The 215,750-nt window shown below is 46.3% G+C and overlaps 45 protein-coding genes and 1 pseudogene across 55 annotated transcripts; 25 read left to right on the top strand and 21 right to left on the bottom strand.

Annotated features, from left to right (window-relative positions):
* The first annotated feature begins 525 nt into the window (after window positions 1–525).
* Window positions 526–1,546, top strand: LOC9652438. The gene is made up of 4 exons (XM_002993067.2): window positions 526–651; window positions 714–835; window positions 889–1,093; window positions 1,147–1,546. Exons 1-4 carry the CDS (start codon window positions 591–593, stop codon window positions 1,359–1,361), a joined length of 603 nt encoding a protein of 200 aa, XP_002993113.2. The 5' UTR covers window positions 526–590; the 3' UTR covers window positions 1,362–1,546.
* Window positions 1,547–1,596: 50 nt separating this feature from the next.
* LOC9652456 lies at window positions 1,597–2,644 on the bottom strand. Its single transcript, XM_002993047.2, has 4 exons — window positions 2,494–2,644; window positions 2,297–2,424; window positions 2,018–2,222; window positions 1,597–1,953 (listed from the first exon to the last, which is right to left on the bottom strand). Exons 1-4 carry the CDS (start codon window positions 2,564–2,566, stop codon window positions 1,769–1,771), a joined length of 591 nt encoding a protein of 196 aa, XP_002993093.1. The 5' UTR covers window positions 2,567–2,644; the 3' UTR covers window positions 1,597–1,768.
* A 701-nt stretch (window positions 2,645–3,345) lies between these two features.
* LOC9652455 (methylesterase 17) lies at window positions 3,346–3,864 on the top strand. 2 transcript variants are annotated; one of them, XM_024666785.1, is made up of 3 exons: window positions 3,346–3,471; window positions 3,526–3,608; window positions 3,677–3,864. In XM_024666785.1, exons 1-3 carry the CDS (start codon window positions 3,352–3,354, stop codon window positions 3,702–3,704), a joined length of 231 nt encoding a protein of 76 aa, XP_024522553.1. In that variant the 5' UTR covers window positions 3,346–3,351; the 3' UTR covers window positions 3,705–3,864. The 2 variants fall into 2 exon arrangements, with proteins under 2 accessions (XP_024522553.1, XP_002993112.1); XM_002993066.2 differs by having other exon boundaries at window positions 3,526–3,864.
* Window positions 3,865–4,259: 395 nt separating this feature from the next.
* On the top strand, window positions 4,260–5,552 carry LOC9652437 (putative methylesterase 14, chloroplastic). Its single transcript, XM_024666784.1, has 4 exons — window positions 4,260–4,819; window positions 4,868–5,008; window positions 5,072–5,197; window positions 5,250–5,552. Exons 1-4 carry the CDS (start codon window positions 4,607–4,609, stop codon window positions 5,523–5,525), a joined length of 756 nt encoding a protein of 251 aa, XP_024522552.1. The 5' UTR covers window positions 4,260–4,606; the 3' UTR covers window positions 5,526–5,552.
* Window positions 5,553–17,648: 12,096 nt separating this feature from the next.
* Window positions 17,649–37,192, bottom strand: LOC9652453 (alpha-L-fucosidase 1). 2 transcript variants are annotated; one of them, XM_002993045.2, is made up of 4 exons: window positions 36,557–37,192; window positions 36,132–36,368; window positions 35,336–36,061; window positions 17,649–17,888 (listed from the first exon to the last, which is right to left on the bottom strand). In XM_002993045.2, the coding sequence occupies exons 1-3, from the start codon at window positions 37,081–37,083 to the stop codon at window positions 35,374–35,376; spliced, it is 1,452 nt and encodes a 483-aa protein (XP_002993091.1). In that variant the 5' UTR covers window positions 37,084–37,192; the 3' UTR covers window positions 17,649–17,888; window positions 35,336–35,373. The 2 variants fall into 2 exon arrangements, with proteins under 2 accessions (XP_002993091.1, XP_024522529.1); XM_024666761.1 differs by lacking the exon at window positions 17,649–17,888 and adding an exon at window positions 35,038–35,261.
* LOC112343403 (putative pentatricopeptide repeat-containing protein At3g49142) lies at window positions 20,406–22,772 on the bottom strand. The gene is made up of 2 exons (XM_024666781.1): window positions 22,379–22,772; window positions 20,406–21,664 (listed from the first exon to the last, which is right to left on the bottom strand). The coding sequence occupies exons 1-2, from the start codon at window positions 22,742–22,744 to the stop codon at window positions 20,435–20,437; spliced, it is 1,596 nt and encodes a 531-aa protein (XP_024522549.1). The 5' UTR covers window positions 22,745–22,772; the 3' UTR covers window positions 20,406–20,434.
* LOC112343402 (pentatricopeptide repeat-containing protein At2g35030, mitochondrial-like) lies at window positions 31,935–32,543 on the top strand. Its single transcript, XM_024666780.1, has one exon. The coding sequence runs from the start codon at window positions 31,935–31,937 to the stop codon at window positions 32,541–32,543; it is 609 nt and encodes a 202-aa protein (XP_024522548.1).
* LOC112343401 (pentatricopeptide repeat-containing protein At4g02750-like) lies at window positions 32,559–33,317 on the top strand. Its single transcript, XM_024666779.1, has one exon. It carries the CDS (start codon window positions 32,559–32,561, stop codon window positions 33,315–33,317), a length of 759 nt encoding a protein of 252 aa, XP_024522547.1.
* A 32-nt stretch (window positions 37,193–37,224) lies between the features above and the next one.
* On the top strand, window positions 37,225–38,775 carry LOC112343392 (pentatricopeptide repeat-containing protein At4g02750-like). Its single transcript, XM_024666762.1, has 3 exons — window positions 37,225–38,035; window positions 38,090–38,638; window positions 38,687–38,775. The coding sequence occupies exons 1-2, from the start codon at window positions 37,355–37,357 to the stop codon at window positions 38,282–38,284; spliced, it is 876 nt and encodes a 291-aa protein (XP_024522530.1). The 5' UTR covers window positions 37,225–37,354; the 3' UTR covers window positions 38,285–38,638; window positions 38,687–38,775.
* Window positions 38,776–52,372: 13,597 nt separating this feature from the next.
* On the top strand, window positions 52,373–55,297 carry LOC112343406 (pentatricopeptide repeat-containing protein At4g02750-like). Its single transcript, XM_024666789.1, has 2 exons — window positions 52,373–52,469; window positions 52,556–55,297. The coding sequence occupies exons 1-2, from the start codon at window positions 52,446–52,448 to the stop codon at window positions 53,300–53,302; spliced, it is 771 nt and encodes a 256-aa protein (XP_024522557.1). The 5' UTR covers window positions 52,373–52,445; the 3' UTR covers window positions 53,303–55,297.
* Window positions 54,530–55,598, bottom strand: LOC112343400 (pentatricopeptide repeat-containing protein At2g35030, mitochondrial-like). Its single transcript, XM_024666778.1, has 3 exons — window positions 55,540–55,598; window positions 55,341–55,418; window positions 54,530–55,148 (listed from the first exon to the last, which is right to left on the bottom strand). The coding sequence occupies exons 1-3, from the start codon at window positions 55,596–55,598 to the stop codon at window positions 54,530–54,532; spliced, it is 756 nt and encodes a 251-aa protein (XP_024522546.1).
* Window positions 55,599–76,887: 21,289 nt separating this feature from the next.
* LOC112343399 (pentatricopeptide repeat-containing protein At4g02750-like) lies at window positions 76,888–79,436 on the bottom strand. Its single transcript, XM_024666777.1, has 2 exons — window positions 77,205–79,436; window positions 76,888–77,034 (listed from the first exon to the last, which is right to left on the bottom strand). Exons 1-2 carry the CDS (start codon window positions 79,434–79,436, stop codon window positions 76,888–76,890), a joined length of 2,379 nt encoding a protein of 792 aa, XP_024522545.1.
* A 79-nt stretch (window positions 79,437–79,515) lies between these two features.
* LOC112343398 lies at window positions 79,516–80,355 on the top strand (annotated as a pseudogene).
* Window positions 80,356–85,453: 5,098 nt separating this feature from the next.
* Window positions 85,454–86,900, bottom strand: LOC9652434 (arabinosyltransferase RRA3). The gene is made up of 2 exons (XM_024666788.1): window positions 86,695–86,900; window positions 85,454–86,635 (listed from the first exon to the last, which is right to left on the bottom strand). The coding sequence occupies exons 1-2, from the start codon at window positions 86,845–86,847 to the stop codon at window positions 85,541–85,543; spliced, it is 1,248 nt and encodes a 415-aa protein (XP_024522556.1). The 5' UTR covers window positions 86,848–86,900; the 3' UTR covers window positions 85,454–85,540.
* A 753-nt stretch (window positions 86,901–87,653) lies between these two features.
* LOC9652433 (psbP domain-containing protein 7, chloroplastic) lies at window positions 87,654–88,676 on the bottom strand. Its single transcript, XM_002993043.2, has 3 exons — window positions 88,328–88,676; window positions 88,033–88,249; window positions 87,654–87,981 (listed from the first exon to the last, which is right to left on the bottom strand). The coding sequence occupies exons 1-3, from the start codon at window positions 88,674–88,676 to the stop codon at window positions 87,681–87,683; spliced, it is 867 nt and encodes a 288-aa protein (XP_002993089.2). The 3' UTR covers window positions 87,654–87,680.
* LOC9652432 (protein MET1, chloroplastic) lies at window positions 88,661–89,938 on the bottom strand. Its single transcript, XM_002993042.2, has 7 exons — window positions 89,793–89,938; window positions 89,621–89,728; window positions 89,468–89,569; window positions 89,234–89,394; window positions 89,090–89,171; window positions 88,970–89,038; window positions 88,661–88,920 (listed from the first exon to the last, which is right to left on the bottom strand). The coding sequence occupies exons 1-7, from the start codon at window positions 89,913–89,915 to the stop codon at window positions 88,750–88,752; spliced, it is 816 nt and encodes a 271-aa protein (XP_002993088.2). The 5' UTR covers window positions 89,916–89,938; the 3' UTR covers window positions 88,661–88,749.
* A 59-nt stretch (window positions 89,939–89,997) lies between these two features.
* Window positions 89,998–91,605, bottom strand: LOC9652452 (fructose-1,6-bisphosphatase, chloroplastic). Its single transcript, XM_002993041.2, has 4 exons — window positions 91,091–91,605; window positions 90,785–91,012; window positions 90,217–90,723; window positions 89,998–90,144 (listed from the first exon to the last, which is right to left on the bottom strand). The coding sequence occupies exons 1-4, from the start codon at window positions 91,529–91,531 to the stop codon at window positions 90,067–90,069; spliced, it is 1,254 nt and encodes a 417-aa protein (XP_002993087.1). The 5' UTR covers window positions 91,532–91,605; the 3' UTR covers window positions 89,998–90,066.
* A 75-nt stretch (window positions 91,606–91,680) lies between these two features.
* On the top strand, window positions 91,681–94,132 carry LOC9652451. The gene is made up of 2 exons (XM_002993062.2): window positions 91,681–91,812; window positions 91,874–94,132. Exon 2 carries the CDS (start codon window positions 92,402–92,404, stop codon window positions 93,953–93,955), a length of 1,554 nt encoding a protein of 517 aa, XP_002993108.1. The 5' UTR covers window positions 91,681–91,812; window positions 91,874–92,401; the 3' UTR covers window positions 93,956–94,132.
* Window positions 94,133–94,211: 79 nt separating this feature from the next.
* On the top strand, window positions 94,212–95,525 carry LOC9652431 (protein CHAPERONE-LIKE PROTEIN OF POR1, chloroplastic). 2 transcript variants are annotated; one of them, XM_024666760.1, is made up of 5 exons: window positions 94,212–94,318; window positions 94,375–94,475; window positions 94,773–95,155; window positions 95,217–95,293; window positions 95,354–95,525. In XM_024666760.1, the coding sequence occupies exons 1-5, from the start codon at window positions 94,212–94,214 to the stop codon at window positions 95,502–95,504; spliced, it is 819 nt and encodes a 272-aa protein (XP_024522528.1). In that variant the 3' UTR covers window positions 95,505–95,525. The 2 variants fall into 2 exon arrangements, with proteins under 2 accessions (XP_024522528.1, XP_002993107.2); XM_002993061.2 differs by having other exon boundaries at window positions 94,372–94,475.
* LOC9652450 (tubulin-folding cofactor A) lies at window positions 95,507–96,089 on the bottom strand. Its single transcript, XM_002993040.2, has 3 exons — window positions 95,898–96,089; window positions 95,739–95,825; window positions 95,507–95,680 (listed from the first exon to the last, which is right to left on the bottom strand). The coding sequence occupies exons 1-3, from the start codon at window positions 96,057–96,059 to the stop codon at window positions 95,588–95,590; spliced, it is 342 nt and encodes a 113-aa protein (XP_002993086.2). The 5' UTR covers window positions 96,060–96,089; the 3' UTR covers window positions 95,507–95,587.
* A 111-nt stretch (window positions 96,090–96,200) lies between these two features.
* On the top strand, window positions 96,201–97,621 carry LOC112343397 (pentatricopeptide repeat-containing protein At4g02750-like). Its single transcript, XM_024666776.1, has 2 exons — window positions 96,201–97,516; window positions 97,561–97,621. The coding sequence occupies exons 1-2, from the start codon at window positions 96,201–96,203 to the stop codon at window positions 97,619–97,621; spliced, it is 1,377 nt and encodes a 458-aa protein (XP_024522544.1).
* LOC112343396 (pentatricopeptide repeat-containing protein At4g02750-like) lies at window positions 96,961–101,018 on the bottom strand. The gene is made up of 3 exons (XM_024666775.1): window positions 100,951–101,018; window positions 99,513–99,711; window positions 96,961–99,424 (listed from the first exon to the last, which is right to left on the bottom strand). The coding sequence occupies exons 1-3, from the start codon at window positions 101,016–101,018 to the stop codon at window positions 97,658–97,660; spliced, it is 2,034 nt and encodes a 677-aa protein (XP_024522543.1). The 3' UTR covers window positions 96,961–97,657.
* Window positions 101,019–109,530: 8,512 nt separating this feature from the next.
* Window positions 109,531–112,978, top strand: LOC9652449 (protein ENHANCED DISEASE RESISTANCE 2). Its single transcript, XM_024666790.1, has 21 exons — window positions 109,531–109,694; window positions 109,762–109,836; window positions 109,904–109,957; window positions 110,014–110,079; window positions 110,131–110,186; window positions 110,238–110,305; window positions 110,362–110,487; window positions 110,542–110,576; window positions 110,638–110,738; window positions 110,815–110,910; window positions 110,962–111,041; window positions 111,095–111,166; window positions 111,221–111,412; window positions 111,463–111,668; window positions 111,721–111,778; window positions 111,834–112,006; window positions 112,058–112,207; window positions 112,257–112,400; window positions 112,479–112,574; window positions 112,631–112,732; window positions 112,795–112,978. The coding sequence occupies exons 1-21, from the start codon at window positions 109,548–109,550 to the stop codon at window positions 112,888–112,890; spliced, it is 2,193 nt and encodes a 730-aa protein (XP_024522558.1). The 5' UTR covers window positions 109,531–109,547; the 3' UTR covers window positions 112,891–112,978.
* Window positions 112,979–113,047: 69 nt separating this feature from the next.
* Window positions 113,048–114,970, top strand: LOC9652430 (ESX-1 secretion-associated protein EspK). Its single transcript, XM_024666774.1, has 4 exons — window positions 113,048–113,289; window positions 113,596–113,943; window positions 114,007–114,235; window positions 114,298–114,970. Exons 1-4 carry the CDS (start codon window positions 113,048–113,050, stop codon window positions 114,580–114,582), a joined length of 1,104 nt encoding a protein of 367 aa, XP_024522542.1. The 3' UTR covers window positions 114,583–114,970.
* LOC9652448 (DNA cross-link repair protein SNM1) lies at window positions 114,820–119,086 on the bottom strand. Of its 2 annotated transcripts, XM_024666783.1 has the most exons (19): window positions 118,838–119,086; window positions 118,567–118,777; window positions 118,404–118,513; window positions 118,287–118,348; window positions 117,801–118,232; window positions 117,674–117,727; window positions 117,567–117,608; window positions 117,390–117,512; window positions 116,992–117,336; window positions 116,881–116,944; window positions 116,611–116,828; window positions 116,439–116,552; window positions 116,285–116,390; window positions 116,019–116,230; window positions 115,859–115,965; window positions 115,373–115,787; window positions 115,206–115,309; window positions 115,081–115,123; window positions 114,820–115,020 (listed from the first exon to the last, which is right to left on the bottom strand). In XM_024666783.1, the coding sequence occupies exons 5-16, from the start codon at window positions 118,065–118,067 to the stop codon at window positions 115,643–115,645; spliced, it is 1,797 nt and encodes a 598-aa protein (XP_024522551.1). In that variant the 5' UTR covers window positions 118,068–118,232; window positions 118,287–118,348; window positions 118,404–118,513; window positions 118,567–118,777; window positions 118,838–119,086; the 3' UTR covers window positions 114,820–115,020; window positions 115,081–115,123; window positions 115,206–115,309; window positions 115,373–115,642. The 2 variants fall into 2 exon arrangements, with proteins under 2 accessions (XP_024522551.1, XP_024522550.1); XM_024666782.1 differs by having other exon boundaries at window positions 118,404–118,777.
* Window positions 119,087–119,261: 175 nt separating this feature from the next.
* LOC9652429 (probable choline kinase 2) lies at window positions 119,262–120,788 on the top strand. The gene is made up of 6 exons (XM_024666763.1): window positions 119,262–119,647; window positions 119,711–119,832; window positions 119,886–120,081; window positions 120,169–120,286; window positions 120,373–120,521; window positions 120,621–120,788. Exons 1-6 carry the CDS (start codon window positions 119,288–119,290, stop codon window positions 120,765–120,767), a joined length of 1,092 nt encoding a protein of 363 aa, XP_024522531.1. The 5' UTR covers window positions 119,262–119,287; the 3' UTR covers window positions 120,768–120,788.
* Window positions 120,702–121,877, bottom strand: LOC9652428 (rhodanese-like domain-containing protein 9, chloroplastic). Its single transcript, XM_002993038.2, has 6 exons — window positions 121,755–121,877; window positions 121,468–121,700; window positions 121,241–121,391; window positions 121,083–121,168; window positions 120,920–121,024; window positions 120,702–120,855 (listed from the first exon to the last, which is right to left on the bottom strand). Exons 1-6 carry the CDS (start codon window positions 121,826–121,828, stop codon window positions 120,794–120,796), a joined length of 711 nt encoding a protein of 236 aa, XP_002993084.2. The 5' UTR covers window positions 121,829–121,877; the 3' UTR covers window positions 120,702–120,793.
* A 311-nt stretch (window positions 121,878–122,188) lies between these two features.
* On the bottom strand, window positions 122,189–123,922 carry LOC9652447 (ras-related protein RABE1c). Its single transcript, XM_002993037.2, has 8 exons — window positions 123,635–123,922; window positions 123,456–123,528; window positions 123,289–123,389; window positions 123,154–123,219; window positions 122,994–123,091; window positions 122,872–122,934; window positions 122,718–122,810; window positions 122,189–122,643 (listed from the first exon to the last, which is right to left on the bottom strand). Exons 1-8 carry the CDS (start codon window positions 123,705–123,707, stop codon window positions 122,572–122,574), a joined length of 639 nt encoding a protein of 212 aa, XP_002993083.1. The 5' UTR covers window positions 123,708–123,922; the 3' UTR covers window positions 122,189–122,571.
* A 246-nt stretch (window positions 123,923–124,168) lies between these two features.
* LOC9652427 (zinc finger A20 and AN1 domain-containing stress-associated protein 9) lies at window positions 124,169–125,642 on the top strand. Its single transcript, XM_024666757.1, has one exon. It carries the CDS (start codon window positions 124,453–124,455, stop codon window positions 125,158–125,160), a length of 708 nt encoding a protein of 235 aa, XP_024522525.1. The 5' UTR covers window positions 124,169–124,452; the 3' UTR covers window positions 125,161–125,642.
* On the bottom strand, window positions 125,635–127,571 carry LOC9652446 (CCR4-NOT transcription complex subunit 9). 2 transcript variants are annotated; one of them, XM_002993036.2, is made up of 9 exons: window positions 127,376–127,570; window positions 127,241–127,312; window positions 127,082–127,171; window positions 126,968–127,010; window positions 126,794–126,900; window positions 126,633–126,728; window positions 126,374–126,564; window positions 126,248–126,317; window positions 125,635–126,191 (listed from the first exon to the last, which is right to left on the bottom strand). In XM_002993036.2, exons 1-9 carry the CDS (start codon window positions 127,523–127,525, stop codon window positions 126,057–126,059), a joined length of 954 nt encoding a protein of 317 aa, XP_002993082.2. In that variant the 5' UTR covers window positions 127,526–127,570; the 3' UTR covers window positions 125,635–126,056. The 2 variants fall into 2 exon arrangements, with proteins under 2 accessions (XP_002993082.2, XP_024522523.1); XM_024666755.1 differs by having other exon boundaries at window positions 127,082–127,312; window positions 127,376–127,571.
* On the top strand, window positions 127,526–129,098 carry LOC9652445 (rhomboid-like protein 19). The gene is made up of 8 exons (XM_002993056.2): window positions 127,526–127,644; window positions 127,720–127,844; window positions 127,905–127,965; window positions 128,040–128,206; window positions 128,263–128,368; window positions 128,430–128,635; window positions 128,694–128,837; window positions 128,891–129,098. The coding sequence occupies exons 1-8, from the start codon at window positions 127,624–127,626 to the stop codon at window positions 128,976–128,978; spliced, it is 918 nt and encodes a 305-aa protein (XP_002993102.2). The 5' UTR covers window positions 127,526–127,623; the 3' UTR covers window positions 128,979–129,098.
* A 32-nt stretch (window positions 129,099–129,130) lies between these two features.
* Window positions 129,131–131,146, top strand: LOC9652444 (pentatricopeptide repeat-containing protein At3g09040, mitochondrial). The gene has a single exon (XM_024666773.1). The coding sequence runs from the start codon at window positions 129,131–129,133 to the stop codon at window positions 131,144–131,146; it is 2,016 nt and encodes a 671-aa protein (XP_024522541.1).
* LOC9652426 (reticulon-like protein B23) lies at window positions 131,129–132,391 on the top strand. Of its 2 annotated transcripts, XM_024666758.1 has the most exons (4): window positions 131,139–131,463; window positions 131,581–131,722; window positions 131,836–131,905; window positions 131,956–132,391. In XM_024666758.1, the coding sequence occupies exons 1-4, from the start codon at window positions 131,207–131,209 to the stop codon at window positions 132,030–132,032; spliced, it is 546 nt and encodes a 181-aa protein (XP_024522526.1). In that variant the 5' UTR covers window positions 131,139–131,206; the 3' UTR covers window positions 132,033–132,391. The 2 variants fall into 2 exon arrangements, with proteins under 2 accessions (XP_002993100.2, XP_024522526.1); XM_002993054.2 differs by having other exon boundaries at window positions 131,129–131,463; window positions 131,836–132,200.
* On the bottom strand, window positions 132,108–137,582 carry LOC9652443. The gene is made up of 11 exons (XM_002993035.2): window positions 136,382–137,582; window positions 135,397–135,733; window positions 134,925–135,216; window positions 134,559–134,774; window positions 133,560–134,337; window positions 133,182–133,376; window positions 132,795–133,130; window positions 132,657–132,731; window positions 132,515–132,593; window positions 132,393–132,457; window positions 132,108–132,341 (listed from the first exon to the last, which is right to left on the bottom strand). Exons 1-11 carry the CDS (start codon window positions 137,351–137,353, stop codon window positions 132,186–132,188), a joined length of 3,501 nt encoding a protein of 1,166 aa, XP_002993081.2. The 5' UTR covers window positions 137,354–137,582; the 3' UTR covers window positions 132,108–132,185.
* Window positions 134,403–136,224, top strand: LOC9652425 (amino acid transporter AVT1E). Its single transcript, XM_002993053.2, has 3 exons — window positions 134,403–134,486; window positions 134,646–135,253; window positions 135,332–136,224. The coding sequence occupies exons 2-3, from the start codon at window positions 134,654–134,656 to the stop codon at window positions 135,875–135,877; spliced, it is 1,146 nt and encodes a 381-aa protein (XP_002993099.1). The 5' UTR covers window positions 134,403–134,486; window positions 134,646–134,653; the 3' UTR covers window positions 135,878–136,224.
* Window positions 137,583–137,933: 351 nt separating the features above from the next.
* LOC9652423 lies at window positions 137,934–139,520 on the bottom strand. The gene is made up of 2 exons (XM_002993033.2): window positions 139,392–139,520; window positions 137,934–139,339 (listed from the first exon to the last, which is right to left on the bottom strand). The coding sequence occupies exon 2, from the start codon at window positions 139,217–139,219 to the stop codon at window positions 138,050–138,052; it is 1,170 nt and encodes a 389-aa protein (XP_002993079.2). The 5' UTR covers window positions 139,220–139,339; window positions 139,392–139,520; the 3' UTR covers window positions 137,934–138,049.
* A 128-nt stretch (window positions 139,521–139,648) lies between these two features.
* Window positions 139,649–141,214, bottom strand: LOC9652422 (prostaglandin E synthase 2). Its single transcript, XM_002993032.2, has 6 exons — window positions 140,796–141,214; window positions 140,575–140,709; window positions 140,418–140,508; window positions 140,266–140,360; window positions 140,038–140,205; window positions 139,649–139,978 (listed from the first exon to the last, which is right to left on the bottom strand). Exons 1-6 carry the CDS (start codon window positions 141,124–141,126, stop codon window positions 139,779–139,781), a joined length of 1,020 nt encoding a protein of 339 aa, XP_002993078.2. The 5' UTR covers window positions 141,127–141,214; the 3' UTR covers window positions 139,649–139,778.
* A 54-nt stretch (window positions 141,215–141,268) lies between these two features.
* LOC112343393 (pentatricopeptide repeat-containing protein At2g33680-like) lies at window positions 141,269–143,776 on the top strand. Its single transcript, XM_024666766.1, has 2 exons — window positions 141,269–141,299; window positions 141,347–143,776. Exon 2 carries the CDS (start codon window positions 141,441–141,443, stop codon window positions 143,673–143,675), a length of 2,235 nt encoding a protein of 744 aa, XP_024522534.1. The 5' UTR covers window positions 141,269–141,299; window positions 141,347–141,440; the 3' UTR covers window positions 143,676–143,776.
* Window positions 143,777–166,005: 22,229 nt separating this feature from the next.
* LOC9652442 (nudix hydrolase 14, chloroplastic) lies at window positions 166,006–167,532 on the bottom strand. Of its 3 annotated transcripts, none has more exons than XM_002993031.2 (9): window positions 167,464–167,532; window positions 167,210–167,417; window positions 167,037–167,157; window positions 166,900–166,977; window positions 166,754–166,846; window positions 166,606–166,698; window positions 166,461–166,559; window positions 166,349–166,405; window positions 166,006–166,301 (listed from the first exon to the last, which is right to left on the bottom strand). In XM_002993031.2, exons 2-9 carry the CDS (start codon window positions 167,317–167,319, stop codon window positions 166,119–166,121), a joined length of 834 nt encoding a protein of 277 aa, XP_002993077.2. In that variant the 5' UTR covers window positions 167,320–167,417; window positions 167,464–167,532; the 3' UTR covers window positions 166,006–166,118. The 3 variants fall into 3 exon arrangements, with proteins under 3 accessions (XP_002993077.2, XP_024522532.1, XP_024522533.1); XM_024666764.1 differs by having other exon boundaries at window positions 167,210–167,412; window positions 167,464–167,510; XM_024666765.1 differs by having other exon boundaries at window positions 167,210–167,412; window positions 167,467–167,510.
* A 77-nt stretch (window positions 167,533–167,609) lies between these two features.
* On the top strand, window positions 167,610–170,189 carry LOC9652441. 2 transcript variants are annotated; one of them, XM_002993052.2, is made up of 7 exons: window positions 167,610–167,769; window positions 167,827–168,859; window positions 168,918–168,973; window positions 169,034–169,267; window positions 169,328–169,619; window positions 169,668–169,864; window positions 169,920–170,189. In XM_002993052.2, exons 2-7 carry the CDS (start codon window positions 167,876–167,878, stop codon window positions 170,071–170,073), a joined length of 1,917 nt encoding a protein of 638 aa, XP_002993098.2. In that variant the 5' UTR covers window positions 167,610–167,769; window positions 167,827–167,875; the 3' UTR covers window positions 170,074–170,189. The 2 variants fall into 2 exon arrangements, with proteins under 2 accessions (XP_002993098.2, XP_024522535.1); XM_024666767.1 differs by having other exon boundaries at window positions 167,816–168,859.
* A 55-nt stretch (window positions 170,190–170,244) lies between these two features.
* Window positions 170,245–171,525, top strand: LOC9652421 (HVA22-like protein k). Its single transcript, XM_002993051.2, has 8 exons — window positions 170,245–170,325; window positions 170,454–170,512; window positions 170,565–170,662; window positions 170,749–170,800; window positions 170,849–170,912; window positions 170,981–171,076; window positions 171,192–171,264; window positions 171,320–171,525. Exons 1-8 carry the CDS (start codon window positions 170,299–170,301, stop codon window positions 171,412–171,414), a joined length of 564 nt encoding a protein of 187 aa, XP_002993097.1. The 5' UTR covers window positions 170,245–170,298; the 3' UTR covers window positions 171,415–171,525.
* Window positions 171,526–173,169: 1,644 nt separating this feature from the next.
* On the bottom strand, window positions 173,170–176,190 carry LOC9652420 (pentatricopeptide repeat-containing protein At4g02750). Its single transcript, XM_002993030.2, has one exon. It carries the CDS (start codon window positions 176,188–176,190, stop codon window positions 173,170–173,172), a length of 3,021 nt encoding a protein of 1,006 aa, XP_002993076.2.
* A 74-nt stretch (window positions 176,191–176,264) lies between these two features.
* On the top strand, window positions 176,265–179,102 carry LOC9652440 (pentatricopeptide repeat-containing protein DOT4, chloroplastic). Of its 2 annotated transcripts, XM_024666769.1 has the most exons (2): window positions 176,735–176,957; window positions 177,047–179,102. In XM_024666769.1, the coding sequence occupies exons 1-2, from the start codon at window positions 176,848–176,850 to the stop codon at window positions 178,887–178,889; spliced, it is 1,953 nt and encodes a 650-aa protein (XP_024522537.1). In that variant the 5' UTR covers window positions 176,735–176,847; the 3' UTR covers window positions 178,890–179,102. The 2 variants fall into 2 exon arrangements, with proteins under 2 accessions (XP_024522536.1, XP_024522537.1); XM_024666768.1 differs by having other exon boundaries at window positions 176,265–179,102.
* On the top strand, window positions 178,793–180,471 carry LOC9652439 (chaperone protein dnaJ 6). Its single transcript, XM_002993049.2, has 8 exons — window positions 178,793–179,066; window positions 179,117–179,215; window positions 179,265–179,366; window positions 179,426–179,482; window positions 179,538–179,647; window positions 179,705–179,787; window positions 179,850–179,928; window positions 179,979–180,471. The coding sequence occupies exons 1-8, from the start codon at window positions 178,908–178,910 to the stop codon at window positions 180,178–180,180; spliced, it is 891 nt and encodes a 296-aa protein (XP_002993095.2). The 5' UTR covers window positions 178,793–178,907; the 3' UTR covers window positions 180,181–180,471.
* Window positions 180,472–196,612: 16,141 nt separating this feature from the next.
* Window positions 196,613–197,293, top strand: LOC9652419 (oxalate oxidase 1). The gene has a single exon (XM_024666772.1). The coding sequence runs from the start codon at window positions 196,613–196,615 to the stop codon at window positions 197,291–197,293; it is 681 nt and encodes a 226-aa protein (XP_024522540.1).
* A 53-nt stretch (window positions 197,294–197,346) lies between these two features.
* LOC112343395 (pentatricopeptide repeat-containing protein At4g02750-like) lies at window positions 197,347–199,275 on the bottom strand. Its single transcript, XM_024666771.1, has one exon. It carries the CDS (start codon window positions 199,273–199,275, stop codon window positions 197,347–197,349), a length of 1,929 nt encoding a protein of 642 aa, XP_024522539.1.
* Between the last annotated feature and the right edge of the window lie 16,475 nt (window positions 199,276–215,750).

Here is a 215,750-nt window from a genome sequence, read left to right as displayed (position 1 = left end):
ATATAACACTCAGCAGTCAATTTGTCTACCGCCGACGCCTATACAGTCCCAAATATAATATTTATATATATATATATAAAATAAATAAATATTTAAATTTTTGGTTTGTTTGGGAATAGTGAATATATTTAGAATATGCTTAGATATTTTAGAATATTCTACCATCTAATGGTTATTATTTATTTATTAATCATGTATTTATTATTTATAAATATGTTTATAATCCAATTGATCAATATAATTAATAAATAATAACAACAAATTTTCCTGTATTCGTGCTTTGGCCGGAATTGACCTTCAAAGTCATGGTTATTAATTATACAAAAAATGGAAAAACATTGAAATTTCAAAATCCAGTTTATACGCTGCTACAACGTATAATGCAAACCTTGATCTAATAAAGGAAATGGATGCACGTTTTCTTGTGAATGGGACCCAAGCCCACTACTGAACGAGGAATCCGTTAGCGGCCACGAAGGAAGGAGATACCCTCTTCTGCCTGCTATGGCACTATAAAACCCACAAGCTTGGGCAGGGGCTCTAGAGATTGAAGTTCTTTTCCACAAGAATCCAGAGCTAGAAGTTTTATCATGGTTAGCACATTGAATTTGTTTGTCATCTGCGTCACTCTCTTCTCGATTTCCATCCAAGGTGAACGTTTTTCACGATCCAGCCGTCTGGTTTCTAAAATCCTCTCTCTCGAATTGTATCAGCCGCGCTGGAATGCGAGGAGCTAGCGGTCGAGGACTGCGCGTTCGCGGTGTCGGGCTTGGGATCTCGATGCGTTCTGGAGAAGCGCGTCCTGGAGAGCAAGATCGTTGTTTACCAGTGCCAGGTTTGATCGATCAAAATCATGGATCGTTACTCCCCTGTTTTTCCGCGTAACAGACGTCCCCTGTCTTGGCGGAGAGATCCGAGGCATGGATCGAAACCGACGAGTGCCTGGCGGCGTGTGGCCTGGAGAGGATGTCGGTCGGGATCTCCACCGATGGAATCATCCGCAAGGAGTTCCTCAGCCGCTGGTGTTCTTCTCAGTGCCAGGCCAACTGTCCCAACGTTGTCGATCTCTTCACCAAGCTCGCCTCCGGAGAAGGTAATCCGATCGCTTTCCAATTCTATCATCGTTCCAGTGTCTTTCCTTCACAGACATCCATCTTCCACACATTTGCAACTCCATCCGACCCAGCTCTCGTAAGCTGATCGGTGAATCCTTGAGCGCTATGTCAAAGGGCACGAAACAGGCCATCGATTCGCTCCACAATGCCGAGGCCCCCGAGGCTCTTCACGGTGCCGAGGCCCCGGAATCTCTCACCTTCCTGGACTCGTCCGATGCCATGGCGCCATCTCCGGACGTCATGTGATTCGTTTCTTTAGATCCATCACAAAGATACTCAAAAAATCTCATATAATATTCACCAGCTAGTCGAAATTCTAGAAACCGTTAAGTTGTAGTTCGTGGCATGATCATAAGAAAGTTGGTAGTCGTGAGCGCATGTTATTTTGCCCCCAAATTCAATCACTAGCTCAACAACACCGAATTGACTCACTCGCTTTCCCTCGCTTTCGAATTGACACATTGACTCACTTTCTTCACTCGCTTTTGACCGAATGTGTTTATTGACTAGAATTTATGAAAAGAATCAATGTCGGTTTGGAGAGTTTCTACCACAATCTCAGCGCACGGGATCGTATGGAAGCTTCTCCAAACAAAAAATCAATCTCTCTACCGCAGACGAACTATAAACATGATCTATCGAGAATGTGTCCTCTAGTTGGTGCTTGGAGCTGGAGCTGGTGCCAAGGTGATCGATTCTGCGGAAATAGCAGCTTGCGGAGCAGCCGCGCCAGCCAAAGATTGGAGAACAAACTGGGTGTTCTTGAAGAGGAGAGAATCGGCAAGGATCCTGTGAGCACTGGGTCTCACGTAGTTGCAAACCTCGGCAAGATTGACACCTATCATCAAAAGATTTTCGGTTAAAGACCTGTTTGATCGAGAACTCTAGATGAATGATCTCACCTTCTCCGGCAGCGAGGCTTTCAAAAAGGTTGACAATGTTGGGGCAATTGTTCTGGCACACTGGCGAGCAGAGCCTGTTGACGAAGTTGCGGTTGGCGAGGCCATCGCTGGAGAATCCCACCCACATCCTCTCCACTCCACACTCTTTGACGCACTTATCGGATTCGATCCAGGCCTCTTGCTTCTCGGCCATGACATTGGATGTCTGAAGAGAGCAATCGATCGATTGTAAGTTTCAATCCAGAAACCAAAAGAAGAAGAGCATCGAATTGCTCTCACCTGGCACTCGTAGATGGCGCTGCTGTCCTGAGCTATGAATTTTTCTAGAACGCATCGGTTTCCCATTGTGGACACGGCAAACGCGCAGTCCTGAGGAGGAAGATCCTCGCACTCGAGCCTGCTTCCAGCTGAAACGAAAGCAGCAAAGATAATAAGACCTCCGTTTCAAATCAACAGCAAATAGCCGAAGAACCTACCAATCGCTCCGCTGATGCAGAGAAGAATCACAAACGAAGATACAAAGGCAAGAGATCTGGAAGAGCGCGCCATGCTGCGGAATCGACCGGAAGTGATGAACGAAACTTTAGGATCTTTGTGTGGTGCGTAGTAGCAAAGCGAAGCGTGTTCTGGAGATCGTGTTAAAGGAACACGGTCCCTTGGGTTTATATACCGCGAAGCTGCGCGTGGGAAAGAGCGTCAGCCGATGAGCAGCAGCAGAGAAGCTGGATCCTCTCTAATAACGCGCTCGAAAAAAACTCGTGGTTTTACCGTGTCAACCTTCGCTACGAACTCTCTCCTCGATCACTCAGTCAGCCCGCCCTAATTAAAGATTAAATTTTTGAACGAGAGTCCATTCGCGATTGGAATATTCTCGGCTATGGCGAAGTTTGTGTTTGCACGGCGCCGGGCATGGCGCGTGGTGCTGGTACAAAGTTTTGCCTCGTCTCCGCCAAGCTGGCCACGCGGCCCTGGCCGTGGATCTCACCAGCGCCGGGATCAGCACCGTTGATCCCAACCAGGTGAGAACCTTGGCTCATTACTCGCAGCCTCTCATCGATCTCATCGAGTCCCTTCCTCAAGGAGACAAGGTATAATATCCATTGTTTTTTTCTAATAAAGTCTAGTTTTAGATCGTGCTCGTGGGTCACAGCCTTGGAGGAATTGTCGTCACTTATGCCATGGAGAAGTATCCCTCGAAGATTGGAGCGGCTATCTTCGTGGTGGCACAAATGCTCCCTTCGGGTCCCAAAGCTATGGAGATCTGACAGAAGGTGAAACTTTGCCAGTTCCTTCCGTCGCTCAAATCTCATGAAGTTTTCTTTTGGCAGGCGGCAATGCCTGGTTTTCTGGAAATTATAGATAGCTTCTGCACCAAGGACTCGGAAGTTGCAACCTCATCAAGCTTCAAACCGGAGCATCGCCAGTCTGTGCTTTACCATCTTTGTTCGCCCGAGGTGAAATCACGGCCAAAACTTTTAGATCCGCTACTGAAACTCGACTTCAAACAGGACGTGGAGCTAGGGAATCTTCTAGTCAAACCAAATCCTCTCTTGCCACCCTCTGAAATCGCCGTGGAGTACACGAAAGAGAAGTATGGAAGTATTCCTCGTTATTACATCAAAGGGATTCATGACGTGTTGATGCCCGTGGCAATGCAAGATTATCTTCTGGAAAACAATCCCCCTGACGGTGTTCTAGAGCTTCCATCTGATCACAGCCCCTTCTTTTCCACTCCAGATGCGCTTGTGGAGGCACTCTCAAGCATTGCAACATCGTTAAAATGAAAGCTTATGGCAAATGCAAGGAACCGTCCTATCACTATATAATGAAAATAATCTTGGACAATGCAATGGCAATCTTGCAAGAGCTTGGTTTTGGCTGAGGGTATTCATGCCAATCAACAGTGATGATGGCTTCTTGCAATTTACACAGGACACCTAAAATTTATCCCGTGCTAGGCTTCTAGAGAAAGCAGAATACGCCTTTACTTGCAACTGCATGATTGACGCGTACGTGCAGCATGGCATTCTTGAAATGGCTAAATTTCTGTTTGATAGACTATCAAACAAGCATTAGCTCTATGCTCCTTGCATATGCCCAAAGAGGGCACCTTGAGAATATTACGAGCTCTGGACCCAGAAGACATCCACTTCTTTGCAACCATGCTAGATGAGGCTGCAAGCCGCATTTATCTCGTCACAAGCTTAAAAGCAAATCATGCTCCAAGCATAACTTTGTTGGCCGAGGATCCTCAAAGCCATGCTAGTGGACAAACAGTGGCTAGAGTTTAGCAAAGACTCGATGCGTTCTCATATCAGCACAAATTGAATCGCACCAGGGATCCAAGCACTTTTATTCTTTCGTCTCCAAGATTTGAGATTGATTGGAAGCTAGCCATGGAGCTGGAAACCCGAGGATTGTGAGCAAGGGGCATAGAAAAGTGGGCGTAGCACCCTTTTTTCGAAGTTCCCACACAGGTTGAGAATTGACCATTCCTGACATCCAGAAGCTTTTGATATCACTCGAATCCAAGCCTTGCAGCTCGAGAGTCGAGACAATAAAACGCGTGCGACTGGAATATTCTCGCCAATGGCGAAATTCGTGTTTGTGCACGGCGCAGGGCATGGCGCATGGTGTTGGTACAAGGTCTTGCCTCGTCTCCGTCAAGCGGGCCACGCGGCCCTGGCCGTGGATCTCTCCAGCGCCGGGATCAGCACCGTTGATCCCAACGAGGTGAGAACCTTGGCTCGTTACTCGCAGCCTCTCGTCGAGCTCATCGAGTTCCTTCCTCAAGGAGACAAGGTATACTATAAGAGCATGTCGTGTTTTTTTGGCATTTTTTTCTTCTAGATCGTGCTCGTGGGTCACAGCCTTGGGGGGATTGTCGTCACTTATGTCATGGAGAAGTATCCCACGAAGTGTGCAGCGGCAATCTTCGTGGTGGCATCGATGCTCCCTTCGGGTCCCAAAGCTATAGAGGTCCGAGACAAGGTGAAACTTTGCCAGTTCCTCCCGTCGCTTGGATCTCATGAAGTTTTCATGTAAATCTGGCAGGCGGTGATGTCTGGTTTCTCAGAAATTGTAGATAGGTTCTACACCAAGGGCTCGGAAGTTCCAACCTCGTCAAGACTCAAACCGGAGCATCACCAGCCTGTGCTTTACCATCTTTGTTCTTCCGAGGTGAAATTCTGCAAAACGTTTAGACCCGCTACTAAAACTGGACTTCAAACAGGACGTGGAGCTAGCAAATCTTCTTCTCAAACCAAATCCTTTGTTGCCACCCTCTGAAATCGCGGTGGAGTACACCAAAGAGAAGTATGGAAGTGTTCCTCGTTATTACATCAAAGGGATGCATGACAGAGTGATACCTGCGGCAATGCAAGATTATCTCCTGGAAAACAATCCCCCCAACGGTGTTCTAGAGCTTGCATCTGATCACAGCCCCTTCTTTTCCACTCCAGATGAGCTTGTAAAGGCACTTGTAAGCATCATAACATCGTTAAAATGAAAACATTCTAGAGAATTGCAAATGCAAGGAATTGCCATACAATGAAAACCCTTGGAAGACTATGGACAGAGTCCAGTGCCTAGAACTCATCCAATCTTGCAAGAGCTTGGCTTTGGCTGAGGATCTGCATGCCAGTAACAGTGCCAAAACTGATGATGTTTTCCTGTGCAACAAGCTCATCGCAATGTACACGAGGTGTGGAAGCTCATTGCACGCCAAACGAGTTTTTGATAGCATGGTTTCCAGGGATGTCTACTCTTGGGATTTCATGATGAATGCTTACTCGAAGTATGGCAGCCTTGAGAATGCAAAGGGATTCTTTGATTCGATGCCTCAGAGAACTACTGTTTCTTGGGTTGCAATGTTAAGCTCATATGCCCGTTCTGGGCATCTAGAGGAAGCCGAAAATACCTTTGCAAGGATGCCAGATGCAACTACGGTGGCTTGAAACTTTATGATTGACGTGTACGTTCATCATGGATTTCTTGAAAAGGCGAACATTTTGTTCGATAGAATGCCAAGGCAAACATTAGTTGCTTGGACCACTATGCTTGTGCATATGCCCAAAGAGGGCACCTTGTTCTTGCCAAGAGAATGTTTCACACGATGCCACTACGAGATCTAATCTCTTGGACGGCCATGTTCAACGCGTATGTGCAGAACGGGACTGTTGAAATTGCGAGAATTTTTGTTGATCTCATGCCGGAATGGGATCTCGTATCGTGGACAGCAGTGCTCACTGCGTATGTGAAGAGAGGAAACTTTTCCGAAGCCAAGCAAACTTTTGATCAGATGCCGTTTAGAAACTTGGTGTCATGGACGTGCTTGCTGGACGCATTTTTACAAGTCAAAGACGTACAAGCTGTTAAAGAAACGTAGAATGTAATGCTCTCTGCATGTGCCCATCTCAGAGATCTGCAAAACGCGGTGATCATCTTTGAAGCTATGCCCGAACGAACAATGGCTTAAGCCGAAACGCGATTTGGTTTCATGGACAATTGGAAAATTGGCATCTGGATGAAGCAAAGAATATCTTTGAAATGATGCCACAAAAGACAATAGAGGCGGCAAATACAATGCTTTCAGCTCTTGCACAAAATAAGTGCCTGTCGGAATTTAGAGAACTGTTTGTAAAGATGCCACAGCATAGTACAATGTCGTGGAATGCTCTTTTGTCAGCAAATGCACAAAACGGGCACTTGGAGGAAACAAGAAGGGTTTTCCTGAAATACAATACTCTCAATAGAGGCCCAAAAAGGGATGATAAGTAGAGCCAAGGAAATCTTCCAGTACGAAATGCTAGAGTGGGATGTTGTGTCTAGCACTGTAATGATCTCGACTTTCTCCAAAAGCGACAAGTTTGAAGAGGCTAAGCAGGTTTTCGACACAATGCCATTTCAAGATTCAGTCTCTTCAACAGCCATGGTTCCCAACTTTGGCCAAAATGGACAAGTTGAAGATGCTAAGGGCTTGTTTGAAAGAATCTGTCCGTAAAACAGAGATGTTGTGTGTTGGAATGTGATGTTTGTAACTTATGCTCAAAATAGACATCTACTGAAAGCAAGAGAAGTGTTCAATGACATGCTATGTATGGAAGGACACAGCCTCCTGGACTGCAATGTTGTCTCTCTATGCTCAAACTAGCCACCTCTGGTATTGTAGAAAGCTCTTTCTTGAGATGCTTGAGAGGTGCTTGGTCACTTGGAGTTCATTGCCTTAGGTGGAATGGTGTTTCATTTAAGTATTATAAAATTCATTAATCCTCACCCCTTCTTCAGAGCATAGGCCTTTCTTTTGACCACATGGTCAATGTAAGTCAAAGGGAAGCTCAATATTAAGATATGTTAGGGTAAAGAATTTAACTTACCCTAGGGCTCTCAGTGGAGGGGTGTGGTGGAGTTTTCAAGGTAGCTCAAAGGTGGTTGGGTGGTGAAAAACTTTAAAAGGAGGCATAACATAATCTAGGGAGACTAGATTTTATCTTTTTGCATTGGATCATAACATTAATATTAAAGGAGTTAGTTGTGATGGCTGACAAAGGTGAACGCTAGAATCCTATTGTCAATGGTGATGCCAATGATGGTGCCAATGGAGCTATGAAGGTTTAGACCATTCAAAATATTGTTCATGAGTTGTGAGCTTTTAATCAAAATCAATAAAAGGTGCAAGATGGCATGATGGATACCATATATAAACATGTCTCTAAATACCAAATGTAGCCAATGTGGTTTTCACTTTTATCCTATGGTGATCTATAAGATAACACAAAAACGGAATCTAAATCCCTTCATATACCACATGTCTAAGGACAGTAGAGCAAACCCAAAGTTTCAGGGCCTTAGGCCACTAAATAAAAGAATAGAGCCAAACTTCTAAGTATAGAGCCAATAAGCAAAGGTATTGAAATACAAAGTGACTCCCAATTATACAGCCCAAGGAGTGAAGGAACAAAACTATGGAGCAATTTGGAAAAGTTTTAAAGCATTTAGCATCCTAATGTCATAACTAACATGAAAAAATAGAGCTAAACAAAGTTTGATGTTATTTCAACATATTGGTGGCCTAACGCAAAGATATGGGTACTCCAACAGCTACTATGGCAAGCTGAATATAGAACAAAATAGGTACACAAGCGAGAGCTAGATTATGCCTTAGATTGGTTAGTCATTTTTGACTTAATCCCTACTACATTTAGAACCCCCAATATGCCTTCCCCTTGAGAAATGCACGCTTTGGGCTTTCATTTAGTTATCCTTAGTACTAGGAGTTAGTCTCTAGGACAAATTTAAAACTTACTAATTATGGAATGTCACTAGATTGTGAAGTTGGACACGGGACCAACACTATAATTTCTACATTTCATAGATATGCTAAATTAGCAAATTTAGACACTTTCCATAAATAGCAATTGAGACTAAATAGAACTAACATAAAGGGCATGATAGTGAGGGTGTAGACACGGTAAATTATTATCTAGCAAATATTGAGGGACCAATCTTAATATTGTGGGGGTTCTTGTCAAGCCAGTGCAGGACAGAACAAACGAGAACTAACAAACCGAAGACACTTAAGAATTTCTTCCTTATGCTCATTTAGCCAAGTACAAATGCTAAGTTAAATTTACTAACACTTGAACAAAAGGGACTGATAAAGGGTTTAGTAATGCTAACCTCTTGTTGTCATGGTAGTAAGGAAAAAATATTTGAAAGGACTAACTAATAGGTAACTTTCAATACCTACAATCACATTTATGATAATGTTGAGGCACTCGAGGCTAAATGTGATAGTGCTCCAAGTAAAACTTCCTTGGTAGATCAATTTAGGATTCCAACCTTTTCCAATAATGGTGGTGTGGACTAGTGTCTAGTTTGGCTAGCTAATGTAAAGAAGTTCTTGGCTGTTAAAGAAATTCCAAATGCGAAGGCTTTAATGGTTATTTTAATGGTTTTGCATGATGCGGGTCTTCAGTGGTGGAATTGGCTTGAAGAGTCTTGGATAAGAAACCATCAATATCTACTATAGATGAGTTTGAGGCTACTTTCTGCTTACATTTTGTCCCTCACTATGATATAGAGATTGTTTGTACAGAACTTTGACATTTCCAGCAAGGGAAAATGATGCCCAGGAACTATATTGGAAAGCTTACTCACTTGATTAGTTGTGTTCTAACAAAGGATTCAGATCAAAACAAGACCTACTTTATTGATAGTTTTTATAGTGAGAGCATGCAGTAACATTTGCATCATTCTCAACCTACAAAGAGTTTAGAGAAGCTTTTTGATGCAGCAAGTCTCATAAGCATTCAAGGAGTCTTTTTGTCAAGAATTATCATGATGGTCACCATGGACACAACGATGGGAACAAGCATCACAGGTTGAAGTTTATGGTGGCTACTTCGGATGCAAAGGGGTCTAAGAAACAGTTCTTTATGAAGAATTATGGAAAGGGTTGTCATTGTTGCAGCGAGTTTAAACACTACAAGGATGATTATCTACCATCGAGGGACAAATAGTAGGGCAAAACGAATGGCCGATCTTCTACTGATAGTAAGTTAGATATTAAAAATATGTAAATTTTGCAGTGTGAGGATGATGGGGATGACCATTTCAATTGAAGGAAGAGGCTTTTAATCATTGCTCATCAATTTAACTGTGTGTAGAATAAGATGGAGCTCGAAGACACTCGTGCATCAACTTTAATGCTAAAGGGTGTGTTCTGTGGCAGTCCAGTATGGATTTTACTGGATAGTGGGAGCGATAACAATTTTGTTTCGGCAAAGTTTATTGAGAAGCATGGTCTAGTGACATGAGTTCTTCTATACATAATAGAAGGTGTAGTTACCTTTGCTCAACATTTTGATGCTTATGTAGAGGGGTTGGAAGTGTTAGTTGGCAAAACCATATATGTGGAGACTTTTTATCTCGTGAATATCCATCATGTGGATCTCATTCTTGGGATGCCATGATTAGTGAAAGTGAATCTAAAATAAAATAGAGTATTAAACATGTCTCGTTAGAGTATGGTAACATTTAAGTTGTGTAGTTTAGAAAGGGAATTCAGCTTTTAGTTATTATGCTCTCTACTACATCTTTGAAGTGGGCTTATCATAATAGACAAACATTTTTGAGTTGTTGTTGATTTGTGACTTGGAGGACCAAGACATATGTGGGGGAGAGATAGCAATATGGGCTATACTTGTAGAGTTTTCTAATGTTTTTCCATTTGAACTTCTTTATGGATTGCCTCTATTATGAGGTGTGGAGTATGGGATTACATTGGAACTAAGGACATGACCAATTTATTAGTGTCCATTTTAGTTGAGTTATGCGGAAGAGCAATAAGTTTAGCAACAAGCTAAGGAGTTATCAAGTAAATCTCCGTTTAGTGCTCTGATCTTGCTCATGAAAAAGAAGGATGGTTCAATGCAGATGTGTATTGACTACCATGCCTTGAATAAGAAGATAGTGGAAAATAAAATGTTGATGCCATGTGTAGATGATATCTTAGATGAGTTTGGTAAATCATGAGTGTTTACCAAGATTGTGGATATTATCAGATTGTAATGGATGATACATCTATCTCCAAGACAACATTCAACACAAGCTTTAGGGATTTTGAGTTTACAATTATGCTATTTGGTTTGATGAATGCCCCAACCACATTGATTTGGTTGATGACAAAGGTATTTGAGCATTATCTTCATGAGTATGTGGAGATTTTCTTGATATTCTTGTTTTCTATAAGAATATAGGAGTATAAAGTGTATTTGCACAAAGTTCTTTTGTTAGTATGTGATAGTAAATTTTATGTAAAGAAGAGTAAATATGAGTTTAGAAAGTTGGAAGTGGAGTATCTAGGCTATATTATGATATCTGAGGGTGTCAAGACAGATCCAAGGAAGGTAACTATGGTGGAGAACTAGCGTATACCGATTTTAGTAGCAGAGTTACATAGTTTCCTTGGTATAAATAGTTACTATTAATGTTTCCAGCATAAGTTTGCAAAGGTGGTTATTCCTTTGATAGGGTTGTTGCGCAAGAACTTACCATTCGAATGGAAGAAGCCACATGAGGATAGTTTTGTGGCATTGAAACAGTTGTTGAGCAAGGCTTTAGTGTTTCACATTATTGATCTATCAAAACCTTACAAGGTAATGTGTGATGCAAGTGGTTATACATTGGGAGGAATTCTCATGCAAAAGGGACAGCCTATTGCCTATGAGAGTTAAACTTTAAACAACATTATTTTATATATAAGAAAGAGTTACTCTTCATTATTCATGCTTTACAAACGTGGTAACACTATCTTTATGGTGCAATGTTTATAGTGTTAACAGATCATAAACCTTTTATGTATTTTTTCACACAAAAGGAGTTGAGCACTAATTAAATGGTTAAACTCATAGAGTTTGGGGAGTTTCCTATTGAGCATTATTTAGGGAAATCAAATGTGGTGGTAGATGCTTTACCTTATGTTCATTATGTGACGGCATTACAAACATGATTTTGTCATCATTTGAGTAATATGGTTAGTGAGTTTAAACAGTTGGTTGAGCGTGCTTAGGCTCAGAATGCTAAAGTAGTCTTTTTGCGAGTTCAGATGGAAACCCCTTTCTTATTGGTGGATGGGATTCTTTATGTAAGCCACAAATTTTTCTTTTCCAATTTGCTAGCTTACCTCGTCTATCCGATCAACACTGCCTTGATTTTTGCTAAGTTCCCTCGCCAAGGTTCCCGCCTATTGTACGAACTTTTATTTGGTCCTACTTGGTTTTAGCTACTCACTGCACGAGCAACAAAGCGTTAGCCATCCATCCACGGATTCCTAAATCTCTCCCAATCCCCCTCCCCGGGTTAGACTGGACTTAAGATTTGGCTACACTCCCTGCAGGCACAAGTAGCTAAGCACACCAAACCTCCAGGTTCCTAGCATCCCTTGGTACAACAAGACTTGATCATGGGACCCTTTAAATCCCAAGCCTTGGGTGCAACACTTGCTTTGGGACACTAGGGCAAAACACCGTGGCCTAACGGCCCAGTATGGGTACCTCTACCCCTCCCACTTCTATCCCGAAGGGAAGGCCCAAGCCCCTTGGAAGGGTGAGGACCAATGAGCCACAAAGTACTCAAGTGGGGCACCATTCCACATGAGCCGGGAGCACCGCAGTTAGTTTCCCTTTCAGGAGTGGAAGCTACTCTTGAGCACTTCCTTGGGTGGCCCCTCCGGCACCACCTGAGTCCATGCTCACTCCCATCTAAGGCCCTTTAGCCCTAGTCTCAACCTCAAGTCAGTTTGGAAGCACCACTAGAGAGTTCCTTCAAGACTGGTTCCAAGACCTCACTATCCTTACTATACTTTTGGAACCCCCTATAGCCCCCCCCCCCGGGAGACGCATGCTTTGGGCTTTCACCCCTTGACCTGTATTAGTACTCGGACTCGATCTCGGACCTGACTTCGGACTTGATCTCGGACCCGATCTCGTACTCGACTTCGGACTTGACCTCGAACTCGGTCTCGGACCCAATCTCGGATTTCAGACTCTATGAAATAATAATGCCACTTCCACTAACACAAGTGCTAGCAATGTTATTGCCTCAATTACACACCTTCTCCATCCAACAATCTACTCCAAGTGCTAACGGATCAACAAACAAGCCATAGCAAGTGAATGTTATAACCCTTTTCCAACACTTTAATGGGCAAACTCAAGGAAATAAGATACCAACTCAAGCTTAGCATAATGGACCACTATCGAGAATCCAGTCAAAGTCTCGAACTCAGTCTCGAATTTGGTCTCGAACTCAGTCTCCGAGTCGGCCTCGGACTCAATCCCGAACTCTATCTCGAACTCGGTCTCAGAGTCGGTCTTGGACTCGATCTCAAACTCAGTCCCATCTGATGAACTCTTTGTCATTTCGGTCATGCTTTCGGGGATCCTTTAGCCTACAACACTTTGGGGAGTTGGTTCCTTACAACTCCACCACCCATAGAAGAAGTTCAATGCCCACATCGAATGTCTCTTTTTATCCTACGACTTGTTAACCATATCTTCGAGGGCATCCCCCCACTTAGCGGTGTGCCTAAGTTAGCCTTCCTGGCCAAGAGCATGACAATGAAATATAGGTGTTCCTATACCCCTCACCCCACCACGCCCTAGAATGGGGTTGGGACTTGAACCCAGCCTTGCTTTACTAGGGGGTTGGGACTCGAACCCAACCTCCGTAGAATATATCTATGGATTCGACATCCCTGTGGGGAGTCGGGCATACTTCTCTACTCTTGGTTGACCTAGCTAACCCATGCTAATTAGCTTACCTTCGGCGCGCCTTTGGGTCCCAATATATGCCATTGCTCAACTTCACAAATTGATACTTTAATTGAACTTTGCATAAGTATATAGAGTTCTACCTTGCAGAAATTCCTCCACTAGATCTCGCGCGTTCGCTAGGTTCTCCTTCGGTTCCCATGTTGCTTCGCAGTGTGGAAATCCTTTCCACTTCACATGGAACTCTCTCACCTCGCGTCCTTGTCGCTTGCTCTTGTGCGCATTGAGGATGGCCTCGACTTCATATTCCTCTTCCCCTTGGATAACCTCAAGTAAAGGTCTTACTTGGTTCTTCCGAAGCGGATCCTCAAAGTATGGCTTGAGTAAGTTCACGTGGAACACTGGGTGCATCTTCCCTATCTCTCAAGGAAGTCGGAGACGGTAAGCCACTTTACCAATTTGTGCCTCAATATCATAAGGCCCCGCGAACCTGCTTAAGGAACTCAAAATCAATTCATTTATAGAAATACATGCATTTTAACCTTTGGGTCAACTTTCGGCTGATCCCACTTGGTAGCCTGAGGTTCTTGGTGTTCAGCCACACCTTCTCCCCAGCTTGGAACTCTACATCCTGGCACTTCTAGTTCGCGTACTTGGTTTGCCTTTGTTGAGCCCATTCCAAGGAATCCCTCACTAGATTCCAAATGTTGAGTCTTTCCGTTGTGAATACCTCCACTGTGGGTAACTCTCCATGATACTCGGCCACGCCGAGTTCCACAGGACCTTCAATAGCTCACCCATTGATGACTTCCCATGGACTCACCCTGATACTCGAATGTGGTGAGTTGTTATAACACATTTCCGCAAATCCCAAATGACTTACCCAATCGCTCTGGTCTCCCGAGACATAGCATCGCAAATAATCCTCCAGCTGCTTATTCACCCTTTCCGTTTGTCCGTCTGTCAAGAAGTGTTAGTGCCATCAAACTTGACTTAATACCCATTACCTGTCTATGAGTGATAGGTTGTGCTGAATTTCAACTTGGTGCGATACTGTTTCTGGAGTGTTCTCCAGAACCTACTGGTGAAGATCTTATCTCGATCTGAGATAATCTCTTTTGGCCTTCCCCGCACTCGAACCACTTGTTCGAAGAATAGCTTCGCCACACCTTCTGCATCCACTTCCGTTGTGGTGGGTATGAAATGTGCCATCTTCGAAAATCAGTCCACCACCACGAATATCGCATCGAACCCCTCGCTTAGAAGGAGTCCCGTGATGAAATCCATCGTAAAACATTTCCACGGATGATCTGGAATTGGGATGCTTTGTAACAAGCCCCCACTAGCTTTAGTCACAGCTTTGACCTGCTGACATGTTGGACATGTCTTTACATAGTCTTGGACATTCTTAGCCATATCTTGCCAGTGGTACTTCCTCTTGAGTAAACCCATTGTCTTGGGCACTCCGCCGTGTCCCGCAAGAGGTCCGTCATGACACTCTTCTAAGGCTACCTTCCTTAGTTCCCCTTCTAGAACATACACCCTCGTTTGCTTGTAATAAATGAGTCCATTGCGTTCCGCATAGCTTGTTTTATCTTCCGTTGGCAGCTCACCTCTCTGGTGAGCTTCCCGTGCCTCTAAATTCCTCAGCAACACTTCTTGTGCTAGACCATCATTCTCATATGATGTCCACACATCATCCCACAAGGTTGCTGTCATACTAGATATCGCTAACTTCAAGCTTGCTTTTCGACTTAGCGCATCCGCCACGATATTGCTCTTCCTAGGCTTGTACAGAATCTTGCAATCAAACTTGGCCAAAGCATTGGCCCACCAACCTTGTTTCCCTCTCAGGTCGGGCTGTGATAAGAAGTGTTTCATTGCCACATTGTCCGTGTAAACCTTGAAGTGTCTCCCAAGGTAGTGTCGCCACTCCTTGAGCGCCTTGACCACCGCAAACAATTCCTTCTCGTGGGCAGGCCATTTCCTTTGAACTTTGTCCAACTTTTTCGAGAAGAACGCTACTAGATGGTTGTCTTGCTTCAAAACTACGCCCAACACAAAGTCCAAAGCATCTGTTTCTACCTCAAAGTCCTTACCAAAGTCTGGTAACGCCAACACGTTCCTCAACTTCCCTTTGAGGTGGACAAATGCTGCCTCGCATTCTACTATCCATACCATTTTCCCTTTTCCTGTTTGGTCCGTTAAGGGCAGGGCTACTCTCGAATAGTGTATGATAAACTTTCGTCGGTAGTAGTTGCATAGCCCCAAGAATGCCCTTACCTCGTGTACATTCGATGGTCACTCCCAATCTTGGATAACTTGGACCTTCTCAGGGTCCACTTTGAGCCCGTCCTTGCCCACCATATGCCCGAGAAGCTTTACCTCTTGTTGAGCAAAGTCACATTTGCTCTCTTTAGCATACAGCTAGTGTTCCCTTAGTTTCTCAAACACCTTCATCAAATGTTTGACATGCTCCTCTAATGTTTTGCTATAGATCAAAATGTCATCAATATAGACAACCATAAAGTGATTCAGATAGGGTACAAAGATGTGGTTCATCAACGCCAAAAACGTTGTCGGCCCATTGCATAGCCCAAAGGGCATCACCAGAAACTCAAAGCTTCCATACCTTGTTTGACAAGTTGTCTTCTCGACATCTTCCTCTGCTACCGTGATCTGGTAGTATCCTGACCTTAGGTCAATCCTCGAGAAGTGTTTTGCCTTTCCCAACCTATCGAAGAAGTCCTCAATCTTTGGCAAAGGGTACTTGTTCTTCTTTGTATACTTGTTAAGTAACCGGTAGTTTATGCACATGCGCATAAATCCATCTTTCTTTTTCACAAATAACATCGGTGCCCCATATGGCGACTTGCTCAACGTAACATACCCTTTGTCCACCAACTCCTCAAGTTCCTTTTCGTTCAAACAATAAGGGGAACGAACTACCGCCTCAGCACCCTCGACCAGCTCAATCTTATGTTCCATCGGTCGTGCGAGGGGCAACCCCGCCGATAGCTCCTCTGGCATGGTATCCTAGAATTGATCCAACACCCACTGAATCACTAAAGGTACTTCTTCCATTCCCGTCTTTTTGTCATTCTTCATCGAGAGTAAGCACAAAAATGCTACTTTGGTTCCTTTAGTGAGTTGTCCTTTCATGGACACCAGGTTTAGGTAGAAATCTTTGGCCTTGCATTGCTCTACCTTTAGATCCTGGGCCTCCACCCTAGATTTTCTTCCTTGGGCATTCACTACCACAAGGTTTCTACTTTGTCCATGTAGGGCTATCATGAACCGATTGAACCAATCCATCCCGAAGATTACATTAAATCCTGCCATGTCCAACATGGTGAAATCCATGTCTACTTTCCATGTCCCTACTTCGACTCTCGCTTGTCGAAATACCTCATCAGTGCTTTCGCTGCCTTGAACAAACTCTATAGTCCTTAGTTTGCCCAGCCATTGCACTATTAGTCCGGCTTGACGGACTATATCTACAGCCACAAAATTATCCAAAGCACCCATGTCAATAAGGATTTTAACAAAGCTACCTCCAAGCTTCCCTCGGAGGGCTAGTAGATGTCGCAAACGAGTTTTTACCAAAATTGCTTGTGTAATGAGTAACTTTGAGTTAAGGACTGGATCACGTACCTCAGTTTGGATTTCACCCGACTTAATGGTTATATTGGCTCTGGCCTTCTTCGGGTAGGGACATTCGCTCAAGAAGTGTCCCACTTCACCGCAGTTGTAGCATACGTTATTTCCCATGCTACTAACCGACTTGCCCTTCTTATATGTGGGTTTGTCTCTTTGCTTGACTCCCCCATGTACTCGCTCGCTGGCCACCGGATCTACCTTTCCGGAACCCCAAGGACTCATTTTTAGAGAAACTCCTCTTGAATTTCCCTTTGCTATATGTTCCCTTTGGTTTGACCCCTTTGTTAAATGTGGACCCCGACTCCATCATGTTCTTCTTTCGCAGGTTATCGTTGAAATGCACCTTGATAGCCGTATCCAACACTTCTTTGTAATTGGTCGGGTTCCAACACATCACCTCGCCGCGAGCCCAGGTTTGCAAGCCTGATATGAAGGCATGGAACACATCCATATCACCTATATCCGTGGGTTATGATGCCGTATACTAATATTAGCGTAGTGGGATTTTGGTAGCCGTCGGATTGGCTTCAATCTGGACCACTCGTTCCTATACATAAGTTAGGGTTTTTGGGCTAATTAATATGCACATTTCTGTATTCCCTTTCCATATTCCACAATTGTTGATATTTATTTAGAATAATTTTGTGTTTATAAATTAAAAACATTTTAATAATGGTCATCATGTTGACTACATGGCAAAAAGATGTTCTAATGTATTTTCAAAGCTTTTAAATCTGAGAACTACTAGTTCAATGTTTGGACAAACTTCTCAAGTTTAACCAGCTGCCACCTCCATGCAAGGGTACTTTCCACGAGCTCAAAGCTAGCTCTTGATTTTTTTTTGGTTGTTCTCTAGGCTCCAATCTGTTAGGAGTGATGCAAAGAGACTGTTATTGATCAGGCCAGGGATTTCCAACCCAAAGCTATGTTTCTCATACCTGAAAAGTGTATCCATGAAATATACATATCCTCTTGTAGGTTCTCTTCTAAATAGAAGACAAGTGCCTGAGGTTGTACATATCAAAGTACAAACCAAAGAAGCAGATCAATGGATCTCCCCGCGACGCATCAATCAGCAGTCGAACGAGGTGAGCAGTGCATACTTGATCCTCTTCCAGTCGGTCCACTTTCCTGTAACCAATGGTGCTACCGTTGCTCACCAGGTACCAGCCCAGCTCGCTGTCCCATGCCTCGACGTGATATTCCATGACCCTTTGTCCCATGTTTACTGGCTCTCGGATCTCCAGTGCGTTGAACTTTGAGACCTTGCCAAGACCAAGCTCGATCCAGCCAGTCGACTCCCCTTGCATTGGAGCCCAGAAAGTTTCCATACACTCGTCAAGGATTTGCTTCGGCCCGAACGAAGAGCTGCGAACGCTGCTTGCTGTCACGGACAAGGGATCGCTGCTAAGTTGACGCTGAAGATGGAATCTATGGCGGAGCTAAACCGCTCCAGCGTCTGGAAGTCGGATTCGTCGATCAGTCCCGACGAGTTTGGAGGGACGTTGAGCAGGAGCAAGCAGTTCCTGGCGGATGATTTGTAGAAAACGTCGAGCAGCTGCTCCAGGGATTTTGGAGCCTCGTTCCTGTGCCAAAACCAACCGGGCCTGATGGAGATATCGCACTCCGGAAGGAGCCAGTCGGTTCCAGCACTCGCTCCAGACATCAAGTACCTGTTGATGTTTTGCGAATTGGATCGACTCCTCCGGACGTGGCTTGGGCTCCTCCGGGCGCGGCTTGGACTCCTCCCGCTGTGGCTTCGGCTCCTCCCACCGAGGCTTGGCCTCCTCCTGGCGATGATCCATGGCCTCCTCCTCCCGGAGAAGAACCGCGGCGTCCTCCTCCTAGAGTAGAACCATGGCCTCCTCCTCCCGGGGCACCCCCTCCTCGAGCGGCCTCAGAACCATGGCCTAATCCTCCCGGGGCCAGATTCAGAGATCCGCGGCCAACCCCGGCCACCCCGCGCCCTCCTCCCACTCCATGGCCACCTCTCCCTCCATGGGCACCTCTTCCTCCTCCTGTTGGTGAAGATAGAGCACGAGCAGGCCCAGATCCAGCTCGATCGGCCCCATTTCCCAGAGCTCTGTTTCCTCTTCCAACCCTAAAATCGGATTACCTGCTTCCTCCACCTCCTCATAAATCTCCGCGGCTGCTGCCATGTTTTAATTGCCGCGAGATCAGAACTTCTTCGCAGGCACGCCAAACCCTAACTTAAGAATCTTCTCGAATATTTCCGGAATAATTTTTAACAACTTCCCTTAAAATAAAATGACCCCCCCAACACTTTAGATTTGGTCGGGGTTTTTGAAAATTACTTAAGAATCCTCCCTTTTGTTTTCGTGCGAATCCAAAATACTAATAATTTTCCCATAAAAAATAAGGGTAAGTACATTACTTTAGCTTAAGTTATTGTGCAAATAGGGAAAACGTAAATTTTGAACTTTAATTTTCGGGTAACTCTTGGTCCAGAGCTAAACTCTTATAAACATCTCTAAACATGCTCATTTAATTAACCACCAATGAACGGCAAAGATATCTTTACCAGCACTCACTAATTTTCTTTTGAAAATAAAAAACTAAAAGCAAAGAAGATATTATCAAACACAACTCAATCACACAATATTTGGAGCTGGAAGAATTGAATCCAACTTAATTTCAGCAAACTGATGAGGATGGACAATTTTTATTTTCATTTCTTTTGCACTTCTTAATTTACATTTCTTAATTTGTTTCTACTCTTCTTATACACACTTCTTCGGTGTATTTGGCCCATTATATTTAGCTGAAACACATGTACATGTACACTAGTACACTACGTACTAAGCCTATGATACACACTTGTTGCTAATTTTCAACGATTTGTGCATCTGCTGGTTGATACACACACACACACTGTGTAGGGCTAGCTCCATCCACAAGAGAGCCTGGGCACCAGAGGCTGGAAGAAGTCGTCACAGGAGAGAGCAAGCAGGTCACCACTCACGACAAGCTCAAAAAATCTGGAAGGAAGACGTCACCAAGGAGTTGGTGAGTACATTGCAAGAAACAAATGCCATCGTCACCAGCTTCCACACGTCTTCAACGTGCTCTAGGAGCACAAACCCAAAGTTGGTCATGCCGCAAGCCGCCATCACCTTGCTCCCGGAACATGAGGCGGTACTTGCTATCAGCAAAGAGTTTGGGTACTGGCAAGTCTTCATACTAAGGTTTATTATCTGAATCTGGGTGCTCTGTTTTGGGGCACCTGTTGGCAGGTTTAGTCAGCATTCCCTGATTCTGCTACCAAAAAGAAATTTAAATTTAAGACAACGTGTTATCCTCCTTTTGCATAGTTTTAACTTTTAAATGTTAATTTTTTCTCCTTGAAGTTCAGGTTGGCGGCAGTACTTTGACGAGGCATGCTCACTCAGCGGCCCATGTTTCTGCTTGACTCACGGAGGGTTTAAAACCAGGGATAACTGCAAGAAAGAGCACTGACATGTTTTCAAAAGTAGTTGTCACAGGAACATCTGCCATCCTGGAACACATGAACCCGACTGGCATCTTTGCAGATGATTAGCCTTTTTTCCAGCTTAGAGATGAGAGCAGTGGCCGCATGGCAACCGTCACAAACTTGGAGATTTTTCACAATTCTGATGGTCTCCTTCTGGTGCGAGTTCACCAGAGCACACCCCAGCGCAAGCTTCTCACTGTGGCCGCACAGGTGATCCTCTTTCTCTTCCTCGGGTATGTCTTTTAGAACGTTGATCACATCGCTTGCGTACCCCTCCTCTTTCATTCTCAGCAACAATTGCTTGAGCTTGGCCACAATCTCGTCGCTCTGTGAGTGACTCCTATCCCTGACAGAAAAAGAATGCACTTTTCCTGAGCTAACATCCGTCCACCAGCTTCTCCCGGGCTCCCTGAAGCTGCCTTCACCTCTCATTCTCTCCACAACAGCGGCCCTTTCACTGAGCATCCCCAGGTTTCCAAATATATTGGCCATCAATGCGTAGGGCGTGCCGCTCTTGGGATCCATCTCCACAAGACGCTCAAACGCGAGTTTGCCGATCGTGTAATTCTTCCACTTCCGGCAGGCTCCGAGCAGGGACGTCCAAACCACTGCATCCGGTTCAAAAGGCATGGCTCTGAGAACTCTCACAGCTTCGTCGAGGAGGTTAGCTCGCCCGAGCATATCGATCAAGCACACATAATGCTCCAGACGTGGCTTGACTCCATACTGCTTGGGCATTTCATCCAGAAGCTGCCTTCCTTTCCCGACCAGACCACCATGGCTGCAAGCGTTCAACACCGAAACAAAACTCACATCGTCAGCTTTACAGCCCTCCTCCTGAGTCATGGAATAGAAACGCTCCAAGGCCTCGATCGATCGGCCCTGGAGAGTGTAAGCCTGTATGAGAGAGTTCCAGAGACCCGTGTCGTCCCGAGCTCGGCACTCGTCAAACGCTTCCTGAGCAGAATCAACATCACCGCATTTGCCGTAGAAGCTCACCAGGCTGGAGCCCAGAACTGGATTGTTTTTCAGCAGCCCTTTATGCTTCGCCAGCTGGTGAATCTCCCTCCCGAGCTTGATCGCCATCACACTCCCGCAAGCAACAAGGACGCAGGTGTAGGTCCAAGCATCAGCTTGAATGGTGTTATCAGCTCTCAGGGCAGAGTAGTACTCCAGAGCAAGTTCAGCTCGCCCGTTCGTGTTGCAGCCCTGGATGATCGCGGTGTAGGACACAACACTCCGAGTTCCCATGGAGTGGAAAATCTTGCGAGCCTCCTCAAGCTCGCCACACTTGCAGTACATGTCTACCAGGCAATTCGCCACGAACAGACCTAGATGTTTCTTCTCCTTGCTCAGTACTGAATGGACTTGCATCCCGATGCGTAGAGCTCTCTCCCTCTTCTCGCTGGATTCGGTAGCAAGTGTGGAGCAGGCGTTGATCACCGCGACATGAGTCCGATCGTTGGGTTGAATGGTGGTACAAGCTCTCAGGGCAGAGTAGTACTCCAGAGCAAGTTCAGCTCGCCCGTTCGTGTTGCAGCCGTGGATGATCGCATTGTAGGAGACAACACTCCGAGTTCTCATGGAGTGGAAAATCTTGCGAGCCTCCTCAAGCTCGCCACACTTGCAGTACATGTCTACCAGGCAAGTCGCCACGAACAGATCTACCTGTTTCTTCTCCTTGCTCAGAATTGAATGGATCTCCATCCCGATGCGTAGAGCTCTCTCCCTCTTCTCGCTGGATTCGGTAGCAAGTCTGGAGCAGGCGCTGATCACCGCGACATGAGTCCGATCATCGGGTTGAATGGTGTTATCAACTCTCAGGGCAGAGTAGTACTCCAGAGCAAGTTCAGCTCGCCCGTTCGTGTTGCAGCCCTGGATGATCGCGGTGTAGGACACAACACTCCGAGTTCCCATGGAGTGGAAAACCTTGCGAGCCTCCTCAAGCTCGCCACACTTGCAGTACATGTCTACCAGGCAATTCGCCACGAACAGACCTAGATGTTTCTTCTCCTTGCTCAGTACTGAATGGACTTGCATCCCGATGTGTAGAGCTCTCTCCCTCTTCTCGCTGGATTCGGTAGCAAGTGTGGAGCAGGCGCTGATCACCGCGACATGTGTCCCATCGTCGGGTTGAATGGTGTTATCAGCTCTCAGGGCAGAGTAGTACTCCAGAGCAAGTTCAGCTTGCCCGTTCGAGCCGCAGCCGTGGATGATCGCATTGTAGGAGACAACACTCCGAGTTCCCATGGAGTGGAAAATCTTGCGAGCCTCCTCAAGCTCGCCACACTTGCAGTACATGTCTACCAGGCAAGTCGCCACGAACAGATCTACCTGCTTCTTCTCCTTGCTCAGCATTGAATGGATCTCCATCCCGATGCGTAGAGCTCTCTCCCTCTTCTCGCTGGATTCGGTAGCAAGTCTGGAGCAGGCGCTGATCACCGCGACATGAGTCCGATCGTCGGGTTGAATGGTGTTATCAGCTCTCAGGGCAGAGTAGTACTCCAGAGCAAGTTCAGCTTGCCCGTTCGAGCCACAGCCCCGGATGATCGCGTTGTAGGACACAACACTCCGGGTTCCCATGGAGTCCAAAATCTTGCGAGCCTCCTCAAGCTCGCCACACTTGCAGTACATGTCGATCAATCCCGTCAACAAGTAGATGTTGCTTTTGTGCTCATCACTCTTGAGCACAGCTTCATGGGCTTGTTTTCCCAAAGAAAGGGATCTGCTCTCAGCTGAGTCTCTCACGCGGTGTATCAGCCTCCCTAAACTCACCGGTTCATCACCAGCTACAGGTGGGGTATGTGGAGATTTGTAGCGGGCCGTGGTGGCCTTACCTACAGCTGGGTCAGCGAGCGACTCGAGTTTTGCAGAGACCCAGGTTGGTGTTTTCCTGTTGGCGATCCACAGGCTCTCTCCGGTAGAAACATGTTTGAAATCCGGGTAGGACTCTGAGAAGAACTTGTTTTTCTTCTTGAACCTGTTGTCCCACCAGAAAGTGGGATCCCTGAAAAACGTTTTCCACTCCATGAGATTGTTGAGAAATGACACACACCACACAAACCCTAGCGCCGAACGCATACCCTAGAAATCCCGATTTGTTAGTACTTAACTGTGTTTTCTGTTTTTTCTTTTTCTAATTCTTTTCCTTTTTAAACTTTACAATGTCACAGCTTAACTGCAGCAGCTTAGATGTTTATTGTCTCTTTGATATATATAGAAAGTGAGCCAGCAGCAATCAGTTGGAATCAGTACATGCATAATTTTCAGACAATCTTCTAACTGGCTGAACATCAGGTTTTTATGATTATTATTATTATTACTAACAACACGCACGAACTTCCTAGAAATCCCGATTTGTTATTCTCTGCATTCATTTTTTATATAATCTGTTGCTGCATGCACTTAACTGTAGTTCTTCAATATAATCTGCTAACTAAAAGATATTGATACACTCAAATATGCAAAAATAAACCACACTCTACACAAATAAAATAAAAAATCCTCTTCATGGGGCGACACGGCCAGAAGCCTCAGGGCACCAGTTTCATGCAGAACACTTTCGCAAATGACTCTCGCCCACGGCCCATGCACAGCAGTCCTCGGGCGGTGGTAAAACCTCACAAGGCCTCACGTACTTATATTCACCCTTGGCTTCTGGCTGCTCCGCAACATACCTTACCACACCAAACTCTTCGCACATGAAGCCACGCACGGAGGAAAAAACCGCGCAAGGCCTCACATGCTTACATTTGGTCCTTATATGTGTTCTTGGCCTCGCTCAGTTCATCTCCTTTGTTGTCCACCTGCGCTTCTTTACTTCATGTTTTTGCTTGCATGCTTCGATTGACATCTTCAGATTTTCAAGCGAACAATTGTGGCATACCGTGGCTACGTTTTTCGGCAGAGCTTGGAGGTGCTGAAAGCGGCATTAAGTTCATGGAAGATTGATCTTGATTTGGATTGTATGGATCTCTATAAATTTTGAAACTTGAGTTTATTTTTCTTCTTTTTCTTCTGTGTTGCCAAAATAACTGGTGTCAAACTTGCTTTTGCAGACTATCTCTAGTACTTCTGGATGTGATCAAGGCCTGCTGCTCATTGCTTCAAAGGAGGAGATGATAATTGATCCCCAAAGAGCGAGCTCGATGGTTTTGTTGCTTTCATTAAATTATCATTCCACTGCGATCTGAAACACCACATCGTCCACTGTACTTTCACAGGTTTCGAGACAGGTACCCAGGAAAGGTGTATTCCATTGTTGTTCCTCAGGACCTGGACTTGTTTTGCCGCCTCAAGTGTGAGCTGATCAAGATGAGGGAGAAGCTTGCGATGGCGGAGGCTTGGGCTCGAGCAAGGTTGCAGATGCAGTATGAGGATGATTTCTTCTACAACTATGATGAGTGGGACAGCTTTGTGGATCTTTCCACATTGAGATCGTCGAGCGGAGAGTGTTGTAGCATAAGTTATCTCCTGGAGAAATGGTCCTGGCTCAAGGAGCAGTTTGCACGCATCCGCACGTCAAGATTGTTGGAGAGCTCAACTGGAAGATGGAAAAAGGCCAAGGTGACTCATGGGGTTTCAAAACCTGCACTCGGCTTGGTAAGGTTTGGTGAGTTAAATAAGTATGATGAGTTTGAAGAGACAATCGCAAAAAAAAAAGGGGGGGGACGTGAAGCGTGCTAGCTCTCCTGAATGGCTTCAAAGAGGTGAGGTGTCTTAAAGAGGAGATGATAGAGCTGAGCATGGAGATGAACTTGGCTTGTGCTCCTTCTTGTAAGAGCTAACTAGCTAGCAAAAACAGAGGAGATGGTGAAGAGGATGCCTCTTGAAATCCAAGAGAACAACAGACCTTTTTTCTTAAGGGGGGGAGAAGCTGCTAGCAGCTCAGAAGTAGGAGCAGTGGAGCAAGAGGTTAGGGCTGATGTCATCCCTGTGCGCCAAGACTGCTGGGTGGTTCGGGGCTTGGTTAAAGTAGGCAACCGGGTGGAGGCAGGGGGTTGGGAGCAATCCGAGGCTTGAGGTATGACTTGTCTTTTCTACCTGGTGGAACTCCATCCGAGCATTCCTACTTCCCTCTTTTAAGCTGCTACATCACGTTTTTACTCTTAGCTCGTCACATTTATACTCTAATTTCACAATAACTCGCATTTTCACTCTAATTAATTCTTTTTTTCCCTTCCTCTCCCCCCCTCAGGATCATATGGAGCATATAAAAAATGTGATTAACACCTCTCACTCTTGATCTTGTGGGATTCATAATATGATAACACCTCACTCCTACTCTTGTGGGCTCCATAAATACACATTAAAAATTGTTAATTTATTATTATTAAAAAGTTAGTGTATTCCAATCTTAGAATATATAGTATCCGTTCACAAGCTAACCGCTTCACATGGATCTTCTCTTGACGTTGTGCATTGAGTGTTACCACATAGATTTGTGGACCAACTTGTTGGACGATGTGATAAGGACCTATGCAGCAAAACCTTGGATCCGCAACACCCGATTACTCACCAACACTTGATCACCAACAACATATGTAGAAAATTTAGAGACTCCAGCGGGTGCAAAGTCCGGGCAAAAGTAGAGTGGAATTCAGTTATTCGGAATGTGCCACACCCAGGAATTCAATCCAAAGCTCTTCTCTTCAAAGTTCTTGTGTCAGGTTTATATCCACAAAACCAGAGCTGGCACCTCCTCTTCAGAGCTCAGCTGTAGAAGATCTTGCCTAGACAGGGTGGTAACTATAAACAAGGAATCGATTGGCATTGCTCCTCTCAACACAAAGAAAGTCCAGGATGGAATAGAAAAAGAGATGTTGAAGATATGGAAGTCACTCCTACCCAGGTTAAGTCAGAAAGAACCAGACCATCTGACAGAGGCATTAGCTGATCGCTTGTTCTTCAACGTAGCACATAAGAACAGTAATCAACAGTATATAGGTGACTGTTCAGCTCCAGGCTTGGGTAGAGGTCTTTGGCCTAGGTGGCATAGGAATGTGGGAGCTTCGATTAAAGACTTATTGGATCTACAAAGAGCTAGCAAGCCATCACGTACAGCAAAGTTCTTGTTGGGATCTTGTTTTTCTTCCTCAGCAGTGGAAAAGGTATGATACAATGAAAAAGGTAAAGTCAGGTATTTGTTTAACGTCCGCTTGGAGCAAACCCTGCTCATCGGATGGCCTCATGACAACCCATTACAACCCAGGATGAAAACTCCACATCAAAGCTTAAGGCAGCATCACTTGTGATCGCCTTCATCTTGCTTTACAAACTGAAGTTATCGAGGTTCGTGATTGGATAATGCTTGATGGTGCTGAGACTCAAATCATCTTTGTTATGGAAACAACCCCATCACCTCAAGGTATTGTTTTTTATCCCCATAACAGTGGTGCACTGTTTCCATGTATAGTTCCCAAGGAGGTCCCAGTTCCCAGGATGGCCTTCAGTAAAAGGATCAGGACGATACATCAAAGAGGGAAATACACTGAACTGGATCCTAAGGTTCAACTGGGAGAATGCTCTGCAATACACTAGTTTGAGGAGTACCTATATCTGATCTTATATAGGATCCGGCTCAGTTATCCTGGGAAGGTAATGAGTTCAGTGTGTCTTTTTATATGTACAGGTCTAAGCATGGCAGAGAGCTTTTGATGGATAAAATTGACACCAAGCTTATGCAGAAGTTGAAGAATCGGAAGTACATTGTAAACATGTGGAAGACACTGGTGGAAGCTAAGGTAAGCTGGCTTCTTGTGCAGGACAGCATCCCTGTTGGTGATTGGCTCACAGTTCCCAAAACTCTGTGTATTCTATGCAATGAAAACCCCGTGGAGATGCTTGAACACCTCTTCACATGCAAATTTGCAGTTGGTATTTGGCTCTTTGATCAGAGACCTAGGTCCAGAATCAGCTGGTTCATCACGAAATACGGTGACATTTTTCCCTCTGCTCCAACTATGATGAACAGTAGGTGAGGAGAGAGAAGCTAGCAAAGCATCCCACTAACAAAACTGCTAACTGTCTCACGTGACACAACACCTCCAGCCATCAACAGGGTCAGAAAAGAAAGAAAGGATAGGAGCAAGTGACTACTTCTCCTCTTGCTCTGGAATGTCATACTCTGGAAAGTCATATTCAAAATTAGGAAACATCTTCCTCACATCATCCTCAGCTTCCCATGTAGCATCATATGGAGAATAACCATTCCACTGAACAAGTAACTCTGTCCAAGTCTTACGACGTGTGCACGCTAGCCGTTGCTATAACACACAAGTAGGGCCAACCTTCAAACATCTATCTCTGGAATCTTGATTGCAGACTGGTCCAAGATATTACCAGAATGCAAACACGCCTTCAACTTTCCTACATAGAAGACAAGATGAATCTTCATACCACTAGGCAAGTCTAGTTGATAGGCAAGGTCTCCAACTCGTTTGAGAATAATCCAAGGCCCACAGTACTGTGGTGACAACTTAGAACTACCTCCACCTTGAAGAGCTCACTGAGCTTCAGACAACTGAAGGAAAACCTTGTCTCCAACCTGAAACTGCTTGTGCTGACGATGCTCATCAGCCAACTCCTTTGCCTGGTGCACCTTAAGAGAAGTCAAGTTCATACCAACAGGGGACTGAGGTTGAAAGCCATACATTGCCATAAACGGAGCCATCTCTATAGCCAAATGGAAGGCACAGTTATGGGCAAACTCTAACAAAGGCAGGTACTTCTCCCAAATACCTTGCCTCTTCAGATGACCAACAAACGATCTCAGCATGTTTTCCAGCACCTAATTAACTCGTTTTGTTTGTCCATCTGACTGTGGATGCTCATGCTCAACTTTGTCTCAAGCTTCTAGAACACCGTCTACCAAAACTCCAAAGTGAATGTGGGATCCCGATCACTTACAACATCCTTAAGCAACCCATAGAGAAATACAGTTGAGCAAAGTCAAAAGCCTTAGCATTTGTCTTCACAAGGAAGAAGTGAGCCAACATCATCACACAATCCACAACAACCCAAATAGCATTATTGTTTTGAAGTGCCTACTATGAAACTCATAGAAAATGCTATCTCACTTCTGCTGAGGTTAACTATGGTAGAGACCTTCATGCTTCTAACAATCCATTATGACTGCCTGGCTGGTCTAGCAACTGTGTACATATTTATCAACACTTGATTTCATTCCAGGCCAAAATAAATGTGTCTCTACCAGAACACATGTCCTCAGATGTCCTACATTTGGTGCAACAGACACTCTTACAGAATCCACTGTAAAAGAACATCATCTCTAGGAACCATAGCCCAATTCCTCTTGACTAGGAAATTGTTAGGTGCCAACTTTGACCACATAGTCAACGTCAGTCAAAGGGAGGCTCAAGGGTATATTAAAGCATGTCAGGGTAAGGGACTTAATCTACCCTATAACTCACAATAGAGCGGCAGTGTAGTGGAGCTTTTGAGGTAGCTTGAGGGTGGTTGGGTGGTGAGGAACCTCAAGAGGTGGCGTAATATAGTCTAGGGTGACTAGATCTTTATCCTTTTGCGTCGGATCATAACATTAGTATCAAAGGGAGGTTGGTTGAGATGGCCAATCAAACTGAACACTAGAATCCTATTGTCAATGGTGGTGCTAATGATGGTGCCGACGGAGCTGTGGAGATTTGGAACATTTAGGATGTGGTTCATGAGCTACGAGCCCTTAATCGAAATTAGCAAAAGATGCAAGACGAGATGTATGGCATGATGGATACCATGTATGGGCAAGCTTGGACACTACAAGGCTGATTGTCCATAGCTGAAGAACAAGCAACAAAGCAAAAAGAATGGCCAATTTTTTATTGACGGTAAGTTAGATACTAAAAATTTGCACACTTTGTAGTATGAGGATGATGGGGATGACCATTTCGGTTGAAGGAAGAGGCTTTCAATTGTTGCTCGTCAACTCAACTGTGTGTGGAACAAGATGGAGCTTAAGGATACTTGTGAATCAACTTTAATGCTGGAGGGTATGTTCTGTGGCGGTCCAATACGGATTTTACTGGAAAGTGGGAGCGATGACAACTTTATTTCAGCAATATTTGTTGTGGAGCATGGCCTGATCACACACAGAGTTCCTCTATATACAGTGGAATGTGCAGCTACTTCTACTCAACATTTCAATGCTTGTGTAGAGGGGCTGGAAGTGTTGGTTGGCAAAACCACACTTCTGAAAACTTTTTATCTCGCAGATATCTATCATGTGGATCTCATTCTTGGGATGCTATGGTTGATGAAGGTGGATCCGAAGATAAAGTGTAGTATTAAGAATGTTTTGTTGGAGTACAATGGCGTTAAATATGTGTGGTTTGGAGAGGGAGTTCAACCTCCAGTTGTTATGCTCTCTGCTATATCTTTGAAGGGGGCTTGTCATAATGGAAAGGCACTTTTGAGTTACTTGTTGCTTGTTCATAACTTGGGAGACCAAGGCATGTGTGGGGGAGAAGCAGCAATACAGGATATACTTGATAAGTTTGCTGATGTTTTTCCACTTGAACTTCTTCATGGGTTGCCTCCATTACAAAGTGTGGAGCATGAGATTATGTTGGAGCCGGGGATACGGCCAATTTACCGGCATCCATTTCAGTTAAGTTATGCGGAGGAGCAAGAATTCAATGACAAGTCAAGGAGTTACTTGAGTTTGGATTTATTCAGCTAAGTAAATCTTTATTTGGTGCTCCAGTTTTGCTTGTGAAGAAGAAGGACAGTTCAATGTGGATGTGTATTGACTACTGTGCCTTGAACAAAAAGACGGTGAAAGATAAAATGCCGATGCCGATGTGGATGATATCTTAGACAAGCTTGGTGAAGCAGAAGTGTTTACCAAGATTGATATGAGGAGTGGATATCATGAAATTGCAATGGATGATACATCTATCTCCAAGACGGCATTTAACACAAGTTTCAAGCATTTTGAGTTTATAGTTATGCTGTTTAGTTTAACAAATGCACCAGCCATATTTACTCGGTTGATGATGAAGATATTTGGGCGTTATCTTCATGAGTTTGTGGAGATTTTCTTGGACGATAATCTTGTTTTCAACAAGAATATGGAGGAGCATAAGGTGCATTTGCGCAAGGTTCTTTCGTTACTTCGTGATAGCAAACTTTATGTGAAGAAGAGCAAATGTGAGTTTGCAAAGTCAGAAGTGGAATATCTAGGCCATATTGTGACATTTAAGGGTGTCAAGATGAATCCAAGGAAGGTGGCTGTGGTGGAGAATTGGCTTACACCAACTACAATGGCTAAGTTATGTAGTTTCTTTGGAATTGCTAGTTACTACTGACGTTTCCAGCATAAGTTTGTGGAGGTGGCTATTCCTTTAACACGGTTGTAAGAATGTGCCATTCGAGTGGAAGAAGCCACAAGAAGAGAGTTTTGTGGCGTTGAAACAATTGTTGAGCAAGGCTCCAGTGCTTCTCATTGCTGATCCATCAAAACCTTACAAGGTGACATATGATGCGAGTAGTTATGCACTAAGAGGAGTTTTCATGCAAGAGGGACAACGTATTGCATATGAGAGTCAAACTTTGAATCCTACAGAGCAATGCTATTCCACATATAAAAAAGAGTTACTATCTATTGTTTATGCTTTATGGATGTGGTGGCACTATCTTTATGGTGCAGTATTCATAGTGTTGACGGATCGCAAACCACTTGTGTATCTTTTCACACAAAAGGAGTTGAACACTAGGCAACCTTGTTGGATAGTCAAACTCATGGAGTTTGGGGAGTTTAGTGACAGACCCAATGCCTCCTTACTGTATATGACTGATTAAGAGCTTGAGCAAGGTTCCCTAGAAAGGGTGATCACTAGTACAACTTGTTTTTGGTAGAAGGACTTTGTTGGGGGGAAGAATTGTTAGGTGCCAGCTTTGACCATGTGGTTAATGTTAGTCAAAGGCAGGCTCAAGGGTATATTAAGGCATGTTAGGGTAAAGAATTTAATCTACCTTAAGGTTCACTGTGGAGCGGTGGTGTAGAAGAGCTTTTGAGGTAGCTCAGGGGTGGTTGGGTGGTGAGGAATTTCAAAAGGAGGCATAATCTAGTTTAGGAAGATTAGATCATTGACTTTTTGTGCTGTGTCATAACGCAATTATTGTTCATGATATGGATGGGGACATAACATTGGAACTTTTGCCAAATGTCAATAATATGCTAAAAAATATTCTTATGCTCTTTTGACATTTATGGATAATAAGAGTTCTATCACCAACAAATAACAAAAGTCCTCCTATTCTCTCTCCTCCACTCTCTTTCATAACATGCAATAAAGAATTAATGGAGGATGTTTGTTTTTGCTGGAGTCATAAATAGTATAAATGTGATGATCTTGGTGGACTTTGGCTTAGCAATTTCCTCTATTCAGTGTTTAACTGTTTAAAGTTTCATTATAGCAAGTCTCTTGTACTTCTGTTTACTAATCATAAGTCATCAGCATAGATATTATGTATGGAAACACTGGTTGTCTACACGCAGTGTGGGCATTTGGAGGAATCAAGAAGGATCTTTGATGCATTGCCAGCCAAGAACATTGCGTCGTGGACGGCACTCGCGAGTGCGTATGCCGAGAGAGGGCATCCGGGCGAGGCCAAGGCAGCGTTCAATCGAATGGCGGTGCGGGATGTAGTTTCCTCCACTGCGATGGTCAAGGCGCTGGGCGATTGCGGGCGGATTGGATCGAGCAAGGCGGTGTTTGATGCGATGCCCGAGAGGAACTGCAAGACGTGGGCGACGCTGCTGCGGGGATTTGCTCGCGGCGGAGAGATTGGGCGAGCGAGAGAGGTGCTGGATTGGATGCCCGAGACGAATGTGGTAGCGTGGACGATCCTCGTGCAGGGTTTCGCGCAGCGCGGGCGAGTGGGCGATGCGACAGCCGCGTTTGATTCCATGCCCGAGAAGAACAGCATCACTCACGCGGTGATGCTCGTCATGTTTGCAGAGAATGGATTCGTGGAGGAGGCGAAGGATGTCTTCCAGGAGATTGTCCACCGAAACGCAATCCTCTGGGGGGCGATGCACTGCTGCTATGCCCAAAATGGGGATTTGATTCAAGCCTAGAGTTTGTTTAATAGGATGCCTCTGCACAGCATGCTTTCGTGGACGATTATGATCAAGTCATACGCGCAAAAAGGTGACGCTGATCAAGGAAAACAATTGTTTGAAGAAATGCCACACAGAGATCTTGTTTCATGGAACGCGATAATCGCTGTTTATGCCCAGAGAGGTCGTTTCAAAGACGCTATACGAGCGTTTTCTTTGTGTTGCTGCTGGGATTCCTATTCATGGAACACAATTCTCGTGGTATACGCTTTAGATGCAAATAATTGTGAGGCAAAGAAGACGTTTGATAGAATACCAACTTGGAATTTGGTCTCCTGGAACACGATGCTAGCAGCATATGCCCAGACCGGCCATGCGTATTCTGCGATCCAGCTCTTTTGGGCGATGTTTCTTCACGGCTTTGATCCCGACAAGGCAGCGTTTGCCCTCGTTTTGACGGCGTGTAGCCATCTGGGGCTCGTCAAGGAAGCAGTAAGCTACTTCACGGCAATGAGCTTTGACAATGGATTGGGCCCTTCGCAAGACCACTACACCTGCATTGTTGATGCTCTAGGACGGCTAGGGCAATTGGAAGAGGCCGAGGATGTCCTGGAGAATATGCCTTTGCCAGCTGATGGAGTTGCATGGGCAACGTTTCTTACCGCGTGTAAAAACCACGGGGAGATGAATCGAGGGATGCATGCTGCGGAATTTACGTGCCAGTCCAGCCTTGTGAGTGATGCATTGCCTTATGTGATGCTGGAGAACATCTTCAGAGCAGTTCAGACTTGATGTGTTGACCCAAACATCGATCGTTGATATCCAGCCATTCCGTGAGCCACCCCATCCCCCATGGATGGAGAGCGGGACGCACAGAGGATTGAGCATAGGAGAGTCTTCATGAGGAGCATAGTCCTCCGCCTCTCGCGTATGAGTCCGTGGTGTCCCATGCATCTGGAATGTTAAGTGCAGTGGGTTTGCTATAGTCAGCAATGTAAAATCCAATGCTGCTGTTGTGAATTTCAGCAGCAGCACTGCGCTCCTTCTGCTCCACATCAGTGCCATGCTAGGCGTGGTAATCCAGATTCTCAAGACCATGCCGGTGAGAGTGAGCTGTGGAAGTCTCTCATGAGCTCTTGTTGAAAGTGGGAAGTAGTGGTGTGGAAAGCTTGCGTTTGAGGCGCAGGTGGAGATGGGCTCATTGCAGTAAGGTGATAGCTCGTTCCCATTGCGTATCCTATCTCCCTGGTTGCCTCCCGACATGCTTCATATGTTCTCCTCTCTGTGTTCCATATGGTATCCTCTCCACTTGCGAAGCATTGCACAGCATGTTGCTGGAGCTGGGCCTCAGCCCATTCGTTGATGGCTAGCATTTACAAAGGCTTCATTGGATGTTGATACAGAGAATTAAGTTTAAAGACAATTGGCCCACTTTTATGATGGGCTTAATCTATGTTGACTGGATTGTTCTTTGCAAAGCATGTATGCAAGGCGATTTTACAAGGAAATTTATCAAATCTTCCGCAAAGTCAATGCCATAATCTGTCAAGAACCAAATCCTTGGAGAGCTTTAGGAATTAATATATGCATAATGAAGGATAGTTAAGTAATTTGATGATGAGAAGTTTGACATATGTTATCAAACATATTATCTAGCATAGCAATCAGGGATGCTGAACATCCCAAACAATTCTCCCCATTGGAAATAAGAAATATCACAAGTGCCATTTCCTACTTATCCATTCCCTTTGAAAACTTTCTTTCTATTCTGCAGGGTGGAGTTTTATATATAATGTTGTTGTATAGAGCAATATTGCTTCTTCAATGGCAACTAGCACTTGTTCAATGTTTCGTGACCAATCTATTCCCTTCTCTTCCAATATCATGGAATATAAGTATATGAAAATTTTCAAAACTAACATATTGGAGTACAATCTTAATCATTCTTAAACTCTTAGGAATACTAGACTCAACTAAAGATATACTTCAGTTCCCTTTAATCTTCCAGTCTAGCATCATTGCAAATCCAGGATTGGTATTCAGATTAGAATATTGCTAGCTTTTTGAGGCAAGTATAATAGTTGTTTTGAATCGTTAGGATCATCCTTTAGTGATTTTAATCTACATTGAGTTATAATTTAAATAGATTGCTACTTTGTCCTCTATGGCATGCTAGATGGAGAAAAAGTGTTATATATTTATTTTAATAGCTTTTTTTCTGCAGGCTATTTGCAAAAGAACACCCACAAGGTGTATGACCTGTTTAGTATTTGCAATACCTATCTTTTATGGCTTCAGTTAAGTTATAGTCATTTACACCTTTGAGTATTTCTTCAATTTAGGCACTATATTTTTTGTTTGCTTAAGCAAACTAACATAGGATATACCTGGGTATTCTTGAATATTCTATAATTTAATTGTTGATATTTATTTAGAATAATTTTGTGTTTATAAATTAAAATCATTTTAATAATGGTCATCACGTTGACTACATGGCAAAAAGATGTTCTAATGTATTTTCAAAGCTTTTAAATCTGAGAAGTACTAGTTCAATGTTTGGACATGTGTTTGCAGGTGTGATTTTGTGGCAAGGAAGCAGGAGCAACAGGAGGTCCTCCAGACAAGCTAACTTCTCAAGTTTAACCAGCTGCCACCTCCATGCAAGGGTACTTTCCACGAGCTCAAAGGGTAGAGGGCTAGCTCTTGATTTTCTTTGGTTGTTCTCTAGGCTCCAATCTGTTAGGAGTGATGCAAAGAGACTGTTATTGATCAGGCCAGGGATTTCCAACCCAAAGCTATGTTTCTCATACCTGAAAAGAAATATACATATCCTCTTGTAGTTTCTCTTCTAAATAGAAGACAAGTGCCTGAGGTTGTACATATCGAAGTACAAACCAAAGAAGCAGATCAATGGATCTCCCCGCGACGCGTCAATCAGCAGTCGAACGAGCCGAGCAGCACATTCTTGATCCTCTTCCAGTCGATCCACTTTCCTGTAACCAATGGTGCTACCGTTGCTCACCAGGTACCAGCCCAGCTCGCTGTCCCATGCCTCGACATGATATTCCTTTACCCTTTGTCCCATGTTTACTGGCTCTCGGATCTCCAGTGCGTTGAACTTTGAGACCTTGCCAAGATCAAGCTCGATCCAGCCAGTCGACTCCCCTTGCATTGGAGCCCAGAAAGTTTCCATACGCTCGTCAAGGATTTGCTTCGGCCCGAACGAAGAGCTGCGAACGCTGCTTGCTGTCACGGACAAGGGATTCGCTGCTAAGTTGACGCTGAAGATGGAATCTATGGCGGAGCTAAACCGCTCCAGCGTCTGGAAGTCGGATTCGTCGATCAGTCCCGACGAGTTTGGAGGGACGTTGAGCAGGAGCAAGCAGTTCCTGGCGGATGATTTGTAGAAAACGTCGAGCAGCTGCTCCAGGGATTTTGGAGCCTCGTTCCTGTGCCAAAACCAACCGGGCCTGATGGACATATCGCACTCCGGAGGGAGCCAGTCGGTTCCAGCACTCTCTCCAGACATCAAGTACCTGTTGATGTTGCGAATTGGATCGAGTTTCACGAGAACAAAAGTTTCATGCAAGGATGGAATTTACGTACTGGCCATCGCTCCTGCCTATCGTAATGGAAGATCTGTTCGCCATCGCCCAGCATGGTTGTCCGGCCTCGCCATACTCGTTCCCAACCCATCGGATGTCAGGGCCAGCGTCGGAAAAGATGTTGGCACCGGGTTGCAGCTGATGAATCGTGTCAAACCAGAGCTCAAAATCGTAGCTCATGTTCACTGCAGTGGGTGATTTCGCACCATCCAGCCACACCTCGGAGATCGGCCCATATCTGCAGGCCAAAACAAAATGCCGCGTCAAGGCATCTGCTGCTAGAGATGAAAACTACAAAAGCCCACAAGCTCGCGAGTTCCTAATGCTAAAACCGTTTGATGGGCTGGAGCAAATGCAAACATATCACACAGTGATCATGCCACCAAGAAAAATGCGTGAAGAAGAAGCAAAGAATGTCTCACTCACCCAGTAAGAAGCTCTCGGAGCTGAGCCAAGTAGAACTCGTTGTAGAGAAGAGTGTCGCCATAGCAGCTCTCGTGCAAATCCCATGGCGAGAGATAAAAGCCCACGTCCAATCCACGCTCCCTGGCGGCGGCCACGAACTCGGCCACCACATCCCCCTTCCCTCCTCGCCAAGAGCTGCTAGCCACGGAGAAATTGGTGTAGGCCGAGGGCCACAGGCAGAACCCGTCGTGGTGCTTGACCGTGAGGATCACGAGCTGCGCGCCCGCGGATTGGGCCGCTTCCATCCACTGCGACGCATTCAATCGCTCCGGGTTGAAGATGGAGGGCGATTCGTGGCCGGATCCACGCTCCGAGTCCGTGAATGTGTTGACGCCGAAGTGGAAGAACATCGAGAGGCGGCGCGAGTGGAACTGGAGCTTGCGCCATGAGGGAATTGGGCGGAGAGTGAGCGGTGGGGGCGAATTTAGGGCGACAGCTCTCAAGAACACTAGTATCTCGAGGAGCAAGAAAGAGAGATGGAAATTCATTGCTATAGAGAATGGAGGAGAGAGCCAATCTTATAAGCCCAGTGGAGTAGTGGAGTAGAGGAATTCTCACCAGAGAGTAAAATCTTTGCTTCTTCCAGGGTGTCCTTGTTCTTGCAAGGCAAGATGGATTATCTTCTTCTTCTTAGCTGTGATCTCCAGATTGGAATGTTCTTTCTCCGTCCAGGATTCTCAAGAGCTGTGGAGGTCGCGCCCGGATTCTCGCAAAGAATACCTCGCGAATCGCGAATGCGTGTGAGATCCAGCAAAGTTTATGGCATTGCTCTTCCCCAATTTCGTGATTTCCACAGACACCTCAGAGGATTGCTTGCTCTCCTGGGGAGCACTGCTCAAGAACTGCCGGGATCTGTCACAGGGGACGCAAATCCACGCCCGCATTGCGCAGAGCGAGCACCGCCGCAACAAATACCTCGCGAATCTGCTCGTCCAGATGTATGGCAAATGCGGCAGCGTCGATGACGCCCGTGCAATCTTCGAATCCATAGAGAATCCTAAGCTCTTCTCCTCCAACATCACGATCCGGGCCTACGCACAGGCGAAAGATCTAAATCGAGCGCGCAGAACGTTCGATGGGATGCTCCGGCGAGATGCCTCGACGTGGAACTCGATCGTCACGGCATATGCCGACAACGGGCATCTTGATAAAGCGCGAGAGGTTTTCGAATTGGCTCCAGAGAAGAACGAGATCTCTTGGAATGTGATGATCACGCTTTGCATCCGCAGTGGAAAGATAGCTTCTGTCAAGGATTTGTTTGATCGGATGCCCGTGAAGACGATCGTTGCGCAGACTGTCCTCGTCACAGCATTTGCCAGGAAAGGGCATTTGAATGAAGCCGAGGCTTTGTTTGAGAACATAAAGGAGGAGCGCGATGTAGAGTCATGGGCTTTTGGCTCTCGCTGTCTACAGACAACTCCAACCGAACAGCAAATGCAGGTTGGGCAGTCTTTTTCTCTTGAGTTGATACAAACGAAGACTTTCTGGCGACAGGCAACTGCATTTGAGGTGAAAAGGCTACTGATTGCCGGAAAGCAGAAAGAGGCTTTACGGGCTGCTCAAGACGGGCAACTTTGGGGATGTGCTCTTCTTATGGCCCGGCAGCTGGGAGAGAAGGTACCTTGTCTTGTAGCTTTGATGTATAGACTGTTAGTGATGGTCTTGTGGTTTTTAATAGTTCTACACTGACACTATAGCGGAGATGGCTCAATGTCAGTTTCAACCAGGGTTTCCCCTCTGGACTCTAACTCTTCTTTATGCTGGTCAACATGCCGGAGTGTTTGTAGGGAACACTAATTTGTCGAATGTAACAGCGCTTCAACCTCAACCGGTTCCAGCGTCTGCTGTAGATGGTGCAACACAGGTGAAATACTTTTATCAAGCTACTCTCTTGCTTAAGGAGTGCATGTTGACTTGCAGGACGCAGAAGGAATGCTCGAAGAATGGCAGGAAAACCTGGCTATAATGGCAGCTAACCAAACTAATGGGGACGAGAGAGTGATTATGCATCTTGGTGATTGTCTCTGGAGACATCGAGATGAGGTATATACATGGTCACATGTTGATGTTTCTCATAGTTTTAACTTGCAGATATGTGGAGCTCAATTCACTTGGTTATTCCATGTGATTTTTCATAGTCAACTTTGTGTATGAGTGCATAGGTGGTAGACATCATAGAGTTAACTGAACAAAAGGACTACGCACTTTTTGGGCATATAAACCAGATGCTTGGAGTTATTTTCTAGAGGGTTTAAGTTCATTTTCTTGCAATGAGATTTTGAAGTTTAAGCTGAAAACATACTTGGAGTGTAAGGAGGCAGTGCAGTAAGTTGCCTTTAGTCACTCGCTCATGGAACAATATCAGCAACCGTATGCTGGTAACTCGGATAAGAATAAGAATTCTGGGAATAAACAAGGTGATCGGAAACAGAGGGTGGAAGGCAGGTTCCACTTTGGGGGCTCACAAACAATGGTTAACAAAGGTGGTGGTGGTGGTTGGAGACCACCAACAGTTTCTTTTGGTCCTAGGCCCTATGTTCCTCCTCCTGGTGGGTATAAGTAGCAGCAACCTACAAAACCTGCTCCTAGTGGAACGGGTAGTGTGGGTCATTGCTTCTATTGTGGAGAGTCAGGACATAGGTCCTTGGAATGTCCCAACAAGCATAAGACAAAGTCTCGTGTTAATATTATGAGGGAAGACGGTGGTGATGAAGTTAAAGGGGTTGACGAGTTGGTCAATGTAGACTATGAGGAAGAGGAGGTGAGTAACTTTCATTGCTTTCCTCAAGTTTTTCTTGCAGTCAATGCAAACACTGATTTGTTAATGTATCTGGTAGGCTTTGTCCGTGGACACCGAATCCGAGTGATGGTTGACACGGGAGCTACGCACAGCGTGATATCCGAAGACCTAGTTAAGTTGCTAGGATTGAATACTGAGCAAATGTCGCCTATGCACTTTCGGTTTGCGGAAGGTGGGCAAGTAGCCAGAAAGTTTGTGAGTGATGTTCTAATAAAGATATCCAAGTGGAAAGAAAGAATGGACTTGGTTGTGTTGAAGATACTAAATTTTCAGATGGTGTTTGGTATGGACTTCTTTAACAAATATATAAAAGGGATTTATGGTGCTAAACAAAATCGTATCACGTTGAAGTCCGAAGGACATCCCGATGTGTCCTTCCAGTTGCAAAAGCGTTCCTCAAAGGATTGGGATGCAAAGTTTCTGACTGCGAGGGCCGCTCAAAAAGCAGCTAAAAGGGGATGTCAGACCTTTTGGGTTCAAGTGATAGAAGCTAAGGGTGTTGGTGACTCAATTCGAATTGGTGATAGGGTTGATCCTGTACCAAAAAAGATATTAGAGTTGTTGGTGAGGAATCAGGATATCTTCCCAAAGGATTTGCCGCCAGGGTTACCTCCTAGCCGTGAGGTTGATCATCAGATTGAGGTTATTCCGGGTTCTAAACCACCTACAAAGGCTCCATATCGATTGAACATTAAGGAGATGGCTGAACTCAAGAAGCAACTCACAAAGCTTCTTGACAAAGGTCATATCTGACCAAGCAAGTCACCTTATGGAGTATCAGTCCTTTTTGTTATGAAAAAGGATGGAACCATGAGGATGTGCATTGACTATCAGGCACTTAACAAGATCACGGTTAAAAACAGTTATCCTTTGCCTCACATTGATGGCTTGTTTGACCAACTCTTAAAGGCTAAGTATTTTATGCGACTTGATTTGCAATTCGGGTATCATCAGATACAGGTGGTAGATCAAGATGTGGAGAAAACAGCCTTTAAGACTCGGTACGAATCTTATGAGTTCCTTGTGATGCTATTCGGGTTATGCAATGCTCCGGCAATGTTCAGCACTATGATGGATAGAATATTCAGAGATTATTTTGATGCATTTGTTGTCCTGTATATTGACGATGTTCTAGTCTTTAGTGAAACGTTGGAGGATCATTTGAAACACTTGGAGCTGGTGTTTCAGAAGTTGCGCGAACACAAACTGTATGCTAAAGAAAGTAAATGCGCTTTTAGTCAATTGCACATAAACTTTCTCAGACATATAGTTGGTGGTGGCGTGATTGAAGTTGATCCAAAGAAGGTGGAAGCAGTGAAGTCCTAGGATGTCCCGACCACTGTATCAAATGTTCGTTCCTTTCTTGGTTTGGCAGGATACTATTGCAAGTTTGTCCGCAATTTTGCAAGAATTGCTCTTTCGTTGACTGAGTTGACGAAGAGTAACATTCCATTTCATTGGACACCAACTTGTTAGCGTGCTTTTGTACGGTTGAAGGAGATCTTGACTATCGTTCATGTTCTCAAGATCCCAGATCTTGATAAACCCTTTGAAGTGCATTGTGATGCATCTGGCTTTGCTATTAGTGCCGTGTTGCAGAAAGATTGTGACAAAGCGGTTGGTGCTACGCTAAGGCGACATGGTTGTCCCGTTGCATTCTATTCCAAGAAATTGGATGAGACCCAATGAAGATGGCCAACGCATGAGAAAGAGATGTTTGCTATAGTGTCGGCCTTGGAATATTGGAACACTACTTGGGTGGACACACCAAGGTTTATACGGATAGTAACACACTAAGCTACTTTGCTACGCAGCCTAAACTTATGCCAAAGTAGGCTCGTTCGCAAAAGAAGCTTACTAGATATGATATTGAAATCATATATAAACCTGGTAAAGCTAATATTGTTCCGGATGCATTGAGTCGTCAGGCTCAATTCCGGGCAATATCAGCAATCAGTTCGGACTGGTTGGAGGACGTTTGGGCTTCGTATGGAAGTGATCCGTTGGCGAAGGCAATCTTATACCATGTGGAGTTGTCGAAGAAGAACTCTAGTAGCGAGGCAGTGAAAGTTGCTAACCGCACTAATGCAAAGCTTCACTTCTCAGTTCGGGATGGGCTTATATTCTATAAGCAAGAAAGATTGTATCTTCCCTCTAAGGATTTGCAGCAGTTGTTTCTATAGGAACATCATGATGTTTCGGCAGCAGGGCATGGTGGAAAGCAAAAGACTCTAGCTTCATTGAAAAAGGGATTTTTCTGGTCTGGTATAGAAGGTGATGTAGCGGACTATGTCTGTTTCTGCCCTATATGTCAGCAATGTAAATGTAGAGCTAAGAAGCAGGCTGGAAAGTTGTAGTGCATTCCAACACCGGCATGGCTGTTTCAGAGTGTGACATTTGATTTCGTCACATGCTTGTTGAAGTCTAAGGGTTATGATACTTTGATGGTGGTTGTGGATCGGTTGTCGAAGATTGCACACTTCATTCCAACTGTGGGAACAATGAATGCGAAACAAGCAGCAAAACTCTTTTTCCATGAAGTAGTGTGACTTTGTGGTCTTCCCGAAGAGATGATCTCGAATAGAGATTCAAGGTTTATGGGGAAGTTTTGGGGCACACTGTTCCAGTTGTTTTGTACCAAGCTGAAATTCAATACGGCTTATCATCCTCAAACTGATGGGCAGACCAAACGCGTGAATGCTCAAGTTGAGGATTATCTGTGGTACTATGTCGCGGCGGACCAACACGATTGGGTTGAGTATTTGAATACAGCAAAAATTTGTTAAAACAACACATTTCATAGCACTATTGGCTGTTCCCCGTGGGAGATACTGCAAGGAAATGCTCGTGGAGTGCCTCAATAGATTGTTATACCGAAATCAATGTTCGAAGTGTTGGTCCCAGCCGTTGAGACTTATGCGGAGCAGCTATGCCAAGGTTGGTCTAGAGTTACTGAGGCAATGGGCAAAGCTCAGGATAGGTATCAACGTGATAAGGATCAGCATCGTCGAGATGTATCCTATCAAGTGGGAGATCAGGTGTGGCTATCTTTCCAGAACTTGAACATTAAGGGATCTTTATCTCGGAAGCTGTTATTGAGATATGTTGGACTTTATCGGGTGTTGAGGCGCATTGGTAATGTATCCTATTGTTGGATCTTCTTGCGGAGATGTCTAATATTCATAATGTATTTCATGCCAATCTCTTGGCTCCATACACTATGGATGATGCACGTCAAGTGGAGATTCGTCCACCACCAAAAGTTGTGGATGGTGAACCTAAATATGAATTGGAAGCTATTTTGGGTACACACTGGCTTAAGCATGCCAAATATCGAGAGTATCTAATTAAGTGGAAAGGTTACCCATCTTGTGAATCAATTTGGGAGCCTCTTAGTAATCTTACACATGCTCGTGAGCTTGTCACAGAGTATGAGAATTGTAATAAAGATTAGCTTTTGTAAACCTTGTAATAAATCTTGCAAATTAATAAAGTAATATATTTTTATACATCAAAGTGTCGTTTCTTTCATTCATTAGTACTTGGGTCAGTTTTAACAGGTTGACTTCGGCACTTCAGTGCATGGGTTCAATCCATAACCATGGGGATAACTATTATAGACTGATCACAAGTCCCTGTCTCTCTCTCGATGACTCATTTTAAAAAAGGGGCATGGTCGTGTAAACAACTTAATCTGCCAGTTTATAGTAGTTGTCTAAATCTTCCTGACGGGGTTGATTTCTTGCTCAGGGGAAGTTGGGCCTCTGGCTTTCTCCCTATGTCCCTGCGAGCAGGGATGTATCATTCCTTTGTAAGTCGAGTGGTACTCGGATGTAGCACATGTGATCATGGGATGAGATTTAGATATACTGTCACCGTGGATCCTTGGAACCTTGGGGGATAAATGGGGATAAAATAGCACTAAGGGCTCTCTCATCAAACAATTGCCTCTTTTTTAGTTGGCTTAAAGGGAGAGAGATAAGGTGTGCTATATCGGAGCAGCAAAGGTGGCTAACTCCGTTAGTTATTTCTTTGTCGGTGATGGCTAGAGGGTGTCTGAGTCTTAACGTCTTTGGACGTAGAGGAGAGGTCATTCTATAACTCATTTAAGTCGGTGCGTTTCCCACATAGTGTGCTTTCCGTTAACTTTCAGAATTGTTTCCTTGACAATTTGCTAGACTCGGGTATGTATCGACGAGGATGTTGATCTTCCCCAAGGGGGGGAGAGTGTCATGAATGTGACTTCAGGTATTGAAAGATATTTGTCGGCTAGTCCTTACGGGCACTCTTTCCTTATTACCACGACGGCAGGAGGTTGGTACTGCTGGTTTCCTTTATTAGCCCCTCTTGTCCAAGTGTTAATAAATTGGACCTAGCATTTGTACTTGGCCGGATGAGCATAAGGAAGGAATTCATAAATGTCTATTTAGCCAAGCATACTTGGCCCGGCTTGTTAATTCTCTTTTGCTCTGTTTTGCACTGGCTTGGCAAGAACCCTCGCGTATTGAGACTAGTCCCTCAATATCGCCGGATGAGAGCATACTGTGTTTTCCAAACACCCTCGCTATCACGCCCTTTGTGTTAGTCTCATTTCGGTCCCAAATGTTATTTATGGAAAGTGTCTAGATTCGCTCATATGTATATCTACAGAATATAGAGGTTGGCCTGAACACAATGGTGTTCGTCCCGTGTCCAAATTCGCAATCTAGCGCCATTCTATATTTAGTAAGTTTCGAGCTTGTCCCAGAGACTAACTCCTAGTACTAAGGGAGGCTTGGGGTGAAAGCCCAAAGCGTGTCTTCCTCAAGGAGGTGGGGGGGTTCCAAATGTATAGTAGGGATAGTGGTTAGAATGTATGTCCGACCACCTGAGACATTAGTTTAGCTCCTGTTGGGCTGTGTCACTCCTTGTTCTACGTCCGGCTTGGGTTTAAGCCTAAGCTTTACACTCCTTTAGTCTGTGGGGTACCATCCTCCTTGCGTTAGGCCACCGGTATGCTAAAATTGTGCCAGACTCCGTCTGACACCATTTTGCATGCAGGTGCTGGATACAAGGAGCTGGTGCTCATGGGATTGTACCAGACCCTTGTTTTGTAGCGCAACGGGCTTGGAGTTTGGCTCCAAATTCATGTGCGTTACATTTGGTATCAGAGGAATTGTCTCAGCGATTCCTATTCTGAATACTAATACAAGTCATGGGCAAAAGCCTAAAGCATGTGTCTCTCGGGGGGGGAGAAGGGTTGCAAGGGGTTCCAAAAGTATAGTAGAGATAATGAGGTCCAAAAACCAATCTTGAAGGAACTCTTTAATGATGCTTCTAAACTGACTTGAGGTTGAGGCTAGAGCTTAGGGGCCTTGGGTGGGAGTGAGCATGGACTTAGGTGGTGCTGGAGGGACCACCCAAGGAAGTGCTCAAAAGTAGCTCCCACTCCCAAAAGGGAAATCGATTGTAGTGCTTCCGGCTCAAGTGGAGTGGTGCCCCACTTGAGTACCTTGCGGCTCATTAGTCCTCACCCTTCCTAAGGGCTTAGGCCTTTCCTTCGGGATGAAAATAGGGGAGTAGGGGTACCCATATTGGGCCGTTAAGCCATAGTGTTTCCACCCAGTGTCTCAAAGCAAGTGTTGCACTTATGGCTTGGGATTTAGAGGGTCTCATGATTAAATTTTGTTATACCAATGAATGTTAGAAACTTGGAAGCTTAATATGCTTAATTTCTTGTGTTTATGGGGAGTGTAGCCAAACCTTAAATTTAGTTTAATTTGGGGAAGGGGATTGGGAGAGAATTTAGGAATTTGTGGTTGAATGGCTAGCGCTCCATTGCTTGTGTAGTGAGTTGTTAAAACTGTAAGCTCCTGAGTTTGGACTTCCCGGGAGGTCACCCAGCCCAGTACTATTCACACCGAAGGACACTTAATCCCAAATATCCCAAGACCCTTAACCGATTGGAAAAGGGGGTGCACTCTTGTTTGAGTGATGCCCTTATGGCTATCTAATGCACCAATGATGTTCTCGATGTTGATAAAATACATCTTTGTACCTTATTTGGATCATTTTGTGGTCGTCAATGCAAAAATACATCTTTGTACCTTATTTGGATCATTTTATGGTCGTCAATGTAGAAATACATCTTTGTACCTTATTTGGATCATTTTGTGGTCATTTACATTAACGATATCTTAATCTATAGTGAGACATTAAAGAAATATGCTAAACACCTGATGAACATGTTTGAGAAACTAAGGGAACACAAGTTATATGCTATAGAGAGCAAATGTAACTTCAACCAACAAAAGGTAAAATCTTTTGAGCATATGGTAAGCAAGGACAGGCTTAAAGTGGATCCTAAGAAGGTTTAAATGATACAATGACTATTGAACATATACGAGTTAAGGGCATTTTTAGGGCTATACAACTACTATTGAAAGTTCATTAAATAACAACATTCTCGGCATTAATGTATCAAATCTTTGTACCCTATTTAAATCACTTTATTGTTGTCTAAATTGATGATATCCTAATCTATAATGAGATGCTAGAGGAGTATTCCAAGCACTTGATGAATGTGTTTAAAAAACTAAGAAACATAATTTGTATAGTAAGGAAAGCAAATATGATTTTACTTAACAAGAGGTAAATATTAAATAAAATTTACTACTTTATATACAGCTAGGTTGGATAGCCTATTATAAAAACATCATTTTTTTTATCAAATTAAAATTGAAAGACTATACGTAGAAGGGTATAATAAAAACTATGTAAGTTTGAAGTATGTACACTCATTGATATAAGGAAATAACTTAAGTTGAAAATAATGTGATTTTCTTTATGCCAAAATCATAGGAAAAAGAGGATTTCATAGTCTATGAATAGAATTGGATTTGTATGATTTTATGTAAATTTCACAATCAATCATTGGTTTCATAGATCATAAATAGGTAATGAACAATGAACATGATATTTGGATGATATTCATTATAGTTTGTGTCATCCACACATGAGCCATATGAATTCCCTATTTTTTTATCAAAAAATCTAGATTGTTCAATTCAAAGTAAAAATTCAATCAAACCATCAATTTTAACAAACAAAGATCTATTGCTGGATGTTCACACCCTAATCACTGAGTCTGGCATAGTCCTCTAAGGCTTGATTAGTCTAGTGAGTAGCAAGCACTAGAATAGCAAGCAAAGCCATCTCCAAGAAAAGAAACATTAAAGAAAATAATATTTGCATCAAAATCAACAAAATTTTATTATTTGATTGTTAGAATTCTTTGTAGTAGGGAAAATGAATTATCTGCAACTAAAATCTTGCTACACTCACTGAATAGCAAGTAGAGTTAAACTGTTGGAGTCATGGTTAGAATTGTGAAAGGAATCACATTCATTGACACTGCAAATGGAGGAGAGATTGTAATCTGCAGCACTTGGATGTTGTCTCTAAAGTCTTATCCATCCTTTTGCAAATTTCCCTAGGGCTGGATTAATAATGGAGCACTATGGCCAGCACTCTAGAGTAATGGAGTGCCATAAGTAGTGCTATCTAGCAACTAAGTGTCTTGGGAAATTGATTGATCTAATTTGTGATTGGCACTTAGTTTGAACCATGTGGATTTGTGGGCTGTTGTGAATGTGATTTTTGGTATCAAAAAATATTTTTTGGTTAATCCTTATCAATATTCTCTCCTTATTACTATAGTGGCAATATAAATAATCAAAGAAAACAACTTGAGAAACTATCTATAAGGGTTCAAATATAAAAGGAAAGGGCACATGAACAAAGTGTACCCCCTTTTTAAATTGATTAATAGTTTTGGGACATTTATTGTTAACCATCTTTAAGTTTGAATAGTATTGAGTTGAATGACCTCTCAAGAAGTTTAAATTCAGAAGCTTACAAGCAAGAGATTAGTATTGTTGATTCCTTTTGTAAACTAATTGAGAAATTAGTTATCACATGTGCACTTGACCAAATAAGCATAAAGATGAAATTCCTAAATGCTATTAGTCAAACACATTTGACCTGATTAAAGAAACTCATTTGTTAACTATAGTATTGTTCTCACATCTTGATTCACAATCTAGTTTTATTTTATATTTAATAAGTTTTCAAGCTTGTCTTTGAAACTAACTTTTAGAACTAGGGCATTGTGGGGAGTTTTAAATGTAATAAAGATAGTGGTTAGAAGTATGGTAGAGCATTTAACACATTAATTTGTCTTCCACTGGGTTGTGTCATTCCTTATTCTAAGTCTAATTTGGGTTTAACCCTAAACTCCATGGTACTATAGTCAATAGTACCCCTCATGTTAAGCCATTAGTATGCCAAAATTGTACTAGATATCATTTGACATTGCTTTACATACAAGAGCTAGATATAAAGAGTTAATGTTTATAAAAGGATATTGAGTGTGTATTAGACCCTCGTATTATAGCACAATAAGTTTAGAGTTTAGCTTCAAATTCAAGTATGCTATATAGATGTAGATCTAGGAGATTAGATGCTAGGGCAGAGAATTGTTGAGGCACAACCATGGATTGCAAGTGACAAAAAATGTTGCCTACTATAGGTCTATAGCCCTCTTGCATACTTATCAATTTTTGTTTTCTCTTGGAAAACTCCTCATATAAGGGATTGTGTAAGCACAAGAACAAGAGCTCTTGGGGTTCCTATAGGACATGGCTACCAAGTCTACTAGTGATTGTGCAGTAGATGTTGCTCAGGTTGCAAAACCATTGGGTCAAGAATATTGTTTCCTAGCTTGGATACTATGATTAAAATTCATTTTAACTTAAACTTAACTCAATTAGTAAATATAATTAAGATAGCCTGTTATACATTTTTCTTCTTTATGTATATGATTGATAGATACCTCACTAATTGATAAGGAAATTCCTTGTTTGTACTGTTGTATTGATTGGGAAATCACAACAATTCTATATGGATTGCCTCTCTCTAGGCATGAGACTTACATTTTAACATGAGGTTAATGCTCAAGGTTTAGCTTAGTCTTTATAACCTTTATAAATCTTTTGAATAACTACAAACATAGTTTATTAGTACTATGGAATATAATTTATAACAATTATTTTTTATATTTTTGTCTTAGTTTTACCTAGGTCTGGGTAGTAATATTAGTGTTCTTACAATTTTATTGTTCTATATTCTAAGTAAAGCATATGGCATAGTAATTCTTTGCTAATATCTATATTAATTAAATATTAAGTAAATTTATTTATATTCTCTTTCTAGGTGCTTGAGTTCAAGAGTATATACAATTGTTTTATTTCTAGGTTCACTTTTTTGGGTCTGAGTAATATATTAATGTTCTTAGAATTTTAGTTATATTTTTATTCATATTCTAAGTAAACAAATAAAAATTAAATAATGATTCCCAAATTAATGATAATTAATCCTATTAATTTTTATTTACTGTTTTTTTAGTCTAGGTAGTAATATATTAGTTTTCTTAACATTTTAGGATTCTTATATCCCAAGAAAACATACTTTACATGTAACATCTAATTAGTAAAATTCTGTTTTAGTAATTATTCTTTTATATTTTTGGTCTGGAGTGTACTAAATATATTCATATTCTAATAGCTATAAAAAATTAATATTAGAAATTTTTATTTTACTTTCTTTTTGGTTGGTTATTAAGAATTTTAAAATCTTAGTGTTCTAAATATATTCACATTCCCAGGTATTACTTTTATTAATATATTTATCAATAATATTTATATAGTCACTTTAGGAATATATTAATATTCTAAATATATGGTCTATGCTATATAGTGTGTCTAGAGAGAGAGAGAAAGATCAAAAGTGTATAAAATTATTAATTTTTGTACTTATTCAGAATTTACTAGGCAATACTACTCTATTATAAACAAATCACAAACAAAAGCCATACCATAATATCAATTGAGTGTTAGTTTTTAATTTTCTCATTTCATTAAATAAAGTACACAATAGAATTTTTTCTCTATTGTTACAGGCTATGGCATTGGGCTTGTAACCCTTAGCAATCCTTCTGTCTACTTATTGATAGCTAACATTTTCAAAGGCTCCACAAGTTAACATGTTGATACAAACTGATGAAAAATGGCCCACTTCTACATAAAGCAATTCTCCAAGGAATAGTTCAAACATTTTGAAAAGTGATACAAATTAAGGTATTTTTCGTCCACTACCAATCTCTTTTGGCTGGGAAAAAAATTAGATCTACACAAGCTATGTAGAACCAACCAACATATATTTTTTCATTATATTGAGCTTTGATAAAAAAGGTGAGCTCTCCTATTGATTAATTTTGTGATTAATTGGTTTCCACATTTTCATAATAAAGTTGTTAATAATGAGGAGTCTGGTGTATGCTTTAACTATCATTATATTAATAGGATTTTTCTTGCATATCTCTAGCATGACAATCCTGGATGCTTGACATCCTGGGCAATTTTCCCAATTGGAAACAAGGAAAGTCACAAGTGCTATTTCTTCTTTTATCAATTCTCTTCAAAAATTTGCTTTTTACTCTGCGGGGTGAAGCTTTAGATATAATATTGCAATCACAGATAATTATTATGTTACTATACATCTTTGGTTCTTCAGTATTGCTCCTTCAATGATAGCCATCACTTGTTCAGTGTCTCCTGACGAGTCTATTGCACTATCTTCTAATATTATGAGATATGAATATATGCAAATTCTTAAAATCATCATCCCCCAAGCACGGGTGAATGGTTATGGAACAATGTTAGTTATATCTAAACTCTTAGGAATTGATTATGTTTCATGGCCTATTGACAAAAGTGAACATAATGAATTAAACACTTATAATAACTATTGGAATATTTCAAGTCCCTTTCCTCCTTATACTCCTTCAATCCAGCCCTAAATTACTCATAACAAGAGTTATTATCAAATCCAAGATTGGTATTCAGATTTAGAAGATTGTAGGCCTTTTGAAACAATCATAATTAGTGGTTTTAAATCCTTGGGATCATTTGTTAGTGATCCATATATCTTTCAATCCAAGAATGCTAGGTATCGATTTATCATACAGGTAGATTGCAATTTTGTCCTATACGATATGCTAGATGGAGAAAGAGTGTTATATGAATCTGGCATTTATACACATTCTCCATGCCCAATCAATATTCTTTACAACTCAGATGTATATATTGGGGACAAGATTTTTGTTAAGGCTTCAAATATTGTAAAATAAAACCTGATTGTATAAAAACAGTTGGGCTTGTAGTAGAAAATGATGGTTATATTATATTATGGTCGACAGACTTACAAGCAGCTTTATGGAAAGCTCCTCATTAAGTATTAAAAGACTCTCAAAGCACATTACTATAGGTTTTTATGGTAGAGAGAATATAGATGACACGATGAAAAGAAGTGAGTCAAGATAATTGTGCAATAAAATCTTGCAAGGGTGGTAGAAGAATTTTCCATAAGCGATAATGGCAATTATGATTCATGAAGTAGTAAGATTTAAAAAGTGATTTTGAGATAAATGATCTACATGCATTCCAAGTTGTACCAAAGATTGCAAACAAATAAAGCCACAAGTTCGAGCTTAGAAAACTAAAGGAGACCACTCTTCAAGTCATAAATATTAATAACCATGTCATTAGCACCAAGATGAAGGCTTGATTTGAGAAGATGCTTAAACAGGAGCAAAGCTTTCAAAGAATAAATACATAATGATGCTAGAAGGGTTTTCAAAGCCTTTTGTAAGTTCCTATGAAGAGCTACAGCAAATAAATTGTGGTGGAAAATGAGATTCCAATCAAACAAGAAGCAAAGTTGGTGACTTGAAAGTCATACATCTAAAATTTTCTCAAATTTGAGTAGGTCTTGATGTAGAATACATAAGAACATGTGGGTCCTCAGTAGATTACACCAGCTTCACTGTAGTATATGTAGACACTCAATCTATTTTTCCATATGCTCCTTTGTTAAAGTAATGTTAAATCACATACAGATGGTTTATATTGAGTGTGTGAGCGTGGAAGAAACTTGAAAGTGTTCCTCATCAAGATATAGTGTTAGGCGGTGGCAAAAAGAAGCTAGTCAAGCTTAAACTTTGCAATACAAGATGCTTATTCTCACTCCATCCATCCAAGGTCATCCAGTTACATTTGAGTCTTTCTTAAGAGCATAGATTAGATAATATAGATAGTTGGACTAAATAAAAAGTGAAAGAACATAAACACAAAACAACCAAAGCATTTTAAATCCTAATGCCATAGTTTCACAATTTCAGTATGCCAGTAATATGTATTCCACCAACAAGCATGGCATGACTTCAAGTTGGATTTCTGGCCTTTAACTTTCTTGAAAACTTGGCATCCCACCCACTGATCCTACTCCTTAACATTGAAGTAAGGAAAAAAAAAAGAAAAGAAGGTTTGAATTGCCCATCATTCAATGTTACAGTGATGGCCTTGTCCAACCCATACTTTCCTTAGGATTTCCTCAAGATTTAAATTACTTTAAGAGTTAAAGTGACAATATATTCAATAAACTGATAATTAGGGAAACAATTTCATTTCTAATATTGTTCAGACTGTCATACTATCTTATCTTTAAAAATTATATTGGAAAAAATGGCCATTTCCAAACTCCTGTGGTCACAGTGAATTAAATGCTTCTGGGAATCTCTTTTCTCATGATTCTCAAATTATCTATAATAGAAATGGTGTTCAGATTTTGGAAGATTGTTGGCCTTTTTGGAGCAAACAAAGAACAAAGTTGATGATCCTGGGAAAGGCGCCAGTGCTCTTTTCTTAACATCTCAAGCATGCTAATTGTGCTTCTATCAGCCTGCAATCGTCGAGAAGAAAGCTTTGATCTTGTTCTAGGGCTCTTGATGGAGAATGCGAGGAGGGAGAGCGATCCTTCCTCGCAGTTCTTGGCGCTTCTTCGATCGTGCAGGGAATTGGAGCAGGCGGGGCGGCTCCACGCTCGGATCTTGGCCAGCGCTGAGTGCCGCCACGACAAGCTCCTCGCCAATTTCTGCGTGGAGATGTATGGCAAATGCGGGGGCGTGCGCGATGCCAGGTATGGTTTCGATGCTATCCAGGAGCCGAGGCTACTCCTGGAACATCTTGCTCCAGGCTTACGCTCACAACGGCCGCTTGGATCAGGCCCGGGAAACGTTCCACCGGATGCCCCGGGCCTGGAACGCAATGATCACGGCGAGTTCTCGCGGCGGCAGCGTGGATGAGGCGAAGCCTCTGTTTGATTCCATGCCCCAGCACGACGTCGTCTCGTGGACTGTCATGATCCAGGCGCTTGGTCGGAACGGGCATTTGGAGGACGCAGGTAAGCTCTTCTCTTTGATGCCTGAGAGGAATGCGATCACTGAGACTACAATGATCCAAGCCTATGGCGAAAACTCCCGCGTCCATGTAGCAGTTGGGATCTTCAACAAAATCCCAGAGAGCAACCTCTTGCCATGGACTTCCATGCTCGCTGCATGTGCCCAGAACGGGCAGCTTGAAGAAGCTCGCGCGGTGTTTCGCAACATGCCGGAGCACGATCTCGTCGCGTTCACCTCAATGCTCACAGTGCACATCCAGTCGGGGGATCTCGAGCAAGCCAAGGCCATCTTCGCCCGAATGCCCGACCAGGACATCATCTCCCAGACAGCGATGATCCAGGCCCTCTCGCAAAACGGCCAGCTCCGAGAGGTCGGCTCATCTTCGAGGAGATGCCCGTCCAGAACATCGTCTTGTGCACAGCTCTTCTCTCCTCGTATGCTCAGAGCGGCGATCTGGACCGAGCAAAACAGATGTTTGACAAGATGCCGCAGCGGGACGCCATTGCTGGACGTCTCTCGTCGCCGCCTACGCTCAGAGCAATCACTTGGAGGAGCCCAGGAGCTTGCTTGACCGCATGCCAGTCCACAACTTGGTGCTCACCACGGCCAATACTGTAAGCTCGGGAGAATCGACGAGGCCGAGGCGGTGTTCGACAAAGTGGTGGTGAAAGACATCCTGGCCTGGAACACGATGTTGGCGGCTCACTCGCAGCATGGCTGAACTACGGAACACTTTCGACGCTATGCCGGAGAGGGATATCGTCTCGTGGAACATCGCAGTGGCGACTGCACGGGCACGTCGACGAAGCTCGAAAGCTCTTCTCCAGCATGCCACAGTAAGACTGCGTTTCCTGGACGATCATGATCGCGGGCTATGCCTGGAACGGGTATATGAGACACTTTCGACGCCATGCCACCGGTGTCTTCCGAGGTCGTCTTCTCCAGCGCGATGTTCACGGCTTACACTCTGGCCGAGAGCTTCTCCGACGCCATGCAGTTTTTCTACGCCATGAACGCCGAAGGATCACTCCAGTCACCTTCACGAGCGTGCTCGGCAGATGCAGCCACGCGGGATTGTTTTCTTCGACGTGGATCCTGTCCGCGAGCACTACAGCTGCGTGGTTGATATCCTCGGCCGGTCCGGACAGCTCGAAGAGGCCGAGGTGCTTCTGGGTTCTATCCCGTTTGAACTGGATGCTGCGAGCTGGGGGGCTCTTCTCGGTGGCTGTGGGATTCACCGCGACGTCCAGCGTGGAGAGCGAGCGGCAGAGAATGCACTCAAGCTGGATCCGAGCGAGGACGGCGCTCGGATGCTCTTGGCCAACATCTATAAAGCTGTTGGTAGGACGCAGGACATGATCAGGCTCAAAAACACCGTTCGGATGCTGAGAAGCCGGAAGCTCCAACTAGAACGAGAGCGTTTTCACAAGACAATGGAAAGCTTCCCTTACCAGCGTAAAGGCTCGACTGCGGGATCAACAGCCTCGTCGTGACTTTGCAACAAGTTTTTCTGCTCAAAACTTTCCGGGACAACCTCTCCATCGATCATCGAGCACTGTTGCTGCTGCTGCTGCGCTGCTGCTTTCTCGGTGTACGTGCTGGAGAGAAGCTGATACATCGACTTGTTCTCGGGGTCCAGCTCCATGAGATGCTGCGCAGCTCAAGTAGCTCGTCCAAGCAACAGGTCCTGGGAAGAATGGCATTTCGTCGGCATGATCCAGCTGCTTTGCTCGGCCCAGGACCTCCACCATGCAGCCGTAGTGATCGAGCTCTGGCCGCAGTCCATACTGGGTGATCATCAACACGAAGTGCTCGTGAGCTCTCCGCAGTTGCACAGTAGAGCCACGAAAGTGCTCTCCGTAGGCTTGAGTCCCTCGAGGTTGAGCTCCCGGAAGAGCTCCACGGCGGTTTTGTACGAGCCATTCTCGGCATAGCCAGCGATGAGCGTGTTCCAGGAGGTGATAATGGTGTTCCACGACGCGAGCTCCAGCTGTGGCATCATCTCGAAAGTCCTGCTGGCCTCCGCGAAGCGCCTTCTTTGGGCAACTGCTGCGAGTAAAGCGTTCCACGACACAACGTTCCGGCAAGGCACAGATTCGAAGAAATGTGGCGCGTCCTCTGGGCTGGAGTTCACAGTGAATGCCTGGAGCATCAAATTCCATGAGAGATCGTTCTTGACCGGCATGGTGTCGAAGATAGTGAACGCTTCGCGCAAATGCCAGTGATGGGCATGTGCTGTGACCATGGCGTTCCCGGCGATTGTGTCGTGGAGCATTCTCTGGAAGATCGCCTCTGCCTCAGCGATGTGCCCGGAGTGGGAGTAGTCCGCGACGATCGCAGTCCAAGAGATGACGTTCCTTGGTGATCGAACAAGAGCTTGGCCGATTCCAGATCCCCAGACTGGGCATGCGCCTTGGCTATGAGATTACAGGAAACGGCATCGTGATCCAGCATCCCATCAAAGAGCTCCCGATTCAGCTGCCGCTCCTGCGTGTATGCTGACACAACTGCGTTCCAGGAGAAGGTATTGGGGAAGTCGAGGCCATCAAACACTGCCCTTGCCTCCTCCAACCTCCCACAACAGGCATACATTGTGATGAGGAGATTGCCTAGGAATGTGTTGCCGCTGTGCTGGCTGTGGAGGATCCGTGAGTGGCAATCCCGCGCTCGCACCAGGCTCCCAATTGCTGCACACTGCCGGATTAACGTGGCAAAGGTAGAAACATAAGTATTCAAGAGCTAGCTTTAGCCCTTCTGGGAGATCAAATGGATGATACTCTTAATTCAAATGGGTTTAGATGGTATTACCTTCTTGGGTCTGACTCTGTTGGTTGGCTTAAGGAATCCAACCACATGGTGATTGACATCCGGGCTGGTCTTTAAGGGTAGGAAAGTTTAATGGGGAACCCTTTGGCCTAAACCCTTGGCAAAATTTTTTTAAAAAAATACCAACATTAGGATGGAATCTTCAGTTTTGGCAAGCTGTTCGGTTCTTTCTATTAAAGATAAATAGCTTGCTACCTCTATTTTTGTTTCTCTTATTATTAGAGGGAGTGTGTATGTATACCGCACTACTCTGTGGGCGCGCCCCTGTGTGAAAGAACGAACTCTCTCTCTCATTTGTTCACGAATGTGTGAGTGCGCGCGTGAGTGAATAAAAGAGTGATTGAGTGTGTGTGAGTGTGTGTGTGAGTGCGAGAGTATCTGTGTGTGTGAGTGTGAGTGTGTGTGTATATATATGTACAAATCCATATATATATATAGATAGAGGGGGAAAAACACAAAGTGATTGTCTGTGGAGATGGATAAAACAAGCAGTAAGTACATTAAGATAGAGATAGAGAGTACGTGAGTGAGTGAGTGTGTGTATGTATGATTAGGAATCTCTATATATATATAAATATATAGAGGTGTGTATATATAGATATATATATATATATATATATATATATATATATATATATATATATATATATATATATATATATATATATATATATATATATATATATATATATATATATATATATATATATATATAAACAAAACCATCCCCTTATACCTCTATCCTTACCACTTTACTATTCTACAACCACTTTTTTTCTATGACCTGATATTTGAAATCAAAGTAAAAAACAAAACAAACTAAATTCTTTCAAAACTACTTTCTCCTTTTTATATCTTGTATTTTTCTTATTACCCATCCATCTTACTGTATCACAAACTTTATCTTCCACAACCTTTATAAAATGATTTTTTATATAACTCTTACATTTAAGTATACCCTCCACCTTGTAAAGATTTTTGCCACCATTTAAAAATATTTTCTTGTGTAACCTATGCATTCAAGAATAATTGGAAAGTCTGCCCACAGCCGTGGCAAGGCTGACACTAATAGTTTATAATATCAATAATAAAATATAAAACATAATCCAAGGACTATATAAGAAAGAGCCCCTCACAACACAGAGTATTTAGAGCATGGAGTGTGGAGTGATTCTAGCCTAAGTTTTCTCTTTTAGTTTTTCAATATTCTTTCTTTAAGTCCTACTTAAAAATTATAAAAATTAGGAGTTAGGGGAATCCCTCTCCTCTCTCTTTCTCTCAAGGCACAAAGCATGCAGAGATGGTGTGCTATTAGCAGTAAATGTTTAACCTCTTTAAAATAAGTAATTATTTCTGCTTATAGTTAGATCATACTTTGGCTCAGAAAACTAACATAAGTTTCATATTGTTTATGAGTATATCAGCATTGCATCCAAAGGCAATCTCTTAGTTCCAGATGTGGTGGTCCTCTAACATGGAATAAACAAGTGAGAGATAAGGAAACTTTTAAGGTCCATCTATTTATATGGGTCCACAAATGGCTGCCCTCTATCTCCAGGGTTAGGTCTCCATCAAGTTTATCATCATCTCCAAATATCTTCTTTCATCACCTCCACCAATGTTCATGAAAGCTCTTACAATTGTTAGTAAAGTTGTATGGGTCTAGATAAGAGCCCATAGAGATGAAACTGTTTGATATGGAAGACTACCAATTTACAAAGTGGCAACAAATGCTTAAGTTGTGTGGCTACTCTCTTTTACAAAATTTTATTCCACTAAGATCATAAGGTTCTCCTTTGGAATTTGTTTGAGATTGTGCAACTTGTGGAGAAGGGCTGTAAATTGTCCTTTTTTATGTTGATAGCCTTCACCATGACTTAGTTTAGAAGGTTTAGAGAAGCAACTAAAGACTATAGGGGTTGTAACAGATTGAAGTAAGACAAGAAGTGTATGTTGGAAGTTAGTGTTGGATCCAACCATCTTGCTTAAAGCCTAATCTAGTTGAGTCTTGCCTCTAGATGATAGTTGCCATCAGAAAAACAGTTGTACAACAAGATGGTGCAACCATACAACATCAATGAAGTTAAGAGCTACAAATATAAGCTTGGACATGTGGTTGCACCATGCTAGAGTTGGTAGGGTTAATGGTATCAACCCCAAAATGGTTGGTCCAAGGCAGAATAAGTCAAACTTGACTGCATCTGCTTTTTGGGTCTAGTAAGGGGTGCTAAGTAGCAGTGTGGTTAGTTATGGGCTTGGATCAGCCAAATGATGAAAATGCATCTATTGTTGGATGAAATTGGCATATGAATTTATGTTCCAAAAAGATTTGATACAAGGAAATGCAAAAAAAGCATACAAACATAGAATCCTAAAAGAGGCATAGCTAATTATCTTCCTTGTGTGAAAAGACTCTTTATGACGAACTCCTAATGGAATTACTAAATTTCTTAAACTCTTTTACCCCTTGTCTTAACTACAATTCACATGGAAGAAACCTCACCATCTCATTATAGAGAGAGACTATTTTTCTAGAACTTAACCAATAGATGGGATAGATCTAGCACTAGATGTAAAAATACTCATCGAAATCTAATTTGCACTTATAAAGATATAGGATGATTAAGTGTTCTTAGCTCCCTAAGTTTTGCAAAAGTGTTAGATAAGCCTTTATTCAATAGATCATATTAATTTTACCCACATAAAGCCATAGAACAACCACTAAAATGCAACCTAATGTAAATGATTAAATTTGTCATTCTACTTTAGTCACTTAATCAAACCCTTGACTCCTTTGAGGAGTTTCACTTACAACCTTCATAGGTCCTCATCTATCATGGGGTATTTGTTATCCCTCAGATGTGATTTCTAAACCATACCAATTTTGCACATAATCCAAGTGCTTTACATGTCTAATCCCACTTCAGACATACAAAGGTGCCATTGACAATAAACCTATGTCCATTCATATTATCTGATTAGTAATCTAAGACCACTTGTACCACAGTCCTGCCTTCCCAAGATTGGGCCATCTGTCCATGTATAGTCATCCCATGACCACAACTTAGCATCCCTAAAACACCATCTAATATCTCTCCTTTAGTCTTTTCTTCAGTCCCACCAAGTCTCTCTTCATCCACGACAGTGCTTGTTAACACCACCATTGGGTTAGGCCCAAAGGCCTAAACACTAACCACTAAGTTTTATTAACTTTTGGGACTTCCTTAACATAACTATACTTTTGGTCACTAAGTAAAAGGATAATTCTTCTATAATCTAGTACTTTAGAATGATATTTTGAAATATTGAAGCCTAATACAAGCCTCATAGATACTCCTCCCACCTTTTGCCATTAGAGTGCCCCAACCATGTGGCTAGAATGAGATTCTAATAAGCCATACAAGGTCATCAAGTCACCCCACTTATCCATCTATATTCATTTTAGCCTTGGACTCTTTAGTGGTTAAATGTTTCACTTTACTAAGTTTGGATTGATAAGTAACTTTAAAGAGGGATATAAGAAGGACCAACACATAGCAAGTGTTATGATATATAAAAGTGTTAGGACCGAGTTTAAGATTGAATCCGAGATTGAGTCCGAGACCTAGTTCAAGACCAATTCTGAGACTAAGTCCGAGATCGGATCTGAGATGGAGGCAGAAGCTGAGTTTGAGATGGAGTTCAAGATTTGGTTTGAAATGGAATTCGAGCCTGAGACCAAGACTGAAACCGAGACTAAGGCCAAGATCAAGACCAAGGCTGAGAGCAAGACCAAGTCCAAGCCCGAGTCCAAGTCCAAGATTAAGACTGAGTTCAAGTCCAAGACTAAGATTAAGTTCGAGTTCGAGACTGAGACTAAGTCCATGTCTGAGTCTGAGTTCAAGTCCAAAGGTGAAACCCCAAAGCAATTGTCTCCTAGACTATAAAGGGTTTGGTAAGTCCATAATAAGAGGAGGACTTCAGTGGAATTAGTTTGGCCAAAAAAGGTTAGTATGATTTAAGAAGGCTACACCCACATGGTGGGTTGGTTGCATTCTTAATTACATTGATGGATCAAATCATATGAAATTTCATACTTGTTCCTAAAGCACTTCTTTGGGAGTTCCACTCCCACTTTCAACTTTCCCAATTAGAGTTTTTGATTTAAACATATCATGCTCATTGAACTTTTATTTTAGCCACTATCATTTGGCCCAATTTCAGCTCCACTTTAGGGTTTAGGGATTTGTGTTTTACATCCAAAAAAGAATTTACATTCTATTCACACTTAATGTTGGGGTTATTTATTTTCCTTAATTGGTAGCATAAGCATCTAGAATTTGTCAAGATTTGAAAATTGTAGCGCACATGGTTTTGACCCTTTATCCTATGGTGATTTACCATAGGATAACACCACGAAGCAGAACCTAAACCCTCTTTATGCCACATGACAGATGCCACGTGTCCAAAGGAATGTGGTGTGGACCCGAGGTTCAAGGCCTTGGGCCACTGAACAAAGGAACGGTGCCAAACTCCCAAGCATGGAGCCAAGGAGTGACGGAACCAGACCACGGAGCAACTCCCGAGCATACAGCCCAAGGAGCGAAGGGATAGGAGCCCGGAGCGACTTGGAACAATCCTAAAGCAATCAGCATCCCAATGCTAGGACCAGCACGCAAAACGAAGCCAAACGGAGTCTAGTGCTATTTCGGCATACCCTAACGCAAGTGTAAGCGACTAAATTTTCCATTCTACTTTAGTCACTTAACCACACCTCTGACCACTTGAAGGAGTCTCATTCACAACCTCCATAAGTCCAATCCAGGACTTGGGACTTGCTAGCCCCGAGAATGGCATCCATGCCACTCAACATTTGCACTTGGTCCAAGTGCTCCACGTGTCCGATCCCATGACCGACACTCAAAGGTACCACCGACATAGCAGCCCGTTACGCTAAGGCCATGCCCAATCACCTTTGCCACACTGGTAGTCCAATACCACTTGCATCACCGTCTTGGCTCTCCAAGACTTAGGCAAACCATCCGTGAGTGGTCATCTCAGATCCACTCCTTAGCATCCTTAGGATGCCCACCGACAAGGGGAATAGCCTTCCCCAATATCCCTCTGTCAGTCCCCACTAAGTCCCTTTCTGCCCCTGGCGGTGTTTGCCAACACTGCCACTGGATCGAGACCCACAGGCCCGACCACTAAGTCCCACGGTCCTCTGGGACTTCCTCACCACACGACTGTGTCCTTGGTCACTACCCCAGAGGACTGCTCCTCTTCCTTTCCACAGTCTGGGCCTTTGGGACAACATTTCGGAACACCGTGGCCTTACGCGAGCCACCTGGGTACTCTCCTCGCCTTCTGCCCTTGGGTGCTCTAGCCATGGGCTTAGAGCGGGTTCCGTTGAGCCACACCAGGTATCCAAGTAGGTAGTGCCACCCACACTTGGACTGGGAGCATCGGCCAATCGATCTCCCGGGGGAACTAGAGCCGGCTCTTGAACACTTCACCAAGCTACCCCGCTTGTCGGTCTGTGTTCACTCTAGTCTTGGACTTCCCAGTGGGCAGCTCATCACCCAACACTGGGTCCGGCCTTCCTGGGCCAAACTGGCCTTTCCTGGCCAAACTGGCTCCACTGCAGTCCTCCCCCTACTATACTTTTGGAGCTCACCAAACCCCCCAGGGTCTGGGAGACGAACGCTTTGGGCTTTCACCCTCTCAGACTCGAACTCGGACTCGGACTCGGACTCGGACTCGGACTCGGACTCGGGCTCGGGCTCGGTCTCGGCCTCGGCCTCGGTCTCGGCCTCGGCCTCGGTCTCATTCTCGGTCCCGATCTCGATCTCGGTCTCGGTCTCGGTCTCGGTCCCGGTCTCGGTCTCGACTTCGGACTCCATCTCGGACTCCATCTCGGACTCCATCTCGGGTCCATCTCAGACTCCACTTCGGACTCCAACTCGGGTCCATCTCGGACTCCACTTCGGACTCCAACTCGGGTCCATCTCGGACTCCACTTCGGACTCCAACTCGGGTCCAGCTCGGACTCCACTTCGGACTCCAACTCGGGTCCATCTCGGACTCCACTTCGGACTCCAACTCGGGTCCATCTCGGACTCCACTTCGGACTCCAACTCGGGTCCATCTCGGACTCCACTTCGGACTCCAACTCGGGTCCATCTCGGACTCCACTTCGGACTCCAACTCAAGTCCATCTCGGACTCCACTTCGGACTCCAACGCGAGTCCATCTCGGACTCCACTTCGGACTCCAACTCGAGTCCATCTCGGACACTTCCACGTGTCATGTGTTGGTCCTTTTGGGTCCCTTTTTGGAGCCTTGCTTTTTGCTCGCTTCGTGCTCGTTCCTCGAGCACTTCGTTGGGAGTTCCACTCCCGCTCTTGACTTTTCAAGTCGGAGCTTTTGGTCCAAACGTGTTACGCTCGTTTGGCTCTCGCTTCGGCCACTACCATGTGGCGCCCTTCCGGCTCCACTTTGGGGCCTAGGGATTTTGTGTCTCACAACTCCACCACCCATAGACGAAGTTCGATGTCCTCATCGAACGGTGAACCATTTTATAAAGTAACACCCGCATGTGTTACCATTTCCATCCTTGGCGCGTAGCCAATATTTGTCAATGGTGTGACATTGAAGGCTCACCATGCATTTTGCATATCCTCTAAGGAGGGTAGTCTCTCCAACTTAAAGACTGATTGGACCACATATAGTGGTTCTCTCCTTTTATTGGTTTAGTTCTCGCTAAACCTCTTAGAGACCCTTCTCTAAGTCAATCCCACTACTCCTTCTCGAGTAGTCTCACTTTCCATCGATATAACCTTTGCACTTTGGAACTTTGAATTTTGACTTCTTGGAGTCAATTTCCTAGGTGTCTTCGACACCTTGCCTTGCACCTTTTGTGCAACTCCACTTCCCATCCTAGGAAGTTCTCTACTCGAGGGCACCATCATCCTCTCTTCTATTTCGTGCTGAAGTTCCGGTTATCATACTTTGTGCTAGGGCTGTTCATGGCCCTATCATTTGGCTACCTTACCGCTCCCTCCCTTGGAGCTTCCACTTTCGCCAAATCGGAACATTTCGGAATCCTTCCTTGGAAACACACTTCCTTTCCCGCAACTTGTTAGCGTCCAACACATTAGTGTTCCTCACCTAACTTTGTCACTTGGATTCCTTCCAAGGGATTCCACGGCCCTATCTTGGCCACTCATCTTTTGTTCCTATCCGTTGATTGTTGCACCAAGCAACATCGAATCTCTACCTCCCTTCTTGAGGTATTATTTCGGTTCCATAGCAAAGACTCTTCTTTGCCAAGTCCGGAGGATGTTCACCCCTAGTACGTCTCTTTAGCATCTTCTGCTATGGGCTCTATCCACGGCCCAACTTCGTGACCCTCCCATGGGTCTTTTATAGAGACTACTTTCCTCGGACTCACTATGCCATCGCACGGACATAGTTTATTTCCCTTAGGTGCTCTTCCCACTTGGTCATCACGACCAAGCCACACCACCTTAAACAGTTCAATTTCAACATTTTGAACCAGGAACTTCATTCCTTAGCCAACCAAGGACCTTGTCCTTATCTGGCCATAAGATCACCTAGTGATCTCACCTTGGCACCTTAACAGAGTTGCCAAGAGGTACTTGGTCTTCTAGACCTCCAAGTTGTTGACTATAACCCCGGGGGCATCCCCCACACTTGGCGGTGCACCCAAGCCAGCCCTTACGGCCAAGGGTTCATAGCAACTGAGATTAGGTGTCCCCATCTCACTCACCACGACCTTGGTGCCACTTGCACCAAAGCGTTCAAGTTAGATATGCTAAGCTTTCACACTAAGCAATCTAACCGTGCATCACGACTCCGAGGCATCCCTCGCTTGGCGGTGTGCCCAAACCAGTCTCCACACTGAGAGTCCATGACCACCGAAATATGAGTGTCCTCATATTCCAAACCATCACCACGCCCTAGTGATTTGGGACTCGAACCCAAGCACTAGAGGGTCGGGACTCGAACCCAACCTCCGTATATGCATCTACGGACGGCATCACACAAGATGCCTGGCGTGACTCCCCACGCCGGTGCACCAACTTATTTTTAAAGCGCGCTACAGATCACAGTTTAAGAACCTAGTTCCTCCACACTGCCAAGTCCTCTCACTTGACATGTCTGTGATCATGCATGGACTCCTCCATGCTCGGCCCCATGGCCCACCCTTTTTGAAGTTATCACCTTCAACTAGGGTATTTGTTCCCCCGACGTGCCAATCTCGCTTGGCAAGTCCTTCGACCATTGTAACATGGTTCCTGCATAAGCGTGAAAGTCCTTGATCATCGACTTTCGTTCAAAGCCCTCTCTTTGAACACTCGGGAACTACTTCCCTAACCTTGATAGCCTTGCCTCATGGCAAGCTTCAAGACCACGCTTCTGCTGCGCCACTCCGATTTCACGCGTTCCATGAACCATTTACACTTGGCCTTTCTAGGTACTAAACTACCTAGAATCATCTTTGGGAACCTTGAAGGAACTCTGTCCCTCAGCTTGCTAAGGCCTCCCTTTTTGCAAGCCTTCCAAATGCCACATAGTCTAACATGGACAATTCCATATTTTAGACTCTCCATGGCATCACGGTTGCTAGCAGCAACACCCTCGAGCCCCCACTTGATTCTCCACTCCCAGCTGGCATAACCAACCTTGGTTATGCCCTTTGATTCCTACGGTTCGGTTCTATCCCCTTACTTCTTGCTTTTTGGCTTCACACCTTTCCTTTGGTCATTCTCCTCCAGACCAGGAGGATAGCTTTGCACTTTCTATCATGCCTTAGCAAGGATTCCTAAGGACGAACCAACCCAATAGCCCAGGGAGTGGTTCCTCAATCCGGGTATGCTCACCTTGTAACCCCACACACTGGGATTACATTGTTGCTTATGGGCCTTTACATGCCCATCACTAGCCTTGCCAAAGTTCTATTTTTGGCTTTGTCCAACTCGGGCAGATAGTCTTCTCCTGTCTCCGCAACCTTGGACATTTGGATAGCACCTTCTATCCATCATTCGCTAGGGACTTAGTCCCTTGGGCCTTATCCATTGCCCTCGCGACATCAAACACCACCTTCTGGTGTTCTAGAGTGTTCGGGTGTCCCAATGATGGCTTTCTTGACAATGAGTATTTCCTTTTATGACATTGACTTACTATATCGCAACACAAGCAACTTATCCCCCGTAAGGGTGTATTCGACTTCCCTATGCTATTAAGAAGTCTTGGGTAGCTACCTTCTACCCGTTCAACCAGTTATTTTGCACCTCTTGCTTAGTTGCCTCATAATTGTCAAGTCCTACAACTCATTGTTTGGTGCTTTCACACCTCCATCATTATCTAGGTCACCACACTCCAACTGCATGCTCTGCAGCTTAGGCTATGCCATTCCCATTTCCATTGGGATTCCTTTTGCAAGGGGTTCTCATGAACCCACCAACATAGCCTTAAGGTATCACACCTTGGCACATTTGGTGTCTCCACACCATCGGCTCCACGAGCCTACCTCTATGACATTTCCCCTTCGTGTTTATGTCTTTGCCAAGACCAACACCACTCTTTCTCATGCCAACCATCCGTTAGCACTGCACCATAGAAGTCACACACAACTTTATGTCAAAGTTGTTTTCTTCTGGGAACACCTTTCCCATAACTTTAGCATGGCACATTTTGCCATCGATGAGATACCCTCTGTTCTCATCCTTGGATCCTATGATCCCCCCCCCCCCCATCCTTTGTGGGGTACAACACACCTCAGTCCAAATGCTTCCATCAGTCCTTTTAGGACCATTCGTTGACTCTACTTGAGTCATCCAGCAGTTTTGGACTTGGTTAATCCACAGACCCGTAAGGTCCTACTTGTGAGGCACTAGCTCACTGGAATACACTTCTTGCATTCCTGTCCTACTCAAAAGGACTATTTTCACAAGTGTTACTCTGACACTTGATTTTGTTCTCTGGGGGCAACCTTTGCCCCTTAGGACTACTTGTCCATGTGATGAGAACACCAACTCATCCACTTAATACACCCCCAACTCCTTGGGTTGTTCCAGCATTTATTAGAGGTAGCCCCGGCTACCTTTTCAAGGACTTGAGTCCTCTTCCGTATTTGACCTCTCACGGTCATCCATTCCGGTCTCACCTTCATGAGCACCAGCCTCAACCAGGTGAGGATAAACTTGTGACTCCTTTATTGTTTTTGGAGTCTCTATCTTTCCCGTGATCCCAACTGTAGTTGTTTACCACAACTACATTAGCCTGTTTGCTAAGTCAAACGCTCATCTGGATCACATCCTCAACTCTTTGAGGAAAACCATATACTGTCCCCAAGATCCCAAAGTCGTTCCATTATTGGCCCTTTTCTATCCACCACCTTGTCTACAAGTTCACACATGAACTGTAATGGAGAGCCATATCTTCCCGACCTGCTACTCCTCAAGGATAGGCCCTCTTCTCGGACCTTCCTTGCTAACACCAGTGGTGATATACTTGAGCACCAATAAAAGTCGGACTAAGGAACGGCTCCGATACCAAATTGTAAGCGACTAAATTTTCCATTCTACTTTAGTCACTTAACCACACCTCTGACCACTTGGAGGAGTCTCATTCACAACCTCCATAAGTCCAATCCAGGACTTGGGACTTGCTAGCCCCGAGAATGGCATCCATGCCACTCAACATTTGCACTTGGTCCAAGTGCTCCACGTGTCCGATCCCATGACCGACACTCAAAGGTACCACCGACATAGCAGCCCGTTACGCTAAGGCCATGCCCAATCACCTTTGCCACACTGGTAGTCCAATACCACTTGCATCACCGTCTTGGCTCTCCAAGACTAGGAAAACCATCCGTGAATGGTCATCTCAGATCCACTCCTTAGCATCCTTAGGATGCCCACCGACAAGGGGAATAGCCTTCCCCAATATCCCTCTGTCAGTCCCCACTAAGTCCCTTTCTGCCCCTGGCCGTGTTTGCCAACACTGCCACTGGATCGAGACCCACAGGCCCGACCACTAAGTCCCACGGTCCTCTGGGACTTCCTCACCACACGACTGTGTCCTTGGTCACTACCCCAGAGGACTGCTCCTCTTCCTTTCCACAGTCTGGGCCTTTGGGACAACATTTCGGAACACCGTGGCCTTACGCGAGCCACCTGGGTACTCTCCTCGCCTTCTGCCCTTGGGTGCTCTAGCCATGGGCTTAGAGCGGGTTCCGTTGAGCCACACCAGGTATCCAAGTAGGTAGTGCCACCCACACTTGGACTGGGAGCATCGGCCAGTCGATCTCCCGGGGGAACTAGAGCCGGCTCTTGAACACTTCACCAAGCTACCCCGCTTGTCGGTCTGTGTTCACTCTAGTCTTGGACTTCCCAGTGGGCAGCTCATCACCCAACACTGGGTCCGGCCTTCCTGGGCCAAACTGGCCTTTCCTGGCCAAACTGGCTCCACTGCAGTCCTCCCCCTACTATACTTTTGGAGCTCACCAAACCCCCCAGGGTCTGGGAGACGAACGCTTTGGGCTTTCACCCTCTCAGACTCGAACTCGGACTCGGACTCGGACTCGGACTCGGACTCGGACTTGGACTCGGACTCGGGCTCGGGCTCGGTCTCGGCCTCGGCCTCGGTCTCATTCTCGGTCCCGATCTCGATCTCGGTCTCGGTCTCGGTCTCGGTCCCGGTCTCGGTCTCGACTTCGGACTCCATCTCGGACTCCATCTCGGACTCCATCTCGGGTCCATCTCGGACTCCACTTCGGACTCCAACTCGGGTCCATCTCGGACTCCACTTCGGACTCCAACTCGGGTCCATCTCGGACTCCACTTCGGACTCCAACTCGGGTCCAGCTCGGACTCCACTTCGGACTCCAACTCGGGTCCATCTCGGACTCCACTTCGGACTCCAACTCGGGTCCATCTCGGACTCCACTTCGGACTCCAACTCGGGTCCATCTCGGACTCCACTTCGGACTCCAACTCGGGTCCATCTCGGACTCCACTTCGGACTCCAACTCAAGTCCATCTCGGACTCCACTTCGGACTCCAACGCGAGTCCATCTCGGACTCCACTTCGGACTCCAACTCGAGTCCATCTCGGACACTTCCACGTGTCATGTGTTGGTCCTTTTGGGTCCCTTTTTGGAGCCTTGCTTTTTGCTCGCTTCGTGCTCGTTCCTCGAGCACTTCGTTGGGAGTTCCACTCCCGCTCTTGACTTTTCAAGTCGGAGCTTTTGGTCCAAACGTGTTACGCTCGTTTGGCTCTCGCTTCGGCCACTACCATGTGGCGCCCTTCCGGCTCCACTTTGGGGCCTAGGGATTTTGTGTCTCACAGCAAGGACATGGGTACTCCACCAGCTATTATGGTGTGGAGTTTGGGTTTAGCCCCAACCCAAACCCAGAAAAAAGACAGGCCCCCAAGGGGGAGTTAGCCCATCCCTCAGGTTGGTGGGCCATGCCCGACTTACCCATTATCCTTATTATACATTGGGAACCCCCCAAAACCCCACCCCAAACCCCCCCCCCCCCCCCCCCCCCGAGGAACACACGCTTTGGGCTTTCACCTTAAGCCTCCTTTAGTATCTCTATCTAAACCTTACTGATGGGTTTGGTTTCTTTGCTCAGGAGGGTTAGGGCCTTTAGCTTCTTTCTTTATGTTCCTACAGGCAAGGGCGTATCACACTTTTGTAAGCTGGGTGACACCCAGAGCAACAAAGGTGGTTGACTCCATTGGTCATTTCCATGTTGGCGAGGGCCGGAAGGTGTCTGAGCTGGTAGCGCATCCGTGTTAGACAAAGAGGTTGCCTCCTAACTCATTTAAGTTGGTGCATTTCTCACATTGTGTGAATACTGTGAACTTTTTCTTGAGTTGTTTCCTTGGCGGTATTCTAGACTCGAGTATGCATCGACGAGGACGTCGATCTTCCCTAGGGGGGGAGAGTGTCGTGAATGTGACTTCGGGTATCAAAAGTTACCTGTCGGCTAGTCCTTATGGACACTCTTACTTTACTGTCACGATGGCAAGAGGTCAGTATTGCTGGACCCTTTATTAGTCCCTCTTGTGCTAGTGGAGTTAACTAGGCAATTTGAGTGTACTTAGACCGAATGAACATAAGGACGGAATTCCTACGTGTTATTAGCTAAGCATATTTAGCCCGGTAAGGAGTTCCCGTCTCGTTGTGTCTTGCATTTGCTAGTGACAAGAACCCTCGCGTGTTGAGATTAGTCCCTCAATATCGCTGGATGATAGCTTACTGTGTCTACCAAACACCCTCGCTATCATGCCCTTTGTGTTAGTCTCGTTTCGGTCTCAAATGCTATTTATGGAAAGTCTCCAGATTTGCTCATTTGGCATATCTACGGAATGTAGAGATTGATCTGAACACAATGGTGTTCGTCCTGTGTCCAAATTCGCAATTTAGTGCCATTCCATATTTAGTAAGTTTCGAGCTTGTCCTAGAGACTAACTTTTGATACTAAAGTCTCTACTGTAAATAGGTAGTTAGAGTTGTTTACATGGTCATGCCTTTTTAACGAAATAAGAAACATCGACAGAGAGGTAGGTGATATGACCAGTCGACAGTAGCTACCCCATGACTAAAGATTTCACCATGCACAATACCAGCCCAAACTCAAAGATTAATATATGGACAATATCAAAGTCATTAGACAATGATATCTTAGAGACTTAATTATCAATGAATAAATCTTAGATGAAAACACAAAAGTATTCCAAGTAAGTTATCATCCGATAAACTAATATGATAGTATAGGAACCACCAAGATCATCACCATTGGAAAACATAGGATTCACCATCCTACAAAATTCAATAGCCAGCGTATCATCAAGAAAACTCAATAATAAAACTGAACTACTGAAGATGGCAGATAGTATGCCAAACAACTTACTAAAGTTAACTCAAAGAACACAAAGTATCATTGACTGACAAGCACAATGTTTGCAAATGTATCACCCAAAAGAAATAATATCCCAATCTATCAGAACTAACCCAAACAATAATTAATAGAACAGAATGAATGCGGTAATGAATGTAATACCCGAGGTACGAAATAAAGGTTCATAGACAGGCATAAACTAAATGACCACTCGAATCCAACTCAATCGCTATAAGCTCACCAATGCATCTAATCAATAGCTTTGAGCATGCCTTGAAGAGGCTAGCTATGCATGATCAACACTCAGTCAAAACTAAAGTGAAGACCATGAGATGGATTTATATCAGTACACAACCTCCTCATAGACAAAGCTATAGTACGGGTACCAACATCTTAACTTCAAACAACTAAGTTGAACATCACCATCCTCAACCAAGGTGCAAGGCCACCAAGACCAAGTCAAGATCAGTGAGAGCTCACTACTCTCATAAAGTTTAACGAAATGCAAAATACAACCTACCACCAAGCATAATGCTACAGAAGAAAGGCATAAGAATCACCTTTCTTAGAAAAGCGCAATAGCTACTTTTCTACACTAACTCTAGACTCTATCCAATGCAATTGCCTTAGCCCCAAAAGTTAACATCCCTTTCGGGCCATATCATACAAACTACATATTAAGGTTTAAGGTAACCGAAGTCAACTCCAACCTTTTCACTAGTATATATTGGCTTACGAAAACAGAATGGTTTTTGAACAAAGTGATCAATAGATCAGCCATTGGATAAGTCTAAGAAAATTTGTGAAAAAATTGCCATCCTAGAGAAAGAATAACTCTTAGTCCAGGAATGCAAACTTTCAAGACTTAACCAACTTCCTCTTACTAACAACTTCACATAGGTTCACCTCAACACAAATTCTCATGACCCATAGTATGCTTAAGCCTTGAACATCTTTTTGCCCATATAATCGACATTTAACATTGACATCCGCAAAATGCAAAGTGAACATCTAAGGCTTGACCATAAAGACCACATTTTTGAATATCCATATTACACTAACACTTTCTTCAACCACCTTCAAAATCCAATATGAAGCCAAAACACTTAACAAGAAAAATGACATGGAAAATCAAGTTTTAAGAAAAATTCCTCATCACTCAAACAACAATGTCACTTCCACTAACATGAGTGCTAGTGATGTCAATGCCTTAACTACACACCTTCTCCATCCAACAATCTACTCCAAGTGCTAACAAATTAACTGATGAGATATAGCAAATGAATGCTACAACCCTTTTCCAACACCTCACGGCAAACTCTCAAAGAAACAACGTATCAACTTAAGCTTAGCATAATGGACCATTATTGAGAATCCAGTCAAAGCTACTTACAATGCTACTACGTGCAAGTAGACTAGCTTCACCATCAACCACTTTGGGGTTGATTATTGTTTAACCAAATAACTTTGTAAACACATTGCTCATTATCACATGAATATGATATAAGTATCACAATGACTTGATCATCAATCAAGTGACACTATAAGTAATGCCCATGTCACTACTACAAAGGTTTATATGAGTATCAAGTGTCAACTCGATTCAACAAAATGCAACATAAATGCCACACTCCACTGATGGAGATTTACAACACCGATCATCACTAACTTTTTTTCACAACACGAACAAACTCATACCACTCTCTCTCCGACAAAACTCAACACTAATCCAACACCAAGCTATTCAAAGAGCATTAGCAAGGTTCCCCAGAAAAGAATTGAGCATTATAACTTAAGTCTTCCAATAGCAAGCTTAAACAAAATGGTTCAGCACTTCACTGCTATCCATCCCACAACTCACCATTGTAAGACCATCATCTCCAACATATATCAAGATAGGGACCCTTGATAACACAAGTAATGAGTTAACACTTCATTGCAAATCATCTCTCAAAGAGGAAAAAATAATTTACATGTTTGATCCTTCGTCCCTGACAACTCTCTTTTCGGTCTCATCTTTGACCAAACCTCAAGCTTTCTTTCACACTGCCTTCAGTTTGATCCAAGAAAAGTTTATGAGAGAGCACGGCAATGACTACTTGAATCAATAGACTAATCCCTACAGTCTTTATTGATCCTTTTATAATCACGCCTAAGAAGGATCCACTAGTGCCATGCTAAACAGCTACAGACCAGCCTATTTGCCACTCATAACAAACCCAGGGAGATTTGCTTTTCACCCACGGTACATGGAACAACCCATGGAACCACTGATAGGTTAACATTAATCCTACCAACTTAAAGTGTAGCCTTGAGTTGCTAATATGCCTCACTCATGAAACTTGTGCAACTGGAACAACTCAATCCATCTTATGAGCCCAAGAGCAAGCTCACATCATAAGGTACAACAAGGTTACCAAATCCATACCCAAGGAACAATTGCGAAGTCTTTGCACCCAAACGTGTACCCACTTGGATCATCGTTTTCATCTCTGCGTATGCAACGAGACTAGTTGCCCAATCTCATTGGATAGTACTCATCAAGACTCATCCTCTGATACCAAATGTAGTGCACATGGTTTTGACCCTTTATCCTATGGTGATTTACCATAGGATAACACCACGAAGCGGAACCTAAACCCTCTTTGTGCCACGTGACAGATGCCATGTGTCCAAAGGAATGTGGTGTGGAACCCAAGGTTCAGGGCCTTGGGCCACTGAACGAAGGAACGGTGCCAAACTCCCAAGCATGGAGCCAAGGAGTGACGAAATCGGACCACAGAGCAACTCCCGAGCATACAACCCAAGGAGCAAAGGGACAGAAGCCTGGAGCGACTTGGAACAATCCTAGAGCAACCAGCATCCCAATGCCAGGACCAGCACGCAAAATGGAGCCAAATGGAGTCTGGCGTTATTTCGGCATATCGGTGGCTTAACACAAGGACATGGGTACTCCACCAGCTAACATGGAATGGATCTTAGGCTTAGACCCAAGCCGGACGCAGAACAAGGACAGGCATGCAAGCAGGAGCTAGACTATGCCTCAGGTTGGTCGGCTATGCCTTACTAAATATGGAATGGCGCTAAATTGTGAATTTGGACATGGGACGAACACCATTGTGTTCAAATCAATCTCTACATTCCGTAGATATGCCAAATGAGCAAATCTAGACACTTTCCATAAATAGCATTTGGGACCGAAACAAGACTAACACAAAGGGCATGATAGCGAGAGTGTTTGGTAGACACAGTAAGCTATCATCCAGTGATATTGAGGGACTAATCTCAACACGCAAGGGTTCTTGTCACTAGCAAGTGCAAGACATAACGAGACGGGAACTCCTTACTAGGCTAAGTAATAACACGTAGAAATTCCGTCCTTATGCTCGTCCGGTCTAAGTACACTCGAAATGCCCAATTAACTCCACTAGCACAAGAGGGACTAATAAAGGGTCCAGCAATACCGACCTCCTGCCATCGTGGTAGTAAAGTAAGAGTGTCCGTAAGGACTAACTAACAGGTAACTTTCGATACCCAAAGTCACATTCGCAACAAAATGCACTATTGTAAAATGAAATTTCCTACTTGATGATTAAGCCTTGTAGTTTTATTCGACTATAGGTGTTTATACAGAATATTTTGGCCAACACTACTACTCCATTTAACATACATACAATCCTATTTCATGGACACAAGTTCTAAACACTTATAGAAAGAATATAGTAAACAATTTAAACTTATAGATGCCCAACTCAATTCAAAGTACGAACCTAACTATTAACTATGCAACCTCCTCTCTAACCTTGAGTGCTTGAATCAATGAACATATATGTACATTACCCCATGTCCTATAGGGACTAAAACAACATCAAAAGTGCACTCTCACAATGAAAAATCAGCAAAATTATAAGCACGAACACACAACATTGCTCTTGGGCTATTTACCTCCTAGATGACTCCAATGCAAGACTTGAAGGTAACTGCTATGCTTGTGACATACGAGACTTGTCATGGGGCACACTACCACTAACATGCTTCCAGTGCTAAAATAATGTCCAATCACGATTGAATTCCAACTCATAACTCCATATAAGGTGTGAACTTCCTCCAACTTAAGGCTGGAGCATGCTATCTTGCCTCCCACATGAGACAAGTGCACTAGCTCATCTTTGAAAGAGTTTTAATCTTGTCATAGGGACTAGAGAAATATTGCAAACATCCTTAATTTAAAAAAGCTTAAAAGTAAGTATTGGAGAAGAGACCCTATACATGTAACATTGAATTACCTTCATCTACTGCTAGCCCTAATTAAATCCAAAAATCGATCCCTCTAAATTTTACAAGATCAATCTAAAGCCAACACTAAACATAGTCTTCCACAAAACCACGTGTTAAACTCTATTGGTTCCACCACCAAATAATGGAAGAATTAAAATGGGATTTGGTGGAATGGGAATGGAAGGACATATGTAAATAATTCTTTCAGTATGAGACCAAATTTGGCCGAAGAGTCACTCACCCCTTAATACAAATCACATTTATCAAGAAAATAAGAGCATAATAAATCCCATCCCAAAACCATCCATAGCACGTGAACAAAATTTGGAAAAGCCACTAGTCCACAAAAACTCAATACTCTATGTGGCTTGCCTAGTAAGAGTGCTTCCCCTCATTTGCGGCAATACGCCTCTTGAACACAATGTGTAGTTTCTGTGTAGCAAAAGAGATATAGTGCCACATCCTATGGGAATGCTTAACTATACAAGAAGTTTGGGAGGGCTCCATGGCAATTCTCAAATAGACCTTTTAAAGTGGCACACCCATAACCTATGAATCAGTGCTATGGGGCTGCTTCCTATAAGGGAAGACCAAACGCTCAAATGCCTAGAAATTGAGACATAACAAAAACCCCCAGTTCGTTCAATTTAATCAAATATGTACACAAATTACATATTTTCACCAGGAGCTTGTTAATGTCCTCGAGGGATATACTCTTGCAAAGATTTGGAAGGCCTATTGTGCCAGGATATTCAATAACAAGAATCCCTCGGCTTGGGCAACAATCTCAAAAGTTTTGTCGCACTTGATTATTGTATTGAAGTCCTAACTTAACATGTTGATAAAGGTTGGAGAAAAAGACAACAAATAACCATCCCAATCTAAATGCTGAAAGTTCATATACTTCAAAATCATTCCTTTGAATGTCCAAATGAGCCATTCCACCAAACCGTTTAACTGTGAATGATAAACACTCGTGAAAGCATGGCATATCCTCAATTAAGACGTCAAAACATAAAATGATGAGGAAAGATCACTAAGGAATTAACTCTCTGGCCCTTCTTTAGACACGAAAGCGAGGCTAACAAAGACAAATGGACATGAAAACCACCACTATACCTTTGCAGCACTTGTCCAAGAATGACAGAACATGTACTTCTCCAAGTCCCTTGAACTCCTTCTCAAGGACTTCAACCACATAAACCATAATGGACACAGTCTCCAATTCTAGTTCAACTTTGTCCCCCCCCCCTAAACCCTTTGATTTGCTCTTTTCCGGTTTCGAACATGGTTTTTTAAGGGCTAAATAATTAAACACCCCCCCCCCCCCCAATTTCCTCTTTTCTAGTTTCGAGCACATCAAAATTAGGCTCTATAGTTTTTTAGAGGCTAAATAATTAAACCCCAATTAACAAAGCCAAGTGCTAATGGCTTCACCATGATCAATACAGTCATAACACTATTATTTAGATGTATAGGATGTTTCAAGGGCCATAGCTCGTGTTAGAGGCTACATTAGGCTAGTTTGTTAGACTACAGAAATGTAACTTCAATTCGAATCCAAGAAGAGTGGCTCACCTTTGGTCATGATTCCAAATGGATAATGCCAAGGGTATGGCTATACTAATATGAGGCTGTAGAACTGGTGTGCTGGCATTACACTTGCATGATGGACCCATGATGGACCATTTGGCATAAATTATTTTAAACTTAAATTATTCCCTACATGAATGAGTACACATGCTTCAAATTTACAGCCCATTATAAAAACATTATATTTCTACCATGTGGAAGGGTATAATAAGAATTATGGCTGTATATAAAGAGAGCGCTAGAAGTAAAATTTATTTAATCTTGATTATGAAGAGTTTAGTATATGTCCTAACTATTACTATGTTCATACATGTTTCTAGCATGACAATAAGGTATGCTAGACATCCAGGGCGATTCTCCATACCAGAAACAAGAAAGATTACAAGTGCTATTTCTTATGTCATCAGGTCCCTTAAAAGGAATTCATTCTATTCTACAGGGCGTAGCTTTACATACAATCCTACAGTTTCTAATAAATATAAAGTTTCTATAAGGCTTTGGTTCTTTAGTATTGCCCCCTCAATGATCTCTGTCACTTGTTCAGTATCTCCAGACCCATCTATGGCCTTGCCTTCCAATTTCATGAAAGATGAGTATATGAAAATCTTCAAAACTATCTTTCTGGAGTCTCGAGTAAATGGCTATGGAACATTGTTAGTTATTTCAAAACTCTTGGGAATTGATTATATTTCATGGCCTATCAAGAAAGATCATGATGAATTGAATGCTAATAGTAACCACTGGAATATTTCAGCAGCCCTTCCTCTTTATACTTTTTCAATCCAACCTCGAAGTCTTAATAAGAGCACTTTTGTAATTCATGATTGGTATTCAGAGTTAGAAGACTGCTGGCCTTTTGAGATGAGTATGATTAGTGGCTTTGAATCTTTGGGTTCCTTTGTTCTCGAACCATATACCTTTCAATCTAAGAGCGGACGTTATAAAGCCCATTTACAAGACAATTGCAAATTTATTCTGAATGACTTAGTTACGAAAGAAATGCCCTATGTAAGTCCCATTGATACAGATCCTCCATGCCCGTTGACTATAAATCCTCATGCAGCCATAAAGATTGGTGACTTGATTTTAATCGATATAGGAAAGCGCCTCTGCAAAGATCAATCTGATTGCATAATAACAACCGGATTATCTGTAGAAGAAGGTTATATTGGACTATGGGACACAGACGATGTGTGGGGTGGTCCTTTCAACTAACTAAGTCCCATGTGCAAGGGGACTGTCTTATTCATTCCATGCTCTTGAGCACCTCACCAAATAAAAGCACCTGTGGTATACATTCAGCACCACCAGCACATAGAAAACTTAAGCGTGAGATCTGTCTAAAATTCAGAAGAAAACGGAGAAAGGAAACGAGCATTACTTTCTTACACTGTTAGTGAGTAAATATCTCAGATCATGTTGAACCAGAGTAGCGACACTGCTTTGAAAAAAGCTTTGCAAACCGATTGTGAGCTGAAATAAGGGGGCTCGACAAGAGCGCACTCGATCTGTCCAACTATAAAAAATCCGTGCAAGCAGCTCATGGAGGCAAATTCGGCAGTGGCCAGCGCCAGTCCTGGATAAGTCCGTCAGCCCCACGCTTCTTGTACGATTGTGATCTGGAAGCAAACAAAAACGTAACTTCAAGCACTCTGGGTAGTTCGTCGTAGCGAAAGATCACGATGTCCTGGCATATGGAGCCAGGACCAGCGACAGTCACGCCATGTCACCAATGTTCAAAGTTAAGGGAGTTGGAAGACAGTCTCTTGCTCTCAGACGTGGATATTGCTTTACCACCGTCTGGTCAATCTCCACGTGAACACCCATTTAGATCCAGATCATGCCATAATATCAAACTAGGACTGAAAAAGCATTGGCCGTGAGAATATATGCCATGTTGAGCTTTGGGTCCAGCTCTGTGACATGCTTAGCAGCAAAGGCTCCCAACTCAAGGTTGCCGTAGATTTTACACCCATTAAGCAAACAACACCACTCCAAAACTTCTGGAACAAATGGCATGCATGATGTCAACTCGCCAGCCTCACGCAAATGCCCTGCACGGCTCAAGAGATCAATCATGCAACTGTAGTGCTGCTTCAATGCTTGCAGCCCATAGTCAACCCTCATAGACACAAACAAGCATCTACCAAGATAAACCTTGCCTACTTGGCTGCATGCCGCTAGGGCAGACATGAAGCAAATCTCATCCGGAAGAAAGCAATCGTCTCTCAAATTGTAAAATGCATCCAATGCTTCACTAAAGTTACCACTACAAACACAGCTGGCTAGCAACGAGCTCCAAGCGACCAAGCACCTCTCGGGCATCTCAAGCAAGAGCTTTCTACAATGCAAGGGGTGGCCGGTTTGAGCATAGAGAGACAACATTGCAGTCCAGGAGGCTGTGTCCTTCCGTGGCATGTCGTTGAACACTTCCCTTGCATCCAGAAGATGTCCATTTTGGGCATAAGTTGCAAACATCACATTCCAGCACACAACATCTCTGTCTTTCGGAGAGATTCTTTCAAACAAGCTCTTAGCATCTTCTACTTGTCCATTTTGGCCAAAGTTGAGAACCATGGCTGTTGAAGAGACTGAATCTTGAAATGGCATTGTGTCGAAAAGCTGCTTGGCCTCTCCAAACTTGCCGCTTTTGGAGAAAGTAGAGATCATTACAGTGCTAGACACAACATCCCACTCTGGCATTTCATACTGGAAGATTTCCTTGGCTCTACTTATCATCCCTTTCTGGGCCTCTATTGAGAGTATTGTATTCCAGGAAATCCGGTCCTTTCCAGGCATCATGTCGAAAACCATTCTTGTTTCCTCCAAGTGCCCGTTTAGTGCATTTGCTGACAAAAGAGCATTCCACGACATTGTACTATGCTGTGGCATCTTTACAAAAAGTTCTCTAAATTCCGACAGGTACTTATTTTGTGCAAGAGCTGAGAGCATTGCATTTGCCGCCTCTATTGTCTTTTGTGGCATCATTTCAAAGATATTCTTTGCTTCATCCAGATGCCCGTTTTGGGCATAAGCACACAGTATACTTGTCCATGAAACCAGATCGTGTTTCGGCTCACTATCAAAAATCACTCTTGCTTCTTCTAACTTATCGTCATGCACATACGCTGAAAGCATTGCATTCCAAGAAGCCATTGTTCGTTCGGGCATAGCTTCAAAGATTATCTCCGCGTTTTGCAGATCTCCAAGATGGGCACATGCAGAGAGCATTGCATTCCAAGCTACAAGATCGTGCTCCGGCATTGCTCTGAACGTTTCTTTAACAGCTTGTAAGTCTTTGACCTGTAAAAATGCGTCCAGCAAGCACGTCCATGACACCAAGTTTCTAAACGGCATCTGATCAAAAGTTTGCTTGGCTTCAGAAATGTTTCCTCTCTTCACATACGCAGTGAGCACTGCTGTCCACGATACGAGATCCCATTCCGGCATGAGATCAACAAAATTTTTCGCAATTTCAACAATCCCGTTCTGCACATATGCGTTGAACATGGCCGTCCAAGAGATTAGATCTCGTAGTGGCATCGTGTAAAACATTCTCTTGGCAAGAACAAGGTGCCCTCTGTGGGCATATGCAACAAGCATAGTGTTCCAAGCAACTAATGTTTGCCTTGGCATTCTATCGAACAAAATTTTAGCCTTTTCAAGAAATCCATGATGAACGTACGCGTCAATCATGCAGTTGCAAGCCACTGTATTTGCATCTGGCATCCTTGCAAAGGTATTTTCGGCTTCCTCTAGATGCCCAGCACGGGCATATGAGCTTAACATTGCAACCCAAGAAACAGTAGTTCTCTGGGGCATCGAATCAAAGAATCCCTTTGCATTCTCAAGGCTGCCATACTTCGAGTAAGCATTCATCATGAAATCCCAAGAGTAGACATCCCTGGAAACCATGGTATCAAAAACTCGTTTGGCGTGCAATGAGCTTCCACACCTCGTGTACATTGCGATGAGCTTGTTGCACAGGAAAACATCATCAGTTTTGGCACTGTTACTGGCATGCAGATCCTCAGCCAAAGCCAAGCTCTTGCAAGATTGGATGAGTTCTAGGCACTGGACTCTGTCCATATTCTTCCCAGGGTTTTCATTGTATGGCAATTCCTTGCATTTAGCATTGTCTCTAGAATGTTTTCATTTTAACGATGTTATGATGCTTACAAGTGCCTTTACAAGCTCATCTGGAGTGGAAAAGAAGGGGCTGCGATCAGATGCAAGCTCTAGAACACCGTTGGGGGGATTGTTTTCCAAGAGATAACCTTGCATTGCCACGGGTAGCATCCCTTTGATGTAATAACGAGGAACACTTCCATACTTCTCTTTGGTGTACTCCACCCCGATTTCAGAGGGTGGCAACAAAGGATTTGTCCTGTTTGAAGTTCAGTTTTAGTGGCGGGTCTAAAAGTTTTGCAGGATTTCACCTCGGAGGAACAAAGTTTCACATCCTGCGAGAGTTCCTCGTGCTGGGATACAGCGTCTTGCTCTACCTCCAGAACCCGTTCAAGTTCTTGCAGCGCGACTGCGACATCGAGGCCATGACCGACGGCCACACCAACGCCACCGCCTATGGATACAACGACGTGTTCGACGATCCAAAGATGGGCTCGCGCTACGCGCACACAATGAGGATCTGGGTGTTTAACTCGGGGCTGTTCTACTTGCGGCCCACGATGCCATCGATCGAGCTCCTGGACCGGGTGGCGACGAGGCTGGCGAGAGAGAAGGCGTGGGATCAGGCCGTGATCAACGAGGAGCCCTTCTTCCCGTCGCGGCCGGGATACAATGGCTTTCACACGCTTCCAAGCGCGCCATGGACAGGTTCCTCTTCATGAACAGCAAGCTTCGGTTCATGGAGATCCAACGCACTATGCCAACTTCCGATCCGGATAAGTACAACTGGATGCTGGCCATTGTTGATTACTATAGAAGGATGCCCTGGCCAAGTTCCCTGTTGGCTCGGAATGATGCTGGTCTGGTTGAATCCGACTGATCTTGTGATTGATAGATACTTTTTTTTTTCAAACTATAAAATGAAGACACGTTCATTGGTACAGATCATGGCAAGAACATCATCAAACATACATTAGTAGGAGAATGGGAGGACAAGACCAATTTATTGCTTTATCTTTTAGATTTTTGATTTGCTGTAAGAGTGGATATATCTAGAATATACTTAAATATTTTAGGATGTCTTACCATCTACGGTTATTATTTATTTAGATTAATATTATATTTATAATTTATAAAGTTTCTTAAACACTTTCTAGTATATTTTAGTTTATTCTACCATCTAATAGTTGATATTCAATAAGATAAATCGTGTGTTTATAAATTATAAACATGTTTATAATTATAAAGTTCCATTTGATCAATTCAATTGATCAATAGGAATAATACTACTATTAAGAAAACTAAGCAATTGATCAACAGGAATAATACTACTATTAAGAAAACTAAGCGATTGATCAATAGGAATAATATTACTATTAAGCAGACCAAGCATTACTAGATTCAAGGCATAATAAATTATTAAAACTATTATTGTAGAATCCTATATTAATTGAGATTAACACTTATTATTTGAATCTTGGTTCATATTTTGATGAGTCATATGTCTTTAAATCAAAGACTATGAAGACAATATAATGATTGTGGCTTTTGCTTTATTGAAAATGCTAATTATGCTAACTATAGTTCTCAATTATGAAAGCTTGTGGTGTCTAGTGTGCTCGTGGTCATATACAACCATTAACTATAGGTAAACATAAATATTGTTAATTATATGTTTTTGGCATACATGCTATAAGGGACTTGATTGCATAATAAGAGTTAGACTCTTAGTGAAACTTTTACATTTGAGTTATGGAATACATAAACTTAAATATTCTCACATCAAAGTTTTGGTTTAAGGGTTATGAGCTCCTTGAGCCTTGCATAGAGAACCATGCACCACTTCATTTTCTTATAAAATTCCATATCATTGATAGAAGTAAGAATTCATGTTAAATTTTTAACCTCTTTGAAATAAGTAATTATTGCTCCTTATAGTTAGATCATACTTTGGCTCAGAAACCTAGTATAAGTTTTATATTTTAAATGAGTATATCAGCATTGCATCCAAAGGTAAGCTCTTAGTTCTAGATATGTATAAGTTATAAATTTTCCTTTTCTAATTTGTTAACTTACTTTATCTATTTGACCACTTTTGCCTTAGCTTCAATTAAGTTCCCTTGCCAAAGTTTAAATCTATTATACTAGTTTTTAGTTAAACCTATATTCACTGCACAAGTAACAGGGTGTTATCCATCCATTTATAGGTTCCCAAAGATTACATTAAATTATGTTATATCCAAAACAGTGAAATCCATGTCCACTTTCCATATCTCTACTTTCACTCTTGCTTGTTAAAGTGCTTGATTTGTGTTTTGGCTACCTTGAATGAACTTTATGATCCTTAGTTCTCCAAACCACTGCAATGTTAATCTAGCTTGCCAAACTATGTCTACAGCCACAAAATTTTCCATAACATTTATGTCTATAAACATCTTAATAGAGTTACTTTTGAGTTTTCCTTAAATGTAAGTGACTCTTTACCAAAGTTGTTTGTGTAATAAGTAACTTTGAACCAGAGATATGATCATATACTTTCATTTGAATTTCATTTGACTTAATAGCCATATTCATTCTGGCTCTCTTCAGCTATGAATATTCTCTCAAGAAGTTTCTAGTCTCACTGCAATTAAAATATATGCTATTCCCTACACTATTTGCAGACTTGACTTTCTTATTGATGGGTTTACCTCTTTTAACCTAACTCCCTCACATGCTTATTTGTTAGCCATTGGATTTACCATTCTAAAACTATGAGGATTCATTCTTAAAGAAACTCTTCTTAAATTTCCTTGGTTTGGATCCCTTATTAAATGTGGATTTTGACCCAATTGAATTCTTTTTTTGCAAATTATCATTAAAATGCATCTTGATCACCACATCTAATGCTTCTTTGTATTTCTAGTGTATCAAGTCACCCCAAGGCCAAGTCTACAAGTTTAATATGAAAGCGTGGAATGCATCTATATCACCCGTATTCGCGACAAGAATCTTCTTAACTATAAACGCATTCACATACTCTTGAATTATTTTTATTTACATCAATTTACTCAGTTTATCGTTTAGATGCATAGTAGCATTTGGGGGAATATAAGTTGCTCAAATCGTCACCTTTATCACTTTTCAAGTGGCCATTGGTCCTTTGTTTGCCTCTGTCATTCTTCACCAAGATTTAACATTATTTATTAAATATGGTTTTGCATATGGGACCTCTTTCGAATTTCGTAATTGCAACATTTGAAAATAATCCTCCAAATCATAAAACCAATCCTTTTTTATAGCATTAGCTTATCACCACCTTCTTCCTACATCATGCTTAGATTCTGACTTAAGAGAGCACAAAGAATATTCCATATCCTTGGAATATTCTTTCATCCTTGTATATAAGCCCAAAAGAAGCTTGAGAATAGAGTTCCTTCCCATTTCCTTTTATGCTTGAGTTTGGAGCTACAAGTTTACAAGCATGTGTGTAAGGAATGGATCCACAGTTAGGGCTTAGAGATGCCCCAACAGTTGGTGAACCTTGCATGACGAGCTAGCTTAATTTTCTTAAAAGAATGGAGAATTTTCTTGGGAAATTGATAGAGATTTCAAGTTCTAGTGACTAAATTTGTATTTTTAGAGATCCTAGGATTGCTAAGGGTCTCTAGTTGCACAAATCCAAAACACAGGCTCAAAGATTTTCTCATTCTTGCATTAGTTTTATATATTACCCTCTTTCTACTCAGTTTTCTAGCAATTTTTTGTGATTGGGGTATCAATTCTAGTTTTTCTTTCTTTGAGTCAGTGTGCTTTGGCATCCTCTTTCCAACAAGCTAAAAAGCACTTTATTTTGTGGATGATTCAACTGCATGCATGAAGTTTTGTCTATCATGCTCTTCCGTTTTCATAGTAAATTTCTAATGCTCTAAGATCGCAATTCTAGGACCAATTTAGGAATTTCTTCTTCTAGGCATGTAGATCTGAAAACAAGATTTCCAGAGAGTCCTTTCTTAGCAGTCAATTCTCTCTAGGCCGTGAGACGGAATAATTTTTCTCTTGCGGCATTTCACAGCTCAAACTTGCAAGTTTTTAGCTTGATCTTGGGGGAATTTTAAGCACCATTCTTATGGAGATTATCATAGCCATGTTATTATCTTTTGCCAATGCTAAAGGTGAGTGTTTCTTGTGCTAGGGAGTGCATTTTCTTGTATTCTCCTTCTTTTTGTTTAGAATTTGATGTTTGAGTCAATTGTTTTTGAGATTTTGGGCATCTTAACTCATGATTTTGGTCTCATTCTCTTGGTTTGAGTCCAAGCTTTCCAACGAATCTATCCACACCCAATTTTGTGCACAAAGCTAAGAGATTTTATATGAAATTTTTTTCCCTTGAGGCATTTTAAGTATTAGAGTTTGATTTTGTTTCTTTTCTTGACTTTTTTAGTGATAACATATATCCACATCCTACCAAGTGGCACAACATCTTTTGTGTCTTTTCCCTTTTTCTTTGCTAAATTTTTCTAAACTTTATAAGAAATTGGCATTTGTGAGAGTAACAATGATTTTGGTTGGGGAAATCTATGTGAGGATACTTTTTATTTGAAGCTATCCCATTTAGATATTCTATTCTCACACAAGTTAGAGTTCTTAGTGCATTGCATTTTCCTCTACTGCACAATGGACACTTTATTTACATTACAGAGGATGGTTATAAAGTGGCTGTTGTGACTAGAGGGCACAAGAAGCAGATATTGATAATGAGTAGGATCCAACACTTATTTCCAGAACTCCACCATCTCTCATAGTGTGCAAATTACCCTATGCTTTAGTATTTGCAGCACCACTAGCCACAACTTTGAATCTAACAATTGAACATTCATCTGACTTTTAGGGTAGGGTCTCCTAGTTGCCCTCCACTCTTTCTTGGGTCCCACAAGAGGTTCTTGCTTAGATTGCTGACACTCTAGTCCAGATCACATTTCGTGAGCTTTTGTGATGCATGCCTAGAGGTTTTTGCCAAGTTCTTTGACATCCCTGTGGAACCTTAGCATGACGTGCATATCATTAACACTCAGACCACTCATGATCCTGGGGCATTCTTTGTAGAGGTCCAAATTGGCAATAAACCCTTGATACAATAAGCATTACTTGATTTTGGATCCCAGAACAATATCATCTCCCTCAACTTGGCATACTCCAGTGGCTTGGAAATGGTGAGTAGCACAATTATGATCTTCAACATGTTTGGTAATCACTCAATAGTTCCTATGGGCATCTACCGGAATGTCAAGATCTTGGTGTAAGGAGTGGTTTCCACACTAGATTTTCTTATGGTGGACTACTAGTAGCTCGGATCTGGGAAGCTGAAGAACTCTATCATCCTGGGACATCCATGGCATCTTGTTGTTACTTGCATGATAACTTAGGCCAAAGGAAAATCAACAATCACTAACAGCATCCATGCAGCAACTCTTTTCAATGCCCATGGTCATTCTCTACTTCCATCCAATTTGTTTCAAATAGATGTTTCTTCCATCATTGAAGTTGATTAGATTCTCAAGGTTCTTTTCCCGGAACTTATCCAGGATAACACACTACCAGAGATCCAAGTTGTTGAGTAGAATATTTGAGTTATGTATTCCATAACCCAAATAGAACTTTCAATGAGAGTCTAGCTCTTATAATGCAATCAAAGTCCCTTATAGCATGTATGCCACAAAATATAATTAACAATATTCTGGACACCAGGAGTTGAGAACTATAGTCAGCATAATTAGCATTCTTCAATTAAGCAAAAGTCACAATCCTTGATGAACCAAAGATCCAAATGGTCTCAATTAATATAGGATTCTACAATAATAGTTTAAAAAATCTCCATATACTCACTATCTTATGATTGTAAAAGATAAAGCAAATAAATTGTTCCGGGCCTGAACGTCAAGACTATTTGTCCTCCCATTCTCCTGCCGATGTGATGTTCTTACCATGATCTGTACCGATGAATCAAAAACAGTGTCTTCATTTTATAGTTTAAAAAAAAAATTATCTATCAATCACAAGATCAGTCGGATCCAACCAGGCCAGCATCACTCCGAGCCAACTGGGAACTTGGCCAGGGCATCCTTCTTCCCCTTGACATAGTAATCAACAATGGCCAGCATCCGGTTGTATTTATCCGGATGATAGTTGACGTGAATGGTAACCGGCCGGAAGTTGGCATACTGCGATGGATCCCCACGAATGTCCGAGAAGAGTAGCTTGCTGTTCATGAAGAGGAACCTGTCCATGACGCGCTTGGAAGCGTGCAAGCCATTGTATCCCGGCCGCGACGGGAAGAAGAGCTCCTCGTTGATCACGGCCTGATCCCACGCCTTCTCTCTCGCCAGCCTCGTCGCCACCCGGTCCAGGAGCTCGATCGATGGCACCGTGGGCCGCAAGTAGAACAGCCCCGAGTTAAACACCCAGATCCTCATCGTGTGCGCATAGCGCGACCAGCCCATCTTTGGATCGTCAAACACGTCGTTGTATCCATAGGCGGTGGCGTTGGTGTGGCCGTCGGTCATGGCCTCGATGTCGCAGTCGCGCTGCAAGAACTTGAACGGGTTCTGGAGGTAGACGATGTCCACGTCCGAGAGCAAGACGCTGTATCCCAGCACGAGGAACTCTCGCAGGATGTGAAACTTTGTTCCGGAGATGGCGTGGTTGTCCCCAGTCCCGGCCAAGCTCTTGGGTATGGTGGCGTCCTTCCTGTACGCCGGGACGTCGTGATCCTTGCAAAACTTGGCAGTCTCGTCGTCCAGCGCGACGACGAGGTAGTTCGTGATCCCGGACTGCTTGATACTCTCAAACCATACCTGGAGCATTGGAGCTACGTTCTTGTTGGAGACGCCAACGATGACCTCGCGGTTGATGGCGATCTTCTCGAGCAGCTGGGCTAGCTCCGGGTTGACGGACTTATCCGGGATGATCTCTGGATTGGTCGTGGTGCCGGCCACTGTGCCGAATTTGCCTGCTTTGACTCGGCTCCGCGAGGCCATGAGCTGCTGCTGCGCGGACTTCTTCTCCTGGTTGGACAGATCGAGCGCGCTCTTAATCTCGCTGTTCTCGCCCCGCAGCGTGGTCACTTGGAGCTCCAGCATTCGGATCTTCTTCTCCAGCTCGCTCACCAGCGGATCGCCGCCCTGTGGAGCGATTGGAGTGTCTCGTTTCTCTCTGGAACTCGAATTTTCCGGCCGCTTACCTCGGAGGCGCTCATGAATGCGTGAGGATGCAAGTACGCCCACAGCGCTCCCACCATGATTCCTGCCAGGATCGCCAGCCCGAGCTTGGAGCGGTCATTGGAAGACGGAGAGGAGGAGCGGAAGAGGCTGCCCTCCTTCTTCCCCAGCACCATTCTCAGATCGAGATCGCCCGAGCTACACAAACCCTATTGACCACATTCTACCTACATTTAAGCTAACAAAAAGGATATACTATGAATCTATGATGTTGGGCGATGGAGTAAAATCTTTGCGGTTCAACGCCTCTAATCCAGGTTAGATGGCTTCCCCTCTCACCTTCTGAATTCCACGCTTTCTGAATTTTGACTCCAAGTGTCTATAAATCCAAACTTTTTGGCATTCCCCCATTTAGTAGTGTGCTTAAACCAATTTCCTCATGACAAAGAGATAACCTCATTTAAGATTTCAACCTAACCTTGCTTTATTAGAAGGTTGTGGCTTGAACCCAACCTTTGTAGAATATAAAAAAAAATGTCAAAACAAATGTTCAAATTTGCAAACAATTTTTACCTTTGCTTCTACACTTTTGAAAGTCTCCTGAAGAGCTTCAGGAAAATCTTCGTCTGTTTAAAAAGTACAAAGAAGTCTTGAGGAAAACTTGCTGTGAGCCAAAACATCTCCAACTCCTTGCAAATCAAAATTCTGAAGAAAACACGGGTAACTTACCATCCTTCCGGAACGGATTGATATCGAGCCTTGCAGCTGGAGAGAAGAAGATAGCAAGCGGAGAAAGAACCAAAAATGTCTGAGAGTACTTCAGTCGCAAAACACTTGTTACATTGGTGTTGAAAAGGCGAGAACTTCATCTCTTTCGAGCCCAGCTGCCGGAGGCTGGAGTTTTTGAAGGCCATGCCCGTCTTCAAAGGGTGTACGTAGAGCATTGTCGTTTGATTTGGTGCTCAATCAGGCTGCCATCTGATAGATGTTAATTATGCTAATTAGCCCTTTAGATTACTTTGAAAGAGTTTGCAATTTGGATGAATTCTTCTCTCTGGTGTGACCATTGAGCCTGGGGAGTCTGCACATTCAAAGAGAAGAGCTTGCCTTTGAGAGAAGTGTAGACAGCCACATTGTGTCTAAAGAATGTGGGAGCTTCCACACAGTAGTCCAGTGTGTAGTAGACTGCCTTTTCATCTCTTCTAGTCGAGGCATCCACCAGAGTTGCCGTTTTCTTCGATCCTGGTGGAGCTATGAACTTGTCCAGGATGAGTTTAGCAGCTTCTCTGGCATCTCCTAGCTGCTCCAAACTGCAAAGACGTTTTTTTTCTATCAAACCAAGAGATGGAAACTTTCCTTACCTGAAAGAAGGGAGGATTGGAGCTACGATCACGCTCACGTTAACTTCGCCATCTGTTCCAGGAGGTCCGAAAGCAGTGACAGGCTCCACTAGAACTTTCGCTGGCGATCTTTGCTCTTTGAGCGCCGGCAAGTCCAGAGGCCTTTCTTTCTCGGCCTTCTCAATGGACCTGTACAAGATCTTTTGATCGCCAAACCAGTCTTGAGGATAGATAAACTCTGCAATCGAGAAAGCCGGTTGTTTAGCTTTGGAGAAAATCGTTCACTTCTTAAAGATGAAACTTAGCTAGTGCTTACCGAAACCTTTGTCTGTGTCAAAGCATCTGAAGAAGCCCCGGACAGGATACAGGACGTCCAGCCTCAAGCTTCTTGCGACTTCCGGGTTTAATCCAAGCACGAAGCTCGTAGTTCCCAAAAAGTTTGCTCCAATTCCCAGTCCTGCTGCCGAAAGAATTCCAATTGTAAATCTTCTGCTGAACCTGGGAGCAAGAGCTGCTTGAGCCGCTTCGAGATCTTGTTGCAAAACTCGTCCCTCTGCGTCTTCCAAGTTAGCTCTCGTGAGAAAAATTCTGCGGCCATTGTACTTTGTCTTCGTTCCCTGGCCACAAGGAAAAGGATAAGAAAGTGGTGTAGAAATAGAAGCCATGTACCTAGGTAATGGAACAGATTATAAACTCTCAACCTTGGGAGTTTGATTTTGCAAGAGCTTCTTAACAAGCCTATTGGAGACCATATACCACCAATCCTCCAACTGCGAGAGCACCAGCCAAGACTCCCAGTATCACGGAGATTGGCAGAGCACCGCCTCCGACTGCTCGTCCGGTTTCCGGATCATATTTGGAGAACCTCTTCTTTGGTGCTCGGCATTGAGGGCATAAGAAACCATCCGGCTGAAGAAAAAAGATGAGCACCATCTACAGAACACTGAACTTTTCATACCTGTTCTTCAAAAGGTTTGGAGAGCGTGTAGACGTATCCACAGTCGAGACAAATGTGAGTAGCTCTTGCCTGGAAAACATATAGAATAGAACAGCTTCGTCCTTAGAGAAAAGCTCTTACCTTTTGCGCTTCGGTGAGTTTTCGACCGAATCGAGGTGGCGCTGGCCGCTTAGGTAGTCGCTTTACATCTACATCCGCTCCTCTGGAAGAAGAAGAAAAGAGCAAACTTCAGATTTTGAGAACAAGGAATCGATCATGAAGTACCTGCTAACAACAAAATAAACAGACTCTGGCTTCGCTTGGATGGCTGTCTTTGTGAAGCCAAGTTTATCAGCCGGCCACAATTCATCGCCAAAGAAGCTACTCGTGTAGAGCACCTGATCCCCGACTTTCAATCCAGCTCTGGCTGCATTTCCTTCCACTGCCTGTTTCGCACGATTACAGTACAATGTTTTGCGAAAGAACCAGGAAGAAAAGAAGAACGTATGGAGCTCTTACTGTTATGATCACGCCACCACCAGGCTTTTGCCCAAGCGAAAGTCCGAGAGGCTTATCGACCTCTACCTCTATCGTTTTTCCAGCAGCTGTTTTAGCCTCCACCTGAGAATACAATAATGTGATACTAAAACTTGGAAAATCTGAGTGAGCTACCTGGAGAGGGTTGTAAGTTTTCCTCGTCGAATTGATAGCCCCGGGATGCGAAACTTTTAGACGCACCTCGCAATTACAAAGTGGCGATCCCAGGAACGAGTTGCGCAGCTAAAATAACAAAGGATCAATCCTTAGTCTAGGACGCGCTCTCGACTCTCGATTGCCAATGTACCTGGTGATTCGATGCTCGCGGCGTCAAGGATCGAGATCTTGGCGCGGCCGCAGCGAGAGACACTGCCGCTCCTGCGGTGGCGGCCATCGCCATTGCCCTCCCCGCCAAGAGCTCGCTCTCCATATGCCCTTGACGGAGACCCTACGTGGCACAGTGCCCGGCACACGCTCGGAAGGGATAAGGAATCGAACACGCGATCGCCCTCTTAGCGCGCGAAACTTTTAAAATTTTGAATTTGAAAATTTGAAATTCAAAATTTTGAGAATAGGTGTGTTTACATTGACGAGAGATACTTTTCGAGCTTCTCCACCTCTTCCCTGCTTCCTATGTACAAAGGAACTCTTTGGTGAACCTACAAGAAAAAAAGGAGAAGATTAGAACATTTTGCGCGATCAATCAATCGAAAGAATTGGATCGATCGAACCTGTTCTGGTTTGATGTCCAGAATTCTTCCGGATCCATCCGACCCTTTGCCGCCGGCTTGCTCCACCAAGAAGCTCATGGGAGCGCACTCGTAGAGGAGCCTCAATTTCCCATTCTTGCTCTTCTTGTCGCGGGGGTAGCCATAGATCCCGCCGTAGAGCATCGTCCTGTGGAAATCGCCCACCAAGCTCCCAATGTAGCGAGCCGAGTAAGGCTTCCCGGCCGGCCCTGGATCCTTCAAGCTGTTGATGTAGCTCTGGAGATTGGGATCCCACAGCGCGTAGTTGCCCTCGTTGAAAGCGTAGATCTTTCCCTTGTCCGGGATCTTGATCTTGTCGTGGGTGAGCACGAATTCGCCCACCATCGGGTCCAGCGTGAAGCCATACACGCCGGTTCCAACCGTGAGAACGAAGATCACGGAGCTCGAGTACATGCAGTAGCCAGATGATAGCAAGTTCTTCCCCGGTTGGCACACATTCATCACGCAATTCTGCTCGCTTGGAGTGAGCTGCGATCATCATCAAAAGTTTCCATAGATGAATTGGAGCGAAGGATTCCCAAGAACTTACTGAGTCGGAGTCCGAGTCGAAATCCGCCAGGCATTCTTCGCTTGGGTGATAGATTCCAAAGATTGAGCCCGTGGAGACAGCGGCGTCGATGTTGGATGATCCATCCAGGGGATCAAACACCACAATGTAGTTGCCAGAGTAGCTCTCCTCCACGGCCACAGGCGTATCCTCTTCCTCAGACGCGATGATACCCGTCCTACCGCTGGAGCGCAGGCAATTCGAGAAAACCTAGCACCAAGAAACGATATTTCGGACGAAATGTGGGAGGATCGATCGAGAAAGAGAGGAGATTTTCCACTGACTCACCTCGTTGGACACCACATCGAGCTTCTTTTGATCCTCGCCCTGGACATTGACGGCGCCCTGGACGCCGGTGAGATTGGAGATCCCGGCGCGCTGGACTAGGGCCGCGATTTGCTTGCAGGCCACGGCGATGCTCGACAGCACGATCGTGAGCTCGCCATCGATAATCCCTGCCTGTTCTTGCTTGAGCAGCCAATTCGTGAGCGTGTTGAGCTGATACTGATTCCTACTGCCGCTCTTCTTCTTGTCTGTGGTCGATTCGACGCTCACGGCCGCTCTAATCCCTAGATTCCTGCAATGCTGCTGCTGGAAACCCCGATTACTGCCGATGGCAAGACCCCTGCTGGCGGTGGAGAGGGAGGAGGAGCATCGATTCTTGCCGGGCGCATTGATGATCTTGGTGGAGCGATTGGCGAAGCACTGCGTCGCGGAGGATGCCGCCATTGCCCAAAATTACTGCTTGCTTCTCACTTCATCTAAAGTGTGTGGGAAATTATTGGGTGGGGTGTCTGTGGCTGCCCTTGGTGTTCATCCTTGGCTCCAACGGATCTCAGCCACGTGGACGGCCGGCAACGCCCTCTATCGTACAGTAGCGCCGCCATGTCCCGCGTGGCCATTTCGTACGGTAGACGACCTGGGACGCCATAGCCGGAGCTTCGTCTCGTCTGCTTTAGGGAAGAGGAAAGAACGCACCGTGTAGCGACGAATTGCCGGACGACAGCACGGTGAGACGATCCCCCTCCCTCTCTCTCGATCGATGTGATTCATATTCCGAATCTCTTCCAGTGTCGGCATTGCCGCGGATTTCCCCAGGACAGGACGCCAATCCCAGCGATTAGGGTTTCGATCGTGGCGATCCGAGGCTTTCCAGACGGTAATTTCGTTACATGTGCCCTGGGAGCCTCGGATCTATCAGCGCTCGGAGCGTAGATGCCAGGATTGTGATCGGCTACTGCTCGCCAGTCCTCTCCAATGGTTCCAGGGATAGATTTTCTCCGGGTGACTGTCAAAGCGGCGCTCCTTCCGGCAGTGGAATTTGGCTTCTGTGGGGCAAGGGAAGGGGCGTGCACTGTGAGCACTGGGTGGGGATGAGACAGAGCTAACAAGAACACACAGGGAAGAACAAGAAGGAAGAACAAGGAAGGAAAACAAGGAAGAAGAAAGAAAAAAAAAAAAAAGAAGATCCAACCAGGAACGCTGGAAGAATTTGGGGATGAGCCCCTGATACTGGGTTGCTTGGACGTGGCTGACAAATCCAGGGACGAGGAAGAGAGCAGTATTCACGAGCAAGGGCGGTACTTGCAGCTGGGAAGCATGGTGACGGGGAGCTTGACAGAGCCGCTACTATCATCCTTCGCCACCGATGTTCCGTCCACGATCCTCTCCATGGACGCTGGCGTTCACGACGATTGCAGCCGCCAGCTCCAGATGCAAATGGTGGTGGAACCTCCGGACATCAACTTGCCATTCTCCGACGAGATCCCATCCAACCAGTGGCTGCCATCCAAGGAGCTCGAGTCTCTCGACGTTGGTTTGGCTCCTCCTCTCGGGGAGGATCCCAGCAGCTCGCCGCTATCCAAAGGACGACGCTGGCTTCGTCGCAGTGACACCATCTGGGGTGCCTGGTTCTTTTTCAACCATTACTTTCGTCCAGCGATCAAAGATAAGTGTCAGGCCAAGCTCAGCGGCGAGGGGCTGCTCGGTGGCGACTCGGACAAGCCCGACCTCCGCCTGGACATCTTCCTCGTCCAGCACGACATGGAGAACATGTATATGTGGGCGTTCAAGGAGAAGCCCGAGAACGCGCTCGGGAAGATGCAGCTCCGGAGCTACATGAACGGCCACTCGAGGTTCCGCGAGCCGCAGTTTCCTTTCAGCGTGGAGAAGGGATTCATCCGCTCTCACCGGATGCAGAGGAAGCATTACAGGGGGCTGTCCAACCCGCAGTGCATCCACGGGATCGAGGTGGTCAGGACGCCGAACGTGGCGTTCGTGAGCGAGGAGGACAGGAAGCGGTGGAAGGAACTTACCGGCCGGGACGTCAACTTCACCATCCCTCACAACGCTGAGGCTTTCGTCGACTGGCGGACGGTCCCGAGCCCGGATCACGAGCTGGAGAGGCTGGGACTTCCGCTGCAGCAGACCAAGTCTCCAAACGGATCGCTCCGGAAGTGTGGTGGTGGTGGTGGCGGTCCTCTCAACGGGACGTCGCTGAACTTATCGACGCAGCTCTCGGATCCCGGTGCCAGTGGCTTGAGCACGAACGGGACCATGAACGGGAACGGCAGCAGCGTCGCCAACAACGCCAAGCGCAAGAGGAAGACGTACTCGCCGGTGAGGAACAACACCGACGCGGAGTCGTGCGTCCCGATCGTCACCTTCTCCGGGCTGGAGGAGCTCGGTGGTGGAAGCCCGCAGCCGAGCTGGTACTCGAGCTTCTCGGGTGTCATCACTCAGGCGTCCGGGCCAGTGACAGGGGCAAAGACCATCTACGAGGACGACGAAGGCTACCTCATCATGGTGAGCTTACCATTCACGGACAAGCACAGGCTTCGCGTCTCGTGGAGGAACACGGCCACTCACGGCGTGGTGAAGATCCACTGCTTGAGCACTGGGAGAGCTCCGTTCGTGAAGAGGGGGGACAGGACTTTCAAGCTCACGGATTTGAGCCCCGAGCACTGCCCTCCCGGCGAGTTCCTGCGAGAGATTGATCTGGCGACTCGGATCCCGGACAACGCTGAGCTCAAGGCCTACTACGTCGAGGCGATCGCGGGGCTGGAGATCATGGTTCCAAAGCATATGTTCTCCGAGGAGCGCGAGGTGTTGGTGCTCTTGCCAGGATCACAGGTTGGTCACACAGATTCTTGACGATTCAAGGAGGACGACGACGAAAATAACTGGAAAAAAAAAAGAGGTAGGATTTTTTTTGGAACACTGCTGGGTGGTGGTTTTTTTTGTACTAGTTCTTTATCTCTCTTCTCTCGTTCTTTCTTACTTGAAAATGTGCTGTGGTTTGCAATGTACATACAGGAGGTTCTTTGTAAATTTTGCTTAGATGTAAAAATTCGCATTTATTTTAACCTTTTCTGTCTCTTCTAGATGGAGGATTTAGGGTTTTTCAGGGATGAGCATGGCTGCCACAGCGCCTTGCGCTCTGTGGTGTGATCCATTGCGGCGCTCTTCGTCGCAAGCGGCGATTTCGCGTGTCGCTAGCAGGAATCTGTTCAGCAGGTAGGAGAAATTTCGTGGATTTTCTTCTTAGAATGCGGAGTTTTGTGTTGCAGTAGCTCCAGCTTGCGATTCTATGGCCGGCTTCGCTGGAGAACCAGCTTTGTGGCTATGGATGCGTCCTTCTCTTCGAGCGAAGCGGACGCGGATGAGATTCCAGGTATTTCTCTCTCGTTTGGCTGCATTGTTGGCTTAGATGCTTAAATTCCTTGGTGATACCGTTCTATCAAAGCTCAAGGGTTTTTCTTGGATGTCTTCGTTTGTTTCTTCTTGCGTTGCCTTGGCCAAGCTCTTGTTCTCTAGATATCTTAAATACTTTCTTGGTGATACTTTGAAGATTTTTTCTTTGATGTTCTTCGTTTGTTTTTCTTGCCTGGGCTTGACAAGCTCCTCAATTGTTGCGGGATTGGATGCTTGTTTTCTCTTCTTTTTTCTCATGAGAGTAATTGGTTAACAGGGCCACCTCCTGTCTTCAACAGGATTTACGTAAGGGATCCTCACAAGCGGCTGGGTGTGAGCTACGACGCCTCCGAGATGGAGGTGGAGGAGGCCCGGAGCTTCCTGTTGAGTCAATACGGCAGACACGAGAGGAGTCGAGAAGCTATCGAGGACGCACACGATAGGATAATCTTTGAAAGCTTCCGGGTTCGCAAGCGATCCAAGATCAACCTTAAGACCAACCTGAAGAAGAAGCTGGACGAGTCTCCGCCATGGGTGCGCAAGCTCGCCAGCTTCGTGGAGACTCCAAAGTCGACCATCATCCTCCAGCGCGCAGCTTTGTACGCTGCCATAGGAGTTTGGAGTGTGATGAATGCCGCTGAGGGAGGCCCAGCTTTCCAGGTAAAGCAAAAGCTCTCTTTTCTTCTTCCTTGGCAGCACTGAAGTCTCGATGTTTACTCAGGTCTTTGTAGCGCTTGGCTGCTGTATATATTTCATCAATGACCGCGTCAAGAGCTTGTCAAGAGCATTCATTCTCGGGTAGAGACTTTTCTCCATCTTTGATTTGCTGGTTTCGATCCAACCCCGTGTTTCTTCCAGGCTTGGTTCTCTCTTCATTGGATGGACGCTCGGCTCGCTCGTTATTCCCTCCTTGTCCGTGTCGGTAAGCTTGCAGCGAGGCAGCCTCGAGCTCTTCACTGCGCTGAGCTCGTACGTTTTTTTGTGGGTGGCGTGCACATTTTTGAAGTGATCGAAGATCAAACTTTTGCGAGCTTTGGTTTCATCTGTAAGTGGTGTCTACAGCTCAACTCTCTAGATCCGTTTTTCTTGCGTCTAACTAATGCAAGGCTTGACATCTGCGAGAACTTCCTTTGCTGCTTGTAGCTCGGCGGTCTCAAGCATCGCCTCGTCATCCTCAACTTCGGCCTAGAACACAGAGAGAAAGAATCGAGAGTAAGAGGATGAACAGTAGTGAATCACTCACGATGAGGGCTTCCAGATCGGCCACAGCAGCCTCGAGCCTCTTGCGGCAATCCGGCACCATCATTCTCGATTCCACCAGCACATTCTCCTGGATCAAGCAAGGAGTTTGAGACAATGCTAGAGTTCCTGAGCTAGAACCCGAAGAGATCAAAGAAAAGACCTGCTGCTTGAGGTCGAATTGATCGGCGCCATTCTCTCGCATGGACGCCGTCTTGGCGCTCTCCCTCTCCACCTCCTTCTCGTAGGATTTGAGTTCCTTGTGGACGCGCTTGCACGTCCCCGTCTTGATCTTGAGCGTCTTGAGCCCTGGGAGTCCCGCCATAGCCGAGAGAGAGTGCGCCCAAAAACAGGGAGGAAGCGGTTTAACTTAAACAAACGGCAAAAGCATATGCAGTCAGCCATACAGAACATTCCGTCAACTGTGAGGAGTATATTCGCAACGAAGGAATTTTCAAAATAGAATATGCGGGTGTTAGGGCGATGGCTCCACACTGAGGTTTTTGATCCCGCCCGCGATGTCTCCGCCTTCGCCGCGTCGATCCGGCAGTGCGCAGCGATCGGGAGCCTGGCGCGAGCGCGGGATTGCCACTCGCGGATCCTCCACAGCCGGCACAGCGGCAACACATTCCTCGGCAATCTCCTCATCACAATGTACGCCCGTTGCGGGAGCTTGGAGGAGGCGAGGGCGGTGTTTGATGGCCTCGATTCTCCCAACACCTTCTCCTGGAATGCGATCGTGTCGGCGTACGCGCAGGAGCGGCAGCTGGATTCCGCACGGGAGCTCTTTGATCGGATGCCGGATCGCGATGCCGTTTCCTGGAATCTCATGCTCAAGGCGCATGCCCAGTCTGGGGATCTGGAAGGGGCCAAGCTCTTGTTCGATCGAATGTGGCCAAGGAACGTCATCTCCTGGACTGCGGTCGTCGCGGCCTACTCCCAGTCTGGGCACATCGCTGAGGCGGAGGCGATCTTCCAGAGAATGCCACAGCACGACACAATCGCAGGGAACGCCATGGTCACAGCATATGCCCAACACGGGCATTTGCGCGAAGCGTTTACTATATTCGACACTATGCCGCTCAAGAACGATCTCTCGTGGAATTTGATGCTCCAGGCATTTGCTGTTAACTCCAGCCCAGAGGACGCGCTACACTTCTTCGAATCCGTGCCTTGCCGGAACGTGGTGTCGTGGAACGCTTTACTCGCAGCATTTGCCCAAAGAGGGCGCTTGGCGGAGGCCAGCAGGACTTTCGAGATGATGCCGCAGCTGGAGCTCGCGTCGTGGAACACCATGATCACAGCGTTTGCAAACACCGGCTATCTCTCCAGAGGCCGAGAGCTCTTCGCGACGATGCCCGAGTTTGATATCATCTCCTGGAACACGCTCATCGCTGGCTATGCCGAGAATGCCTCGTACAAGACCGCCGTGGAGCTCTTCCGGGAGCTCAACCTCGAGGGACTCAAGCCCACCGAGAGCACTTTCGTGGGTCTACTGATAGGATGCAACCGCGGAGGCAAAGTGAAGAGAGCTCACGAGCACTTCGTGTCGATGATCACCCAGTATGGACTGCGGCCCGAGCTCGATCACTACGGCTGCATGGTGGAGGTCCTGGGCCGAGCAAAGCAGCTGGATCATGCCGAGGAGCTTCTCCACGAAATGCCATTCTTCCCAGGACCTGTTGCTTGGACGAGCTACTTGAGCTCGTGTAGAATGCACGGCGACTTCAAGCGCGCTGCGCAGGCTGCGCAGCATCTCATGGAGCTGGACCCCGAGAACAAGTCGATGTATCAGCTTCTCGCCAACATGTACACCGAGAAAGCAGCAGCGCAGCAGCAGCGGCAGCAGCAGCAGCAACAGTGTCCGATGATCGATGGAGAGGCTGACCCGGAAAGTTTTGAGCAGAAAAACTTGTTGCAAGATCACGACGAGGCTGTTGATCTCGCAGTCGAGCCTTCACGCTGGTAAGGGAAGCTTTCCATTGTCTTGCGAGAACGCTCTCGTTCTAGTTGGAGCTTGCGGCTTCTCAGCATCCGAACGGTGTTTTTGAGCCTGATCATGTCCTGCGTCCGACCAACAGCTCCATAGATGTTGGCTAAGAGCATCCGAGCGCCGTCCTCTCTCGGATCCAGCTTGAGTGCATTCTCTGCCGCTCGCTCTCCACGCTGGACGTCGCGATGAATCCCGCAGCCACCGAGAAGAGCCCCCCAGCTCGCGGCATCCGGTTCAAACGGCATAGAATCCAGAACCTCCTCGGCCTCTTCGAGCTGTCCAAACCGGCCCAGGATGTCAACCACGCAGCTGTAGTGCTCGCGGACAGGATCCACGTCGAAGTCGAAGACCATCGATCGGAAGTAGCCGAGTCCCCGAGAAAACAATCCCGCGTGGCTGCATCCGCCAAGCACGCTCGTGAAGGTGACATCGTCGGGCTGGAGTGATCCTTCGGCGTTCATGGCGTAGAAAAACTCCATGGCGTCGGAGAAGCTCTCGGCCAGAGCATAAGCCGTGAACATCGCGCTGGAGAAGACGAGCTCGGAAGACACCGGTGGCATGGCGTCGAAAGTGCTCCTCGCCCGTCGCATATACCCGTTCCTGGCATAGCCCGCGATCATGATCGTCCAGGAAACGCAGTCCCACTGTGGCATGCTGGAGAAGAGCTTTCGAGCTTCGTCGACGTGCCCGTGCTGCGCATAGCTCGCCACAGCGATGTTCCACGAGACGATATCCCTCTCGGGCATAGCGTCGAAAGTGGTTCGCAGTTCTTCGATGTAGCCGTGCTGCGAGTAGGCCGCTAGCATCGTGTTCCAAGCCAGGATGTCTTTCGCCACCATTTTGTCGAACACCGCCTCGGCCTCGTCAATCCTCCCGAGCTGCGAGTACATTCGCAGGATGGCCGTGGCGAGCACCAAGTTGTGGACTGGCATGCGGTCGAACAAGCTCCTGGCCTCCTCGAAGTGATTGCTCTGAGCGTAGGCGGCGACGAGAGACGTCCAGGCGATGGCGTCTCGCTGCGGCATCTTGTCAAACATCTGCTTTGCCCGATCCAGATCGCCGCCCTGAGCGTACGAGGAGAGAAGTGCCGTGCACGAGACTATGTTCTGGACGGGCATCTCCTCGAAGATGAGCTCGGCCTCTCGGAGCTGGCCGTTTTGCAAGAAGGCCTGGATCATCGCTGTCTGGGAGATGATGTCCTGGTCGGGCATTCGATCGAAGATGGCCTTGGCTTGCTCAAGATCCCCCGACTGGATGTGCACTGTGAGCATTGAGGTGAGCGCGACGAGATCGTGCTCGGGCATGTTGTTAAAGACCGCGCGAGCCTCTTCAAGATGCCCGTCCTGGGCATATGCAGCGAGCATGGAAGTCCACGACAAGAGGTTCCTCTCTGGGATGTTGTTGAAGATCTCGAGCGCTAAATCGACGCGAGAGCTCTCGCCATAGGCCTGGATCATCGTAGTCTCAGTGATCGCATTCCTCTCAGGCATCAAAGAGAAGAGCTTACCTGCGTCCTCCAAATGCCCGTTTCGACCAAGCGCCTGGATCATGGCTGTCCACGAGACGACGTCGTGCTGGGGCATAGAATCAAACAGGCGCTTCGCCTCATCCACGCTGCCGCCGCGAGAACTCGCCGTGATCATCGTGTTCCATGCCGTGAGATCCCTCCGGGGCATCCGCTGGAACGTCTCCCGGGCCTGATCCAAGCAGCCATTGTGAGCGTAAGCTTGGAGCAAGATGTTCCAGGAGTAGCCATTCGGCTCCTGGATAGCATCGAAAGCGTACCTGGCATCGCGCACGCCGCCGCATTTGCCATACATCTCCACACAGAGATTGGCGAGGAGCTTGTCGTGGCGGCACTCGGCGCTGGCCAAGATCCGAGCGTGGAGCCGCCGCGCCTGCTCCAAATCCCTGCACGATCGAAGAAGTGCCGAGAACTGCGAGGAGGGATCGCTCTCGCTCCTCGCATTCTCCATCAAGAGCCCTAGAACAAGCGCGGGAAACAAAAGTTAGTCGGGCAAGTTTGCGTTTCCTTTGTTAAGATCAAAGCTTTCTTCTAGACGATTGTAAGCACAATCATGAAATCGGTCTTCATGCTTGAGATGTTTAAGAAAGAGCACTCTGCATGCTTGAGATGTTTAGAAAAGAGCACTGGCACCTTTCCCACTGGTCCAGTAGGTTTTTCCTAAACACTCTGCATGCTTGAGATGTTGTTTAAGGATTATTATGCCACATTCCAAGCAAGCCATTTACTTACATTTGTTAAGTACTTTTTGATTAAATGTAAGCTTTTAAATTTAAATTTACTATGAGATCCTTTTAATATCATTTTAAATTTAGATTTTCTAGAATGTCACTTAACTCAGTAGCTTAAGAACCCTTAATCAGATATTTAATCTTAAATATTCCAAAACTTTTTAAAAGAAGTGACTAATCTGTTCTTGCAAAATAAAAATATGCAACTTTCTTTCGTCTTTATACTTCATTTTTGTTCATTATGAATTGTCTCTTAAATGGTTCCTTTTTTTCATTATGGATTGTTTCTTGAATAATTCCCTTTTGGTTGATTACAATATCTGATTTAGATATAATCTATGGAAATTTTTTATTATTAGTCAGGGCCAATAAGTGAGTTTGTTGAAAAAAAACAAATAAACAAATAAGTTTGCAGCTTTCCCCCTTTTCCGTTTTTTCTTGCAAATTCACATTTTCTTCTAGCAATATATCTTCTATTAAAGTTCTTGACATCATTAGTGTTGTGTTGGACTCACATAAATGACCTTGCTTTGATTTGCTTCTCATGTGATGGATGCTCTTTGGAACCTAACCTGACCTAGCTGTTTGTTGAGATCCAAAAGCCACTGGCTTGTTGGGGCTCTAGCCTCAACCCTCCCCTTTGCATGAAATGGTGATCCTTCTTTTCTCTGGGTGCTCTTATAAGGAGAAGGAATATTATAAGGATAAAAAAATTCCTGGGATCTAGCTATTTTGACAACAGGCAACCACTCTGTTGCACAGCTGGATGCCATGTGTTAATAACTGAAAGTGAAGAAACAATGAGAAATCAATGAAGAAAGACAAAGAAAAGTGATGGAAACCAAGACAAAGAAATGGGAAAGAATGGAGTCAAAATGTTGCCTTGAGTAGCAGCAAGGTCGTTGCCTAAGTTTGTAGAGATCCTTGGTAAAGTATGTAGATTTGTTAGCTGATCACACATTAGTACACAAGAGCAGACATGATGGTGGACATCTGTCCCAAGAGGGGAGCTTGAACTACACTGCACGGGCTCATTCTCCATCAGCTACAAGTGATATGGTTGGGCATGTGTTGGCTGCAAGTGATTCTTGTTCTCCTGCCAAAAGAAATGCCTCTACTGGACATAGTTTTGTTCTTGCGTCCTTCTCCTGCTTTGTTGAGTCACTAGAATCTGCTCCAAGAGAGGATGTAGCAGTGATAATGTTGTTGCTGTTGTCTCCAAGCTTTTCCACTAGAAAGCTTGAATGTGGCTCCTTGTCCAAAGCTCATGAGAGCCTATAGGTGAGGCTGTATTGTCATGGGAAGCCTGGGTCTCAAGTAAGAGCCTAAACTTGTTATATCCTTTGCTGGAAAAGTGTCACCATTCTTGGGCATGTGGTCTAGCATTGGAATTGAAGCTTGTGTACTCTGTTCACGACCTGTGAAGAGGTTCTTGAGAGTCTCCTGAGCTGAAGGAAGATCCCATGGCAACAGAGTCCAGTCAAAAGGAGCAAGAGTGATCATCAGGCAGAAGATGATGTCAAGTGGATTGTCAGCCTCATACTCCTCAAGGTCGAAAGGTTCTTTTGCTGCTGCTGTTGTGTCACTGGTGGAAGAAGACTCACACAAATAAGTCCCCCATGGGGACTGGTTGCTGCTGTTTGAGATCTTGCACATGTTCTCTCCTTCACCGATCATCATATATCCCACTCTCCATACTCTGTGACAATGAGCTGCTGCGTGGCATGGCCGGCCAAGGATCAGAGACTCATTAAGGGAGGGAGCTCCAAGTGCTGAATAATTGACAATGATGAGATTCTAATGAGATGCCATGTTTAGAAACATGGATATCGTAGCAAATGCAAGCTGGGTTAATAATGTGATTTGCAAACGTTTGAGCATGACTTGGGGAGATATGGTGAGATGGTGAGACTGGCTCTTTGGGCAAGCTCTAGAGAGATGATATTTGTTGACAAGCTGGTGCTACTTCGATGGCTCATTGCTGGAGAATCTCCCAAATGAGGATGGTGCCAGAGCAGAGTGATCAGCAAACAGCTGCCTCTAGACGAGCTGCTGTTGAGGAGGACACAGCTCCGAGTGGAGATGCCAATAGCATGTTGTATCAAGAGTGTTCAAGCAATATTCATCACACTAGTGTGGATGATGAGGAGGATGTCTTTGCTAGGAGTCTCAAGTCTTAGAGCTCCTCAACCAATTTGAGCTATTGCTCCTCCTGAGCTTGAGATGGAGATATTTTGGGAGCTGGGAGTTTCTTTCAGTGAGGAGCCTCTTAGAGCATTGTTGGACTGCTAGCTTGTCAAACCCTAACTAGCAGCCGAGTAGATGACTTCACCCATAGAATTAGCATTAGCGAAATTCAAGGAATACAAAATGCTTCTCCAACAAGAGCAGCAGGTGCATATGTGTCAAGGCATTTTTAAGTTGTTGCTTTTGCCCCATGCCTTGTCAATCCCTGACCAAGAGAGATACTTCAACTTTTGATATAATATTATATTTTGACTACTTTTCACAATATTTAAGTCACTCATTAAACATAAGAATTCATTTATAATAATTCATATCTTTTAAAATAAAGTAATTAATATTTAAGTAAATAAGTAAACCAAGATACTTAATATATGTTTGAATATTGGTATAATTTATCATCTTAATCCAACTATGATGTATCAGATAGAAATCAGTCTTTAAAAGTGTTTGAGTGTGATAGAAAAATTATTGATATGAGAATCTATTATTTATTTTTATTTATATATATATATATATATATATATATATATATGAAATAAATGTGTACATACTATATGTTTCTAAGATTTTCATGAGCTGTGACAAAGCATTCACTTGTATAAATGAACTATATTAACAAAAACATTGTAATAATAATTACAAGATTAATCTCAAAATACATTATATTTTATTTAAAACTCTCAAAAATATCATTAGCTTTAGATTAAATATTTGTTACAAAACACATATTTTATGAAATTGTATTTAGCTTAAATATCCTCTAGTTTAAAGGATAAGAACAAAGAAAAGTTTAGTGGCAAAGGGCTCCTGTACAAAGCCCACATTCAATCCAAGTCATGAACTTAAAATCCTCCCCATTTATTGCAAATGTTTTGATTGGTGGACGTCATACTAGCAAAGGACTGAAATCTTCAACTAACATGATTTATTCTCACCTATTAGAGGCTTTGCACTTTTCTCCTTCAAAGAACACGAATATACTACTCAAAACTTCACAAACAATATAGTGGTGCTTCTAGGAGTTTCTTGAGACATCTTGATCCAGGCTGATAGCATTTCAACTTATGTGGACTTCGACTTCCACTCCAAATGTGGAGTCCATCCTTTGCATCTGGAGCAGCAAGCATTGAGGACACAGTGCATTTAGGAACAACCCCTAGCTGACAATAGCTTGCTCCAGACATCTCAAAATTAGTACCAAAGTTTTCTATTTTAGTCAATGCCATCTTTGTTGAGTTTTGGCAAGAAGAAAGTTATCTCAATGATTTCGATAGGGTTTAGAGGAAGAAGCTCATTGCTGTAGAGGCACTAGATGGCACCAAGGAACCAGCTCAGGCCAAGGAAAAGTCATTGCCTACAAGATAACCCAATAATGTAAACAAAGGCTATCCAAACTCTGTGCTCCAAAGCCCTAAATCTTGGTAAGCTTTATACATGGATCTTGGGATATTCAAGGAATTTCCCACTCACTTTCATGCTCTAACTAGATGTGGCAAAGCTCCCAACACTAGCACTAGATCTTGATGAGGAACACTTTTGAGCTTTTTCCAAGCACTTGAATAGGCAAAATATGAATATGAACACTTCTTCCTGTCACTAGCTTTTAATTCATTGTGACCATTCTTGGCAGGCCATGAAACATAATCAATATCCAAAAGTTTGGATATAACTGACATTGTTCTAAATACTTCAGACTCTATAATGATAGTTTCATAGATATGTTTATACTCATATTGCATGATATTAGAAGACAAGATACTATTGGGGTTAGGAGCTATTAAACAAGTGTTGGCTCTAAAGTTGTAATCTCTGCTGAAAAACCAAAGCCGTATAATGGCACTATACTTATATGTGACTACAAGATTATATGTAAAGCTACCTCCTACAGAATAATAAGGGTGCTTTTGAAATGATTGAATGAGTTAGGAAATAGCAATAGTAATCTTCATTGTTTTTAATTGGGAGAATCTTTCAGCATATCGAATGCATACAAACCTCTTATGTAAAATCAAATTTTTTTCCATAAATAAAATTCTATTTTATAATTGTTGATCCACATTTATTATATATTTTTTCACTATGTAAATCCTTGGCTTTTAACAATAATGCTTTCAGGATCCCACCATATTTAGCTGTCCAAGAACTAAGAGTTTGCCTTATGCCAAATGAACAATATACATATATGTATTTTCATGTTGAGCTTGTCATGATGCCATGTCCTGGAATCTAATACTCAAAACTTTGTTTTATGCTGTGTTTGTATATTTCAGTTGTGGAGCCTTTGTAAATACTATAATAATAATAATAAAATCTCTCTATAGTGCCCAATTAAATGTATAATGATACTATGATGTTTAGGTGAACTCTCAGCTTATGAGTTATTATCACATGCCTTCTATTAACTTTGAGTTCCCACTAGCCATATAGATCTTCTTTTATACCAAAACAATAGTAGAATGTTTCTTTTGAATGAGGCAAGTATATCTATATTAAATGGCTGAAGTTAGACACTAAAAAATTCAAAAATTTACCCTCTAAGTAAAGTACATAAAAGTGTTACAATAGCTTCAAGAATTAGTTTTTTTTGTAATTCATTGAAATTAATAAGATTGAAGTATGTAATATAACCATCATCTTTTATGAGAGGCCAATAGTTATTATGCAATCATATTCCCTTTTATAAGTACCCCAAAAATATATCCCAACTTACACCCACCAAAAGTGGGGTCCACCCACCTTGCACATGTGATTTTCACCTCTTACCCTATAGTAATTTACCATATGGTAACTATAGAGCAGAACATAACTTTTGAACATATGAAGATAATGGAGCAGAACTTGATGGCCATATGGGGGCCCTAAGAATATAATCACTAATCTTTATGTTTCCATTAAGACCTATAGTGATTAGGCATGGACATACATTGCATTTATGTAGGATTTATGTTGTCACTTTGTTTATATTACTAATGTGGGACAATATGTGTAAGATTTGGCAACTAGTAACCCACCCTTAAAACTTCAACCCTCTTGGTTAACAATTCAAATTATCCCACTCATTGTCAATTTGCATCTCTCATTATATCTGTATGGTTTAGGTTTTGTTAGATGGATATAACTTGGCACAGCTCTCAATTTGAAAACACTAGGTACAGTAAGGGACACTTTCTTTGTCTTGAGAGAAAAGAGAAGGAGAAACAGATCAATTAAATCTTAAAGGAAAAAAAAAAAACGAATGGAGGCTTTCTAAGCAAAGAACTAAAATAGGAATTGAGAAAATAATTAGACTCATTCATAGATTCTATCCTTTTTTCTTATAGCATGTCAAGGTTGGAATTAGCAAACAATCAAATCACAAAGGTGAGATATGTAACTGCTAATGCCAAAGGAGAATTTTGTTGATGATATATCCCATACTCAATAGGAACCAAAGTTTCCTTTATGCCACCCATCTAGGAGGTGGGGGAGAGGCAAGTAAAGAAGAGCTTATGCAGTAAGTTGGAAATATTAAAAAAACCTTATTATGGCCCCTTCTTGCCATTGTGAGACATGTCAAGATTCATTGAGGTAAAAAATAAAAAATAAAAACTCTTGTTTTACCCTTTTTTGTGCTTGGATAAAGGGCTAGACAGGGGTAAAATCCTAAGAAACCCAAATCTATTGAACATCATGACTATTTCACCTCCACCCACCATAGCTAACACCATATCTCCACCATACCCTAGATATGTATTTTAGTGAAACTCCACTTATGACTGTAAAATGCCATGTGGTTGGTACTTCCTTGGTAATAAGTTGGGCTTAAGTGGTAGAGAAAAGGTAAGGGCTTCATTGGAGGAAGATTACACCTTTGCAGAAGGAGTCATATATATGGAACTGGTGATAAAATCTTACAGCTCACAAAATCTTACATTTTACAGCTCACAACAAATTAATTGGTATTGTAGCTTTGCTATTTCTTTAGCATTAGTTACCTGGATCAGTAACTTCTGATGCATACATGGAGCCTTTATCAAGAAAAATTGCCATTTAGCTTTATAATATGGAGAGTTGATTGAAGTGCAAAGTATGCACTTCTTGCTGTAGCCATTTATTTTTGTGGATGAAATACCCTAGATATTTGTATATACTTGGCCAAATACCATAATATATTGGTTGTTTCAAGCATATTTGTGAAGATCTTTGCTTGCCTCCAAGCTCTCATTGGATAAAAACCCATGATCTCCATGCAATTGGTTTTCCCAAATAGTACTCTTATGTAGATCAATTGCTCATTTTTTACACATTATTGAGATTCAAACATAATTAGGTTATCTTTCTTGGTTTTCTAGCTATCAAGTGCTGTCTTGCATGTAATCATTGTCTTTAATGCATCAATATAAATAGCAAACAACTTTGGGGAAAGTGGACAGCCTTGAAATTGCAATCAGAGTTAGTATAGCTCTATAATAGCTACAATGAGAGGTGTGGACACTTGGATTTCAATTATGTTGTATAAGCAAGTACTGTAAATTATCAAGAATGTGTCTATATATGCTCTTTTATGCCAATGATAAACTTTGTCTAGCAATGTAGAATACGTTGTTAAATGTAACAAGACTTGACCAAACCATAGTGTAAATAATGGGATCTCCTGTTCTATATAAAAAAAATGATAACCACACTTCATTAAAAATTGGAGTACCATCTATTGTGACTCAAGACCCTACACCACCATACTCAACTCCTATATGCAACAGTGGGGATTACAGCACCCATGAAACTCTACTCATGGATGCTCCCAAGACCAAAAGGTACACTGCTTATGATTATAGGAAAACTTACATTATTATTAGCTCCTTTAAGTGCTTATGACCTTTCTTCTTCTTTTCATTATTTTCTCTTTCTCTTCTTATTTAATTGATTCCCCCTTTTTATGAGCTTAAACACGCTTTCTCCACAGGACAAATAAAGAAGATCTTGTTGGTTTGCTTAAGCAAACCTATACAAAGAATATGCCTAGATATTCTAGGATATTTTACCATTTAATGGTTGTCATTAATTTAGATTAATGTTTTATTTATAACTTATTAAATTTTCTAGAAACTTCTCAGTATATTCTTACTTATTTTACCATTTAATGTTGATAATAAAATTAATCTAGATTTAAAAATTATAAACAATCCAATTGATCAATTGGATTATTCAATAACACTAAATAGGAATGACACTCCTATTAAGCAAAGATGTATGAAATGTGCACCAAAGCTTTAATAATTAGCATTAAATAATTACATATAATTATAGTTTTCAAATTTTATTTTAGCAGTTTAAGAAATTAGTTTTTGGTTTGCTTAAGCAAACTTGTAAGAGTATTGGGGTGATAGTAAATATACCTAGATTATGCTTGGATATTTTGGGATATTCTACGATCTAAAGAATGTTTCTTATTGAGATTAATCTAGTATTTATAATCTATAAACATGTCTAACTTTCCTAAGCACTTTTTAGTATATTTTAGTTTATTCTACCATCTAATGGTTTATATATAATAATATTAATCTTGTGTTTATAATTTCTGAATATGTTTATAATTATAACATTTTAATTGATTAATTAGATTAATTCTATTAAGAAAACCAATGCAACACACAGAAAATTATTTTAAATAGGTATGGAATAAAATTATTAGATACTACAATATAGCCATCATCTTATATCGAGAGTCCAACTTTTATTATGCAATCAGGTTGGTTTTTACAACCTTCATACTTTGCAACAGTATCCCAAAAAACATAATGACCAATCTTTACATTTCCATCAAGGCCTATAGTGAGTGGGCATGGAGGTTGTATATACACACCAAGAACAAGTCCCACACCTTTCTGAGTTGAGAATTTCTCTTTTCTTTCATTTAGTCATATAGAACAAAGTTGCAATCATAGCTTGATAACGTCCATTCTTTGATTGTAACACATATGGTTCATCAAGATAAAGCCACTGATGACACTTGTCTCAAAAGGCAAACAATCTTCTAAGCTTGAAATACCAATCATGGATTAAAAAGACACTTTCTATATACATTATGAGATTATGACTGTGAAGGGGAACTGAAACATTCCAATGTTTGATATAACATTGTAACATTTCTTACCATGAGACATAATCAATTCCAAAGAGTTTGAAATTACTAACATTGTTCCATAACTATTAGCCCCGGACACCACAATGATGGTTTTGAAAATCTGTTTCTACTTATATTGCATGAATTTAGATGATAAAGCAATAGATTGGTCTTGAGTCAGCTAGGTAGCATTAATGCTATAGGGTTTAAGGGGAACCAAAGCACTACCTGAAGAGTAAAATGAGAGCTTTTTAAGGGAATTGATGAGATAGGATATCCCACTAGTGATCTTCTTTATTTCTAACAGGGAGAATCGACTTAAATGCCGAGCATCTTGCTAGAAGCATGTAAGAACAATCCTGTAAGCATAATGATAGATGGTATAAATTTCTTCACTATTTTAACTTTGGAGCTTTTTCAAATGCTTACATGGTGGCAATCTCTCCCATGTTAATAATTTTTGGAACAGACTTCCACGTGGTTCTCTGCAACACCTAGAAACCAGCTTTTAAGTCTTGGACATTGATATTGATTTTTACGTGGTTTTTATGGGGTTGGCAGAAACCAGCTTAAATCTTGAATGCACTTCCTAATTTCTCAATAAAGATATCTATAAAATGGGACAGATCCAACCAGGCTAGTATTGTTCGGAGTAAGGGAATTTCGCAACCTCAATCTCACACTCAAGATCACATGGAAAATGCTCAATCTCACCAAAATTGCTCATGGAAAACTTCCAAGTGTAACCGTGAATATGCCCAGCTGACATCGCTCATTTTCCCATACATCTCCGGCAAGGAGCTTCGGCGCTGGAGATCCGCGCGCGGGGCCCCCGAAGCGCCGAGAATTGGATCCATCAAGAGCCCTAGAAATATTTCCCCCCCTATAAGCGGGCTTTAAGGCCGGTTAAACTGGGGTAAAGGCAACTGCCGTTATGTCCATGAGCTCGGAGCCCTAATCGCTGGCTATGGCGACCACGTCTCTTCACCTTCTCAATGCGATCGCTTAGCAATCGCGGTAAGCCTATTTTCTCGATCTATGGCAATGCGGCCCCCTTGCGATCACGTTGTCTCGCACGCATTTCACGACGAGCTAGAAAATATTTCTTTAGTTTACAGGCGATTCCAGCTGGAAGCCATTCGATCATTTGTTTAGCTTCGCAAGTCTTAGTTTGGCTGTGATGGCAGAGAAAGGAAATCGGCTACGCGCGGAGAATGGCCCAAGCACAAGCTTATGCCGGATGGGTCTACCATGTTGGAATCAATTCCAAGGACCTCCAGTACTGTCACGCTCGATACCTGGTGATCAAAGGGAGATGCGTGGATATGTATAAGCGAGATCCACAGGAAGAGCCCGGCCTGGTAAATTTTTTTAGTCTCCTGCCATTACCATGAATGAAGCTCACAATTTTTTTCTCGATCGATGCAGCAACCGATGAAGAAGGGGATTGTTAGACACAACTTGATGGTCGCGGAGATTGGCCGCCAGATCGTCTACGGCAGGGTGCGTGTTACAGGAAAAGAAGTAGCTAGCTCCATTTCAGAAACTTCACAGTGATCGTGTTCGTCAGGTACTTTATGGAATGAAGATCCACAGTAAACGAGATCACAGCAAGCATGTACAGGTACTGTAGTGGTTTTCTCAGGCCAGTGGTGGTAGTGATCGAGAATGTGTGCGCAGTTTGCGTGCTCCAGTGCCGAAGAGATAGAGAAATGGATGTCCGCGTTTCGCCATGCGAAAGACGAGGTGACTTCCTTGACTTTAGTTGTAACTCGGCTGATCTTTTCTCCTTTCTAGGCCGAACTTGAAGCTAGAAAAACATCAGCCCGCGCTCCCTCGCTCACTGAGGAGGAGTAAGTGCCAGTTTTTCCAGCCGCCGTGTGTCTGATCTGGAGCATTGGCAGGAGTAAACAGACTTTGCCTCGGATGCGATCAAAGTCGCGGTTGAGCAGACTTATTACCATTGGAAAAGGTAACGAAACTTACACAGATCTGAGGGAGATAGATGCAGTTGACGGAAGGTTCCAGGGCCTGAAATGCTCATGAGGGCACGAACATCGATGATTCAGGAAGCTGACACTGACGATTATTTCAACAAGCGTGACGGTGATGCCGTTGAACAAGCAGACTGGAGGTGCTTCCAAACTCAAAATGGTCTGTCAAAACTTTCCGTTTTTGACGAGCGAGTGTTAGCTACTGTAATTACAGGCTTGCGCATGTTTGAGGACGTGGCTGCTCTTCAAGTGTGTTTTCTTTGCTAAGATCAGAGCTTTCCTTCAGCTCATGTTAGATGCTTGCTTACAGGCTGATAGAGGCACGATCATGAAATCCGTCGGCGTGGTTGATGCGTCGCCGGATGCAGTTTTTGAGATTGTAATGAGCCTAGACAAGTCGCAAAGACATCAGTACTTCCGATCGAACTCTGCCTCTCGTTTCGTAGCTTGTTTGACAAGAGCCAGTGTTTTTGGTTTCGTAATCCAGGTGGGATGTTCTAACCGGAGACTTGGAGCTTGTTGAGCACATCGACGGGCATGCGGACATAGTCTACGGGACTTTCGATCCAAAATATTTCGAGAAGTAAGTAGTCCTGCTACTTCTCTAGTTACAATTCAAATGGAGTTCTTGCAGTTGGAGCTGGTATAGAAAATACAAAAGACGGGACTTTCTGATTTCGCGTTATTGGCGCCGTGATCAAGATGGCTCTTATTGTAAGTTCATTTCTACGGACATAACCCGAAGTTTATGCAAAGGTTGGCTGCAGCTATCACGCAAATTAGCACTCTTCACAGAAATCGACCGAAAAGACCTGGATTACGTCGTGTTGTTTTAAACTGTAAGTGTCGTATTTGCTGCTTTGTCAAAGTGTTTAACGTCCGGTCTCATGCAGCTGGTATTTGGGAGATAAACCCGTTGCCGACAAGGTCAGGAACCACGGGTTCTCGATCTTTAGTAACACAGGTTATGGAGATTGAATCCACAGGATGGGGGAGGTGGAGGAAAAGCTGGGGCAAATGGAAAAAGAGTGATTACTCCTCTTTTCGGAAAACCGTGCCGTATATATTGCTTTGTCGCACAGCAGGTTCTTTTTGGTAATGCTTGTACTCATTTGTTGATCGTTTTGCTCTACAGGCTTGAGAGAGTTTTTCAAGGCTGAAGCGGAGCTGAGCTTGTTAGAAGATCGAATTTCTGTTTTGAATGTTCCAAAGGAAGCGGCCAAGCCTTTAGAAACTGCTGCAGACACGGAAGTTACCGAAGATTTCATTGATGCGATTGTTTCCGAGGATCCAGATGCCGGTGATGACACCGAAGGGCTGATTAGCAATATCCCGTTTCAGGTATGGCATCTTTCTTTTACGTAGACCACGTTTTCACAACTATGTTTTGCAGAGAGGGAGCCATAGACTTAGCAGAGCCCCATGGAGCGCAATGCTGGCACTTGCTGCAGGTAAAACATCTTTAGAGTCTTAAAAATTTAGCACGGTTTTCTTTTAACTCTCCAGCGCAACTGGAAAATCCACTACTAGCCGACGAGCCACGAATCAACCTGGATGTAAACGCATTCAAAGGCTCACTAGAACCTGCGTCTCCGTCCAAGGATTGTAACTGTTGGGAGGACCCCGGTGGAAAAGGTTTTATGGTCCGGGGTAGAACATATACGAGAGATAATCTGAAGGTACCATTCTTTCTCAACACTGTGACAATGTTCTTAGCCTTTCCTTGTCAGATTCCTGGGGGAGAGCCAGTCTTGAAGCTTCTAGCCGTCGACTGGTACAAATCCGCTCACAGAATTGACTTGGTTGCGAGGCATCCACAAAGTATCGTCCGGACAGAAGCAGGCAAAAAACTTCCATTTGTTTTGATCGTCAACCTGCAGGTAAGTTTTGCGAAAATCTGCTTCAATGATCTTGCTTTTTCTACCGAAGGTACCCGCGAAGCCAAACTACAGCTTGGTCTTTTACTACGCAGCAGATCGCTCGCTTAGGCCAAGCTCACTGCTTGAGAAGTTTGCGAATGGGGATGACTCGTTTAGAAACTCGCGGTTCAAGCTCATTCCAAGCATCGTGGAGGTGAGGCTAAGTTTTATATGCTATGAATTTGTTTGTAGTCTAGGATTTACTCGCATTGTTTCGTTTGGATTCTCGCAGGGATATTGGGTCGTAAGACGAGCTGTTGGCACCAAGGCGTGCCTTTTAGGAAGAGCAGTAACTTGCCATTACTATAGGAAGGACAATTACTTGGAGGTTCGTTTGCAAGCTCGAGCATTTCTTTTCGATCTAAACAACGTTTCTTCTTTCAGGTTGATGTGGATATAGGATCCTCTTCCGTGGCACGAGGAGTTATCGGGCTAGTGCTGGGATATGTCACCAAAATAGTTGTCGATCTTGCGATTGTTGTTGAGGTACCAAAGCTATCAAAGTTTCTTCAAAGTTTTGGAGATTACTTTATCTTGATTTCTTCCAGGCCAAAGACGACGACGAGCTGCCAGAATACATACTGGGCACAACTCGAGTAAATAGAATCAGCCCAGAATCTGCCGTGCCTTTTCAACTCGGTTGATTTTCTTTTTTACCTTTCCATCTTACCTTTTCATTCTTTGTAAGTATCAGACATAGCATGCACAATGGGAGACACAAAATTAATGTGAGGAACTTTGCATGGTTGCTTTGTATATATAAGTGTCTTGTTGGTTTAGGTCCTTCATCAACCAATAACCATGGTGTGGTTGGCCTTTCTGGTGTTTGTATTGACCGCTAGCGTGGCTGGCGGTCAACAATCACCACTTCCTCCCAGAAGTCCGCCACCACCTCCGCCACCGCATCCGCCTCCGCCAACTCCACCCCCGCCATCACCGCCACCTCCTACTCCGACCCCGCCATCACCCCCACCTCCAACTCCACCCCCGCCAACTCCGGCCCCGCCATCACCCCCACCTCCAACTCCACCCCCGCCAACTCCGCCCCCGCCAACTCCGCCCCCGCCATCGCCGCCACCTCCACCTCCGTGTCCACCACCTCCAACTCCGCCACCGCCGCCACCGCCTCCGTGTCCGCCACCTCCTACTCGAACTCCGCCTCCGCCGCCACCTCCGCCGCCTCCGCCACCACCTCCGTGTCCACCTCCAACTCCGCCACCGCCGCCACCGCCGCCACCGCCACCACCTCCGTGTCCAACTCCGCCGCCGCCGCCACCGCCGCCACCGCCACCACCCCCTCCGTGTCCGCCACCTCCACCTCCACCTCCGTGTCCAACGCCACCACCCAGAACTCGGCCACCTTCCAAGACACCACCTCCACCTCCGTGTCCGCCACCCAATACTCCGCCACCACGACCACCGTGCCCGCCGCCATCGCCCCCACGTCACACTTGCCCATCTCCTCCATCCTGTCCCTCCCATCGCCAAACACCACCACCGCCATCCCACTGCTCTCCCTGCTGTGGGAAAGCCCATCATCCAAAACTTCCCTTGACACAAATCTTCACAGTGATGAACCATTTGCAGCGCTTGTACGTGACTGCCGCTTCCAAGAAGAGCGCAAACTTCTCCGGCGAGGAGGCTTTAACAATGGATATCATCTCCGAGTTTGGCATCCAGTCCGCGTTGCAAACAAGGTTTGATCGTCGGAGATCACACTAGCTTTGATCGAGCAAACTCTTCTCTCTTTCGCTTGGCAGGATGATCCAGAAACACCTGGGAGATGGCGTCGAGGCCCCGGAGATTGCGTCGACCAAGCTGGCTTTCCAAAGGATCGTGCATGCAGCATTCGGTGAGGTGCTGAGCCCGGCCTTTGATCCTTTCTCCACACCTCTGAGCGCTCTCGTCGCGAGCTCCACTGTTCTACCGCTGGCCACATCGCTCTCAGTCGGGATCCTGCCGGAGCTCCACTCCAAATCCTCCAAAGCGGTAAGTTGGACTGGATCGATCTTTGTTACCAGTGTGACTTGGTTTCGGTTTTGCTGCTCCAGCTCGTCGCCGGCGTCGTGGGAGCGCTAGCAGGCCAGGATGCTGCAGTGCGAGCACTGCTTTACAGGCACCGGAAGGAGATCGTCGCTCCATACGAACACTCGGTGGCTCACTTCCACGGCAAAGTCCTCGGCTTGACGACATCGCTTGAGTTGCTCAGCGGAGCTCATCCCGCAAAGTACCAGTCGAGCCTCTTCTCTCTCCCGGTGGATGATAGTGGAGTTTCTCCAGCTCTATCTCAAGAACAGGCGAGGCTAGTCTTGCAGAGGCTGGGATTCCTGCAATGATACGAAGTCAGCGCAGCATAAAACGATGGAGGTTCTATTACAAACCTTCGAATGTACTCTTGCTATAAATTCCTTTTGTTGAATTCTAGAAGTTCTTTGCTGAGGTCTGTCGATGATGATCAATCATGGCTGGATGATGGATGATCGAGAGCTGTTAAGTCAATAGCACGCTGTTTTGTCAAAGATGTTCACCTAGGAAAAAAATACAACTGGAAAGCATTAGTTTCTTTCAAGACGTTTCCAAAAACTTTGGTCTGGATTCTGAAGTAAAAAAGAGGTTGCACAGAACGTGTTTATCGACAAGAACATGGATCAACGGACCTCTAGCAAGAACCAAGCGTGAGAATTATTGATTCTGCTAGCATCCGGAGGATTATTTCCTAGCCAGCTCCATTCAATGTTCCGTGCCAAACAGCGTCTTCAAGAGAGGATCCGGGCCTGGAAAAGAAAATAAAAAAGTCAAAAGCTCAATACTTAGTTCCAAGCTGAGATACTCACCCCATGGAAAATCCTTGTGGCGAACGTTCATGTATGGATACTCCTGCGAGGGATAGCAAGAAAAGAAAATCATAAAAGGAGAGAAAAGAAGGGGAAAGAAAAGAAGAAAAACTCTTAGAACGTACTTTTCTGGGCTCATGAACTTCCGGATGGTTGTAGACATAGAACCCATCACAAAGGCACACGATGATCATCCCGAGAGTTATCTTCTTCCATTTGCTGATCTCATCTAGGAAATGGAAATCCAGCGCTTGAGAGTGGGAAAAAGACCAAAAAGATAGAAGATACTTACGGAGGTCATGCTCCACCTCTTCCTGGCTCTTCAGCGCGAAGCGATTGTAGCTGTTCGTCGGGAGTTCCACGGCATTGTACTTGACAGAGCGCCGGGGCACTGAATTGAAAGGCGATTTGCGAAGAAGAGCCTGCCGCAGCGCCATCGCCATCGCTCCTACCTCTTAGGGCAACACAAACCAACCGATCGCGGGCTCAAATCTCATCCACGACAAAGAAATCAATCGCAAGCTCGAATTTCGTCCATAGCTCTTCCTTTACTATTCTTTGGCTAAGGCCTTAGCGAGGCTACCATGGATTTGGCTGCTTGGATCGAGGAGTTATTCACGCTTGGAATGATCTCCACTGGCGAGAGAAGCTTCACGAATGTTTTTAATTCCGTGAAGCTGCTGTGCTCGCTGTAAGGGACCTCGTACCTAGCAAAGATCAAAGAGAGAGCGATCAAAGAAATGCTCGCGATCCTTGACAACTTAAGAGATCACACTACCTGATTATAGTTCCCTGCTGCCATCTCTTGCCATTCCCAGTTCCTCTTTTCCCTTTGGAAAAGCTCCACCCTGTCGGTGAGAAGCTGACGATGGTGGTGTATTTTCCCTGTTCACAAAAACGCGAAGGGATGACTTAAGGTTGGAGCGGCTGGAGCTTACGTGGTAATGCCGGGAGATGGATGCCATCCGTTTGAAGCTCGCAATGCTCCAGAGCGGGACGACGTGAATGCTGCTCTCGCACTCGCTTGTGGTTATCCAGTCCATGTCCTCGTCGCTGAGATCCAGGCAGCCGAGCATTCTGCGCTTGACAGCTCCGACGTATATTTTCTTCCGAAGAACTCTAGCGACTTCCAAGAACAGTCTCTCTTTTCCTGGTAGCTTGAAGGTCAGTCTCTAAAAATTGTGCAAAAAAAAGAGAAACTTACCCAGACTGTAAGTTCCGATTAGAAACAAAGTACTCGGGTTGAACGATTCGGCTTGAATGGCATCAATAACGAACTGAATGACGGTTTCTTGCTTTGGAAAGTCGTACTACATGCAACACGTATGAGCCGTGGAACTTAAAACTCCTTCGAATACCTGAGGATCGCAGTACGTTGTATCCAAAACCAATGCAGACAATCTACATGGTAAGATATCCATGATTCTTGCCATGTCATCGCAAAACCGAAAGTCTCCCGTGTGCAAGACAAACTGCATCAAACAATGTCAAGTTCTCATTGAAACTTTTCGCGAAAACTAGCTGCCACACCTTACCATCGTGTGTTTCGAAAAGGATCATGGCCGCACCTGGACAGTGGTTTGCATCCAAGAGTGTCACCCATACTCCGTCGATCTTTGTTCTTTCGTTTAAGTTTAAAGGATGTAAGCGATCCCACGTAATTCCTATTCGCAAGTTCACAAGGCGCGCAGTTATCATGGAGCAGTAGATTTTTCCGAACCGAAAGCTTTTAGTAAGCCCTTGATAGTCTGAAACAAAACAGCCAAGCAAGATAAGTCGAGTAACAGAATGAGTACTTACGATCGCTGTGAAAATGAGTGAGAAACCAATGGGAACATTCGGTAGTCGTGTGCTTGAACGCATCCTGCAAACTCAGTCGTGAGATAACAATAGAAAACAGATCAGACGGACCACTCTGAACGTTGTGCCTGGAATTTTCATCCACTGCCGTGCTTCGGCAGCTTTGAATAAATTGGAAGGTTTCTTCCGAGTTTTACTGAGTGACGCATCACCGTTTCTCTTTCTTCCAGAAGCGGGTTTTGTGCCTCCTGTTCCTCCAGTAGCTCCGAAAAAATCTGTGATATACTTTTTGCCCGACTGCGGCAGCAGAGCTTCGTCTTCTTCGTTATCGTTTTTTTTGTGCGTGTCATTCTCCGGAACTGGAACTTCAGTGGAGAAAGGTGTTTTCATCTCCCTTAAAGCGGAAACAATCTTCTTCCGTGGTCCAAAAGCATCGATTCCCAAGCTACGGAGATCCTGAGAATGCAGCCAATTCAGTGACGTAACAGAATCTAGAAAACTCGTCTTACTTCCTCTGTAAGCCAATGCAAGGTGTCCCAGTCGATCTCTTCCTTGATAAACAACGATACGTATTTGGACAAGTTAAGCTTCTCCAGAAACCTGACCACCGGAGCAACATCAACTGGCAAATTCTGGTAGCACGAAAAAATAGAAGTTAGAAACGAAAGACAAATTCATCTCTGTACCTGATCTTCTTCCACTGCAGATGGCACATCGTTCTGGCAATGCTGAGAACAAAAAGTGACAAACGTGTTTGAGGAATACAAGAAAAGAAAGGAAAGACGAAACCTACTTGTGATTTTTGTTCCAAACACTCCACCGCAGATGGCACATCGTTCTGGCAATGCTGAGAACAAAAAAATCACAAACATGATTGAGGAATACAAGACAAAAAAGGAAAGACATTGAGAGAGACTTACTTGTGATTTCTGATCCAAACACAAATTAGAATGGTTTTCGCGTTGCTGGATCGACATGCTAGTGATCTCGGAACTGCAAATCGGACAAAAGACGGCCGCATTTAGACCATTCTCATGGATTTTCCCCGAATTGCTGATGTTTTGGAGCACCGACGAGGCCGCTTGTAGCGGCGAATTCACCTGAGTCATCATCAAGCTCACCATGTCGTCATCATCCCAATCGTCTGTCCCGGCAGCATCATCAGAGAGGCCCAGTGGAGCATCCATCCGGATTCTAGTCGCGACTCGCGAGCCCTAGCTTACTCGTGCCGCCCTAGACGCTCTCCAAAACACCCTAGCTAGTAATTTCCCGCCCAAGTTTCAAATGCCATGTTTTAAGTAAGTTCTATTGTATTTGAAGAACATTCTTTTGTGATCGAAGAAAAGCGTTCCCTGCCATGAAAACACAAGAATCGATACAAACTAAATGAAACAATCGAATCTTACGTGTGTGGTGGACGAGTCGAGCGTACAAGGCCGTCTAGATCCTCTTTGCGACAGCTCCTTTCCTAGATTTAATGGAAGGTCAATACCAATGTCGCTAAGAACACGGAAGAAACGTACCAAGAGCACGAGTTACAGTTGGTATGCACTGTTCTCAGTGGTTTTCACAGCAATCTAAGATATTGGATTGCAAATCTACTGTTCCCAAAAAAAAAAAAAATCCGTGCGTCCTGCAAGACGAAAAAGAAAACGATAGCAGCAGGTAAAAACGGATTAAACAGACCTGGTCACGGATTTCTTCGGATTTCCTGATAGAAAAATAGGAAAGCCTGTGTACCATTCGCTCCTGTATCATGTTTATGTTATCTTCTAGATCCTGGTAATGCGGCCACTCACTAAAGTCCTGCCATACAATTCTTCTCTACTGTGAGCCAAAGGAAAGTTTCCTACCTCGATGATTGGACACGAGATTCTTGACCGAGGAGAACCGCAAACTGGAGAAGAACACGTTTGGCACAATGGGCGAGAGAGAAGCTATTGACAATTATGTTTACCTTTGGTTCTTTTTTCCAAGCACGCTTTGAAATGGTGATCCCAAAAGTACAAAGCGGAGATAAGGGATAGACCGCCGCCACAATGGACCATTTCTCACAGACTTTTCTTCAGAAGTCCCCGTGACGCGATTCCGAGTCCTATCGTATTGAAGCTCGGTACCTATGTAGAGCATCCATCCGATTCGCTAGACACGACTCAAAATCAAGCTCGCAAAACCTAGAAACTCGACAAAACCGCTCGATCGATCGAGAATCGCTACCACTTTAGGGCCGAGAAATGCCATAGAACCCTAGCTTGTCTTTCCCGCCCAAAATTCAAATATCTACATTTACGTATGGGGTAAAAGTAAAGAAAAGTATACGTGTTCGTCGATGACGTGGCGCTCCGCTTTTCGCGCTTATGTATCCCTCGTTTTAGGTTTCGTTTGTTCATTTGGATTTGGCGAGGCGATGGGATCACTCGACGATAGCGAAGTTTCAAGCGGGATCATCCCCAGCGAAGTTTTCCCCCTTCTCCACAAGCTCGCCGGGAAGTGGCCGGATGTCTTGGATGCTCTGGACGTGACATGGAGGCCGCTCAAGGGAGCTATGACGAATCACATCTACGAGTGCCAGTGGCCGGGGGGGAGCGGCAGGGTCGGCGAGCAGCAGCGCAAGGCGCTGGTGAGGATTTACGGCGACAGCGTCGACATCCTGTTCAAGCGGGAGGACGAGGTCCGGATTTTCGAATTCGTGTCGCGCAAGGGCCAGGGGCCGCGTCTTCTTGGCCGATTCCCCAATGGCCGAGTGGAGGAATTCATCCATGCCAGGGTTTGTGTCTCCTTTTCCCTTGGCGTTCTTGGAACCGCGATGACGGATTGGAATTTCTTGCAGACGCTCACGGCTGCCGATCTTCGCGATCCTGGAATCTCCGCACGGATTGCGGCCAAGATGTGGGAATTCCATCGCCTGGATTTGCCGGAATCGCACGAGCCTAAGCTGTGGGAGCGCTTGAGGTACACAGCTATAGCCTTACAAACGATCTCTACACTGAGAATTTCGATCGCAGGGACTGGCTCCAAAAGGCGGAGAAGCTATGCTCGCCTCAATCGATGCAAGAATTCCACATGAAGAGATTGGAGTCGGAGATTCGCGAGGCCGAGAGCACCATCCCGGAGCCTGGCGATGTGATTGGGTTTTGCCACAACGATTTACAATACGGGAATATCATGCACAACGATGCCACCGACGCTCTGACCATTATAGTGCGTTTCTTTCAAGGCCTTTTTGCTTGGTGGATCTTCTTTCTCTTCCTTAGTTTTCTCAATCTAATTAACGTTGGTGCTTAACAGGACTACGAGTACGCCAGCTACAATCCCGTGGCGTTTGACATTGCGAATCACTTCTGCGAGATGGCTGCCGATTATCACACGGAATCTCCCCACCGCCTGGACTATGCCAAGTACCCAGGCAAGTACTTTTCGCCTTTTCACGTCGAGAAAACGAGAGAGAGCATTTTAATTGCGAGAGCTTACACTGTTGCTCTCATTCGGCAGATGAAGATGAGCGGCGAAGATTCATAGAAGCGTACCTGGATTCCTCTGGATCAAAAGCGAGTCGAGGAGATGTGGACACGCTACTGCTCCGAGTTGATCTGTATGAACTTGCGAGCCACTTGCACTGGGGCCTCTGGGGAATAATTTCGGTACGTATTGTCAACTTTTTCTGTGACATGTCGTGCGTCTGTGTCAGTTTGCTTAAGGTTTGAATCTCACTCTGGAAAAATATCTTTTCTTTTCTACAGGCAGCTATCTCAGACATTGACTTTGATTTCCTCGAGTATGCGAGGCAGCGGTTCCAGCGCTACGATGAGAGGAAGCGTGAATTATGGCCAAGGACAATGAAGAAATATCCTTTAGAAAGTGTATCATATATCTTGAGATCGAAATAAACAGATACAAAATTCCAGCGACTCAATCACTTCTTGAAGAAGAGCTCCTCCGCTTGCGTTGGAAACAATGTCAAGAAGAGGTACGCGGCTGGAAAGTTTCATAGTTAGATTCGTTTTTCTTCGGTTCTGACGATTCAGGAAGAACATCTTACAAACTAAAATGGCCCCAAGGACCACGGAGAATTGGCCTTGGATGGTGACCAGGCCCGCTTTTCCTGCGTCCTGGAGCTGCTTGGGACCCTCTGTTGCGAAAAGATCTGCTTCAGGGGTACAACTTAAGAATCTTTCTACCCTTATTTTTTTTGTTTTGCTTACCTGGCTTAACTTTTTGCAGCCCATTGTCAATAAATGCCAAGTTTCGGAATCCAGCTTCTTCCAACTTCTCGGCTGCTTGTCCAGACCTGAAAGAATCAAATGTTCAAGACAAAGAAACGCTCGCCTCCAAGGTAACTTAGTGTATCTCTCACTCTCACCTTAAGCCTTCCTGGCAGACGAGTAACAGCTTGCTGTCTTTAGAAAAACTCCGCTCAACATCAGCGACGAAGTTGGAGTTTGGTTTTGTGAACGCTATTCCGTAAAAAAGCCCGGCGAATCCATTGTGCATCACTCGCCTGATCGAGGTACCTGGAAGAATGGAAAGAGCGTCAACTTAAGCCGAGGTAACAGAGAAAAACTCGGAAAAGAAAGCAAGAGTTCTTACTGATATCTCCATCGGTGTTCACTGTAAACAGTGGGACGTGCGTGGATGGCTTGATATGCGCTCGATCAAACTGAGACTTATCGCGGACATCGACCACACTGTAGCCTTCCTCCGTGACGAGCTTCTTGGCCTCCTCTCCATCAACATACTTGATTCCAGCGGCCACAATGGCAGTGCTTGTAGCAGCTCTCGCGAGGTAATTCGGGCTCCTCCTCCATTTCACGCTCCTAGCTCTAAAATCCTGTTCCAGATCAATGCGAGCAGCACTGAAAATTCGCAAACTTTACCTCGTGTAGCCTCTCGAGGACGAGCAGCTGCTAGAGAGCGTCCACTGCGAGTGCGTCTTGGCGGCCATAGCCATATCTTTGGCGGTAAATCTGACGTGGCGATTCTTCTAGATAATGTGGTTGGGTTGCTTGCAGACGTAGCAATTCTTTTTATCGTGACGTGGCAGACAATTCGCTGGACAAGTGGCAAAAAACCCCGCGAGAAATTCAAGAGAGTTCTTGGAGGAAAGATCAACAAAAATGGACTGCTTTGGAGCGCTGATCGAGTGGGAGCTCCAAATCCTTCTCTTTGGCTACTGCTCGTTGGTGCTCCCGTGTTGCCGGACGCTTTTATTCTACGCGGCCGTGTTTTTCCACTACTCCAAGTTCTTGTCAGCACTCATTTTCAGGATGATCACTCCACTTGGCACCGAGAAAGCCGTAAGTTGGCCACATTTAAAAAGAGATCTGACACAGTCGTCTTGGTTGCAGCTGGAAAACCATGTACACTGGTTGCAAAAATCCGTCCAAGATCTGGACGACGACAGCATCGATCTGGAGAGAAAACTGGAAGATCTAGAGCAAGAGTACTGGCGCAGCGAGAGATTGCTGAGTAGAGTCATGGCCGAACGACGAACGCTTGTAACCAGGCTCGAGTACTTGGAACTGTGCTTCGAGAAGGCCTCCAAACACGACTCTTGAGTCAATCGGTACGAAGTTTTAGCACAAAATCACACGGCAAGTTGTAGATTTCTTGGCTCCTTTCTTACTTTCTTTTTTCCTTCTTACTTGTGTTTGCTTTGTTTTTTTTTTCTTTCCTCGCGTTGCAAAGATCAAATCAACAGCATGACTTTTCTTTCTTGTGCGGACCTCTGCTTGTGTCAGGTCTGTTGAGTCTCAAGTTTCCAGGCTGAATACAAAGAACCAGCGGTGACAAGTTTAAACAAAACCAGGGAGGAAAAAAAAAAAAAAACAAAACCCGACCTCGGCTTTGGCGTCACTCTCAGCTAATCGCTGCTTGATGTCCCTGGCAATGGTGAAAAACACGTCTTCGACATTTTGGTTCGTCTTCGCGCTCTGCAAGGATTAGAAAAGAGAAGAAAATCTCAGCGCGAGATTTGTCTAGAAAAGTTCTTACTGTCTCGAAGAACTTGATGCCAAACTCATCGGCGAGAGCCTGGCCCTTCTCAGTTGGAACAGCCTACAAGTGGAGCGGACCAAGTCAATTCTCTGCAAGGAAAGGGAAAGAAAAAAACGTGCCCGTTTGCTTTCGTCCATATCCGCCTTGTTGCCGACGAGGATTTTATTCACGTTGTCAGACGCATGTTGCTCAATGTTCCTGATCCAATTTCGTATATCTGGTCAAGGCCAAAAGGTCGAGTTCTTCCTTCTCGCACGTAAGAAAAACTTTGGTACGTACTGTTGAATGACGACTCGTCCGTGACATCGTAAACTAGCAAAATTCCCATGGCACCTCGGTAGTAAGCTGCAAGATCCGAGAGCTTTTAGGCAAAAGGCAAAGAAAAGCAAGTGCTGTGTAGCAAGCTAAGCACACCAGTTGTGATCGTTCGAAAGCGCTCTTGCCCAGCTGTGTCCCATATCTGCAGCTTGATCCTCTTTCCATCGAGCTCGATGGTCCTGATCTTGAAATCAATCCTGCCAATCCCAGAAACAGCAATTCAGTTCATCACAAAGAGAGAAGTAAAAGAGCAAAGAACTCACCCAATTGTCGTGATGAAGCTCGTTGTAAACGAATTATCCGAGAAGCGCAGCAAGAGGCAGCTTTTCCCAACACCTGGAAGCGCATTAGACCATGTAAAAGAACCTACATTCTCATCAAAGCGAGCAAAAACAAAGGGAAAGAACAGGGGGAAAAAAAACAAAAAACAAAAGAACCATACCGCTGTCGCCAATGAGCAAAAGCTTGATGAGGTAGTCGTAGTCGGCCCTAGCTCTCCCAGAGCCGCTGGCCATGGCCGCTGGTCACGGACGGGATCAAAACCCCTCGCTCGGGGGCGCAATGCCGCCAAATCAAAGCCCTAAATCCACACAAAACAAGAGATCCGAGTACCAGCGAAGACGACACATCCGTCTCCTCACGATCGCTGCTGGCGATCCATGGCCGATCCACGCCGCGATGCCGCCAAGCCCCTGTCGTCTTCCTCCTACCCTAAATTTACTCCTATATTTTTTGCCCCCCACCAAACCTAACCTAACGTCAAGCACGAAACATTCCCCTCCGTACGCGGGAAAAAATAAAGGTGCCCGTACGAATACACGTGGCCCGGCGCCACCACGTCACACGAAACCGCGGAGGACGTGGCGTACCAAACGAACAGCTGGCGGGGCCGGGCAGGCCACGTCGGGTGTTCGGGCAGCCCGGGCAGCGTGGGCGGCTTTCCATGTAAAATCGAATCACATTTTCTTCGCCAATGTGGACAGTGTCATAGGGTCTCGTGTCCTTGTTCTTCTTCGCTCACTCCTTCCTTTCTTTCACCTCGCTCGCCGCCGCCCTTGGCTCGTCCTCCTCGCGCTGGGAGGGTTTGTGGGAATCGCTGCGGAGGCGCCGGGCTTGGCTGGATCCAGCGCGCCGCTGGTCGGATCTACACCACAGCGCCGCTCGCCGCTCGCCGCTCGCCGCCTCGCTTGGGTCCGCGAGATTCCCCCCAGGTAGATTCTGCGCGGCGGCGGGGAGATCTAGAGTAGCGCAAGGGGAAGAATGGCGCAAGAGAGCTGGAAGAGGGAGGAGGAGGCGGCGGGGTGCCAGCTCCCCGAGGGCCCGGTGCTGTGCGCCAACAATTGCGGCTTCTTTGGCAGCGTGGCCACCATGAATTTGTGCTCCAAGTGCTACCGGGAGCAGTCGAGCAGCAAGGCGGCGGTGGTGTCGCCGGCGTCGCCCGCCACCGCCATCGACATCGCCGCGATCAAGGGCCTCCAGGGCGCCGCCACCGCCACCGCCACCTCCACCGCCCAATTCGAGCTCGCCATTGCTGACGAGGCGACCGACCATCTCCAGCTCCAGCCAAGCAAACACCACCACCACGGACACCTCGAGGAAACGATGATCACCACCACCACCACTACTGCTGCTGCTTGTGCTACTGCTACTCCAGCAGCGAAAGAAGAAGCTCTTGCCGCCATAGCTACCAGTCGTACTTCTACCACCATCGCCACCGGCGCCACCACCTTGGTAACCGAGGACGATTCCTCGGCTTCCCAGGAGAAGCCGCGGCTGCCAAATCGCTGCCTGGCTTGCCGGAAGCGCCTCGGCTTGACCGGATTCAAGTGCCGCTGCGGGGACGTGTTTTGCTCCATGCACAGGTACTCGGACAAGCACAATTGCTCTTTTGATTACAAGGCCGCGGGGCGCGAGGCCATCGCCAAGGCGAATCCCGTCGTCAAGGCCGACAAGATTGAAAAGATCTAAGCGAGCGAGCGAGCGAGCGAGCGAGCACAAGATCATCAGAGTTTCTAAGGTTGGTTCTTTTCATCCATCGTGTGGCCTTGTTCATAACGAAGAAGATCGAGCAGCGGAGAGGCAGCAAAAGAGAGAAAACAAAACAAAAAAAAAATGTTGTGAGAGAAAGGAGGTGTTTCTCGATCGATCGAGCTCCACAGCTTGGAGCTCGATCAAATCTCTATTGGTTTTTTCAAGGTTCTTTTTTCTTTTTTCTTTACTTCGCTTTCTTTCTCGCTCCTCGCCGCTAAAAGCCTCCTCTCGTTTTCTACTACGTGTGTTTTGGTGGTCCTTTTTTCCTTGGCTCTTTCCATGTAGGAGGTGTTCTTGAGAGTTTTGTTTCTCCCCGCTATGGTTGCGTTTTCGTCGTTCTTTCGGGATCACATATGGCTGGTGGGTGTGCAAATCAATGTAGCTTGATAATTTAATCAAAAACTAGGCCTATAGTAGAATCGAGCCTTCTTTCCATCTTATTTTTTACTTCTTACATCGTATGGTTTTGCTCCACGAGAGCCACTGTCACAGCATAAAAAAAAACGTTTTTTTGTCCCAGGGAAACGAGCTCTCTGCCACGTCCCCTCCAAAATTATTTTTTTCACCATCACCGAGCTTTGAATCCGCCATGCTATGGTACACGACCGAACGAGTCTTCCCCACTTAGAACGCGTTAATTTAATCCGCCGCAGCAGCAACAGCAGCAGCAGCGTCACTCCAAAACTTTCGTTGTCAAGACAGACTGATGATCTGATATCGCCTTGTTTCCTTGCGGGAGAAGCGAGATTTTGCCGCTCTCTCCCAGTGTAAGTACCGCCCTGTGTTCCTTTCCTCCGATGTTCTTAAGCCTCTTAAGTTGTGTGTGTGTGTGTTTACCCGGTTAGTAGCTGCTCCATGGCACTCAAAGGCGCGCCTGGGATGCCCCCGGGAACTCGCTGGGGATGGAGAGGAGCAACCCCGACGTTGATCAGGAGTTGTGTCAACCATCGCCGAGTTCCAGCATCCTCCTGGAAGGAAACTTGATCTTACGCTCTAAACGAAAAGTCTCAAAGCTCTTGCTTACCCGTAAGCAATTGCTGAAGGTGTTGTCGCGGAGATACTCTGGAAGGCACGTCTTTAACGCCTCACAAGCCCTGTGCCGGCCAAGGCGAGAGGTTACAAAACGTCAAATCCTGCGCAAAAGAGGTACCTGGGATTGTCTGATAGACGGAGATAGCAACGGATGATGTGCTTGAGCAGGCGAGACGACGGTGTTTCTGCAAGAGCCTGTACCATGTTTCCTAGAACTGCACTCACGGCGAAGAATCTCTCGGCCGTTGCACAAATGTATGCGAGCCCTACATCATCCAGCAGAATCTTCTGGACGATGAAAGTCGCGACCTGCAGTGACGGAGCAACATTTCAGTGCTGGAGTAGCAGGAGAAAACTTTTTAAAAAAGAGAGAGAACCGTCTTGGAGAGCTCGCTGCCCATTTCCATAGTACGCAGGCAAAGTGGGATGATTTCAGTCGACAGCAGGAAGTTGATCACGTCAGTATCATCAACCTGCAAGAGGTTCGTGTGTCATCCATCGCACGAAAAGAACCACTTTAGAAGAGTCCCTTGCTTACCTTTACTAAAGCACCGATAACGCCAAGGCTAGTGAGACGCAAGTACTCAAATGGTCGCGACTTGCTGACGGTGTTCAAGAAAGGATACAAATACAATGGAATATGTGCTGCAAACAATGACCGCACCAAAGTCACGAGACGAAGAACACGATCGAAAAGTTGTTTGGGTCTCACCGTTGAGAAAGAGAGTCCGCGTTTCCGGATGCGAAGCCACGCACTGGACACAAAACATGGTCGTGAGGATTGATACATTGTCACCGAAGTGAAGAGAAAAACAAGAGCACAGACCTGGAGAAGAGCCAGAGCGTTGCAAACGCGATTCGAAGCACCAGCCGTCAAGGTTGGAGGCGAAAGCATTGGATAAATAGATACAATCTCCTGTAGGTAGTGTTCTAAGAGCTTACAAACTAGAAGAAGTAGAAGAAGAAGGAAAAAAAAAACCCACACCTGCAAGAGCGCCGCGATTGTCCCGCACGAGTACCACAGCATCGGAGCGAGCTCCTGGAAGGACTCCCTCTTCTGCAACAAGCCATGGAGCTCAGAATCCCGGAGGAGAAGAATGCCGGCGCAATCCAATCTTACCTTGGACAAATCCAGGAGCGCGTTCTCCCGCTGCTCCGGGACGATGAGCTCCAGCACTAGCTGCTCGGCGGTGGCCATCTCGCGCCGCCTGTCCAGCATCGCATTCGCGGCCATCTCCCCAAACCCTACTCCAGCGTTTCCTCCCAGCATAACACAAACCCTTGGAGAGCGTCCAAGTTGTCTACTACTTGAAAAAATTTAGGCCATGGCCCATTCTCATCTTAGGGCTCCCGGGCTGCGAGACAGCGATGGCGCTAGCGTCTGGCGATGTAAGGAAGAAATATCTCTCGATCTCTCGCATTTTTCGCTAGATCTATAGCAGCATTTGCGTAATTTGCATCCAGGGAGCTTGGTCGCTGTTTGGATCCACGCGCCTGTCCAAAGGCCTGGCGCTGGTATTTGCGACGGGGTATGTTCTAGCGCTTGTTCTTCCCTGGACTGTGGAGTACCTCGCATTGGTTCCCGGGAGGTGAGGAATTCTATCTTGCTTTGCTTCTTTCGTGCTGACGATCTGGGATCCATTCGCCAGAACAATACCATTCGCGTGGAATGTTGTCACTGCCGGTTACTTCGAGCACACTTTTCTGGGTGTAAGTAAGCGCAGTGCTAGGACTTTTCGTCGATTCCAGTCACTGACACTGGCTTCTACGTTGGATCATTGCAGCTTGTTTCTAGTGTTCTTGGGATAGTCTTCTTCGGGAAATTGCTGGAACCTATATGGACGTCGAGAGGAATGTCCCTGTTCATCATCCTTGTCAATTTCTTCACTACGATCACCACTTTTGCCCTCTCGGTGTTCTTGTACTACGTTACGAGCCAGGGGAAATACTTGTCAGTTTTTCTTCTTTCTTTTCTCTCCGGTTTTGAGTCGTCGTCTTTCCTTTCAGGTATGTGCCAATCTCTGGATTCTCTGGAGTGCTTGCAGGGTTTCTCGTTGCGGTGAAGCAACTTATGCCCGATTACGAGCTCCCAAAAATCAAGCTACGTGCAAAGGTGTTCTCTGAATATCTTCTAGAACTATAGAAGTTGAAACGTCTGTCTGGCTTTTGTGCAGTGGTTTCCATCCTTGCTCGTCGCATTCTTCGCAGTACTCTACTTGGTCGTCCCGGATGCGTTCCTCGCTGCCCCTTACATCATTCCTGGAACTTATATCAGCTGGATTTACTTGCGATACCATCAAACCAAACCCGAGGCCAAGAACGTGAAAGGCGACTCCAGCGACGAGTTCGCGTTCTCGACTTTCTTCCCGCAGTTCATGAGGTAACTGAGAATCACGCAACCCATCTTTCATTCACTTCTGGTTTTGATTTTCCATCAGGCCAGTCGTGTATCCAGTTGCGACGTTTTGCGACAAGCTTTGGTGCGGGCGTAGGAATCAAAGCACTGCAAACTTGGAAGACGATCGCGGCGATGGCAGTGGACCTCTGCCTGGATCGGATCCGATCGAAGCCTCAAGACGAAGGTAAATCAGATTTCTCGTAGTGGTGGAGTTCTCAGGAAGTTCATTTCATACAGGGAACGCGGGGCTCGGGCGCTGGAAGAGAGGCTAAACGATAATCCCAGGGAGAACGAGAACGCGAACGCCGCGGAGGAGAATGTATAGAATGGTGGTAAGAGAATCGCGAAAGAGAGTAGCCTACACATGATTTAGATCTCAGTGCCGAGAATTTGGCAAGAAATTTTACTTGAGAGGAGCTAAGAAGAAAGAAAAACTTCCTGGAAACTTGGCACTATCATCGCAAGACCCATAGCTTGATGATCTTGGGACGAAAGAAGAATTGGATCTTCCCATCGGTCACTCGGAGCTACTCATCTCTGCGAAGCGCCCTCGTCCAGGGCCTGCTCGATCGTGCAGAGGCAGCGCAAGATCACGACGAGCGCTGCGATCTCCTGGCCAGCGCGATCCGGGAATGCGGCACCAACACAAATGCCCACGATGCCAATCTCCTCCACCAACGCATCCTCGCGATCGGCCTCGGCCGCGAGAGACTTCTGGCAAATCTTACCATAGAAATGTATGGCAAGCTCGGGGATCTCTCGCGAGCGATGGCGGCGTTCCAATCCATCGCCAACCCAAACGCTTTCTCGTGGACGATTCTCGTGGTAGCGTTTGCCCAGAATGGGCATTTGCTCGAGGCACTGTTCTTCTTCCGGAAGATGGAGCTGCAAGGGATCAAGCCCACGATCTTCCCCTGCGCGGCGGTGATCGGCATCGCCGCGAGCTCGCGAGACCTCGCGCTGGGGCGATGGATGCACGCCAGGATCGTCCACCAGGGCCTCCGGATCAACGCCGTGGTGGAGAACAGCCTCGTCAACATGTACGCGCGATGCGGCAGCCTCGGCGACGCGATGGAGGTCTTCGATGCCATGCTCGATCGCGGCGTGATCGCGTGGACGTCGCTCATCGCGGGGTTCGTCCAGCGCGGGGATCACGCCCGCGCGCTAGGGCTCTTCCGGGCTATGGCGCTCGAAGGAGTCATGCCAAACGATATTACGTTTAGCTCGGTGCTAGATGCGTGCTCCGGCGCTGGCGATCTCGCCCAGGGCAGGATCGCGCACGCCCAGATCCTCGAATTCGCCGCTGGAGCGATCGATCCCGCCACTGGCGCCGAGATCGTGGCCATGTATGGGCGATGCGGTAGCGTGGGCGATGCCGAGCGCGCGTTCCAGGCGATCGATCGCCCCGATCTCGGTCTCTACAACGCGATGATCACGGTCTACGCCCAGACCGGCCGCGGCGATCGCGCGCTGGAGCTGATCCAGCAAATGCGGGCACGCGAGATCCTTCCCGACGAAGGGACCTTCGCTAGGGTTCTTAGCTCGCTCCACGACCGCGCCACGCTGGAGCGCGGCCGCGCGATCTATCTGGAGCTCGCGGCGGCGGGATCACCGCTGGGAGTGGTGCTCCAGACCTCGATCGTGAAGATGTATCTCAACGCCGGGTGGATCGACGAGGCGGCGGAGATCTTCTCGCGGATGGAGTCGCGGGACATGTTCTCGTGGACAGTGATGATCACAGCGCTCACGGAGAGGGGGCGGGGAAGAGAAGCGCTGGATCTCTTTCGCCACACGCGGCTCGAGGGCCTGGATCTCAATCGCGTCGCGCTAATCAGCGCGCTGGACGCGTGCGCGAGCCTGGGATCGATCAAGGAGGGCGCGCACATCCACCAGGAGATGATCGCGGCGCTGGGGATCACTCCAGACGCGGTGCTTGGATCCGTGCTCGTCAATCTCTACGGCAAATGCGGCAGCCTCGCGGTCGCGAGCGAGATCTTCGCTGCCATCCCGCGCAAGGACGTGGTGTGCTGGAACGCCATGGCGGGAGCTTACGCGCACCACGGCCGCCACGCCGCCGCCGTGGAGATCCTCCGCGCCGCCGCCTTGGACGCCATAGCGCTTTCCCAGGTGAGCTTCCAGTGCCTCTTCTACTCGTGCAGCCACCAGGGCCGCCTTCGCGAGGCGCGCGAGAATTTCCACTCGATGATCGGCGATCACGGCGTGGATCCAAGCGACGAGCACTTTCGATGCATGGTGGATCTCCTGGCGCGCGCTGGGAAGATCGATCGCGCGGAGGAGCTCATCGCCGCCATGCCCTACGAGCCGGTGGAGGTGGCGTGGACGATGATCTTGGGCGCGTGTAGGGTTCATATGGACGTCGTACGGGCCAACCGCGTGGCTGCCATGGCGCTGGGCCAGCCATGTACGGACGTGGAATCTCCCTACATTCTCATCTCGAATATGCTCTCGGATGAACAGGAGTTGGCGCTTTAAATCTTCTTCCTTGTTCTTGCGCGTGGGGATGGATTTTTAGGGTTTGTGGATCCGGGGCGGATGAACGAATGCGGCGGCAGCAGTGGCGGCGGCGGCGGCGCCAGCGCCAGCGCCATGGCGGAGATTTCACCATTGCGATCGCTGCTGCTGTGGAAGAGGCCAGGGTTATCGGCGCTGGTGCTCGCTTGCGGCAGCCTCCTGTATTACCACTGCACGGCCAGGAATTGCAGCCTCGTGTCGCTGACCTGCGATGTTGTCATCGTTCTGGTCTCGTCGCTCGCGATTCTGGGCCTGGCGTTCCGGAATTTCAACATCGCGTAAGTGCTTGCATCTCCAATTTTCTTTGCGATGATACAAATCACTTTGGCTACTCCTCGCGCGATTGTTTGTCTCCTTTTCTTAGAGCTTGAAGAACTCATCGTTTTCTCTTCCAGGGTCCCGGTCGATCCTCTCGAGTGGCAAGTCTCGGAAGAGTGTGCGACCTCCATCGCGGCATGCATTGCCAACACGGTTGGCGCTACTGAGGGAGTCCTCCGAGTGGCAGCTAGTGGCTCCGATTACAAGCTTTTCTTCAAGGTATTTCTTCCTTGTCTTTGGCTTGACAACATCTCGTGATCTCTATGATCGTATTTGTTTCTTTGTCATTGTCTTTGCCTTGACAACATCTCATTGATCTCTATGAATCCCAGGTTGTGGTTTTCTTGTACTTGGCAGCTGCTGTTGGAAGGGCAGCCTCGGGAGCCACAGTCACATACATAGGTTCTCGGCAAGCTTACCTTTTATTCTTTGCTAAGATCCGTTCCTCGCAGCGTTCGTGGCAGCTTTCATCGTACCGCTACTAGTTCACAAGCTCAAACCGAAGGTTTTCTCCCAGCGACGAGACTAGCTTGCGGGAAGCTTTTTCTATCAGCCTCTTAACTGCCTCAGGCTCGGGGGATTTACATCGTTTCCGGCAAAGAACTTCCATCACAATCGTCCTGGCGGGAGTTCTCTATACAGATCACTGTGTTAGTTTACAGGAGAAGAAAAATTTGGGTGTCTATCCCATTCTGGATCCAGGAGGAGACTGGATTGGCGACGCAGCAGGCAGTTTCATTCCTGGAGGACTGCCGATGGCGGCTTTTGGTTCTGCTGGTGAGGCCGCTTGTGACTTTTTGATCACTGCCAAGCGCTGTTTGTGGACGTCGCTAGCTACCTGCAAATCTCCATCGTCTTAATACACTGAAAAAACGAAGATTGCGCTTACGGGTTTCTTGTACGTTCTGTACTCTTCGCCACCAAAGCCCGGAAGTGTGATTCGCCAGTTCCTCTCTGCAAATCCCCAGGCACAGAGTTAAAGTTACTCCCTGTGAGAGAGCTCGGCCGTACCTAAGTGCAAAAGCACGTCCTTGGCTTCCAAAACCGTAGATTTTCTATGCTTTGCAAGAGCACAGGCGAACGTCGTCACCTGATTCCACCGAATGGAAGAGGAAGATTAGAAGGCTTCCAGCAAAAATGTATTGCTGTATACCGTTTCGATGAAATCGTCGGCTATCTCCAGCAAAGCATCCTCCACTTCCGGCTCAAGCTTCTCTTTGGCATCCACCTGAAAGAAAAGGAAACGGAATGAAAAGGTTTGTCACAAGCGAGAAGAAAGCATTGCATGTACCTGCGTGACAAGCTCCTGAATGCTCCGCTTGCCCAGGATTCTGTTGGTTGGCTCCGGTGGCTGGTTAACTGGCGCCGGTGTTCCAGCAGCCTGAGGATTAAAATTGGCACCCGGGGACACTAGAGGCCTCTGGAGCTGTCTTAATTGCTGCTGCTGCTGCTGCTGTTGAAACTGCTGTGGAGATAATTGCTGGACTGGCCTCAAGTGCTGATACTGCGCAGCGGAAAGCTGTTTGGACCACGGTTGCTGCTGCTGCTGCTGCTGCAGGGGCGTTTGCATCTGATAAGCAAGCTGTGCAGGAGATGGCGCTCTTGCAACCTGGCCGGATTGCAACCTCTGAAGACCATGATCAAAGTTATCATCCGTAAAAGAAAAACTCGCATCTACCTGAGGAGAAGTTAGCTGCTGCTGCGGCTGCTGCTGCTGCGGCTGTTGTTGCTGCTGCTGCTGCGCACGAACGTTGCCTTGTGCTCGTTGCGCTTGGAGCATTCCGGAGGGTCTCCCGAGAGGACTCATCATCTGGTGCAGCCCCTGAATCCCTGCTGGCTGGAATTGTGCTTGCGCTTGCTTTTGCCTCACCTGCTATAAGAGAGTTCCAAATCAGGACGATCAATATTAAAGCAGTGAATCACAAACTTGCAAAGAATAAGAACTACCAAAATACCTAGTGGAAAAAAAAGAGAGAGAGAGAGAATTCGGGAAAAACACAAGAGAAAAAACAAGGGAAAGAAAGAACACTAAATAGAGAAAAAAGGAAGAACTTACTTGCATTGTTGAAGCCTGGCCATTGAGCATGGATGGATGCCGCAATCCCTGCTGCGTCATGTACTGCTGCATGTTGGTGGTCTGCGAGGGATACATGGAAGATCGAATCGCGGTGGCGCTGAGAGCGCTGGCTTGCTGCTGCTGCTGCTGCTGCTGCTGCTGCTGGATGGTCTGCCCATTCTGCGCGGCCATCTGCTGCGGCCTTTGCTGCGAGCTTATCCTCTGCGCAAGCTGCTGCTGCATGGAGGTGGCGGCGGCGCCACCACCGATGGGCGACGACACCGCTTGCGAGTAGACGTTGCTGGTGGGCGCCGGCGCCTGGGAAGGCCTCCCAGCAGCCACGCCGCGAGGAGCTTGCTGCTGCTGTGGAACCATCACCCTCTGCCGCATCTTTTGCTGGTAGACCGCGTTCTGGATGAGCTGCTGCTGCTGCTGGGGCTGGAGCGAAGAGAAATTCTGACCTGGAGGCTGCGATCCCACCGCGGGATTTTGCTGCTGCCCGGCCATCAGTCCTGGCGATCCCAGTCCCCCCACCGATGTAGCCGCCTGAGGGATCGGAACTGCCGATTGCGTCGCGACTGGGAGCTGAGATCCGGGCGGCGGCCCTGATCCAGAGGCGGCCGGCGATGGCGCAGACGCCGAGGCAGCCGATCCTACCGTTGCTGGAGCTGCGGATGATGGGATTCCGCCGCTGGATTGCTGTGTCGCGGGAGGAGGAGCTCCATCGCTGGGCGCGCTCGCCATGCCCGCCTCGCCAAGCCCTAGAATGGGGACAGAGCTAAATATTTTGCCATGGAATTAGGGCATAGAGAAATTATGGAATGTGGGTCGAAGGAGCCCCTCCTCGTCCCGCAAGATCTCGAGCATGGCGATGAATTGCAAGAAGAACAAGGACGAAGCTCCTTCTTCCAAGCGCTTTTCAACAACGTAGGAACTCTCGTTGGTAATTATAGCTCGCTCCTTCCTCGATTGCTAGATCTTCTCGATTGCTCTCTGCACTTCCTTTTCCCGGAGAAATTCCAAAAGTCCTCCTCTTCTTCTCGAATTTCTCCTGTCTCTCTTCGATTAATCGCTTGCTTCTTCCAGGTCTGGGGATGCTCTCGTGTCCATACTCTCTCCACAATGGCGGATGGCTCGGCCTGATCGTCCTCTTCTCGTGCGGCGCAATCTTTTGCTACACGGCCTACATCCTCGCCCGATGCCTTGGAAGCAAACCTGGAACATCCACCTTCCAGCAAGTCGCAGCTCTGGCGTTCGGGAGAACCGGGCGGACCTTCGTCGCCGCGATCGTTGACTTGGAGATCCTGGGATCGCTGGTGGGCTTCACAATCTCGTTGCGTGACAACTTAGTCAGGATCTTCCCACACGCAGGTGTCCATCTCCCGTGGCTGGAGCTCGCGCCTACGCAGTTCCTCCCCATCGCCGGCGTGCTCGCGGTTCTTCCGATCATCTGGGTGAGAGACTTGAGCTGGCTCTCGTATGTCTCGCTGGGTGGAATCGCAACTTACTTGATCATCGTCCTGGGAGTTCTCTGGGCCGGGATAGTCGACGGGATTGGATTCCACCACTCGATCGCGCTCGTGAATCCGACAAAGCTCGCCGAAGTCGCTGGCCTCTACGCATTTTGCTACTCGGGACACGTGATCCTTCCCAGGATCTACAGCTCCATGAAAGATCCATCGCAGTACCCAAAGGTGACGAACTTTCTCTTTAGAAGCTCTCCATCGATCGGGAAAGGTTCTAAAGAACCATCTGATCGTCTCATCTCGCAGGTGGCTGCTCTAAGCTTCTCCATCGCGACGCTGATCTACGTGGTGGTGGCGATCGCGGGCGCCACCATGTTTGGCTCCTCGATCCAGTCCCAGGTGACTCTCAGCCTGCCCAAGGAGCTCGCGGTGGCCAAGCTGGTGCTGTTCCTGGTAGTGCTCATCCCTCTCACCAAGTACGCGCTCGTCGTCAATACCCTGGCAGTACACATGGAATCTCTCATTCCGTCGCCACCATCGCTCTCCGGCGGCGGCGGTGGCGGTGACGGAGCCTGGCGGAGCTGGAGCAGCGTCTTGGTGAGGAGCGCGATCATGGCGGTGGTGCTGCTGCTGGCGCTGGCGGTCCCGGCGTTCGAGACGACGGTAGCGTTGATCGGGTCGGGCATCAGCGTTACCACCTGCGTCATCCTGCCAGCCATCTTTTTCGTGAAGATCTTCGGTACCCAGAGGGCACCCCGGCACGAGCTCGCGTTGACTGTGCTATCCGGCGTGGCCGGCGTGGTGCTCGCCATTGTGGGAACCATCGCGTCCATTAGAAAGCTCGCGCATTGACCATTCAGCGTCCGTTGACTGAGTAGGATTGACTACTTATCTGGACTGATTGACTTGACTTCTAACGGTAATTTTAGACGTATCGTTTACTAGAGTTGACTAAAGTTGACTGTAGCTTAGCAGGCGACAACATGATTTTGTCCTATGCGAGGATCAACCAGGGGAGGGAGAGGGCCCAGGGAACAAGAGAGGAATTAACGTAAAGAGCGTCTTTCCTAGGTATAGTACTAGTAGTAATCTGTACACTAGCTACTATAAAGCTCGCTCGCCTCGTAGAGTAGCTATGCTATTTCTCCTTTTGCGAAGAAAAACAACCAACATTGTCAAGATCAATCACGTCAAACAAATCGCCGAGATTCCTCCTTCCTTCTCGTCCAGATCGGTCATTCCTTCCCTTCTCGTCCAAATCGATCACTGTTGTAATGGATGTGTGGAGCGATCCCTCCCTACCCTCGATCGAATCGATCGAGTAGGCCGGCACTGGCGATCGATCGCTCATGGGGATTGCCGGGACGATCGCATCGCCGCGGCGGACGAGAAGGAATCCCTGCTGCAAGCGCTGGCAGTGGCTCTGCTGCTGCTCCTCCTGCCCGGCGAGGAAGAGGACACTGACAATGGCGTCATTGCCGCGGGAGGAGCGTCGCTCGACACAGGCACCGGCATTGGCAGCAGCGGTGGCGATGGCGGCGATTCGTACGACAATCGCGGCGGCCGCGGTGGTGGCGGTGGCCTCGCCCACATCTGGGGGCGATCGGGCGACGAGGGGGGCGTGGAGAATGCTGGAGACGATGGCGGCGTCACGAATGGCGTCGCGGAGGACATCTCTTCCTCTTCCTCGATCACATCCACCACCGCGGATGCCGGGAGTGGGGGACGATCCACCGCGAGAGAAATCTCTGTCGCCGCCGCTGCTGGGCGATGATCGCCCAAGTCCTGATCTTCCGATGCCCCAGACGAGGAGGAGCTCCCAGATTCCTCGCACGACGACGAGGAGCAAACGTGGAGAAGCCCTCTCTCGCGCTCGCGGACATCCGGAACGTCGGGCTGGATCACCTCCACCACGACGTGCCCGGCACCCCCGCGCTTGAGCCGGATGGACGAGGATTTGAGCGCGTCCTCGGCGGAGTCCACGAGATCCTCCCGCGCCTCCTCCTTGATCGTGAAGAGCAGCCTGGGCGGCGCAAGAACACACTCGCCCCCATCCAGCATCATCCCAATCTGCGATCCAAGCCCGCGGCTCTCGAACATCTTGGCCACGAACGCCGTCTCGCTCGATCCTCCTCCTCCTCCTTCCCCCATTACCACCTCTGGTCGAGAAGGATCATTCGGCGCGACGCTGGCGCTCGTGACGCGCGAGCTCGCAATGAGAGATCTGCGCTTCCAGAAGAGGAGATAGTAGAGCTCCGCCAGTAGCAGCACAAGAAAGACGCCAAAGACAATGCTAAGCCCGATTCCAAGCGCTCCAACGGACGCCATAGCCGGAGCTCTTTCTTCCCTCACCTCCAAGATCCTCGATCAAAGAATCCACCGCCAATCCGCTGGAATGCTCGCCGCCTCCATCCCCAATGGGCCGAATCCCTCCTCCCAAGAGCAGCACCCCAGTGGCACGGCGCCTCCGCTCTCCCTCCCTCTCTCTCTCTCTCTCGCGAGAAGAAAAAAGAACAAAGAACCAAGAACTCACAGAGAGCGTCGAGCGTCGAGCGTCGAGCCAGGGAGAGAGTTTGAAAAGATTAAAAGAAAAAATACTTTTTTAAACGCCCTTCGTTTCAAGATTTTGTGTTGGCAGGATTCGAACCCCACGTCGACGCGTCCATTCAAATATAGATATTTGTTTAGTTTGGCCTTAGCACGCTCTACTAAATCAAGCGTAGCGATACTTTGGCTAGAAACCAATCATCTTAAAATGCAGTTGAGGGGGACATCATTCGTGTGACATGTCTGGCCAGCTGAGCTGGCACCACTGTCTGCTGACACGGCGTCAGCATCCCTCTCACAAGATTATTCCCGAACAGATTCTCTCACGTCACGCCCTTGATGACCTTTATCAAATAAAATCTAAACCATGGAAGAGATCTCGCACCTTGATCAAGTAATTTATAAACCATGGAAGACTATGGCTTTCAATGATCATCATATCTATGAAGTTATTTCGCGGGAATTCCATGAATTTTACTATGGAGCTTGTTGTACCCACTTCCAAAAATGTTTCCTCACGCCCACCGCGCCGCCCAGGCAGCTGGTAGCAGTCGCGGTTCTTCCACTGGCGGCCACCAACACCGCCGCTCCGCCACCGCCACCGCCACCGCCATTCCCATCCTCGTCCTCCTCCGTGTCGAAGTCCGTTTGAGGGAGCTGCTTGACATGCGCGGTGATCGTATGGATCACGTACCTGGTCGAGAGCCCCGGATAGGAGAAGGACTCCCGCTCCTCCTCCACTCTCTGGTAGCTCTCGCGCAGTAGCGCCACCTGATCGATCGCGCAGCCCAGCTCCTCCGAGATCCCGCGCAAGCACGCCTCCTCCACGCTCTCGCCGGGCCGCATCTTCTCCGAGAGTGGCCGGTTCCTGGGCCGGATCCTCCCGTCCGCCATCTCCTGGTACGCTTCCACCAGCATCTCGCCGCTCTCGTTCACGATCTGGACGCTCGCAACGTGAACAGTCCGCTTGGGCGGGCGCGAGTCCTCGAGGGAGATCTCGCCCTCCAGGAGCTCTCGCCATAAGTTGGCGACGCGCTTGGTTCCCGGAGCTGTTCCCCAGAGATCCAACAGAGCGCCACCCTGCGGGAGCCTCTCCTTGAGCCATGCGTAGAACTGGTCGAGCGAGCCGGAGAAATCCTCGGCCGTGACGCAGCGGCTGGACGGAGCGCACAGCTCCGCGACTGGATCCATCTTCACGTCCGCCATGTCGCCGCTGGGATCGCCGAGCGAGGGGAAGATCACGGCGAGCAAACCGTCCAAAGTGGAGCCGATCCTGCCGAAGCCCGCGTAGAGAAGCTGGCTCAACACCTCGTCCGCCGAGTCGAGGTCGTGGGCAGCCGGGATGGACGTCGGGCAGACGTGGATCAAAGGCAGCTCGCTCAAACTCTTGTGGAGATGGATGCCTGACGTCGAAGAACTCTCGCCCAAGAGCGGGCTCTCCTCCTGCTGGATCACTATCCGGAAGAACTCGGAGAAGCTATTCCAAATTCCCGTGCCAAACGAAGCGCTCGACCCTTGGTCTTCCAAGATTGCATTGCATTTGCCAGCCCGTCGATGCGACCTATGCCGGGCAAGCGACGATGACGAAGAATCTAGAATGAAGACCTTGTGAGAACCGGAAGAATGAGAAACACCACGCTTTGCCATGATGCTCCACCCAAGAAAACCCCCATGACGATTCTGGCTACTACACACTACTACACTCCCTATCAATCCTACCCTGTTGCTTCCTCCTGCGGCTACTCCTGGGGAATTTGACACAGATTTCTGCGAAGCAACGACTCCAGTCTCCAATCGACAACTAGAGCAAGCTACGAACCTCATTGCGGAGCGATCTGTGCTAATCCATGCGCCGAAGACCGGCGCCGCTGCGCCAAAGAGCTTTCCAGGGATCGATCGATCGCCCAGGAAGAACAAAATCGTGCCCTCCTCTCTCTTTCTCTCTCTCTCTCTCCTCTCCCAGCAAAACTATCGCCCTATCGCCTTTAGAAAGGCAGCCTATTGCAGTTTGCCACGTGGACAGCGAACTATCCGCATTAAGTGTGGTGTGTGAACGGCACACGTAGTCCAACAGAATGCAGCCACGTAAGACACCGTATATTCCAAAACTGCGAAGAACATCCACTGTTCTTATTCTCTCTCTAGTGGCTCTACTTTGCAACTTCTCTATGGCTCGATCGATCCACCGAAAAGAAGAGACTGAAAGCTATGTTGACATCTCCACTGGCTGCGTCTTGAAAGATTCCTGCGCTAAAACTCTCGCGGAGTTTCCCACAGCCTGCTCCATTCTCGAGTACCACGCACCGATCTTGGAGTTTGCGATCATGTCGTTCCCGGAGTCGAGGTTTCTGATGGGCCTCAAGACTCCAAACACCGCAAGGTCGGCGAGATTTGGCTTAGATCCACCTGAGAAAACATCTCAAAGTCTTGGTTTCCGAAGTTTTCGAAGAGAGGAGCTTGCTTACCCATGAAACTCCTGTTGTCCAGAGCCTCCACCCACGTATTAGCGGCTTCGTAGAGGGCGGCGCGCTCGTCTGTGATGTTGTGACGCTTCTTTAGACGCTTGGAGATGAAGTACATTGCCGCTGCTCCAGCGTACTTGGCCGTGGCTCGCTCCCAAGCAGTGAAGTTACCTGTGAGGAAAATGGTGCCAAGATGAAAACTTGCGGCATTAGAAAGGATGGAAAAATCACCTTCGCGAGTAATGTAGTCGAACGCTTGCAGAGCCTCTTTGGTCGATCGATAAATGTTTGGCGAGAGCAAATGAACAAGGTGACCGTCCACCCATCTGGAAATTAAGTTTTTTCCTGACGGTGAGAATCCGAAGAACCATAGATTTACTTACTTCCTCCATTTCTCTTCCTCTTCCTTGGCTGCTGCTGTAAGAGCCGGCGACCTCTTTGGATTGAGCTTTCCATCGAGAGTGCTGATAATTTCTAGAGACAAAACACGAAGAACAATTAAAAGAGAGGAAGAACAACACAAATCCACAAGAACTTTACCAGTCGAGTCATTCATTTGCTCGCCATCTACCATAAGGATTGGAACTTTCTTATACTCCGACCACGCAATCTCCTTCTTGCCTAGAGGATTCACCTCCACAATGCGGTATGGAACGTCATAGTAGTCGAGAAAAGCTGGGAAAGAAGAAGAACGAAGAAGAAAATTTCTAGGGCTCCTCAATCTCTCACACTGCAATGGAATCCAAATCGACTTGGCGTACCTTTCACCTTGTTGCAAAAGGGGCAGGCCTCGTATTGATACAAGATCACCTCCTTTGGCATGCGATCGGTGGGAGGCCTCTCCTTGGCCGCCGCCACGCTCATCATCGACGCCGCGAACGATACCGAAGCTGCCGCTCCTGCTGCCAATCCCTTGGCGACCTTCCAATTCTCCCTCCTGCCCCTGGCGCCATCGTCGAGGCTGGATGATCCCGGGGACAAATGCGCCGCCGCAAAGAATCCCCGCGCGCTCGCCTGGAAGCCCTGGCGACCTAGAATATCCGTGGCGCCTGTGATCTGCCGGAGGAATCTCACCCGGGCGATAGCCGCCATCAAATGAACCAAGACACTCTTGCCCTGGTTCTTGAGTGTTCAGGAAAGAGAATATTCTCGTGTGAATATTCTCCCCGAAAGGCGGTGTATCTTCCAGCGGGAAAATAGAGATTTTAGGGTTCTAGGTAGAGCTTGAGTCGCGGACAATGCATTTGCAGCAGCCAAAATCGGGGGTGAGTAGCCTCGGCCATCTCGTGGCGGCACTGAAATCTTGCGGCAGCTCCAGGGATTTGGAAAGAGGTCGGATCCTCCACTCCGATGCCGCCATCGCCGGGGACGACTCCATTCCATTCGTGGCCAACACGCTCATCAGCATGTACTCCAAGTGTGGCGCCATGGCCGAGGCTCGCGCCGTCTTCGACAAGATGCCCCACCGCGGTATCGTCTCCTGGACGGCTTTGATGCTGGGCTACACGGACAGTGGCTATGGCGACACGGCCCTGGAGCTCTTTGAGGAAATGCAGGCCCACGGCTGCCAGCCCAACGCTCGAGCTCTCGTCGCGGCGCTCAAGGCTTGCTCCAGCGTCGCTGCCAAGGAGGAGGCCCAACGCGTCCATGGAAAGCTCGTGAAACCGAGCTCGCTCCACAGAGGTATGGCGCTTCACTCGAAAGCTTCCGAGTGTGGGTGTGATACTGATGGTTTCGTGACTAGCAGCTTGATCGCCATGTATATCAAGTGTGGGAGCCTGGAGGAATCGCGCAGGGTTTTCGAGGGGATCAAGCACCCGGACAAGGTCTCTTGGACGTCGCTCATGGCCGGGTATGTCGAGAACAAGCAGGAGGAGATGGCTTTGGATTTGCTTGCACGGATGGAAGCTCGAGACATGGAAGCCGACGCTGTGACTTTCGTGACTGCGTTAAACGCTTGCGGCAGCTTGGCAGCCAGGGAGGAGAGAACTCTAGCCGGAGATGGGAGCTTTGTGAGATGGAGAGCTCTGGAAAGAGGCAGGGACGTGCATGCTCGAGCTGCGACTTTTGGATTCGACTGTGACGTCCGGGTGAGGAACAGTCTGATCGACATGTATGGAAAGTGTGGAAGCATGGTGGATTCCAGGAGGGTCTTTGATGGGATGCCGTGCCATAGCTTGGCTTCTTGGACTTCTTTGATGCTCGGGTATACAGACAGTGGACAGGGAGAGCTAGCTTTGGCACTGTTCGACCAGATGGGAAACTTCCAGCCAGACAAGCTTGTCTTCGTCGCCGCTCTCAAGGCCTTGACGAGCGTAGCCGTGAGAGAACAGGCCCGGGAAGCGGATGGAAAGCTCATGAAGATCTCTTCTTTGGAGAAAGCAAGAGTGATCCATTCGCAAGCGTCGAGCCTTTGCTACGACTCGGACTTGTTCGTGGCCAGCCGCCTGGTAGACGTGTACGCCAAGTGTGGGAGCTTGGAAGAAGCTCGCCAAGTTTTTGACAGTGCTCCTCGTCGAGATGTTGTGCTGTGGACGTCCCTCATCCTTGGCTACACTGAGAAAGGCCTGGAAGAAACCAGCCTAAGTCTCTTTTTTCGGATGCAAGACGAAGGATGCAGTGCCGATACACCCAGTTTTCTCGCTGCTCTCGCCGCCTGTGCCAGTCTTGCGATGAAAGAAGCTGGCCGAAAGATCGATGGGAAGCTAGTCAAGCTTCAAAGTCTTGAAAACACGATGCTGGTGCACTCTCGAGCACTGGAAGCCCGGCTTGACACCGAAACCTTCCTGGCCAACACGCTGGTGGACGTCTACGCAAAGTGTGGGAGTGTTTTGGATGATGCTCGCTTGGTTTTCGACACCATGCCTTGCCACAACGTCGTCTCCTGGACAGCACTCCTCCTCGGCTATGCGGAAAACGGGGAGTTCTCTCTCGCTCTGGAGCTCTTCTCGGTGATGAGATTGGAGATGAGAGAGTGGGAGCCTGGAGCACAGACCTTCGTCGCCGCTCTCAAGTCGTGTGGAAGCCTGGCAGCTCTAGCTCCAATCCATGGCGATATATGCCGGTGTGGAATGGAGAACAACGGTATCCTTGCAAACTCACTCATGGACGTGTATGGGAAATGTGGAAGCATGCTCCACACCCTCCAGATCTTCGAGTCACTGGCAAGCAAAGATGTGGTCGCCTGCAACACGATCATTGCAGGTTCCAGTCGCCAGGGAGACACCGACGACGTCTTCCATCTCTTTGCAAGCATGCTAGACGAGGGCTGCAAGCCCGACGCCATCACCTTCGTTTGCCTTCTCACGGCTTGCAGCCATGCAGGTCTTGTGGCCAGAGGCAAGCTCTACTTCGAGAGGATGACCCGAGAGTTTGGCCTGGCTCCAGGCATCGACCACTATACTTGTTTGATCGATCTTCTCAGCCGGGCCAACGAGTTAGATGCGGCAATCCAGATTCTCAGGATCATGCCTGTGAGAGCAAGCCCAGCAGCGTGGAAGTCTCTCATGAGCTCGTGTAGAAAGTGGGGAAGCAGTGGTGTGGGAAAGCTTGCATTTGAGGCACTGGTGGAGATGGGCGATGGTGGCGATGCCTCTGCCTACTCATTGATGGCTAACATTTACCAAGGCTCCACAGGTTGATACCAAGGTCTTTTTGGATTAAAGAGAATTTGTATGTATGTATGTATTTGTAACTGAATCTGGTCTATTCCTTCTTAATTAATACATTTATTCTTATATCCCAAGCATTTACATTAGTGGAAAAGAAAGGTAATAAACTTTATTTAATGTTTAGGATTAAGCTTTTGATTTTGTTTTATTGTTTTTTTTTTTCTCTAAATCTGTATTAGCTTTTTGCCAAATTTTGAATTTTATTGGAGAGTTGGTTCCTTAAAACTCCACCACCCATAGAAGAAGTTCGATGCCCACATCGAACATCTTTTTTTTATCCTACGACTTGTTGACCATGTCTCTGGGGGCATCCCCCCATTTAGCGGTGTGCCTAAGTTAGCCTCCCCAGCCAAAAGCCCATGACAACGGAATATAGATGTCTCTATACTCCTCACCTCACCACACCCTAGTATGGGGTTGGGACTTGAACCCAACCTTGCTTTACTAAGGGGTTGGGACTCGAACCCAACCTCTGTAGAATACGTCTATAGATTCGACATCCTTGTAGGGAGTCGGGTGTAGTTCCCTATGCTTGGTCGACCTAGCTAACCCATGCTAATTAGCTTACCTTCGGCACACCTTCGGGTCCCAACATATGCCATTGCTCAACTTCACGAATTGATACTTTAATTGAACTCTGCATAAGTACTTAGAGTTCTGCTTTGCAAAAATTCCTCCACTAGATCTCGTGTGTTCGCTAGATCTCCTTCAGTTCCCATGTTGCTTCACAGTGTGGAAATCTTTTCCACTTCACATGGAACTCTCTCATGACTCTCTACCAAAGTTGCTCGGGTAATGAGTAATTTTGAGCTAGGGACTGGATCACATACCTCAATTTACACTTCACCCGACTTAATGGCCATATTAGCTCTGGCCTTCTTCGGGTAGGGACATTCCCTCGAAAAGTGTCCCACTTCACCGTAGTTCTAGCATACGTTGTTTCCCACACTGCTAAATGACTTGACCTTTTTATCCGTGGGTTTGTCTCTTTTTGCTTGACTCCCCCACATACTTGCTCGTTGGCCACCGGATTTGCCTTTCCGGAACCCCGAGGACTCATTCTTAGAGAAACTCTTCTTGAATTTCCCTTTGTTATATGTTCCCCTTGGTTTGGCCCCTTTGCTAAACGTGGACCCCGACCCCGTCGTGTTCCCCTTTCGCAGGTTATCATTGAAATGCACCTTGATAGCCGCATCCAATGCTTCTTTGTAATTGGTCGGGTTCCAATGCATCACCTCGCCGCAAGCCCAGGTTTGCAAGCCCGATATGAATGCATAGAACGCATCCATATCCCCCATGTCCATGACAAGTATCCTCTTTGCCATGAAACCATTCACATACTCCTGAATGGTTCCGATCTACTTTAGCCTACTCAGCTCGTCTCTTAGATGCAGAGTAGCATTCAGAGGAACGTAAGTCGCATAGATCCTCGCCTTCATCATGTCCCAAGTGGCCACCGGTCCTTCATTGGCCTCCGTTGTTCTCCACCAAGACTGGCATTATTTGCCAAGTATGGCTTTGCACATGGGACCTTCTCCGAGCTCGATAACCACAACACTCGAAAGTAGTCCTCCATATCATAAAACTAATCCTTCACCACCTTATAGTTGTTCACTCCCTTGAAAACCGATGGGGGCTTTGGTTTGTACTTGGGAACTGCCTGAGGGACTGATTCCACTTTGGTCTGTTCGACCTTGTTTGGTTCTGCCTCAGTCCCTACCGAAGGGTCCACACCTTCTGCACTGCCAGCATCTGCAGTCTTTCGCTTTTTCTTCTGCTTCTCATCACGCTTTAGCTTGCGTATGAGAGTCTCCAACAGAGCATTGGTCTGTGCCAATTGTCCTTCTAGAATGTCCAATTGAGACTTGGATGACCGCACCTCGCTATCGGACTCCTGTTTGGAAGTTTCCTCACTGGAGTCCTCCTCATGCAAGGATTCCTCATCCATAGCCTCTTGTTTGACTGGAGGCTCCAGCTCTGGAGGAGGTTCCGTCTCCGCCTTGGTTCGTTTCTGCCTTGCCTTTGCCATCTCCTAGCAATCCGCCTCTATCCTTCACTAGAACTGAGGAAAAGGCTCTGATACCAAATTGTAAGCCACAAATTTTTCCTTTCCAATTTGCCAGCTTACCTTGTCTATCTGTCCAACATTGCCTTTGCTTTTGCTAAGTTCCCTCGCCAAGGTTCCCACCTATATTACCAGCTCCTACTTGGTCCTACTTGGTTTCAGCTACTCACTACACGAGCAACGGAGCGTTAGCCATCCATCCACGGATTCCCAAATCTCTCCCAATCCCCCTCCCCGGGTTAGACTAGACTTAAGGTTCAACTACACTCCCCGCAGGCACAAGCAGCCAAGCACACCAAGCCTCCAAGTTCCTTACCCCCTTGGTACCACAAGACTTGATCATAAGACCCTCTAAATCCTAAGTCTTGGGTGCAACACTTGCTTCGGGACGCCGGGGCAAAGCACCATGGCCTAATGGCCCGGTATGGGTACCTCTACCCCCCCACTTCCATCCCGAAGGAAGGCCCAAGCCCCTAGGAAGGGCGAGGACCAATGAGCCGCATGGTACTCAAGTGGGGCACCACTCCACATGAGCTAGGAGCACTATAGTCAATTTCCCTTTCGAGAGTGGGAGCTACTCTTGAGCACTTTCTGGGGTGGCCCCTCTGGCACCACCCAAGTCCCTGCTCACTCCCACCCAAGGCCTCTCAGACCCAGTCTCAACCTTAAGTCAATTTGAAAGCACCACTGAAGAGTTCTTTCAAGACTAGTTCCTGATCCTCACTATTCCTACTATACTTTTGGAACCCCCTGCAGCCCCCCCCCCCCCCGGGAGACGCACGCTTTGGGCTTTCACCCCTTGACCCGTATTAGTACTCGGACTCAGTCTCGGACTCGATCTCAGACCCGACTTCGGACTCGGTCTCAGACTCGATCTCGGACTCGATCTCGGACCCGATCTCGGACTCGACTTCGGACTCAACCTCGGACTCGGTCTCGGACCCGATTTGGATCTTGGACTCTGTCTTGAACTCGGTCTCCAATTCAACCTCGGACTCGATCCCAGACTCTATCTCAAACTTGGTCTCAGAGTCAGTCTTGGACTCGATCTTCGACTCACAAATCTACAACAACTTACGAAAGATAACTCAAAAAACACAAAGTATCATTGACTGACAAGCAAAATGCTCGCGAATGTATCACCCAAAGGATAACATCCCAATCTATCAAAACTAACTCGAGCAATAATCAACAGAACAGAATGAATGTGGTAAGACCAACAAACACTCACTCCTGCCAACTATCACAAAAGCCCATCTGAATAGATCCCAGCCAACAGTACTAAGGAACTCAAGTTGCCTAAGCAAGTGTCAGCAACATCCTACTGATGTCTCAAACCCAAAAGACCAATCCAGAGCAAACTACAAAGAACATGCGGTATTGCGAAAAGCCAAAAGCTATCAAAGAAAACAACCAACCATCATGAAAGATCATTAATCATCCTATCAAGAAAGAAATGCATAATCATCATTGAAGAAAGAATCTACCATCCTGAAGAACAGCGAATCCTTCTATATCAACAATAACAAAGCAACACCTTTGACAAGGATAATCAATATCCTAAATGACAGTCAATCATTAACAATGATTGCCAGATGCAAGAGCCAACTTTAACATCGAAGCTAACAAGCCAAAATGCCTTCCCCAACAACTCCTAACAAATGGAACAATGAGCATAAAACTCAAAGAACCAAAAGCTTGAAGAAGCCTATAACCAAGTCTTGCCTAATAATGATCACAAGCCTTGCATGAACTAACTTAAATGCCAAAGAAGAAATCATGGTGCAACCCACAATATCTTCCTCAACACATCTATAAGCTAAACTTCATAATGCCAAAGCTATTGAAGAGCATATCTGGATCAATCCAAAAGCTAAGCATAACGAAGCTATGCTCAACAAGTGATCATCTAATCGATCCTCCATGAATCCATCTATAGCAAGACGTAACTCACTTCATAACAAGCACAAGAAGAATCATCAAGGATCAATATATCCCAACTCAAATCCAACAAGAATTTGATCACTTCAATATTGATCACTAACTCTTCCACTTGTAGAGTTAGCATAGTTCACGACTAAATCATTTTTCAAGGAAAAGCCAAAGCTCAACCCCTACTAAATAATCTCGTCTAGAACACAACTAACTCAAACTTGCCACTCAGCTCGTTTGAACGTCAATATAGTTGCTAACTAGCAAATGCATGAATGCCAATAACACATAGCTATAGTCAAATCATCAACACTATCCTCATTAAGACTAATGAAACTCAATGTCAATCCTAAGGAGAAACATCTCATCTCACTCAAATCGCAATAACAACAATGTCAATGATAAGGCATCACTTCAATGCCATCAACACCAGAACAAAGCTAGAAGAAAGCAAGAGTGAATCACCACCTAAAACTCTTTAGCAACTAAGCTAACCAAAGTCGAAGATACTTTACTCAGTATCCGAGACTAATCCTTCAACAATACTCAGCTACAGATAATACATCATCAAGGAGTGATTCACCACGTCCAAGACTTTATGAAATCCAACACTATGAACCAAACACAACCAAATGATATCGACAGAAGTAGAGTCGATTTGCCAACATGGAAAAACCATGTAAGTCTAACGACACGATCCTTCGCAACACCATCCGGTAAAGTAAGCCCATCACTGCTAAGTCATCATTGAGTGAAACAAGTGTCAACAGTCCTTGACAAAGTCTACAAGCAATCACTAGTCGCAGAGCAACTAACAATCACTCTGTCAACTTGCCTTTACAAGACCCAACACTAAACTCATGCATTCGAGTTATATACTTGTCCAACATGAACGTAACACCTCATGAACGAGATAAAGGTTCATAGACAAGCACAAACTAAATGACCACTCGAATCCAACTCAACCGCAATAAGCTCACCAATGCATTTAGTCAATAGCTCTGAACATGCCTTGAAGAGGCTAGCTATGCATGATCAACACTAAGTTGAAACTTAAGTGAAGACCATGAGATGGACTCATATTGGTACACAACCTCCTCATAGACAAAGCTATAGTATGGGTACTAACATCTCAAACTCAAACAACTAAGTTGGACATCACCATCCTTAGCCAAGGTGCAGGGCCACCAAGACCAAGTCAAGATCAGTGAGAGCCCACTACTCTCATAGAGTCTAACGAAATGCAAAGTGCAACCTGCCACCAAGCATAACGCTACAAAAGAAAGGCACAAGGGTCACCTTTCTAGAAAAGTGCAACGGCCACTTTTCTACATTAACTTCAAACTCTATCCAACTCAATTGCTTTAGCCCTAAAAGTTAGCATCCCTTTCGGGCTGCATCATACAAATTACCTACTAAGATTTAAGCCAACCGAAGTCAACTCCAACCCCTTCACTAGTTTGTACTGGCTTACGAAAATGGAATGGTTTTCGAGCAAAGTGATAACAGATCAGCCATTGGAAAAGTCTAAGAAAATTTGTGGAAAAATTTTCCATCCTAGAGAAAGAATGACTCTCAGTCTAGGAATACAAACTTTCAAGACTCAACCAACTTCTTCCTACTAACAACTTCACATAAGTTCACCTCAACACAAATTCTCAAGACCCATAGTATGCTTAAGCATCGAACATCTTTTTGCCCATACTTCCGACATCCAACTCCGATATCCGCAAAAATGCAAAGTGAACATCCAAGGCTTGATCACGAAGACCACATCTTCGGATATCTACATTGCACTAACACTCTTCTTCAACCACTTTCAGGATCTAATGTGAAGCCAAAACACTAACAAGAAAATGACATGGAAAATCAAGCTCTAAGAAAAATTCCTCATTACTCGAACAACAATGCCACTTCCACTAACACAAGTGCTAGCGATATCAATGCTTTAACTACACACCTTTTCCATCCAACAATCTACTCCAAGTGCTAACAGATAAACCAACAAGCCATAGCAAGTAAATGCTATAACCCTTTCCAACACCTTAGTGGGCAAACTCAAGGAAACAAGGAACCAACTTAAGCTTAGCATAATGGACCACTATTGAGAATCCAGTCAAAGCTACTACAATGCTACTTCATGCAAGTAGACTAGCTTCACTATCAACCACTTTGGGGTTGATCATCGTTTAACCAAGCAACTTCGTAAACACATTGCTCACTATCACATGGATATGATATAAGTATCACAATGATTTGATCATTAATTGAGCAACACCACGAGCAATGCCAATGTTATTACTTCAAAGGTTTATGTGACTATCAAATGCCAACTCAATTCGACAAAATGCAACATAAATGCCACACTTCCACCGATAGAGATTTACGACACTGAACACCACCAACTTTTGTTCACAACATGGACAAGCTCATGCCACTCTCTTTCCGACCAAACTCAAAACTAAACCAACACCAAGCTACTCAAGGAGCAATAGCAAGGTTCCCCGGAAAAGAATTGAGCATTGTAACCCAAGTCTTCCAACAGCAAGCCTAGACAAAATGGTATAGCATTTCACTTCTATCCATCCCACAACTCACCATTGTAAGACCATCATCTCCAAGATGCATCAAGGTAGGGACTCTTGATTGCATAATATGAACATGAACAATGAGTCAACACCTCGTTGCAAATCATCTCTCCAAGAAGAGAAAATGATTTACGTGTTTGATCTTTCGTCCCCGATGACTCTCTTTTCGGTCTCATCTTTTACTAAACCTCTAGCTTGCTTTCGCACTGCCTTCAGTCCAATCCAAAAGAAGTTTATGAGAGAGCACGGCAATGATTACTTGAATCAATAGACTAATCCCTACAGTCTTGATTGATCCACTTGTATCCATGCCTAGGAAGGATCCACTAGTGCCGTGCTAAATAGCTACGGACCAGTCTATTTACCACTCATAGCAAACTCAGGGAAGGTTTGCTTTTACCCACAGTGCATGGAACAACTCATGGAACCACCGATAGGCTAACATTAATCCTGCCAACTCAAAGTGTAGCCTCGAGTTGCTAATGTGCCCCACACACAAGCCCAAGCGTAAACTCGTGCTAACGGAGCATCTCAAATCCATCCTATGAGCCCAAGAGCAAGCTCATATTATTAGGTACAAAAGGTAACCAAAACCATACCCAAGGGACGAATGCAAAACCTTTGCACCCAAACGTGTACCCACTCGGATCATCGTTTTCATCTCTGCATATGCAACGAGACTAGTTGCCCAATCTCATTGAATAGTACTCGCTGAGACTCATCCTCTGATACCAAATGTAGCGCACGTGGTTTTGACCCTTTATCCTATGGTGATTTACCATAGGATAACACCACGAAGCGGAACCTAAACCCTCTTTGTGCCACGTGACAAATGCCACGTGTCACATGCCACGTGTCCATAGGAACCCGAGGTTCAGGGCCTTGGGCCACTGAACAAAGGAACGGTGCCAAACTCCCAAGCATGGAGCCAAGGAGTGATGGAACCGAACCACGGACCAACTCCCGAGCATGAAGCCCAAGGAGCGAAGGGACAGGAGCCCGGAGCAACTTGGAACAGTCCTAGAGCAACCAGCATCCCAATGCCAGGACCAGCACGCAAAACGGAGCCAAACGGAGTCTGGCGCTATTTCGGTATACCGGTGGCCTAACGTGAGGATATGGGTACTCCACCAACTAGCATGGAATGGAACTTGGGCTTAGACCCAAGCCGGACGCAAAACAAGGACAGGCACGCAAGCGGGAGCTAGACTATGTCTCAGGTTGGTCGGCCATGCCCAACCTACCCACTATCCTTACTATACATTTGGAACCCCCTATAGCCCCCCCCCCCCCCCCCCCCCTTGAGGAACACATGCTTTGGGCTTTCACCCCAAGCCTCCCTTAGTATCAGGAGTTAGTCTCTGGGACAAGCTCGAAACTTACTAAATATGGAATGTCCCTAGATTGCGAATTTGAACACGGGACGAACACCATTGTGTTCAGGCCGATCTCTACATTCCGTAGATATGCCAAATGAGCAAATCTGGACACTTTCCATAAATAGCATTTGGGACCGAAATGAGACTAACACAAAGGGCATGATAGCGAGGGTGTTTGGCAGACACGGTAAGCTATCATGTAGCGATATTGAGGGACTAATCTCAATATGCGAGGGTTCTTGTCAAGCCAGTGCAAAACAGAGCAAAAGAGAACTAAAAAGCCAGGCCAAGTATGCTTGGCTGAATAGACACTTAGGAATTCCGTCCTTATGCTCATCCGGCCAAGTACAGATGCAAAGTCCAGTTTACTAACACTTGAACAAGAGGGGCTGACAAAGGGTCCAGCAATACTGACCTCCTGCCATCGTGGCAGTAAGGTAAGAGTGTCCGTAAGGACTAGTCGACAGGTAACTTTCGATACCCGAAGTCACATGCGCGACAGAGGGGGACTCCTAACAAAGTGCTCGAAGAATGAGCACAAAGCAAGTAGTAAGTGAGTTTTTAGAAAATGGACACAAAAGGACTAACATATGATACTGTAAACCACTAAATTTTCCATTCTACTCTAGTCACTTAACCACACCTCCGACCACTTAGAGGAGTCTCACTCACAACTTCCGTAAGTCTTATTTTGGATTTAGGGACTTGCTAGCCCCAAGAATGGCATTCATGCCACTCAACCATTGCACTTGGTCCAAGTGCTCCACGTGTCCGATCCCATGACCGACACCCTAAGGTACCACCAACATATCAACCCATTACACTAAGGCCATGTCCGTTCACCTTGGTCACACTGGTGGTCTGACACCACCTACATCACAGTCCCATTTCTCAAAGACTAGGCTATCCGTTTATGAATGATCATCCCAGATCCACTCCTTAGCATCCTTAGGATGCTTGCAGACATAGGGAATAGCCTTCCCCAATATCCTTTTTCTGGTCCCCATCAAGTCCCTTTTCTTCCCATGGCCGTGTTTGCTAACACTGCCACTGGATCAAGGCCCACAAGCCCAACCACTAAGTCCCATAGTCCTTTGGGACTTCCTCACCACACAACTGTATCCTTGGTCACTACACCAAAGGATTACTCCTCTTCCTTTCCATTGTCTGGGCCTTTGGGACAACATTTTGGAACACCGTGGCCCTACGCGAGCCTTATGAGTACTCTCCCTGCCTTCTGTAAGCGACTAAATTTTCCATTCTACTTTAGTCACTTAACCACACCTCCGACCACTTGGAGGAGTCTCATTCACAACCTCCATAAGTCCAATCCAGGACTTGGGACTTGCTAGCCCCGAGAATGGCATCCATGCCACTCAACATTTGCACTTGGTCCAAGTGCTCCACGTGTCCGATCCCATGACTAACACTCAAAGGTACCACCGACATAGCAGCCCGTTACGCTAAGGCCATGCCCAATCACCTTTGCCACACTGGTAGTCCAATACCACTTGCATCACAGTCTTGGCTCTCCAAGACTAGGCAAACCATCCGTGAGTGGTCATCTCAGATCCACTCCTTAGCATCCTTAGGATGCCCACCGACAAGGGGAATAGCCTTCCCCAATATCCCTCTGTCAGTCCCCACTAAGTCCCTTTCTGCCCCTGGCCGTGTTTGCCAACACTGCCACTGGATCAAGACCCACAGGCCCGACCACTAAGTCCCATGGTCCTCTGGGACTTCCTCACCACACGACTGTGTCCTTGGTCACTACCCCAGAGGACTGCTCCTCTTCCTTTCCATAGTCTGGGCCTTTGGGACAACATTTCGGAACACCGTGGCCTTACGCGAGCCACCTGGGTACTCTCCTCGCCTTCTGCCCTCGGGTGCTCTAGCCATGGGCTTAGAGCGAGGTTCCGTTGAGCCACGCCTGGTATCCAAGTAGGTAGTGCCACCCACACTTGGACTGGGAGCATCGGCCAGTCGATCTCCCGGGGGAACTAGAGCCGGCTCTTGAACACTTCACCAAGCTACCCCGCTTGTCGGTCCATGTTCACTCTAGTCTTGGACTTCCCAGTGGTCAGCTCATCACCCAACACTGGGTCTGGCCTTCCTGGGCCCAACTGGCCCTTCTTGGGCCAAACTGGCCTTTCCTGGCCAAACTGGCTCCACTGGGCTCCAACCCCCATACTCTACCTACTATACTTTTGGAACCCCCCGCAGCCCCCCCCCCCCCCCCCCCCTGGGGGACGATCGCTTTGGGCTTTCACCCAACTGCCTGTATTAGTATTCGGACTCGGACTCGGGCTCGAACTCGGACTCGGACTCGGTCTCGGTCCCGGTTTCGGACTCGGACTCGGTCTCGGTCTCGGCTTCGGCCTCGGCCTCGGTCTCGGTCTCGGGTCCATCTCGGACTCCATCTCGGACTCCATCTCGGGTCCATCTCGGACTCCATCTCGGGTCCATCTCGGACTCCATCTCGGGTCCATCTCGGACTCGATCTCGGACTCCATCTCGGGTCCATCTCGGACTCGATCTCGGACTCCATCTCGGGTCCATCTCGGACTCCATCTCGGACTCCATTTCGGGTCCATCTCGGACTCCATTTCGGGTCCATCTCGAACTCCGTCTCGGTCCATCTCGGACTCCGTCTCGGTCCATCTCGGACTCTATCTCGGGTCCATCTCGGACTCTATCTCGGGTCCATCTCGGGTCCACCTCGGACTCCACTTCGGACTCCACCTCGGACTCCATCTCGGGTCCTTCTCGGACACTACCATGTGTCATGTGTTGGTCCTTTTTGGAGCCTCGCTTATTGCTCATTTCGTGCTCATTCCTCGAGCCCTTCGTTAGGAGTTCCACTCCCGCTCTCGACCTTTCAAGGCGGAGCTTTTGGCCCAAATGTGTTACACTCGTTTGGCTTTCGCTTCGGCCACTACCACGTGGCACCCTTCCGGCTCCACTTTGGGGCCTAGGGATTTTGTGTCTCACAACTCCACCACCCATAGACGAAGTTCGATGTCCTCATCGAACGGTAAACCATTTTATAAAGTAGCACCCTCATGTGTTACCATTTCCATCCTTGGCATCTAGCCAATATTTGTCAATGGTCTGACATTGAAGGCTCACCATGCCTTCTACATATTCGTCAATGGTTTGACACCAAAGGCTCACCATGCCTTGCCCATCCTCTAAGGAGGGTAGTCTCTCCAACTTAGAGACTGATTGGACCACATGTAGTGGTTCCCTCCTTTTATTGGTTTAGTTCTCGCTAAACCTCTTAGAGACCCTTCTCTAAGTCAATCCCACTACTCCTTCTCGAGTAGTTTCAATTTCCTAGGTGTCTCCAACACCTTGCATTGCACTTTTTGTGCAACTCCACTTCCCCATCTTAGGAAGTTCTTTACTTGAGGGCACCATCATCCTCTTTTCTATTTCATGCCACCTTAGGCACTAAGTTCCATTTATCATACTTTGTGCTAGGGCTGTCCATGGCCCTATCATTTGGCTACCTTACCGCTCCCTCCCTTGGAGCTTCCACTTTCGCCAAATCGGAGCAATTCGGAATCCATCCTTGGAAACACACTTCCTTTCCCGCAATTTGTTAGCGTCCAACACATTAGTGTTCCTCGCCTAACTTTGCCACTTGGATTCCTTCCAAGGGATTCCACAGCCCTATCTTGGCCACTCATCTTTTGCTCCTATCCGTTGATTGTTGCACCAAGCAACACCGAATCTCTACCTCCCTCCTTGAGGTATTCTTTTGATTCCATAGCAAAGGCTCTGCTTTGCCAATACTAGGGTGTTCACCCCTAGTAAGTCTCTTTAGCATCTTCTGCAGTGGGCTCTATCCACGGCCCAACTTTGTGACCCTCCCATAGGTCTCTTTAGAGACTACTCTCCTTGGACACACTATGCCATCGCAATGACATAGCTCATTTCCTTAAGGTGCTTTACCCACTTGGTCACCTTGACCAAGCCACACCATCATCAATAGTTCAAATCAACACTTTGAACTAGGAACCTTATTCCTTAGCCCAAACAAGGACTGCGTCCTCATTTAGCCACAAGATCATCTAGTGATCTCACCTCGGCACCTTAACAGGTTTGCCAATAGGTACTAGGTCTTCCAGACCTTTAACTTGTTAACTACGACCCCGGGGGCATCCCCCACACTTGGCGGTGCGCCCAAGCCAGCCCTTCCGGCCAAGGGTCCATAACAACTGAGACTGGGTGTCCCCATCTCATTCACCACGTCCTTGGTGCCACTTGCACCAAAGTGTTCAAGTTAGATATGCTGAGCCACACTAAGCAATCTAACCGTGCATCACGACTCCGAGGCATCCCTCACTTGGCGGTGTGCCCAAACCAGTCTCCCCACTGAGAGTCCATGACCACCGAAATATGAGTGTCCCCATATTCCAAACCATCACCACGCCCTAGTGATTTGGGACTCGAACCCAAGCACTAGAGGGTCGGGACTCGAACCCAACCTCCGTATATGCATCTACGGATGGCATCACACAAGATGCCTGGCGTGACTCCCCACGCCGGTGCACCAACTTATACTTAAAGCGCGCTATAGATCACAGCTTAGGAACCTAGTTCCTCCCCACTGCCAAGTCCTCTCACTTGACAAGCCTGTGATCATGCATGGACTCCTCCATGCTTGGCCCCATGGCCCACCCTTTTTGAAGTTATCACCTTCAACTAGGGTATTTGTTCCCCCCGACTTGCCAACCTCACTTGGCAAGTCCTCCGACCACTGTAACATGGTTCCTACATAAGCGTGAAAGTCCTTGGTCATCGACTTTCGTTCAAAGCCCTCTCTTTGAACACTCGGGAACTACTTCCCTAACCTTGACATCCTTGCCTTATGGCAAGCTTCAAAACCACGCTTCTGCTGCGCCACTCTGATTTCGCACGTTCTATGAACCATTTACACTTGGCCTTTCTAGGTACTAAGCTACCTAGAATCGTCTTCGGGAACCTTGAAGGAACTCTGTCCCTTAGCTTGCTAAGGCCTCCCTTTTTGCAAGCTTTCCAATTGCCACATAGTCTAACATGGACAATTCCATATTTTAGACTCTCCAGGGCATCACGATTGCTAGCGGCAACACCCTCGAGCCCCCACTTGATTCTCCACTCCCAGCTGGCATAACCAACCTTGGTTATGCCCTTCGATTCCTGTGGTTCGGTTCTATCCCCTTACTTCTTGCTTTTGGCTTCACACCTTTCCTTCGGTCATTCTCCTCCAGACCAGGAGGATAGCTTTGCACTTTCTATCATGCCTTAGCAAGTATCCTTAGGGATGAACCTACCCAATAGCCCATGGAGTGGTTCCTCAATCCGGGTATGCTCACCTTATAATCCCACATACTGGGATTACATTGTTGCTTATGGGCCTTTACATGCCCATCACTAGCCTTGCCAAAATTCCATTTTTTGGCTTTGTCCAACTCGGGTAGACAGTCCTCTCCTGTCTCCGCAACCTTGGACATTTGGATAGCACCTTCTATCCATCATTCGCTAGGGACTTAGTCCCTTGGGCCTTATCCATTGCCCTCGCGACATCAAACACCACCTTCTGGTGTTCTAGAGTGTTCGGGTGTCCCAATGATGGCTTTCTTGACAATGAGTATTTCCTTTTATGACATTGACTTACTATATCGCAACATAAGCAATTTATCCCCCGTAAGGGTATATCCAACTTCCCTATGCTATTAAGAAGTCTTGGGTAGCTACCTTCTACCCGTTTAACCAGTTATTTTGCACCTCTTGCTTAGTTGCCTCATAGTTGTCAAGTCTTACAACTCATTGCTTGGTGCTTCCACACCTCCATCATTATCTGGGTCACCACACTCCAACTGCATGCTCTGCAGCTTAGGCTATGCCATTCCCATTTCCATTGGGATTCCTTTGGCAAGGGGTTCTCATGAACCCACCAACATAGCCTCAAGGTATCACACCTTGGCACATTTGGTGTCTCCACACCATCGGCTCCACGAGCCTACCTCTAAGACACTACTTATTAGTGTCTAGGTCTCGCCAAGGCTAATATAGTTGTTTCTTATGCCACTTATCCATTAGCATTGCACCATAGTGTTTGCACCCAACTCTGGGCCAAAGTTGCTTTCTTTTGGGAGCATCTTTCCCACAACTTTAGCATGGCACATTCTGCCATCAATGAGATACCTACTGTTCTCATACTTGGATCTTATGTTCCTCCCCATATCTCATGGGGCACCATACACCTCAGTCCAAATGCTTCAACCAATCCCTTAGGACCGTTTCTTGACTCCACTTGAGTCATACAGCATTTTAGACTTTGCTAATCCAACGACCTGCGAGGTCTTGGTCTTCGAGGTGCCAACTTGCTGGAATACAACTTCTTGTATTCAAGTCCTGCTCACAAGGACCATCTTTGCAAGTGTTCCTCCGACACTTGATTTGTTCTCTTGGGGCAACCTTTTGCCCCTTAGGACCACTTGTCCATGTGATGAGAATACCAACTCATCCTCTAAGTACACCCCCAACTCCTTGGGTTGTTCCCTCATTTATAAGAGGTAGCCCCGGCTACCATTTCAAGGACTTGAGTCCTCTTCCGTATTTGACCTCCCACGGTCATTAATCCTGGTCTCACATTCATGAGCACCAACCTCAACTACATGAGGATAACCTTGTGACTCCTTTATTGTTTTGGAGTCTCTATCTTTCCTGTGATCCCAGTTATAGTTATTTACCACAACTATATTAGCCAGTTTGCTAAGTCAAACGCTCATCTGGATCACATCCTCAACTCAATGAGGAAAACCTTGCACTGTTCCCAAGATCCCAAAGTCGTTCCATTATTGGCCCTTTTCTATCCACCACCTTGTTTACAAGTTCACACATGAACTGTAATAGAGAGCTATGTCTTCCTGACTTGCTACTCCACAAGGATAGGCCCACTCCTTAGACCTTCTGATGCCAACACAAGTGATGATATACTTGAGCACCAATAAAAGTCGGACTAAGGAACAGCTCCGATACCAAATTGTAAGCGACTAAATTTTCCATTCTACTTTAGTCACTTAACCACACCTCCGACCACTTGGAGGAGTCTCATTCACAACCTCCATAAGTCCAATCCAGGACTTGGGACTTGCTAGCCCCGAGAATGGCATCCATGCCACTCAACATTTGCACTTGGTCCAAGTGCTCCACGTGTCCGATCCCATGACTGACACTCAAAGGTACCACCGACATAGCAGCCCGTTACGCTAAGGCCATGCCCAATCACCTTTGCCACACTGGTAGTCCAATACCACTTGCATCACAGTCTTGGCTCTCCAAGACTAGGCAAACCATCCGTGAGTGGTCATCTCAGATCCACTCCTTAGCATCCTTAGGATGCCCACCGACAAGGGGAATAGCCTTCCCCAATATCCCTCTGTCAGTCCCCACTAAGTCCCTTTCTGCCCCTGGCCGTGTTTGCCAACACTGCCACTGGATCGAGACCCACAGGCCCGACCACTAAGTCCCATGGTCCTCTGGGACTTCCTCACCACACGACTGTGTCCTTGGTCACTACCCCAGAGGACTGCTCCTCTTCCTTTCCACAGTCTGGGCCTTTGGGACAACATTTCGGAACACCGTGGCCTTACGTGAGCCACCTAGGTACTCTCCTCGCCTTCTGCCCTCGGGTGCTCTAGCCATGGGCTTAGAGCGAGGTTCCGTTGAGCCACGCCTGGTATCCAAGTAGGTAGTGCCACCCACACTTGGACTAGGAGCATCGGCCAGTCGATCTCCCGGGGGAACTAGAGCCGGCTCTTGAACACTTCACCAAGCTACCCCGCTTGTCGGTCCATGTTCACTCTAGTCTTGGACTTCCCAGTGGTCAGCTCATCACCCAACACTGGGTCTGGCCTTCCTGGGCCCAACTGGCCCTTCCTGGGCCAAACTGGCCTTTCCTGGCCAAATTGGCTCCACTGGGCTCCAACCCCTATACTCTCCCTACTATACTTTTGGAACCCCCCGTAGCCCCCCCCCCCCCTGGGGGACGATCGCTTTGGGCTTTCACCCAACTGCCTGTATTAGTATTCGGACTTGGATTCGGGCTCGAACTCGGACTCGGACTCGGTCTCGGTCCCGGTTTCGGACTCAGACTCGGTCTCAATCTCGGCTTCGGCCTCGGCCTCGGTCTCGGTCTCGGGTCTATCTCGGACTCCATCTCGGACTCCATCGCGGGTCCATCTCGGACTCCATCTCGGGTCCATCTCGGACTCCATCTCGGGTCCATCTCGGACTCCATCTCGGGTCCATCTCGGACTCGATCTCGGACTCCATCTCGGGTCCATCTCGGACTCGATCTCGGACTCCATCTCAGGTCCATCTCGGACTCGATCTCGGACTCCATCTCGGGTCCATCTCGGACTCCATCTTGGACTCCATTTCGGGTCCATCTCGGACTCCGTCTCGGTCCATCTCGGACTCTATCTCGGGTCCATCTCAGACTCGATCTCGGGTCCATCTCGGGTCCACCTCGGACTCCACTTCGGACTCCACCTCGGACTCCATCTCGGGTCCTTCTCAGACACTACCATGTGTCATGTGTTGGTCCTTTTTGGAGCCTCGCTTATTGCTCATTTCGTGCTCATTCCTCGAGCCCTTCGTTAGGAGTTCCACTCCCGCTCTCAACCTTTCAAGGCGGAGCTTTTGGCCCAAATGTGTTACACTCGTTTGGCTTTCGCTTCGGCCACTACCACGTGGCACCCTTCCGGCTCCACTTTGGGGCCTAGGGATTTTGTGTCTCACACCTTCCACCTTTGGGTGCTCTAGCTATAGGCTTAGAGCGAAGTTTCGTTGAGCCACGCCAGGTATCCAAGTAGGTAGTGCCACCCACACTTGGACTGAGAGCATCGATCATTCGATCTCCTGGGGGAACTAAAGCCGGCTCTTGAACACTTCACCAAGCTACCCACTTGTTGGTCCATATTCACTCTAGTCTTGGACTTCCCAGTGGTCAGCTCATCACCCAACACCTGGGTGCAGCCTTCCTGGGCCAAATTGGCCTTTCCTAGCCAAATTGGCTCCATTAGGCTCCACACTCTCCCTACTATACTTTTGGAACCCCATGCAAGCCCCCCCCCCCCTTGGGGGATGATCGCTTTGGGCTTTCACCCAACAACCTGTATTAGTATTTGGACTCGAACTCGGACTTAGACTCAGACTTGGTCTCAGTCCCGGTTTTGGACTTGGACTCGGTTTCAGTTTCGGTCTCAGTCTCGGTCTCAGTTCCATCTCAGACTCCATCTCGGGTCCATCTCGGACTCCATCTTGGGTTCATCTCGGACTCCATCTCGGACTTCATCTCGGGTCCATCTCAGACTCCATCTCGGACTCCATCTCGGGTCCATCTCGGACTCCATCTTGGACTCCATCTCGGACTCCATCTTGGATTCCATCTCGGGTCCATCTCAGACTCCATCTCAGGTCCATCTCAGGTCAATCTCGGACTCCATCTCGGATCCTCTTGTGTCCCTTTTCTAGAGACTCACTTATTGCTCACTTCGTGCTTGTTCCTCGAGCACTTTGTTGGGAGTTCCACTCCTGCTCTCAACCTTTCAAGTCGGAGCTTTTAGTCCAAATGTGTTACGCTCGTTTGGCTTTCGCTTCAGCCACTACCACGTGGCACCCTTCCGACTCCACTTTGGGGCCTAGGGATTTTGTGTCTCACAGACACATGAAGGTGTCGAGATAAAGTCCAAGATGGAGTCTGAGAAGGAGTCCAAGATGGACTTGAGAAGGAGTCTAAGATGGAGTCTGAGATGGAGTCCAAAATGAGTTTGAGATGGAGTCCGAAATGGACCTAGGATGGAGTCTGAGATGGACTTGAAATGGAGAGTTATAGATAGACCCAAGATGGAGTCTGAGATGGAATCCGAGAAGGACCCGAGATGGAGTCCAAGATGGATCTGAGATGGAGTCCAAGATGGAGTTTGAGATGGACCCGAGATGGAGTCTGAGATGGAGTCTGAGAAGGACCCGAGATGGAGTCCAAGAGGGACTTGAGATGGAGTCCGAGGTCAAAATCGAGAATGAGATTAAGACTGAGGCTGAGACCGAGACCAAGTCTGAGTCTAAGTCCGAGTCCAAATCTGAGGGTGAAAGCCCAAAGCATCGTCTCCTAGACCCTAGAGGGCTTCGTAAGCTCCAAAAGTATAGTAGGGGGAGGACTCTAGTGGAGCCAATTTGGCTAGGAAAGTCTAATGTGACCAAGGAAGGTTATACCCATTTGTTGAGTGATGATATAACCATTAAGGAGTCCAATGCTAAAGTGAATACAAACAAACAAGCGAGGTAACTTTGTGAATTATTCAAGAGTCGAATCTAGCTTCCCCGGGAGATCAAACAATCAATATTCCCAATCCATCCAAGTAAGTAATACCACCCATATTTACCTAGCGTGGCTCATCGGAACCTCACTCTAGCCACATGGCTAAAGCACCTAAAGGCGAAAGGTGGGGAGAGTATTGTAAGTGACTAAATTTTTCCATTCTACTTTAGTCACTTAACCACACCTTCTACCACTTGGAAGAGTCTCATTCACAACCTCCATAAGTCCCACTCAAGGCTTGGGGCTTGCTAGCCCTGAGAATGGCATCCATGCCACTCAACCTTTGCACTTGGTCCCAGTGCTCCACGTGTCCAGTCCCATGACCAACACCCCAAAGCACCACCAACATACCAGCCTATTACGCTAGGCCATGTCCAATCACCTTGGTCACATCGGTGGTCCAACACCACCTGCATTCCAATCCCGTCTCTTCAAGACTAGGCCATCCGTCCGTGAGTGGTCATCCCAGATTCACTCTTTAGCATCCTTAGGATGCCTACAGACATGGGGAATAGCCTTCCTCAATATCTCCTTTCTGGTCCCCACCAAGTCCCTTTCTGTCCTTGGCCGTGTTCGCCAACACTGCCACTGGATCAGGGCCCACAGGCCCGGCCACTAAGTCCCATGGTCCTCTGGGACTTCCTCACCGCACGACTGTATCCTTGGTCACTATACTAGAGGACTATTCCTCTTCCTTTCCATAGTTTGGGCCTTTGTGACAACATTTCGGAACACTGTGGCCTTACGCAAGCCTCGTGGGTACTCTCCCCACCTTCTGCCTTTGGGTGCTTTAGCCATGGGCTTAGAGCGAAGTTCCGTTGAGCCACACCAGGTATCCAAGTAGGTAGTGCCACCTACACTTGGACTGGGAGCATCGGCTAATCGATCTCCCGGGGGAACTAAAGCCGGCTCTTGAACACTTCACCAAGCTACCCTGCTTGTTGGTCCGTATTCACTTTAGTCTTGGACTTCCCAGTGGTCAGTTCATCACCCAACACTGGGTCTGGCCTTCCTGGGCCAAATTGGCCTTTCCTGGCCAAACTGGCTCCACTACAGTCCTCCCCCTTACTATACTTTTGGAGCTCACCAAAACCCCCAGGGTCTGGGAGACGAACGCTTTGGGCTTTCACCCTCTCAAACTCGAACTCGAACTCGGACTCGGACTCGGACTCGGTCGGACTCGGACTCGGACTTGGGCTCGGGCTTGGTCTCGGCCTCGACCTCGGTCTCGGTCTCGGTCCCAGTCCCGATCTCGGTCTCAGTCTTGGTCTCAGTCTCAGTCCCAGTCTCGGTCTTGACCTTGGACTCCATCTCGGGTCCTTCTCGAACTCCATCTCAGATTCCATCTCGGGTCCATCTCGGACTCCATCTCAGACTCCCTCTCGGACTCCCTCTCGGACTCCATCTCGAGTCCATCTTGGACTCCATCTCGGGTCCATCTCGGACTCCATCTCGGGTCCATCTCGGACTCCATCTCGGTCCATCTCGGACTCCACCTCGGACTCCAACTCGGGTCCATCTCGGGTCCATCTCGGACTCCATCTCAGACTCCATCTCAGACTCCATCTTGGACTCCAACTCGGACTCCAACTCGGGTCCATCTCAAATTCCATCTCAGACTCCACCTCAGACTCCAACTCGGGTCCATCTCGGACTCCATCTTAGGTCCATCTCGGACACTTCCACGTGTCATGTGTTGGTCCTTTTGGGTCCCTTTTTGGAGCCTCACTTATTGTTCTCTTCATGCTCGTTCCTTGAGCACTCCGTTGGGAGTTCCACTCCCACTCTCAACCTTGCAAGTCGGAGCCTTTTAGTCCAAATGTGTTACGCTTGTTTGGCTTTTGCTTCGGCCACTACCACGTGGCACCCTTTCGGCTCCACTTTGGGGCTTAGGGATTTGTGTCTCATAAGTACCCACAAGGCTTGCATAAGGCCACAGTGTTTTGAAATGTTATCCTAAAGTCCTAAAGTGTGGAAAAGAAGAGGAATAATTTTCTAGTGTAATGACTAAGGATATGATCATATGATGAGGAATTCCTAGAGGATAGTGGGATTTAATGGTCGGGCCTTTGGGCCTTGACCCAGTGGTGGTGTTAGTAATCACAACCATGGATAAAGAGGGATTTGGTGGGGACAAAAGAAGCAACATTAAGGAAAGGTCTTCCCCATATCTTCGAGCACTCTAAGGGTGCTAAGGTGTGGTTAAGGGATGATCATTCATGGATGGATAACCCAGTCTTTGGGAGATGGGATTGTGACGCAAGTGGTGTTAGACTACTAGTGTGATAAAGGTAAATGGGCATAGATTTAATGTAATGGGTTGATATATTAGTGGTACCTTTGAGTGTTAATCACGAGATCGGATATGTAGAGCACTTGGACCAAGTGCAAAAGTTGAGTGGCATAAATGCCATTCTTGGGGCCAACAAGTTCTTAAGTTTGGAATAGAATTTATAGAGGTTGTGAGTGAAATTCCTCCATGTGGTCAAAGATGTGATTATATGACTAAAGTAAAATAAAAAATATAGTCACTTACAGGCATCTTCTTTTCTAAGTTGGTGAATAGTCTTGGGATACTTGGGGTTAAGCATCATTAGGTTTAAGTAATATTAATATGGGTAACCTTTTAGAAAGTTTAAATTCAAGAGTTTATATTTGGTGACTCTAATAGTTAGCTAGGTTAATCATATTATATATTGGTTATCACACCATATATTAAGATTATTGAGGAAAAAAATTATAGAACACAAAAAGATCTAAAAAGGAATTTTTAGCAATTTATAAACAACAAAAAAGAATGACTCAAAAGACAATTTATAAGAATTCAAATATAAAAGAAAAGAGCCTATGAATAAAAGTGCACTTTTGTTTTCAATCAATTAAGGGATATTTAAGGTTACTCTAAATTCATGAGTTTACATTTGGTGTTTAATTTGGAAGCTCATATTTGGTGTCCATAAACTTCTTAGTAGCAATGGTACACAAAAGCTCTTAAGTACATAAAAACCTTAATAATGACACTCATAAATAAAGACACACATTTAACTTGAAACTCTGGCCAAAGTGACACCAAAATTGATTAAAAGACTCTACCAACAAAACAAAAACAAGATTTTTAACTTCATGCATATACTCAACATCTAAATTAGTATGAAGAGGATAAAAATAGCCAACCTAAAATTATAAAAATCATAAATGATCGAAGAAAAGGAAATATTGCAGATGAAAAAAATAATTAGATGGTAAATTGAAGGATTAACATTCTCCAAAAACCACACTACATCATCCATAACTTGCTAATCAATGTCAAATTATATTCCACATTAATAGAAGATGGCAAAACACCAAGAACAAAAAAAAGTATTTAATCACATCTCACATAAACACAATAATATAATTCTACCCCACAACACTAAAAGCTTGATCCAGTAAAGCAACATTAATGACATACTCCTTGATCAATGATAGTGTGGTATGGTAAAAAAAGGGAATGCAATAAAGATCAAAAGGAAGAACAAATTTAAACATAGTAATAGCTAAATTCTTGATCTTGCAAAAACTAATATAAATTTAAATCTAAAAGAGAAAGAAAGGAATAAGAACTAAAGCATGATCCCAAACATGAAAGCAAAACATTACTAAAATGCTTTACCCTCTAGGGATAAATTATAATGCCCTTCTCCTCCACTAATTCATGATATATATTAATTGGGGTTTAGACTATTGTTTATATACAAAAATGGATGGATCAAATTTAATCCCATGTTATATACATACATACATACATACATACATATATATATATATATATATATATATATATATATATATATTACAAACCTTACAATATTAATTAATAAAAAAATTATTATTTAGGATTATTTTTACATAGCAAAGTAAATTTGCCTAGCAGAGTTTTGTAGGCAGATGACACGTGGAAAATCACTATTCCAAGCTAGAAACAATAAGTGCAATTTCTTATGTTATTACCTTCCCACACCGGCCCCAAAGGAAATGGCGGGAAGTCACACCACAATCGTGGCAAATGGCAAGAGGGGTTTAGAGGTTTGTTTACAAGCTCGAGAGCTCGGGCAAAATTCCTTCCTTGGTTGCCATCTCGTAAATGGCAATGGCCGCAAGAGCTTTGGCGTCGGCAGTGTACCTCCATAGCTTTCGATACGGCGCCACATGAACCTTGATGAGCTCGCCATGCTCAACCAGGCCTTGCTCTTGTCCTTGAAGCGCCGAGAGAGCCTGCGTGAAAAGAGTATTAAATTCTTATTCTTCGATGGTCGTGGTACCTCTGGATTTATGTGACCTCTGTACAGTAACAGTGTTATTTCTTCATCGGAGCCCCCCTGGAGGAAGGACACAGGAATAAAAAACCAAGCACTATAAACGAAAACATTTTACCGGTGATGGGAACATCTTCTGTCCTGTTTCCTTGTCGAGGAGTGCGGTTAGATCGATCAAATCGGAGGTTTTTATGTGAATTCCTGTCTCCTCCTCAATCTGTAACCGCAAAGATGAGATGGAAACGAAATGCAGGCACAGATACCTCTCTCGCAGCCGTTCCAACAAAATCTCCTGCGTCGTCATCTAACATTCCTGCTGGTAATTCCAGGATCACACGACCCACTGGAACTCTAGCCTGAGATTTGTTTTTTTTCCATGAGATAGCAGCGAATGAAACAGAAACTTCTTACTTGCTCGGTGAGAACGACATGTTTCTCCCCTGCGCACTCCAGCAGCATGAGTACAGCCACAGCTCCACCTCGACCAAAAACAACCCCAGGAAGCTGTATAGTTTTTAATCAGCAGAAAGAAAGAAAGAAAACACGGCAAGAGATACCTTTGCTCCAGTTTTCTCGTCCACGATGTCCGCTTTGAATTTCACAAATCCCACACGCTTTCCAAACATATCTACGCTCTGCATCCGTCACGTTTAGATCTCAGCTGTTTCCGTGGCAATGAAGTATTTTAGCTCACCTGGATGGTTATTCCTTGAAGAGAGCATCGAGTACCTCGTTCGTCACTCAAGGAGAGAATGCCTGCCGGACCAGTGATCGTCTTAAGCCACCGTTGGAATGGGATAGATTCCACTGCCGCGCTATATCGTATCATCGGATCAGCGCTACAACATAGAGATGGAAATATTTTACCTGACTACACTCTCTGGCATTGCAGAAATTCCCGCGACCGAGACGCGCTTTCCCAGAACCTCAATCTCCACGGAAGCCACATCCACTGTAGGAATCCCCTGAGAGCTCATCGCCGCTCGAATCCTTGTCGTCGAGAAGAACTTCCTGTCGAATCCAGCCAGCTTTTGGTGCTGCGAGTACGTTCTAGCGATAGCTACGCACGCCTGGCCTGGACAGAGATTGAGATAATTCTCCTCAGATCACGATGAGCTTACCACGATCAAGGCCGGGCGAAGGCGCAGCGCCATCACTTGGAGCGAATGCCCTAGTAGACTAGGTTTGAGGTTCGAATCCAGTTTATACCAATCAACGGTCACTTTTAATTCTCCCGCGCTCCCAAATATCTCTGGGGGAAGGGATTCGAGCCTGCGACTCTCTGCCGTTATGTACTCTCTCAGTTAGGCGAGGAGCTGGCTGTGTGGTAGTACCCTAGGCGGCAAAGCCAGCGCCTGTCTTTCTCCTCGGTCCTGTGGCCGGGCTCTGGATCTGAGGCACGATCGGTCGATTCGCGTTGCGGCGAGGTAAGATTTTGCCAATGGCACTGTTGTGCGAGTCTCGGAGATCCAGGATTTGTGCAGGCATCGGCGTTCTTGAAATGGTGTGTTCTTGAATCCTGATCGACGCGGCATGGATTCGGCGGAGGTGAAAGACGATGCGGCGGCGGGGTCGGCGGCAGCGCCAGCGCAAGATGAGAAGACAGAGGTCGCCAAGGACTTTTTCGTGGCCGAGGGAGAATCCGCGGGGGATGCTGGCTCGAAGAACGAAGAGGAGGGCACTCTGAAAGATTTGCCGGAAGAAGAGCTGGATTCTCGGAAGGAGGAGGTGAATCTTTCGGAATCGTTGGAAGGGGTCGCTGATGAAAAGAAGGGAGGGGTGGATTGGCCGGAAAAAGCTGCCGCCTTGAAGAATTTCGTCAAAGAAAGAGGGATCGTCGTCTCCAAGGTGATCCGGAGGTTGTCCGGGAAGAAAGAAGATCTGGAACAGGCAGTGGAGACACATAGTAGCGAGGACCCAGTGAAGCCGGACGAGAAGAAACAACGGTGGCCCACGCTAAGCTTTCTCAAGCCCAACGTTCCGAATGAGCAAGAGCCAATGGGGAAATCTATCAGTGAATTCGAGGATGAGATGAGCGTGACGGGGAGAATTACGCTCTTTTCCAAGTCAGGTTGCCCGGACTCCAAGGCTGTCCGATCGTTCCTGAGGACAAAGCACCTCCCGTTCGTAGAGATCAACCTGGATTTGTTCCCTCAGCGAGGCTTGGATCTGGAGGAGAGGACTGGAACATCGTCTGTTCCACAGCTTTTCTTCAACGACGAGCTTGTGGGTGGTATGGAGGAGCTCAATCTGTTGCAGCAAAACGGAGAGCTCGATGAGAAAATCCAAAAGGTGAAGGAGAATCCATGCCCAGAATCGGCTCCAGGTCTTCCGGTTCACTCTGAAGAGGAATCGGAAAATGCGGTTCCAGACGAGTTTGCGGAGGTTGTCCAGAAACTCAGAGAGAAGGTCCAGCTCAAAGACAGGTTCCTCAAGCTTCGTCTCTACAGCAAATGCTTTCTAGGCTCGGATGCAGTGGAGGTTTTTGCGGAAGATCAGTACTGTGAAAAAGACGAGGTTCGTGTGTTCTTCATTAGATTTCTAGTCGTTGCTTACCTATATATATGTTTTGCAGGCTGTTGAATTTGGAAGGAAAGTTGCAGCAAAACACTTCTTCCATCACGTTGCACAGTACGTCTCTGTGACTTTGTTTTCTCTTTCTTTTTCTCCTTATTCTTTTTTTTTTTTTAGTGAGAACTTGTTTGAGGATGGTAACAACTTGTACCGCTTCTTCGAACATGATCCTGCTATTGCTACCAAGTGCCTCAACTTTTTCGGTGCCACAAACGACTTGGAACCGAAACCAGCTGCCGACGTTGCCAAGAAGCTCATGACTCTGATCCTTGCAACCTATGATCGTTACATCTCCGACGATGGAAAGCATGTCAACTACTATGCTATCGCGACAAGTGAAGAGTTCCGAAGGTTGGCTGGTTTTGCCGAGAAAAGTTTCTTTATGCTAACGAGATTTCTTGCGTTTTATAGATATGTGAAACTGACTGAAGAGCTTCACCGGATCGATTTAACAACGCTTACCAGAGAAGAGAAGCTGTCCTTCTTCCTGAACATTCACAATGCGATGGTCATCCATTCCTTCATCCTGTATGGCCGTCCCAATGGAGCGCTGGAAAGACGAACTTACTTCGCAGAAATCCAGTACGTGATTGGCGGGTATGCATACTCTCTTTCGGCGATTCAGAACGGGATTCTTCGTGCGAATCAGAGACCGCCATACACACTGACCAAAATCTTTGGCGCAAAAGACCCGCGTCTCCAGGTAACTCCAGCTGATTCTTCTGCGATCGAAGCTTACTCGTATCAACAGGTCGGACTGGAAAAGCCAGAACCACTGATCCACTTTGCACTCTCGTATGGAACCCAGGGCAGCCCAGCGATCCGGTGCTACTCCCCGGAAGGAATCGACGCGGAGCTGCGGATCGCCGCGCGAGACTTCTTTGACAGCGGTGGGATCACGATCGACTCGGAAGCTAGGACCATGTCCCTCAGCAAGATCATGAAGTGGTAACTGGGAAAACTTGTATCGATTTCCATTTCACTCACTCTCCATCCGCTCCAGGTATAGCAGCGATTTCGGGAAGAACGAGAGGGAAGTGCTGCACTGGATCGCCAAGCACATCAATCCGACCAAAGCCGAGCACCTCCTCAGCCTGCTCGAGGATTCCAACGTCCGAGTGAACTACTTTCCATTCGACTGGTCTCCAAACATCTAGGAGGAGAAAGCGAGCTGGTGGAGTGTTTCTTTCAAGTAAGAAATCGTCCCATGCAATGTCGTTAGAGCGATTTTTGTTAGCTAGAAATAAATGTATGTCCGAAGTTAACGACACTATGTCCTATGGTTAAAAATTATCATTTTCTCTTTTTGGTGGTTTGTATCTGCGGGGCGGTGGAATGGAGAATGGAAGAGGCTTCAAGGGCTAGGGCGGCGCTGATCGGCAATGGCGAGCTCCGCGATCAGCCGCGAGGTAGGCTCCTGTAATCTTTGCTTGCGCACTCGATCCATCATCGCGGCGCAGCTTCTGGCGCGTTCTTGGATGATGATCATCGATCGCCGTGAATGACCTAGAATCTTTGTCTCGGTTTCTTGCTCCAGCTAGGGATGCGCTTGCTTTGCTCGCCTGGATCGTCCAGCATTTTCGTCCGAGCTGCCAGGTGTAGTGGGCCTTCTTTTTTCTTCTCACTTTTTCTACTTTCTTTGTGGCAGTGTCGCGTTTGGGCTTGGATTTCCTTTCTACCTGAGCTTCAAAGCGCTCGAGAAGAAGTGTCAAGAGGATCAAGAGCAATGGCTTGTTTACTGGTCAGGTATGAATCGTGAGCGAAATAAAAAAGGAAAGGAAGTCTATATCGTCTTGCTCTGGCATGATTTAAATCTTTGTTCTGACTCGCAGTGTACGCGTGCTTCAATCTCGTGGAGAAGTTTACAGACAAGCTGATATCATGGTACTTTTTTTTTTCTCTGGATATTTACGAGTTCTCGATTCTTTCCAGGTTTCCCTTCTACCATCATGCAAAGCTCGCATTCCTGATGTGGCTCCAGCTACCAAACAACTATGTAAGCTCTGGTGTTCGCAGTTTTCGTGCCCTTCCCTGCGTGATCTCATGTCGAAATGGTTTTGGCAGGGCGTAAGGTATCTGTACTTCAACTACGTGCGCCACTTCCTTGTCAAGCACCAAGCTCGATTGGACCGAATTGTTGATGCCAGCAGGAACGACATGGTTAGTGCGTGCGTGCGTGCGACAAAGATTAGAAAAAGAAAACCAGAGAGGAAGGAAAACAAAGCTTTCAAGCCGCGCTTTGTCTGACACTGCTGTGTGATGGTGTGTGCGACAGAACAATTTCGTGACTGCACACCACAAGGAGATTCAAGCGATTGGAAATGTCGTGCACAAGTTCGTCGTGTCTGGTAATGCTCTTATGTCGGTCTTTCATGGCTCGTTTTAACATCTGTGGCTCCTCAGCCTACCGGACTGTAGAGGAAACCGTGCGTTCCACACTCTACACTCAGTCGGACAGGTCTCTGCCCGAGGACGATCCCTGTGAAGGACGTGCTTGACTCCCCAGCAATTTTGGTTAATTCTAAATCTTTTTAACTTTTTCTTATAACCTCTTTCGCCTACGGCTAATGTAGCTTATGACCAAGAACAAAGAAATCGAATCGTATGCCTCGCTGCTAAAGTCACCCGTCACCTCTCATAGCTCCGCGATTTCCATGTCCAGCGCTGCGAGATCTTTCCGGGCATCCTGAAGCGTTTTGGCGACCGGCCGAGACAGTGATCAAAATGCTTTTTTTATGATAGCTAGTATAATATTCGGGCTGTACATTTCTCAACAAGCTAAGCTGTAGCATTCGTGCCGAAGAAGCTAATGTTTGCAGAAACGAAAAAGACATACACTAATCACAAAAATACAGAGAAATTAAATATTACCTCCTCAGATGGAGGACCATCATCAAACTCATGGGGCAGACATGGGTGGCGAGGGACGGGAGATGGAGAAAAAGAATGAGGACTGGGACGAGAAGGATAGCGGCGCTGGAAGTCCTTTCCAGTTGATTGCATGTGGAATCATATCCAGTGGAGAATTCCTGAAGATACAAAACAATTAGACAAGCGAAACAACGAAAGGAAAAAACAAATTCCCTGCCAACATAATAGTATTGTGGCCTCTTGAATGTTGGCTTCTTGCCATGGGGCAAGCATTGTAAAAGCTGTTTTCGTCCAGCATAGGCTTTCTGTGCCTCCTCCAGCCGGCTTTCCCTTGAGGTAAGCAGGAAATTCTAAAACATCTGGCAAGTCCTGGTACAATATTATATGCACAAAGCTCACGTTATCACTAGAATGTGATAATCCAAAACCAAAATTGATATGGTATGTACTTGTTTAATTGCGACGACCACTTTCATCCAAAAAGAAATATCATGGCAGCACGATCTACGTGTTAAATCGCGGTATATGGTGATCCACCAAGAGTTTCTCTTCTTTGTAGATTTCTCGCCATTTTTGCCCGCAGCCTTGTTCTTTGTGATCTTGCTCTTAGCAATGACTACCATTTGTGCAAGCCAAATTAACCATCGACGCCTTCGTCTTCAGCGGTGTGCTCAATTACCATCTAATTTCAAATTTGTCTGTGGTCACCGATGACGTTGGGCGTGCACTCCGTGGAAAAGACGTATACAAACTGGGGATGTGTGAGAGGAGGGATGAGTCCGCGCTCCACAAAGCCAAGCTGGGCGAAAGGGTGTGGCGAGAGTGACGCTCGCCCCAGAAGTGCTGCTCCAGTGTGCTCCAGCTCGGATATTGTTTCATCTGAGTTGGTCTTAGCTGCTCTTGATGGCTTCTTCGATGCCCGTTGGCTGTTGCCTGGCTGGTTTCCATGGTTGCAGGCCAAGAGCTACATCACTGCACCGAGGACAGAAAGAGATCGCTTCTCCGCCACCAATCAGAATCATCTCGTCTACATCTCCTCAATGACACGGGCAGGGACTCTTTCATCTACACCAGCGTTGGAGACGCCCCACACATCACTTACGGTCGTGCTAAGTGCTATGGCAACTGCGGTAATCGGTCTCGTTGAGGCCAGAAACACCATAAAAAAACGCCGTTTCACGGGCTCTGGGTGCTTGCCTCTGCACCGATGCTTCCTACTTGCACTACGAGAATTACAGTTTCTAGACAGAATCCTGCAGTGTCAAACCGATAAAACCGATACAAGTAAGAAACCGTACAAGCCAAGAAGCATGAGACCGACCGATGTACGAAGTATTTGCTGAAACAGCTACTTCATGAGTTTTTGTGGAAGATATTAGAATTTAAGATACACTGTTCTTGCAGAGATTAGAGAGCAAGACGTAGAGCGAGCCTTCACTTGGATCCAGCTCAAATGCACGAGCCGCAGCTCCTCCAACCTCCCAGGAGCTCTTGCATGATCCCACCAAGATCATCCACGCCAGAGAGTCCGGGTAAAACGGCATGCTGCGAATCAGCTCTCGAGCCTCATCCTCTCGCCCCGCTCGACACAAGAGATCGGCGACACACTTGTAGTGTTCCATCGTCGCCCGGATGCCATGCTCCGCCACCAGAAACACAAAGCAGCTCAGTCCCTCCGCTACGAGCCCGCCATGGCTGTACGCGAGCAGCACACACACCGTTGTGACATCGTCGGCCTCGATCCCGTGTTGCTGCATTTCCTGAAAGATCTGCAAAGTTTGCTGTGGGGGAGCATTCCGGGCATAGGCTGTGATGAGCGTGTTCCAAGTGATTGTGTTCTTCACCGCCATCTTTTCGAAGAAGCCCCTCGCTCGATCCAGTCGACCACACTTGCTGTACATGTTTATCAAGGCTGATCCCACCACGACATCGCAATCGAGGCCCTCATCCGCGGCGCAGCGATGGATTGCCTCCCCATCTCGCAGCGATGGAATCCCTGCGCATGCATCCACTGCGGTGGCAAAGGTGATCTCTTCCGCTCTCACGCCCTCCAGATCCATTTCCCGGAACACGCACAGAGCTTCTTTGCTATGCCCGTTCTGGGTATACGCAGAGATCATCGAGTTCCACGAGAAAACACCCTTCACTGGCATTTGATCGAAAAGGTTTCTCGCATCAACGCATTTTTCGTTGCTTCCATATGCCGAAATCATGGAATTCCAGGAGATCGCGTCCCAGAAGGGCATCCTTTCAAACGCTTGTCTCGCAGAGTGGATATGCCCACTCGCGGCATATGCTCGAAGCAAGGCATTCCACGACGCGGAGCTTCTTCCCGGACATTGACCAAAGACGAGCTTTGCGGAGGATGGGTCCTCGCCGGCCTGGAACTGGATCAACATATTCCAGCTCATGGAGTTGTGCTGTGGCATTTGATTGAAAACGAGGTGGGTTTCGGGGCAAGAGGACGCGATCAGCGCATTCCACGACACCACATTCCTCTCGGGCATCTCATCAAACACTGCTCTCGCGTTCCTCGAATCGCTGTGCTGTGCAAACGCAGTGATCATCGTGTTCCAGGACACGACATTCTTGTGGATCATCCTTCCAAACAACTCTCTCGCGGCATCAAGATCTCCAGTTGCGGCAATCACCGCGTTCTTCGCAGTGACATCCACCTCCGGCATTCGATCCAAAAACTCCATCCCTCGCTCAAGCTGACCATTGTCGAGGAAGACTTGGAGCATCGAATTCCACGCAAAGAGGTCGTGCTGAGGCATTCTCTCGAAAGATTCCAGCGCATCAGAAAGATTCGCCGCGGCACCATAGCCAACCACAAGCCCCGACCACGAAATCACGTCCCTCTGTAGCATCTCGTCAAACGAGCTCCTTGATTCCAGGATATCCCCAGCGCGAGAATATGCTTGGATCAAGAGATTCCATGGCACCGTGGACCACTGTGGGAACCTGTGTAGCAAGAGCTTTGCACCCTCGAGAATATCATCCTGGGTATATGCCTGGAGCATGGACGTCCAAGATACCACGTTGCGTTGCCTCATGGCGTGGAAGATTCCCTCCGCGGCTGACACGTTTCCACACTGGGTATATGCCTGGACCATAGCGTTCCAGGGGAGAATATCCCACTGTGGCATCTTGTCAAGTGTGTGCTGCGCGAGTTCTACATTGCCACTCGCGATGCACGCTTGGATCGTTGAGTTCCAACTCACGAGATCTCTTTGTGGCATCTGGGCGAAGAATGTGTGATCCACTCCAACGCCAATCACTGTGTTGAGCGAGATGATGTTCCACTGGGGCATCTTATGAAAGAGCGGCCAAGGATCACAGCAACATTGGATGAATCCCGCAAGTAGGCAATTCCATGAGAATAGATTGTGCTGCGACAATCGATCAAAGATGTTCTTGGCGGATTTGACGTCGCCTTGCTGTGCCCTTGCCCGGATCATTGCATTGCAAGCGATGGTGCTACTCGACTGGGACGGCATCACATCGAAGAGTGCCATCGCGGCATCCAGATCGCCATTGTGGATGCATCCCAGGATGATCGCACTCCAGCAAGAATCGTCCCATTCCGGCATTCGCCCGAAGGCCTCTCTCGCGTCATCCAGGCGGCCTTGATCATTTGCCAGGGATTGGATCAGGCCTGTCCAGGAGATGATATCGTGCTGTGGCATCTGATCGAAGAGCTCGAGCGCGATTTCTAGATGCCCGTGCTGCGAGAAAGCGAGGCTCATCACATTCCAAGAAGCGGTTGTGAAAGCCGGCATCGCAGCAAAGGTCCGCGCTACCTCCTCCAAATCCCCTCCTTGGGCATTTGCTGACAGAAAGGCAGTCCAGGAGACTATATCCCTGTTGTTCATCTCATAAAACATTGCTATAGCGAGATCAATTTTTCCAGCGTTGGTGTATGCTTGGATCATTGTGTTCCAGGAAACCGTGTCTGGATCGGGCATCAAATCGAAGAGATTTCCAGCTTCTTCCAGATCCCCGTGATGGGCAAGTGCCGAGATCATCGTGTTCCAGGACACGACACTGCGATGCGGCATTGTATCGAAGAAAAACCTCGTGCTGTGTATGTCCTTGCTCTGGACGAACGCCGCGAGCATGATATTCCAGGAGAAGACGTTCTTGTGAGAGATCTCCGAGAAGGCGGCCATGGCGCCGGCCACGCTTCCACAGGCGCCATACATTTGGACGAGGAGATTGCCGAGAAATGTGCCTCGATCGAGAGCTACCCCGGCCCTGGCGATCTGGGAATGGACGCGCTTCGCCGCCACCAGGCATCTCGCGCTCGCGCATTGGCGCACCAGGGAGCGGTAGCCCTGCGCGCCATCGCTGCTGGCCTCTGTGCTGATCCATCGCCTAGCGCATCGATTCCTAGGAAGCATCCAAAGGCATGGCGAGCATTCTTCTTGGTTCTTTGCTCTATGGTTCTTAGGGTTCTTTCATTCCCTATGGATTTTCCATGGTCCCAATGCGTCGATCCCTTGGATCGGCAATGCAGCGGCAGGCGCTCCAGATGCTGGACCTCAATCGGATTGATCTTTCCGGGTTGCGGCTCAATCGCGACACAAGTGTGTGGCTCCTCCGGCAATGCGACGATCTAGAGCAAGGTAGACGGATCCATTCCGAGCTCGCAAGAACAGGGATAGATTCGGAGACGCTTCTGGGAAATACGCTCGTCCAGATGTATGGCAAGTGTGGGAGCTTGGCAGAAGCTCGAGCAGCGTTCGATGGAATCGCGGAGAAGAATGTCTTCTCCTGGAGCATCATCATCGGGCTGTATTCTCGTCACAGGCTCGAGAGAGAGGCGATCGAGCTGTTCCACGCGATGGATGTGAGGCCGAATTGCGTGACTTTCATCAACACTCTGGGAGCTTGCTCCAGTGCCGAGTTTCTAGAGACTGGAAAGAAGATCCACGCCCAGATCGTCGCGGGAGAGGTGGAGCTCGAGCTAAATCTCGCGAATTCCTTGATCAGCATGTACAGCAATTGTGGAAGCTTGGTGGACGCGAAGAGGTTCTTCGATGGGATGAATCGCAGGAATGTTGTCTCATGGAATTGTATCATCGCAGCATTTTCCGGGCACGGGCATTACAGGGAGGCGGTGGACTTGTTCTACGAGATGGAGAAACAAGGATTCAAGCCTGACCGGGTAAGCTTTGTGTCGGTCTTTAGTGCTTGCTCCATTCTAGAGGATTTGTCCCAAGGCAGGAGAATTCACGCTCGGTTTTGTGATGGCAGGATGAAGCTGGATGTTTCAATCGGGAACACGCTCCTCAACATGTACGCCAGGTGTGGGAGCTTGGGTGATGCAAGGTCGGTGTTTGATTCGATTACTTCCAGAAACATAGTCTCATGGACTTCGATGATCGCAGCGTACGCCCAGTTCGATCGCTTTCACGATGCATACGAAGTGTTCCAGAAAATGGGAGTAGCACCGAATGATGTTACGTTCATCACGATCCTCGGGGCCTGCGCTGAAGCCAGAGCTTTGAAGCAAGCCAGAGAGATCCACAGCCTGGTGCTAACGAGTGGGATCCTCGAGAAGCAGCAACTTACAGTGGGAAATAGCTTGATCAACACGTACGCGAAGTGTGGGAGCTTGAGCGACGCAAAAACGGTCTTTGAGAGCATGGCCACCGCGGAGAGGAACGTCGTGACTTGGACGAGCATCATCGCGGCTTGTGGACTCTGTGGACACCCGCGCGAAGCTCTGGCTTTGTTCCATCGCATGGAACTCGAAGGCATACCAGCGAACGAGATTACTTTCGGGACGGTTCTTTCGGCTTGCGCAGACTTGGGAAGCACAAGAGAAGCTCGGTGTCTTCACGGGCTTATCGTCTCAGGTGGCTACGATCGAGACACAGTGGTCTGTAATGGACTGATCAACATGTTCGGCAAATGCGGTATGGTGGAAGATGCAAGAGCCATTTTTGAGAGGATGAGAAGCAGGAATCTCGTCACTTGGACAGGAATGCTAGGAGCTTACATCCAGCAGCAAGAAATCAGACAGGCAGTGTCGCTGTTCCAGCAGATGGAAGTGGAAGGAATCACTCCCAACATAGTTACGATGGTGAGCATCATAGTCGGATGTTCTAGCAGCAACACTCTGGAGCTTGATCCGCTGGAAGCCGCAAAGTCGATCCATCGTTCCTGTATAGTCGGCACCGAGATGGAGGCTGACACTCTGGTGGGAACTGCCGTGGTCGACATGTACGTGAAGTCCGGGGACATGATCCAGGCGAGAGAAGCCTTCGAGAGAATCTCCTACAAGGACGTGATGGCTTGGACTACAATGGTGGCGGCTTACGCTCAGGCTGGCTATGCCGACGAAGCGCTCAAGCTCTACGCGAGAATGGGACTGGAGGGTGTAGCTCCGGACGAGATCACTTTCGTCAACCTCTTGCACGCCTGCTCGAGAATGGGGGCGAAGAAAGAAGGCTGGACGATTCACTCCCACATCCTCGAGCGTGGTCTTCCGAGCTCCAGAGTTTTGGGAAACGGGCTGGTTTGCTTCTACGGTGCGTGTGGAACTTGGCTCCAGGCGAAGATGGTCTTCGAGAACTTGTCAGAGCGCGACGCTGCGGCATGGAACGCTGCGATCGGTGTCTCCGGCCAGCATGGTTTCTACGACGAATCTCTCCGGCTGTTCGAGCGGATGGTGTTGGAAGGAATGGAGCCTGACGAGATCACCTTCACCAACGTTCTCTTCTCGTGTAGCCACAGTGGAGAGATCGAGCGAGCCTGGCGGTGGTTTCTCGTGATGAGAGGCGATCACGGCATGGAACCCAATGTGGAGCACTGGGGCTGCCTGGCGGATCTCTTTGGGCGATTGGGATGGATCGACGAGGCCGAGAGATTGGTGAGTTTCCTGCCAAGAACAAGAGCTTCCATCGCTTGGACGACCCTTCTCAGCGGCTGCAAAGTCCATGGCGATGTCTCCACTGCCGAGCGAGCGGCGGAGCGCGCCATGGCTGTGGATCCAAGCAAATCCTCGCCGTACGTTCTCCTCTCGCATCTCTACCGCTGCGGGCATTTGAATTTGGCGGGAGAGTTTGTAAACGGGCGGCTGGGATGCGTTTAATCGTGGCTATAGGATGGAATGGAGATCGACGGTGGGCGGGCAACCCTTGCTCAAATGGCGAAGAGAAAGCGCAAGGGCGCGGCAGCTCCTGCCAAAGGCGATGGAGGCGATGGCGGCGATGGAGGCGAGGCGGTGGAGAATGACGCAGGCGCCAGCTCCCCCCAGTGCTTGTATGAGGTAGGCGATCGGTTCTTTGCTTAGTTTCGCATTTTATGGGCTGGTGTTAGATCCTTGGGGTTGAGCGGACGGCTTCCCAGGCGGAGATCAAGAAGGCTTATCACAAGCTTGCTCTGCGATTACATCCGGACAAGAATCCGGAAGACAAGGTTTGGCTTTCAAGAAGAAGGTTCTTCCTCACTGGTTTTTTCTGTGTAGGACGCCAATGAAAAATTTCAGTCGCTCCAGAATGTTTTTGCCGTCCTGGGTGATCCTGAAAAGAGAGCTGTGTACGACGAAACTGGATCTGTTGAAGACGCTGTAAGTTCTCCATTTTTTTCTCTCTTCTCGTTTCCTTGTTTATCTTTCTACTCTTGCAGGAGTTATTGGGGGATCGTGGCAAATCACTCTATGAGTACTTTAGGACGATCTACAAGGTGTGTGGAGTTTTCTGCCATTTCTCTAGATTGGTTCTTATCAAAGATACATTAGCCTGTCACTGAAGAAGATATCGAGGCGTTTGCAGCAGCATACAGAGGCTCTGACACAGAGAAAAAAGATCTCAAGGAGTTGTACACAAAATGCAAAGGCAACATGAACCTGTACGTGAAAAGATCTCTAGATTGTATGTGCACGTACTCAGATGTGATTCTATGCAGAGTCTTTGGGATGCTCATGTGCTCAGAGCCCAAGCTTGACTCGCATCGTTTTATGGAGGTGATCGATGAAGCAATTGCTTCTGGTAAGCCTTTTTTATCTATGCGAGCTTTGAAGTCTTATCTTTTTCTCGATTCCTTCTTTCAGGGGAGTTAAAGTCGACTAACACATATCGTAAATGGGCCAAGAAGACTGCAACGCAGCCGGCTCCTGCCGATCCCTTCGAGTATGTCAGCTGTTTTTAAGTGGAAATTTACTTTTTGCCATTTTTTGTAGGAGACGGCAGAACCCCCCTGAAAACTTACTTGCAGCCATACAGTCCCGTCAAAAACGGATGGATTCACTGACTTCTGCGCTAGAGGCGAAGTATGGCGGCAAGAAGAAAGAGAAGAATGCCATGCCTCAGGAACCATCCGAGGAAGAGTTTGAAGCAGCGAGGCAGAGGCTCAAAGCCAAGGGGAAAGCAAAAAAAGCTTAGCTACAAGGTTTGCAACGTCGAGACCTCCACGGAGGGCTTTTCGTTTTGCTCGGCTCGACTTTGTGGAGGGTAGAGGATCGAGCTTGATCTTGGCGAGGTCTCAAAGTTTGGAGATCCGAGAGCGAGTATCTAGCGCCACTGGTTATAGAAGAGTAGAAGGGGATCAACTGCTCACCTCGTTCGTCTGGTGATTGATGCGTCGTGGGGAGATCATTGATCTGCTTCCTTGAAGCGGGAAGTTTGCTGCAAGTTTGTCTTCCTGTGATTTAACTAAGTATTTTGCTGGATGGATTGATTAGAGTAGAAATGCTTGTGTCTATTTAAACTATGAGTTCCTCAATCGCCCTACTATGTTGGACAAACATAGTTTCCTGAATCCAAACATCAGGTTTGGGTCACGAAATTTTTAGAATTTTGATAAAGCTACGAGGATGCGCCATCGAAGGAGAGAACGACGACAAGCGAGTACACTCACGCGCCCGGCTAGATAGCACTCGCTTTCACTCGAGCTGGATGCCCAAGACTGATTGGTCCCTGCTGGCAACCTGATCCCAGTCGAAAAGCCCTGGAAATATTTATCAAGATTCCTAAGGTAAGAGTGGGAAACTCTGATTCACCTCCAGTGCCATAAGATCTTTTTTTTCCCCCTTTATTTCTTGGACTGGTCTAAACTGGCACCAGCAGTGAAGAGAGGACTTCCAGGTGGTAGCAGTGTCACACTGTGGGCTGTACATCTGAAGGGGTTTTTTATATCTCTAGGAAGATGTAGGTGCCATACAGATGAGGATTCCCCGTTTTGGCCGTAAGTGGTGATCATACAGTTACTACATCCTTGTTGGGCAGCTTCTCAAAGAGATTCTTGGCCACCATAGTCCACTGTCCTCTACTCAAAGCGGTATCTGGCCTCCTCCCATGGCCTTGTATCATTGACGACCACATCACAACATTCCTCTCAGGCATTTACATAAACAAAGCCGAGGTCCCCATTCGCAACATAAGCTTGGATCATGGCCGTCCACGACACCACATCGCACTCCTTGATGCTCTCAAACAAAGTCTCGGCTTCTTCAAATACCCTATCCTGGCAATGTTGTAACGACGATCGTCTTGGCAGGCATCTGATAGAAACAATCCTTGGCAGCAGCGACCTTGCCACTGCAAATGCAAAGCGTGATCATCACATTCCAAGAGATCGCGTTCTTCTCTAGCGCAGATTCGCAGGTTCTCGGCATATGCCAGAGTTCCACATCGAGGCATCACGCCGGAGCATCCCATCGAACTTCCTGAGCCCGCGATCTAGATCTCTTGCCTGGATCATGGAAGAGGTTGGGATTCTCCATGGATTCGAATATTGCGCGGGTCTTCTTGTTTTCCCAGAAGTTCCTGGTGCAACATGAAAACCTTACGAGTTACATTATCCATGATTCCGGAGATCTCAGTTTTTCCAGCAGCGGCCATTGCGCCAGCTCCAGCCGCTCTGGCATCGGTGGCAACTTCCGCCATACCAATACCAACTCTTCGGGCAGCGGTGACAGCCATTGTCATACTAGTACCACCCTCTCTGGCAGCGCTGGGCAGCAACCTTTGCGATTCCTCCCACGTCCACTCCCATGGCCAGCATCATCACAAATATGGCAACAAGCCCAAGGGAAACCAGCTGAGTCTTGCTCATCGCCATTGAACACACTGCTACTGCAAGTTAAAAAAGAAAAAAGCCAAATCAGAACTCTAGAGAGCTTCGAAGATCTCTGTCTGACCTTTGAGGACTGGCACTGGATAGAAGAGGGAGTGTAGAAACCTCTCTTGAGAGGGGTATATATACTCGGACCGAAGTTTCCGTGTGTATTTTTTGTTGGATAACAATGTGTCTCGGTTGACGCGCGCCGTTTGGAATAGACTTGGTCTTGGGAAGGAGGAATCGTTGACAAATTGGTTCCGAATTGATACACTTGCAAGAGGACAATAATGAAATTCTATTTCGTTAAAGTGGGAATTGTCATTATCCCACTTGTAAAATAAGGTTTCCAAACCTTTATATAGTATATAAATATAACAAAATTCAACTGCATTGAGGCACATGCCATTTTATTTTAAACAAGGAAATGTCTACTCAATCACTTCTCACTGCTGTATTAGAGAAGAGATGGCATTACTATTGGGTTTAAATCCTGATAGTGTGGAGAGTGATGAAATTCCAAGATTATTGTATAGCCGTTGGAGGCAAAAAATAACAGTCTAAGATGGCATGTATTTATTTAAAAATGTAACTTATTATAGCATGGGGTTCCATGCCATTGTATTAATATTAAAAGACAATTCTTTGAGAGGATTTGCATTATACTAGAAGTGTTACAGCATGTTATTGGAAGTCTACGAAGTTGTTTTATTAATAAGGGGAAAGTAAAGATTGAATGGGGACTTGGGCTCCACCTAGACTCGGAGCAACTGAGCCAATATTAAAAGGATGGAAAGAAATTGAACGACGATGACAAGGAGAACCACGCTCATGTTCAGTGGTCGAAGAACCCATCCGGTTGAGCAGATTATGGAGATGCGGATAGTGCTTGGCTAGACAATATACATGCCATAAATGATGACTGGTGTCTGTCCGATCAAATGGCTTCTGATATACCGTTCCATCTGCCATTTGGTTGATTTCTGCAGCCACCTCCTGGACTGGCCGGTTCTCTATCACCATCGCTTCAAGCCGTTTTGCAAGGTCCCCCAGAACATACGGTTTCTTCTCCCTAGTTTCCATACTGCAAGAGATGGGGTGCACTGCATATGTGTGCGTGTTCGCTGCAGTTTTAATCGGCGAGTCATCGATGATGAGGATTTCACTTGACCTAGCAGTCCGGTTCATCACTACAGCCTCTGCCTTGACGAAGATGGGCTTGCTACCCCTCACATGGACCATAGTCAAGCAATCCTCCTGCGTTAGGAGAAAGTCAAATGGTAATATTACTCGCGTCTGATCGTGCATCATCTGTAGCAACGTTAATGCATTGTGGCGCATCATGGATGTCCAAACTCCCAATTGCAAATTGAACCCGGCCCTCTGTTTTAAGTGTCGCATGGTCATTATTAGATCCCGCAGTTTCTCCCGTGTGATTAATGTGAATCTGTCTCTTTTGACCAACTTGCGACCGCAGGCTTTGGAGGGTGCAGTGACATTTGAGGACGAGCCACGCTCATGGGAGAAAAGGACACCGTTCAGATCAAAAACGATACAGTACTTTCGCCGTGACTCTGAAATGAAATGCGTCAGCATAAAAAATGGTACAAGTCAATTTTACCATCTACAATATTAGCGAATGGTGCTCCCGATGGTCGTTCAGAGGGTTTTGGTCGAGGAAATGTGAAGAGCGGAAATACTCTCCTCTGCAATGTGGGGTCAATCGCATCCGATGGCGTGTGGGCACATGCCATTTCAGCTGTAGACTCTGGTACAACTGGCTCAACAGTGGCATGGGGTGGTTCCGATGGCGTGTGATCACACGCCATTTCAGCTGGTGCCTCCGTTGGCAAAGTGGACATGACCGAACAGGCAGCAGGGGCGGTGTAGGGAGGTTCCAACGGCGCGTAGTCAGACGATTGGGCACACGTTGGAAATGAGGATACGACCGGCTTGGCGGCTGGGGCGGCCTCATGCGGGTCCAATGGCGCCTGGTCACCGTCAGTTGGATACGTGGACAAGATTGACTCAGTGGTATGGGCAGCATCAAGTGGAGCGTGGTCAGCTTGCTTGGCGTTGATATGGATAGTAGCCTTCACCAGCTCTGATGACTCTTGCAGGCAAGTAGAGTCCACTGGCGGATCCATATGCATGTCCAAATATCTCCCTTCGATTGAGATGGTATCCTCCCGTGCTACTAAAAACAAACTCATTAGCACATTGAATCGACTATACTGTATTTACCATCAACTGCTATTGAGGAGCTAGGACCGATATCACTTGGGCGCACTGCTGATTTTGAAGGATTGGACATACGTTTCGACCCTTGCTTGGCACTATCCTTCCTCGACACTAAAGGCTAGAGTTTGTATCTTAATTCAACTGAATAATCTCTACTTACCATTTCTTCTGCGACCTACATGGACAATGTTAGAAATGGTAAAAGGTTAGGAATGGATGTACTATTATTTACCTGATGGTTTGTCTTGTATGACCTTCCTTCGCTGCTCTTTGGCCACCTCAGGCTGGCCATCGTCGTCATCATCATCATCGTCGTTATTGTGATCGTCACCATTGTGAGGACCATCCAAGTCCTCTTCGTCCTCCTCTTCTTCATCCTCCTCTTCTTCGTCCTCCTCTTCTTTGTCCTCCTCTTCGTCCTTCTGCTCTTCCTGCTCATTATCTTTCTCTGGCTCCTCATCCCCCTCTTGCATTTCTTCCATAGGCTGCTCAGGCTGGATGGCTTGTTTTTCCAGGACCATCTTGGGAAAATCATCTGGCCAAGTCTCCATCTCAAAATACAAGACATCCATAGCCTGTTTTAGTGCGTGACCTAGGACCGTATCCTCACCCGACTGTCTTAACATGGTTTCTGCACGTTCTTGCACCCTTCGAAGACAACGAGATGAGAAAAACGTGGCCCTGACTTGAAAAGCATCCCTCATCCATTGTACCTCTCCATTGAGATTGGGGAAGGGGAGTCCGCCATAGGAATCTGAGTTAGAAGGTGGTGACTGGCTCCTTTCACTCAGCCCTTGATCTGCAATGAATGGCATGAGCACACACGCCATAACCGCGAGGCATTACCTATCATCTTTTCGTTGCCCTTCTTCCTTTTCGAATCAAACGCCTCTGATCCCGACGACTGTCCAACGTGCTTTCGCTTTTTATGACCACTGTCAGTTTGAGCTTGGCTGGTGCTTGCCTGTTTTGCCTTTGAAGAAGTGTCTCCTGCAAGGAATGGCATGAGACCACACGCCATTGCAAATATAATTTGTACCTCCTTTTTTCCTATTGCTTGTCTGTTTGTCCTTCTTCGACGCGCCACCAGTGCGCTTTTCAGTCCTCGTGTCTGAATATTCACAACGATCTATAATCAAAATGGCGTGAGGCCTCACGTGACCTTACCTTGTGCAGGTTGTGACCTCGGCCTAACATCAGTAGCTGTTAACGCCGTTTCAGCATCTGGGGGTGGCCACGCTCCTGCATACAGAGCTTGTGAGATAACATTTAAACTTAAAGTGCGTACTCACCAGGTTCGTAGAGAAGATACTATTTTTCTTTGGCAACTGTAATTATATGCTCCATTGAAGTCACCTCTTCAATGGAGTTTGTCACCGCAACACACGGGACACCCTTGAGTAGTGCGGCTCGAAAGAATAGTCCGCCGCAGTTGTACTCGACAACGCATTTGCCCTTGGAGTCACCCGCTATTGCGTTGAAGACCCAGCTGAGCATTTCCCATGCTGCACCTGGAGCTTTCTTTGGATTCGAAAGCTCCATAGCCGTCTTCAGTTCCTCAGGCACGGGTAAATTGACCTCCCTCAGATCAATTCGATCGGCTTTGTTGAACGAAGCTGGGAAGTCACTCCAGTCCCACTCTGCTGCAGGACCAATAACAAGGGCGACTGTGAAGATGCGGACATTCGTCGGTATCTTCTTCTTAGCCATTATCCCATGGATCTCCCGCATCTCCTTGCCTTTCAACCGAGCCTTCACCTCGTTCAAGGCCTTCCAGAACTTGTGATAGGATTCGGAGTCGTAGATCATATAGTGGACTGAAGATTCCACCTCCGCAAGTCCCACCATTAAGTCAATGATGGAGCTGACTTCGTCTGCATGAGTGATCTCCTCGTTTGTGAAGTCCATCACACAAAAGATGTTCTTGACCTGCTCATCTCCGCGGGAAACGATGCTCCTCCACCTTTGATCCTCATCCGAATTCACGTATACCCGGTAAGGTTCTCGATAGGCCTCTGCTGCGGGGTCGAGCTGTTTCTGAAGCCGGCGGTCGACATCCCTCTTAATGAAATTTGGATACTGATCCAACTTCTCAGCTTTACTTTTCGTGGCATCCCGCAGCAAATCGATGAACTTGGGGGCCCCCTTCACGTACTCGTCGATGTCTTCATTTGACAAGTCCAGCTCTTCCATCATCTCTTGCGTGGTGTCGATGCTCACCCTCGCCACGGCCACTTGCTCGAAGATCCAATCCTTCAATAGCGCACGAGCTCTCAGAGTCGTGCACAAGTCCTCGTATGTCACAATATGGCTGGGAGTCATTTTGGTCTTGTTGAAGACTACCTCATCACGTAGAAGAGCATTAGCCACTGTCAGAAGGTCGTCGTCGTCTAGAGACCGCGAGAAACGCAAGGCGTTGAGCTTCAAATCATTGGGCTTCCGGCCGTCCTCCACACCCATTGAGTTTAGCAACTCCCCGTCATGGTACCTCCTCAGCACATCTACCCATTTGTCAAAAACAACTTTTGTCGCGAGTAGAATGTTATGGATGCTGAGTGTGTCATTGACCCCCAGTGTTTTCGAGAGAAGACTCGAGAATTCCTGCAATGGAAATGGCGTGAGGCCACATGCTATGCCACATGCAACGAGGCTTACCTGCCAGGCGCTAGTTGCTAGTGCACGTCCTTGTCCTGGTTTTTGTGGCTTCTTCAGTTGAACCCAGAGCTTCCGTGTTCGTGCCAATGTCTCGTGCAGACCCAATTTGTAGCACGTTTCTTGCTTGACATTCTGCGCGTGGGAGATGTATATGATAGATCAGAGGGGCGAGTTGCCTTTTATCAGGCGGACAACTCTTGTCTTGAAGACTTTCTTCACCTCCTCGCCCACCATAATATCCACAACTATCTGTTGCATCGCCAAGCTAGAATGCTGCCCGGAGATGGCATAGAACCGGATGTTCTGATCGTCCAACACCTTCCTATTGATCAAGTCTGGAAACCTCGTCTCGCCCTTCATTGTTCGGTAGTAGGGGATCACGTTTGCGATGTCGGGTGTTACTGGACTTGCCAGCATCTTCTGCTTCAGTTTCTCCACCCACTCATCAGATACTAGCCTGTGGTTGTATTTGCTTTGGATCTCGATACGGCTCACGTCGATTGTATATACTTTGTTGGAATAGTAACAAGTACTATTATCTGCGACGATTTTTGCTGCCTCTTCTTGCTCTTTCTGCTCTTTGCGGCTCTTCTTTTTGGTGGGTGTAGTGTTCGAACCCGAGGCAATGGCATCACCGAGTAGCTTCTTTTTTGGAGCAGCAGAGTTGGACGTCGGCTTGAGCTTGACCACCCTTTTCTGCTTCGGGGTAGTTTCCAGATCGACCCCCTTCCCCTTCGCTTCGCAAACTGGAGGCACTCTCAACGGCTCAATGTTGGAATATAGTTTTTGAACATCGCCGTAGGTGAGGTCCGTGGATTCCATGTGATCTTCATAGACCCGCAGCGTCTTTGAAATTGTGGGCCTCCTGGACAACCTCTCCCTAGCTCCCTCTAGGAATTCCTCATAGCTGCTGCCCCCCTCCGGGAAGCCGCTAGGATGTGCAAGGTGGATCTTGAAGGCGGACGCTGTCTCTACCACAAGTGCCAGTCCATATTCTTGCATGGAACTGCATGGAGTGTCTGTCACTTGGATGAGGATCCCCATGCATTCTTTTCTCCCACCATCTGTGTTGTACAGCATCAGATCCTCGCCTTCCATCCCGAAAGTCCAACTGGTGAGCTCCTCCCCCTTCTCTGCATCCACATTGACAGTGGCTGGAAGAAGAACGCAATTCCTCGCCTGTTCAGAAATGCACAACAATTAGAGCTGACAGATGAAAAGCTAGCAGCTGGAAATAACGTGAGGCCACACACCATTCACCACTGCATCAGATGTCTTGAGGCTGCATCCTAAGATGGCGTGAGGCTACACGCCATCTGTAACCGGACTGCACTCGAGAGCCCAATCGGTGCATGCCAATGTTGCTACTGAATGGCATGTGGCCTCATGCCATTTTCTACTTGGTCTAAAAGACTTACCATTTGAAGCCGAATGGAGGCCGTGACAATCGAGGCCGGACTCGCTGGCGAATGTGCACTGTGTGTGCAGCGGATCGTAGCAGCAAGGCTACTCTGCCACTTACAGTTGGAGAGTGGTGCTGTAATCTCCCGAGACGCCAAGTGGGCTGCATGTGGGTGGCGGAGTGGGCGGCGGAGTTGGCGGCGAAGTTACAAACTGGGTGTGTCTTGAAGTGGACGCCGATGCACACGAGCGCGATGCGAGTGCGAGTGTGATGCAAGCGCGAGTGGACGCCGATGCACACGAGAAACCTGTAGAGAAGTGAGCGTGATCGCGAGTGGGAGCGCGATGCGAGCGGGAGCGCGAGTGTGATGCGAGCGCGAGCGCGAGTGTGCGAGCGCGAGTACAAAGCAAAATGCAAAACCTAACCTCACACGCGCGAAATGTCACAACGGTTGGTAATCCCGCCACGTCATCATTCCTCGGACTTGGGCGCCACCATTAATTTCTGGATTGCCGCGCGCATGCAAGCACGCAAAATCCAAAAGAAATCCGCAACGTCATCATTCCTCGGACTGCATTCACGCGAAATCCAAAAGAAAGATCATGATTGGGATATCATTTAATACCCTCGCTATATTTATACCATGCATGATTGGATATTCCAAAGCATCTTGTATTTCCAAAAATGGCAGATGTTCAGCTAAATAAGACTCCGCGGCGTCGGAAACACTGCCCAGTAGCTGACTTTGCAAAGAAGCATCTCGATCGGACACCACATGAGACCACACGAGCCTTACAATGTTTCAGGGGCATTTGCCATAAATCCGACCGTGATTTTGCTCCAAGATTTTACAGTTTGGTGTGCATTGACCTTTCCATCGAAACTGCAAAGGGACATCACAATCAGATGCGGGATCACAAGAAACTAACTTCACTAACTCTGGTTTCACCAAGATCTACGTAAGAAGTTATGAAATGAAAGGACCCTCTCTATTGAAATGTGTTTATGGTCCTAGGGGCATTGTGACATATCAAAGGATTTTGCATCAAGTTCTGTATTTGCATGTTTATCAAGCTACTGAATTGCTAAACCCTAAACCCTAAACCCTAAACATGTGGCAAATGCTGCGTGAAGAAAGATGCCCTTTCTGGGCAAATGCTGTAAGAGGCAGATGCCGAGCAGATGTATCTCAGGCTAGCGAAGGGGACAAACGAAAGCTAGCTACAAACATGACGGGATGCAAATAGATTACTAGGCTGGTCCTACGAAAATCAAAAACCATAATTGAAAACATTGAAAATGCAAAAAGAAAGGTTTATAATATTTTTGAATTTTAAGCAACCAAAGGAATGTAAGTAGGGCATGTGTTTGTAAGTTTAAAAATGCCTCAACCACTTAAATTCCCAAGTAAATAAAGCTGTTTCTATTTTTGGTACAGGTAAACTTTATAGCGTGTGGGCTCATGCAATTTTGAACCCAAAAATGCACCAAAAAATGCTCGACTAGCATTATTCTTTGAATGGCGTGTGGCCTTATGTCGAGCATTATTCTTTGAATGGCGTGTGGTCTTATATTGCCATAAATGGACGGACACACACAGTATAATTATTCCTTTACACGGCGAATAATCTTGGCGCGGATCGCTGACATGGCATGGCAAAGTTCGAATCACTGACATGGCACAGCTGGATCGAGGCAAGGACATGATGTGACAAAGTTCAACCTCCGACAGCAAAGTCTAGAAGCTACTCAGTTTGAAATTTGTCAGAGGAATCATAAGATCTGGTTTGTCAGAGGATTTGATGTGACGTTCAAGCGTGTGTTATTTTTGAATTCTCGAACTCATTCCTAGGTCTATCATTTTTGTGCGCCGTGTTCTTGGTTCCGCTGAGCGCAGTGAGCGCTGTTTGTGTAAGCGGCGTTGTGGGCTGTGGTTTATGCGTCTACGAGCGGTTGCGGCATTGCGAGCGCCATTGCGAGCGGCAGTTTATGCGAGTGGCAGTTTGTGCGAGCGGCGCTACGAGCAGTTGCGGTGTTGCGAGCGGCGCTACGAGTAGTTGCGGTGTTGCGAGCGGCACTGTCTTTGGTGTGGCTACCGCTTCCTCTTGATATTCGGCACTTGTGCTTCCTGGTATGTTCACCATGGAATGGCTTAGGACCACATTTAGAAATGGCATGAGGCCACATGCCATCTTGGGCCCTTGCAATTTCATGGCTAGCGTATTGTCATGTATGTTTTTACTTGCCTGCAGCTGTGTGTATATCAAGATGGCATGAGGGCTCATGCCAATTTTGTGAATGCGAAATTTCACGTGGGTGTCAATAGCCTGTTTGAATAATGGCATGTGGCCTCATGCTATTGAGGTTGTTTGGTATGTTATGATTTAGGCCATTCTCCAATCATTTTTTGTATGGTCTTAACTTCTTTTCTGCACTTTCAGAATGGCCTTCAGGGTTGGGGAAAAGGTTTACATTTTGAATGGTGGGAAGAGAGTTGCAAAAGGGACCCTTGTGTCTATGGATCGGAACTTTGTTATACACTGTCAAAGGCTTGCAGTAATGATGTTGAGGATCACTATTGTGGGCCGAGGAACAAGAAGCCGGATTCAGCATTCAATCCAGTACAGGTCTGCAAAGGAATGGTCGTGCTTGTCAGACCCAGTAATGAAAAACAAATGATATGGGTGGGGCGCTACATCACTGATGCAGAGGAGGACGCGGAAACTAACTCCTTCAATGTAACTGTGGAGTGGTTCAAGCCAAGTTCCGGATATACGAACGATTGCCTAGAAAAGAGATGGGTGCTGAATCCAAGGGATCCCAGCATGAGCATATCGGTGGATAATGTTGTGCATGGTTGGATGCGGAAGCAGAGTGCCACCATCACCTTGCCAGACCATGCAAGAGATGCAGCAAGAGCATTCATAACCCGGGTTCAAGGTGAGATTCATGAATATTCCTTTACTAAGTTTCTAATGTATTTTATTTCAAGGTGAACAATCCGAATCTGAATCAGAGGAGGCGTGATGGCATGTGGCCTTACGCCATTCCTAGGTGAGATGATACAAATAACAAGTATAAATTCTTAGTTGTTCTAGCAAATCTTACTTAAAGTTCAAGGTGAACAAGCCGAATATGAATTCATCGGATTGTTATAACAAATTGCGAGGTGATGGCATGAGGCGATACGCCATTTGAGAGTGGTAGCCATTCCTATATGAGGTGAGTGAAGTATTTATTAGAAATACCTCATTCAATTGTGCACTTCTAAGTCTTGGTCCACTTAGTACTGTTTGCATGTTTTTATTTTAATTCTTTATCTAAAATGTTATTTAGCATGTGGCTTCATGCCATTGCTCTCCACAATCATGCATTGAATTTCTATCCTTGCATAATACTTCTCCATATATATAGCATGTGCGCACATGTGATATGGTTCATTAGGCCTGATATAGTGTGTGAGGTAAAACAAAGATGATGTGACATATGCATTTACCAATCACACGTGCATAAATCTAATAATATGGCGTGTGGCCTATATTAATGGCACATAAACCCATATTGTGGGCTTACGTGCTTTATGTACCATCATTCCCTTGCAGCGTGTGTGTTGGTTTCCTTTTATAACACAACGAACTCCATATTTTAGGGTGAAGAGCGTTCTCATGGCAAGCACAAAATCTGTAAGTGAGGCAGAAAAGGAGACGAAGAAGGAGATAGGTGAAGATGTAGAATATATAAGTCTTCCAAACTCCCCGTACTATACTCCAGGTGATCATTTTTCTGAACAAACGGCAACATTAACAACTATCGAGAACGCTCCAGTAACGTCAGAGACAACAATCCAAAGCAAAACAACTGACCCGGAGAAGGATGATAGTACCGCTGAGAGTACCAAAAAGGAGGTGTCCACTAGCGCTTAGGCTTATAATGGCGTGTGCCCTCATGCCATTTACTTGATCACCAAATACCTTTTTCCCTTTGCACTAGTATATCTTAATACCGGTCTGAGAAATAGAATGGCATGTGCCCTCAGGCCTTTTACTAAATCACCTTTGAAAGAAATGCAAGCCTCTATGTCGTAAAAAAAAGGTACTAGAGAAATTCCTTAATAATATGAATGTTATTTAGTTTCATGAAAATACACTAAGGGTCAAATGAGTTAAATGACTTCTCCAGACTAGCAATGCCTCTTGCTACACCTTCACAATTAGATTCGTTAGAAAAAGATAACATTGAATAATATCTAAATGTTCTCACCATTAAGTTATATGTCTGGCTAATAGGATTGACGTTCATCTTGGAAAGCTCACCACACGCTCAATGAACAAACAAATAGTGTGTGCGCGCATGCCATCGCTCTTCTTTAGCTTCAGATTCGGCTTGTTCACCTTGACAATGAGATTTATTATACAACCAGATGGACTCAGTCTGGACATAAAGTCACCGCGCTAGTCACCATGCCCCAGATATGTCTAGCCCCTGGACAAAAAACATATAATTTCACGTCATTTTCAAATACTTGAAAATTTGTACCTAGTCCCATTTTACTGAATAAATCCCACTTTAACGAAATAGAGCATAATGCTAATTTTCTAGGATCACTTCTACTACTGTCGTCGATCAATTTGCAAGGATCGAGGTCTCTCGATCCGTCTTACGATGCAAACCAGGCATCGTGGAATAACGGATTCATCTCCCGTGACTTTTACATGCTGTAAAAGAAATGTTGGCATACTCAACAAAAGATCCTCGGCCTCTTTGCCGCGAGGCAGAGGTTAAAAGCCAATGAGAAAGCAAAAAAACGTTTGCATGCTAAAGTTGGGAGCAACGTGGCAGCACGTCTGCTTTTCGAAGCTGCATTATATTCTGGACCTTGGACCCTGCAAAGTTATGTAGTTTGATCCCCTCCAAATCCAGCGACATAGCCATATGGCGACTTTCTTGTTTTGTTTGGCAGTCTTGTACGCGTCTATGTCTACTCTACAAGCTTTGTCTTCCGATCCCGATCTTGTCTGAGACTTTTGTGTGGCAGACCTCGACCATCCGCGTATCCCTGCAACGAGTATCCCTGCAAGCCGTATGCCAACGTGACGATCGACGACTTCGTCTTCAGCGGCTTGCTCACTCCTGCCGACCCCAGCCTGGGCCCCGCGGGCACCAGCGTCACTCCAGCCTTCGTCGAGACTTTTCCAGGACTCCATCGTTTGCTCGGCTCGACTTTGTGGAGGGTGGCCTCATTCCGCCTCACACGCATCCTCGCGCCTCCGAGTTCGTCTAAATCACCCTGGGTCGCTTGTACACTGGATTCATCGACACAGCCAACAGGGCGTTTGCGAGAGTTTACTCCAAGGGCGAGGTGATGATCTTCCCGAGGGGTCTCATCCACTGGCAGCTCAATGTGGGAGAGGGTTCAGCGTCGGCTTTTGCAGTGCTAACAGCGAGAAGCCCGGGTTTCAGACCATAGCTCCGTCCATGTTCGGGAGTAGTGTCACGGAAGAAGTTCTCCAAAAGGCATTTCGGCTGGACGCTCAGACTGTGCACAGGCTTGTCGAAGAGTTTGTTCCCATGGCTGAATTCATCCGAGGAACAGTAAGGTCGTGATTAAATTCATTGTAGAGCAATAACACAATGTTACTCAAATGGAATCTAGTTTTAATCGACCACTTTCATCTTAATCTTTTGATCTACTTGTTAATTCGCAGTGAATGGCGGCAAGTTCTGTATAAACTGCGGACGTAGACTTGGTGCTCGGCAGAAAAATGGCAGGGTTATTTTGCTTCGCAGCTTTGTTCTTGATGCTCACTCTCGCCACAGCAAGTTTCATGCTAGGATCGCATGTCTTTTGCGTTGCGGACCTGCATTGTCCGCTTCTCACCAACAACAACTACTCGTGCAAACCATACCCCAACGTGGCGATCGACGACTTCGTTTTCAGCGGCTTGCTCGTTCAATTGCTGGTCGAACAATTGAACCCATCATGACTGGTCCATGTGTCTCCATCTGGTCTCCGGGCTTTGCGAAAGCTTTGGCCAAAATTATGGTTAGTCAGCACGCATGCAACTACAGAACAGCCATGAAGGTGTGTAGGCAAGCCTGTTGTAAATGCTTGTAGAGGCCTTTAGCCAGGAAACATCATGTTCAGGTTCTTCTAGACTCTGCCTCTTATACTCTCTCTCTCTCTTGGGGTCATTGAGTTTCCCCAGCATGCTGCAAGACAACACCATCTTCCCCTCAGCAAGAGTGTCATGTCATGGCATAGGAATTCCTTGCACATCCTCTCACAAGACCAAACTCTCTTAGAAATGCGCCCTCACATGTCTTCGATTTTGACACCCTTGGACACACAACCACGCTTCGGAATCTACATGCAAAGTTTCCTGCTAAGATCACATGTTTAAAACACTCATAAACACTTCAACCCATGGGTGAATTTATATATTAACTATGTGGCTTTCCCCTTGTGATCTATTTGTCAATTGGCAGCATCTTTTGAGGCTAAGGAATAGAGAGAGGAACAGGTTGACAGTGAATCCGGTGAAGGATGAGACTTAAGAAAGGAAACAAGTTAAAGATAATTTATAGAAGTTGTCTTACATAATAAGTAATCAAATAGATCAATGATTATTGCATATTTCACAAAACCAAAATAGCAACTGCTGCAAGGTGTTATTAAACTGAATCCCTAATACATAATAGGGGAAAGTTAGTCATCTAATCTCTAATAACTACTACTTTACATTTTCTATAAACAATATCTATTGTTTATAGAAATGCCAGATAAAACACAAGATTAACAGTGGCAATGTCAAAACTATCATAATGTTTCAAAAATAAAGGTCGCAAAAAGGCTTTGTAAAACTATCAACCACCATATATTGTGTAGTAACTGATGCCATAATGATATTCCTCTTTCGTATTTCAAATCAAACTTAGTGATAGAGTGTTAATATGTTTAAACTTTGAGTGAAGAGTAAGATCTTTAGCCAAAATAATAGTAAATTGATTATCACAATATAAAGATGTGGGGAGTGACAAAAAATGTCCCAAGTCAATAAGTAATCTATCAAGCCATATGATTTATCGAGTGGCTAAACTAACTACAAACATATTTTGCTTTTGTAGAAGGTATTGCTATCTAATGTTAACATTTAGAAAACCAAGCCACAACACCAAAATTTATAAATAAACACGAGCCACTTGTAAATCAACAAGAGTCATCAACTACACTAGCCTGATAATATCACAAAACAAATATAAATGATCCCATGATTAATAGCGCCTTGAAGATATTGAAGAATTAATTTTACCTCCAATAAATAATTTGCAGAGTTGTGAGTATTGCCTCAAGGAATTAACAATATATTTGATATCTAGCTGAATAACATTACTAATGTACATCAGTGTACCAACTAAGTTTTGATACTCTCAAACATTAGTAAAGGCAGTAGAAATCTGAGGCTTTGGAGATGTAAGAATTGACTGTGATTTAATTCCAAAATATAATAAAGCATCACAAATATACTTAAAAGAATATAGTGTGATAAAGCCTGAAACAACCTTAACAAAATCTAAAATGAAATTTAAAGGAGAATACTTTGATCAAAATTATCCATGACCTCAATGCCTAGCAATAACATATAGAACCACCATCAACCATGTCAAAAGCTATGCTTAACTAGGACTTGATATTGGCAAAAAAACTAAAACTACTTGCACAAAGGAGTAGGGAGTCCCTTTAAAATAAAGATTTGAATTTGCTTGAGCTTGAAACTCTTCTCCACTTAAAGAAGAATCAATTTTATATAAACCAAGTATGTGCTGCTTGTTTCAGTGGGAAAGAAGTGAACATTGATTGAGCCCAGGGAGAACCAGAAGAAGAAAAACAATTGAGCAAGGATGTTGGTCAGGATGCAAGTTGTAGTGGCTGGTCTAATGCTAGGTTGCAAAGTGTTAATAATGATTACACTAAGCTTCCTGTGGAGCTGGAAGAGCTCATTGACTAGGCAGTTGAGACTCATGCAGAGTTGGATTCGTTTCAGTTGTTTAACCAGTGGTTTCTCGAGTTGATATTCAATATCTTGACATCTTGATATAGAAACCCATCATCCAAAGAATGTTTTAGGCAATTCAGTGAAGCCAATAACCCAAGTCAGATTCTTGGCAACTGTAAACACTCTTACCTCTAAGTTAAATCTCTATGTCTTTTTAAAGAAAAAGGCAAATTGCCTTTCTGGGCATCCAGACATTCAGCGGCAAATTGTCTTGAAGTGCCTCACTCACAAGGTCGTGATTAAATTTATTGTAGAACAATAACAGAATAATACATCCATCGACCACTTTCATCTTAGGAAAACTTTCGATTTGCATAGAGGCGATCTTTCGATCTACTTGTTAACTCGCAGTGAATGGCGGCAAGTTCTGTATAAACCGGACGTAGATTTGGCGACGGCAACAAAATGGCAGCGTTGTTTTGCTTCGCAGCCTTGTTCTTGATGACCTCCCTCTCGCCACTGCAAGTTTCATGCTCGGATCGTGATCCACTCCATGACTTCTGCGTCGCGGACCTGTATTGTCCGCTGCTCAACAACAACGACTACTCGTGCAAGCCATACCCCAACGTGACGATCGACGACTTCGTCTTCAGCGGGTTGCTCACTCCTCTGGATCCCAGCCAGAGCACGTCCGGAGCGATCGCCACTCCAGGCGACGTGAACACGTTCCCGGGACTCCACACGCAAGGTTTCTCCTTCGCCCAGCTCGACTTTGTGGAGCGCGGGCTCATCTCCCCTCACACACATCCTCGGGCCTCCGAGTTCGTGTATATCCTCCACGGGGACTTGTATGCGGGGTTTGTGGACGCGGGTAACCGGGTATTCGCGCGAGTGTACCACGCGGGGGAGGTGATGATCTTCCCGAGGGGTCTCATCCACTGGCAGCTCAACGTTGGACGCGGGAGAGCGTCGGCGCTGGCGGTGCTCAACAGCGAGAAGCCGGGATTTCAGATCATATCCTTGTCCATGTTTGGGAGTGGCATCGCGGATGAAGTTCTTGAGAAGACGTTCCGGTTGGAGGCCGAGACCGTGGACAGGCTCGTCAAGTTCTTCACGCCCATAGCTCAAGTCGTGAAAGGGAACTAGAAGTAGCTCCAGATCTTAGTTTCCTTGCAAGTTCCTTGCTCCTTTTGGAACCGCTAATATAGCGAAGTGTTTCGTTGGATATCAGAGATGAGCACGTATGGAGCCGAGCTCTCCTCGGACAAGTCCGTGGCAACCTCGGCTGCCTGGGCCGCTCCTCGGGCATCCCTCTGGACTTTGCAAGCAGCAAGAAGCGTGTCCCAGGCCACGAGATCCGGCACAAACGGCATGGTGGCGATGAGCTCCTCGGCAGCTTGCAGCTTCCCGGAGCGCGCGAGGATGTCTACCATGCACGAGTAGTGAACCCGTGATGGGTTCAATCCAAAGTCGTTTTGCATCGACACGAACAGGCTCCAGCCTTGCTCCAGCTTCCCAACGTGGCTGCAAGCAGCGAGAATGCTCATGAACGCAATGTCGTTGGAGCTGATCCCCTCCACGGCCATGCATTTGAAAAGCTCCATGGCCCTAGCGCTGTGTCCGCACTGGGCATGCGCTGCAACAATCGCATTCCACGATACCAAGTCCCTTTGGGGCATTGTGCTGAAGAACTTCCGCGCTTCAACCATATGGCCTCGCTGGGCATATGCCGCCACCATGGACGTCCATGAAACTATGTCCTGCTTGGGCATCCCATAGAGTATCAACTTGGCTTCGTATACATGTCCGTTGCTAGCAAAGGCCTTCTCGATCGTGTTCCAGGATATCAAGTCTCGCTCTGGCATGGTATCAAACAACTCCTTGGCATTCACAAGATACCCTTGTTGGGCATATGCGTCAATCATACAGTTGTATGTCGCTACATCTCTATCCCTCTCACTCATCCGATCAAAGATGCTCTTGGATTCCTCAACATACCCTCTCTGGGCATACCCATTCAAGAGGAGATTCCAAGACACAACGTCTCGCTCTTCCATCCCTTCAAACAGTGCACTCGCTTCCTCGAGGCAATTGTTTTGGATGTAAGCCGAGATCAAAGCGTTATAAGACACGATGTTTCTCGGCCGAGGCATCATCTCGAACACGTTTCTAGCAGCGTCAGGATCGCTATTTTGGCCATAAGCAGTGATCATACAGTTCCAGGCCACGATATCCTTGTTGGGCATTTTTTCAAAGAGATTCTCGGCCTCACGAATATTACCTCTTTGTGAATATCCCCCCACCATGGTCGTCCAAGACACCACCGTCCTCTGCGGCATCTTTTCGAAGAGGTATCTGGCCTCCTCCATTTGCCCCTCTTGGACATGGCCTTGTATCATAGACGACCACGTCACAACATTCCTTTCGGGCATTCGCGTGAACAAAGCCTTGGCCTTCTCAAGATCCCCATTCGCGACATAAGCTTGGATCATGGCCGTCCACGCCACTACATCGCGCTCCTCCTTTATGTTCTCAAACAAAGCCTCGGCTTCTTCCACATGCCCTTTCCTGGCAAATGCTGTGACGAGGGCAGTCTGCGCAACGATCGTCTTCACGGGCATCCGATCAAACAAATCCTTGGCAGAAGCTATCTTTCCACTGCGGATGCAAAGCGTGATCATCACATTCCAAGAGATCTCGTTCTTCTCTGGAGCCAATTCGAAAATCTCTCGCGCTTTATCAAGATGCCCGTTGTCGGCATATGCCGTGACGATCGAGTTCCACGTCGAGGCATCTCGCCGGAGCATCCCATCGAACGTTCTGCGCGCTCGATCTAGATCTTTCGCCTGTGCGTAGGCCTGGATCATGATGTTGGAGGAGAAGAGCTTAGGATTCTCTATGGATTCGAAGATTGCGCGGGCGTCATCGACGCTGCCGCATTTGCCATACATCTGGACAAGCAGATTCGCGAGGTATTTGTTGCGGCGGTGCTCGCTCTGCGCAATGCGGGCGTGGATTTGCCTCCCCTGTGACAGATCCTGGCAGTTCTTGAGCAGTGCTCCCCAGGAGAGCAAGCAATCCTCTGAGGTGTCTGTGGAAATCACGAAATTGGGGAAGAGCAATGCCATAAACTTTGCTGGATCTCACATGCATTCGCGATTCACGAGGTATTCCTTGCAAGAATCCGGGCGCGACCTCCACAGCTCTTGAGAATCCTGGACGGAGAAAGAACATTCCAATCTAGCTTGGAGATCACGGCTAAGAAGAAGAAGATAATCCATCTTACATAATATCTATACTGGATTAGTAAACACAAGTCATAAAGGTCAAGTACAAGAGACTTGTTATAATGAAACTTCAAACAATTAAACACTGAATAGAGGAAATTGCTAAGCCAAAGTCCACCAAGATCATCGCATTTATACTATTTACAACTCCAGCAAAAACAAACATAAACTACTCATCCTCCATTAATTCTATATTGCATGTTATGAAAGAGAGTAGAGGAGAGAGAATAGGAGGGCTTTTGTTATTTGTTGGTGATAGAGAAGCACAAGAAATAGAATGCCTATTATCCATAAATGTCAAAAGAGCATAAGAATATTTTTTAGTATATTATTGACATTTGGCACAAGTTCCAGTGTTATGTCCCCATCCATGACATTCCTCACATCATGAACAACAATTATATTATGACATGGCATGAAAAGTCAACAATTTAATCTTCTTAAACTAAATTATGCTTCCTCTTGAGGTTCCTCACTTTCCAACCACCCCAGAACTACCTCAAAAGCTCCTTTACACCGCCACCTAAGGTAGGTTAAGTTCTTTACCCTCACATGCCTTCATAAACCCTTGAGCCTCCCTTTGATTGATGTTGATCACATGGTCAAAATTGGCATTTAACAATTCTTCCCTCTAACAAAGTCTTTGTCCCAAGGACGAGTTGTATTGGTGATCACCCTTTCTGGGGAACCTTGTTCAAGCTCCTAATCCATCTTCCACAGCCATATACATTAAGGAAGCATTGGGCTTATCACTCTGAGATAGTACAATTTTCAACTGGCTAACATAAAATACTGGATGAATTTTCACCCTAGTTGGCAGTTGCACTCGATAAGGCACTTTACCAATGTGCTCTAGCACTTTACATAAACCAGTATACTGATGAGAATTCTGCAAAGGCACTAATGTGTTCCGCTGCTCATTTAACGGAAAGATCAATCGCACAAAGACGAGATCACCCATCTTATATTCCCGAAATTGGCAATGCTCATTAGCAAACTTTTCCACTCTATCTTGAACTGCTTGCAAATTCCATTTGCACACCACCAAAATCTTATCAAGTTCTATGGCCAGATCAGTCGCCTCTGAATTAAGTTTTTCTTGAACATCCTTATTCAAATGCAATTCCAACTCTATTACTATTCAAGGATGCCTTCCAAACATGGCAAAGTAAGGACTTAGTTTGGTTCCACTATGTTGGCTATTGTTGTAGGGAAATTGCACCAACAGAAGATATAAATCCCACTATCTCTGCCTTTGACCAATGCTACAACGTAGTATATCCTCCACCACTTAATTTACATGCTCAATTTGCCCATCTGTCTAAGGATGATCTCCACTCGAGAGTTTTAGAGTCACTTGCATAGCTTTTGCAAACCTCTTCCAAAATCCACTAGTGAACTTTGAATCTTGATTACTAACGATGTCCTCTGGCAAACCAAAATCAGGAAAAACCTTCTCCAAATAGACCGTAGCCAAATCTAAGGTAATGACACTTTTTTGAAGATCCAACAACCATACATACTTCATCAAACGATCAACTATAACCCATACTTGCTCCTTTTGCCTCTGTGTTTGTGGCAAACAAGTGATGAAGTCCATAAAAATACTATACCAACAGCTCTAAGGAATATGTAAAGGTTGCAAAAGTCCCCCCGACTTCTCCCGTGGCACCTTTATATGTTGATAGAGCTCACATGATTTACAATACTTGAGAATATCAACCTTCACATTCCTTCAATAGAAATTGTGCTTAATCAACTCATATGTCTTCTTACCCCCAAAATGACTGACCTTTGGATGATCATGATAGTGGAATAAAACTTAAATAATTAATACATCCACCCATAGCAAATACACATGGCCATTGTAGTAAAGAATCCCATCCACCAATGAAAAAGGTGCTTCCATCTAGGCTTGCAATGAGACCACCTTAGCATCCTAAGCCTAAGCATGCTCAACCAACTGCCCAAATTCGCTGACCATTTTACTCAAATGATGACAAAATTGTGTTTGTAATGCCATCATATGGCAAACACGAGATAAAGCATCTACCACTACATTCGATTTTCCCGGACGATGCTCAATAGGAAACTCCCCAAACTCCATAAGTTTGACCATTCAATAAGCTTGCCTAGTGTTCAACTTCTTCTATATGAAAAGATATATAAAGGGTTTATGATCCATCAACACCATGAACACTACACCATAAAGATAGTTGTAAGCCACAAATTTTTCCTTTCCAATTTGCCAGCTTACCTCGTCTATCCGTCCAACATTGCCTTGGCTTTTGCTAAGTTCCCTTGCCAAGGTTCTCGCCTACGGTACCAGCTCCTACTTGGTTTCAGCTACTCACTGCACGAGCAACGGAGTGTTAGCCATTCATCCACGGATTCCCAAATCACTCCCAATCCCCCTCCCCGGGTTAGACTGGATTTAAGGTTCGGCTACACTCCCTGCAAGCACAAGCAGCCAAGCACACTAAGCTTCCAGGTTCCTAACATCCCTTGGTACCACAAGACTTGATCATGGGACCCTCTAAATCCCAAGTCTTGAGTGCAACACTTGCTTCGGGATGCCGGGGCGAAACACCGTGGCCTAGCGGCCCGGTATGGGTACCTCTACCCCTCCACTTCCATCCTGAAGGAAGGCCCAAGCCCCTAGGAAGGGCGAGGACCAATGAGCCGCATGGTACTCAAGTGGGGCACCACTCCACATGAGCCGGGAGCACCGCAATTGGTTTCCCTTTCGGGAGTGGGAGCTGCTCTTGAGCACTTCCTTGGATGGCCCCTCCGGCACCAACCAAGTCCATGCTCACTCCCACCCAAGGCCCCTCAGTCCCAGTCCCAACCTCAAGTCGGTTTGGGAGCCCCACTGGAGAGTCCCTTCAAAACTAGTTTCTGGACCTCACTATCCCTACTATACTTTTGGAACCCCCTGCAGCCCCCCCCCCCCCCCTGGGAGATGCATGCTTTGGGCTTTCACCCCTTGACCCATATTAGTATTTGGACTTAGTCTTTGGCTCGATCTCGGACTCGATTTCGGATCCGACTTCGGATTCGGTCTCGAACTCGATCTCGGACTCAATCTCGGACCCGATCTCAGACCCGACCTCGGACTGGACCTCGGACTCGGTCTCAGACCCGATTTTAGATCTCGGACTCCGTCTCGAACTTGGTCTCGAACTCGGTCTCCGAGCCGGCCTCGGACTCGATTCCGGACTCTATCTCGAACTCGGTCTCTGAGTTGGTCTTGGACTCGATCTTCGACTTGGTCCCATCCGATGAACTCTTTGTCATTTTGGTCATGCTTTCGGGGTTCCTTTAGCCTACGACACCTCGGCGAGTTGGTTCCTTACAACTCCACCACCCATAGAAGAAGTTCGATGCCCACATCGAACGTCTCTCTTTTGATCATACGACTTGTTGACCATATCTCCGGGGGCATCCCCCCACTTAGCGGTGTGCCTAAGTTAGCCTCCCGGGCCAAGAGCCCATGACAACAGAATATAGGTGTCCCTATACCCCTCACCTCACCACGCCCTAGTATGGGGTTGGGACTTGAACCCAGCCTTGCTTTACTAGGGGGTTGGGACTTGAACCCAGCCTTGCTTTACTAGGGGGTTGGGACTTGAACCCAACCTCCGTAGAATACGTCTACGGATTCGACATCCCCACAGGGAGTCGGGCGTAGCTCCCTACGCCTGGTCGACCTAGCTAACCCATGCTAATTAGCTTACCTTCGGTGCGCCTTCGGGTCCCAACATATGCCATTGCTTAACTTCACCAATTGATATTTTTAATTGAACTTTGCATAAGTACATAGAGTTCTGCCTTGCAGAAATTCCTCCACTAGATCTCGCGCGTTCGCTAGGTTCTCCTCCGGTTCCCATGTTGCTTTGCAGTGTGGAAATCGTTTCCACTTCACATGGAACTCTCTCACCTCGCGTCCTTGTCGCTTGCTCCTGCGCGCATTGAGGATGGCCTCGACTTCGTATTCCTCTTCCCCTTGGATAACCTCATGTAAAGGCCTTACTTGGTCCTTGCGAAGCGAATCCTCAAAGTACGGCTTGAGTAAGTTCACGTGGAACACGGGGTGCATTTTCCCCATCTCTTGAGGAAGTCGGAGACGGTAAGCCACTTTACCGATTCGAGCCTCAATCTCATAAGGCCCAGCGAACCTGCTCAAGGAACTCAAGATCAATTCATTTACAGGAATACATGCATTTTTACCTTTGGGTCAACTTCCGGCTGATCCCACTTGGTAGCCTGAGGTTCTTGGTGTTCAGCCACACCTTCTCCCCAGCTTGGAACTCTACGTCCCGGCGCTTCTGGTTCGCATACTTGGTTTGCCTTTGTTGAGCCCATTCCAAGGAATCCCTCACTAAATTCCAAATATTGAGTCTTTCCGCTGTGAATGCCTCCATTGCGGGTAACTCTCCATGATACTCGGCCACGCCGAGTTCCATAGGACCCTCAATAACTCACCCATTGATGACTTCCCATGGACTCACCCCGATGCTCGAATGTGGTGAGTTGTTATAACACATTTCCGCAAGTCCCAAATGACTTACCCAATCGGTCTGGTCTCCTGAGACATAGCATCGTAAATAATCCTCCAGCTGCCTATTCACCCTTTCCGTTTGTTCATCTGTCAAGAAGTGTTAGTGCCATCAACTTGACTTAATACCCCATACCTGTCTGTGGGTGATAGGCTGTGCTGAATTTCAACTTGGTACGATACTGTTCCAGGAGGGTTCTCCAGAACCTACTGGTGAAGATTTTATCTCGATCTGAGATAATCTCTTCTAGCCTTCCCTACACTCGAACCACTTGTTCGAAGAACAGCTTCGCCACACCTTCCGCATCCACTTCCGTTGTGGTGGGTATGAAATGTGCCATCTTCGAAAATCGATCCACCACCACGAATATCGCATCGAACCCCTCGCTTGGGGGTAGTCCCGTGATGAAGTCCATCGTAAGACATTTCCACGGACGATCTGGAATTGGGATGCTTTGCAACAAGCCCCCACTAGCCTTAGTCACGGCTTTGACCTGTTGACATGTTGGGCATGTCTTTACATAGTCTTGGACGTCCTTAGCCATATCTGGCCAATGGTACTTCCTCTTGAGTAAGCCCATCGTCTTGGGCACTCCGCCATGTCCCGCAAGAGGTCCGTCATGACACTCTTCTAAGGCTATCTTCCTAAGTTCCCCTTCTGGAACATACACCCTCGTTTGCTTGTAATAGATGAGTCCGTTGCGTTCTGTATAGCCCGTTTTCTCTTCCGTTGGCAGCTCACCTCTCTGGTGAGCTTCCTGTGCCTCTAGATTCCTCAGCAACACTTCTTGTGCTAGACCATCGTTCTCATATGCTGTCCGCACATCATTCTAGAAGGTTGCTGTTGCGCTGGATATTGCCAACCTCAAGCTCGCTTTTCGACTTAGCGCATCCACCACGATGTTGCTCTTCCTAGGCTTGTACAGAATTTCGCAATCAAACTCAGCCAAGGCATTGGCCCACCGACCTTGTTTCCCTCTCAGGTTGGGCTGTGACAAGAAGTGTTTCGTTGCCACATTGTCCGTGTAAACCTTGAAGTGTCTCCCAAGGTAGTGTCGCCACTCCTTGAGCGCCTTGACCACCACAAACAATTCCTTCTCATGGGCAGGCCACTTCCGTTAAGCCTTGTCCAACTTCTTCGAGAAGAACGCTATTGGATGGTTATCTTGCTTCAAAACTGCGCCCAACGCAAAGTCCGAAGCATCCGTTTCTACCTCAAAGTCCTTACCAAAGTCTGGTAATGCCAACACAGGAGCCTTCCTCAACTTCCCTTTGAGGTGGACAAATGCCGCCTCGCATTCCACTGTCCATACCATCTTCCCTTTTCCTGTTTGGTCCGTTAAGGGCAAGGCTACTCTCAAATAGTGTCTGATAAACTTTCGGTAGTAGTTGCATAGCCCCAGGAATGCCCTTAACTCGTGTACATTCGATGGTCGCTCCCATTCCTGGATTGCTTGGACCTTCTCCGGGTCCACCTTGAGCCCATCTTGGCCCACGACATGCCCGAGAAACTTTACCTCTTGTTGAGCAAAGTCACATTTACTCTCTTTAGCATACAGTTTGTGTTCCCTTAGTTTCTCAAACACCTTTGCCAAGTGTTCGGCATGCTTCTCTAGCGTCTCGCTATAGATCAGGATGTCGTCGATATAGACGACCATGAAGTGATCCAGATAGGGTACAAAGATGTGGTTCATCAACACCGAAAACGTTGCCGGCGCATTGCACAGCCCAAAGGGCATCACCAAAAACTCAAAGCTCTCATACCTTGTTCGACAGGTTGTCTTCTCAACATCTTCCTCAGCTACCCTGATCTAGTAGTATCCTGATCTTAGGTCAATCCTCGAGAAGTATTTTGCCTTTCCCAACCTATCGAACAGGTCCTCGATCCTTGGCAAAGGGTACTTGTTCTTCTTGGTATACTTGTTGAGCAACCGGTAGTCTATGCACATGCGCATAGATCCATCTTTCTTTTTCACAAATAGCACCGGCGCCCCATAAGGCGACTTGCTCAACCTAACATACCCTTTGTCCACCAACGCCTCTAGTTGGCGCTTGAGCTCCGCGAGTTCTTTTTCGTTCAATCGATAGGGTGGACGAACCACCGCCTCAGCACCCTCGACCAGCTCAATCTTATGTTCTATCGGTCGTGCGAGGGGCAACCCCGCCGGTAGCTCCTCTGGCATGGTATCCTGGAATTGGTCCAGCACCCGCTGGATCACTAAAGGTACTTCTTCCGTTCCAGTCTTTTTGTCACTTCTCACCGAGAGTAAGCACAAAAATGCAGCCTTAGTCCCTTTAGTGAGTTGTCCTCTTGTGGACACCAGGTTCATGGACGAATCTTTGGCCTTGCATTGCCCTACCTTTAGATCCTGGGCCTCCACCCTGGATCTTCTTCCTTGGGCATTCGCCAATACCACAAGGTTCCTACCTTGTCCGTGTAGGGCTACCACGAATCGATTGAACCAGTCCATCCCGAAGATCACGTCAAATCCCGCCATGTCCAACACAGTGAAGTCCATGTCTACTTTCCAAGTCCCTACGTCGACTCTTGCTTGTCGAAGTACCTCATCGGTGCTTTGGCTACCTTGAACAAAATCTATAGTCCTTGGTTCGCCTAGCCACTGCACCGTTAGTCCAGCTTGCTGGACTATGTTTGCAGCCACAAAATTATCCGAAGCACCCGTGTCAATAAAGATCTTAACAAAGCTACCTCCGAGCTTCCCTCGGAGGGCTAGTAGATGTCGCGAACGACCCTCTACCAAAGTTGCTCGTATAATGAGTAACTTTGAGTTAGGGACTGGATCACATACCTCAGTTTGGACTTCACCCGACTTGATGGCCATATTGTCTCTGGCCTTCTTCGGGTAGGGACATTCCGTCGAAAAGTGTCCCGCTTCACCGTAGTTGTAGCATACGTTATTTCCCACGCTGCTATACGACTTGACCTTCTTATCCGTGGGTTTGTCTCTTTTCGCTTGACTCCCCCACGTACTCGCTCACTGGCCACTGGATTTGCCTTTCCGGAACCCTGAGGACTCATTCTTAGAGAAACTCTTCTTGAATTTCCCCCTGGTAAACGTTCCCCTTGGTTTGGCCCCTTTGCTAAACGTGGATCCTGACCCCATCGTGTTCCCCTTTCGCAGGTTATCGTTAAAATGCACCTTGATGGCCGCATCCAACGCTTCCTTGTAGTTGGTCGGGTTCCAGCACATCACCTCACCGCGAGCCCAGGTTTGCAAACCCGATATGAAGGCATGGAACGCATCCATATCCCCCATGTCCGTGACAAGTATCCTCTTTGCCATGAACCCATTCACATATTCCTGGATGGTTCCAGTCTGCTTCAGCCTACTCAGCTCATCTCTCAGATGCAGAGTGGCATTCGGAGGAACGTATGTTGCGCGGATCCTCGCCTTCATCATGTCCCAAGTGGCCACTGGTCCTTTGTTGGCCTCCGTCGTTCTCCACCAAGACTTGGCATTATCTGCCAAGTATGGTTTTGCACATGGGACCTTCTCCGAGCTCGGTAATCGCAACGCTCGGAAGTAGTCCTCCATATCGTAAAACCAATCCTCAACCACCTTATAGTCATTCACTCCCTTAAAGACCGGTGGGGGCTTTGGTTTGTACTTGGGAACTGCCTGAGGGACAGATTCTACTTCGGTTTGTTCGACTTTGTTTGGTTCTGCCTCAGTCCTTGCCGAAGGGTTCGCACCTTCTACGCTGCCAGCATCCGCAGTCTTTCTCTTTTTCTTCCGCTTCTCGTCACGCTTTAACTTGCGTACGAGAGTCTCCAGCAGGGCATTGGTCTGTGCCAACTGTCCTTCTAGCACATCCAATCGAGCCTTGGACGACCGAACCTCGCCACCGGACTCCTATTTGGAAGTTTCCTCACTAGAGTCCTCCTCATGCAAGGATTCCTCATCCATAGCCTCTTGTTCGATCGGAGGCTCCAGCTCCGGTGGAGGTTCCGTCTCCGCCTGGGTTCGCTTACGCCCTGCCCTTGCCATCTCCCAGCAATCCGCATCTATCCTTCGCTAGAACTGAGGAAAAGGCTCTGATACCAAATTGTAAGCCACAAATTTTTCCTTTCCAATTTGCCAGCTTACCTCGTCTATCCGTCCAACACTGCCTTGGCTTTTGCTAAGTTCCCTTGCCAAGGTTCTCACCTACGGTACCAGCTCCTACTTGGTTTCAGCTACTTACTGCACGAGCAATGGAGTGTTAGCCATCCATCCACAGATTCCCAAATCACTCCCAATCCCCCTCCCCAGGTTAGACTGGACTTAAGGTTCGGCTACACTCCCCACAAGCACAAACAACCAAGCACACCAAGCTTCCAGGTTGGTACCACAAGACTTGATCATGGGACCCTCTAAATCCCAAGTCTTGAGTGCAACACTTGCTTCGGGACGCCGGGGCAAAACACCGTGGCCTAGCGGCCCGGTATGGGTACCTCTACCCCCCCACTTCCATCCCGAAGGAAGGCCCAAGCCCCTAGGAAGGGCGAGGACCAATGAGCCGCATGGTACTCAAGTGGGGCACCACTCCACATGAGCCAGGAGCACCGCAATCGGTTTCCCTTTCGGGAGTGGGAGCTGCTCTTGAGCACTTCCTTGGATGGCCCCTCCGGCACCAACCAAGTCCATGCTCACTCCCACCCAAGGCCCCTCAGTCCCAGTCCCAACCTCAAGTCGGTTTGGGAGCCCCACTGAAGAGTCCCTTCAAAACTGGTTCCTGGACCTCACTATCCCTACTATACTTTTGGAACCCCCTGCAGCCCCCCCCCCCCCCCCCCTGGGAGACACACACTTTGGGCTTTCACCCCTTGACCCGTATTAGTATTTGGACTTAGTCTCTGGCTCGATCTCGGACTCGATTTCGGATCTGACTTCGGATTCGGTCTCGAACTCAATCTCGGACTCGATCTCGAACCCGATCTCGGACCCGACCTCGGACTCGACCTCGGACTCGACCTCGGACCCGATTTTGGATCTCGGACTCTGTCTCGAACTCGGTCTCGAACTCGGTCCCCGGGCCGGCCTCTGACTCGATTCCGGACTCTATCTCGAACTCGGTCTCCGAGTCGGTCTTGGACTCGATCTTCAACTTGGTCCCATCTGATGAACTCTTTGTCATTTTGGTCATGCTTTTGGGGTTCCTTTAGCCTACAACACCTCAGCGAGTTGGTTCCTTACAATAGTGCCACCACATTCATAAAGCATGAACAATGGAGAGTAACTCTTGCTCATATGTGGAATAACGTTGCTTCATGGGATTTAAAGTTCGACTCTCATATGCAATAGGCTGTCCCTTTTGCATGAAAACTCCTCCCAGTGCATAACCACTCGCATCACATGTCACCTCATAAAGTTTTGATGGATCAACAATGTGAAGCACTAGAGCTTCACTCAACAACTATTTCAATGCCACAAAACTATCCTCATGTGGCTTCTTCCACTTGAATGACACATTCTTGTGCAACAATCATGTCAAAGGAATAGCCACCTCTGCAAATTTATGCTGAAAATGTCAATAATAATTAGCCATACCAAGGAAATTGTGTAACTCAACTACTGAAGTCGGTGTGGGCCAATTTTCCACCACAACCACCTTCCTTGAATCCATCTTGACACCCTTAGATGTCACAATATGGCTTAGATATTCCACCTCCGACTTTGCAAACTCCCATTTGCTCTTCTTTGCATAAAGTTTGATATCACAAAGTAACAAAAGAACTTTGCGCAAATGCACCTTATGCTCTTCCATATTCTTGCTGAAAGCAAGAATACCATCCAAAAAAATCTCCATAAACTCATGGAGATAATGCCCAAAGACCTCAGTTATCGACCAAGTAAATGTGGCTGGTGCATTCGTCAAACCAAACAACATAACCGTAAACTCAAAGTGCCCGAAACTTGTATTGAATGCCATTTTGGAAATAAATGTATCATCCATGGCAATCTAATAATATCCACTCCTCAAATCAATCTTAGCAAACATTCGTGCTTCACTAAGCTTGTTTAAGATATCATCCACATGTGGCATCGACATTTTGTCCTTCACGGTCTTTTTGTTTAAAGCACGGTAATCAATACACATCCTCTTTGAACCATCCTTCTTCTTCACAAGCAAAACAGAAGCACTAAACTAAAACTTGATTGAATAAATCCAAACTCAAGTAACTCTTTGACTTATTGTTAAACTTCTTGCTTCTCAGCATAATTCAATTGAAATGGACACTGGTAAATTGGCTTTGTCCCTGGCTCCAACATAATCCCATACTCCACACCTCATAATGAAGGCAATCCATGAAGAATTTTAGAGGGAAAAACATCAAAGAACTCTTCGAGTATAGTCCGCACTACTGGCTCTCCTCCACACGTGGCTTGGTCCCCCAAGTCATGAACAAACAGCAAGTAACTGAAAAATGTTTTTCTATTACGACAAGCCCACTTCAAAGATGTAACAAAGAACATAACAATTGGGGGTTGAACTCCCTCTCCAAGCCATATATCTTTAATGCCACTATACTCTAATGAGACACGCTTAATACTCCATTTTATCTTTGGATCCACCTTCACCAACCATAGCATCCTAAAAATAAAATCCATACAATGAAGATCTGTGAGATAAAAAGTCTCTATAAGTGTGGTTTTGCCAACCAACACTTCCAACCCTTCTACACAAGTATCTAAATGTTGAGTAGAGGTAGTTGCACCTTCAACCGTATATGGAAGAACTCCTCGTGTCACCAGGCCATGCTCCTCAACAAACTTTGTGGAAACAAAGTTGTCATTGCTCCCACTATCCAGTAAAATCCACACTAGACCGCCACGGAACACGCCCTCTAACATTAAAGTTGATGCACGAGTGTCCTTGACTTCCATCTTGTTCCACACACAGTTAAGTTGATGAGCAATGATCAAAAGCCTCTTCCTCCGACTGGAATGGTCATCCCCATCATCCTTGCGTTGCAAAGTTTGCAACTTCTTAGTATCTAGCTTACCATCAGTAGAAGGGCCATTCTTGTTGCCATGTTGTTTGCTATTCAGTTGTGGACAATCAGCCTTATAATATCCCTCGCCACAATAATGGCAACCTTGTCTATAATTCTTCATAAAGAATTTCTGCTTCTTTGACCCCTGTGTACTCGAAATAGCCACCATAGACTTCAACTTGTGATATTTATTCCCATCCTTGTGTCCACAATGATCATCATAATGATTCTCAATAGAAGGACTCCTCGAATGCTTGTGAGACTTATACTTGTCATTGTCAAAGTCAACGAGTAACATCAAAGAGCTCCTCCAAACTCTTTGTAGGCTAAAAATGACACAAGTGTTGCTACATGCTCTCACTATGAAAGCTATCAATGAAGTAGGATTTGTTTTGATCTGGATCCTTCATTGAAACACGGCTAATCAAGCGAGTCAGCTTCTCAATATAGTCCCCAACCTTCATTTTTCCTTGCTGAAAATGTTGAAGTTCGGTGTGAGTATTTCCCACATCATAGTGAAGGGCAAAATGTAAACAAAAAGGAACCTCAAACTCATCCATCATAGACACTAGTGGTTTCTTATCCGCAATACAAAACTCCTTAAGCTAATTTCACCACCAAAGACCTGCATCACGCAAAACCATTGGAATAGCCACTAAAGCCTTTGCATCTAGAATTCCTCTAGCAGCCAAGAACTTCTTCATATTGGCTAGCTAAATTAGACACTCATACACACCATCATCACCAAAAAAGGTAATCTTAAGTTGATTTGCCAAGAAAGGCTTATTTGGAGTGCCACCATAACCAGTTTCGAGTGCCTCAACATGCTTACGCAAGGTTGCAGCTTGTGCACAATATCTTCTATGGTCCAAACCTCTGCAACTCCATTAACACTATCATCGGCACTACCATTGACAATAGAATTTCAGTGTTCAGCTTGGTCAGCCATCACAACCAATGCCTTTTATACTAATGTTATGACCCAACATAAAAATCAACGATTTAGTCTTCCTAGACTAGATTACACCTCTTTTTGAGGTTCCTCACTACCACCCCCAAACTACCTCAAAAGCTCCTTTGTGTTTAAGTTTCTTACCCTAACATGCCCTTGAGCCTCCCTTTGACCGACCTTGACCACGTGGTCAATAACAAATTGCCACAATATATCCCCAACATTATCTTCTACCATACCCTTGATCTCCATCCCCAAACACAAGCATGCTTACTATAGTAGTTTCCATGATCATTATAACCACCTAAAGTAATTGCCATTTGCTCTTCAAATGCTAGAAGAGAATTCTCTAGGTTGAGATAAGCCATCCATATGTTCATCTTTTCCATTTCTTCTCAATAAATTATCTTTTCCAATGCCCTATAAAAAAAAGCTTGGATTGTAACACCTAAAGAAAAATAGAATCAAATGCGAGTAGAGTGTTACCTTTCAGCCACTGCTCGCACCTTGTCCAGGTCCACAAGACACAACCAATAAGCCATGCATTTGATTCACACGTAGCTACTATTTGGTGACGCTGCTACAAGCCTTTCAAAGTCGTCCTTGGTCTCTGGAGGCTGGTCCTTCTGTAATAACTTCTCTTTTGCTGCAGCCTCCCTGTTGAGAAGCAGGACATGAGAAGAGTAAATATAAACAAGAAGTAACTCTGCTCTTTCAAGTCAATTGGCACTGTATCCTCAACGTCTTTGTTGAGAGTGGATCGACATGCATAGCTGTGGGCATCGTTTTGATGCTCCCTCTCATCATTATCCATGAGCACATTAGTGTTCGAAGGCTCTTCATTTATAGCTTCTTCCTCCATCGTCTCGATGCCATCCTCAGGGGTCAGATATGACGCTTTCATTCCAAGAGATATACGTTTGGTTTCCTAGAGGGAAATCATAACCCTGTGGTTTTACTAAAGCTTTTGTTCTCACCTTTAGAATCTTTACTTGAACCCATTGGCCGACTTTGTAAAGTGTTGACAAGTCTTGAATAAAATCGTAAAACACTTCAGAGACATGACACAAGCAACCTGGAGCACAGACTAAGAACTTGAAACCAAGATAGAGAGAGAGCTTACCACATCGCTCTCGGCAAGGCTGATGAAGATCCTAAATGCTTCAATGTTGTGTATGCGGCCACTAACGATCTCTCCAGCACCAAACTTCTTCCAGCCACTTGAATCTTGTGACGTTGTTGCCGTCAAAGACATTTCAATGTGCCCAGACAATGGCTCGATGCTTAAAATTCTGACGAAGAAGAAGATATCAGCAAACACTTCCATACGGAGAAAAGTTCATACCTTCCCGATATCACCTTGCCTGGTGGAAACATTTCTGCAGGGTTTTGTACAAACGAGTTCGATAGGTTCTTCAGTTGAATTCTAGCTTCAAGTGAAACCTTTCTCCGTCCATTCTTGACAAAACCCTGCAACACAAAAACAAGTCACGTCCACAGCATGCAAGGTTTCTGCTTACTTGCACTTCATATCTTGCTTAAGTTCCAACACGGAATTGACAATACGAGCATTGGATGCAGAGTCAAAAAAATTTAATGCGGAAGTAGTGTTTGATAGCTCGGAAGGGACTCAAAACCACCACGTCCACCAACTTACTGAAAGTTCCAAGCCCATCTTTCCCCTCCCTGGTCGTTTTAAATCCAAGACCCTGCACCTTACGAACTGTCCCTCTGTAAATAAACTGGCTGGGTCATCAATCCATGTATCGTTACATGAACTTTTCCGAAACTTTCCCATCTGCCTTGCACAGTATGTCCGCCAACACCAGCAAAAACTCGTGTGATTCGTCGGCCTAACAGGTCGCCTTTCTTGAATTGTTCGTCACTTGCTTTCGGGTGTAGAGACAAATCCACTTGCTTCCTTTCGTGGTTAACACTTCTTATATGGCAACTGACAGGTCACCGACTTTGAAGTGCTCTTTAAAAAACGTTCAAGCTCCGAGGGATCGTCAGACGTGTCCAGTATAAAAAGGCAGCCTTTAAGATGGGGTGAGAGGACTAGCCATGCCCAGTTGTCCTTTACTTCTTGAACGTATCTGATAACCGACTGTTCAATGGTTACGGTCTCAAAAGTAATCACTGAGCATGCAGCATCGTTTCCTGCAAGTCATGATAAGTAAGCTAATTCAAAGGGCCACCATACAGACCTGCAGACGTAGAGATAAATCCAAAGTGGCAGCATTTCTGTGCTTTCTGCTGGTTTTGCGTTTTGAAAGGATTTTAGCTCGAACAGTCTGCCCAACACTGTATTTTCTCAATGGGTTCCCTTCTTCATAATGATCAAGACATTTGAGGAGTTAAAAGACAGACTGGAAAACAGAAACGAACCTCTGTAATGTGCACATTCCCACGTAAGGAGCAGTGGCTGTCCATGGGACAGGGCTTGTTTGCCAGTCCTAGAACTATTGAGTGTTGCAGCCTCCATGAGGCGATTTCTTGGGTGATTTGTGACCTGTGCAGTATGAGAAAGAAGTGACGATTCACAGAAGAATTCTAGAAACATGGAGCTCAATCTTGGAAATGTGATCATGAGCATAGCAGGAAGTTTTGAGCAAGAGGACTTTGGTCTCTTGGAATGCAATGATCACTGCAAATGCCTAGAATGGGTGTCTTTTGAAAGTGCTTAAGCTGTTGGATTTCATTCCGGCACCTTTTGTGAATGCATTGATCACAACCCATGGCAGATCAAAAATCCTAGCTCAAGCAAGAAACATGTTTGATCAAATCTTGTGCAAAACTGTGAGCTCCTGATCACCCATGATCTAACTGTAAGCCCAGTAAGGACAATCCAGCAAAACCTTATTAAATCTTTGCATAACTTACCTTTATCAGTGTCTTAGCCACGCCAGCCTGACAAGCAAGATCCAGGAGAACTGTTGTATCAATCACTACAGCCACTTGATTATATTGTTGCCCATTGCATGGAGAAGAAGCTCAAACTTCTTCTATCACTGTGATACTCTACTATGAGGAGCAAGTAAAAAGTTCCTTGTTTTCTGTTTATGGACATGCTATAAAGACAAACACATCAGACTACTAAAAAAAAGTGAACTTTTTGACTAGTAATAATGTTCTCAAAGGAAAGTTTGCAAGATTTTAGTATTGCAAGAGTGTAGGACTTCTTCCTTATATTCTTCACTATTTGCTTTAAGCTTGCCATAGGAAGAATAAAATTGATAAAAAAAACATTAATTGAACTCTTTGAGAGATAAACAAGAAGTACATATGAATAAAAAAATGTATTAAAATGAGTACATCATATAAATTTTTTATTTATGTAAAAATTGACAATATCAAAGCAAACCAAACATTGTTGCATAGTGCAATGCAGAAAATTATATCTATTTGAGTTCGGTTAGGGTTAGTTAGTGTAGATGGTATTGTGTAGCAACTCTTGTTCAGTGGAATGGTTATTCTCCATATGATGCTACATGGGAAGCTGAGGATGATGTTGTTTCCTAATTTTGAGTATGACTTGGATGCATTCCAGAGGAAGAGGAGAAATAGTCACTTGCTCCTATCCTTTCTTTCTTTTCTGACCCCGTTGATGGCTGGAGGTGTTGTGTCACGTGAGACAGCTAGTGGTTTTGTTAGCGGGATGCTTTGCTAGCTTCTCTCTCCTCAGCTACTGTTCATCATAGTTGGAGCAGAGGGAAAAATGTCACCATATTTCGTGATGAACCAGCTGATTCTGGACCTAGGTCTCTGATCAAAGAGCCAAATACCAACTGCAAATTTGCATGTGA

The sequence above is a fragment of the Selaginella moellendorffii genome, unplaced genomic scaffold (genome assembly GCF_000143415.4).
Source record: "Selaginella moellendorffii unplaced genomic scaffold, v1.0 SELMOscaffold_148, whole genome shotgun sequence".
NCBI lineage: Eukaryota > Viridiplantae > Streptophyta > Lycopodiopsida > Selaginellales > Selaginellaceae > Selaginella > Selaginella moellendorffii.
Note: the sequence above shows the minus strand (reverse complement) of the source record. Positions and strands in the feature narration are given on the sequence as shown.

Excerpts from the sequence above, each read along its gene's own strand:
- LOC112343392 (XM_024666762.1), top strand. The coding sequence starts at position 37,355 with ATGGCATTGCTCTTCCCCAATTTCGTGATTTCCACAGACACCTCAGAG. Across the intron at positions 38,036-38,089 it reads CAACCGAACAGCAAATGCAG|GCAACTGCATTTGAGGTGAA; the intron begins GTTGGGCAGTCT and ends TTCTGGCGACAG.
- LOC112343393 (XM_024666766.1), top strand. The coding sequence starts at position 141,441 with ATGTACTCCAAGTGTGGCGCCATGGCCGAGGCTCGCGCCGTCTTCGAC.
- LOC9652439 (XM_002993049.2), top strand. The coding sequence starts at position 178,908 with ATGGAGATCGACGGTGGGCGGGCAACCCTTGCTCAAATGGCGAAGAGA. Across the intron at positions 179,367-179,425 it reads CTGGATCTGTTGAAGACGCT|GAGTTATTGGGGGATCGTGG; the intron begins GTAAGTTCTCCA and ends CTACTCTTGCAG. Across the intron at positions 179,648-179,704 it reads TGCAAAGGCAACATGAACCT|AGTCTTTGGGATGCTCATGT; the intron begins GTACGTGAAAAG and ends GATTCTATGCAG.
- LOC9652447 (XM_002993037.2), bottom strand. The coding sequence starts at position 123,707 with ATGGCCAGCGGCTCTGGGAGAGCTAGGGCCGACTACGACTACCTCATC. Across the intron at positions 122,935-122,993 it reads ATATGGACGAAAGCAAACGG|GCTGTTCCAACTGAGAAGGG; the intron begins GCACGTTTTTTT and ends CTCCACTTGTAG. Across the intron at positions 122,644-122,717 it reads AGAGTGACGCCAAAGCCGAG|CCTGGAAACTTGAGACTCAA; the intron begins GTCGGGTTTTGT and ends CTTTGTATTCAG.
- LOC9652431 (XM_002993061.2), top strand. The coding sequence starts at position 94,212 with ATGAGCATGGCTGCCACAGCGCCTTGCGCTCTGTGGTGTGATCCATTG. Across the intron at positions 94,319-94,371 it reads AGCAGGAATCTGTTCAGCAG|TAGCTCCAGCTTGCGATTCT; the intron begins GTAGGAGAAATT and ends TTTGTGTTGCAG. Across the intron at positions 95,294-95,353 it reads TCAAGAGCATTCATTCTCGG|GCTTGGTTCTCTCTTCATTG; the intron begins GTAGAGACTTTT and ends TGTTTCTTCCAG.
- LOC112343406 (XM_024666789.1), top strand. The coding sequence starts at position 52,446 with ATGCGGGGGCGTGCGCGATGCCAG. Across the intron at positions 52,470-52,555 it reads GGGGGCGTGCGCGATGCCAG|GCCCGGGAAACGTTCCACCG; the intron begins GTATGGTTTCGA and ends CGCTTGGATCAG.
- LOC9652450 (XM_002993040.2), bottom strand. The coding sequence starts at position 96,059 with ATGGCGGGACTCCCAGGGCTCAAGACGCTCAAGATCAAGACGGGGACG. Across the intron at positions 95,826-95,897 it reads AATTCGACCTCAAGCAGCAG|GAGAATGTGCTGGTGGAATC; the intron begins GTCTTTTCTTTG and ends TGCTTGATCCAG. Across the intron at positions 95,681-95,738 it reads CCGATCTGGAAGCCCTCATC|GCCGAAGTTGAGGATGACGA; the intron begins GTGAGTGATTCA and ends TCTGTGTTCTAG.
- LOC9652456 (XM_002993047.2), bottom strand. The coding sequence starts at position 2,566 with ATGGCGCGCTCTTCCAGATCTCTTGCCTTTGTATCTTCGTTTGTGATT. Across the intron at positions 2,223-2,296 it reads GCGCCATCTACGAGTGCCAG|ACATCCAATGTCATGGCCGA; the intron begins GTGAGAGCAATT and ends TGCTCTCTTCAG. Across the intron at positions 1,954-2,017 it reads AAGCCTCGCTGCCGGAGAAG|GTGTCAATCTTGCCGAGGTT; the intron begins GTGAGATCATTC and ends TTTTGATGATAG.
- LOC9652449 (XM_024666790.1), top strand. The coding sequence starts at position 109,548 with ATGGCCCAAGCACAAGCTTATGCCGGATGGGTCTACCATGTTGGAATC. Across the intron at positions 110,911-110,961 it reads GATCCAAAATATTTCGAGAA|TTGGAGCTGGTATAGAAAAT; the intron begins GTAAGTAGTCCT and ends GAGTTCTTGCAG. Across the intron at positions 112,401-112,478 it reads TCATTCCAAGCATCGTGGAG|GGATATTGGGTCGTAAGACG; the intron begins GTGAGGCTAAGT and ends GGATTCTCGCAG.
- LOC9652434 (XM_024666788.1), bottom strand. The coding sequence starts at position 86,847 with ATGGTGCTGGGGAAGAAGGAGGGCAGCCTCTTCCGCTCCTCCTCTCCG. Across the intron at positions 86,636-86,694 it reads CATTCATGAGCGCCTCCGAG|GGCGGCGATCCGCTGGTGAG; the intron begins GTAAGCGGCCGG and ends ATCGCTCCACAG.
- LOC9652426 (XM_002993054.2), top strand. The coding sequence starts at position 131,207 with ATGAACGAATGCGGCGGCAGCAGTGGCGGCGGCGGCGGCGCCAGCGCC. Across the intron at positions 131,464-131,580 it reads TTCCGGAATTTCAACATCGC|GGTCCCGGTCGATCCTCTCG; the intron begins GTAAGTGCTTGC and ends TTTCTCTTCCAG. Across the intron at positions 131,723-131,835 it reads ATTACAAGCTTTTCTTCAAG|GTTGTGGTTTTCTTGTACTT; the intron begins GTATTTCTTCCT and ends TATGAATCCCAG.
- LOC9652425 (XM_002993053.2), top strand. The coding sequence starts at position 134,654 with ATGCTCTCGTGTCCATACTCTCTCCACAATGGCGGATGGCTCGGCCTG. Across the intron at positions 135,254-135,331 it reads ATCCATCGCAGTACCCAAAG|GTGGCTGCTCTAAGCTTCTC; the intron begins GTGACGAACTTT and ends CTCATCTCGCAG.
- LOC9652437 (XM_024666784.1), top strand. The coding sequence starts at position 4,607 with ATGGCGAAATTCGTGTTTGTGCACGGCGCAGGGCATGGCGCATGGTGT. Across the intron at positions 4,820-4,867 it reads TCCTTCCTCAAGGAGACAAG|ATCGTGCTCGTGGGTCACAG; the intron begins GTATACTATAAG and ends TTTTTCTTCTAG. Across the intron at positions 5,198-5,249 it reads ACCATCTTTGTTCTTCCGAG|GACGTGGAGCTAGCAAATCT; the intron begins GTGAAATTCTGC and ends GACTTCAAACAG.
- LOC112343401 (XM_024666779.1), top strand. The coding sequence starts at position 32,559 with ATGCCTCTGCACAGCATGCTTTCGTGGACGATTATGATCAAGTCATAC.
- LOC9652419 (XM_024666772.1), top strand. The coding sequence starts at position 196,613 with ATGGCAGCGTTGTTTTGCTTCGCAGCCTTGTTCTTGATGACCTCCCTC.
- LOC9652453 (XM_002993045.2), bottom strand. The coding sequence starts at position 37,083 with ATGAATTTCCATCTCTCTTTCTTGCTCCTCGAGATACTAGTGTTCTTG. Across the intron at positions 36,369-36,556 it reads CTCCGAGAGCTTCTTACTGG|ATATGGGCCGATCTCCGAGG; the intron begins GTGAGTGAGACA and ends TTTGGCCTGCAG. Across the intron at positions 36,062-36,131 it reads ATAGGCAGGAGCGATGGCCA|GTACTTGATGTCTGGAGAGA; the intron begins GTACGTAAATTC and ends CAACATCAACAG.
- LOC9652451 (XM_002993062.2), top strand. The coding sequence starts at position 92,402 with ATGGTGACGGGGAGCTTGACAGAGCCGCTACTATCATCCTTCGCCACC.
- LOC9652422 (XM_002993032.2), bottom strand. The coding sequence starts at position 141,126 with ATGGCGGCTATCGCCCGGGTGAGATTCCTCCGGCAGATCACAGGCGCC. Across the intron at positions 140,509-140,574 it reads GCAAATGAATGACTCGACTG|AAATTATCAGCACTCTCGAT; the intron begins GTAAAGTTCTTG and ends TTTTGTCTCTAG. Across the intron at positions 140,361-140,417 it reads GAGGAAGAGAAATGGAGGAA|ATGGGTGGACGGTCACCTTG; the intron begins GTAAGTAAATCT and ends CTTAATTTCCAG.
- LOC9652446 (XM_024666755.1), bottom strand. The coding sequence starts at position 127,525 with ATGCTGGGAGGAAACGCTGGAGTAGGGTTTGGGGAGATGGCCGCGAAT. Across the intron at positions 126,729-126,793 it reads TTATCGGTGCTTTAGTAAAG|GTTGATGATACTGACGTGAT; the intron begins GTAAGCAAGGGA and ends AACCTCTTGCAG. Across the intron at positions 126,318-126,373 it reads CGTCTATCAGACAATCCCAG|GGCTTGTGAGGCGTTAAAGA; the intron begins GTACCTCTTTTG and ends TGGCCGGCACAG.
- LOC9652428 (XM_002993038.2), bottom strand. The coding sequence starts at position 121,828 with ATGGCTATGGCCGCCAAGACGCACTCGCAGTGGACGCTCTCTAGCAGC. Across the intron at positions 121,701-121,754 it reads TCCTCGAGAGGCTACACGAG|AGCTAGGAGCGTGAAATGGA; the intron begins GTAAAGTTTGCG and ends ACAGGATTTTAG. Across the intron at positions 121,169-121,240 it reads GTCTGCCAGGAAGGCTTAAG|GTCTGGACAAGCAGCCGAGA; the intron begins GTGAGAGTGAGA and ends TGATTCTTTCAG.
- LOC9652452 (XM_002993041.2), bottom strand. The coding sequence starts at position 91,531 with ATGGCGGCATCCTCCGCGACGCAGTGCTTCGCCAATCGCTCCACCAAG. Across the intron at positions 91,013-91,090 it reads TCGATGTGGTGTCCAACGAG|GTTTTCTCGAATTGCCTGCG; the intron begins GTGAGTCAGTGG and ends TCTTGGTGCTAG. Across the intron at positions 90,724-90,784 it reads TCGACTCGGACTCCGACTCA|CTCACTCCAAGCGAGCAGAA; the intron begins GTAAGTTCTTGG and ends TGATGATCGCAG.
- LOC9652427 (XM_024666757.1), top strand. The coding sequence starts at position 124,453 with ATGGCGCAAGAGAGCTGGAAGAGGGAGGAGGAGGCGGCGGGGTGCCAG.
- LOC112343400 (XM_024666778.1), bottom strand. The coding sequence starts at position 55,598 with ATGTCAATCACCATGTGGTTGGATTCCTTAAGCCAACCAACAGAGTCA. Across the intron at positions 55,419-55,539 it reads ACAGAGTCAGACCCAAGAAG|CAATTGGGAGCCTGGTGCGA; the intron begins GTAATACCATCT and ends GGCAGTGTGCAG. Across the intron at positions 55,149-55,340 it reads CAGCGGCAACACATTCCTAG|CCAAGGCGCATGCCCAGTCT; the intron begins GCAATCTCCTCA and ends GTAATCTCATAG.
- LOC112343403 (XM_024666781.1), bottom strand. The coding sequence starts at position 22,744 with ATGTACTGCAAGTGTGGCGAGCTTGAGGAGGCTCGCAAGATTTTCCAC. Across the intron at positions 21,665-22,378 it reads GTGGCGAGCTTGAGGAGGCT|GCGATCATCCAGGGCTGCAA; the intron begins CGCAAGGTTTTC and ends GTGTCCTACACC.
- LOC112343395 (XM_024666771.1), bottom strand. The coding sequence starts at position 199,275 with ATGGCATTGCTCTTCCCCAATTTCGTGATTTCCACAGACACCTCAGAG.
- LOC9652421 (XM_002993051.2), top strand. The coding sequence starts at position 170,299 with ATGGCGAGCTCCGCGATCAGCCGCGAG. Across the intron at positions 170,326-170,453 it reads GCTCCGCGATCAGCCGCGAG|CTAGGGATGCGCTTGCTTTG; the intron begins GTAGGCTCCTGT and ends TTCTTGCTCCAG. Across the intron at positions 170,801-170,848 it reads ACAGACAAGCTGATATCATG|GTTTCCCTTCTACCATCATG; the intron begins GTACTTTTTTTT and ends GATTCTTTCCAG.
- LOC9652440 (XM_024666768.1), top strand. The coding sequence starts at position 176,268 with ATGGTCCCAATGCGTCGATCCCTTGGATCGGCAATGCAGCGGCAGGCG.
- LOC9652420 (XM_002993030.2), bottom strand. The coding sequence starts at position 176,190 with ATGCTTCCTAGGAATCGATGCGCTAGGCGATGGATCAGCACAGAGGCC.
- LOC9652430 (XM_024666774.1), top strand. The coding sequence starts at position 113,048 with ATGGTGTGGTTGGCCTTTCTGGTGTTTGTATTGACCGCTAGCGTGGCT. Across the intron at positions 113,944-114,006 it reads CAGTCCGCGTTGCAAACAAG|GATGATCCAGAAACACCTGG; the intron begins GTTTGATCGTCG and ends TTCGCTTGGCAG. Across the intron at positions 114,236-114,297 it reads ACTCCAAATCCTCCAAAGCG|CTCGTCGCCGGCGTCGTGGG; the intron begins GTAAGTTGGACT and ends TTGCTGCTCCAG.
- LOC9652441 (XM_002993052.2), top strand. The coding sequence starts at position 167,876 with ATGGATTCGGCGGAGGTGAAAGACGATGCGGCGGCGGGGTCGGCGGCA. Across the intron at positions 168,860-168,917 it reads AGTACTGTGAAAAAGACGAG|GCTGTTGAATTTGGAAGGAA; the intron begins GTTCGTGTGTTC and ends TATGTTTTGCAG. Across the intron at positions 168,974-169,033 it reads TTCTTCCATCACGTTGCACA|TGAGAACTTGTTTGAGGATG; the intron begins GTACGTCTCTGT and ends TTTTTTTTTTAG.
- LOC9652445 (XM_002993056.2), top strand. The coding sequence starts at position 127,624 with ATGGCGCTAGCGTCTGGCGAT. Across the intron at positions 128,207-128,262 it reads ACGAGCCAGGGGAAATACTT|GTATGTGCCAATCTCTGGAT; the intron begins GTCAGTTTTTCT and ends CTTTCCTTTCAG. Across the intron at positions 128,369-128,429 it reads AAATCAAGCTACGTGCAAAG|TGGTTTCCATCCTTGCTCGT; the intron begins GTGTTCTCTGAA and ends GCTTTTGTGCAG.
- LOC112343402 (XM_024666780.1), top strand. The coding sequence starts at position 31,935 with ATGGAAACACTGGTTGTCTACACGCAGTGTGGGCATTTGGAGGAATCA.
- LOC112343399 (XM_024666777.1), bottom strand. The coding sequence starts at position 79,436 with ATGGACAGAGTCCAGTGCCTAGAACTCATCCAATCTTGCAAGAGCTTG. Across the intron at positions 77,035-77,204 it reads CCAATGCTTTTTCAGTCCTA|GACATCGTGATCTTTCGCTA; the intron begins GTTTGATATTAT and ends TCCATATGCCAG.
- LOC9652438 (XM_002993067.2), top strand. The coding sequence starts at position 591 with ATGGTTAGCACATTGAATTTGTTTGTCATCTGCGTCACTCTCTTCTCG. Across the intron at positions 652-713 it reads CTTCTCGATTTCCATCCAAG|CCGCGCTGGAATGCGAGGAG; the intron begins GTGAACGTTTTT and ends GAATTGTATCAG. Across the intron at positions 1,094-1,146 it reads CAAGCTCGCCTCCGGAGAAG|ACATCCATCTTCCACACATT; the intron begins GTAATCCGATCG and ends TTTCCTTCACAG.
- LOC112343396 (XM_024666775.1), bottom strand. The coding sequence starts at position 101,018 with ATGAGCCCGTGCAGTGTAGTTCAAGCTCCCCTCTTGGGACAGATGTCC. Across the intron at positions 99,712-100,950 it reads ACCATCATGTCTGCTCTTGT|GGCTCTTGATGGAGAATGCG; the intron begins GTACTAATGTGT and ends CGCTTGTTCTAG. Across the intron at positions 99,425-99,512 it reads GGCGGCGTGCGCGATGCCAG|GCCCGGGAGACGTTCCAGCG; the intron begins GTACGCTTTCGA and ends TGCTTGGATCAG.
- LOC9652433 (XM_002993043.2), bottom strand. The coding sequence starts at position 88,676 with ATGGCTTCTATTTCTACACCACTTTCTTATCCTTTTCCTTGTGGCCAG. Across the intron at positions 88,250-88,327 it reads TGACACAGACAAAGGTTTCG|AGTTTATCTATCCTCAAGAC; the intron begins GTAAGCACTAGC and ends TCTCGATTGCAG. Across the intron at positions 87,982-88,032 it reads CCAATCCTCCCTTCTTTCAG|TTTGGAGCAGCTAGGAGATG; the intron begins GTAAGGAAAGTT and ends ACGTCTTTGCAG.
- LOC9652448 (XM_024666782.1), bottom strand. The coding sequence starts at position 118,067 with ATGGATGCTCCACTGGGCCTCTCTGATGATGCTGCCGGGACAGACGAT. Across the intron at positions 117,513-117,566 it reads CTGCAGTGGAAGAAGATCAG|AATTTGCCAGTTGATGTTGC; the intron begins GTACAGAGATGA and ends TCGTGCTACCAG. Across the intron at positions 116,391-116,438 it reads CAACGTACTGCGATCCTCAG|TACGACTTTCCAAAGCAAGA; the intron begins GTATTCGAAGGA and ends TGTTGCATGTAG.
- LOC9652429 (XM_024666763.1), top strand. The coding sequence starts at position 119,288 with ATGGGATCACTCGACGATAGCGAAGTTTCAAGCGGGATCATCCCCAGC. Across the intron at positions 120,082-120,168 it reads CCGACGCTCTGACCATTATA|GACTACGAGTACGCCAGCTA; the intron begins GTGCGTTTCTTT and ends GGTGCTTAACAG. Across the intron at positions 120,522-120,620 it reads GCCTCTGGGGAATAATTTCG|GCAGCTATCTCAGACATTGA; the intron begins GTACGTATTGTC and ends TCTTTTCTACAG.
- LOC9652444 (XM_024666773.1), top strand. The coding sequence starts at position 129,131 with ATGATCTTGGGACGAAAGAAGAATTGGATCTTCCCATCGGTCACTCGG.
- LOC9652423 (XM_002993033.2), bottom strand. The coding sequence starts at position 139,219 with ATGGCAAAGCGTGGTGTTTCTCATTCTTCCGGTTCTCACAAGGTCTTC.
- LOC9652443 (XM_002993035.2), bottom strand. The coding sequence starts at position 137,353 with ATGGCGTCCGTTGGAGCGCTTGGAATCGGGCTTAGCATTGTCTTTGGC. Across the intron at positions 134,338-134,558 it reads AATTTCTCCGGGAAAAGGAA|CTCTGTCCCCATTCTAGGGC; the intron begins GTGCAGAGAGCA and ends CAAAATATTTAG. Across the intron at positions 132,342-132,392 it reads ACAGAACGTACAAGAAACCC|GTAGCTAGCGACGTCCACAA; the intron begins GTAAGCGCAATC and ends GGAGATTTGCAG.
- LOC9652442 (XM_024666764.1), bottom strand. The coding sequence starts at position 167,496 with ATGGCGCTGCGCCTTCGCCCGGCCTTGATCGTG. Across the intron at positions 167,413-167,463 it reads TTCGCCCGGCCTTGATCGTG|GCGTGCGTAGCTATCGCTAG; the intron begins GTAAGCTCATCG and ends TGTCCAGGCCAG. Across the intron at positions 166,699-166,753 it reads ATGTCGTTCTCACCGAGCAA|GCTAGAGTTCCAGTGGGTCG; the intron begins GTAAGAAGTTTC and ends AACAAATCTCAG.
- LOC9652455 (XM_002993066.2), top strand. The coding sequence starts at position 3,352 with ATGCCTGGTTTTCTGGAAATTATAGATAGCTTCTGCACCAAGGACTCG. Across the intron at positions 3,472-3,525 it reads ACCATCTTTGTTCGCCCGAG|GACGTGGAGCTAGGGAATCT; the intron begins GTGAAATCACGG and ends GACTTCAAACAG.
- LOC9652432 (XM_002993042.2), bottom strand. The coding sequence starts at position 89,915 with ATGGAGAGCGAGCTCTTGGCGGGGAGGGCAATGGCGATGGCCGCCACC. Across the intron at positions 89,729-89,792 it reads CGCGAGCATCGAATCACCAG|CTGCGCAACTCGTTCCTGGG; the intron begins GTACATTGGCAA and ends TTGTTATTTTAG. Across the intron at positions 89,570-89,620 it reads AAACTTACAACCCTCTCCAG|GTGGAGGCTAAAACAGCTGC; the intron begins GTAGCTCACTCA and ends TTGTATTCTCAG.
- LOC112343397 (XM_024666776.1), top strand. The coding sequence starts at position 96,201 with ATGCGGGTGTTAGGGCGATGGCTCCACACTGAGGTTTTTGATCCCGCC. Across the intron at positions 97,517-97,560 it reads GAGCTGGACCCCGAGAACAA|CAGCGCAGCAGCAGCGGCAG; the intron begins GTCGATGTATCA and ends CCGAGAAAGCAG.